Source organism: Ictalurus punctatus, chromosome 27 (genome assembly GCF_001660625.3).
Source record: "Ictalurus punctatus breed USDA103 chromosome 27, Coco_2.0, whole genome shotgun sequence".
Taxonomy (NCBI): Eukaryota; Metazoa; Chordata; class Actinopteri; order Siluriformes; family Ictaluridae; genus Ictalurus; species Ictalurus punctatus.
In genome coordinates this window covers 11368681-11657038 of record NC_030442.2, presented here as the reverse complement: position 1 = coordinate 11657038, position 288358 = coordinate 11368681, and the positions used below count along the sequence as shown (strand labels likewise).

Sequence of the window (288358 nt, the reverse complement as noted above, 5' to 3'; positions counted from 1 at the left end):
AAAGCATCAAACACACAACACATGGAACCTTGAGTCAGATGGGCTGTAACAGGAGAAGACCACATCAGGTTCCACCTGACTCAGCCAAGAACAAGAATCTTAGGCTACATTAGGCAGACGCTCACCCAAACTGGATTGGAAAAAGAGCAGATGATGTTTTTATTTTTTCCAATCTTCAACTTTACAGTTTTGGTGTTATGACTCCATAAATTATATTTAAATGAACCCATAATGACTGTTAATGACTAACACATGATATTGATCATTGAGACAAATGTGAACCCACCAAAACTTGAATTACTTTCAGTAAATAATATGAACAGTAAACTTTTATTTTTTTTAACTTGGTGAGGAATGATGTAATCTTGTTTTGATAAATATAATCTGACAAAGTGCATTCATTTTTCATAACTGATAAAATTAATACAATTCTTGGCAGACGGCTCATGGATTCATAGACTTTTGGACTCGTTTTGAAGCATTAAATGCATTCTGTTATACATATCACGTTGCAAGTGTACTTTATATTTGACAGCTGCTTTCCCAGTTCTGATGCAAGCCGTCTCTGGTTGGTTTTGTCAGAGCTGGTTTTCAGGGTTTTGCTTACTTCTGTGTAAGTAGAGAGTATGGGTAGCAGGAGTGGTTTTACGAGGCAGAGATCTATGAAAGATTACTGTATGGTAGGTTCATGAGATCCACAGGCAGAACTGGCAGCCAGTCCAGCTTAATGATGATTGATGAGAGCACCCTTACCACTTGCTTCCTCTCTCTTGGGCTCCAGAATTAGAGTGGAGGTCTTCATCTAGCTGACCTCCAAAGAGCTGGAGCGTCACTGCAGTTTTAACATTATCAATGTGTACAAAGCGCTTCTTTGTGTGTGGGTGGTTGAGCAAATCGAGAGAGTCGCATGGCTTACCTGTGTGTGTATGTTGGTCATGATATTATGGCGTATTGACATTCTTGACTGAACATTATTGGTTATATTGAATATTTTCACCCCTTTCTTCCATTCCTCTCTGTCTCTTTTGAGAATCTGGCAGTAGTTCATAATTCCTTCTCAATTCTCCAATTTAGTCTGTCACCTGTCTGTCACTCACTTCACACTCCACATCAGCCACTTTCTTATTTGCTTATAAGCTCTTCCAGCTTTGCCAGGTACAGTAAACTACACTGTTGTTCTCCATCACCGCAGCACAGAAGTTAAAGTCCTTGGCGCACGGTAAACCACTAAACGCCTCAGCAGAGACTTCGCTTAATGCAATCTCTTAGCTGATCCACAGGCTGCAACATTTACCATTCTGTCAACCTGCAAAGTAACATATCCGCCATGTTTGGGCAAACTTTGTCACCAAATTGCTGTTAAATTGCATCTTGCACGCTCTGTATTGCATTGGGTGTTGGTGTCATCAGCGTAGAGGCCTGTCTATCAGATGAGTGAGTCTTTATGAGGCTTAAACAGAGAAGTGGAAGGCCACCGCGTGGGAGTAGAGACATGGGCGTGAGCGGCAAGAGCGACAGACTTGATGGGATTGCGGAGACCTACAAGGACCATGATGAATGTCTGAAATTGGTTTGTCTGGAGCTTGATAAGCCATTTGTTTTCATTAGCCCAATGCTAGTTTAAGTCTATGGAGTAGGACTGATTGGCGAGGCGCTTAAGGGGCCCCTGCATTGGAGACAAGGCTTCTGTGGTGCCCCCCAGTCCTCCTCCGCCTCTAAAAGAATTAGCCGAGTCCGTTCAGCTCACGTCCCTGTGGCTAGCTGCTGATCAGATAGGCTGCTGACAGCAAAATATCATTCACTCGCTGTCGCCACCACGCTCTCGTTGGAGCATGTCCATTAAATATTGACGACGCGTTATCTCCGGGCACCAAGGGAACGTAAAAATAACGCAGAGGATGGAGAAAGGGCGGGTGGTGCGAGATAAGCTCGGATGTGAGAGGTTCACCTTACAGCAGCAATGCTGTTATTCTTTTCAGTGGTGGTCAGAGGAGTCGGCAATCCCTCACACAATGGCTTCAGGATCAATCCCCCAATCTTCAGATCTGCCCTACTGTACAGTGGTTATTCATTTCTTTCAAGGCAGATATTGAATGCCTTGAGTGAACTTAGGAAGAGTTCTGCGTGTGGTTTTAATAACCTTTGCAGGTGCCACTTGATTGCGTGTGTATGTTGGTAAAACGGAATGAGATCTAAACACAGCACTGAGGCCCTAGTCTTTTAAGGTGTTTGGAGCCTGACATTACCATGTATACAAGACTTATTCACTAGTCTGTGTATACACACACCATCACACACCCTGCAGTCAAACTAGGGCTGTACATTCAGTGCTATCACCATACTAACATTCCCTACAGCAAGAGGAAATCATTCAACAGGCGAGACACCCAAACATAGCCTGTGGCACTACAACAATAACAGAAAGGAAACGCAGCTTTGGGAGTGTGTATGAGTGTGTGCGTATGTGTAAGGCAGCATTAAATCATTATTCTTTGTATTTTAAACATGTCTGTTTATGTGTAATATATTTAAATGGACACAAGGCAGGCTAATGCGAGAAGAGAAGAGTCGAATAGTGGTGGTGTTGGGGAGCCATGTGAGGCTTCCAGGCCTTGGCTAATTGGAAGCCTTCACTATTGATTAGGAGATGGCTTCTATGTCAGAGCACATACGCAGCAGGGAAGAAAGGGTGTCGGAAATTGTGTTTATGTGTTTATGTGAGACATAATGGAGGTGCAACGCTATCTACTAATACAGTTACAACAGTTAACACACTATACACTATACACGCTTCCTGATTGTCACTTTGTAACACACCTGATCTGAGCATTTGACCCAGTAAGATGTTTTTTAACAGGGAAGAAAATCATTTGTTGGTGTCACCAAGTTGTTCAGTAAGTGTTAGCACAGAGTTGCTTAATTGGTTTATAAAGGACATGACAAGTAGTCTGATTTGAAGCTGCTGCTTCGGCCAGGACCGAACGGGTTAACTGCATCGGCCATAACAGAATAAAAGCAAGCAAAATCAATAGGAGGAAAAATAGGAAAATGACATGCCTCTCCAGTTGGGAGATCTAATCTCCAATATCCATTTACAACACTAGGACTGGCTTCAGCAATTACAGGCCATCTCTACTGGCAGCCTCTCCTCTGGAGCACTGTACAAATGCCTTTAAAAATGCATTCAATACAGAAACACTTTATTTTTTTCATTAATAATATTACACATTGTGAAATCAGTGCATCGACATGCAACTCGTTCTGCTTTGAATTTAAACTCAACAATATCTATAAGATTAAATGTCTTATATGTATATATATATATATATATATATATATATATATATATATATATATATATATATATATATATATATAAAAAAAAACAAATAAATAAATGCAAGTCAAATTATCTTAATTCACTCTTTTTTTCCCAGATATTAGCTCCTTTGCTGCTTGATATTAAATTCAAATATTGCTGTCTGCAAGGTTATCCGGTCACATTAATAAACATTGACATGGCGGCGTTAAAGCTGTGGTGCATTTCAATATGAGAACTTGGACCCTCTTGTCGTCTTTTTCTCCCCACTCTCTCCTCTCTACATCCTCTTCTGCTTTCTCTGCCTGCTTTTTTTGCCTTCTTAAGGAGTGAGTGTTTAGCCCCGCCGTCTTTCTTATCAGGCCTGGCATGGAGCACTTGCCTCTGTCACTGTCCTCATGTTCGGAGCGAGCTGCTGCTTTTGTGCTGTCTAATGAACTTTGACCAAAATTAGACATACACTTCAACTTTTAAAGCAGGGCCCCCCTCAATGGCTCCTTTGTTGCAGCGGCAGACCGCCACTGGGCGGATGAAGGAATGCTGAGCGCTTCGCTCTTCCTCCCCCTCTCTGTCTCTGTCTCTCATTGACATGTGGAATTTGGGCCTCAGTCTGGCGAAGGGAGACAGAGAGAAAGCAAGAGAGAGGGATAGAGAGAGGGAGAAAAGGCCCAGAAGCCCCTCGGGCACTCTGGAAGGCTGTTGAGCTCTCTCAGGCCAGAGACTGACACAAACCGTTCCTTCTCTGTCTCTGTTTCTGTGACCCCGTCTACAGTCGTCTGCTCTCCGACTCACCACATTGCTCCTTTATTTTTGTGTCAATCTTCCTGTCATTTTCCCATCTGTCTTGACTTGTCAATCAATTTGTCTTTTTGTTCTACTGTCAGTTTTCTGATGATGTCTTTTTCTTTTACTCTTCTTTTCTCCTTTTCTCTTTCTTCTGTTCTTTCTTAGTGTTTTCACACTTTATACCCAAGGCATCATCAGCATACATTTACCAGCTTGGCATTTATGCCATTCAAATTTATACATTTCTTTCCCAAAATACATACATTTCTGTGGATTTCGCAGCAGGTCCCATTATACCGCATGTGAGTTGAGTAAAGAAAATAACATGCTGTTATGGGAGAATAATCAATGAAGAGGTGGTGTGTTGCAGCTTGACATGTCTTGCAGTGTTTTATCCCTTTTATACCACAGCAATTTGCCAACTCTAGTGACATTTGTGTATTAAAGAAATACATTTTATTATTTTTTTTTATCTGTTTAAGGTTACTTTTAAAGTTGTGGAACAGCCGCGGAAGGCACAATGTGAAACATTTCCTGTTATTACGTACCTGTTGATACAACCTGATGTCGTAGGTTTCCTATTTCCTATTAAGCCATTCCCTTATCAGCTTCTTTTTTTCTTTCTCTCTTGATATTGATAAGACTCACAGAAATATATAGCTTATCATGGTGAAGAGAAACCGGAAACTCCTATTTCCTTTGTTTTGTCGACTCTCCCATGATGGAAAAGCTTAGTGACAGTGGAGACTCCTTCCATGAATCTTAAATGAATGTGTCCTTTCATAAAGCTTCGGCATATCAAAATAATTTTTTTTCTTTGTTAAATAATGCATTTTGTAATCCATTTATGATTAGACCTACAGTAGATTATGTGGAGCATCTGCCATCTAAGTCCCTGTGAATGAGTTGATACTCTAGAAACGATAACTTTTTAGAACATCTGATTTAATACAAATCTATGCTTTTTCCTTGCAGCTGGAATTATGATCAGAGTTGGTGTTAGAGGGAATCAATCAATATCTACTGACCAGGAAGATATGAGAATTCTGTGGTGCAGTGGTATAAGTTGGTTCACTCATAATTGGCCACATCCTGAACTGTGCCATTTAAACAAACAAACAAACAAACAAAAACAACAAATTTTGTTTATTTCAAGATTGCCCATAATCTCTTTAGCTTTATTGTTTTTAATCACTTGCTTCAAAAGCTGTAGGACATGTACATCATCCTCTTTCCCTGTAATGTACTGGCTTCTATTCACATCATCTCACCTCATGATGTCCCGTGTTCACACTTAACCCTTGAATTTCCACCTGAAGTAAAAAGGATGTGTGTCTCTTTTTCATTCTCGAAATCTCTTTCTGTCTCTTTGTGAGTGAAAAGGATTATAAATAAAGGTAAACTGGGCCTAGTTAGCCTCGTTAAGAAGTCATTGCTAGCTGTGTGCTCATGCTGTTTTACGTCGTATTCTCATTTGCCAGACTTCATCACTATGCCGCTTTATTGCCCCGATGCTATTTCTTCTGCTCTTGCTGTCACTGTTTCTGCTCTTCTCCGCACACAAAAGAGAAGTCCATACACCTGACACAGTACTGTTAGGGAAGGTGTCTTGCAGTTTTCTTACACACACATATCTAAACACGTACATTTTGATTACATATTTATATTGTCCCCGCCCACTAAAAACACCAGTGGCATGTCAGAAAATGTAGCCCGCAGGAAGTGATGGTTATCAGTCAATGTAGAAGAAACCTGTCCAAATGTACAACATAGACACACATGTGACATCTACAGTTGCAATCCAAATTATTCAACCCCCATTGCAAATCAGGTTTATTGTCATATTTACAGACTTTCAGTTGTTTGCAATGAACAAATCAAATAAAACAAGTGAAATAGTTCAACACAACGAATGCTTCAAGTGGTTTCCTCAAATTCAACTGAAAATGCAACTTATAATGATTTCTCCAGTTTCAAAATTATTCAACCTCTTCATGGCAAGCATCTTTAGTACTTACTAGCGCACACTTTTGCTGTTATGACCTGCTGCATACGAGATGGGTTTGCGTGCTGCAACCGCCTTCTTCAAATCCCACCAGAGATTTTCAATGGGGTTCAAGTCAGGTGACTGTGATGGCCCTGTAGAATCTTCCAGGATTTCTTCTGCAACAAAGCCTTAGAGGAATTTGAGGTATGCTTGGGATCATTGTCCTGTTGGAAGGTCCAATGATGGTCAAGCTTCAGCTTCCTCACAGACGGCATGACGTTTTCTCCTAGGATTTCCTGATACTTCAATGAACCCGTCTCGCCTTCCACAAGCTGCAGGTTTCCAGTGTCAGAGGATGCAAAGCAGCCCCAGAGCATCACCGAGCCACCACCGTGCTTGACTGTGGACAGAGTGTTCTTTCTTTATTCTTCTTCCTCCAGACATACCGCAGATCCATCGTGCTGAAAAGTTCCAGTTTTTTTTCATCCTCCACAGAACAGAATCCCAAAACTTCTGTGGCTTATTTATATGATTCTGTGTCAGTAGTGGTGCACATCTTGGAGTTCGGGCATGGAAACCTTCTGCATTTAGTACACGCCTTACTGTGCTCACTGAAACCTCAGTGCCACCAAGTCTTGCTGCAGGTCTTTTGCAGTCACTTGAGGGTTTTTCACACCTGTCTTCTCAGAAATCTGGTTGCAGCCATTGATAGTTTCCTTTTTCTGCCCCATCCAGGTATTTAATAAATTTTCTGCCCCTAGCCAGTTCAGGTATTTCATGTGTTCCTGCTCAAGCACACCTGCTGCAACTAATGAAGCGCTTGATTAGTCACATCAGGTGTGCTTGAGACAACTCCTGTTTTGCATATTTGTGATGTTGTGAGGGATTCTATTCAGGGGGTTGAATAATTTTGAAACTGGAGAAATCATTATAAGTTGCATTTTCAGTTGAATTTATGGAAACCACTTGAAGCATTCGTTGTGTTGAACTATTTCACTTGCTTTTGTTTGATTTGTTCATTGCAAACAGCTGAAAGTCTGTACATTTTCACAATAAACCTGATTTGAAATGGGGGTTGAATAATTTTGATTGCAACTGTAGTAGACTGGTGCAAAAGCCAGATGCACAAAGAAGCAGTCTATCCTGAAAGAGGAAAGCTGTACATCCTGTGCTAAAAGTGCATCGAGATAGATGATGAATTTAGTGCGATTCATTAGTGTGATGAATGAAGGAGCGTTATCAGGCAGTGAGCAGTATCAGAACGTCTGACTGATGTGTGTGTGTGTGTGTGTGTGTGTGTGTGTGTGTGTGTGTGTGTGTGTGTATGTGTGTGTTTGGAATGTCAGTGCGAGAGCCGGGCCCTCAGGTCATTGACATTTAAAAACCCCAGACAACAGGCTGCCCTAGAGTCAGAGTGACACACACACACACACACACACACACACACACACACACACACACACACACACACACACACACACACAAACACATTGCTGTAATATAGAACAAAATTCACACAGTGCTACTGTCATATTGTTATGAGCTGCTTTTATAATGGCACCATGTTGGTGTCGCAGGTGGTGGTTGGTGCCTCACGGTTGCAAAGTCCAGAGTTTGACCCTGAATGCCAGTTTCTGTCAGCTTCCTCCGGTTTCCTCCCACCTCCCACAAAAAAACCAAAACAAACTGCCACTAGGTTTGAATGAGTGTGTAAATAATTCCCTATGATGGACTGGCATACCACCCAGAGAGTATTCCCGCCTTACACCCAGCGTAATATAAGCTTCGGATCCACTCCAGATCCACAATCCCAGCTAGATAGGCTACATCCAATTTATTCATACATTGGATGTAGGCTATCTAGCTGGGATTGTTCCTCTACAGGACCATACAGAACAGTGATCTACAGTAATAAGGTAATGTGTGATAACATTCATATTAAGTCAAATGGAAAGCCTGGAAATATTCGTTTTATGTCTCTTCACATTAAACCAAATACAGAGTAAAAAGTACAACATAATTTATTGTTGTTGCAGTAGTTGGTGGAAATTATATCACCACTGCACAACTGTCAGATAACTCATATGACTCATATCACAGGTACTGTTACACAATGGGAAATGGACGCTTGACTAGGGTGTGTATACAGGGTGTCCCAAAAGTCTCCATACATAGGGGACTATGTCTGCCAGCACCACGTCAGTCACTGCAACACTTTCAGGCTTTTTTGAATTTGTTGATAAGTTTGGTGTCCTGCGTGATGCGCTAGTCATGGGTTAATTTCCCCTGTGTTTTTCTAGACTTTTTGGGACACCCTGTCGTTTAGCATTTGGATTAGTAACTGTATTGTACTGTACTGTACCACTGATGACTTTATGTAGTGAAAGAAAGCATTCCTCTTCTATTCCAAGCGTTGTTGTGAGAGGAAAACTCTTTTAGCTGTTTTTTTAAAAAAAAAACTTTCACTGAAATCTGACACACCTATCTTCCTACACCTACAAATCAAACTGAAAAAAAAAAAAGTTTTGCAGTGAGGTGACTAGATTATGAAAAACAGGAAGCATTTTCCTTTTACCTCTCAAGAAAAGTATAGTTGGGAAATACATGGCTGTTTCCTTGTGATAGCGACGTTACACGGGCACCATAGTAAAGTGCAAAAGGCTGCTGCCTACTGCACGTCAACTTTATCCCTAATTATATAGTGAGGTATGGAGATGCGCATCATTAGCATTGCTAATGATAGAGCCTCCTGAATCCGACACACCTGGTCTGGACAGAAACAGCTGTGGTTGCTATGAAACATGGACACAGGTGCACCATTCATACACGCACATACAAACACACACGCACACGCACGCACACACACACACACACACACACACACACAAACAGACACACACACACACACGTGGCAGTTTGAGAAGCATATTGAGGCATATGTGTGCTTTGAACAAAGTTGCATTTCGTTACCTCTGTGTTGGTTGATGTGTGTTAAGGTTGTATGTTAGGGTGAAATCTTTTGCTTTTAACTTTTTATGTAGATGTGGGTCAATGTCTAGTTATTTTCCCAGCCTTAAAATTTGCATAATGATGCCAAACTGTGAATTTGAATCACCCTGGGTTTCTTTTTCTTATAATTTCCTTTAAAAAAGTGTGGTTTACCTTCATTCAGAGATGCATACACACAGACAGGTCTCTCTCTCTCTCTCTCTCTCTCTCTCTCTCTCTCTCTCTCTCTCTCTCTCTCTCTCTATCTCTCTCTCTATGTGTGTGTGTAATGGCTCTTTCATGGTGGCAGAATGCTGGCTGCAGCCGCCAGGGCCAGGGGCACCACTCTCTTGCTCTCTCTTTCTTTTTCTCCTCATGATGAATGGTCCTATCGCTGGTTTAAATTATTTCCTACAGATCTCATTTAGGCCCTTGAAGAAGAGATCCAACCTGTTTATTCATTTCACATTTGCACCCGACTTCAATATCTTTGTCTATGCCTGCAAAAAAAAAGAAGGAAAAAAAAAAGAAAAAATCACACTCCCCACCCCCCCACTCTAAACACATCCCAACCCCAGCAAAAAAAAAGGAGAGGAAAAAAAAGCAATTTGCACAATGTACATAAAATGATGCTCTCACAATTTTGATAACCAGCATAAATTATAAAGCGTAATTAAATATTATGCTATACCCTGTAAGTCGCCAAGGAGAAAGAGAGGATGAGGGAGAGAGAGGGAGAGAAAGAAGGCAAAAAATAGAGAGAAGAGGAAGAATGAAAATAGCAGAGACACAGGCTGAGTGAGCCGTGTGCAATCGGTGGGCTCCTCTGGCTCTCATAATTGTTTTTATTGATTCTTTCTTAAGGTGAAATGGTTTAAAGATAACACCAGGCAGGGGAGGTAAGAGCAGATATGAGCGCTGGATGCCAGGCTTTTGTTTCGCTCTCATAAATCAGAGGAGCTTTTGGCATTGTGAGATTGCCAACAGGGTGGCCCATATATTTAAATGGAGTATGAAAAATTTAAATTGTTCTGCACATGGAAGGCGTGGAAGTGTCTCTCTCGAGCGCACGATTGACCCAAAAATATATTCAAATTACCACAGCTAAACATCATCTGCTCCACCCTCAGTGTGTGTGTGTGGTTGGGAAAGAGAATAAGGATATATGCAGCAGGACTTTATTCAGAGCAGAGCTGAAAAAAAAAGAAAAAAAAAATCCTGCGATTGATTTAAAGGTACTCTCTTGTTGGTGACATTTATTTAGGTCTGTCTGAGCGTTCTGATCTGCAATGCTGCACAGGTAAAAGCTACAACTCCTAAACTGCACCTGAAAGCTAGAATGATGAGCGACCTTGTGTTTTACACGTAATCCGAATTACTTGCCATAAAGCCCGCCGTTTACTCTCATAAGCATGTCATTGTAGTCCATGGCGCATAACGTTATAATATGTGGTGCCACACTAAAGTGTCAACCGTGATACGGCACAGATTTACATCCTCGTGTGTCACAACTCTTAGCACGACTCTTCTGCTAATGCTTATAAGCTGTTATGTCACGCATATGGCGACATCATTAGAAATATTAACGGGATCCACAGCAGATGGCTCGAGCCGTGTTGTCCCTGCTCACCAGCCGCTGGGAGAAAGCGGCCATGCTGCTTTCTCCCTGTTGCGAAAGGATGACGACGATGTTGCTTTCGCTCGCCTTGGCTCCATCCTGGAGGTTCCTTTTCGTCCACTGCAGGTCTTCCGTTGTCAGGACTTCCCACATTTAACACTCCGCTCCCCTGCCAGGCTGCGTGGGTGTCCTGCCAGTCACCCTGTGTGAGTGTGTTTCAAGCCGTGACTCAACATGTGTCACGGTGTGATATATGTAACCATGCGTGCGAACGTGGGTGTGTGTGGACAGACGATATTTAGGACTGCATGTTTACAATGGGAGCACCATTTACATTTACTTAGTGGTTAGCACGTTTGCCTCGCACCTCCATGGTTGCGGATTCAAATCCCGCCTCTGTCCTGTGTGTGTGGAGTTTGCATGTTCTCCCTGTGCTTCAGGGGTACTCCAGTTTCCTCTCTAGTCCAAAGACATGCGTTGTAGACTGATTGGCATTTCCAAATTGTCCGTAGTGTGTGATTGTGAACTGTGATGGGTTGGCACCCTGTCCAAGGTGTCCCCCACCCTGTACCCCGAGTATATATGGTTAAATTGGGATTGTATCATTAGCTACGTATATAGTCTAACTGATAGACTGAATGTGTGATTGAGTGGACAACTCACTAGCCTTGGTGCACGAGAAGATTTAGTGTCTTGGCTATTAGTTTTTTTCCTACCATTTTCTCCCAGCCACTAGCCAGCTTGCCTCTATCAAACAACAGCTACCAACCAGAGAGATCGAAGGCTAACTAGTGCTTACTCAAAATATGTGAAGCTATCCAACCTCAACAGTTGCTCTTCATTCAGTAAAAGCAAAAGCGCTATCTGCCGTCCTTTTCATCCATGAGCTCGCAGATGCCCATGACTGGCTAGTGTCACTCAAAGTGACATGGGAGAGAGAGTATGCCATTCCTCCCACCCATTTTGCTGTCTAGATCTCAGGCCATGGATGACCGTGACATCATCAGAATTTGAACTTGCGATCTCCCAACATTAAGGCAAATGCTTTTCTGTTGCATTAAAAAAAAATCTTGTAGTTGCCTAATGGACAAGGGTGGTTCGTCAACCAGAGAAAGTAAATAAACCCTACTTCCTATTAAGTTTTTTGAAACAAAAGTTTTCATTTCATGGTGCTGTGACACACCTTGATGCAATAACTATAGCACTATAACTTGATGCTATAACTTTAATCCGAACACATTTTTTTTCAGGCTATCTTTTCATTATTTTTGCTAGCACAATGTGTTAAACATATCAAGATAAAATAAAGACGCTAACCAGATTCGAATAATATTATTACTCGCGACACAAGGAGTAATGCGTCACCTTGCAGTTAAACGTCAGGAGAAAATAAAGATGCTAACCAGACATGAATAATATTTTTCCTTGTGAGACGAGGAGAGAACACTGCAGCTTATAGCCAAAAAACAGGGACCAGTTGACTTTTTTGTTGAGGTTGATGTGTTACATCAAAAACATAATCAGGCGAGTGTACGGATTATGGCTAGTGTAAGATTTATGGATACACAGTCGTTCTCTCCCTGGAATTCATATACTCTTTTGTTTTGCTTATTCTGTATTAATGCACGTGAATATCTAATTAGCTGGCCATATGTTAGCGACCACATTTTAATTGATCAGTTACTGGGCAACCAAAACATGGGACTAGACTGCTAATGAATTTATCATTTGTTCATCCCCTTCATATACACATGGGGTGTCAGAACAAATAATAATGATTTAAAAAAAAAAATAAAAAATACTATACTAATTTTACTTAACTGGGCTAAATATTGATTGCTACCATAATTTACTTAAAACTATTAACCAGCTAGTTAAGGGAAATAATATACATTAAGGAAAATGAGCGAGTTCTTTAATTGTCCTTGAAAGCATTGGCTTTATTATTTATCTCCAAATAATGTCTCTGAAGTAGCATGTCACAAGTGTGCATGAACAAACCCAAAAACAATAAGCAGCAGGGCTTTGGCTATGATTTATTCTTAGCTATGCGCTGCGATGTTCTTAAGTCTAAGTAAATTGCAATGTGTGCAAAATTCTGCTGCTAGGATCCTGACTGGTGTCAGGAGAAATGAACACATCACTCCAATACTGAAGTCCTTTACTGGCTCCCGATCAGGTTTCGCGTTGATTTTAAAATCCTTATGATCACATATAAGGCACTCAGTATCTTATATGGGTGATATACACATATATACACATATATACACATATATACACATACAAGGCCCCTCAGTATCTTATATGGGTGATATACACATATATACACATATATACACATATAAGGCACTCAGTATCTTATATGGGTGATATACACATATATACACATATATACACATATATACACATACAAGGCCCCTCAGTATCTTATATGGGAGATATACACATTTATGGCACTCTGTATCTTATATGGGAGATATACACATATATACACATATATGCACATATGTACACATACAAGGCCACTCAGTATCTTATATGGGAGATATACACATATACACATATATACACATATATGCACATATAAGGCCACTCAATATCTTATATGGGAGATATACACATATAAGGCCCCTCAGTATCTGTCTGCGCTTTTAACTTTATATACTCCCAAGCGTCATCTGCGCGCCTCTCAAGCTGGTGTACTGGCTGTCTCACAGACACTGGTTGTGATCTGTAGGTGACAGGGCTTTCTCGTCCTATGCTCCTAGAGCATTTTTAAATCCTAACCTAAAAACATTTTTTTTTAGATTAGCTTTTTTTTAATGGCTTTAACCATTTTGTATTCAAGTCTGTTCTTTGTTTTTGTATGTTTTGTGTTTTATCTGTGTTTTTAGTATTTTCTTGATATTTTCTTGATATTATTGTGTAAAGTGCTTTGAGAAGCTGCTTTAAAGGCGCTATATAAAAATAAAGTTTATTATTATTATTATTATTATTATTATTATTATTATTATTATTAAGTATTTTAGTCATGCTAGCATCTGCATTTTTGCTTGACATGTTGTAAGTTACTTAACTGCAGTGCAGCTGTGTGCTATACTGTATGCACTTCATTACCACATCCGTAATTATTAAGTGTTTGTAATTATTAAGAATGTCTATCATTTGTGGAAACAAATTAATCCGTATAGTAAAAAATAGTTTTACTGACATTTAGATCATGCCCTCGATCGATGTGTGTCGTGCCACAGGGTTTCAGAAATGAGTAGTGATGCATATCAAGCCACTGATAATTCTATGAATGGGCCGGAAAACATTGTATTTAAATGTTGCGTTTCAAATTAAAAATTGCTTTAAATAGGAACAGCTACAAATTAAAAGCTGGCTAGTGATTTGTTTACCCCTCACTTGTTTTTTGGGTGAAATATTTTTGTCAAATACAAAACAGGATTTCATGTTCATTCTTCTGTTAAGAAAAAAAAAAAAACCTGTTACAACCTGACCTAAATATGACAGCAATGGAGTCTACGTCAGCAGTTATCCTTTTTAGCAAGCTCAAAAGTTTGCATCCCTGTTGACTTGCTCTAATTTATTTGTATGTGCCTAATTATTGTGTGTAATGACTGAAAACAGTGGCATAATTAACTTTATTTAAGGCGTACAAAGTTGATTTTTCACAAATGCGTTCATACCAAAAAGCGAAAACTAGAATTCATACAAGGAAGAAAGAGATGGACCTGCTGAAAAGATTCTTAGAGTCAACCATATAAGAAAAAGACAACATTTATTAATATCATTTTGAAATAAATGTAATGTTCATTGTTAATGTCTTAACAAACACGTTTTGGCCATGTTTGTTTGGTACTTGTGATAGTGAAACATCGGCGGAACTTCAATTGTATCTTATTTGGTTCATTATTTCAAAATTAAGGTATGTGCTTTTAGTTAAAAACAACAACAACAACAACAAAAAAAAAACACTGAAATGTTGAAGGTGTCATGTACTGATTGTTTTTGTCTAAGCATATTGAAACACATAACTCCGAAACTTATTTGGCTCAGAGTTGAATAAATTCATGTCATTTACAACATTCTTTACTTCGCATGATTTTTTAAAGAATCATGGAAAAAGTGTAATACAAATACTTATAGTGTACTATTTGGCATTTTGGGCCGATGTGTTACACAGCGCTCTCCATCATTATCATCAAAACACCAGTGAGACACTTAAGACGGCGGCAGTGCGTCACATATTTTCACTTCCATTTATGTCTATTTCACTATAACACATACTTAAAGCATCAAAATGTGAGAAAATCACACTTAGCTAGCAAGATATCTTTAGACAGACTGACTGCATTTAATGCGGTGTTTGTTAAACTGGCTCGTTACACGATATGACCTTTGCAGTCAGACGCCAAAGCAAGGTTAGAAAGTATTTACGTGTCGTTTTGATAAAATATATTTATGTTATCTTAATGTAGAGAGATCTAAGAATATGACTGACAGAAAACTCAATTCAAGATGGGAAAAAGACCAGGCAATTTTATTTATTTATTTATTTATTCATTCATCATTCTTCAATTGTCTGGTTTCTGAGAGCCTGTGCCCACTGTAGTCTCAGATTCCGGTTCTTGGCTGACAGAAGTGGAACCTGATGTGGTACTGTGGTACTGGTACATCTAGGGATGTCGCGAGAACCGATACTTCAGTACCAAGTCGGTACCAACATTCTTAAAACGTGACGGTACTTTTTTTTCTGCAGGAGCGTGGGTACCGTTAGCAATGAAGTTACCAAGGTTGTAATTCTTCCAGAACTGATGGGGCAGCAAATACACGTAAGTGTTTTAGTCGGTCCACAAGTGGAGAAGAAGAAGAATGCCTACAAGCACATGGGAAAAACTACAGAAAATGGCGCCAAGTTTAGATCCGCCCCGACTCGTTGAGAGGAAAAGAGAGGAAAGCTAGTATCGGTTTCCGATGTGCAACCGATGCTATCGTTCATTTCAGTGCAGCTGGCATTGTAGCCGTGAAACCAGCTAACGTTTTGCTCCATGTAATATTTTCGATAGCCAGTTATTTGGTAATGACGCTAACGCATTGCAGTGTTATAAACTACCTCCTAATGGACCACCATGCATCGCCATTCAGCCCGTGTCCTGTCAGCTAAATGTAGCCTAATGTCACTAATAATTATTCAAATGTTCATGCTTTTAATAAATCTTTTTGCCTCCCACCATATCAGTGAATTTAAACTAATGCTTGCATTCAGAGTTTAAGGTGTGTGTGTGTGTGTGTGTGTGTGTGTGTTTGTGATTGTGTGTGTGTGCACATTTAGGAGTGCGCCTTAGCACTTGTTATTAGCACTTAGCACTGTTTTATTATTCATTGTCAGACAGTCTTTTTGCCAGTATTAGCCAGAGGAGGATGTTTTCTTTTTATTTTTAAAATTTTTTTTTATTTGTATTTTTTTAAAAACCACATCATGGTGGTATCGACTTTGGTATCGAGTATCGTGTACTTTTGGTGGTATCGGTACTGACTACTAGATTTTTGGTATCGTGACATCCCTAATCTCATCTACCTCAAGGATTGCCATGTTGTGCATTCTGAGATGCTTTTCTGCTCACCACGGTTCTAAAGAGTGCTTTTTTTTAGAGTTACCTCTGACCTCTCTCATCAACAAGGCGTTTTCTGAGCACATAATGGATGCATGCTGGATACATCATCATGACAGAAGTGGCAGAGATTTTTTACCCATTTTTTACCCATTCTGATGTTGGACGTGAACATTAAACGCTCTGAAGCTCCTGCATGATTTTATGTATTGTGCTGGTGCAACATGATTGACAGATGAACAAGCAGGTGTACAGGTGTATACTGTATAGTATAATATGACTTGATGCCGGATTGTTATATAGAGTCTGGGTATATACACTTTCAGAGAGAAGGGGGATCTGTAGAAAGAAGACTTGCTATCAAATGAGAAGTATGGTGTCCTTGAAGTGCCAAGCCTGGGTTGTGGTCCATAAAATCTCAACCACTGAGCTAGTGCAGAAAACATACAAATCATCTATTGGTGAGAAATAGTGGGACAATACAGAGATGATTGATGGCTGATTGTATTTAATGCCCTGGTCTGTATTTGAGCTCATGGCTTTCAGTCACACCACTTTAAGCTTGTAGTGTGTTCTAATCCGTGGTTCTTGATTACTCTGAACCCACGGCGCCATTGGTGCTACGTTCTAGTCCAGAGCTCTGAGTGAGTACGTTTCAGTCGGAGACATTACAGAATTGGCTGGAGAGAAAGACTGATGAATCAGTGGAAGTATTTCATTAACACGTGGGACCATCTCGTCTTTTCTGCCACAACAAACCCTACTGGAGCCGATGATATTCTCCTGTCTTCTGCTCGTGTTTATTCAAATTTTACAGACGGAGGACTTTTTCCAGTTCAGCACCTCAAAACGCTGCAGCGCGAGAAAATGCATTATGCTGGTGTTATTATGCAATTCATCACCAATAATAGATTTGTTTACGGGGCCCCGACACACTGCGCTCTCAGCGCTGCTTTTCCAAAATAATAATAATAATAATAATCCTAATAATAATCCTAATGTTGAGGAGAGGCCTGGGAGTGGATGGGAGCACTGAGGGTTGATTGAAGAAAAGTTTGTGTGTGTGTGTGTGTGTGTGTGTGTAGACGGCTTGAGTGTGGGTGTTTGTATGTGTAGGTGGATAGGAGGTCTAGTTTAGGAACAGGCAGTGAAAAAGAGTGCTTGTAATACTGGTGGGTGTTGGGATCAATTAAAACCCCACCACAAATGCTTATATACAAAGCTCATTTGTCTTTAAGACTGTTCATATGCAACTACAATATGTATTATACGCACAAAAAGGTCACACACAATATATGCCCTAACACGCTAACCCCCTCTCTCTCTCTTTCTCTCTTAGTTTCACACTCTTGCTTTCACTCTCTATCTCTCTCTCTCGCTTTCACTCTCTCTCTCTCACTTTCTCTCTCTCTCTTGCTTTCACTCTCTCTCTCTATTTCACACACTCTCTTTCTCTCTCACTTTCACTCTCTCTCTCTCGCTCTTTCTCTCTTGTGAGCACTCTCTCTCTCTCTCTCTCTCTCTCTCTCTCTCTCTCTCACACACACACACAGACACACACACACAGATCCCTCCTGCAAGAGACTTTGCTACTGATATGAATCTCTTAAAACCATCCACTGCTCTTTTGTCTCCGCTGAATAAATCAGTGCATTAGCCTGACTTTAGCAGTTTAGGGACAGACTAATTTCTGCATGTCTTCCCTCCTCCTGTGGTCCTCCGAGGCCTTAAATGAGTTCTCAAGCTGCCGTTGAACATGCGCAAAGTGTGTTTAAGAGATCACAGGGCGATTAACTTCTCTCTGCCGCTTATGTCCTTTAAACAGTCCCTGTTCATCCCTCAAATCCTGAAGCAGAGTGCTGGCCATGCATAGCCTGGCCTGAGCTTTTCCACATTGCAGGGAAAATGCAGAATTTTTCAGTGACTTTCACCTGTGTGTGTGTGTGTGTGTGTGTGTGTGTGTGTGTATAGACAAAAGTGTATGGCTGCTTTACCGCTCCTGTCAGAAAGCTAGCTCTGGCGTGACATAATCAGGTATGACAAACTCATCAGTTCAGAGCTCCACCTGCCGCTTAGACACATACGCACACACACATTCACAAAGGTGCACATGGATAGGCCATCAGTCTCACCATGTGTGAAGTGGAGATATAAATTACGCAAAAAACAAAAACAAAACAGCTTTGCTTTGAGGTGAGAGTGGTTTGCAAATGCAAAGACACATATCAGGCATACAGTACTGTGCAAAAAACACAATGAAGGCTGCTGGGTTTTGCTGCAAAAATAAGTAGTCAAAGTCTCTAGAAGAACCGTGACTGGTTCTGCAAGATGCTCAATAAAACGTACAGCTCATTTCTTTATAAAACTTCACTAACTGTACCCGAGACTACTTTCGTCTTAAAGCAAAGGGTCATCACACCAAATATTACCCATGGTTTATTTATTACTGTTTACTGCTCTTTATTTTTATGGAGGATTTGGCAACGATGATAATTTTACCTTTATTAATGAACAATACATCACACTTTTTAATTGTTTAGAGTTACATTTAATGTTGTGGAACATCACATGTTATAACAAACAAACAAACAAACAAACAAACAAACAAAAAGAAACAGCTTGTTCTGGGAGAACGCAAGCTCCTTTGTCCTGAAGACTTTCCTGTATTGGGAAACTTACTGACCATTACAAAGTTCTGACACTGGACTCCTTCCATAAATGTTAACTAAGCTTCTTCTTACAGAAAACTTTACCACTTCAATGATTATACCTGTTCGTTGTTTAAAAATACGTTTTTAATCATTTATTAATAGCCACAGGTGGAGAGTTCACTATATAAGTTACTGTGAATGAATGACCACATTAATATATTATTCTAATATAATCATTTATTCTAATATAACCATTTATGTTGCAGTCAGGGGGACATGGTGGCTTAGTGGCTAGCACATTGCATCGCACCTCCAGGGTTGGGGGTTCGAACCCCACCTCCACCCTGTGAGCGCCGAGTTTGCACGTTCTCCCTGTGCTTCGGGGGTTTCCTCCGGGAACTCCAGTTTCATCCCCCAGTCTAAAGACATGCGCTGTAGACTGATTGGCATTTCCAAATGGTCCGTAGTGTGTGAATGTGTGTGCGACAGCCCCAGGGTTTTGGGGATGATCCTGAACTCGGATTACTATCTGTGCAGAGTTATTATCTGGACATTGCATGTGAATGATCTTGTAAGGGTGCGTGTGTGTGATGCCCTGTGATGAACTGAACTCCCATCCACAGTAAATACCTACTCTGTGTTTGTGGGATAGACTCCAGATCCACCTTGACCCTGAGCTCACATCACAGACTCCAGTTCTCAACATGCACCACAGCCTACAGACACTCCCCATAATACACAAACACACACACTGCTTTGCTCGCAGTCACCGGACTCCTGATGATCAGGTGCACACCTGATCCCTATAACAAATTCACATATTACATATTATAACCCTCATATAGAGACTTTCTACCACCAGAACTTTATGAAGTATACGCTCAGTTGCCTTTTGTCTCTGTCGATACCAAGCCTTACATTGTGCTGGTTTGGACTCATATCCGTTTGTTGTCTGTGTTCTTTTGCTTAACCTCTGATATCCTGTTTGTAGATCGGCAGACCTTAGCATGTCCCTGTTTCTGAGTACTGTATTTTGATTTTGGATTATTTGCCTGGGCTTTTATTAAACTGCCTTAACTGCATCTGCCTCCTCTTAATGATAATGAGTCTTTATTGATCACATATTCATAGTGAAATTATTTTCTTCGCATACCCCAGTATGTCAGGAAGCTGGGGTCAGGGTGCAGGGTCAGCCATGATATGGCACCCCTGGAGCAGAGAGGGTTAAGGGCCTTACTCAAGCTGATCAGTAACCCAGAACCCTAACCACCAAGCCACCATTTACATTACGTGAAAACAGCAACTTTCACCTTTCAACCTTTTACCATAAAGTTGTCCTAGTTATTTTAATACACTTGATTAAGTTGTGTTAATCTGGTACTCGATATGTTAAGTTTAAGATTTTAGTATCTAAAAGTTCCGACATGCATAATTGCTAGTCCCGATGTTAATTGGACATCTCTGTTCAACTCCACGTTAAAGTGGCAGATATTAACAACCCAGAAAAGCTAACGTGGTCCTGAATTAGGACATTAGTTATTTGTTAAATGTTTTACAGAACTTAAATGTGGCAGCTTAGTGGTAGGCAAATGTATTAGTTAACTAGTTAATATGCTCTGCGTTTTTGATACATCGATCTTTCCACAGTGGAACCGGGACAGTAAACCTGTAATCATCACTGCTGAGGGATGGAGTAAACAACACCTGGATGTCGCTATGATATGTAGACCAGTGCTTCATCAGTGCACTAAGACTACTTTTCTAACTTAATACATGTTTTATCTAACTTTTATATGTAACTCATTTGAAAAGTTGAGGAATTCTGGGGCGCTAGCCATGTTTCCATCCAAGTTGCCAATTTAACTTATGTGAAAAATTGCAATATCGCATAAAACATTTGCGACTAAAGGACCAATTCCATCCCACGTTTTCAAAAGAATAAAATTGTCACTTCCGGGGAAACCGGTGCAATCAGTATAAATGGAAGTCATTGCAACCAGGGAAGCCACTGTGGATCTTTTGTCCAATATAATAAATGACTTGCGCTTCAGAACACACAGACGAAACGCTGTCACAAACCTCGTGTTATCTGGCGATCGGAGGCGGATACCTGATATTTGGGAACGGGATCGCGTGAGACAGTTCTGGGAGGTCATTATACCAAATCATTTCGATGACAGACTTTAGTTCAGGCATTTCAGGATGACCAAAACAACATTTGAGACTGGTCTGCTGGTTAGTCCAGTTATACCGACCCACCGCGTCCCCGTTCCGACAGAAAAACGCATCGCCAGTTGGTCACATGCGCTGAATATCCAATCACATCAGCTAATTATCCACTCACATGATTTGTTGAGGCAAAATCACATGACTTTTTTGATGCACATTGAGGAATTTACTCGGTAAATGTGTTTCCATCATAGTTAATGCGCATGTCTTCTTACCGAATAAAAAAATTGATCCACCTCAGTTGAGCGCATAAGTTTTTTTATGTGCATTTTGGAGATTTTATTCGCATCTGGTGTTTCCATCCAGTATTTCTTATGCTATATCCCAAAACTTGCATAAAAATACATGGATGGAAACATAGGTGCTGACTTCTCTTTTAAAACGAGAAAGCCTTGCTTTTTACTTCTGGGTCTTACTGATATGGTGTTGAAGTAGGAGGGGCTTCTCTTCAGATTCCTCTACCAATACTCTACCTCTTTCAAAATGTGAAAAGAGTCAGTTGGTACGTGTATCTACTGTATGTACAAATCCTAGAAAATCTAATCCAAACTCAAACCACAGTGCACGTACGCACAAGAAGCGTGCGCGAGCACAAGGAATCTCGCTAAGATTGTGATTTGCTTATATGCTTTGGCTCCAGGTATACTGGACGAGAGAGAGAGAGAGAGAGAGAGAGAGAGAGAGAGAGAGAGATGAGTCTACATATTTGATAGGCTGTAATGATTGGGAAGATGGTGTGAACAGGTGTCTCTGTGTGTGTGTGTGTGTGTGTGTGTGTGTGTATGACAGCTTACACTTCTCCATATGTGGCCAGGTGCTGTTTCTGACCTCACCTGTCCCACGGCACTACCATAATCAATTTAACAGGACAGATTAATAATCACATATTCAAATGATGATTGCTTATGGATTAAAGCTAATCTCTTAATGCCAGTGACCTCATCATGCTGTTGGAGAATCATATTTTTGCAAGGTGCTGCTGGGTGCTGTGTGTGTGCTTGCATCATTCACAGCGTACCTGCTGATTTACTAATTGTCATTTACTAATTGTACTTTTACTTTATCAGGGATTTTGGTTGTGTTATAGCTTCTATGGGTTTGTGTATGTGTGTGTGTGTGTGTGTGTAAACAGTACATACCGGCAAATGCAGTTTTCTTTCCATACCTATATTCCAACATCCATAGCAGAGGCCAAGTGTGATTCATTTGGATTTTAAGAGTGTGTGTGATTGAGGGTGGAAAGGAAGGGGGGTGCAGTCCTCTTCCAGGCATTATCAAATGTTTCTCTTCCACAAATCCAACATGCCTTTCAATATGGAGTGGAAAAATGGCCGTGTTCAAAATCTCACCCTGCCTGCTGGAATTAGTCAAAAGACCATTTTTAGTAATAAATTATGCATTGAAACAAAAGGCCTCTTTTTTTTGTTCTCCTTGCGCCGCGGAACGCCTTTAAAAATCTTTAAAATTGTCCATTCAACTCAAACTTACTGAGTGTAGCAAAAAATGTCAAAGGCATAAAGTCGGCGAAGATTGAATAAAATAATGCGAGGAGACAGATTAGTCATGCAGAGAGCCCACACGGTCTTTCAGCGAAGCACAATACCACTTTTTATAAGCGCTCTATCTGCACAAAGGCGCCGTTCAATATATCGAGGATGATACATGGTCCGACGTGTAATCTCCCTTTGATTCCTCGCACTCATTCATCCAGGAACCTTTTCAGGACTGGAACTGATGAGCTACGGGCTCCTCGGGTGCTCCGCACACATGGCACTGCTTTTAAGAGTTCATTACGGGGGCAAATCAAGGCCAGGTGAGGTGTCTATCCCTCTCAGGGTGTCTGATGCTAATTAGAAAATAAACTTATTGTAGGATCAAATGGTTTGCTGTTGACCTGGAAAAGCAGGAAGTACCAATGGGATTCTGGAAGAAAAAAAAAAGTTGGTGTTAAGGGATTCTGAGTTTCCCTGTAATCAGAGAGAAAACAAGTCAATATATTCATATTCATAATTAATGGATTCATTATTTAATTATTATATTTTATCAATATAATAGCTTTGTGATTTTTGAATTTAAAAAAAGAAAGTCTTCTCTTATTGTTTTCATACAGTCCTTCATAGCTGAAATATTATTGTCCTTGATTGTTTGGTGTATTTTAATGATTTAAAAATTCCTTTTAAAGGAACAGCGAGATTAATTAAATATTTAAGAATAAAACGTCTGATAATAATAGCGTGTCTCTGTTTCAGACAGTCAGTAACGGCTCGTTAGGAGTCGTATTGTTGATTTTAACCCTGAAAGTACTGGCTTATTACCCAGTTATTCATCTTAAAGCATATTATTCTGTAATTAGTATGAATTATTTAATATCTACAGTCAAACTCATAGGACGGATATGTAATTAAGGGAGTAAGGAATGTTCATCTGGATGGCTCTGAGAAGTTTTAAGTGATTAATTTTAAGATTGTAGGCAGATTCTATGATGATCTTCCTTGATCAACAGCTGTCATGTAAATAAGTCATGGGAAATAAGTCCTGAAAAATGGTCTGTGGGACCCTGAGGGTGAAGAAGGTAAATCAGGCAGCACTGGCGTTATGTTGGCTTGGTATTGATGCGTTTGGTACACGCCATTGTGCAGGGGATTGTGGGTCGTCTTCTAGATGCTGTTATTGGTTAAAGGTGGAACGACTTGACATGACACTGAGGATGAAAAAAAATCAATCAACACAGTGTGTGTGTAGGACACTGTAACACAGAGGGATTTCACACATGACCAGGTCTGATGTGAACATGTCAGAGAGAAGACTGACAGACGTATCGATTCATTCCACATGGGAATGTGTGTGTGTGTGTGTGTGTGTGTGTGTGTGTGTGTGTGTGTGTGTGTGTGTGTTCCAGCTGTGTATATGAGTGCATGGTATATGTATAGATGTGTATGCGTGTGTGTGTGTGTGTCTGTGTGTATCATGGCTGATAGAGTTGGGGGAGGAGTGAATCAGTTTCCCTGGGAGATAGTAGGCTGCATTACTGACGCGTTTGTGCACCACTTAACCTAATCTAGCATATGATTATGAGACTCAGTCAGGGGCGCCTCCCTCACACGCCTCAATGCCAGCCTCTCTCTGCCTGCCGGGTGTGGCGCACACACCAACACACACACACACACACACACACACACACACACACACACACACACACACACACACACTTTTCCTAAAAATAAACAGTGCCTCCTTGGTAACTGCCGGTGTCTGTGAGCCTACCTGAGTGCAGTGAATGATTTGCACTAAATATTATGACTTCCTCATGTCCTGGGATAATTGATTCCCCCTCCTCACACACACACATATATCCACACACATGCCTACATGCACACACACACGCTCACACTGCCATTTACTGTCTCCGAGCTGTTCATTTTACAAATTCTATAACCTTTTAGAATTTCTTTCTGTGGAGAAGATTGCCGCCTGGCCTCAGATTCATTATGGTGATTGAATCCTCTTCAATAGAAAACTGTTTAAAGAGAGAGAGAGAGAGAGCGCGAGAGAGCTGTGTGTGTGTGTGTGTGTGTGTGTGTGTGTGTGTGTGTGTGTGTGTGTGTGTATGTGTGTGTGTTTGTGTGATACTAAAGGCAACATGGGTTAAAAGCTTGTCTGGTGACATAATTCACTGCCACTGAGGCAAACAATCACATCACATTGTGACCTTCATATGATACAAAAAAGAGAAGAAGCTGCATTTATTTCTCTCCTTTTCTCTCCTCTTCCTTCCATCATTTCCTGACCCTCCCCTTCATCTTGCACCATATTTTGTCAGGTTTTTTTTTTTTGCATCACAGGCAGTTTTGAATAACGAATTAAATCTCTAATTATTAACACTGAACAGAGAGCGAAGAATTGTTGAATAAGCCCCTGCATTAATCACAAACCAGAGTTTAAAAGCAGCTTGTTTACAATGGGTGATGATATACATATATTATTTTCTCTCTCTCTCTCTCTCTCTCTCTCTCTCTCTCTCTCTCTCTCTCTCTCTCTCTCTCTCTTTCTGTCTCTCTCTCTCCTTTTTCACACTCATAGCACCTGGACCTACACTATTCATCATGCGGATGACTCGGAACATGAATTAGTTTTCTTTTTTTATGTAGGAGATGAGAGGGCCAGATGGTATAAAATAAAAAAGGGGCAAAAAAAGAAAGAGAAAGAATCGAGGACAGCCTGAGCTGTATGTTATCATAGAAGCACATGCTAGTGTGGGATTAGCCTGGATTTTTAACGCTGTTTCATTCTGAATTATAGCTTTTCACATGCCCTCTATTGTCATTTCTTTATACTTCAAACAAGAAATTGTCCAACTCTAATTAGTCGATATAATTGCCCGCTGGATGAAGTGGCGCCAATCGGACCCGGGCTTGTGCAAGGTGGAGTGGTTTTGTTCTCTCCCCCTCTTTTCATCGACAGTCTCTGTTTTTTTTTTCTTTTCATTTGTCCTCGTCTTTCCTGTCTTCTTAGTGTCTCTCATTCACACACTCTCTTAGTGTATTTTCTCCTTTCCTTTTCTCTTTTTTTTTGACAACTAAAGAAAGGGCCCTCTTGAGAGGTCTGAAGGTTACTTGCATGCTATTAGAGCATCACTTGTAGACTATTACAGACCCCTTCAATATCCTGGTACCTGCTGCATGCTTCACTGTATAAGGGACAAGTGCTGGCATGACAGCTACATTTTTTCCACTGCTCTGCTTTGGTTATTTCACAGACTGACTAAAAAAAAACGATAATTTGTTCCCATTTTGTCCCACCCACTAGCCAACTTTCTGCTATAATACGACTGCTACCAACTGGGGAGGGTGAAGGCTAAGACATGCTTCATCTGAGACATGTGAAGCCAGCCAAACACATCTTTTTAAACAACTGCCTGTGCTGCATCACAGGACAGCGTAAACCAATCAGAGGAAAGCACTATCTGCCCTCTTCTGAATTCAGAGAGCTCACAAGTGCCCACGAATGACTAGTGTCACTATGATTGACGGGGAGAGAGAGTATTAGATCCCTCCCACACAGAGATCACGGCTAAATCTGCTCTCAGGTCTTGAACCTGTGATCTTTTCTATTGCACCAATTGGAAAGCCTTTGTTTGCTTCTTAAGTTCATTTCTTTCCTATGTGACCTCTTTGTTGCACAACCCAAGATATTTACAGGAACACCACAATGAATAAAAGCTCTTGAGAAATGTCGAGAGCAATTCCTGAGCTTGTACACCTTCACCTTCATAGAATATCTCAACCTTCCCAGCCTCATCCAATGTGTGATATGAAGAGTTGTATATCAGAGGTGATTCAGGTGTTTACATCTGTGGAGTCAGATGTTAGAGGTGGACTTATGGGTAGACAGGAGTGACCTTGAACATTATTGTAGGTGTGGGCCCTGTCCATCCACAGGGTCCAGTCAGTCGCCAGTCTTCCACTGTCACACCATCAATCATCATTACCAATTCTGCTATGCATCAGTCTTGATTCAGCGATTTGAATTTCTACAAAATCTCGATTTGATCTGATATATATTATGCAATCTGATGCAGTTTTATTGTGGACGAGTAAAGATTCACGATGCAAAACTAAGTGAGAAAATTGGCCCTCTGAAAACCTCACTTTAAAAACCCACTTATATATAATACGTGTACAATGTTTCCAGTAGAAAGCAAAGATGACTACAAGTTTTTACCCATGTCAAAGATGAACTCTTATTAATTATATGCTAGTGAGACAAAATCCTATTTATATATTACAAAATTATAGTATAGTTTAAATTTAAAAAAGGCTTGAAATATTTCACTTCATGTGTATTGAATCTAGAATATACGCAAGTTCCACGTTTTGAATTAAATTATGGGAAAAAAAAACTAACTTTTCCATGATATTCAAATTTTTTGAGATGCACCTGTATAATGGCCCAAAAGTGGCCCAACTATAATAAGCTGCATTTAGGAAATTTGCATTCTGAACTAAAGGTGACCAAAAAGCAATCAACTACACATTATCTAATATATGTGCTGGCATTTACAGACAAAGGTATTAACTTCAGGTGCATGTCATGGCCTGAGATACGTGGCTGAGATTGTATATGTTTTCTGATTATCACCCATTTGCTGTGTTGGTTTTTATATTGTTTACATTTTAAAATGAGTACATTGTCTGAAAATGTCCAGTATGTGTATGGTTCAGATCTACAGACCAACATCCAGCTGTCAGTCAGCTCTTGACAATAACCCGCTTTTAGGTTTGGACCAGATGCAAATGACGACACTGGGATTTAAAGAAACACAGCTTCTTTCGCAGTGATTACAAGCTGGAGGAAGTTAACTTTGGCACAGATGGAGGTTAAAGCAGGGATTGGCAGGGAAAGAAAGGGCCAACAGAGACATGCAGTTCCAAATAAGAAAAGTTTTTGAAGCATTGTTTTGAGGCTTAACAGAGGCTGAGACATGGAAAAATAATTTGCCCCTCCCCCCCCCCCTTTTTTTTGCTTCCTGTTACTAAGCACATAAATAGCTATTTTAACACTTGATGTTATTTTGAAAAACGCTTGGTCCCTGAGGAGTTTCAGTGAACGAGGCAATTTACTTATGAACAGGTGGATTTTAATGCTTTCATACAATTACAAAAGATTTTTGCCTTCAGACAGAGGCATTTTGCCTTTTTCCTTTTTTTGATTGCCCTCTTCTTTTTATGCTTATTTAGGACTGATGTAACTTTTCTAATTAAACTTGGAAGAAAATGTTAATTACCTAACAAGGTCACCTCTTTCTATCATCAAATTTACTATTGCTCCCCTATACTGTTTTCTCCCCCCTTTCCACACTTTAAAGGAGAGTTGAAGAGCGGTGTTAATTGCCTACCCTCGGTCCCATTTTAACTTTAACATCTTATTCTTCAAGTTCCATATTTAGCTTGCAAGGCGGGATTATGGTGGCATTATGCTATTTTCAACTTCTCTGTCTCACACATGTCCAGTCATCTAAAAAAAAAGCCCTTTGCTGAAAAGCGTGAGAGAGGGTAGAAAATTTAAAAGTGGGGCAGCGGAGGGAGTGTATACTTTCCAGTGGAAAATAAAAATTGTATTTGTGGGTTTTTCCTTGAGAGTGCACAACTGTACCTGTGTTTGAGGTTGTTATCATGCTTCAAGTACATCTTAACCAATCAGTTGTTTTTCCAAAGGTTTAATATGATGTGCCTGAATTTGTTTATACAGTACTTATCAGTATTCAGCATTTGACTGATGATGATGAACATTTTGAAAATCCTCTTCCCATGGTGGGATGTTAATATCTTTGCTTAAACAAAATTGTTTGTATGGCAATGATTCAGTCATGCGTTCGTATTCTATAACCATTTTATATTGGTCAGGATCACAATGCACCCAACAATACCACACCTAGGTTAGTTAAGTTAAATCTGGTGTAGGTGAACCACCGAGAAGCCACAGTTATTAAAATAAATGTGGACAAGTAATGATACTCTTGCTTTCTCACCATCCCTTAACTTTCGTCCCAGAGAAAATAGTCTTTAGAGTGTTGTTACAGTTTAATGCTTGTCAGGATCAAAACCTTCACTATGGAACAGTGTTATACAGCAGGTTTCCATTCAGGAGGCACTGCAGAGCATCTTTTGGAAATGCTCAACGTTGAGCACTTTTTCAAATCGCTTTACTTGCCAAGTCATGTCACAACATTGCCATTATACTGTAATACAACATGCCAGAAGTCAACTAAGCTGGAAAGTCAGTTGTCATAACGTTCTAGTGTACAGTAAGTCAGCCCACGAAGTGTCATAACAACCTGATTATCAACAAAAATCTCTCACTCGGATCAGAATTAACGAATACAATCTTTATGACACCAAGCACTCGATTTAACTCGATTTAAAAAAAATCCCTTGTCTTTGTGTGTGTGTTGGGGGATGGGGTTGGCTTCATGTTGTGCTAACTTCCTTAGCTTGATGCTATTCTCAGTCTATGACGTAACGTGAGGATACATTTTTGTCAGAGACTAAAACGCAGTTTGTAAGTTACTATGCAGAAAGGTGTCTGATAAATGCTGTAAATGCCAGCTGGAACCTGGAATTAGAGGTTGCATAGACTAGTCAACATTCACTAGTTGCCAGTGTGGGGATATCATCTAGTCAATAGCGAAAAATAAAAACCCCAGCAAGACAGATGGTAAGGACATTGTGGCAGGAATGAAAGAATGCTTTCAGAGCCTCATATTGCATGCTCCACTTTACTGTCTAATCTCACTCAGCTAGTTTAAAGTCAAGTAACTGGTGCGTGCCAGCTCAAATAGGTCAATGCAGACTTGTTTTCAGATGCTACTGAGACTGGAGATGAAGATGGCAGAAAAACCATCCAGACACTGCTTTAGACATTGCATCCTCCATCCATCAAGTTATAAGGAGCTTCGGCCGTGTTGCATGCTCTCAGTTTCAGGCTTACCCACTGAAGCTGAACCAGCTCATCCACATGAGTGTTTTTTAACAACTGTCACCTACTTAAATAGTGTAAAATGATATAAAGATTTATTATTGTGCACATTTATTGCACCAGTTTACTCACTTCATCGTTAAAAGTGTAGCCGAAAAAAAAGCATACCGTAGTAGCCTGTGTACGGTTGTTCATCAAAGTGCAGTTTGATGTGTTCTTTCCTGCACAGATTTAATACAAAAAAAAAAAAAATAGTGGCTAAAAATGCTAAAAATAGCAGTCCTGTAATAGCTTTGCTTTAATTACTGGAAAGTAATTAAATGACTAGTCAACTAGTAGTAGTCATGCAACTCCTGATTGGAATTAAAGCCTTTATAAATGTTGATGTAGGTTTATGTGAGTTGACAGGAAAGACTTATGTAGATATCATGTAGCCATATGCTATTACACATATTACACATCTGGATTAGATACACTCACACCCTCAGCAACCAAATAATGTAGGTGATAAAATACCAATGAAGGTCTATGGTTATTGAGTGAAGCTCATCTGTTGCTATACACAGTTTTGTGAACCCTGTGATTTCTCATCCCCAGTCTTCAGGATTCACATAATCAGATTCAGATTCAGAAAATCAGAATTGTTTGTTTGTAAGGGTGTACAAAGAACAAGTTGTATAAACAGTATGCACTACACAAAATAAATATATACAAATGTGCACAATAAACAGACTTTGTATAACAGGACGAATAAAATAAAGACATGTGATGAGTGTTCTGCACAGTTCTGCACAGGTATTAATAATACGTGCCGTTGTGCATAATCAATTTACTCTGTAAATGAAAGACTGCATCTGGCAACTTGTTAAAGAACGTAACTAGAGTGTAGTGTAACTGGTGGAACTGTTTCCAGATTGACAGCTGGCTTTATTTCTTTTTGTTCGTAGTCTTTGTAAATGCTACAAATAGCTCAAGTGCACAGACCAAACACAGATAGTAAGCAGCATTAGCGGGGAGCAGCCTAGTATGTTATTTCTGTCCTTTCTCCCAATTAGGATATCCATAAAGCCAGCCTAATGTAACCCAAGCAAATTACATAACAGTCACTGACCTCATAGCTCAGATGACTGAGAAGGCTTTTTTCCCCCTTAAATGTTATTGTAAATCTCAGCCCATTATATAGGATTTGTCGGGGTATTAGTCAATTGCTATCAAAAGTAAAATATTCCTTTGCAAAAAGTTAAATTTGTATTATCAGCAACCATGACCAACATTAAGTTGCAGGTCTTATGTATGCGAAGCTTTGTAATGCAAGGTTTAGTGGAATACAGTGTCACTGTAAAATGTTTGACCTTCCCATTGACCTATATCTATATGCTTCGCGGACCTGCATTTGAGTCTGTACACAATATCCAAGACAATTTTATTTGCATCAAAAAGGATATGCTTTTTTTCTTTTTTTAAGGCAGTGGCCCATGTCAGACGTCTGCATTGAATAGCAATATGCCTAATGCTATTGTGAGATGGATCTGGAGCCTAATAACGCCATTGATCGTTGTTGTCCAGACTGCAGCCATGTTTCCAGATGCACGCTCTGACCTGTCTCCTGGACATGCCTGCTCCAGTGAGGCGTGTTGGCATGAAGGATCCTGCCAGCGTGAGCAGAAGAGACAAGGGGGGTGAAATTAGGTGTGTAATGTGAAGCTAAGGTGATGAGATTATATGGTGACCTTTTTCTTCAGGTTTTCTTTCTTCTAGTCATTTGGACCTTTGCTTCAAAACAGTCTATTTAAGCAGCTGCTCTCTCTCTCTCTCTCTCTCTCTCTCTCTCTCTCTCTCCCCCTCTGTTTCATGCACACAGACTAACACTCATATTGTTCCCTCAATCTGTCTCTCGGCTCCCCACAAGCCTCCCTGCCCCCCTGGCTAAAGAGATGCAGAATGACAATTATTGAAAACACAATTAAAATCTGTTAATCAGATTATTTGTACTGGATAAAGCATTTAGAATGACATTGAAAGCTTTTTCCCTCATGCCCTCATCACTGCAAAGATTAAAAATATGTTGAATATGATATATGGCCATACTAATAGTCAGGTTCCAGTATTTAATCAAGATTTTCTTAAAGAAAAGTACCAAGGAACATCTAGAGAAAGTGCATTTAATGGGACTTAGTATTGAACCTTGAGGTATAACTGCCATTAGCCAGGCTGCTATGTGATGTTGAAGGACCCTAGTGACCTCACCATGGTTATATTTCCTGCTCTTATATTTTTGAGCTTAAAGTACCTAAAGGGTTTTCTGATTTATTTAACTCTGGCATTCAGTGAATCACCTATTTTTATTGTCATACACCAAGATGACAAAATGACTTATTCTACAGTTATGTATGTAGTGCCCCAATACCCACGTGGTGTCAGTCACTTTCACAGGAAGAGGAAAGAAAAAAAACATCCTACACATCAGAAGGATACTATTTGGGTTTAAATCCATGCTTTATTTGGAGCAGCTGGTAATTGCATATTATGGAACAATTAAGTTATTTAGCATCAGTGAGAATAAGCCAGGTCAGGTACTCTTGCCCTCTATCCTATTGCCATCAAATCAGCCTCCTCTCTCTCTCTCTCTCTCTCTCTCTCTCTCTCTCTCTCTCTCTCTCTCTCTCTCTCTCACTCGCTCTCTCTCTCACTGGCTCTCTCTCGTCTGTCTTTCCTTTTGTATATTTATTGCCATATACATATTTCTGCTGAAAAGCCAGCCTAGTTCATTTGCTAGTCAGTTGGGCAGAAAGGTTGGCTTCCCTTATGCTTTTATTAACATCATGGTCTGCACAACAACAGTCACTGAATCTATTATTCATTAAGTGTAACCAATATAAAATTTAAAACAGTGTGTTTTTTTTTTGTCAAATTATGTACGATCAGCATAATTTTCTGCTTATTACTAATATCTATATCATCTTTGCCTTAGTCAGCTCTATTTAAATTTGCAATCATTTACAGCTTTTGACTATACAGTATGTGTGTGTGTGTGTGTGTGTGTGTGTGTGTGTGTGTGTGTGTGTGTGTGTGTGTGTGCGTGCGTGCGCGTGTGCGTGTGTGTGCGTTCGCACCCAATTTCCAATATTCCTCTACCACACTTTTTATGCTGACATCAATGGCAAGCTATTAAAGACAGTATTTCATTATTGGTTCCTCGTCCCCAGTGGTTATTTACAATCCTATATATACTAAGCACTGATATTAAAGGAGACCATTTTAATGAGGTGCTATCTGCCTTAGCAATATGTCTTTCTCCGAATGAGATTGTGTTTAAAGATTTTATCAAGAAATGGCTGTTCGCTGGGGTTATGTTTTGTCCATGAAATATGCATTTCATATCTCTTTCATTTCATTAACATAATTTAATTTGTGCTTTGCATTCTGTGCATAATACATATTTGATTTACAAAACAAATATTTCCATTAGAAAATGAATTTCATGCAGGCAAAAGGCAGAACTGAATGATGTATTGTAAGGAAATAAGAAAAAAAAGGAATTGTATTATCCTCTGACTAGGAAAAAAAAACTGCTTTTGCAAGGGGAAAAAAATACTCAATAGACTTTTAGTGTGTGTGGATGTGTGCATGCTGGGTGTGTGCATTCATGTTTGTGTTTAGGTGTGACTCTTGTGTTTATAGATGTGTGTATGTCTAGGGATATGTAGTTATGCATGTATGAGTGTGTGTCTATGTCCCCAGTATGCAAATGAACATTAGAATAGCTATGGAGGCGCCTGGTACATTGCATTAAGTTTAAAGCAATATAACTCAGATTGATTTACTCGGCTTGCAGTGGCTGCCTGTTCTCTGTGTTAGCTAAAGTGTTCCAGTGGAAATGTGTCGGGGTCTGCTTTTTATTATCGATAAAATATAGAGGATATTATAAAGATATATCTCTTTGTTCAATAGCACAAAAAGAAGAGTACACATCCATTTTAATTTGGTGTCACTTTTTAAGAGAAAGCTTGGTCACATCGGAAAATATGCTTTGATAAAAAAAAATACAGGATATAATATTTCACAGCTTAGTGCAAGCCATATATCACCGGGCATCGTCATCCAAATGATCCAGTGTTATTCTCCAGGCACATTTGGAAATGCTTCTCAAACATCATTTTAAGGCGTATTAGCTTTAGTTGCTCAAATCTTTCCCTCTCTTTCTGTTTAATGCACACATGATAAATTACGCAGTCCGTCCCTCTCCATTTCCTTTCCTCATCTCCGAAGGGACTGTTACTAGTTTTAATTAAAGGACTGCACCTTGGTAGTTTAAAGGCTATCAGTGGCTGCTTGATAAGTTGCGAGAGCTCAGGGCTTTGGATAACAAGAAACATTTAAACTGGCCCTGGTGAATTCGTATTAATTTGGCTTATCGCTCGTATTAAAAGAAAAAAAAATATCCAGGTACTTTTAAGACCGATCCACAGCATTAATACGGTCAGAACATAAAGTTGGTGTCAGAACACTTCGTTTTTTTTTTTTTTTTTTTTTATTTCAAAGGGAGTGGGAAATAACTTGTCTGAGCTAAAAGCCAAACAGTAAGATCTATGTTTCAGAGGTAACTAGTATTAGAAGGGATTTGGGGCTTGTCTGACACACCGTGTGCAAAGGAGGGCTTAAAATAGAAGCCCCAGGTATGTGGAAATGGGGCTTATACCTGCATTTAGAGTTTGCCGCCTTCTTTCACTGGAAAGAAAAATGATGAGAGGATCTCAGAGCTTTCAAAAAACTTCTTTTCTCCTTCCTCTTCCTATACTTCTGCCAGAGAGGTGATCGTTTGTCTGGCTACCAGCTCAGCATTAGCTTTGAATCCCTGACAGGTGTTTTTAAAGTTTGTGCAATGTAAGAGAGTGAGGGAGGGAGGGAGAGAGAGAGAGAGAGAGAGAGAGAGAGAGAGAGAGAGAGAGAGAGAGAGAGAGAGAGAGAGAGATAGAGAGAGAGTGGGAGAGAGAGGGAGATGGAGATCTTGCTTCAGTGCTAAGGAGGTGATAAGAGTCTTAGGATGACTCTCTGTAAACTTAAGCCTCCTCTCATCCATTCTCACAGTTGTTCAAACTGTCGTCACACCAAATCCTGTAGGAATATGCAGATGAGCTAGATGTATTAAGTGAAGTCATTCCAGGAGGGCCATTTGGGTTCTGTTAAGTAGAAAGTTTAGTGATTACTCAATTGAGTGAAACTGCACACACTAGACATCATTTCCTGTTTGCATACTATAAGCCTCCCTCTGTTAGGGCAAACGCATATGAAGATATTTAATAAGTACACGGGTAAAACAGTTCTACATTGCATGCAGTTTTATACACACACACACACACACACACACACACATATATATATACACAAACATATACATACATACATACATACATACACACACACACACACATATATATATATATATATATATATACATACACACACACACACACATATATATTAATCCATTATGTCATTGTACAATAAAAAGATAAAACATCTGACATCTGACCTCTTCCTCAGCAAAAGTATCATTGGTACAGTCATTTCGAAACAGCAATGAGCAATGACTCTTGTACTTTTTCAGGAGACATTGAGGGAGGTAACAAGCCTTGTTTGTTACCAATTGGAGGAAGAGAAAGAAAGCAAGAGGAGAGGAGAGAGAAAAATCAATCTAATACTGCAGAACTATCAGATCATATGAGATGATGGATTCTTAGTCGCAGCATTCAGCCCCTGTCTGCCGAGCTGTGCAAATCAATTCAAACAGACACAAAGAATAAACACACGTCGCGCCATACAATAGGAAATTGAAGCAGAGCCTCCCTTTAAAAAAAATATCTGCTGCTACATATTTGTTTTGTAGATTAGCATGCTGAAATGAAATTTGAACAGTTACTTAAAATAATATGCAAAAGATATTTCCTGTTTTTGTTGCCCCTGCACCCCTCCTGCTTGCGTGTTTGTCAGAGGCAGGGGCCAGTGCGGGCATTGGCGTCAGTGTAAACACTGCATGCGTGTGTTGTCCCGGTGATTATTTTTTATAGACATTTTTTGGGGGCTTATCCTCATTGCAGGAGGTTTAGATTTCATATTCTATTTGCTTTCTCTCTGTCAAAATATATTTTTAGAAAATCGACGTTGTCTGGATGCTGTGCCAATGACTGCTGTGTGGAAGGGAACAGATTTATGAGCGTCGATTTGCAGTGTGGTCGTGCTTTAAAATATTCATATTTAAGCTTAAACAGCCATCTGCTTTTGTTTAGCTAAATGCCAATTTGAATATATGCTAAAATACAAATAGCGTAATGTTGAAACTAGATTTAGGTAGTACATAGCACATACAGGACGTGTTGTATGCAAAAAGAGTATAAAATGTGGCACGTCATATCTAACTACAGTGTACACCAGTTTCTGAGTGCGCTCGTGTGTTTGTCAGTGGCAGGTCAGTGATGTTTCCCAAGCGGATGGCGTCAGCAGCAGCAGGGCTTTCTGCAATCTGCAGCCCTCATAAAGCCTGTTTAGTGTGGCACATTCATTTTTGCCAGCCACTCCACCAGTCCTTCGTCTTCTGTGTAATTGAAGAGATTCTTATGCTTGAGTGTGAAGGGCAGGGAACAAAAGCATATGGGTGTTTTTGTCTTTTTGCTATGAGGCTGGGGCCAGTGCTGACTCCATGAGCCAGGCAGAGCAGGAGAGAAGCACTGGCCCTGTGTTTAGGTTGTGGAGGGCATGCAGGTGTTGAGGCTTAGGGCCTAATGAGCCTTAATTAGCCCATTGAGGTAATCAGAGGCTTGATTGGTCCTGTGTGCTTAAGCAAACCACCACATACTTAGAGAGCTAGCAGGATTGGGGCGTTTCGAGAGCAGCAACTGACTCTGAATATAATGTAGATTTATGGAAATTAAGGTCAATAGAGGGCCTTGATTTAGTTCACAAAATGGCATTTCCTACAGGTGTTATTTATGTAATAATGTTGCATTTGACTAAAGCTTGTAACACAGAATTTCTGTCCTCCAATTATGACAAAATCGAAGAAAACACCCCCTCAACTCAGATTTCCTACTGGGAATGTCAGGAAGGTCCCCTGAACCCCGAGTTCAGCCCATGACATCATACCAACATGGCTTCAGTGTAGCATTTCTTTACTTTTATATGAGTTATTCTGTATATACTAGTGTTTGCTTTAGATCAATCAACATACTGCTATATTAACTTGTTAAATCTACCACCCTAATTCCAAACAAGTTGGGATACCTTGAAGACTCTGCCTCTCTAAAATGCTCTTTTTTTTATACCCAGTCATGTTACTGACCTCTTGCCAATTAAGCTAATTAGCTGCAAAATGTTCCTCCAGCTGTTTCTTTTTAGTAACACTTACTTTTCCAGCCTTTTGTTTCCTGTCCCAACTTTTTTGAGATGTGTTGCAGCCATCAAATTCAAAATAACCTTATTTACCCCTTAAAATGGTGCATTTGTTCAGTTTAAACTTTTGATATGTTTTCTATGTTCTACTGTGAATCACATATGTGTTTATGAGATTTGCAAATCATTGCATTCTGTTTTTATTTACATTTTCCACAGTGTCCCAACTTTTTTGGAATTGCGGTTGTACAAATCTATCCAGTTTTCTGTTTTGAGGAGCTAAATATATCACTTATGACTAACATTAGCTGGTTAGATGAACATTAAGGTACGTGCGTTCCTTTTTTTACCTAGTAGCTTGAATGCATGGAGGTCAAAGATATCATAATTCCGATTTCCAATTTCCCACTTCCGCATAAGGGCACTAATTTTAATTTTTGATCCTTCGTTCCACGTTTTAACGACCTAAGGTTTAGATTCATACCATGCTTGTGCCCATAGTTTACTCTAATGTGTCGGTTTCACTTCAGCTACGTTTTCTTTGGTGGAACTTTCTTTGTTGCTGCTGCCACATCTTCCTGTTATGCTACTAACAAGATGCCCATGTCCACCTCTTCTGTACCCCTCAACACTCAGCCCTTCATTCAAGCACCACTTGTCAGCCCACAAACTTCACAATCTCACATGACAGACATCACTAGGGATGGACACTCTGGACTTCATCCCCCATCGACACACAACAAAGACATCTGGACGATTGTCACGGACATCACGGTCCTTGATAGTTGACGTCTCCCCTGGGGCATTGGCAGGAAGAAGAAGGAAAGTCAGTCTTGCGTGATTTTGAACATTAGGTGATAATCGACATGCATGATGTAGTTTTTTTGAACGACTACAGGTTAAAACGGAAATATCCTGACTGTTACTTTTTAAAGAATGCAGCTGTTGTGTTATTCAGGTGTAACGCTCCTGCATTATACACATCAGATCACATCATGGTCTAACAGTATGGAAAGGGAAACTTCGGAGAAAATTTATATCCACAGCTTCTTGATTGTCTTTGTAAAGCTCGTACATTAAATGTAATAAATCACAGAGCTAAAGGTTTGTAAACTAAAGATTTATCATTATAGCCTTTTTTTTCAGTTAATGTAATTTTATGCTTATATCCAAGAGCATGCTTGACTTCTCGACCATATTTCAATACGGTACAGTATATAGAACAGTCATTACACTCTTAAGCAGTGATTCATTCAACTATGTGGTAATCATATTGCTGTAATGACCTTTATTTGGGACTCCAGTTTATAGTTTTCCCAAAAAATCATTAGCCAATTTACTCATGAAATCAACTTTGAGTATGCACGTACGAATGCACAAAACCACAGTGGTGTTACGGTGTATTATCTGAAGCCCCAGCTGGTTGAGATGGTGGTGGCTGTAGCAGGAGGACTCTTGTGAGAGCCATGGGTAAACAATGAAGATCCTGGCTGGGTTCTTCTGGCTCTGGGCATTGCCCTGTTTGCCAGAGCGGCGATAAAGCTGCTGGAATCAAGAACTACTGCTGTTATGTATCCAGAGATGGAGTCATGTGTGTTTGTACTAAGCTCTATCAAGTTTGCTTTCGAATGTCCTGCATAGCAGCTTGTGGCTAGAAGTGAGATGCCAATGTGATGGTTAAGTGAGTTGAAATCAACAACTGACAAGTAATTTATTGTAGTTCTTTCTGCTCCTTCTGATAATTCATTCATTCATTCATTCATTCATTCATTCAGTCATTCATTCATCTTCTTTAACTGCTTTTTATCCTAGTCAGGGTTACCGTGGTTCTAGAGCCTAGAACGGGAACACTGGACATGAGGTGGGAATAGACCCTGAATTGGGATGCTAGTCTATCGCAGGGCACCATGCATGTACACGGTCACACACTAATTCACATCTAGGGGCAGTCTAGAATAGGCAGTCCACCCATGATCGACATGTTTCTGCAAGGTGGTAGGAAACCCATGAGGTGCAGTGGTAGGAAAGCTTAGAGCAGTGAGGTGGCTATGCTACTCACTACACCACCATGTTGCCCTCACTTTTGGCAAGTTACTATGTATTTTTCTGTATTTTTTGGGTGGGGGGATTTTTTTTTTTCAATTTTCTTCCCAATTTGGTCATGCGTCAGTTCCCACTCCCTATCTAGCTCCCCCCTTTCACAGGGACGGAGCTAAGCTCAGTCAGGGAAGGAGAAAGCTAACACGTACCACCTCCAAGACATGAATCCAGCTGCTGCATCTTTTCAAACTGCTGCTCATGCTGTGTCACAGGGCAGCAGAACACTCTCAGAGGAAAAATGCTATCTGCCCTCCTCTGAATACATGAGCTCACAGACACCCACCATTGGCTAATGTTGCTGTGAGTGACAGGGGAGAGAGAGTATGCCAACCCCCTCACCCAGAGAGCATGTCCAATTTTGCTCTCTAGACTCTCAGCCACGGATGGCTGTGGGATCACCGGGGGATTTTGAATATGGCAAACACTTTTCCTTCCTTTCAGTTTGTATTTGTTCATTTGGCAGGCAAGTTTATCCAAGTGATGAAAAGCCCAATCCAAGAATCTAGATGATATTGTTATTGTAAGTGTTGTCGAATTAAGTTACCACAATTTGTCTAGAAACAAGTGCAAGGTACCTTTAAAGGGTAAAGGGTAAAGGGTACAGGTCTATCTTTAAATGCACATGACACTCACGATTGCATATTTGTAAGAATTCACACAAGCTAACTTGTGTGATGGCTATGGTCAGACTGAGTGAATGAGCTTTGCTTATAATTTAATGAAGTTCAGCTTTATTCTTCCTTCATTTTTGTGTGCTTTAACTCTACTGTTCTTACACATCTGCTGGGAAAGCTCCTCAGGCATGGCTCACCCCTGTGCTTTCTTATGAGCCTCTATGTACAGTTGAAGCTGCGAGGCTGCTATCGCCCCAGGCGTGTGGCATCCACTTAGCCGTCGACAGCTCCAGATAAAGCCGAGCTCCAGGGGACGTGCCACAGGCCTGATCTAACGGGTCTACAACAGCTCAAGCCTGGAGGACAAGTGTCGGAGTGTGGCATGCTGTCTCTGAGTCTCCTTAAACCAGCCTTCAGAGTGGCACTGCTGTGAGAAGAGCTGGGGCTTTTCTGTACATGGAATGGAGTGAAGACTGGATGCACATAAAAGAGGAACTCTGTGTGTGTGTGTGTGTGTGTGTGTGTGTGTGTGTGTGTGTGTGTGTGTGTGTGTGTGTGTGTGTGTGTGTGTGTGTCTTTTTTGTTTTGGTCCCTAGCTAGTGTCTGGATGAGGGTGACCTCGGAGCCAGTGCTATGGGTGCTGCTTAGTTCAGGCAGTACTTGGGATAAGGGTTAAGGTTGATCGCTCAGATTGTTTTCAGCTTGTTTAATGTCCTTTTTAATGCTGATCACTGCCCTGTTCACTGGATGGGCTGCTACCTCCTGAGCAGCATCTACAGTAGCCAGATGGTGCTTATCCTGTACATGTGGCCGAACCATCGCAACCTCCATCTCTGGATTTCATCCTCAATCATGGGTCTTAGACTGATAGTCCTCTTTCAGAGGAAAACTTCCAAGATTTGTCATAGTATTTAGAAGACCTCAATCTTGTTTATGTCTGATTTAGGCAGTGTTAACATCTCTGATCTGTACAGAAGTACTGGCAGGATTAGTTTTCAGAAGAGGTGCATCTTGATCTTCATGCATATGAATGTTTTCTTCCTTGATGGGTATCTGTGTGATTGACTGGATAGCTGTCTTGATGCCTGGGCAAAGGAGAACTCTTGTGTTCAGGGTAGAGGAAGACATCATGACTCTTTTCTCTTACATACTTGCAGGATGTTTAGTGTTCATGTGCATACTCAGGTTAATTAATTAATTAATTGAAGAAATCTAGAGTTAAAATTCTGCTTTGGTGCAGTTTCATTCCTTCACTCCTATATATGCCAACTATACGGCATACATTATATACACAAAAATACTCTAAAGGAAAAAAAGGGGAATCTTTACACCACTGGGCCAGGGTATATGACTGCCTCACTCTCACTGCCTGATATCCAGGCTTTAATGGAATAGATACAGCTCAGCCAAAGAGCTAGAATCATTCTTCTGATAAAGTTATATGTTCAGCCTAGAACAACTGGGAGATAATGTTTGGTCTCATTATAATTCCCTGTGTGTTTAAACAGGCAGCCCAGAATGCAAACAAAAGCAGATGAAATTTGAAAACTATTATCAATATTGCAGATAGCAGATGCCCTTTCCAATCAGAAAAAGCCTATCTCTCACAGCAATATTTATGGTTGACTAGTTTATTCATTTCTATTAGCTGGTTGTATGTTTCTCTTTTTCTCATATGTATTTATTGAATTTATGGAAAGGCCAAACAGAGCGCCATTAGATATTGACTTAATTCACTAACGTGGTCTGCTAAAGGTAGGCAGGTACATTTAAAAAGCATTACTTTCCTCTGACTGATCTTTTTCCGTGCTCTTTCCAAAAAGGACGATTTGTCACGTGCCCTCATTGAGCTGAAGCACATTTGTTGTGCTGAGTTGTGTGTGTGTGGGTGTGAGTGTGTGAGTCTGTTTGCATGCAATCCTCACGGTACACTACAGTGGCCCCTCCACACGCGTATACTCAACGTATTCTTCTGGTCTTTTAATAGCAAGCTGCTGGAGCAAAATAATTGTCATTTTCCAGCCAGTGGGTCTAAAGTCATACAACATAATGAAATGTCTAAAAAAGAGAAGGGGCGGAGGTTGGGGTGGAGATAGTGGGGTGGTGGTGGGGGTTCAGCAGACAGGCAGCATGCTAAATCAAATACCGTGCCATCTGAATAATTTAGTGCAGGGGGGGTGAGAACGCCAGCGAAGTGAAATGTTTAAGTGTCGTTTATGTCCGTGCCAGTGTGTGTTTGTGCACGCTGAGGCATCTATCCAATTCCCCCTAATACGATAATCAATAAAAATCCAGCTGGACAGATTGGGCTGCGAGCAGAGGAAGCAGCCTGAGGTCTGTGCCTCTGCACTAAGTGTTCAGGGATGGAGTGATAGGTTGATTTAAGTTCAGTTGGCTACAAGTAGAGATAAATGTCAGTGATGCTTCTCTCTCTTTCTACCACTCCCCTATGTTCTCTCTCCCCTACCTCTCCAACAGATCCATCACATGCTATTGAGGATAATGAGCAAGGCTTGGAGGTGAACACATTACAGAGGGCTGACCTTGCCCAGAGATAGAGTGAGAGAGCAAGAGAGCGAGAGCGGTGAATGAGAGCTGAGGTTCAGAGGCCGCATAGCCTAGAGGAATCCAGAAGTTGCTTACCTGTAGATAACAAAGGGCATGTGAGGACCAGAGTTAAAAGCGTGCAATAAATATAATTTGGATCATGACAGCTTACTCACACCATGCCATCTGTACACTCACACTGTCACACATCTACCATCAGGTATGAAAATGGCTTGCACTATTATACAGTATAGAGACAGAATTTCACATAAAAATACAATATACTGTGTGAAAGCAAATATTCATTCATTCACTCATCTTTAGTAACCGCTTTATCCTGTCAGGGTTGTGGAGGATCCGGAGCATATCCCGGGAACATCGGGTGCTAGTCGGGAATACTCCTTGGATGAGACACCACTCTAGCACAGGTCACCATGCACACGCACATTTACATGCACATTCACAACCAGAGGCAATTTAGAGTCTCCAGTCCATCTACAGACATGTTTTTGAGAGAAAACCCAGAGAAAACAGACTCAGACACGGGAAGAACATGCACAGAAACTCCACACATGCAGTAACTTGAAATCAGGATTGAACCAGAGACTCTGGAGCTTATGTTAACCTGAAGATATCACAAATAAAATGAAAATTGTTGACAAGAAAACAATCCTGAATAGTACTTAGACTAAAACTTATTACAGGTAAACATACGGAGTGTCCCAAAAGTCTCCGTACATCAGGGACTGTGTTTGCCAGCACCACGTCGCTCACGCCTTCGTCAGTGGCCGGTCGTGAACGTTCACTTCTCGGCTGGTCCGCGCCACTTCCAGTCTTTCAGAATTTGTTAAAGTTTGGCAACAGTGACGTGTGTGATGTGCTCGCCATGTTTCCTGTTCAAATCCATCACAAGCTTGTGACAGCTTCCTGATCCAGCCATGAGAATGATTTCAATACATTCTTCTTTTGTCAAAGGCGTTCTTAAAGGCTGTCTGAAAAAGAAAACATTATATGAATTAAGTATGAAAGATTTTGCCAAAGAGTAATAAAAAGTTTGAAAAATGTTTCCCCTATGTGTGGAGAATTTTGGGACACTATGTATAGCAAATAATAATTAAATTTGAGCTTGAGCATAATAATTTGAGTTTTTTGTGTTATAATTCTTACAGTAGTACAGCTAAATGCATACCTGTTCATGATTGTTTTACAATACAGAAGGGTGACAAATTAAAGGTTAAAAAAAAACATAAAGTGTATTAATAAGCTGTTGAGCCACTTCGAGCTGGCAGAGCAGCTTCAGCACACCTTAGTGCTGATTCTACACTCATTAGAACTGGACTAATACATTGGCCCAAAAATCTCCCATAACCGTTCAGTTGGGTTGAGATCTGGTGATTGAGAAGGCCATAGAATATGATTTACATCACTTTCATCCTATTCAAACCATTCAGTGACCTATTCCAGGACATCGTTTTTGACTTCGACCCACATACAAAATCATATACGTACGGTTTGTTAAAAGGTGTTACTGATCGTTTAACCATTTAAATGAGTGTGTCCTGTGAGAAATGTGTGAGTCTCATGCCAGCGACAGGTTTGTTTGGAATAATACAGTTTAGTTGCATCTGCAGTGAGCTGTCTGCTCTGGGTGATATACTGAGGCTAGTGCTTAGTCAAGACTGACTTACACCATCCAATGCTGACAGGAGCAGATACACAGAGAGAGAGAGAGAGACGGAGAGAGAAAGAGAGAGCGAGACAGAGAGAGACCTGATGGTCTTAAACAGATCAGTCCAGTTCATAGCATCATCACTTCCAAAGTGAGTAATGGAAAATTCCATGTATGAAATATTTCATGAAATCTGTCTTTCAGTCTTAAAACCCATCTGTCTTCAATGCAATATAATCTAAGATTAAACATAGACTGTAATTACAATAAAAAAAATTAAAATCTGGTTATGATCAGGCTCGTTTGTCCATGAGTATGTATGTGTACTTTTCACTCTGTATAAAGTTTATTGAATTATTTATACACACACGTCCTCGCTTGCTATTTATATTGTTGCTGCCCACAGTAACAGTCACTAAATCAGTCAACAGTCACAACAATTATTCTTTCAAGTGCCTCATGACATGGCAGGGTCTGGATAAGACAGCTCAGTATAGTGCACCATGTCTCTGAGGGGGCTTTCACGCTGGGAGTTTAGTCCGAATCAGAGCACAGTTTGCGTGAAAAATTGTTAATGTGAAAGCTGTCATGCAGAGCCGGAAGCACACCGTGGTACCGAACCCGAGACTACCCGTAGGAGGTGGGTGGAGGTGAGTTCGGTTGCACTGGAACTGAGCCGTGATTCCCGTCAATGTGAACGCGAGTCGTACTCGGGTCCGTGCTTGTTCAGGAAATAAAGTAACCTGCGCGTGTGTTTTAGCTGATGACGACGTCATTAGTTTCCACGACATGTGTACCAAATTAATTCCTTGCGATCATCTGACTCCTCAAAAAACATCAGAAAGCTTCCTTCTCCTGGACATTTGATGAATTATGCACATAGACACAAGCGGGGCGGGGTGTAGGGGGTTTGGGGGCAAACCTGCCCAGTGTGAAAATCACCTGTGAGCTCTAATCTTTGGGCCCCACTTGATATTAATGTTTTTAGGTACTATATGCTTTTTTAAGTTACCTTAGAGCAGGGGTGTCCAATATTATCCGGAAAGGGCCGGTGTGGATGCAGGTTTTCATTCCAACCAAGCAGAAGCCACACCTGAGTCTAGTGAAAGCCAAGGTCAACTAATTAAACAGGTGGAATCAGGTGTGGCTCCTGCTTGGTTGGAATGAAAACCTGCACCCACACCGGCCTTTTGCGGATAACATTGGACACCCCTGCCTTAGAGTTTGGTGAATATCCTTCTTACTTAATGAACGAGTTATTAAAATGTAACTACCTATGTTAGCCAGTTGTTAGGGCTGTCAATAAACATTCTCCTGGCATGCCTTCATTAATTCCTAAATCAAAGATATTCATAAATGAAGTTCTGAATCTGAATGATTTATCCTTTCATAAATGTGAGTATTTTTCCACAGTGAATAATTTGTGGTTTTGCTTTAACAAACTTGCCTGATTGTCCATGGTTACCACACGACTTCAGGGAAAGTATAACTAGCCAGAATTGCCTTCTACTGTATTGCTCCATTGTTCTCTGTTGGCTAAAATGATATAAGAACATGTTTGGTGAGGCATTTTTGTCTGTCTGTATCATCCTCGAATTGTTACTGTTAGTCCACTAATTACTCTATTTGTGATCAACGAATATAGCAACTGCACATAAATTTCCATTATAAGTAGATTTTAAGTAAACAGGTTTCTTTTCTCATTACAGGGTAACATTTTGAAATTAATATTCATACTTACCCAGACATGACAGATCTTGGTGCATAGAGAAGTTAAAACACGTTTTGAGTATTCTTTAAGGATTTCTAACTGCTGTCACCAAATTTGAGGCTCATACACTAACTGGAGAGATACTTGAAGTATAGCATGAATACATTAACCGAAGGAGTTAATTGTTCATGAATAAAATGATGAACAAGTAGAACATAAGTGATTGGTCAGCTTATCCTTCATACTGATTGCAGGTTCCTTTTTTTTTTCCAAACAGGAAAGCACATCAAATTGGCAAAAGAAAAAACAATTTGACAATTCTGTTTTTTTTGGTATCTACATATAGGTGAGAATGTAAGTCTGATGCAGGTAAAAAAAAAAAGTATAATGGTTTATTCTTAATATTAGGATGTCCTTACTATTTCCTTTTCCAACTGATCGCTATAAAATGCTTTTGTCCATCTCATGGCCTCGTGTTCATCCTGTGTTCCTTCAGTGTGCATTCTCTCTCCTAAATTAAAGAGGAAAGAAGTGCTTGCAAGAAGAATAAAGAACTACTTCCAAGAAGTATTAGTTCCTTTTTTTAATTTGAACATGCCGAGGAAACTGGAATTTAAATGAAAGAATCGGTTTTCACCCAGCTAATGGTAATCCATAATCCAGCCAACGTGTCTTAACCACAATGTGGTTGGTCTGATTAACTTTAATGCTTTCCCCTCTCAATTTATTGAAACGTTGGAATGGGTGCTTTTGGTTCGGCACCAAAAGGCCGTGTCCCTTTCACAGCAAGAGGAAGAGAAAGAAAGAGTGAGATGGGGAAAGTGGGAAAGACTAGAGGGAGACTATATGGAGCTTTAGAGAAAGGAAAAAAAAGTTTGAAGAGAAAGAGGGTGATTAATAAATGTTTTATTCCCCTTTGACAACAGGGGGTATATTGGCCTATTAAAAGATGTGTTTTAAGGATTGTGTGTGTGTGTGTGTGTGTGTGTGTGTGTGTGTGTGTGTGTACGTATGTGCGTGTATGGGGAGGATAAAGGAGGGGGGTTTAATATTTTGACTGATTTGAAAGCCACTAGCAGAAAAAAGGGCAAAGAAAATAATTAAATGGGCGAGTTTCATTTTCTGCCACACTTCAAATGAATTTCTGCAACGATTCCAAAACCTTGCAAAGGCAAATCCAATCAAACAATATCTAGTGGGCCTCATTTTCTTCCTGCTCAGCAATGACCTCCTTTGTCAAAGGGTGAGTTGAGGAGACTGTGGGTCGCCATAGTCATACAAATCAAGGGGACAATTTAGTGTAGTTAAAGCTATTATCCAGTGTGTGTGTGTGTGTGTGTGTGTGTGTGTGTGTGTGTGTGTGTGTGTGTGTGTGTGTGTGTGTGTGTGTGTGTGTGTGGATGCTGTAGCTTTAACACTCCACGGCTATGATATGAGTCATTGTAAATGATGCCACAGAAGGTCAATTGCAGAGTTCAAAATGGCCGTGGATGGAGGAGGGCTGAGGAATAATCGCCTTGTTCGGATGTGCGGTGGTGTTTATTTCAAACCATATCCTGCGGCATTTTCCGTTTTGACTGGCAGAATCAAAATAAATCTCCACTCTCTTTATGTCGTAATGATGCCGAGCTGTTGCTTTTTACATGCCTTACCTTTAACCATTTGGGAAGTAATCATGCACGAGGAATGGGAATAAAGCACGAGTGAATGAGCAGAGATGCTCCGCTGACCTTTTCTTGCACATTATTGGATATCTGGGGAAAAAAAAAGACTCCCAAATCTTTAGGGAATCTTGACTCGGTGTGCTCAGTGACCGTAAGCTTCTTTGATTTCTTTGAGTATTGTTTTTTTTTGGTTTTGTTTACAGAGACGCACAGTATAGTTGTATGTGATATGAAGTATAGCACAGGAAGATGGAGAGCCGGTGCCACGTGTCCGGTGGAGGTTTGGCTCTCACAGGGAGGCCGTCTGCTGTGTTTGGCCTTTAGGCCTGCAGGTGTGCAGTCCTGTCCTCTCTGTTTCCCTTAAGACACACACACACACACACACACACACACACACACACACACACACACACACACACACACACACAAACACACACACAGAACAAGGTGTTGGGAGAGCTCCTTTGATATACACACTCTGGAGCTGCTCAGAGCTAATGATGACTAGACATGTACACACACACACACACACACACACACACACAACATGAAGCTACTTAAATCTAATGACAACACATGTACACTCACACTCATTCACGCGCACACACACACACACACACACACACACACACACACACACACACACACACACACATACACACACACACCAAAATGTGCCAAACAAGCATTACTCTAATCACTACTTTGAAACAGGGAGGCTATTTATATATTATGCATTGTGTGCTATGTACAGATCCTAGGAGAAAAGACAAAAGAAAAATGATCATTCGGTGGAAGAAACCCCCCCAAAAACGAACGCTTGCTAAACCACTCTAAGTGTGTTAGACTTCACGACTGCCAAGTGGGACACCCCTGTGACAACTAAAATGGTCTCTTCCACAATTAATGTGGCGCACCTGTGATGCTTGATAAAGACCGCAGCACTGTGCACAGGTGTGGAACATTAATTCTGGGGGTGTTCCTTGAAAAGATGAATCCCCCCCTCCCTACCCTTCTCTTTCGTTCCAGCATCCCCTCCACCACTGGCACCATCATCACTCCGCCATCTCCTCTTATCCTTCCCCCACCTTTGGAAGGTATGAAATAGGTGGGGGAATAAACCCACTGCCTTTCATTCACAGTGATCTGTGTGCAGAAGTATGCAAATGAATATGCAGCATGCTAATCAATCCTGTCCTTCACACAGATTGAAGGAAAGGCAGTGCTAGAAGTACAGGGAGAGAGAGTGTCGAGCAGGGGGAAAGTGGGACAGGGAAACTTAGCTGGGCTCCTTATTTTTGCCCACTGTCAGGGAGAGAGAAAGAAAGAGTGAGGGAGTAAGTAGATGAATGATGTGGGTGTGATTAGAGACAAAACGGTGCACGGATATGGTAGGCAAGTGGGTAGATGGAAGAAAGAGAGGGAAAAATTGTGGGGTGGCGTGTGAGGGTTTTTGTGCTCGGGCCAGTAGGTGTCCCCTTATATCAGGACACGATCGCTTAAAACGTATCATGAAGGCCACAGCAGTCTGCTATCGGGCACACAGCAACCGCAAAGTTTAGGCACACGAAAACTGTCGAGTTTCTTTCATTTGATTGATGGAGAAAAATGCCTATGATTCGATGTAAAAGGGTGTCCATCATCCGAACAAGAAGCCTATTGTTTTTCTTTGCAATAGAACAAAATAAAAAAAAGTCATACATCCTTGAAAAATGTACGTTCACATTTACAGCATTTAGCAGACACACTTATCCAGAGCGACTTTCAGAAGTTCAGTAGGTCAGGATCTAAATATACCATCAAGTTAAACGCTCTTAAAGAGAAATTAGTACAGCAAGAAAACACGTCAAGAGATTAAAAATTAATATTTTATTTGGTGAACAGTACTTATGAAGATTAGGTCTTGCACACTGTAGGTCTTTTTAAATATTCTCAAATCAAAAGAAGAGAAAACATTATCAATGAAACTATCATTTGGATGCACATTTCTTGTTATTTTGTTTTTTTCTTTTGTATTTCAGTCTTGGAAAATAGTACTAAACTGTACCATTACTTATTGCATGATCAGTCAGTTTTTAATGCAATTTTTTTTTTTTTTTTTTAAATAAGGAAACTTAGTTTGATTTTAAAATTGATGCATTTTCACAGAACTACATTTTAGTTACCATAGTGTAGCAGAGAGAGAGAGAGAGAGAGAGAGAGAGAGAGAGAGAGAGAGAGAGAGAGAGAGCGAGCTCTCAAAAAGAGTTTCAGGTGATGGATCTTAACATATGTAGGTTTGATCATTCTAAACCCTGTAGTGGCGACGTGTGAAGTTGATCAGGTGATCAGAATCTGAATATCGAACCAAACCCAGTGCTTTCCCATTACTGTATTGACTGAATGGTGTGAAAGTGGTAATAAATTACTGTGTAGAGGGAGAGTATGTGTGTGTGTGTGCGTGTGTGTGCGTGCATGTGTGTGTGTGTGTGCGCGTGTGTATATGAGAGAGAGCATTTGAGTGCCAAAGGCATAGGTACAGCGGTGATCTCAGATGTCACAGAGCAGCTAACCACAACCTACATTATTGCTTCTCAACCCCTGTGTGCTCATCTGCAATGTTACAAATGCTAATATAACACTAAACTGATTAATAATTAAACAATTACGGTCATGAATCAATAACTCCCGCACATATTTTTTCATTTGTAAATCGCAGCAAATAAACAAGGACATCGAATTACCAATTCTAATTTGAAAAGAAAAAAGAAGTCATATCCATTTTATTTATTTCAAAAATACAAAAAATGCATTAAAAATGCTCTTTCAAAAAGTGATATTTCTCTTCAATTAGCAGAAGTAGACCAGTGCGTGTAATGTTTTGATCATGACTGTGTTGGTTTGTAAACATCAGCTGGAACTTCCACAATCTCAGTCCCACACTTGATGTTTCAAAGTCATAATGTGCTTTTTAAATGGGTAAATTCATCGTCTTTGGCTAATTCTGGATATATTGACTGGTTTGTTAGGACAGGATGTTGTCACTAGCTAAATATAATGAAAAAAGAATATAAATAAATAAATAAATAAACAAACAAATAAATAAACAAACTACATAAAACTACACCCCCTTTAAAACTGCCATACCCTTTGGATGAACATTTTTATATCACTATTATTCATATACACATCCATATTTGATATTTACACTACGTCTTCAAGGACAAATTGAAATTTCTTTCAGTAAAGTTAGTGTTGGTGTGAAACACACTTTCAGAACAGGTTTGTCCTGAGAAATTCAGGGTTGCCAGATTGAATAGATCGTTTCAAAAGTAATTACAGTTTAAGACCTTTACTGTCTCACAGTGTGGCCAAATTAACTCTAAACTAAAATGGGTGTGAATATATATATATATATATATATATATATATATATATATATATATATATATATATATATATATATATATATATAATAGAAAAATATTTTCATTTATATTTTTTTGGTGTGGTTTAAATAACGAGACATAGTTTGCTTAAAAAATGGACATGATGATGCAGTTTAGTGTTTAGTGTTTAGTTTATGCATTGCAGTTTTGAGCTTTAGGAAGACAAAGAAAAACACCACAAGATCTGTGGACAATCTTGAGACTGTTTTTTAGTAAAAAAAAGTCAACTAATAAAAAATTTGAATCAGTAAACGTAAATGTTCATTTACTCAGTGTCTGTTTATTTATGCTACGTAGTTACACAATCACAATGGACCAGATGGACTTTTCTTGTGTGTCTAGATTTCTAGATTTTTACACTCCCCCTCAATAATTTGAATTCACCATCGATGTTTTTATTATTATTATTATTATTATTATTTATTTATTTTTTTTTGTACAGATTTATTTTTTGTTACATAAACATCTGAGAATATGACAGATGCAGTCTTCAGAATCTGCCTTGTATCTGTTCTGTGACAAATGCACTACAAAACATGTTATCTAAGATCTTATCTAAGATATCTTATATATACAGGGGAATTTATCTACTGCTTCTCATTGTGGAATGACAATAAACCAGTATAAGATTATTAACCTTGTTTATAGACATTTCTTTAAAAAAAATTCAAATAAGTCATATTATCTGACATTAGAACGCAACAATTTCAAGCTTGAATAGGCTTACTGATGATAATGATTATTATTATTATTATTATTATTATTATTATTATTATTATTATTATTATTATTATTATTATTATTCACCTATATTCAAAATGTATTAATAATTCTTTTATCTTTTTTTTAAATTTTATCAATATTTGATCTTTTGATCATTAGATCATTATTAGTGGTTAAATATTAGGGATTGCAGAAGGAGTTCCTGGCAGATATCCTCTGTTCCTCTTTAGTGGTTCCTTGAAGATTATAAATGTTTAGAATGACATGTTAAGAAGATTATCAGACTGGACTAATATCCTTCCCGTGATGTTACTCATCACAGGGTGCTCATTATTTAATATGTCGTGTGTATTAGAGACTTTGTGGCTTATAGATGAGAATGTTCCTCAGATATGTAACCTCAGATATTAAAGTTTACAGCATTGCGAATGAGAGCAAGTTGGATATTACCGTGTAGGCTACTGAGCGTCGATAGGAATCGTGCAGATTATTATGCCAGTTTGGATATAAAGCCCATAATCATGTATGAGCTTTCTGATGTGTTTACAGACTTCTTTCTTTATCTCCGTCTCTTTTTCTCTCTCCCACTTTGCCTCGCCGTCTCTCATTTGCCATCGCTGTAAGTGCACACACTGAGGACAAGGATAAAAGCATAAACAAATCTCTGATAAGAAATACGACATGGATATCAGCATGCGGGATAAGCCGAAACCTGGGAGTGCGGGCAGGCAGATTAATGATAAATTATGAGGACGGGGCCGTGTTTATTGCAGTAATCTTCCCTCAGCGCACCTGCTTGCTTGCTTGCTCCTGGCCTGAAACTCCTCTCCTCTCTTCCTTCGCAATTTCTCTCCTTCCGTCCCTCTATCACGGCCAGTGACATCAAGTTGAAGTGGCACACGAGAAAACCCGGCTCGAAGACCGATAATTGAGGTAATCTCAAAATGTCTGAATCGCTACACACATCTCCGAACGAGTTAGAGAGCGAGGGAAGGAGCACGGCAGAGACTGTGCGTGAGTGTGAGTGCGAGTGTGTTTAAGCATGCACATGTGAGCGTGTGCACAAAGTCCTGTAATCTGTAAGCAACGCTTATAATAATAAACCACTAAGCATCAGTGAAATGCTTCATTTTAATACTAATTACATGTAGCTCGGTGCAACGTGCAAATAATGCGAACAATCACTTTGGCCTGGAGTACTGTATTAAATGCAAAGTGGGGCTAAGGGCAAGAGCAGTCAATATGAAGTACCAGAGTCCAAACCCCCACACCTCATTATGCCAATTGTGAATGTTAATTCTAGTGGGTTTATTAGTTAGAATTAGAGTGAGAGAGAGAGAGAGAGAGAGAGAGAGAGAGAGAGAGAGAGAGATGGGAGGGGTTTGTGCATTTCCATTGTTCATTACTACGGTTGGTTGTACCTGGTGACTTGCAGCCATGGAGTTTCACAAAGCGGAGAACAGAGGAGAAACGGGAGGGAAGCAGTCTCAGAGTGGCTATTGTCAAATTCACAATTATATTTTTATTATAACCGAGCTCCAGGCCCAGCACCCTGTACAAAGCAATTTCCAGTAAAGAGCGCTACAAGGGGAAAGTGTTTACATAGAAAATGGTAAGAATGCACTAACAGCATTTGGTGTTAATAAGCTATAATCACTGAGCTAATTTAATCTGGTTGCCATGGAAAACAAATGCCACTTGAGGTCTAAAGAGTAGGTGGAAGAGGAACGTAGGTGTGCCCCGGGCTTAAAACGACATGATGATGAAGAATGAAAGAAAAGCGGCGCCTCATGTTCACTTATGACTCCAAGACACCTGCCTCATCTTTCCCCTGTGAGTGTGTGAGTGTGTGTGTGTGTGTGTTTGAGAGAGAGAGAGAGAGAGAGAGAGTTGTGCGTGTGTCCAGGACAGCCGCCTGTGTAGTCAGCATGGCCATGCTCCTCAGAAAGCAGAAAATTGAGCAGAAATTGGCCTAATTGTACGGAATGATTGATGCCAGTGGAAACCACATTAAAAACACAAAATGCACTTCCTGTTAGCCGCGCACGCTATTCTTGGAACAAATTTACTCCCAAGAAGACAAGAGTCTGCGCTTTTAAGTACATGGAAGAGGGCAGGAGGGCACTGTGTCCTACCACAGGCTTCCGCCTTTGAATAATAACACAAGAAGAGCTCTGGCCATGTCAAGAAAGGTTCCCAGCTGTGTGTGTGTATGTGTGTGTACGTGTGTGTGTGTGTGTGTGTGTGTGTGTGTGTGTGTGTGTGTATGTGTTTTCTTTTGTGATCATCTGATTGACAGGTGCAGGCAATAGTGTATGTCCATCCTTGTATCTGAGAGCAAAGAGCGTGGTGAAAGGTGTGAGATGATAATAAGAATCAAGCCATACGCACATACACACACACAAACACACACACAAACACATAGACACACAAACACATACACATACAAAAGAGCTTCTAATAAGCGGTGCTTTATTCCTAGCACACAACACATGCAAAAGAGAATTAGCTTACGAATTGAGGACACGTCCTGAGCATCTGTACATACACGCTGATGCTGTCCTCTTCTGTAGTGCAGTAAATATAGACTTTAATATTATTATTTTTTTTTATTGCTAAATGCCTTTGTCACTTGCTTCTATGCTACATTAACTCAGACGATATTATGTATGTAACCATGGTGGATGTGATTATTAGAAAGAGACCCCCCATGAACCTGTGTTTCAGACAGCAGTTAGCGCCAGTGCGCCTTCTTCTCCCTGAGGGATGACTGTCTACATACAGTTAATGTTCAATATATATTTTGCTCAGGTATTGCAATAACTCCTCAGATCAATAGTCTCGAGCGCACATATCTACCATATGTCGTCCGGCAATGCATTGACTCTGGTTTTAGCTCCTTCTCTTTGGTGAAGACAACAAAGAGTGGCGTCTGGTTAATCCAATTCCTCCATTCATATCTGCATCTAGAGACAGATATTAGATTCTCTAAGGAAAAAAAAACTAGAAGAGAGGATGTAAAAAAAGAAAAAGAAACATGAAGACAAACACCATCGGGCCTTTCGACCAGCATTTCAGTTCACTTCTTTCACCTTCCTCCCTCCCTTATACCGATCAGTACTGACGCCAGGTCCTTACACGCTGTCTGCTGGCTCTGCGATATACACTACGAGCATTTTCACATTTTCATAAATATTACTTCCACGAGAGACATTAGGCCCTTCTATAGGGAAATGTAAGTGACGGGCATTTAAAATGACTCCGAAATCATACGGGAGAGCAGGCGTCTTTCAGAAATAATTGTGTCAAACTGCTTTTCACCTTTCGCCAATCAGTATGCACACTTATTCACAAACTGATGACTATCCATCATAAAGCAGCGCTGCTTTTTAATATACGTGCTTGCATTTTAATGGGCTATTTTAGCAACAATGCGGCCGACAACAATATGATGCCGTATTATTTCGTGCTCAAAATGATGATCCGGAACCTTTTTCAGGCCTGCATGTTTAGACTAGCAGCTCCTCATTTCTATTTGTACTGCTTTTTTTACTCTAACACACACACACACATGCACACATATACACACACACTTACTTGCACAGTCATACACACGCATTTATCCTTCAGTCTGTCGGTAAGTGACGGTCTTAGTGGGTGTGATCGCAGTCACTCTGTTACACGGTTAACAAACGAATAAACTAGATTTCATGCATGCTTTCATACTAATTCGGTCTTAAATACACAACCTCAGAGATTTACGTCATTAAGGCTTTAAACAGGACCTAAGCATTTCACGTCTAGTCTTTTCCTTTTTGATTAAAAATATAGACTCACATGTGGGACTTTAGGGATGATATTAAATAATACATTGTTTTATAATTATATAGAATATATATATATTTTAAATAGGATACTAGGCAAAATGGTGAGTTTAATTAGATCGCTGTGTAAAATATCTCCAGGGTATGATAAATCTCACAAAAGATGTAATATATGTTCAAAGAGATAATGACACAAATAGGTTCTTATTTCATCAGGACCCTTTTTTCTCCCCTAGAAATGTTTCTTTTTATTTTATTTTATTTTTATTGAATTTACTGTATAAGTGAGTCTTGGGAGAACATATTAAAATGCTAAAAATGACACAAATGACAGTGGTTATATTTTTTTAAAGTGATTATTATTTTACAAGTTATAACTATTAATTCGGTATGGCAAATCCTATTATCCACTAGCCACATGTGACATGTGTTTTGCAGCATCTGTGTTTGCTTAAGCTAACATGAAAGCTCATCTTTCCAGCACCGTGTAACATCCTGTATACAATAGCGAAATGGCCGAATTAAAGGAAGGGATTTTAACGACAATGCCGCTCAGAGTTTGAACACTACTAAATTTCATTCATAAGACTTTTACATTAATAAAGTTGGACCCAATAATAAGCCAGCATGCATACACGGCATGATTTATGTATCTATAGAGCAAATCGAAAAAAGATCTCCAGATCTCAAATCCATAACACTGTGTTCATAAATAACACACATTCATAAAGCACAGTTTCGCTTAATAAACAGTCTAAGCAGATCATTGTGAGTTTGATATTCAGGCAGAGATGAGCTCAGAGCTAAGATTATTCGCTAGCGTTTAAGAGCACTTGGCACGGCTGAAAACAGTGAAGGAGAGACGCTGCGTCTCCGGCAAGCGCAATAATAGGAGAATTAAAAATGCTCCAAAACACATGACTTTGCCAAGCAAACAATGCCTGCAGTCTTCTTGAAAATTACAGCGGCTAATTTGAAATGAAACACAAACAGTTGTGTGTTTGTTTCAGCGCTCTATTATGATTCTGTGCATAGATCCGACCCCCCCACCCCTTTTTGCTATATATATAAAGTATGTAAATGCTAGCTGCAGCAGTCAGATACATCAATGAAAGTTGACAGCTGAATTATTAGCATAGCTGAAAGCATCAGTCTTTTGTTTTAACCCAAGAATGGAGCATTTTTAAAACTCACAATGGCTCTAATCATATTCTCAAGGTTGTTCAGTTTAGCATTGTATTAATTTAATAGTTTCTGGTTCGCCGTTGACGTTAATGACACATTCCTATGTAAATATAATGTGCCTCTGAAAAGCCATCAAAACATTTTAAGGTCCAATGAATGCAGTTTCATTTCAGTGTTCTCTCCCCCCCCCCTCCTTCCCCTGAACGAGAAATCTCTTTTTATTTAGCAATCTCAGCTGCATTTACAGAAATAATAAGAAGACCGGATTGATTAATGAGGAGTTTTAAAGAGTGATGCAGTGCATTCGAACAAATAACTTGGGGAAAATGGCAGGCTGGTTGGGGGGAAAAGGTTGCTCTCTATCTCTCTCTCTCTCTCTCTCTCTCTCTCTCTCTCTCTCTCTCTCTCTCTCTCCTTCATTGGCACTGATTGACTCCCTCCAACAAACCCCCAACCACCACCCACCCACCCCTTCCCCTGTATGGCTTTGGAGGCCTTTGGCAAAGACCCAGCCTCCATTATGGAGAGATGATAAAATGGCACATATTCTCACTTTTCAAAGACTGATGAAACCATTTAGAGTAATATACTAGAATACATTAAGGAATCCTTCATTTTGGGGAGCCTGCTAGCACGGCTGTGTATAAAAAGAGCACTATATGGGGCAAAGACATTTAGAATCCGTGGTATCTCCAATGCTGACATCCTGTCTGAAATATCATACGGCTCGTTTTTGATCACTTGTTTCGTACGATGTCGTGCGGTAATGTTTCACGATGACAGAGCGGCTCGGCTATAAAAATGTAAGTTTTTCTCCCAGTATAAATAATTCTCACCTTGCAGCAGGGCTTCCTGTGCAATCCCACTAAGGCTACAGAGAGTTAACAGTGAATTTCTCCTTCAGTGCAAGAGAAGGCGCGAGGGGGAAAAAAAAATCTTTAGACAAGTCAATGAGGCGTCCCTTTATTTATCTTAAAGAATACAAAGATGTCTGTCGGCACAATGGTGCTCGATCTAGGCAGACGGCTTTTAATGTTCACCTATGCAAAATATCAATTATGAATTACAGCAGGGGAAAATGGCGTTCCACATATTTGCTTTTCGGGTTGTTTTGTACTCAACAGTGCAATATATGCAGCCTGAGTAGGACTGGGTTTTAAAAAAAAAAGCCTGAATTCAGTGTAGAATACGGCATTTGAACAACAATTTCAGCTTTTCTTATACTGCTGTGCTGTCTCACTGAGGGATGCTGGTTCGTGTGCAACCAAGTTGCATCTCTGGCATAATTTACTGTGCATGTAATTCAGCCCTCAAATCAAAGTGAGGGCCGAGGGTCGAATACATTCAGCATGCAGTCATTTATTCATATGAGAATCATTATTGATTTATTTTATTAGTTTCCTGACGTATGCTGATGGAGAGGGGAAGGAATGGGGACGGAATATGGATGTGACTTTAAGCAGGCGCGTTCACAAAGAGCGAATCAAAGTGTGACTCTTTAGAAAGAATGTTGATTAGATGATCTGACCTGATTTTGGTGCTTTCTGGCTCGCCCTAAATGAGATGGTTGATTTTGAATGCACAATCACTGACTTCTCTTATTGGTCTGGTACATCTGATGTGAACCTTTTCAACTACAATTTAACATGCGGCTCTAGTCGAGATGCGGTTCAAGCCACTGTAGACCCACAAATTCTACAGACTTACCCAAAGCATGCAAGATGTAATGACCCTGTAACCCTGTAAGATTTAATAGGGTCTGGTCTAATTTCTGTCCATCATTAGCTTGTAACGTTGTATGTTTACGTAAACTTTCTCTGCACTTTGACATTTCCTACAGTAACTTTTCAATATCTGAACTACAGTATACTCACTTTAATAGGAACACCTGTACACCTGCTCATTCATGCAGTTATTCATTTGGAGAATCATGTGGCAGGAGGGCAATGCATAAATTCATGCAGATACAGGTCAGGAGCTTCAGTTAATGTTTACATCAGACATCAGAATGGGGAAAAACATGATCTCAGTGACTTTGTGGCATGCTTGTTGATGCGAGATGAGTACCTGGTTGATGCTGGTTTGAGTATCTCTTGGGATTTTCCAGAGTTTGTACAGAATGGTGCGAAAAACAAAAAACATTCAGCGAGTGCCAGTTCTGCAGACGTAAATGTCTTGTTGACAAGATGGGTCAGAACAGACTGGCCAGAGTAGGACTGTATGAACTGACAGAAAGGTCAACTAACTCAAATAATGGTAACTCTAATAACCACTCTTTATAACCACGGTGTGCAGAAAAGCATCTCAGAATGCACAACACGTCATACCTTGAGGCAGAAGACAGTAGAGAACATCCATTCCGGTTAGCTCAAAAACAGGACACTGATGCTACCATGTGCAAATACTCAAAGCTCTTGACTTGCATCGAAATGATTTTATGCATTGCTCTGCTGCTGCATGATTGGCGTATATCCCCTATGGCTCTGTACTGCAACCACATGTGTTGACCCTGAAGTCCTTCACGTCATAATGTTCACTTTTGGCATTCTAAACCCTTTCCTTTGGTGCTGCATAACCTTGTTTAAAACCTCTTTTTCAGTTTTTGTTTCAAATTTGGGATCTTATTTTTGCTTGATGTTGTCATTGTTGTTGTGCTAACATAAAATTTACTCTATGACAGTTTACTCTGCTGAGAACTATACATATAATTAAAAAAAACAAAAACTAATATAATATAATATGAAATCTGCTGTTGTTGAAATAAGACTCTTTGGTGTATGTCCATCCATCCATCTTCTATGCTGCTTATCCTTTTCAGGGTCACGGGGAACCTGGAGCCTATCCCAGGGAGCATCGGGCACAAGGCGGGGCACACCCTGGACAGGGTGCCAATCCATCACAGGGCACACTCACATACACACTCACACACCCATTCATACACTACGGACACTTTGGACATGCCAATCAGCCTACCATGCATGTCTTTGGACTGGGGGAGGAAACCGGAGTACCCGGAGGAAACCCCCGCAGCACGGGGAGAACATGCAAACTCCGCACACACAGGGCCACGGTGGGAATCGAACCCCCGATCCTTGGTGTATGTGATTCCTATAAACAGATCCAAAGTTGTCTGTATATTTGTATCTCAAGCCATTTTTATCACATCGTCGTCGTCCTTGCACAGAAAGCGTCACACTCCCTTGCGCAGAGAACAATCTGATTTGCGGGAACGGAGAGGAACAAAATAATAAAACAATAATAATAATAATAAAACACGAAAACAATACAAACAATACAATAAGATCAATTTCAACCATTTCAATTTATATACAAAGTATAAAAACAAACAGTGAGGACTTAATTTAGCGTGCTTTTCAGGCGGAACACCTAATCCCCTCCCGTACTCGCCCAGTGCTCGGGGATGGGGATTTTCCACAGGGAAGCTGTGGCATCGTCTTGGGAGAGATAGGTGGGCAGAATGGAGGACCATTTTTACGCTGAGCATATCACCCTCAGGCCTCTCGGGAACCTGGGAAAAGCGCACACACACATACTCACATACACAGGCGGCTCAGCACACACAGCAGCAGCCACGCACTAATCGTCCAAACAAGCAGGCAGCACAAGTGCTCGGAGCAGTGGAAAAACAAGCAACTTAAGAGGCACAGCAAAGACAAAAACAAAGAAAAGAGTTTGTTAGACACGGATTGGAGTGTAGAAAAAGAACTTAAGGAACAAAGAAGGACATGAATAGGTGAGGAAGTAAACTGGGATGCTGTCGCTACCTTGCCCTGAAGTGATTTAGAGAGACTTAACCCTTTCTTTGCAAGACATGCCACTCCAATGATGCTAAACGACTCTGCATAATGTTCCTTTCTCTCAAAGGGCTTTCACAGTTTTAAATCCGGCGAGCGATCGGGGAGACTATTCAGTTTCTATTCACCTGTAAGTGGTTCAGACGTCCTCTGAGGAGACCGTGTTTGCATTATGAGAACTAGAATCTAACTATATCTTTCACGTTGGAGAAGCAACGAGGATAGAGAAGCAACATTTGAGTACAGAACTATATAGAGTGTAATATATAATAAAAGTTCAAAATATAAATTCAGGTCACGGAAAAAAAATAAATAAAAAATTCTCACGCTCACACCTGTCGGCTGATGTACTTCTAAAATAAACTCCATGTCCTCATATTTAATGTAGTTCAGCAGCAGTGGAGTTCTGGTAGCTGCCTCGAGCCCCGTTCACTCACTGTTTAACATCCGCAGTCTCCTCATTGGGGTGGATTTCAGCGTTGACATTTAAAGAACAAATACAGAACTCAAATAGGTAGCAGACTCACACGTTGTCTTCTTTTGGTTCTTTTTTTAAGATAAAACTTCTGTTTGTGTGGAAGTTAAGCAGTTTTTTTCTTCTCTATGGATCTACAGAAGCCACATTTCCACAGCTGACACTTTAAACACACTGCAAACAATTTGGTCCAAGTCGGTAAGTTGTACCTTGGAGAGCAGCCATTTTGAGAACTCCACCAGTGTGCAGAATTAACACATATCTGTGGCTTGTGCCCTTATCTGACAAGACAGTGTGGTAAGCCAGGATTAGCATCTAGATCTTGCTAAGTGGACTTCTGCAAGGCCACAATAACAAACGACGGGCCTAGCATATGAAAATATGAGGGGGTGTTTGGCAGAAACTACGTATTGCAGATATTTAAATCTAGTCTTGGTCAGTTATTGCCACTCTTATTGCTCTTGTTTCACCAGCATGTTGCTTTTTCCCATTTCTTCTGGCTAGACACGCTGAAGTGCATAGCGGCAATATGCTGCCTACTTGGACGAGGACTTTTTTGGTGGTCTGTCATGTAGACACCACTCCAGACCGTTGCTCCATCATGCTCATGGCCTGGGCTAAGCGGCCTTGTTTTTTTTCTTTTTTTTCTTTTTTGAAGTCTTTCTTTGAAATAAATGAGGCAATCCACATTGGCCCAGGGATCATATTCTATTTACGTTCCCTTTGCCAGCGACATAGGCGACGCTGGCCAAATTCACAAAAGAAGATCCACATTGGAAAATCCGGCTAATCCCTGATTGAAAGTTCATGCATTGGCTTGGATGTATAAGCTCTGGCAGATCTTCCCAGGAAAGAGGAATAAAGGGAAAAAAGAGCATCTCAACATGAAAAACTAGGGATCTTTTTTGGTAAAAGGAAGCCACCCTTCGAGGCACACACAGGCTACGTCAGTGTCAGACAGCATGTCTGTGTTTCAAGTGCTTGCTTTCATGCACCAAAAAAAAGAAAGAAGAGAAAATAAGAGAGAGAGACGCTCCATTCTGCTTCACCATCCCGCCAAAAGTGAACAGAAGGGGAGGTCATCATCTTCAGTTTCATCGCCAAGAGGTCACAGGGTGCTGAGATTCACATCAAAAGGGGAGGTGTTTGACAATTTCAGGAACATGTTTCTACTTTGTACCTAAGCGTCCACAAGCCTTCCTTCCGTTCTTCCTTTCTTTATCATCACCCCATCTCTTCCAGTCATTTATCCTCCACCCTTTCCACCAGTTGTTCTCAGGGTTGAGGCCATGGCTGAAGAGACAGTCTTCACAGATGGTGCGCCTGCTTGTCTTTAGGGGGAGGAAGCTAAACAAGCTTAAACTTTCTCATTTTCCTTTCGCTCTTCTTCGGGTGAAAACTTTGGCCTCCAACTTTTGAGGCCTGGCACGTGCTTTATCTCGGCCCACATGCAGGGGATATATGGGGTTCCTCTGAGGATCTCCATTTGGATGCTGGCTCCGTGTGTTCACTCGGTCAGGCATCAAGCGGCACATCAGTGATACACGAGCACTGCCCAAACCTCGCTGTCTCCTGGAGTACAGCTGGTTGTCCGTGCGCTTTAGCCAGAAAAAGAAGACGCATGGTCTGGGATTTGATAAGGAAGTGTTTAGCTTGCTCCCGTTTTTTTCCTCTTGTGGCGAGCCACAGCCAGCCTGTTGGTTAGATAGATAAGGAGCTGTGTTACTGGAAGTGATGGATTGTGGCTGGTGCGCCGAGCCTCTAAGAAGCTTCGGAGAAGTTAAGCGTGGGCTCTAATGGTGTAGACTTGTCAGAACCTCAGCATTTCCACCATCTCTCTTCACGCTGAGAATGAAGCATGTGTGAGATTTGGGGAGAAATGAAGCCATCCTCGTTTGACTCGTGGCCATTATGGACTGCTTTATAACTCTCCCCAAGCGTTCGGAGAAAGATGACTGGCTTCACTCGGCAATCGAAGAGGGAGACCAAAATATATTGCACAGAATGAGTAGCTGCGTTATCTGTTTGTGTTAGGGAAAAGGTGGCGGATAAGGCAACAGAGCAGGTTTACAGAGATGTACATGTGAGTAAGTGGTGTGTGTATTTAAGTGATGACACTAAAAGAGAGATAAGAGACATCCACCTAGCAAGTGAGGTGGATGTATGAGTGGCCTCCGGCTCTTATATTATTATCCTCCTCTCTGCCGCTCTGTGGTGACCTGCTAATAGAGCTCTATTACCACTTACCCCAGTGTCTGTGTGCTGCTATTCAGCACCGTGTCAGCGCTCGAGTCGAGTGGCTCATTGTACCAACTGCTATCCACTCCAGATTCGCCTGCCTCACCTACACCCCTTTGCACTTTGGGGTCAGAGGACTAGCGAGTTCGATCGCAACACCTGATACTCACCGCCAAGCATTTTACAGCTGTGTCTAGCTTTAGATTTACAGCTACACACACATTTCTCTCTCATCCTGTTTCTCACTCTTCAGAAATATATATTGCTGCATCAGGGAATGAAAATCTAGACATTTTCTGAAGACGATCAATGTTTGTGCTTTTAAACGCCATCGCCTTCAGCGTAGATAGTAATGCCTACGATCATATCTGTGGTTTTTAGTCTTGACAGCTAGGTTAGATCTTTTACTCTACATCTTGAGTGCTTTCTCCCTATATTGTGCCAGTTGATTTGATAATTTCAGTGCAGGCATGGCTAAAAATAGAAAACCGGTTTGCGAGTGAATTTTGTAGAGTGAGTACCATTATGTTTTGTAATAGATATAGTGGTTTTAACAGCTTTTATTGTAGATTTACCATGCTGTCTGTCTTCAGGGTTATGTTATTTGGGAATGAAGTTCACCTTCACCTCTGACACTCACACACAATTACTCACAGAATTGTAATTATATGGAGAGATTACGGTGGGTTTTTTTTTTTTTTTTTTAATGACTGCAATATTTAATACACTTTAAAAGTTGTATGTGGTCACGCAGGGCACAATTTTATAACATTATAATTAAGCTTAGAAAGGATTTATCGGCAGTGTGCTTCAAGCATAACCTAATTCTCATTTTCATAAAAACATGTTTAAAATAGTCTACATTAAACTCATTTATCGGTCAGCTAGAGAGAAAGAGAGAGAGAGAGAGAGAGAGTGAGAATGTGTGTGTGTGTGTATGCGTGTGTGTGTTTTCCGCTGTAGACACGCTCAGGCAGTGAACCTTTACTAACAGCTCAGCAAGAGTCAAGCAACCTTTTAAAATGTTCTTTGAAAAACTTGGAAATTATTTTACTGACTTTGTCACTCGAGTCAATTCGGAACGCATCGACATCGGCTGCAAATTGGGCACTAGTGATAAGGCTCGACATCCTTTTTTCTCTGTAACGAAGAGCAGCTGAGCATGAGCAGCTTCACTGTAAATAATAGAGCGATCTTCTTTCTTCCATTTATGTCTTATTCTTTTGACTATCTATGTCTGCTTTGCGTCTCCTTTACTCGAACTGTGTCTTTTACTCGTTTTCTTTTCATTCCCCGTGCTTTTCTTGAAGGTATAGACCTTCTTCTCGAAGTTCATTCCTTGCGGACTTACAAAAAATAACAACTTCTCACTCAAGGATGAAGCTGTGGAAGGTAAGTATAGTCCCGTATAACTATATAAGGAACAATACCGTTGTGAGGAAGGCAGCAGACAACCAAGCTCTGTCTGACTGGACTTGGAGGTATTTTTGCAGGTGCTGTCGAAAAGGACCCTTCTGCAGCACTGTGTCTTGGACAGATCCTGACAAAGCCTCCTCTTCGGGTGCCAGATGGACCCATGCTTTCCTCATACTCTTGCGCAGCTAAGACCTAGGCTTTTCTCCCCCTTTTTTTTTTCGCCACAAAAGAAAAGCGCTTTGGCTGAAAGAAAACCACAGCTGAATTTTATGGTGCCGCTTCTTTTGCCAAGCTGATTTTAGCAATTCAAAGGACGAAGCGTACGGTATGGCAGTTTTCGGCCGCATGGACGATACGCTTTTGATGGAAGTTTGAATTGGCAGATATGTCTGCCACACCAATATTTCGCAACTCGGCGGGAAATCTTGATAAAATCCAGAACAAGCGAGGTGTTACAAAGCACGGCTAAGAGTGCTCATGGAGCACTGATTTCACAATCTAACTCGTATGAGGCCAGAATTAGGTGCTGTCAGTGTGTTCATGATGATCACAAATATACACTTATAGTGGGCAAGGAGCAGCAATATATACACACACACAATACACATACACATATGCACATACGGGAATACAGATTGTACGAACAATTGGACTGCATATTTTCTGGGAATACAATCAAAGAAATCAGAGCACAACAGATCTTCTGGGGAAAAGGAAACACATTAGATACATGTATTTGCAACGGTTGCATTATATTCATTATATTAAGGTTTGTAAGACAATCATTTGCACAGTTCCTCCTTCCATATGCCTCATCCGTCTGTGATCATAAGTTTTAGTGGCACCTAATATTGTTGCATTTGCATGGAGGCAGCTTGTGTTGTAGTGGCAGGCTAAAGCCAGCGCAGACAGGAGCAGTACAGAGCAATCGTCCTGGTCAGTCGCTCATCTCTACTGGCGGTCAGTCTGATGAGACTTATTGCATGTTTGAAAGGGCCAGGGTGAATATTGATGCATATAAATGTTTTAGCTAAACTGGCTCCACATCGCTCACCTGCCTGCCACATTCATCACAGCTAATCCACTTTATCCTGACGTGTGGAGACCAGTTAGCTGACAGGCTGGCTCGGATACACACCAGAGCTCCAGACAGCACCAAGAGCTTGTGTTCTGTTTGAGTGGTTTAGTTTTGGGAAAATATTCCACAGAAAAAAAAAAAGAATGTGTGAACGGTTACTGTAATGTGGCCTTGAGATACAGCAATGAGTGTGTAGAAATACTTTTGAGCTGATAAGGTCAGCTGAATGTTGTAATCTTTACAAGCTAAAAATGAAAGCCTCACTTCTTACCATGAGGTGGCAGATATCTGATGAACAGAGCAATATTACCATTTTCAGAGGCAGAGTCATATCAATAGTCATATTACTGTTATATAATTATAAACTATAATAAACTGTCATATAATTTGACTGAGTAATTCAAAACTTTGCAACTCAGGCATAAAAAGGCAGCTTAGATTACACCATACAAACTCTCATTAATATTACAGGGACCATTCTTTGACTTAATTTCATTTCTCCATTTGAGCAAAGTCGATCATCATAAGAGCAAAGAATTATAAGGTGTGAAAATCATATTTTAAGGTTCAGTGTTCTGGGAGGCTTTTATAAATCATATTCCTTTATTACCCCCCCCCCCCCCCCCCCATTTTTTTTAATCAGTGTAGGAGTCCTCAAATATTTGATTTAGGAAATTCCTCCACATCTACATCCAAACTGACAGTGTCTGTCTAATACCAAGCTTTAATATCTACATAAGTCTATATCTTTACACCCGTACTATACAGTCATATTGACTTTCTTTTAAAAATGAATACATACGAGGCATTGGGAGAACTTTTTGATGTGTTAGCTCTGTCTTTAACAGCACCGCCTCGAAAGCCCCTGAAGTAGTCCCCGATAGACTGTTATAAACGGTAAATACTGAATATTACCATTATGACTTGGTATGAAAACGCTCCTTCCGCTGGTGACTGTAAGTTATGCGATAAGCTAGCAATGATTTCACATTTGGTGTTGGGAAGTCGCTGGAGGAGATACTTTAGCAGCACAGATCAACATAATGGAGATCTTAAGTGCACAAGGGCCAAGTGTTTTCAAGCTAATGCTGTCGACCTTGTTATTTTTCAAAGACAATATCCACATAGTAGAAGGTCCTCTTTACGGTGCTCCATTATGCACAGAGAGATGACTAATGTGTGAGTGAAAGTGCAGAAACAAAGGAAGGAGAGCGAGAGAGAGAGGGAGAGTGAGAGAAATAAAGGGAGCAAGCAGATAACCCAGACAAAAGATTATCACAGTTAAAGTGCTGAATTTGTTCTTGTGTCAGAGAGCGAGAGAGAATGACTGAGAGAGATAGCGAGAGAGAGGAAATATAGCAGAGTAGGAGGCTGCAATAAGGTGAAATGACCTGTATATTGTGTTGTCTAATTGTTTAGTAAATGGAACTAATGGCTTCAGAGCTGCAGATCTACCTGCCCTTCAGCTACTCTGCTTTTTTCTCCTCCGATTTTTTTCCCGTGGAGGGAAGCAAAGTGCCACAGTTAACAAATGCAAGAGCATCACTGTTATTGTGATGTTATACAGGTAGGCGTGTGTGTTCATGTGTGTGTGCTGTGTGTGCACTTGTAAGTGAGAGAGAATATGTGTGTGCACAAAATTAATCAAAGTGGGGGGCGATGATGAACCGTTTCTGTAGGATTCTGTCAGAGGTTAAGAGCTAGTTATTTTTAAGAATGACATGAATCTGGGAGAGACAGTGATTGCCTAAATGACCACTGTAATTACCAATTACTTCTTGAAGCAGAGAATATATTCACGGCATGTAGCCTGCTAAATACAGACAGGCATTAGCCCATTTACGTACTAATGCACATAATTTAGATCCTGAAAAGGGCAGATGGGAACACAGTGGAAGATATAATAGATACCGTCTAATATCATTCCAAAAAGAATATTGGATTCATTGGAGATGAATATTATTTTGTGTCAGATTGTTTTTCCATAAAACAGTCAAAATATATTTCATCTCTCTGACTTTCTTCCTTTGTTAGCCACTCGGCTATTTAAGCCATCAACGAAGGGCAGGAAAAGACAGACCGAGAGGGAGATAGAGAAAGAGGGAGATAAAGAAAGATGGGTGGAAGGCTGTTGACTGGTTTTTAGCCTGTCCACAACTATGACAAATGAAGAGTATTTTGTATGACAGGAGAGTCATAATACTGTGTTACAGCCTTACATCCTTCACCATACACTGTGATAAGATGACTTTTCATATCTGAGAGAAGGGCATTTGGATCTAAATATCTTTATTTTCTGCCCCTTTTCCAACTAATGCCACATAATAAACCAAAGGCAGCAGTGGAGGTGAGCAGAGGAGACGTTAACAGGCCTGGAATATTTACTAAATTCGACATAAACCGTTTTACGCTGTATAATTCACTGTACCTTCTCATGAATAAGTTACTAAAAAAGCCCAAAAGGTGGCACATGTGGGGGAAAAGAATCGTCGTGTTATTGCTGTAAAGAAAGGATAATGCGAGACTTTATTCTCTCCCGGCTGTGTCACGTGTCCCATCTCTTTCTGCATGACTTCCGTCTATCCTTCCATGTCATCTTCTCATTGAGATGATAATAAGCATACATACTTCCGCGCAGTGTAATCTTGCCATTCCGCCATCTGATCAATACTTTTCAAGGAAACTGCTTATTGTAGTTGGCTTCAGCTTTCAAAGAAAAGGTCGCAAAAATTCCAAGGGAGGCCACAAAGCGGGTGGAAGTGTGTTTAGAGTACAAACTTTGAGTAGGTGACATCACGCCCCCCCACCCACCCACCCACCCCCGCCCCCAACCACCACCACCCTTTACAAAATCATGTCCGACTCATCCCGTTTAGAAGGGATTAGCTTATTCCACGTGGGGGTTTTCTGTAACTGGCACAATGCACAAAGTAAATCCACAGAGGCTAAGAGATTTATTTCGTAATATAGTAATAGGTTTTTTGTTTAAAAAAAAAAAAAAAAGAATGCAATAGAGAGAGCGAGAATGCCCGGTTATGAAAAGCCCCTCTTTTCCATCCTACAGCCCAATTATGCGATGCTTTAGAATTGAACCAAAACAGGATATTTTTAAGTAGCAGAGACACACTGTGGAGTGTTTATTTCTTTGGAATGTGCCTGTCATCTTCTGCCAAAGCAGTTTAGCAGCACTGTCACTCCTCACTGTGCCACCAGCTTCCAAGTGACATTTTTCTCTTAAAATAATACCTGCGTGTTCACAATAAAAGCACTTTTTTTAGGGGTCCTACGTCAACAACACTTTTCCCACTTTTGGCTTTTTCATGTGATGGCAGTTTTCTTTTTATGCTTAGTATTTCAGTGAAACGAGGTGACTAAGAACTAATCCCACAGCAGAGAATTCCCCCTCTCTCTGAGATTTCTCTGAGGTCACGACCTGGTTTGTGAGAAAGAGCGCTCAAGGTTAATTCTGATAGAGACCATTAACCCCTGATAAGCCAAAGCAGAAATAACAACTGAATTGAGAATCGTCTGTGATTTATTAAAAAACGTGTGAAAGATTATTATGGAGATGGGAGTAGTTCTGAAGATTGGCCCATCATGTGACACATCAATGGCCATCATTTGAGTCGGAATGCCAAGAGTCCAGAAGATGGAACCAGTTTGGTTCGGCACGGGCCAAGAGCATAGCAGGGAGTCTGCAAACTGCTCAAAACTGACATTTGTGTCTCCAGGAGGTAGGAGAACAGGGGATCGGCCCACGTTCAGCTCTCCCTTCTCGTCCTTACATCCATCGATTGGATTTAATTGTCTCAGCGTTGGTGATGTCGAGGCGAATGCACTATTATCTTGTCTGTTCAAAGCAAAACATGTCTCCCCTCATGAAGCCCTTTAGAAAAGTGCTGATGTGCACTGCTGTTTTTGCACTGATGACTTTAGAGTTTATTTAATGGGACCAGATTCTTGTTAAGTCACAGCAACTGATTACTTTTTCATGTCCCACTGCTTCATTCTATTTCACCTTATATAAATAAAAAGTGCTTAAATAAGCATCTGCTACAGAGAGGAAAGTTAATGATGACAGACAATTTTTATTCTATGGGAGGCAACAGAATAATGATTTTCTTTTCCTTATTCTAATATTATTATAATATCATGTAATATATATATATATATATATATATATATATATATATATATATATATATATATATATATATATACACACACACACACACACACACACACACACACACACAGATATATACATGATCATTGGCCACTTTATTAGGCACACCTATAATCTGGTCACTTGAAGATTGGAAAAAGACCAGGCGATATTTTTCTGTCAAGTTTTGTCAATTCTGTGCCCACTGTAGCATCAGATTTCTGTTCTTGGCTGATGGGAGTAGGACCCGTCGTCTGCTGTTGTAGTGCATCCGCCTCAAGGTCCGGCATACTGTGTGTTCTAAGATGCTTTTCTGCTCACTACGGCTGTAAAGAGTGGCTATTTGAGAAACGGTAGCCTTCCTGACAGCTCAAATTAGTCTGTCCATTCTCCACTGACCTCTATCATCAACTCTTGCAGAACTGATGCTCGCTGGATCTTTTTTGTTTTTCACACCATTCTATGTACACTCTAGGGTACTGCTGTGTGTGACAATCGCAAGAGATCAGCAGGTTTTGAAATATTCAAATCAGCCCATCTGGCACCAACTACGATTCCATGGTCAAAGTAAATTATCTCACTTTTTTCCCCCTCCTTTTTGATGTTTGGCTAATGTTTTTAATGATGAACATTAACTGCCACTCTTGACCTGCATCTACTTGATTTTACTTATCGCACTGCTGCCACATGATTGGCTGATTGGACAGTTCCGTGAATGAGTTGGTATTCCTAATAAAGTGGCTAGTGACAGTATAGTATGTCAGATAATTTCCACCATGTGAAAGAACATCCTTGACTTATAACCATATTTTGTATATAATGAACGAGACCTAGAAAAATAGATTCAGTCCTACTGTATAACAGCAATACTTAGCAATCAGACATATGAAGCTAATGGGCATTTTTGAAATACCATTTATTGCTATTACATACTGTAGCTTATTATTCTCCGAGCAAAACTTCAGAAATATTTAACAGTTCCCTTCTCCTTGCACAATCCATGAGGAATATTCTCATAGCAAATTATGCAACACACCATGAATGTAATATGCACTTAACATGAAGTCTCTCTCTTTTTTACTGGCACACTATCTCATATCATTGCCTTTAATACCCCATCAATCTAGCAAAATCATCAAAATCTGATATTACCCTGGCACGTAGAATAGTTTTAATGCCAGAATTATTGCTCTTTGTTATAAAAATTGACATAAAAAAAGGGATTCTGCCAGAAATACGGCTTCTCTCACTCATTTTACACTGGGCTCCTTTTGTTTCGATGGCATACTGTGCATATGAGAGGCATGCAGCGCTTGGAATAATTGGTCTTTTCATACTAAGAAAGGGCATATCAATTAAAAATAAATAGTCTCTGTAGTTATTATGCCACCACACAGTGGTTGGCCTGCCATTAAAGAGTCCTGTAACCCCCCCATACACACATTACCACTTTCTCTGTACTCTCATACAGGAGAAGTATGAAGCTATTTACCACCCAACAATGTCTTTAGCATTAACTTTCACTAGAATGTATAATTATTCATGAGTTCTTACGTAAAAGCAAGGGAAGCGAACAAAAAGTGACTGGGGCAAGGGGTGAAAGGGGAGAAATACAAAGCAAACTTTTCATCTTCAAGCTTAAGCAACCTTTTATTTCATTATTTCTCAGTTGTTACAGTTCTGAAGTTAAAGCTGTTTTTCTTTCTTTGCTAGAGAGGAATAAAGGCCCGAAGCTGTATAAGAAGCTAAAGCCTTTTATAAATCTGTGTTAATAGAGCAGTTGGAGGATAGATGCGGCCGAAATCTTTAAGCGACATAACATTCCAATGCTCTGGCACTGAATATGAAGCAGCTGGCCGGCTTATAGAGCAACACAGGCCACACACAGATACAAGATCAGATACCCTCGCTATTTGTCACTATACAGCTAGGGTTATATGTTTGTGTGTGTTGTGCCTGCAATGTAAACTTACCATTCTTTTTTCTTCTTCTTTCTTATTTCTTCCATTTGGATTCAAAATATTCATGAATATTGCACTCATCCCCATTGCATTTATCCATTATCCTCATGGTATTATTCATCATTGTGATGTGCCCCTGTGGTATAGAGAGATCAGTGTATGATCATTTAGAGCCAACCATGTTCCTCATCATGTTTGGCGGCTCTTAGCTCGGGCCAGACACACACACACACACACACACACACACACACACACACACACACACACAGACACGTACCCTTCTCACCTCTGAGTATGGATGCCTATGAAGATGAGTGAAGATGAGGCTGATCACAGACAGTGGGTGGAGAGAGCAGGGAGATGGATAGATGGGGGACTAAACAATGGATCTCCTTTCTTGGTGTTTGGGTGTGTTTGTGTGAGGGAATGTTTCTGTATCTTGGTGGGGACCAAATGTCCACATAAAGAGTAGGAATATGTGACAGTTTTGAACTTGTAGGAACATTTGGCTGGTCTCCGTTTATTTATTTATTTAGTAATTATTATTATTATTATTATTATTATTATTATTATTATTATTATTATTATTATTATTATTATCAGTATTATTTATTAATTATTTCATTCAATTATTTATTTTATTTTATTTTTTACAAAAACTGCAGCTTTTATTTAAAGCTTTTATTTAAGAGCCAAAATGTTTTCTTTTTTGTTACTGAGGTTAATATTAGGCTTAGGTTTGTGTGAACGTATATATCACATGTGGGATCAAACCCTTTTTTTTCCCAAAATGAACAACAACAACAAAAAACCCTTTTGTAATATTTTTGTGGAGGCTGGTGCCAATAAAATATCTGCAAAGTGAAAACTCCAGTCACTGTGGTGCCCCATGCTGTAAATAATGTGGACGACCAACAGCTAACCAATTAGAACAAGAACAAAGATTGGCACTTCCTTGACAATCATGTGGCCTGACAATTCAGACATTTTACCCCCTTAGATTTGTTTTGCAGGCATGGATTTGGAGAGAACGTGAAGAGAGGTGCTGTTAATGTTTCCTAATTTTCAGTCGATTTTCGAAACAACAAGCTATAAATACTATTTAACTTAAATATCATAGCTTCATTACATACATATATACATACATATATTTGCATATATACCACAGTGCTGTTCTCAAATCTGGTCAGAATTTGTTGCTGAATTTTCTATAAAAGCACTCTTACAGGCTGCGATTCAAATCACAGGTTTATATGAACACATTTCTGTCTTTTCTGTAATAACACCTTGTATGGTGGACCATGTACCTCATCAAAGGCTGATAATAAACAGATAAAAACTGTTATTATTTAATTAAAAAACATATAATCATTTACAAATGAAAAAGTATTCTGTAAGGAGACATTTATTTTACATTCATGGAAGGAGGCTCTAGTGTCAAAGTATTGTAACAGTTGATAAGTTTTACAAAACAGGGGAATTTTCAGGACAGAGGACACTTTGCACTTTCTGGTTTCTAGGTACAAATGAGGAAATATAAGCAAAACGATATATCAATATCGATCAATACAAGTAGAGCTACCATACAAGATTTTTAATTGAGTGCAGAGTAGAGGTGTAAGAGACAGTGTAAGTGCAGTTGAGGTGGATCTTTAACCCTTTTTTTTAACATAGTGACAGATTCTGCTGTCGGGATTGAGGTTGGAAGTTCATTCCACCACTGAGGGACGGTTAGTTTGAAGGTTCTGGAAAGAGACCTCATGCCTCACTGAGTAGGCATCACCAGGCATCAGCTGTTAACTGATCGCAGGTTGTGTGAAGGAACATAAACCTCAATTAGAGTGTTGAGGTAGGGGGTGCTGTTCCATACATGGTCTTGTATGTAAGCATCAAGGCCTTGAATTTGTGGCTACTGCAGGTAGCCAGTGGAGGGAGAAGAGGGGTCCTTTTAGGTCCTATTAAAGAGAGGCTGGTGAGGAAACAATTGTTTATAAACTATATGACCAAAGGTTTGTGGACACCCGACCATCACACCCATATGTGAAGAACTTGCCCTAACCCTAACCTTGTCAGAGCCCTGACCTCAACCCCACTGAAGACCTCACTAATGCTCTTTTGCCTGAATGGGCACAAATTCCTACAGACACACTCCACTTCCCATAAGAGTGGAGGCTGTTTTAGCAGCAAAGAGGCATCCATTTCTATATTAATGGGCCATGGTTTGGAATGAGGGCATGGTGGCTTAGTTGTTATCATGTTTGCCTCGCAGCTCAAGGGTTGGGGGATCGAATCCTGCCTCCGCCCTGTGTGTGTAGAGCTTGCATGTTCTCACTGTTCTTCCTGTGGTTTCCTCCTCCAGTCCAAAGACGTGCTGTAGGCTGATTGTCATTTTCAAATTGTCTGTAGTGTGTGAATGTGTGTGTGATTGTGTGCTGGGTTGGCACCCCGTCCAGGGTATTCCCTGCCTCGTGCCCCGAGTTCCCTGGGATAGGCTCCAGGCTCCCCTACGACCCTTTGTACGACAAGCGGTATGGAAAATGGATGGGTTTTGAATGGGATGTTCAACAATTGCATGGGTGTCCACATACTTTTGGCCATTACTGCTAACAGAAGTGATAATATATATATATATATTTTTATTTTGGATGTTCTGCAACATTTAACGTAACTATAAGTGGTTTAAAAACATGATGTGGCATTAATGATTATCATTTTTTAAAAATTGCTGTGGTATAAATAACACATAACATAATGATGTTGTCACGGATTTCCCCTGAACTGCCCGAAGTGCGACAGCGTGGGCTTCCGGGTTGTCACTGACTTTGTTTACTTTTTCACACGTGTGTTTTGTTATGTTTTATGTAATGTCTCCGCCCCTGTCTTGTTATTGGCTGTCTCCCTCATGTGTCATCATTATTCATAGCTGTTTATGTTTTACCTTTGATTTCGTTGTATATTTAAACCCCCAGGTGTCTTTGTTCTGTGCGAAGTACTGTGCTTTCGCAGAGTCATACTAAGCCTTTGTTCTTTGTCCTCATTTCCCCGGTTTTTGATCCTGCCCTTATTTCCTTGTTATTCGTCTATGCCCAGTTTATGCCCTTTTGTAGATCACCTGACCCACGGTTGTTTTTGCCCACGATTCTGTCTATCGATTTGGATTTGTCTGCCTGTATCTTTAATAAAAGCTTGAACTGTATTTGCATCAGTCTCCATCCCTGATTACATGACAGATGTGTTATTGGGAAAGAATCCTCTTTGTGGTAGTAACTCTCTTTTGTATTGGGCTGCATCACACAATCTGTCATGGATGATTTTCCTGTAACAGTATGCTTATTTCTAGGCAAAACAGTTTGGAGGGTTATTAAGGATCTGCTGCGCTGTACTAGTCTGTATTTGCTATGATGATCTAACTATCTACCTTCTTATTAAAAGCATCCAGTCTAGTTTGACTTCACCGTCTTGATACTTTTGTTCAAGTTCAGTAGTAAAACTACCACGTGTGTGATCCGACAGCACCCTGGCAGTTAAGTTGAACATTATCTCATCTCCCAGCCTGTGCTGTGTGTCAGTCACCGTTCTCTCCTCAACCTGACAACATCTCCAACAAGCACTCGCAAATTCACCTTCAAACATGCCATCATTCTCGTCTGATCACGAGAGGACGCTCCTTGCTCCAAAAGCATTTTAATTTCATCTGCACATGACAGGTATTTACAGATTCATGAGAATTCAAATATTCCAAATAAAATGTAGCAAACAGGGAGGGGGGGCAGGCAGAACCATGAAAACACATCAGATTTATTCTCCCTGTCTTGTTTACTGGGCCACGGTACACTGGATGCAAACAGAATGCAAATTTATTTGATTGAATCAGGTGATGCAGAGGTAATTGTATTTGAAGAAATGTCCAAGACTTTTTTTCCCCTGCTTTATCATTATCAGTGGGGGGTTTTCTTTATGAAATCTGTTTTAAACAAAAGCTATCATCGCTCGCAAGCCTTCTGATCCTCCTTTGTCACTTGCGGATGTGGATGCGTCTTTAATTTCCTTTCAATTAAAAGTAAATATGCGGTTTTCTTTTGTTTTCCCCCACTGTGAAATCTAAACAAGAGGAGTCAACACAAGCAGACAGGTGAAGAATATTCATTTTGTTGCTGCCTGATTCAACAGGCTCTGATGTTCTTCGGCTTTTTTCCCTGTCCATCACAGTAGGTGGCTACAGACTGGAATCTTCTTCTGAGCCATACGAGAACAACTGTTTACGTTTAAAAAAAAAAAAAAAAAAAACAACTCTGTCAGTGGGACGGATATAGATCTAACTTTTGTATCTCACACGTCATAACTGTGTCCTTACCAACAAACACTGAGCCAGGTTTAACTTGAAAGTGAGCGACGAGTCTAGCCTTAATCCTTAAGCTAGAATTACAAATGTGTTTCTTTTCCTCATCTTGCTTAGTGCTCAGGTATCATATCAGTATTGAATGATGTTACAGTGGCTGTGGCAGCACCCAGGACTGTTGAGTGTGTTGTTTTTGACTTCAGTGCTGGAGCAGATCACTCAAGTACATAATAGAGGAATTATGAATGTGTCAATCATTCTCTGAGCCAGCATCTTTAAAGCCCTCTCAGTGTCAACAGCACAACAACTTCAGCGACAGCCCTCGTATACCCCTCACCACTCCCTCAAAGGCTTTTAAAAGTGCTTATTAGCTTAGTTGATATATGATATAAGACACTTGTGTTTCAGTAGAGACAAATATGAATAAATAATGCTTATGTAAACCTTGATCACGGTTGTTTTGCTGTAAAAGTATTCATGTTTCCAAATATACTGCATGTCCCACTCTAAATCAGTCTCTCTAAATGCATCTTCGGTTCTCTCCAACCAAAACAACAACCATATTCAATTTTCTAATTTTGCATGAGGAAGGACACTAGTTCAACTTAAGTAATACTGAATCAAGGGCTTGATTAAATTTCAGTGATGTCATTACGGGGTCACATTTCAATGTGTAATATAATATAAATTCAGTTACAGCCTCTACCCTCCTGAGCAGGGTCATCTATGCCTCTGCTCTTATGTTTCTATGTTTGCCCACACCAACTTGATGATGGATAGCCTCGTATCAGCCCGATGCTTCAGTGCCCCTTTAATATAACCCCGTTGGCACTGTGATGAGAAGAAGGTGAGTCACTGTAAGTCGGCCAGGTCTTTCTATACTTACACCTCAGAAATAAGTGATACAAATATTGGGCCTGATTTACCTGATTTAGTAAAGTGGTGTGCAAATATTTTCATCGGCCAAACCAAACAAAAAAATTCTGCTAAATTTCCCAAATGGAAACATTGATTTTCTTTGTCATCACGTGTGTATGTTGGTAAATGCCAATCATCCATAAATTACCAAGTCTTCATGACACAGATAATTTGCATTAAGCGACGCACACAAAAACTCCTAAGGCAAAGCTCCTCCTAAGAGCGCCATGTGCAAATTTTTTTCCGCAATAAAGCGCAAGCACTGACCCATCCTAACGTTTCCTCCTTTTATTTCTTTTGTCTTAATTGAATATCTAGAGTTATTTGACTGAAGACTCAGAAGTATTTGCCTATTTTTTGCCTATTCTTTGACTGTTTTCTTCTAGAGTTTATATGTAGTGTTTTATATCATTTTTAAGCACAGAGAGGTTGAAGACGCACACAAACCTGTTGCTGAAGGATTTATGATTGGTGTATCACACAGATTCCCAGCCCTAACCCTACAGGTCCTGCCTGTCCTGCACATTTTAGTGTTTTCCCTACTCTAACACACCTGATTCAACGAATCAGCTTCCTGAGATCAAATACACAAATAAGCAGGGGAAAAATGCCAAAATGTGGAAGACTCCAGGACTGGGGTTCAACCATTTTCAACCATATTACTGCTATAAAATGTGAATTCACAAGTGAATTAGCAAGGGGATGTTTTTTTCCCCCATAAAGTCACTGATTTCTGCAACAAGATACAATTTAAAGTAAGTCTTTATGCCAAGAGATTTCTGTTTTATTTTAGATTTCTTTCTTTCGTGTCAGTTTCCAAAAGTTTTCCTTAAATTCATATGTGCAATTGAAATAAATACAATATGTATCTTGACCATGTACTCGGCATATATAATAGCCCTAACTTATAGCCCATTTACATTGCTGACTCTCTTTATATATAAATGTACACAAACTCACACAAGCTTTCATGGTATACAATTTTTTTCCGGCCAAACATCTGGATTTTAATGAATGCCACATTTCTTGTGTAAATGCTCTTGTGAATGATTACACTTACATTTGTTTGTATCCAGTTTGATAACTGAGGCCCAGTATGCAGATTTCTTTCTTCTATCAAGTTGATTGCTTATGCTCAGCTTAAGGCCTTTGCTCAGTGACCTCTGATCTGAGGTCAAAGGACAAACCTGAACTACTTTTTACATCTATAACATCTTCACCTCTGCACTCTATCTCTGCCCTCCACCCTTCATATCTTTTGTAGCCCAAGTTTAGTGAAGTTCCTCCCTCTTGTGTGGTGTGGTTTTGTTTTTCTGACCCTGTGCTCTCTGAAGAATTTTAAACAACACACTCCTGAATCAGGCTTGTTTTCAGCACGGCCTCATGTAAAATGGATAGAGGTGGCACATTTATTGAAGTTTGATTTAAAGTGAGGGGCAAAAAAAAAAAAAAAAAAGAGATCTTGTCATAAATTATTTTGCTCATACCCAGCCTTGCCAATGTATGTAGGATTGTTAAATAATGCATCAGCCATCTCGTAATTAGGACAACAATGGTCTTTTACCGCTTCAAGAAAACTCGGCTCGTGTTTTTTCCCCCCTCCTTTTTCTTTTTAAATGAATGCCGAAGACACCTGAGTGATCTTCACAACACATTTCCCCCTCTGTGTAAATGGTAGACAGTGTTTTAAATTCATATTTCAGTCTAAATGATATAGGTTATCATTCCAGTGCTCATTATCATTTAGATGCAAAATAAGCAACAGTAATGTGTCCTGGAATGCAAACCACCAGCCTAATGTTACTCCCAATAATGTACACGCATATTTGTCTCAGGCAGTGATTACTGTGGGCCACGTAGCACGCAGAGTGATTCTAATGCAATGTGACAAAGTATAAGGGCACAGTTAAAGAGAGGAAAAGAGAGCGAGTGAATTAATTATATATCAGTTCATTTTTTTGCCACAGATAACACCTTTAGAGGAAGTGCCCAGGTGCATTAATAACCTGACAGGACGAATGGGCGATCTCCCGCATCGACCCATTATAGCACATTTATCAGCGACCTGCGCACTTCGTGTGACTAGAGCTAAAAGTCCAGGAAAGTGTGTTTAGACAAAGACAAAGGCATCTCCTGCCTACGGAAACCCCTTGTGCTATCGAAAGCTACCAATGTGAACTGGATATTAAATATCCTTTATCTTAAATTTCCCTTTCAGCCTCGAGTAAGCTGATATCTCCCCGTGCCTCTCCTTCATATTGCTCTATTGCTGTAATAAATACATTGATATCAATGAGCTAAGATTGTTCCAGCCTGGCAAGATCACACACACCCGTTAATAATGCACAATGTTATATTTGTGTACTATATAAAGCAAGAGATGTAGAAGAGGTTTGCCATTCATGGTCATTGTTGCGGTGAAGCAGTGAAGTGCATGAGTCCAGAGGGCTATGCAGGCCATCTGGTGTTCCCAAGAGAGCTGGCTCACCTGTATTTGGTCTCTCTAGTCTTTCTCTAGTCTCATCTCAGAGCTCTCGTTACTTTATAGGAGGCATAGTAAGAGCAAGACAGGAGCTCCCTTTGGCTTTAGATCTCTCTTGGGTCCAGAGGCTTGAGTTGATGAATTTAACCTGCGTGGAGTATGTTCATATTCCCTGCATGCTTTTATGCTGCTCTTCACATTTATAAGAAGAAGCAGAAACCTCTAAAGCTTTACACCGTGTTTAAACACTTAGGGTCCACTGGGACAACAGATCTCTCTTCTTCCTTCAACTCCTCATTCCTCATTACCCTGGAGTTTTCCCTTGTTATTGCTTGCTTGTTGGGTTTTGCACTCTTTACAAGCATGACTGGTGGTATAAAATATCAAGTTCTACCATTCCACCATCTTATTACCACACACTCTGTAGTTAGTGTCATTGTGAGGTCAGATGAGGTCCTGTTAAAGATCTTCAGCATTCTTCTGCTTTCATATGGACTCAAAGCTTGGAAAGCTACACAGACGCTCGCATTAGAATGAGACAGTTTTGGTGCACCTGCCTAAACTGCATGGGGAAGAGTAGCAGGGATGTATGTGATGACAGTCACACCAGGTTTGTAACCACTCTAAGATAAGGGATGCAAATGCTACAGCATCCATAACAAAATGGCGGGGCGGGCTGGAGGAAATATGAGAAGCCAGCTCATAACTCTCTTATTATGAATAGCCCCAAACGAAAGGTCATGGCCATGACAACCGCATGATGGATGTCAGTGGTGCCCAATTAAATCTCTCTAAAAAAGGAGCCTCCTAGCGCTCCATTCCCTTATTAAATATGAAAGAGCTAAATCAAAAGTCAGGAGCATGGGTGTTGCTTCCTCATCTGCTTTTGGACAACCACCAAGCCAACAGTGAATTATTCATAATGTTGATAAGAGGGTCAGTAACATAACAAATCCTCATTATTAATGTCCGTAGCTGAGCTCAAAGGTCACTGACCAACTTTGGCTGATGTACCAACTTCTGACAGACACAGAAGACGACGTCACTGAGCGACTATACACCGAGCGACTATACACCGAGCTTCTGATTCAAGACGCTTTCTTTTCCTCGATGACAATCTGCAAAAGGATGATTATTGGTCCTGCTTTAATGCTGCCTTAAAAACATTCATGCTTTATTATTGCAAAACTGAAATATTCATTTATGAGGCTTTCTGAAGGCTTTGTCTGGTGGAATGCTGGAGCTGACGCGAGTGTGGACTTCAGGAGTGGATCTGGCTGTCTCGCTTTAAGCTTGTCAAGACAGAAGAACTTGTTAGTCTGGCAGCTTGACCACATAAAACTAAGATAAATGTTCATCATCAGAGACTTAAAAAAAAAAGAGTCTACCTCTTGCTGAACTTATGCCACTCTTTTTTGCCTTGTATATGCAGTCTGAAATTATGGATGAAGATAATAATAATAATGTCATTTTGCACCGGAATCTCTGTCATTATCTGCTGTAGAGTGCTTCTAATTGATATCTCTGCAGAGATAATGATTACAATGCCCTCCAGGAAGGTATTATTGCAATATTAACCTTTGTATATACTTTTATGCAGAAGACTGTGGCACATTAAATGATCTGTAAATCTTACTTCTGCACTAATGCCATCACAAAAGAATGGCGTTTCGGAGGCGTTGCCCTTTAGCTGATTAAGTGCGTCCAGTGGTTTTGGTCAGTGGCGAGAAATTGATGACTGCGCGATGCAATTTCTGAGGCTTCTTTCCTTTACTTGGGGGAAAGATCGCCAGCGGAAAGCGGCTGAGCGTTTTATCTTCAGTCGCTTTACAGGAGTGGACATCACATGGACAGGGCAGTCTGTTGTGGAAAAAAAGAGAAAGAGAGAAAGTCGCTATTTTCGGGTCGCAACATTGTCTGGGAGATAATTGGGGCCTGCCACGGTTACCATCCCCACGCCTTGGCAGTGGAGGCTTGACATTGTTGTGACACTGGCTGGCAACGTTTGGGTGATGCAGGACAAACGCTGGGGGGGATGTTGTGGACCGACCCACTGTGCAGAGAGAAGGCATGGCACATGCAGCTGAGATGAGAGAGAAAGAGATGCAATAGTCTATTTATGTAGTTTAGTGTTATCTGTCTTGATATTTACTGTAAAAAAAAATTTAAAAAACGACTGAGGAGAGCACACAGATTTAACGATTAAGAGGTAGAAACAGACTTGCGCCCCAGAGATCCCAGTGCACAGCCAGTAAGAACAAGTACATATCTTCTGCTGACATACGGCAAATGAAAACAAATTAATTCAGGGAAGAATGCTGTGAATGTGTTTGAAAGCAAGAGTGAAAGAGAGATAGGGAGGGGGGAAAAGAAAGGGGATTGTGTTTCCATGTGCAGACAGAGAGAAAGGGAGTAGTGGCATGGTTAGTGACACAGAAAACACATACAAAATACAAACTCAGGGCTCAGGAAATGATAGTGACCTCAGAATGAATCACCTCTGCTCCTCTGGACAAGTCTCCTTTGATTACTATCATGCAGTTCTCACTGCAGCCTCTATGCAGTGTCTCTTCGAATCCCTAAACCCGAGCGCACGCTGCATATTTCGGCCTCGCTCCTTTTCCATGTCCCTACAATAGGAGGGCCCGTGCCTTTACCGTTCATATTCATGTGTAATTCTGGGACCGTTTTCTGTTTGAATGTTTATGTCATGTGCAAAGAGAAAAACTCTCTCATATGAAGACTGAAGACTCACCTCTTCACTCACATCCATTCACTCGTTCGTGATTCATCTCCGGTAACTGTTTAGTCAGGGTCGTTGTACTGTGGATATGGAGCCTGTCGCGGGAATACTGGGCACAAGGCAGGCTAGAACGCCAGTCCATCTCAGGGCTCCATGCACATACATTCACACACTGAATTGCAATTTAGTGTAACCCGTACTGGCTACTGGAAACCCATGTGAACATTTGGAGAGCATGCACTAAAGTTCTGCACAGAGAGTACCCCAAGCTCAGGATCAAACCAGACACCCTCAAGCTCTGAGCGACCGACGATATCTGCTGTGCAACTGTGTCATCGCACTTAGAAAAATATATATACAGACTCTACATATACATTTCAATGAGCCTGTGCCCATTGTAGCCTCAGATTCCTGTTCTTGGATGACATGAGTGGACTCGGACCTGGGTTAGGGTTAGGGTTAGGGCTTCTGCTGTTGTATCTCATCTTCCTTTAACTCAAGGTTCAATGTTTTGTACATTATGAGATGCGTAAAGGTTGTAAAGAGTGGTTATTTGAGTTACTGTAGCCTTCCTGTCAGCTTGAACCAGTCTGGCCATACTCCTCTGACCTCTCTCATCAACAATGGGTTTTCACCTGCACTGTCACTCACTGGATGTTATTTTTTATACCATATTGTGTAAACTCGAGAGATCACTAGGGCAGCTGTGGTTCACGTGGTAGAGCGGGTTGTCCACTAATCGTAGGGTTGGTGGTTCGATTCCCGGCCCACATGACTCCACATGCCGAAGTGTCCTTGGGCAAGACACTGAACCCCAAGTTGCTCCCGATGGCAAGTTAACGCCTTGCATGGCAGCTCTGCTACCATTGGTGTGTGAGTGTGTGTGTGTGAATGGGTGAATGAGACACAGTGTAAAGTGCTTTGGATAAAAGCACTATATAAGTGCAGACCATTTACCGTTTACCACTATGTGTGAAAATCGCAGGAGATTTAGCCGTTTAAACCAACAAGCACGCCACTCACTCCTATATGGGGTTTTAGTCTGGGTATTCTTAGACCATAGACTGTTTGCATTAGCACGAGGAAATCTTTTTTGACAGTCACTTCAAGTCACTTTAATTCTGCCCATAAGAGCGTCTGTTAAACGTTAATGATCTGGATTTATTTTCCCGTCACACCAACGTGGCCTCTTTAAAAAAATTCCATTGTTTGTCCAAGGATGGGTGACGACCTAGAAAGATTCCTGCATAGACTTTGTGTTAGTTGTTTCATACTTCTACCACAAGGTCACAGTTTTGCCCAGATAACAAACATAATTCTAAGGTGAGGGAAGACAATGCTGCGAACACTTAAAGCACCGGCACCATGTGCAGATGTACCGTGTTGCATTTTCATCACAAAACAAGACATTCCTCTTTTCATTTGTCCTCACGCATTGTTCGACGCAGCTCCTGAGCTGACATTAACCTACTAAAGCAGGCCTTTGTTCTGGGTAACTGGAGAGCATTACTAAGTGTACACAGAGGTTAGTGTGACTGAGGAGCTTGTGCGGTGTGGCCGTGCCTTGCACTTTATGCGCTGCCTGATCCACAACAATAGGACAAAATGCTTAAAGTGGCTATGACACATTGGCCTTTTAATTCACATTGATTCACTTTTGGGATAGATACCAGTTGGCAAAGTAAAAAAGCGTTATTTGTTGTTTACATCAGTCCCTGTTTAGATCAGTTTAGAAAAAAAAAAAAAAAAAAAAGAATGTTAAAAAGAAAGAATCTGAACCTTTTTTTTCAGAAGTGTACTTATGTAATTGTTGCTCTAGCGGCGAAAGGAAACTGAAGCTGCGGTTGCTTAAATGCTTCTAAATGTGTTAGACGCTATGCACAGGATACAGGAAGCCACAAATAACTTAATGCAGTGACTGAAGTCCTGCTCTGGAGTGTAAGTGTAGTTTGACCATTAAACAAAGACTGAGGGAGAGGAGCAAAGAGGCACGCATGTCCAGTGGAAGTCATCGATGGTCTGCAAGGTTCTAATTATGTGCTAATAGCCACTGAGGAGGTCATTTGGAGCCATTAGTAAGCGCCTGTAGGTAGTTAACGGCCCACAGCATAACCCAGGCTCCTTAATGCTCCCACAGAGGCCGTTAGCTCTCTGTCACCAAACGACAGACGCCTCATTACCGCGATTAGAAACCAATTGATAGGTAATAGTAAAATATGATGGCTCCGAAATAAGAATGGATATGGGCACTACAGTGATGTTTCAGAGAGTGTTTCCATGAGGCTGTTCGGCGGCTTACATGCCTCTTTAAAGTGGATGTCAAGGAGAAAAGAGAGAGTTCGTGTTTTAAAGGCTTAGGAGTCAGGGCCTCGTGTCAAAATGTACTATTTTTGAGTCCTGAGACAGATCAAGAGAAGCCAAAGTTCTAATGAAGCATACGAGACTCTGATTAGGCAGCAGAAGCCTTCCCATGCTAATTGTGGTGTTTGGTTTGTTTTTGTTTGTTTGCTCTCTTCTCGCTCATGTGGAGAGCGTTTCTTTTAGTCACATTCACACACACACACACACACACACACACACACACACACACACACCCACACACCCACACACACACAGTGGCTTCTTTTACTAAGAGATAGAAACTTGATGGACTTTTCAAAATAGCCCGGATATTTTAAGCATGCCGTAATCGTTATTAAATGCCGTATGCTGAATGTTGTTAGTAATCAATTTGAGTCAGATGTTTTACATTTACTATTTTTTCCTTTTTTTTTTCTTTTCTTTTTTATTTTTTTTTATTTTTGCCAGACCAGACATTGATTCAGATGATTTAAATTAGCATTTGTCCAGTTATCAGTCATAGACATTATACACCTCCTTCCGTTCATCAAAGGCAGACACAGATGTGGTCTGAAGAATAAACTGAGAAACCGACTCCGACTCGTACGCTCACATCACACCAAGATGATGAAAACCTAGAACCCAGCTCTAAATATTTGCCTCTGCAGTATTTTGTTGAATCATCGTTAGGCTGTTGTCCAAACATATATCCGTTCATAATCAGAAGAGAAGGATACTGGGGTTCGGATAGCTTTATGGAAAGCGCACATAAGGGGCCATGTATCAAATACTGATGAAAGTGTATGGAATAAATATACCGCGCTTTGTGTTTGTTATGGTAGTGCTCCTATTTAGTTGATGTCACACTTGAAAGGGTAATTGATGCAATATTTAAGTGCAAGTTTAAAAGTTTAGAGTCACATAGGGTTCAGAAAATCAAAATTGTTTGAAATCGTGCTCACACCCTTCTCATTAAATCAGTCACTGTGATACTTTGAGAACATTTCTTCATCAAAGACCTGGAACAGATTATGTGCGATTTAAAAAGTGATGCATTTTTCTCTTTCTTTCTTTTATTTATGAGAAAACCATTCTGGTGTATTTGTATGAAGATATAAACTATCAGCCTGGTTTTGAGCTGAAATGCTTATGCACACACACACACACACACACACACACACACACACACACACACACACACGCAGGGGTTTATGGGCAAGTCTCCTCCTTTGAGAAGATATAAAAGGACTTGTTGCTTTGTTGGAAATGACATTTGTTTGAATGTTTAGTGTAAATTTTTTTTTTCTAAATAGCTATACCCAAGGTGCCAAGTCCATAGAGAGAGGCCTGAAGGAATAGCATCTTCATTTCTTTGAGAAGTGAACAGTGGTGTGTCTGTTTTTGAGGCTTGCCGTCTTGGACGTGTCCCAAGCATGTTGGAGAGATGAGCCCGTCATGACAGAGTTTTGAGACTTTATGACAACCATGACCATTTTGTTAGACCCACAGTATGCCATCCTTCAATCAGTGTCATTAGCCTCAGTCAAAGCCAAAGAAGAGTGTGTTATTGCAGTAGATATATAACATAAAGCTAGGAGATAAAATTTATGTCAGTGCCATATACAGTACATGCGACATTACTGTGGAGTTAAAGAAATGAAATCGATTTTCAAACTTTGACTGCAAAAAGGTTCAACGTTGTAATGTCTTGCATACTATGTTATTGTGTAAAATCAGTCCACATTTAGATTTTTCTGTTTGATAATGCATGCAGACGAATTGTTCTTTTCACTTAGCCTGCTGTCCTTAGTAGGTTCATGCTCTATACGCTAAAAAGAAGTTCTCTTTCAGGCATATTGTCCTGATTTTTATGCAGGCGATAAACCTTTAAACTATGTTGAATTTAAATAAATATTATATTTATAAATAGGCCAATTATAGTTTTTGAAAGTATTTCTGTTTTTTATTTATTTATTTTTTTAAAATCTTCTACTCAAATGAATAGACAATAAAAAATCAGTAGGCTGAAGAATCAGTTTCTCTTCTGCACCTGTTGCAGAGGAGGAATCCTGTGTGCTGAACATTTCTGCACATGACTAGGACGCCCTTTTGATTCTTCATACGTCCTGATATTTGCAGAGACAAAAAGTGATCAATCTGAAATGCTGACCTTCCAAACCCAAGGGTCAATGTGACGAGTTTGCATTTATTTTTTATGTCTTTTCTTTTTTTTTTTTTTATAGATCTAAAATCTATAAGGATGGCATTAGCTGAGCAAAGGCAATGAATCCAAATTTGTTTGCATAAACATGAGACGCAAAAGGAAACACATGTTGCATAAGTAAATTAACAGATGTAACAGTGAGGGTTTATTTTTATTTACATTTATTTTATTGTTTTAAAAAATTACCAAAAAATTTCAATTACAATTGCGCAAAAAAATAAATAAATAAATAAATAAAACTTGGTTAGGCCCCTTTTTATAGGACGTACACCACGTCCTGTATGGTTATAAATTTGCATGTTGAAGTCCATATGGCAACTTCCTTTTTGACCTGCTTTCCCATCGCAGGCGCTTTGTCTGGCCTGTCACCGATAAAGAATCACTTGACTTTGCTCTAACAAGTTCAAAAGAAGCCGAGAACGCGCTGCTGATCCATGGAGAATGGAGCAAAGGAGCACCCCTACTGCTCCCACTATCACTCCCATAGAGATAGTGATATTATTGATGGGATGGTTATGCTAATTTCTTTAGAGACAAACTTTTATTTTGGAATTTGTTCAAAAAAAAAGGAATTTCATACACATCAAACTGGAAAATGCAGGCAGAATTCCTAACCATTAAAGGGGGCAGCATGAGAATCTGATTTTCATAGTGAATAATGAATGTGCTATCTTTAAAAAAAAGTATGTTTTGTCTGGAAAGAACGCCCGGGGGTGTTAATAATTATTGATGCTCCTTTTCAGAGAACTCGAGGTATATATGCTGAGTTGCCAGTTTATTCATAATTGTATAAGTGTACTTAATAAACTAGCATTTTAGTATATAAATACAGTATACAGTACGTGTGTGTACACAGTGAGTTACTTGGTGTAAATCCAGGCATATAAGCGTGTGTGTGTGTGTGTGTGTGTGTGTGTGTGTGTGTGTGTGTGTGTGTGTGTATGTATGTATGTATGTTTGGGATAAAAGATGATAAAATAAAACACTTAAAACTTTAAAACCCTGCAAATATAAATAACCCAATATAATTAAACATATGTGTAAGAAATCTCAGCAACATTTCTACGGTGAATGAGTGATGTGCCTCAGCAGATATAGTGTGCTCATACTATATAAAATACCCAGTTTGTAACCAGATAACTGTTCATAATCAGTTCCATTGTTCTATGATCAGTTGTGTAAGCACCGGATCAGAAACATCATACGTATATACATCAGGATATAAAGTGAAGACGAAATTATAAAGGAAAGTCAGTACATAGGATTGCATCAGGACTATCTCGTGGGTGTTTTGGGGGGGCACAGAGGACAAGGAGGCCTCTATCTACATGAATTATAAAGTTCGTCAGACTGAATGTCTGTGCAACTAATGTTAGGCAACTGTTTGCCCCATCCCCCTCCCCCCACCTCTTCCATAACCTATTCACCTCCTAATCCTTTCCGATTGCAAGATATTTTGAATAATTAATCAATCATTGGCTGAAAATCACCCATCACTGTCCTTTCCCCCTATTGTCCAGCTTTCTTTATACCCGTGTCTGCTATCACCCTCACAAAGTCCCATGCACTACGAAACCACCAGTCCACCCACCAGAGCATTTGATACTTTATATATTATTCTTATTCTAATTATTATTATAATAATAATAATAATTATTATTATTTATTTATTTATTTATTTATTTATTTATTTTTTCTTCAAAACCTTTTTCCCATAATTACACCATCATCATTATATAATCTTACAACAAAGACCCCATTGAAACAGCAGCTTTTGTCAACTCTGGGACACTGAATGTATTATTATATGAGCTATAGAAGCACAATCTATCCCAGCATCCTCATCACCATCCTCATCCTCCTGAGCGCTGTCCTGTCTCTGAAGTTCAGCCTAAAACTTTTCTGCTCTCATCCAAGTCCCTTTTATAAAGTCAAATCCCCCACCCCCCCACCCCCCCATCTGCTTGTACCTTTGGTCTATGTGGAGCGTTTCCTTTATTGTTAAAGAGCAGAATGAGGCTTTGGTGCTTCTGCGCCCCGCCGAGTGCCAATTTAATATAATATTTACGCATAGACGTGCTTTTGATCCGTCTGGTTTAAAAAGCGCTCCTTAGCACCGTGTCAGAATATTAATTCTCATCAGGGAGGGTGGGAAAAAAAAAAATCTCAACCCGCGCTGTGCGTCCGTAATGCTGCGACTGGCAACATAACTGCCTTATTTACATTAAACACGCCGCAAGGTTACAGTGCAGCGGAGCGCCGCGCTTTATCACTCCGGACTTCTCTGACTGATGCTCGCCTTTCCGCTCCTTTACACTCCCCTGGACTTTTTTCTTTTGGACTTGGGACACTTCTCCGGAAAGGTAAAAACATCTCTCTCTCTCTCTCTATTAAAAAAATATACAGATAATAATTTCTTTTTTGAGCAATACCGGCTATACGCACAGTATTATTTCTAATACGACGGAGCCAATTAAGCGGCGTGTGAACAAACAAGAGCGCCGATGTGACGCGGGTTTAATAAGAGTCTTTACCGCGGGACAGTCGGGGTCAATAAGAGGCTGCGATGTAGCAAATGTTCTCCTTCACGTTGAGGGGATTAGAGATTATTTCCAGAGCAGTGGTGTCGCGTTGTCCGCGGGTTCGCCTTTTAGACCCGTCGGAGTCGAGCGAAGCGAATTACACGACAATGGAGAGCTGCTCCTAAACGGCACGGCGCGGTTCACCTACCAGACAGGGGGAGCGCAAGGCGAGAGATGGAAATGTCTTGCGATGCCGGGTGACTGGTATCAATGAACGCGTTGTTACACAGAAAAAAAAGAGAGAAACAGATAAATAGTTAATCAAATAAAGAGCGATTTAAGAAATAAATAAATAATACAATCCGGTGTGAAGCGTGCGGAGCTGTGGGATAGGGATCCCGGAGGCGGACGCTCCTAACAGGTCCAGAGCGCACTTTTCTCCCCCTCTTTTCGGCTCAGAAGTGATCGCAGGTCAATCATGTGGGCCGCGCTTCAACATTCAGACAAGACGAGCTTCACGCAGCGCACGAGTTTCTTTCAGATATAAAGGTAAGAAGTGAAGCGCTTTAAGATTCGGGATGCTTTTGTGCGTTTTTGTGGTGCGAAGTGCAGGCTCAGTGTGTGTGCGTGCCGCGGCTGTGCCGTTATGTTTCAGTCCTCCTGTTTATATGATTAAATAAGGCGCAGGATAATGAAATATATCTAACAGCGAGGAGGCTTTAGTGCGCGTTGGTCAAAGAGGAGACTCGAATCGAAAGCGACCGGACTTTTTTTTTTCTTTTTCTTTTCTTCTCTTCTTGATCATGCTCGTGAACTTGAACATGATAAACGTGATCTCTTTGGTTTTATTTTTCTAGTCCGTGCTTCATGACTGTCTGACGCGCAATGGTGATGAAAGGCAGGCTGTGCGTAAAAGTAACGCGCCCTCCACTTTACTACTGCTGACCGGCTGGATGTGACCAAGCTGAGGACAAGAAGGAAACAAACAAACAAACAAACAAAAACTTTTTTCCCCCCCTTTTTTCCTGCCGAGTCTCTGCTCTAAACTTTCTCGCTCCGCGTTTCCGTGTGGAGTTTGGGCGAAGCTTCATACAGATCTCGGGGGAGCTCAGGCTTGAAGTTGTCGTGTGTTCAAACTTTGTGCGCTGGATTTGCCGGTGAGACCTGCCATTTTGTGCTCGGATCGAGCCGCTCAGGAACATTATGCTCGGAGGGACGTGATGATGATGATGGCATTCAACAACCGAGGGGTAAATGTCATAGGAGGCTTTAACAATCCCTTTTCTATCTAAAGAAAACCTGCACGTATTGGCAGAAAATGGAGATTTTAACGACTGTCGAGGGCGTAGTCGCTTTGGGAAATAACGCATTTTTACGAGAAAAACAGAAAGTTGCGAGGCTTGTAAGAGAGAGACAGAAGGAGAGAGATAGACACACAGAGAGAGAGAGAGAGAGAGACAGAGAGAGAGAGAGAGAGAGAGAGAGACGAGAACTGCCATGTTAACAACATGAAATATGACATTTAAGTATACAAGGGCGGTAAAGGTTTTCTGACCTCATAAATTTTCTAGACATTATTATATATTTAGAATAAGTCATCCCCATGCTTTGACTCATCCATTTTGAATTGCTTAAAAAACTGTATCAGAATTAAGATAAGTAGAATAAAGTACGCAACACCGGCTTGCTGTTTTTTATTTATTTATTTATTTATTTATTTTTTATTTATTTATTTTTAAATCAAATGCACTGCATTAGGATTTTGTCAAATAGGCTCCAGCAAAGTCTTTCTAAATACCTAGAAAAGCAACAATGTCCGATAGGTCCATCAGTCTAACTGCAGGTGTCTCCTTCTGTCCTCACTGAGTTTTTAAAGGAGACAGCAGACCATTAAAAAAAAAAAAAAAAAAAAAAAAAAAAAGATAGATAGAAAGAGATGTGACCCTAACAAATGGAAAGCTGCAGTGCATTAGAATTCAGGGAGCAATTTTATAAACGCCTTTTTAATCACGTGTCATTGCCCATGACTTTATTTTTCAGTTTTAAATTTGACATTTTATTTTGTTATGGCATATCCCAATAAGTTGAAACGAGGTAACATACACCCCCCCCACCTCCGTCCCTCCCTCCCTCCCCCTCTCAACCAACCACCAACATTCCTTATTAAAGCTAAGGGTCAGGAACAGGTTGTGCAGAAACACAGTGTAAGTAAGACACCAGCATTGTTAAATTGTATTTGAGAAAGATATTATGTGTGTAATAGTGTCTGGGCGTAGACATTTTTTCTGCGCTCAGCTTTTCATTTTTTTTTTTTTTTTTTAGATTTGACATGCAGTCTGCTCACACGCTTCAAACCTCTAGTATTACACCCCATACATATGTGGGGTCAGCTTTAATGTGCCCCCGAAATGTGGTGTTTGGGACTAAACATGAATTAAAAAAATTAGGCAAATTATTAACAGGATGTCTTATGATCATTTATTTTGAGTAGCATAAAGGAAAAAAAAATATTCAGGAAAACCTAGCGTGTGTATGTGGAAGTCTATATGAATTGAGTTATAGGCTGTAATTTGTGCAATTATTATAACGTATTTCATAGCACACTGTTCATTTTTTAAAACTCTGAGATGAATGATATTTTAATGCATTTGTTCTCTTATCATTAAACTTTTTTAGAGAAAGCCATACCCTGTGATTAAAAATGTATACGACTAATTAGTAAAAAATGTTACTAAATATACTTGACTAATTAACTTAAAAATATGAATATATTATACACTAGCAATAACTGTATATTTTTTACTCCAACGTCACTAAGTTTTAGCGTATCGTCCGTCGTGCTGTTATCGTTCAAATATCAGCTACTTCTTTTTTTTTTTTTGAAAAAAAGAAATACTCAAGTCATTGAAATTCAGCGAAGGATGAAGCGTTATGAAGACTCTTGTGAAAATGCTCTGCCAATAGATCCGATAGCAGTTCGACAGGGCTAAACAGCCCAAGCCAATCCTGTCAAAATGTCTCCTCCCTGGTGTCTCCGTTCTCATTTACATATGCGTCTTGTGCTCGTTCGGCAGGCAGAGTGGCGTGTTGCGTGGTGGAACTTGGCAGCAGCCGGGAAAACCAGTGTGTCCCCCGGTTTGCTCGGTGTGTGGAGGTGTGTGCTCATCCCTGCCTGGTGCCATGGCTCGTGGCTGAGCAGGGGGCAAGAGCAAGGCCGAATGACCTGCTCTCATCACTCCCCCCTCCGTCTCGCTCTCTCTCGATCTCTCCAGGGCTGTCAGTCTCCGGCTCAGCCGACTGGATCCAGGCTGGAGCCTTGGAGACGTGATCAAACAGCCATTCCACACTTAAATGCTTCTCTGCTCCTTTTAATTGGAGGAAATTGTCTTCCAGATGCCCGGGCCTTAGTCAGGCTGCTCTGGGGGGTGGTGGTAGTGGTGGTGTGGCAGCAAGACCGGGACGATTAGGTATTAATTGATATGTGCTGTGGAGACCCCCCCTCCTCTGTGGCTCGGAACACTAAGGCCTTTCCCCCGAGTGGCAACAGAATCCCTACAAACCCAGAGAGCTGTGTTTATTTATTTGGGGTGCTTGCACGGTGCTCGCGGGCTAACACGCTGGCATTAGTCTGTGCTGAGGCTTGTTAATAACCTTGATGAGCAAGGATAAGTTAAATATAGGGGGAAAGGGTAATATATTATCCCTAATCACAATAACAGTGTGAAATCAGTGTAGATGGAACAGTTTAATGGTAAGACTATTTCAGTTGTATATAGATCATATGCTTGACATCATTGTTCAAATTGATTGATCTTTGTAAATAGTTTTTTTATAGGTAGGTAGGTCGGTTATTATTATTATTATTATTATTATTATTATTATTATTATTATTGTTGTTTTTGTGTTCAGTGAGATTTTTTCTTTTTTTTTAACTCACCAAATATTTTTCCTCTTCAAAGTTTCTTCTATTGCTGTCATGTTATAAGTCAGGGTGTGGCAACACAATAATCTGTACCAGAAATCCTTGTAGCATTGTCCCACCATCACACATTTAAACTGCAGTGCCTTACGTTACTCTTTAGGCCTGTCTTTTTGAATTGATTAAGCTTGTAAGACCCATCATTCAATATCTGTCATGCAGTGCAGAAGACGCAGTTCATCATGTCATCGCACGCAACATACAAATGGGAGTTAGTTTGTGACTACTGACAGTTGTCAACTTTTGTCTTTAGCAAATAATTATAGTCGAAAGAAGAACATTTAATGCTCTGCATGTCATTTATTGTCATTTATAGTTGAGTGCTGATTTGTTAGACGTTCTGTATGTGAGAGAGAGTGAGTGAGTGAGTGAGAGAGTGAGAGAGAGAGTGAGAGAGAGAGAGGGCTAAAGAGTGGAAGTTTTTTGAACAGGCTAATCACAGACATCAGTGTGTGATCTAAGAATAAAGAGTGCCCTGACAGATGAGGTGGTGACGAATGAGCTTGTCTCTACTGCCTCGTGCCAGGGTGCCACCAGAAGGAGCGTCTGTCTGTCTGCCGGGGTAGAGAGAGAGAGAAAGAGGGAGAAAGAGAGAGAGATACAAGGGGTCTAAGATAATACAGTGTTCTCTACCCAACCCTGAGGCACTTTCCATGAGGAAAATCTATCGAGTAATGCTGCTTTCAGTAATACTGAGAAGTGCAGAATAAGCGTGCATCAGAGTAAAACCTAACTTGAGTGCAGATGACAGAGCTGAACAGATGTGTGCAGATGCTTTTTATTCAAGCATGTTTTTTTTCTTCACTCCTTTGGGACGCTTGCAGAGGGAATGATTGGGCATAAGTTTCTAGCTTTCTTTCCGTCTTTCTTTGAGATTCTTGGGAATAGGTTTATCACATAGACAATACGCACACGATGCAGTTAAATAACGACCTTACATACCAACCGAACCTCGTCTCTCAGTGAAGAGCCCAGCAACTGGTTGTTGCTATGATTGATTCTTCTTAAGTGCCACTTCTTGGAAGGAAAAACATTCAAGCACATAACACCCTTTGATCACACAATATTATGAGGAATGTGAGCATTACATTGTAAAGCCTTATGAACTTCATGATAGGGACATTCTTGAAGCATGACCTAATGCTGTTTTTGGGGGTGGGTGTTATAAGCACACTTTTATTTGATCTGGGAAAGTGACCTAAAACGAATGAAGTTCAATTGCAGCGCTTCTCCATCTGGCCTGTTTATGAGGAGGTGTGGTTTGGAGGTGCGTCCTCATGGCCTGAGAGAGAACGCTCAGCCCCTCTGCTCAATAGTAGACCATGTCGAGTCGCTCGGGTACACAGCCTTGAGACAGACAGTCGGAAAGCCTCAGCTTTGGCCTTGCCCTTTAAGCCAATGACAGCCTTCTAATCACTCCACCATCGCTCTCCATCTGCTTTTATTTTATTATTATTATTTTTTGTAAGATGTTTGAGGATATCTGCTCTTAAATTTACAGGACATTTTTGGGACGATTAATAAAAATGTTGCTCTGTGCTGAGTGCAGGGTGAGGGGATGATCTGCTGCTGAGCTGTCGAACAGCACAAAATTACAGCCATGTCATCTCACCAGACAAGGGCTTTGTGCAACCAGGCAACTGTCTGTCAATCACCGGGTCTAAGCACATAGCGTCATCCTTGTTTGAATTCTTTTCAGAGCTTTTTAAATGCCGAGAAATACCAGCAAGGCCACAGATAGTGCTAGATTCCTCCGATGGCTCAGTGGGATAGTTGAGACAAACAGATATCTATGGTACGAAGTGTCCCAAGATAATTAGAGGATTTAATGATGCCTGTTCTCAAGCTGTTTCCGGGTCACGACCTTAGAGGGTGGGCCACTAGAGAGGGTCCCCCTTGAGGGATCTGGGTAAGATGGCTGCCAGCAGAGAGTAAAGAGGGCCCCTGCACCTTTAATTATGATCAAGAGGTTTCCTCCAAAGGACGGCAAGAGTGCAGTTATGTTGCCTCGTAAATCTGCCCCTGATGCCGTATATTGTGTTGAACTATTACTGTACACTATTATACTGCATATTCAACCGGCTCTTCAGGACTTGATTTGCATAATTGGATCTTTAATGAAACTTGCCTTGTGGAACAAAAAATATAGAGGAGAGGAGGGGAAGAAAAAGAAGAAAAAAAACACATTTTGGATTGATAGGCAAACCACAGTGATTATTTATCAGGAAGAAGTTTAACATGGTTTTGAAAAAGCAAAAAAAACAAACAAAACAGGAATACAGTAACCTGCTGTACCTATGCTCTTTTCTCACACATGCGCACACACACACACACACACACACACACACACACACACACACACACACACACACACACACACATCAATGGCCGTGCTACAAATAGGATGAGAAGTGCTTCTGAAAGCTGTACATTCCCAGCCAGGTCTCGCGGGTTATTACTACAATAGCTGGATTTCTTTAGCCTGGGGGATTTTAGGTTTGCTGTCTCCACTCATTCTCTCGACTTGTTACTCGAGGAAGATGGGCCCTTTGTAGGGGAACACGTGTCGCTCGCCTGTTGGAATTCCACCACCGCAAATATTTTGACAATTCCTAATCGTGAGCAGGCAGATTTTAAACGGGGCGCCGAGTGGATCCAGGCTGTTTGAATTGAACGTGTTACGTCCGGCCTTTTTGATCTGACTTTGTTTCCCTCTGTACTGTCGTCTGCATGTGTGCATATATCCGTTTTAACTACATTTTATTTATATTTCTCATATATTTATCCGGCTGTATTTAAAGTTCAGTCATTGCCGTGGGCTCACATGTGTTCCATATGTTCCGTGTTCCATCACCTCTGATTTACTCTCCTTGGTGTTTTGAGCGGGGTGGGGGAATTCTTTTATTAGTTCATTAAAATGCACGTGCCTTTTATTATTTTTTTCCTTCACCATGCAGGTGAAGGTTAAAATTGCTGATAGCAGCACTTTGAAACTGACGTGACAGCCATGGTTAATGAAATGTTATTTGTTTTGCCGTTGAAGTACCCATCATTTAAAAGTGATTGCAGGTGGGGGAAAAAAAGCGATATAAAAACAGTGGAACGCTATTCGGCGGCACTGTAGCATGAGGGATTTGGACGAGGGGGCGCGGTGCTGTTAATCAGGGAGCAAGGTTAAAAATGGATATTAGCTAAACGATGATGATTTATTCTTGAGGGAGGAACAGGCCAGAGACACAGGGGTGACACTACTTCAGAAGCCTGAGAGTGGATCATGTGGTCATGGAGGTTCACAGGTGGCTATTAGAGTGATGTTATGAAGAGGAGAGAGAGAGAAGGAGGGATAGAAAAAGAAAGTGCACAAGTGTTGTAGCTGTCATTAACCCTGAATGGGAAAACAGCTCTATAATCCTCTTTATCCTTTCCCTCTCTCTCTCTCTCTCTCTCTCTCTCTCTCTCTCTCTCTCCCCCAGATTCAACACTTGGGAAACCTCCTCTGACGACCTTCTACATCTCTTGCTATCTCACAGGTAGGACCCTGTTATTGTTACCCCCATACACTATATTTTATATTGCACATGTTCACACCACACACACACACACACACACACACACACACACACACACACACACGATCAGAGTGCTTGTGCTGTTGATTCTCCCGGTAATGATGTCACAGCGATAGTGGAGGAGAGCAAATGTCTCCTGATTCCACCATTTAACGGCTGGCTGAATTGGCTGATAATGATAGCATTGGCGTCTCCAGCCGCACAGACAGACCAGACCCTGTGAATTAGCGAGAGAGAGAGAGGGGAGGAGAGATAAAGAGAGAAGGCTAGAGAGGCAGAGCGAGAAAGAGGGAGCGGGAGACAGGGTGAGAGAGAGAGAGCGAGAGAGAGAGAGAGAGAGAGAGAGGGAAATGGTTTACAAAGGAAGAGAAGCCAGCGATGCCAGAAAGTGAAAGATAGAGACGTTGTCATAAAGAGACGGTGATGTACTTAACATATCGGCGCCATGCACTTGAACAAGCCGCTAGAGATGTGTATGTGGCAGTGGTGATAGCGAGATGACCGGCTGTCTGCAGAGCTCTTTAGTGCTTCGCCACATTTCTTCCTGAGCTTTGAAGTGAAAGATGAGGTCCATATCTTATCTCAAAAATAGAATAGAGTAGAACATTTATTCAATAAAATTCAATTAAATAGTATATGTGTAGCAGTCTTAGCAATAGACCTTGTCACAAAGCAGCTTTACAAAAATCCGGATGTAGATTTAGATCCCTAATGAACAAGTCAGAGGCGATAGTGGCAAGGAAAAACTCCCTGAGACGACATGAGGAAGAAATCTTGAGAAGCACAAGAATCGAAAGGGAACCCTCTTTTGAGTGACACCAGATAGCGGGATTATAAATCATTGCTCTTTCAACAATTGTACTCTGTAAAGTCAAGCACCACTAAGTTTGTTGATATGATGATAAGAGTCTTGGGGTGAATATATGACAGTCGTTATGATTACAGCAGTCCTTAGATACAAGTAGACAGTATCCAGGTGAAATGATCCACTAAAGCAGGGTCTTAAAGTTGGGTCTGGAGACCACCAAGGGGCGTCTGTGCTTTTTAAAAAAAAAAAGTTTATTGTTATTATTTAGTTCAAATCACACTCTCATGACCTCAGATTATTAACAAAGTTATTATATTTTTTATTGAGGTCTTATAATTATTATCCAGTTTGGTTTAATCCAAACCTGTGAATAAATGTAATGTCGTCTGTTGTTGGAAAGTTCAGGAATAAAACACTCTACAGGTCAAATAAATAGATGAAATATTATTGTGCATATTTAAATAATGGTTATGAAATAAATCTGAATTGAGTGGTGTGTGGAATTTTATTTATTTATCTATTTATTTATTTATTTTACAGTTTAAAGGGGTTGAAAAAACCTTGACAACACCTGCACTAATAAAGTAAGGGTGTTATTTAATTATACACAGAATTATGGGATTTAGAATTTCGGTATATTGTAGGAAAGCGAAGGATACATTCGATTCAGATACGACTTGATACATAACTGCCTCAGATTTGTTTTGGACAAATTCCAGACACACCTGTAGTAATATTTAGCGAAGTCTCACATTCAGGCAGCTGTCAAAATATATCTCTGATATAAAAGGCTGGTCTCTGAGGTGCCCCAGGTGCTATTAAATAGGAGAAAAAATATATAGAGCACCAACCCCAAACCAATCAGGACTATCTATCAGGCTGTCAATCACATTGCATGTCAGTTCAGATCTTGTTATACTAACATCCAGGCTTTTTTATTAATAACATAATTATTTGTTTGGGGGTGTGGTTTTGGAGGGAGGAGCTAAATTGTTTTCAATTTGAATTTTTAAAACGTTCTGCCAAAATTGTTATTGATGACCTTTAAGCAAATACATTGGCTTGTAAAACACTTTAACCTGGTTCATGTGCGCTCTGTTCATGAAGATGAAGCATCTTTTTATTCAAATATAAGTGCATCTTTCTTTCTTTCAAACGGACAGTGTTGTTTTTTTTTTTTTTTTTCAAGGCAGCATTTAACCATGCATCTTGAAACACGATTTTTCGGCCCACCGAGAGTCCTAATAGAGTATTACTGTTTTTTCTGGCAGAGCAAAAGTAAATAAGTAGATCTGAATGTTAACGAATGTTCCAAGCTTTGAACACATACCCTTCTGTGAGCTCCTCTCTCCTCACACCACATTTCCAGGACTGCAGCGCCGCTCAAGTACACCGAGACGACCTTTAAGTATATATGTATGTGTATCTTTGAGCTGTTTTAGCCACTGAGGTTTTAGCAAATCTGTTTTAGCATGGAGAAGGATAATGAGGAGGTTCAGAAATGTACAGTACACTGTCACACAATCCCACGTTATGCATGTTCCACTCCACGCTGTGCACGATGTCTCAGTGTTTTAAAACGTATTTTTTTATTAATGTCCTAGTGTTATTGATTTAAACATGTTTTGAGTGAATGAGTTGCAGTTTGAGTAAAAAAAAAAAGAAGCTAAAATTAAACTAGAAATTGTATTAAATTGTTGTATTTTTTAAATTTAATTGTAGTGAGCATAACAGTGATCATATTATACATATTAAAATAGGCTGCCTCACTATTTTCTTTCTCTCTTACACACACTTTCGTGCCCACACAGACATACACACACACACACACACGCACACACACACACACAGACGCATTTAAACATTTGTACATCTCACCTGCCATCACTATACGGAAGCAGTGCTTTTGTTTGTGGAGAGCTGTCACTCCTGTGAAGACTGTTTTAATGTAACTGCTGCTGAAGGTGAGAGTTAAACAGTATTTACTTTAGGGAATTTGCCTTTATCTGCGTTATTGCCGAAGTGAATATTAAAAGGCCTCTTGGAGAGAATTCCCCTGACATGCGGCTTCCTTTACACCTTTTAAGTCTTAAGACGCTTCCTCCTCCTCCCCCTCCTCCTCCTCCTCACACTATGCTACAGCATTTACCCTTAATATATTTCAAGCATGTTTTTGGGAAATTTTCTCAACAAAGCCACTTCAAATATATTTTTTTTTTGGTTCTTTCTTTTTTGGTCACTTGACATTGTTGTCTGTCTCTTTGTTAAAGCTGTTGTGCCAATCGGTCTAATTGGGAGAAAGCTAAGTGAAGTGAGGGATGAAGCGTCAGGGAAAGTTGGCCTGTTTGAGAAAATAAGGCTGTCAGTATGGATCAGCAAAGATGCACATGGACGATCCAATCGCCTCACACTCAGCCTGAAGAGCAGGACATGGCTGAAAGAAATCTGAGCCAGTCCAAACTGAGAACTCGGGTTTCTCTTATACTTATAAATCCACTCAAAGTGTCGGAAAATGTGTCAAAAAATAGACACGAGACTAACCAAGGTCAAGTGATTTTGTACAGGATGTATCAGTTCCTGTTCCTGCCCTCTCTGTTGGATACTGTACTTTGAAAAGTGCACTGTGTTAGAAGAAAGTGCACCAGGATCAAGATGTGCTAACAGAATTACAGAATTACAGCAGCAGACCATTCTGACTACAGCCCATGTCATATGACAAGGCGCGTTTTTATTTACTCAAAGGAAGGGTCGGATCAAACGCAAATAAAATTCTCCAGTTTGTGCAAATGGGAAATGGTGCAAGGACATGAAAAAGAAATGACCTTGTGGTAGGGGTTAATTTTTCTTTGTCACATATCTTCATTTAGACCAGGAATTTATATATATATTTTTTTCTACTTTTCTCCAGTTGAGGTGGGACAAGCATGTGATTCCTCTGAGGCACATAAAGCCAACCTTTGCATCTTTTCCAACTGTCACTCATGTCGTGTAACAAACTTGGTAGAAGGCGCTATCTGCCATCTTCCGCATACATGAGCTCACAGAGGACTCCGATTGGCTAGTGTTGTTCTGATTGACAGGGGAGAGAAAATATGCCATCCCTCCCACTCAGTGAGCATGGATGGCTGTGGAATCATTGAAATTCAAATGCACAATCGCTTGAAGATAGGGCGAACGCTTTTCCGTCTTGCCACTCAGGACGGATTTTGAAACTTTGGAAAGTAGTGCACGTACACTACCTCGCTAGCACTGTCACTACATTCTAATAAATAATTGCTTAATTTTTGCTCTACTCCATAATTTTTTTTTTGCAGTTTGCTGCTGTAAACTGCTGTAAAGTCGCGTTCTTTTTTTTTTCTATCTCAAAAACATAGGCTAATGACACTTCTGCTCAAAGCAGTACTTTTTTCTAAAACTCTTTTCTTCACATACATGAATAAGAATGTCATGCATTCATATTGAATATGCAATTATAAAGAGACATTTATAACAGGTTTAGCTGGTGACTAGTGTGTGTGTGTGTGTGTGTGTGTGTGTGGGGGTGATGGGGTTGCTCTAGTGTTGATAATTAACACTTTCCACTGTACGTGTGGGCCGTCATTAGGAGGGTAAAAGATCGTCTCTGTTTAAATTTGCATGATGATGGTACTGTGACCAGTCATCGCTAGATCAACCAGCTAGAAAAGGCCTAAGGTTGGGAAAGGAAGATTCATGATCCCCTCTCTCGCGCTCTCTCTCTCTCTCTCTCTCTCTCTTTTCTTCATGGGAGGTCTCACACACACAACCCTAAACCCACACACATACCCACGTCCTGCCGCTCGCCTCTCTCAGGACCGATGATCCGCTGTGATCTCGTTTCAGTGCGGCCCGATCCGGGGAAGCTCTGGGAGACTTTCCTTTCGTTTATGTATTTATTTCTCTCGTGCCACTCCCTCCCTCCGCCTCTCGCTTCCTCTCTCTCTGTGCCCTACTGATTGCCATAGCCTCAGGGCTCTCCGCCGCACACTACATCCCTGTGATTATATTAATGGCCTCCTGCGCTGGGTTTGGAGGCAGACCAGGGTCTGGGTAATGCATGGCGTGGTGGTGGTGGTAGCGGTGGTGTAGTACCGCCGACTGACCTGTAACCTCAGAGGTTGCAGGCTCATGGCCCAGGTGGACCGACGCCACTCCATGGGCTCCCTCTGGGCCGGCTACTTAACCCGCAATGCCTCACCGAGCACCCAGTCAGAGCAGCAGCACAGACAGAAAGAAAAAAAAAGTGAGCAAAAGATATGGTGTTTCCCTGAGTCTCCTCTGAACTAGAGGAAGTTTATGAGTAAGACAGGCAAATCAGAGCCACAGGCTTTTGGCTAAAACTCACAAAGCTGGCTAATAATTCTCCCATGAACAGTATTGATCTTTATTTGTTATTATGGCACTTCTAGCATTCCTGCACATTTATTTGTCTTCATTAGAGTCTCACAGCACCTGCAGCAGCCTTGCATATCTAGTGTAGTGTGCGTGTGTATGTGTGTGTGTGCGTACGTGTGTGTGTGTGTGTGTTATTGCAAACGAAAGCTTTATTTACGACTAAGATTATGCTGATCATCTATCTTTGTGCCTCCTTTTGTTTCCTTTGAAATGGATATGTACATGTGTGTTTGGAAAAGTTGATGTATCGCTGTCTTTATCCATTCATTCACAGTTCATGTACCTAAGTGTGTATGAGTGGATGACGGAGTGGTTAGGTATAGGACTGGCCAGTATGATGATATGATATCAATACTGTGATAAATTACATCATGCTACACTTATCTAGGAGTATGCTGAATATCAGTAGTACTTTTAAAACCCTCAGCAACTCCATTGTTAGGTAGAATTGAAAACGAATTCTATATTTCCTTTTTTCCCCTAGTATTTTGTAAATATTAAATACAGTTTCGCAGGCACTTCAGAAAAGCTATTTCGTTTGCCGCTTTATTATGGTGCTGTATATGTCCCTACATGTGTAGCGTATGTCTCTGAGACAGTCTGAGGCTCCCACCACTGCCACTGTACTAAACATAAGTGTATACAGAAGAGAGGTCAAACTCGTCCACGCTCTTCTTTCTCTAGCACTCATCTTCACTGTGCTTGCGCTCCTTCTTTTTCTGCTTTTGTTGTCAGGGGTAATCTTGAGAGTGATCTTAATTATGGAGGTTCAATATGATTTTTTTTTTCTTAACACGCTCTTAATCAAACAGCGCAGTTAGTAATGAGAAGGAGGGGCTATGAGCTTACTCACACACACACACACACTGCTGGCCTTCACTCTGAGGTGGAGAGAGAGAGAACAAGAGAAAGAGAGAGAAAGGGTAAATAGTGAAGGGGGAGAGATGCAGGGACTGATTAGAGTAATGGTATTTGTGTGACAGAAATATAATGTGAAAATATAAATAATTATTAAGGGTGGTTTTATTAGTATCAGCACAAAAAAAAAATGAGATTATGAGATTTTTCCCTGAATACACACAATTTATTTATCGACTTATTTATTTATTTATTTATTTTTAACCTTTCCTTTGTCGCTAATGTAATATCCTCATTATACCTTTAGTATGTACAGATCTCGTATTTGGAAATATGAACATAGCGTACCCTTGAAATTATTTCAGGTACATGATTAAGCCTCGAGGACCGCTGGTGTAGTTGAAATGAGCTTTTAGAGTAAAGCTTCAAAGGCGCAATAAAATCAAGGTTTAAGATTCAAGAGTTTATTGTCATTGTCCTGGATAACAAGATAACTGTACTGCTCCAAACAGTGCCGCCTTAAAATACGTATGAACACGTGTAACTCATGTATGAAACAAACAAAAAAGAATAAATATACCCCTTTTTTTCTGATGTAAAAAAAATAAATAAAAAAAGCAAATATAACTTGGTTGATCTGATACATTTGGAATAAGTGAGTTATTTGAAGAATCCGGTCAGGGGGAATGACACAATCTTCCAGTTACATTAAAAGTGTTCAATCACACAAAACATTACACTGGAGCTAAGAGACGATTTTCAGTCACATATATTATCTACTCAGTAATCCCTTATTTGTCTCCCAAACTTCATCTGGGAGACTTCATGTATATCTTATATACATACTATATCTTACAGCAGAAATGGTTCTGTATATCAAAGACAACACTCTATCTGCATTTACACTGTCCCTTCATTTGCCATAGCCTATGTTTGCACAAATTGATTAGATTTATTTTTGCTTTAACACAAGATCTTGCCAGTTGTGGACTGTTTTTAAACTAGCCTACTTGCCAGAGACTTTCCACCCACAATCTTGTTCCAAAACTAGTCAAAAATTTAGTGTAAAAAACAAGTCCCTGGCAACCCTGGACACCAAACATGCCCTGGTGGATTGATTACATTTGAGGTAAATTCATTTGTTTGCAATTGTTTAAAGAAGTAGTTCAATAGTAAAGAAAAGCACAGAAAATAGTCTAATTTCCACAATCATCCAGTTATCCGAAATGTACTTAATGACCCAAATCTTTTGTTGTCAGATATTTGCTTTTTAAAAAATGTTTTTTTTTTTTTTAATCTTTCCACTGGAGCTATGAAGCTATTATTTGTTAGCAACTGAATAATCTAATATCAGACACCAAACATTCTTTGGCTTAAATTTGACTTGTCAAAAATGTCAAAATATATCAGTTTGACTTTTTGCCAAATGATTCCTTTAAACAATTTCTATAATTAACCTAATTACACTACACATCATGCTCAGTCCTGAAAACGCAAGAGCTGAATGTAGTGTAAAAAAGGAAACGGGGCTGTGATTGCTGGAACAGAGTGAGAAAAGTGAGATGCATTAATAATCAGTGTGTGTGTGTGTGTGTGTGTGTGTTGGGGTGGGGGGTTGAGGTTGGGCCGGCACTGGGTGACGAGGAGAAGATGGAATCCATTACACATAAACACCCTTTAAGCAGTGATGGGATGATCCAATGGGATTAAGTGGGAAATCCTGATGGACGTTGAAAAGGTGACCACACACAAGAAGGGTGGCGTAACACACACCCTGTTGCAGGCAGCACACACATACACATACACATACATGCAAACATACACACATGCTTTTATATACACATAGACAAAAACCTGCAAGAGTTATATATACTCAATGCACAGATTCACAAATATAAGGTCTGGGAGGTTAATAAGAGAGGTCAAACTACAGGTCAAAGGGCAGCTCTGAGAGTCAAGCTTTGTAGTCGTAGTGTGTAAAAGAACTCATTTTTAGGTTGGATTTGTACACATTTGACTCGACTCTATGTTTGGTTTTGTCATATGACAAAAGTATGATCTTAACCTTCACTGTTGATAATAAATTGAGTCATGCAAATTGATTAAGAATCAAAAGAAAGTGTCTATAGAATTAATTTTGAATGAATAAATAAATAAAAACAAACAAATAAAAAATAATCATAATAATAACTGTTATTCGTCTTATTATTATGATCATTTTATTATTCTTATTATTCATTTTTCATGATAATTTTTATGGCACCTTTTACAACTTTTAAGTAGTTTGTTTCCACACCCTTATAAACTAAAGACACAAAATTGCATGTGTAGAGTTTATGGCATGGCTTTAAGGCAGTGTTTTTGCCGTTCTCCGTTCTTTTTTTTTTCTTAAAGGGGGGGTGGGTTCCTTATTAGAAAACAACAATCAGGGTTAGTTCCGTATTCCCTGCATTAGGTATGCATGATGGCGTCTCCACATCTTGTCTCTATATTATTAAAAGTAGTTTGCCCATAGGCTGCTTCTGTGCTGAAGGAAGTTGGACAGATGGCCATGTTTTTTTAATAGATCACAGTCATAAGTAAAGCAAGGCAGAGGATGAGGTAGAGTGATAGCAGCAGCTCTCCTCGCTGTATTAAGCAGGGCCGCACCGAATGCAAACACACCGCTATCCTCAGCCTGCACGCCGGGATAATTAGATGAAATACTTACTGAAATGCTTACATACTTTCCGCTCGCCGTCGAGTTAAACGCCAATGCTTGTTTGCCCTCCGTCTCGTGCGCGTCTCTCTGATTGGACGTTAGAACGGCGTATGGAAAGTGCATTATTAAGCTTATGAAACATGAGTGCTCGAGTATTCGAAGTCACCTCAGGCCGGTTCTTCCTTTCCTGCGCACGTCTTGTTTTCTGCGTTCGACTGAAAGTTGTTCATAACAGGATGTTAAATAAAAATCTCAGAGAGAGAGAGAGAGAGAGAGAGAGGGAGAGAAGCAGAGAAGAGAGAGATGATGTGTGCGTGGTTGCACTGTTCCTCTGTTCCTTGATGTATGCATCATGTCAGGCAGCCATTGTCTCCTGGGTAAAGAATGATAGTTCAAATACCTACCATCTCTCCCCTGGTGCTCCAAATGCTCGCCTTTGAAGTTTTTATAATCCATCTGTCATCTTCGAGTGGGGAGGGCACATGTTCTGTACTGCTCAATTACTGAATTTTCTTTTTGCCAGCTACAATGAGGCAGGAAGCAAATAATATGGGCAGAGAGACAGAGGAAGAGACGAGCTGGGCAACAAAATTCCCAGAATTCTCACGCACTTGATCACTTGATCACCCCCCCCCCCCTTCTATCTCTGTTTGTCAGCCTTCAAACACAGTGTGTGTGAGTGAGTGGAAATTCTAAAATGCTTCCTACTGTTACAATTATAAGGAATCTGATTGTATGCTTATTGTTTCCAGAACCTTGATCAAGAGGATGGAACTGTCTCTACCTTTCTGAGGGTGATCATATTTCAGACTATTCATACAGTTTTATTTCACCTAAATATTTATTTGATCTAAGTAAGACACGGTATGAAATTAGGATTAGTATGAAGCAGATGATATGCATTTCAATTTAATATTTAATGTTCCCTTTCCTCTTAAGGATGCGTGCAAAATGGAGCCTGTTTGATGTAGATGACGTATGTTGCAATACTTAGTGGTAAAAATGTTTTACTTAGAAAATGAGGCACGGGGTTATTTTAAAGCTTTCAGAATGAGTGTGTGTGTGTGTGGGGCGGAGGGGCGGGGGCAAGAACCTTAGATGCTGGAAAAAAAAAAAGAAAAATGAAAAATGAACACCACAGCTTGGTTAAAGAGAAGAAAAAAGTACCTAATATCTTTACCTTTAATTTTTTTCGATTCTTTTGTCTCATGTCTTATCTATAGTGACAAGCAACAAGAAGAAAAAGCAGACACTCATAGAAGATGATAGATTGCAGCAGGCGATGATGAAAAGAAATTTGACATTCTTTTGTTCCCTTTGAAACTTCAATATTTGGGGTGTAATTGTTTCATAGGCACTATATATCTTCATTTATGCCGGAATAACATGTTGGCTTTTTTTTTTTCTTTCCCCTTCTTCTTCTCGTCTAAATAAAAGCAGCACCCATCTGCTTCTGGAGCCAGCCCGAGCCTCCTGCTCATCGCAAAAATAATACGCGTCCTAATGACTTCCACATATTTGGAAATCTCCCTTTTGAAATTGGTCTTGGCAGATTATTTGCAGGTACTTGAGTTGCATCTGTTTGCAATTTTGCAAATGTGGAAGACTTTAATGCGGCACTCTTGGTCTAGGGCGCGGGGGCTATTCTGATCTCGGCTGTCAAAAAATAATAATAAATAAAAAAAATAGTAATCTGCTTTGCTGTTGTTGGTTTTTTTTTTTTGACCATCGAGGGTGGACACGTCTGTGGAGGCTTGAAAAAAGATGTCCAGGAATAAGTCAACGAATAAATGTATTCATTAATAGATAGATAGATGGAGAGATAGATAGATAGACAGGCAGACAGACAGACAGATAGAGATAGATAGATAGACAGACAGACAGATAGATAGATAGATAGATAGATAGATAGATAGATAGATAGATAGATGGGCTGATAGAGAAGACATTCATCGAAATCTTATTTCAAGTCCACTCCAGGAAACAATAAGAAATGCGCACTGGTCAGTTTCAAATCCGTGTTCAGACTTTGCATTTCTGGGATAAGACTTAGAGAAAAAGTGCATAACAGAGCATGTGGCTAGCAGCTGACCAACCTAAGCCATCTCTCTCTCTCTCTCTCTCTCTCTCTCTCTCTCTCTCTCTCTCTCTCTCTCTCTCTCTCTCTCTCTCTCTCTCACTCTGTCTCTCTACCTACTTCTTCTTCATATAACCTGCTGTGGCTCTTCCGCTGTCCCAGGCAGAGTATCAGCACACACTGTCTCTCACCCAGTACAGTGTAATTGTATAAGTGGTTACAATTACAGTCATTACAGATTCCATCAAGTCTGTTTAATCAGTTTGGAGGGGAAAAAAAAAAACCCGAACATAAAAAGATGAACTTTTAACTCTTTTGTTTTCTTTTGTATTTCTTTTTGGAACGGTTATGTTTTATTAGGACTGGAAACTGAGGAGAGGCGAGCCGATGCCAGGGAAGGCATTATATTAAAAAGTGTATGCCTTGCAACTTTCTCCCTGTTGGAAATGTTTATTTGAACAGTAAGCTCATGATTTGAATATTTGTAATCCATGCTTAAATTTACAGGCCAGATGAACTTTTTGGCACGCTATCGCAGCCATAAGTAGGATTTTCTCGAAAGCTTTAAAAAATTTAAGCCATTTGCATCGCTAATCTAATTTGGAAAAGGGTGGCTGAGCATGCTTTTCCACCCCCCCCCCCACCCCCCCTCCTTTGTTATCTATGTACTTTTTTGAAAAGAGGCATTGTTTGATTTTTAATGTACATGCATACCTTAGGTGGTTTTGTGTGGTTCCCAACACTGAACACACTTAGAGGGGCAAAAAGGGGGGGAAAAAAAGTGGGAGTAAAAAAAAAACAAAAAAAAGGAGTACATGAGTACATGTGAGATGGGGGAGGGGGGAGGGGTGTGGGGTGAGGGAGGCGAGGGAAATGTGCACCGGGGCCGTGGTGCTGGAGTGGTTTTGCTCCGTGTTCAATTCAAATGAGTTTACTGGGTATTGACTCGTAATGTGGCGAGAGGCCACCCATCTCGGAGGCTGGGCTCAGTGCTGTTCTGTACGCTGCGCTTTCTTAAATGATGCTAATCAGTCCGAAGGGGCCTGGCCTCTATCGTTCATCGGCTTTTCTGGAATTCAAATGTGCTGAGAACCTGAAATGAAACATGTCTGTGTGTACAGCATGGGTGTGCACGGGGCTGTGTGTGTGTGTGTGTGTGTGTGTGTGTGTGTGTGTGTGTGTGTGGACATGTCTTTGGGGAGTTAAGAGGAATCAGATTAGTTAACAGGGAGAAAGGTGAAGACAACGTGGTTTAACTGCTGTCCTGTTTCACTGTGGAGTCAAAATCTTTTCATGTATCTGAATTTCATGTGTGTGCGCGCGTATGTGTGTGTATATGTGTGTGTGCGCGTGTGTTAAGATAGCAGTTGGCTAGACAGCTGACGGTGTCCTCTGGCCCTGTCTAAGCTCAACTCTGGTGTGAAAAAGCCCCCAGTTTGAGGGCATTATATAGATTATTGGTGTGGGCTTAAGGCTCCAGGGAGGCCGAGCACGGAGCCTGAGACTCGCCAGGGACACGGGGGGCACCGAGGGAGTCGAGTCAGGGCCTGCTGAAAGCAAACACAGGCTTCTGCTCTGGATCTGGAGGGATGGAACGAGGGCTCTGGCTGCTCACACACGAGCATCATCTGGTCCAAACTGCTCATTATACCAGCACGACCGTGCTCTCCTCAGCCAACTGAGACAGTCCGCGCTAAACACCCACTGACACACAAGTTAGCACGCACACATGAGTGCACAGCACAGGCACACAAACACACTCTCCACACACACACACACACACACACACACACACACACACACACACACACACACACACACACACACACTCACTCACACACACTTAGTCACTCGTCAACATACGCAATCTACTGGCATATTTACACATATGCTGCTCAGACTTTAATATGTAGGCAGCCACACACACACACACACACACACACACACACACACACACACAAACACACACACACACACGCACAATGTAACATTAATATGCACTCTCATTTGCTCAGAACAAAGAGCTTGTCTGTCTAAACCTGCCTAGAGAATAGGTCACTCTGATATGTAATATCCAATGGAAATATCATTCAGGAGTAGGTGGAAGTATTAAGCATATTTTATTATAATTTTTTTTTCCCCCACAAAGCAGAGTTTCGGATTCCTTTTAACTCCCTTCTGGGAAATAAGAACATGATGCAGTAGGTAAGAAAGCACACACACACGCACACACTGGTGGTAAGGTTTAAGGAGGTCAGATAATAAATGGAGAACAAGTAAAGCTAAAATAAAACCTCTGTGTGCTTGTGTAGCATATTATCACACAACCGCCGAATAGTAATAAATCACATAAGTTTCGCTTCAGCTTCCTATCTTAGAGAACGTAAAAGTTAGCGAAGGACAGATAGGTACATAATACTCATGTTTGAATCATTACATGCTATTTGTTGTTTGTATTTGGAGGCACGTATAGTAAATCAGTCCTAAATCTAAATCTATGTCTCTTCAGGCGTGTTCAGCTGGTCTACCTGGCTACCCGCGATGTTTGTCTGTGTGTGTGTGTGTGTATGTGTGTGTGTGTGTGTGTGCGTGTGTACGCTGTTAAAGTGTGGAGCGCTGCTTAAATAACCTACTTTTGTCTGACAACGGCATCAGTTGTAGAGGTGCACATATGCAGAAAGCTATTTGGAAAGGCATCCTCGTGCCTGTCAGCTTTTATTATGCGGGAAGGTGTCATGTTTGTAACGAAGCTGAGTGCAGATGGCAGAGTGGAAGAAATGGATCACTAATTTTAACAATGATTAATGAACAGAGATGGAAAATGAATTACGCTCCACTATTGGAGGGAAGGAATATTCTCTGTGAAAATGTTAACTTCGCCTGCCAGCCTGCTGGAAAGCCGGGCGAGAGTGGTGGAGACGCGGGAGAAGGGGGGGGGGGGGGGTGTTAGGAGAGAGGGAGGGTGTATTCCCCCCCCCTACATCCTTTGTAAAGTCAACACTTCAGTGCTTTTGCCTATTACTTTTAGAAATTCGCCTGCCAGACACCTATTGTTGTATAATAGGACCTCTCTGCTATCGGTTCTGCCCCTGTCTCCCCAAAAAAAGTGCAGGTTTTCAGAAGACAAATATTTGGGAGTAGTTTACTTCTCGCTTATTATTATTATTTTTTTTGGTTAATATGTGTGCAACTGCAGAGCGTTTCATGAAAGTGTTTCAGTCAGATGGACTGCCACGATGTTTAACATGAAATTTCAGCGCACATGTCTACTTGTAACTAGTACAATGCCGTAGGTCGTGTCCCGAGTAAGATGTAAGATGTACTTCCAGTAACACGACAAAATATGGAGGGAAAAAAACATGAAAAGAAAGAGCTATGAACCCCTTATCTGTCACTCATCAAGTTTAACACGAAATGGCAGAGGAACTCATTTTAGGTAAACTCTTGGGAAAGTGGTGAAGCAAAAAAAATAAATAAACACTTTTTTTCTACAAACACCCCCTCCCCATCTCATGTCTCTCAACTTGCCTTGTTCTTGTTCCTAAAGTTCTGTGAAATCGCACTAATGTGCATGTGTGTGTGCGTATGTGGGTGCGTATGTGGGTGCATGTGTGTGTGTGTGTTTTCCCTCCAAGTTGCAACATTATAGATATATGTGCAGTGTATTGAATCTAATTAAGCACCTGATGGGAAATACCTTTTAAAAAAAATAAAAAATAAAACACAGCAACTTTTGGAAACAGTGTAAGAGTGTGTGCGCAGAAGAGTGCTCAGGTTACCCAGCATATGCTAAGCAGTGAGAGAACATGCACAATGCCTTTGGTGAACAAGGTGGGGAAAATGCTCCTGGGATCCAATTTAGAATGTGACTTAAGGCAAGCATGCCTTTGTGTGCATGTATGTGTGTGTGAGAGTGTGCGTACTCGTCTTGGTGCTCTATTGAAATAGTACAGGGTGATTAGAATTCCCCTTGCAGGCTCTGGGGGTGGCCTGCTTAGAGCCCCACATCTGTGCCCCCGCCCCTACTCAGATGCCCCGTCTCTCTCTCTCTCTCTCTCTCTCTCTCTCTCTCTCTCTCTCTCTCTCTCTCTCTCTCTCTCTCTCTCCTTCCCTGTGTCTCTCTCTTACTCTCTGGGAGGCCTGCCCTCTTAGGGTTACAAGCTACTTTAAAACGAAGTTAAGCCATGTAGTTCACATAGTTTATGTCGGCCAGATTATTTGTCTAGCGTTAAGCGGGAGCTTTTTAAAGCAGGATCGTGTAACACATGGCATTTTGAGGCTGTGTACGATCCCTCCCTGCTTTTTTTATCATTCTGTTACAGTCTGTAAAAAGAAAAATATAAGCCAAAGGTTATTATTGTCTGTGTATGTGAGAGCGAGCATGCTCTCAATAGTTTTGTGTGTGTGTGTGTGTGTGTGTGTGTGTGTGTGTGTGTGTGTGTGTGTGCACATGTTGACATGCGTGTGTTTTGTATGTTATATGAGGAGATTGATGAGTGAAAAAACCCCAATGACACCAGTGTCAGATCCATATACGCTGATGGAGCAGATGAAGGAAGCGGTTTTGTTCCCAGGAAAGTGGCACCTGAGGCAGGAGTCATATTTTCCCCGATCATCAAAGTCCCGTCCAGCACGTACGGAGCCTCTGGCTGCCTCAGCTCTTGTCTTTATAACACCTGAACCAGTGTGGAGCAACATTATCAGCTTCAGTTACATCCACCATATCCACACAGGCTTTTCTCATTCACCTCACATTTAAGTGACAGTGCATTATTTAAAAAAAAAAAAAAACAACCCCAAAAAAACAGAGGATCACATTAAAAATTATGGCAATTATCAGACGCTTTCCCCCCTACTTTTGTTCCCATCACAGTAGGACGCGCGGAGTAGCGCTCAACTTTTTGAAGCCGTAATTACGGGTATATCAAACACATGGGTGCTGCATCTCCTCGTTGGGCTGAGTTTGTTTACAGGCGCTTGTCTACCCCCTCGTGTGAACCTGTCTGTGTTCTTCCTGTGCCGCCCAGTTGCAGGTACGACTGGCTGGCATGCCGATTGATGGCGCCAAAAGAGGAGGATATTAAAGTTGTCTGTCACGCGGCCCCTCCTCGGTGAAAAACAAGTGCATGTGAACTTTTCAGCCGCGCGCTGTCACCTCACCTAATCAGGATGTGAAATCTGTATCCCCGGCACACTCATTTAAGTTTCACCGCCACCCTCCCCGTTGGAAAAGGAAAATAAAAAGTGGTGGAGGCAAAAAAGAAAGAGGGGAGAAGAAGAAGAAGAAAAAAAAAAAACAGCAAAAAGAACAATCACGCTGGAAGTAATGCGATTTCCAAATAAACGCCCGTCTGTCAGAGGCAGGAGACGCGCTCGCTTCCCCAATGTAGCTCAAGGAGACAATTAGCAAACAGAGGTGACACGGTAAACAGGTGCAGCCATTATTCCAAGAGCTGCTGGCGATACATCCCCATCTCCCCGACTGATGGGCGATCATGTGACAGGAGGGGTGAATTATCTGTCTGCATCAGGGCTCGACTGATTGGGTCTGCTTGCCGTTTTACTCCAACATCCTCTCTGAGCTACTGAAAAAAGAAAACGAGGAGTGTTTGACAGAAAGATGGGAGGACGGCTCTCTAATAGACTCTCCACGAACGAATGTATGCCGTAGCTCTGCTTTTCTACCCCACACCCCGTCTCTTTCAACACTTTGTTTCGTTCACTTCCCTTTTCCATTATTTATGTTCTCGTGCGTTAACTCCTCTTTGGAACCAAGTCTGTCCTGCTGGCAGTCATGCATCTCTTTTTTTTTTTTTTTTCCCTGTTCGTCTATTCTTCCTACTTTTAGATGTCTCCATTTGTCTCCGTCCCCTTCCACTTTTAATCCTTTCTCCATCTTTGCGGCGGTGAACAATTATTAAGACATTCTTCTCTCGGAATGCAACTTTCTAATTCATAATGTGAGACTGAGGTCAGGCCAGTTTGTAAGAATCGATTTCTTGTGAAGTGCTAATCAATGAGAACCTTTTCTCCGTAAGCTACTAAAGGTAGAACGATATATTAGCAGTAAAGTGAAGTTGTCTCAAGAGTAGATGAGGGTAAATGGCAAATAGAGCGAAGTGGTATAAATACATATTAAAACAGAATTTTACTCAAATAACTTACTCGATAATCTTTGGCAATCCATATTATCTATATGTAATCAAATATATGTATCGATTCACATGATACGCTTCTAATACAGTCTTAAATGCAATGAACGCTAAGAGACAAGAGAAGTATAATTTGATAAAATTGCATAGGACTGTATTCAGACCAATGTATAGGATCATGTGATATACACTAGTGTATACTTCATATGTTTATGTTGCTGTTGCCCTTGGCTAATTTATGGCCAATCCTCACAAAATATTCATTTGTTCGTTGTATAATCCAAAAAAAATCTAGAAAACTCTTCCCATTTGAGCGTAATCTCCAGTTTAGGCACATGTTATCCATCAGGGCTCCATCTCCATGGTGAGGCATTGTACAAATCTGATGATTGACATGAAACACAGCCTCTCTGCCACTGACAGTTTAGGCGGCATTAGTTGGAGTGGCAGCCGTCTTGCTAGGAGTTAATGATAATAATTATTTAGCATTTTTTATTGCAGGATAATTATTTAAGAGGTTCATGTAGTCAGCAGTGTAATCAGTAAAGAGCGATTACAGAAAATCCACAGGCAGGCAGATGGTAGCTGTTGTGTCCCCCCTCCCTCCATTCTCAAACTAGTACACATTATAGCAGCGGAAGGACGAGGACAATGGAAAGGGCAAATGATAAAATTAAAACCTTTTTTTCACCATTAAAAAGATATTTATATAATCTCAATTGCACAGAATTATTTCCAATCAACCAAATCTATGCAATCGAAATGACACAAAAAGTCTTCATTAGGCCTGACCCTTACAATCTTTGTACATTTGCTTCGAATTATGTCGTTGAGGCTGTTTGCATGTAATTAGCATGAATCAGGTTCAAATTGTTTCCCTCTACTATACCAACTCTCCAGTCGTACAGTAGACCCGAACATGGTCCTGTTTTTATTGTACACAACTAGTGAGGAGGAAAACGTCTCGCTTTCCAGGGTCGCCGCTATCGGTACGCCGAAGCTCCTGCCCTACATTCCTGGCTAATTGTATAATTGGAAAAAGCTCTTCAAATGAGCGGCCCCGTTTAGCAAGCCTGATCTTCCCAGAGTTGTCCCCCTGCCACCCTTCAAAGTAAATCACAAAAGAGCATTTTGGGAATAATAATAATTTCAAACTGCGTCCATTATTAAACCAGGGCAGCACAACATCGCTGGCACCACCACCAAACATGACATTGTTTTTGATGCCATATACACAGAGCAGACCTGAGCTAACAACATCACTTGTGAAGCTACACTACAGCAATCTACACCACACACACAGACTGCTCAGACTGAATGCAAATAAAAATCTCCTGGTGAAAAATGTAATTGTCTTTCATTTAAATGGGAAAGAACATAGGATTCGTACAGTTTTTTTTTTTTGCTTTCAATCTAGATGGACCTTAACTATGCACATTTATGAACCTCAGAACCGTTAGTCAGTAGAAAATGGACTAACAGGAGTAAAAATAAAATTAAATAGAGAAATAACTTACTATTAGTAGCAGTCACGCTTAAGGCAGATCTACAGTACAGCTAATCAAGAATACATTCGTATGGAAATCAATGAGGCTCCTTCAGCGTGTGTGTGTGTGTGTGTGTGTGTGTGTGTGTGTGTTGATCTTTAATCCTGATGAAGTATGGAGGTCCTGCACCCTGGTTTACGAAAAGTTTGGATTAGATGAAACTTCTGAAAGCTGCTACATCTCTGACACAGCTCTGATGTACCTGAGTCCTGTCTGGCCATTCATATTTTACATTTACTCCTGCGCTCATGGCCGAATTGGATTTCCAGATTTATTGCCCCATGCACGCTCTGCTGTTCCTTTCCACAGCTATGGCGGGTCGATGATTTCTAGGGTCGACGCCTCTAAAGGTGTTGCGGAGTGCGGTTAAAACGAATCTGTTAATTAACCCTATCGATCGCTTCAAAAATAGAGGCAAATGAGATTTGCATACAGCAGGCATGATCAATGCATTAACTGATTTCTTTCCCCCCCGCCCCAAATCTGATTTCCTCTGTTTTGAAGTGAAGGAGAGGGAGGGAGACCCGATGCCCATCGATCTGCTGCTGTGCAGACGAGAATGCAAAGCGTTTTATTATGCATTGAAGGGTAGAGCGTTTTAGGAACACTTAGATCTCAAAGTTCATTATGTATTTAGCTTGAATATGGCTCAATTTCGTCTGTCGGGAGGCATCGCAGTCAGGTTTCCGGTGCATACGACGCGTTTCTATTTGTATTGTCCTCTGAAACAACAATAATTAAAATGCATTCACAGTTTTGCTCGGTGAACGCCGTACTTGGGCATTAAATAGTACTTTAATTGGTAGCCGAGTGGAACACGTAGTATTAATAAGGTGATATTTCTTCAGGCGAAACAAAATCTGTTCCCTTTTCCCTGATTGAGGCGCAAACAGCAAACACGAAAAACAACCAATCTAAAAAAAAAAAAACGCAGGAGGGGGGAGAAAAAAAAACAATAGGTGTTAAAAAAGCAATATGCTGCGTTTTCTCAAGAGTGGCTTATTATAGAGTATTGATTTATAAGGCTTTAAACGTGATCCACCATGCGCCCATCAAGGGCAGAAAAAGAAAAAAGAGAGAGAGAGAGAAAGAGAAAGACAGAGCTACATAGGGGCTCGGTGGCAGCCGGCGGGTGCTGTAGAAAGCCCTGCTCTGAATAGTTTGGGAACACAAAAGGGTAATTGTTTTAGCCCAGATGTTGCTTTCGCACAACAAGCAGGATACAATGTTCCTACTGAGCTGATGAGCCCAATCAGTGAAATGATTAAAAATTGATTTTGTCCCTGTAATTACAGTATGTAAACTACTTAGCCAGGATTGCAAAGGAAGTGATTTTCTAATTACGTATATACTCTGGTGTCTAATGATTGGTTTTTTGAAGTAATGAAGAGAGGGTCCTAACGACTCCTCTGTGTTCTGTTGTTTAAGGAGAAGGGGGAAAAAAAAGACAGAGGCAGGGAAAGAGACCATCGTTAGGGCGAAGGCAGCAGGCAGACAAAGAGCCTGAATTGAATTCTCGTGACAAGGCGCAGGGATTGTGTTTGTTAACATGTGAGCCGGACGCTAATGGTGGCCGTGACTTGTGCGGGGTCACCAGTCCAACAATCTGGACCCTCCAATTAAATCCCTCTGGAGTCATGATTACCGCAGGCACACACAAACACACACGGCACACATGCACAATTCATTTTTTAATTAGTTTTTAACAGAATTAGCAGCTTCTGTAGCATATACTGTACTTCCACATCAATGTAGGAAGCCATTTGTTTATAAAATGATCAGAACTATATATTCTACACTAATTCAATCTATTAAAGTTAGTTGGCAGGGACTCGTTTTAGTAAACTGGGATGTTCAATTTGTAATATTGCATTCCAGTCCAGACATCCAGCTTTCTTCCTGGTTGTAAACGGTATATACTTTATTTAATAGGAATGACCTAAACAGTCCCATATGAGTGTTGTTGATCGGAGTAGCTTTAAATACAGCCAGTAAAAACTGGACGGCTTCAGGTTTGCAGAACTCCAGGCAGAAGTACATCTCTCAGCGGTTGAAACCATATTACAAAGTCAGCCCTGCTTTTAAGTTCGTTACCAACAAATTAGAGTAATCTGATAACGCTTTGCATTCTGTGAAGCGAACAGGACGGAAAAAAGAAAGCAAACAAACCGAAATTCCACACAATCGGAAGCCACGCTCATGCAGCTTTGCATTGTGGGATGATTTAGGATGAGGGGGAGTTGGGGAGGGTTAGCATGAATCCAGATCCATTATGATGGAGAAAAACTTTATCAAAAAAAAAGGAGAGAGAGACAGAGAGAGAGGCAGAGAGAGAGGCAGAGAGAGACAGAGAGAGTGAGACAGAGAGAGAGACAGAGAGAGTGAGAAAGATAGAGAGACAGAGAGAGAGACAGAGAGAGAGAAAGAGAGAGAGACAGAGAGAGAAAGAGAGAGAGAGACAAAGAGAGAGACAGAGAGAGAAAGAGAGAGAGACAAAGAGAAAGACAGAGAGAAAGACAGAGAGAGAAACAGAGAGAGAAAGAGAGAGAGACAAAGAGAAAGACAGAGAAGGAAAGAGAGAGGGACAGAGAGAGAGACAGAGAGAGAGACAGAGAGAGAGAGAGAGAGAGAGAAACAGAGAGAGAGACAGAGAGAGAAACAGAGAGAGAAAGAGAGAGAGAGAGAGAGAATTTGTCACTGAAGCTTTGAAATGCTGCCAGTATCAAACTGTACTTTTCAGACACAGTTGATTGGGAGAGAAGTCTAGCCGTGTTAATAATTCATTTAGTTAGGCTATGATCTATCATTTTGTACCTTTTGACATGTGATACTGAAATTTAATATTGCATCAATACAAATGATGCATTGCCACTCGGTGCAGGGGATGTGGATGGCAAAGAGATCTTTGGATACGTCTTTATGTCTTCGTCCCCCCCTTCTCTTTTCAGATCTACATTGTGCTCAAACACAAAGGCTTTGAGCCAACTTCCTCACCACTTTGATATGCATGTTTAAAAAAAAGACTTCTTTAAGAGCTTCTCTGCTGCTTGCGAAGGGTTTCGTGGCTAAAGGAAAGCATCAGAAGTCGACAGGCTCCGTTACAGCACACTTAGACATCATATGTGTCCCTCGAGAGATCCACGACACACAGCTCACTTTCTTCTGCTGCACTTGAAGCCTTTTTCACGGGCAACTTTCACACTCACACACACCCTACTTAACTAGGTGCTCAGATGCATAGCACACCATATGTCCGGTGTATCGTTTATCCTGAATGTGTGGACTCATTGCCCCCACTTTATCGAGCTTGCAATGAGCAATCTGTAAATCATTTCAGTCTCCGTCCAGTTGGTCTGGTATTGATTGACTCTTTTAGAGAAGATACCTGACAGTGTACTGTACACTTTAAAAAAAATAAAATAAAAAATTATATATGGGAGGAGATTCAATGTTACAGGCCAAGAACCTTGTTTTGTCGTCGTGTGCATGAGCTGTGATTCACGGTGCGTCACGCTCGTGCTAATGATATCCGATCTTTGCGATACCTCCCATGCTCCTCTCTGAGGCGGTTATTAATGCGCCACTCGCCTCCGTTTCCCTCTCTCTCATGGCGCGCAGTGATCGGCGGATGTCAGTCAGGCTCCCTTTGGGGCTGCGCGGCAGGTGAGGCAGCAGGGAGACACTCAGCTTGCTACAGCAGATGGGTGAAAAGAAAATGAGGCAGGATGTAATCCGAAAGTCACCTTTAAGACGGAAGAGTAGAAATTGAATTCTTTACTCCGTGGCTTCTGAGTCATCGTGTATTAGTGGTCCGTGGTATCCTGAGGCACACAAATAAATAAATAAAAAAAAACAATGGGATTGACCAAAGTATAAAGTGATATATTTGCCTTTAAACGTTGCTTGTTGCCAAACCGTGCTCGCGTGAAATGACAAGGAAAGGCGCATACGACCATGTGATCGTGAAGGAGTCAAAAATTTCACGAGCATGGCACTACGATCGAAGTTCTAAAGCACCAAAAATAGTGTCATTTTGTCCACCGCTCCAACGTGATAAAACAGAGCAGCTGTTGGTCCCTGAAATCCACGTGACAAACAAAATGAAGACGAAGAGCCGGTTAGGAAATAATTGGTTTGGAGTGATTTATAAGGATCTTTTAATAGGATATTAAGAACATTAGCTATTTTCGCACTGCCGCCATACTGGTTTGCAGCATCTTAATTGAAAAACCTTGTTTGAAAAATTCTAAATTCGTCATGTGTGATGTCTTAAGTATGATTAAGGAACGTCAAAAGTCAAAAAAAGGGATTTAATCCAGTGCGTAACGTGTGTTTAATGTGTATACCGTGATGTGTTATAACCAGAATGTTACACATATCATAACAACATATTGGGCTGTATCACTCAAAAACATTCATTTTCAATATTCTACCTCAATGTGTGTGTGTGTGTGTGTGTGTGTGCATGTGTGTGTGTGTGTGTGTGTTTATTTGTCTAACTACAGGTGCCTGGCTTTGTTTTTGAAATATACCTGCAGAGGACAGCTTAGCGGGTGGGGGCATCTGTTCTTACTAACTTCATTAAATATTGCTATTGAATGATGGGTGATATAGTCTATGTGAAGAACAATTAGCAAGCCTTATATCTCTAGAATAAGTGTGATAAGGATCTTATCTTGAGGTGCATATTGTTAACAGATGGGACTCTCAGTTCCGTGCCGTTGTATGTGTATGTAAGAGTGTGTGTGTGTGTGTGTGTGTGTGTGTGCTGTCAGTCGGTGGATGGACTGTTAGAACACTTCATCTTTCATTTTAGATCTGAAGCTGCAAATGAAGATTGATTCAGAGTGAACGCTGAAAAAGCGGCTTATATACTGACATATATTATAATTTACTAGCATGTGACACGTTTGCACGCACATATGCATAGGCATTATCAAGTATCACCACATATTCATGGGGGGGCCTGTGTGTTATTAAAGCCATATGATATAATTGCATTTGATGTGGAATAACCACAGATTCGGTGTCGCTCCCATGCGAGGGTGCCAGCGGAGATGGACGAGCGCATTAGCGGCAGGGACAACATTAGATTTGCTCAAAATTATTGATCTTTTGTTTGCCAGCCAAGTCGGCAATAAATAACCGAATAAGAGAGACGTGACTCATTATCGCCGTGCCAATTGACAGACCTCTATCAAAACAAGTCTCTTGCCTTCTGCCCTGTGTCACTCTTTCTCTCTCTCTCTCTCTTTCTCTCACTCTCTCTCTCTCTCTCTCTCTATTTCTCCACCTCTCTCTGTTACTACTCTTGTCACACAGACACCGATTTAATCAGCTTTTAATTCCTATACTCTCACAGCCTCCTCTTTTAACTTAAGGCCTCTCTGTGTCACTATCTGATTCCCTTAAAATTTTAATCCGCCTGAGATAACCTGCATTAGTCCATATTTTAACACACGCACATTTGGAAGCTCTGTGTTTTATTCCTACCTTCTTAGTGGAAAAAATCCTTTTATCACACAATGGGTAATTTATATCCATTACCAACGTTTTCAATCCCTTTCAGGGCTGCTGTCAGTGCCTTTGGCACCCTCATGATTAATGTGATCTAATAATAGTGTGCCATTATATTTCCTTTAGTAAAACATGTACCAACATCCTATTCAGCTCCAACCAAATTCATAGCCTCTTAGAACGGCTCTCGCCTTTTCCTCGGCTGAAAGACAAGATTGCTATTTTCGCGCAGGAGATGATTGTGGAGAGGGTTCTGTAAATAAGGTTTCATATTTTGCATCATTTTGGGAGTGAGATGAGATGATGCGTTTTTGTGCTGGGCGCATACGTGTGTGTGTGTGTGTGTGTGTGTGTGTGTGTGTGTACATGCGAGGTTGTGTGTGATGAGAGATTGGGAGGTGTGTCTGAGAATGAATTAGTGTCTGTATGTGTTAATGTTGACGCCTGTGGCTTAGGATGCTTCAGGATGTTCTGTGTGTAGCGTATTGAGGGGGGTGTGTTTGTCAGCGATGGTGCAACATATCAAGAACTATTATAGATTTCTCTCTTTGTAGATTAGATCTTTTTTTTCCACACAATCAGTGAATTTAGAGATAGATAGATACAGAAAGCATTGACACTGTGCTCCTGTGTGGGTTTAGAGCTTTGAAGGCGAATGTGTGCGTGTACGTGTGTGTGTATGTGTGTATCTGTGTGTAGTATGTGCGAGGCATGGTTTTGTTGTTTTGTTTATTACCCATGTGGCTGGTGGTGAGGACCAGCTTGTGGAGGGTCCCACCGCTGTGTGAAATCGACATCAGATGGTCATGATAACTAGGACAATATCACATCCAGTCTTCATTTAGCAAGGGGCAGCTGACCAACAAGTCAGACCACACTGTGACCCTCGTACACACAGCGGTCGTCACATCAGTATAAAAATCACCCCTCCTTCCCCCTCAATCTCTCTTTCTGTCTCTCAGTGTCTCTTTATCGCGTTCTGATTAGCTAGTCTCTCTGTAACTCGTTTGAAACTGTAATGCTTGTCTATTTTGGGTTTGTACAGGGTATAAAAGAAATAAATAAATAGCACACTTTCAGCAAACAACTCAACCCTGAGAGATTGTGTTTCTGCACTATACACTGAACACACGTGCCAGACCACACATTTTCTGGTTATGATAGCTGTGGCCAGCCAGGCCAAGACGAGATCAAACACATAGCGTGGAAGAAGACAAGGCGTGGATGAGGGAATCTTACACTGAGGGGAAACTCACTGAATAAACAGTGAAGAAACATATAAACAGGCACCGGAGGACTGTTTCCTTTCAGTCAGCAGAATATAATTTTCATTCCATGTCAAAGAGGAAAGAAGGAACAAAGAAAACAAGGTATCGATGTGACACATGTGGGGTTGAACGTGTAATTGTTTCTGCATTGGAGGAAAGTACAGTAGATAGAAGTTGAGGGTCAAAACAAGAATGTTACAGTGTTGGAATATATATATTTTTTTTTCAAAGGGCGAAAGGTGCACGAGACAGGTGAGTCATTTTCTCCACTTCTTTCTCCTTTTTATTCTCCCGCCCTCTCAGTGGAACTGAGGGAAACCCTTCTGGAGTGAGGGGGTATTTGTGCACTCAGCATTTTTCCTTCCAAAGCACAGGCCACTGCTAGAAAGAGAGAGAGAGAGAGAGAGAGCGAGAGAGAGAGAGAGAGAGAGGTTGTGTGAAAGAGGGATGTTCTTGCTGAATAAGCCATGACTGTGTGTGCACTCGCCTGGTGGCACAAGCTCCATCTTGCTATTCCTCAGGTGCAATCTGTAGGGGTGATGATGATGGCCGTAATGATGAAGACGATTATGATGACTACCCGCACAGCGCAGAGCACGATGACTACCTCTATTCTGAGGATCTGCGTCGACGCTAATTCCCTTTTAATCTCATAAGTGCCCCACAGTGGCAAAGGACAGTCTGGTGCCTGTCGGCAGCTGCTTAAATAAGACTTTAAGAGTAGGACAAAGGAGACGTATCCATGAGCATATAACAAATATACTGCACCTAGAGTGTGAATTATACAGTGTTTAAAGGGAAGAAGCTTGACTTTATTCCCTCAGAGCGATTATACAGGGATTTTAAATATATTGCATTACATAGAAATGTGTGTTTTAGCAAATTAACTGACACTGGTTAGAGTTCTTACTTATTTAACGTAGCATTGCTGCGTAGAGTATATGTTAGCTAACATTAGCGGATAGCCAGCATCGAGCTGATGATGAAATCCTAAACGCTGGTACGGTTTTGTATCTTACACCTTTTCTGATCATATTTTGTGCTTGCTTATGGAAACTCCAATTCTGAAAAAGTTGGGACAGTATGGAAAATGCTAATAAAAACAAAGAGGAGTGATTTGTAAATGTACTTTGACTCGTATTTAATCACAAAGACGAGGTATTTGATGTTCTCTGGGCCAAAGAGGAAAAGGACCATCCAAGCTGTTATCAGCGTCAGGTCCAAAAGCCAGCGTCTGGCATGGTATGGGGGTGTGTTAGTACCCATGATATGGGTAACTTGCACATCTGTGAAGTCACCATTAATGCAGAAAGATATGTACAAATTTTGGAGCAACATAAGCTGCCATCCAGAGCAGGACAACGCCAAACCACATTCTGCCCGGATTACAAGCGCATGGTTGCATAAGCAGAGAACGCGGGTGCTGGACTGCCTGCAGTCCTGACCTGTCTCCGATTGAGAATGTGTGGCACATTATGAAGCGCAAAATAAGGCAACGAAGACCCTGTACAATTGCACAGCTGAAGAAATGCATAATGGATAAATGGGGAAAAATTACGCTTGCTAAACTTAACCAACTGGTGTCTTCACTCAGCGTCCAAACACAATAGGTGTTATTAAAAGAAAAGTTGGTGTTACACAGCGGTAAACAGTCGACTGTTCCAGCTTTTTTGGAGTGTGTTGCAGGCATCACATTTAAAATGAGTGTATATTTTCAAAAATAAATTAAATTCACAAAGTAAAACATCAAAGAATGTGTTTTCAATATAGTACAGGGTGAATTGAATGTTCAAATGACTTTTTTTTTTTTTTTTTTTTTTTTTTTTGCATTTTCCATACTGTCCCAACTTTTTCAGAATTGGGGTTGCAAACACAGCACACACATCATACTTAAACATGCCACCTTTTCATCTAGCACAAGATACAATACTCAGTATTAAACTGGTTCTAGACCATAACATTCCTGCAGTAATGTTCATACAGTGTTTCAGCAACATCAGCTACAGTATAATAACTGTGTACTCCACACTGTTATTAGAATTTCCCTCACACGCTGTTATAACATTATGGCAGCATTGGCAGTGACTTTTCTACAACTACGAATGTTGCAGTAATGTCGTAAGAAGGCTTCTGAACACAAAGTAAATAAATAAAAAAAAAATCTCTGAACACCCAGAAAAAATCCAAAATTTACATGTTTTTGCATCCAAACATCCAAGAACTGTTATATTCATAAAATAATCTGCTAACCTGTACTTGTTAACATTTCAAATAATCAAGCAACAGAAACTTGTAGAGTGTTGTTTGGCTGCTAACAGGAGATCAGGATTGCGTAAATATTTGGGATTGATTGCTAACTCGAGTGCTGATATCGGGATATCAAAAAAAAAAAAAAACAGGAAAAAGTGAAATCAGTGCATCCAAACAAGCAACGGTTCGCATTAGTATTCTAAATGATGAGAGATTTTGGGACTGTTTTGTGATTGGAATTTAATTTTAAAATATTGCAATTAAACCAAATAAATTTCGATTCACCCTTAAATCAGTGAAGAAACGGTACAGTCCATCGTAGGGGTGTTTGGAGCTCATTCAGTCATCTTCAGTAAACACTTTTGGTCAGGGTCATGGTGGATCCATAGCAGGGCGATCTTTGTAGATCTTTACGAAGTGTAATTCATGCATCATATGTGTGTTTACGCTAACCTTTTGTCCTTGCATTTGAGTGGTTATATTCATAATTAGAGCCCCCTTATCAACCCCCCCCCCCCAACTCACACAAACACACACTCACAACCCCAACCCCCTGTACTTTGCACCTTGACTAAATTTGCCAATATGAATTTTTGCTTATTATATCAGCATCATACCTAATAGTTATAACTTCCATCCTGAGACAGGGGTCCAGTAAAGCCTGGAGGAGGTGAAGTCTGGTGGAAGTGTGTCCTGACCGAGGTTAGCTCACCTAGCAGCTATTTGTAACACCGTCAGTGAAATGGGCTGAACAGCTCAGCGTGAATATGCTGAAGAGGTGTGGGTGAAATGTAGCGCTTGTCTGTTGATAGCATGCAAAAAAAAAGCAGCATGTTGATTTATATCTATTTATATTAAAGTCAAGATGGCCCGCTAGCTTGACACCTAAATGCAGTGGTGTGATGGTATTTTTTTCCCTCTCTCTCTCTCTCTCTCTCTCTCTCTCTCGATCTCCTGCCAAACTCAGAAAGATGACGTGAAATGAATATGTGTCATAATTCTGGCGAGAGTGGGAAGATATTCAGATATTATTAAGAGTGTGTGTGTGTGTGTGTGTGTGTGAGGGAGAGAGAACCAGGGCTATGCGGTTATGAACTGGAGCATTATGGCACAGTAAAGCTTTGAATAATTGAGAGGCCACATTATTTTGAAATGCCATTCTCTGCAGTTGAGTCAATGGCTTTATTTGAGGAGACATTTGAAACACTGTGAAATGTTAAGGAGCAATGCAAACGGGGGCCTCCGTCCCTCATCAGACTTTTGGCCACTCGCTCTCTGACACGAGGGATGGAATTCTGTCGCTCAGCTGCCACTGACAGAGAGGACAACCTGAGCGACGGCTTTACCGCTCGTCCGTCTGCGACTCGTACACCCAAAGCGCCGCCTTGCCAAAACGGCCCATTTTTTATTCATCCTTCAGTAGTGTGCTAGCCTGAAGTATGCTAGCCACAGATCAATCTTGGGGATGGTGAGAGGCGGGCGGTTAGCAAAGAGGGTGGCCTTATCGATTTGTCAAAGAAATATAGCCGGGCGTTCATCTTAAACGGCCACACCAGAGCCAGCTGTCAGCGACTGGACATGCTGACATTTACACACACACACACACACACACACACACACACACACACACACACACACACACACACACACACATACAGATACGTAAACATACACACACACACACACACACACACATACACACATACACACATACAGATACGTAAACATACACACACACACACACACACACACACACAGATACGTAAACACACACACACACACACACACACACACACACACACACACACACACACACACACACAGACACATGCAGACCAAGCAGATGGGTTTACCTCTACACACACACACACACACACACACACACACACACACATACATATGCACTGAGAAAGGCTTTTAAAAAGCTATCATATTGCTCTATTGTGAGAAGATGGCTGAGTCTCACTTATGGAAGGTATTTTTCAATTTTTAACCACATTGAGTTGTGCACTTTCTACACACACATACACACACACACACACACCTAGCAGGCAGAGAGGGAAAGATGGGGTGGTGGGGTCGTCGCACAGAGAAACGCAGCATCGCAGGCCATAAAAAGGATAGTTTAACAATTGATCGGAGGAGCAATGGTGGGAATGGCAGCTGTAAATCAATTTTATCTCCCAGCCTCTAAAGAGTGTTTTCTAATGAGGTTAATGCCACATAATGACCAAATTCTGCCATTTAAGAGATACCCTCAAGGTGTGCGGCAGAGATAGATGTGGCCCTGTCGCACATTAATGCATCCTGACCCGGCACACTGTACGCGCAGGGAAAGGTTCCAGCATGAGTCTCTACAGCATGCATACTTTAAATGAAAATGGAAAAGAAGAGAGAAAGAGAGAGAGAGAGAGAGAGAGAGAGAGAGAGAGAGAGAGAGAATGAGGTGAGAGAGATGGGTTTGCATAGCAGAACTGAGACAGGATGTGAATGGCAGCATGACCCAGCACTAATGTGCACTGAATCAGGCCTGGCCTGCGGGATGAGACGTTGCACGTTATGAAATCACACACTTCTGCCTTGAGAGGAGATATTCAGGGATGGTGCAAAGAATGCTGACGAATTATATTTAGATTTCAATTGTAATTACCTAAAAAAATAGTACTGGAAAGCATTCCAGTTTTGATGAGCCAGTCATTTTGCACAGTAGAACAAATGCTACACTATAGAGTGAATTGCATCAACCATAAGCAAAGGATGTTATATGAAGGACATACTTTATTTTATTCAAGGTCATTAAACATAGTTACGCTGAATTCTGCCGCATTTTCAGATTCAGCCACATAAAGTTATATGAATTGATTGAAGATGAATTCATATTGTAATCTATATCTATGTCTATACATACACTGAAGGGAAATAAGTGGTTGGATCTTTTTGTTTTTGTTATTGAATATACTTACATTCCATATATCCACTTCAAATTCGCACAGATTTCAGATTCTTTCTGCTTCTGTTCAGAGTTTTGTGTGGGGTGTAGAAATAGAGACGATTGCAGTGCAGGTCATTGCTTATTTTTCTCTGTGTAACTGTTGTTCGTGCTGCGTTCAGATTGTCCTGCAACTCTTTTCAAGTGGCCCACGGCTTCTCTCTTACTTTAATTATTATTGGTTCGAGGGCGTGTTGTGCAATCGTGCATGGCGTGCATATCCAGGGATGATTAGTTGCAGTTCCATGAACTTTCCACCTTTGTACAGTAGTACTGACAGGGATGTTTAAGGTCTGTGCTATGTACCTTTTTCCATTCGAGTGTTGTATAATAATAATGTTATCCCTGAGAACTTTAGGAAGCTCGTTCACCATGATTGCTACTGGTTATGTGACATTAGCAGGGTCTTTTATAATGTTGCACGGGTAATTTGTTTTTATTGACATTGGGTGTAAATTTGAATCCATCACCTCCACCCCCAACCCCTGCAACAGCCCCAGAAACACCTTCATCCTTCTCCCTGGGATAACTGATGAATTATTTTACTATTTATTTTTATTTTTTAAAGAAGCATCCTGTTTCTTTATAGCATTTACTCAGGCTCCTCCTACATCAGCCAACATGGTTCATTTTGTCCAAAAACACAATATGGTTCATATGCATGATTATTAAGTTGTTCTAAACAGTGAAATTCATTCAGACAGCCCTAACTCACACACTCATGAATGTACAAAGTGATCTCTCATGAGCATGCTGTAGGTCTGTACTAAACACAACTAAGCGCTTTTGCACAATAGTTGCACAACACAACACTTATGATTGCATTCCACTGTATACGTATGCTTCTCTCTTTCTCTCACACACTTCATGTATCTTCCTTTGCCCTTCCCTCCTTAGGAGTGTAGAGGTCTCATGTCACTTCCACAGGCTCATGTAAAAAGATGAATTTGTGCTCTGCACACAAGCTGAAATATTAAGAAAATGTACACTAAGGTCCAGAGGCTAGCATCTATCATAGGAGCCCTAAAGCTATTACTATGATCTAATTAGGTTTAATATAATACCCTATCAAAGCCCTGTCTAAAGAAGCCTTGCCCCAATTCTACAACTACATCTACTGCAGAAATGATGAGGTAGGTTACATAACAATTCTATTTGTCTTTCTCTCTCTCTGTCTGTCTCTCTCTCTCTCTCTCTCTCTCTCTCTCTCTCTCTCTCTCTCTCTCTCTCTTATGTGTGTGTGTGTGTGTGTGTGTAGTAAGACTAAAAGGAAAAGATGACTGCACTATTAGTATTGAAAAAGCAGAGTATTTGGGGGCTTTTCACAGTTATTTATTCTTTCAGTTTTAACTCGACACTTTGTAAAAGGAAGGAAGACTTAACAGCTAATTAGGAAATTAGAAAAAAAAAAACCTCTGCATTTAGGAATGCCATACTCATTCTAACATTGATTCACTCTGCCTTTCTCCTTTTCTTCATCCTCCTCCCTTTATTTCGTTCTTTATATCTCTTTCTCTCCTTCCACCTCTCTCTGCGCTATAATGAATTGAGCAGTAGATGAGATGATTTTTGTGGTATTAGACGGACCCGTGCAGCCACTGACCTATAAAGGAGGCCTTTAAAGAGCCTCATTAATCCACCTGTCTAGGAACACTATATTTATATGTGTCTCTCTTGCTGATCCAGCCTGAGCTGGTCAAATGCAGTCTGGAATTACTGCCTTCCACACCCAATTCATCTCCAGTTTGATTAGTGATGGGGTGTCGGTTGGTGTGATGCTGACAAACTTTTACGTGTGTGCAGGTTGAGTGTGTGAGCGCAGTGCATTCGAGCGTGAAGCCGAAATCGAATGGCATACTTTCCGGGTATGTTTTTACTCTGGCAAATCAGAGCGGAACCTATGATCTGCTTCATGACATTCTCTTTTAGGCTTTTAGACCTCTTTATATGCGCACACTCTCAAATACAGTCTATCAGATATGTGGTGTTCTCATCTCTTCCCAGATTAAATCACTCTTTTCATGCGCAGAAATCTTTCTTTCTTGCTCCATCTCTCCGCTCAAAACACCACTGAATGGCCCCTATAAACGCAGCATATACTCAGTTTTGATCTGTTCACTTCTTGAAGGACCACTTGCGTAGACGAGGGTCTTTCTTTTTTTTTTTTCCGAACCTGCTCTCACTCCTTTTTTTCTTCTTCTTTTTTTTTTTTTTGCTCTTTGATTGATATGTGAAATAAGTCCTTCTCCTGCAGTCTAAAGACAGTCCGTGTGTAGGGCTTGAAAGGTGCCCATTGTCAAGGCAGGAGCACTTTGTCAGGAAACAATTCTGTTCCCAAGGCCCTGAGGACATGTTAAAAAAGATACAGCCCCCATTGTGTACTTTAGGAACTTTAATTTTGCTTGTGAGGTCATTTTAATCCTGATGAATTTTTATAGTCGCTGTGCCGCTGAATGGGGAGCACGGCTAATGCTTGATTAAAAAAAAAAAAAAAAAAAAGTTTGAGTGAGAAAAAAAAAAAATCCACCACCCACAGACCACCTAAACTTAAAGCATTAAAAAAGCCTAGGAGAAAGGAAAGGGAGACGCTTTTGTTGAGGGACACATTGGGGTGTATTTAAGTGTACAAAAGAGCTCTCCTCTATGGAGACTGGTTCCTACATGGAAGCTTAAAATTGTTAGGAGCTTAAAATTAGGAGTGCCATGAAGCAGCGGTCATCAGTAAAGCTTTCTGGGAAGGAATGAAAAGCGAGAAAGAAAGTTTGATGCTGTTCAGTCTCCTCTTTACCTCAGTTCTTCTATGTATGAGATTTTTTTTTAAAGAAATGCGCTGCTGCTACTGCTGCCGTCTGTGTACTAGAGGAAGAAGAGAGGGAAACCCAAGAGTGCCCGTAATTGAATTAACAGAATGAAGACGCGTGGAGAACTGCGATGCAGCAAATTTCATGCCTTTTCTACCTTGTTTTTATTTTCTTTCACATTACGATTCAAAGTTGCTCAAGCGTTGACAAAAGCGGCCTTGTTGCGGATCGCATCCCTTTTCCCTGAGAGAGTTCCCTAACTTTAGGTTTACCCTCAGATTTAACTTAATCCTCTTTCAAAGACTACGGGTTGAGACGTTTTTCTTTCTTCGTTTTTTTTTTCTTTCCATTGTAGCTTTCGCTTCTCCCTTCTTTCATCATTTCATCTGTTTTTTTGTTGTCAGCTTGACTCTCTCTTGTTTGAAGCACATTCATGCAAATGAAGAAGACACCTACAACCAGTCGAACATGTGGCAGCTGTAGATGAAAATTCAATTAAGCCACCCCTGAGGTGTGGTAATTGATCTGCATGATTTTTCTTCTTTCGTGCGTTTTTTTTTTTCTCAGTGATGTTTGATTAAAAAAAAAAAAGTCCTGCTTTTTGGAGTAGCGGCCTGAGACTGCATGGCTGACTCATTTGTAGTTATTTATATAATCCCTAGCCTTTCCAAACAGGAGCATGCTTTGACTTTATGCTAAACGCACGATTCCCATCGCACGGTGCTGCTTTCGGATCCATTTGGGACTTTGACTCGAGTACGTTTGAGTTTTCTCTCAAAACCCACGAAATAGCTAACATATTCTCAACGTTTTACACTGAGGGTCTTATTTAAAAGTGAGTGCTTCATTATGCATAGTATATGTAAAACAAAAAAAAAAAGTGAAATAATCGCACGTGGGTGTCGTTGTTTGGAGAGATCCAAAAGTGAGGATATCTGTTGAAGTGAGTCATCCTGATGGAAAGTTATGATGTGGTGATCTACCCTGCCATCCTGCTGGCTTGCTTTCTTTTTAACCTAATTGAGGAGCTTTTCTTTTTCCCCTTACTTTGCTGTTTTCTATCCAGCCTTGAAGGCATTCAGGAGCAACATTAATATGGACACCTCCTTTGTTTCTGGTGGCCTCCGATCCCACCGTGCTCCCGTTCTTTCATCTTCCCGTTGCCTGTCTGTAAAGGACGAGCTGACGTTTCACTCCTCCTATTAATCTTCAAGGGACATGCTGCGTGTTCAGTGTCAGCAAGATCTTTACCTCCTTCCAAGTTGGTGTGGTGACAGTGATGGAGCTCAATAAACTCTCAATATCGTCACTTTTCCCATTCGGGCTGTAACGGACACCTTTCCGTCGGCCGCGCTTTGTCTTTAAAAAGCCGGTGGAAATCAAATACAAAATCAAACTTCAATTCATTGTTTAATTAAATGCGACTGAACCTAAAAGAAAAGAGAGTGAAAATAGAGAGAGGCAGGACAGAGGAGGGCACAATATGTTCTGTTACATTATACTTTCTTAGCTGGCTGAGAGGCAAAAGGGCAGTGGAAAGAAATACTTGCTATTTAATTACTGTCAGCTGAATGAGCTGTGTGCTCTGTACTGTTCTCCTTGCCCCCTCCCTGATGTAAAAAAAAAAAAATAAAAATCTTATTCACTTAGTATGTAGGTCACATTACAGTGGTGTCGGGTTATTGGACATGGGCTTAGATAACTGTTTGTTGAGTATTAAATGCTTTTGCTGCCTCAGCACCCTTTTCCGACTGGTATTTTTCACACAGCTGTGCTACTGAAAGGAGGCAATGCTGCAGCAAAAATCATGTCACCCCCCCAAAAAAAGACCCCATCCAAATTTGGTGCCATGCTGTAAAAGAACCTCAGCTCAGTGTGTTGTATTTATCCTCGTACTTTTACATTTAACAGCAGACCCAGGAGTAAAAAGGAAATTTTTTCGTATGCACTTGTAGAGTAAACCCGATGACCTGAGCAGCTTCATGGTGTTAGCCAAGCAGACAAATCGCTGCTTTCTTTTCTCTTATCTCTGTTTGCTTAGCGTGACCTTGCTGCGGCTAATGCGAGTCATTCTCACAACGCCTAATGGCCGACTGTGCGGACGGATGGACTCGTCGTACTACCATGACTCTGCCAGAGCACAGCTGCTTGGTTCTGCCCATCCACTGAGCCGTTCCCTCCATTTTTCTCCTTCTCTCTGTCTCTCTCTCTCTCTCTCTCTCTCTCTTTCTCTCTTTCTTTCCTGGGAATAGAGGAGGCCAGATGGTGATTGATTTTTCGAGTGCTGACATCCCTGCTTGAGAAGGGATGCTCCCTCTGTGTTGCCTTTGTGCAGAGGAAGTCAGGCACACTAACATCATGACGCGATGAGCAGATCTGGAGTGCCAACGCCACCAACCAGCTCGACTGATTGACACGCCACACGCTTGCACCGACAGGCCCGCGAACACCTTTAAACCAAAGTCGATTCTTAAATCATAAATCAGAAGAGTGACACGAGGTGGGATCACTCGGGAGAGCTGAGAGTCTGTCGGGTTCTGAGGGAGCATCATAAAGCAGGGGCGTGCTGGTAAAACAACAGACGGAGCCCCAGCAAAACGCGGTGCATGCTGATGTTGAAGCGAGTGCAGGAGGATCTGCTTGCTTAGTCGCAAAGGATGGATGTTTTGCAGTGGCGCAAATTTGCAACGGGGCTATTGAGTCAAATCGGCAGCTCAAATGATGTCATTCACTAACTAGCCATTCTCAGGCCATTGCCTCTGTTTGCGTGACTAAATACATACAATTAAGAGCCCAGCACTTCTCAATCTCTATGAACTCATTGTTAGCTCGGGTTCAAGTGCACAGATAATGGGGGCCGGGGGAAAACAGGCGTATCATCGCGGTGCTGCACACACACAGGGCTGGTGGGTAAAAGAAATGTCTCATTATCCAACGCATTCTCGTTCACCCAACAGCTCTCTCTCTCTCTCTCTCTCTCTCTCTCTCTCATTCTGCATGTCACTTCTTCCTCTCTCACTTGCCCTTTTGTTTTCCGAGGGCAGTCCATTTTCATGGAGGTATGACGTAGTGTTAATGCATCCACTCTCTCTCTCTCTCTCTCTCTCTCTCTCTCTCTCTCTCTCTCTCTCTCTCCTTCGTTAATTCTCCAGTTAAATGCATCATTAGTCATTAAGGGTGGTGTGAAAGTGGCTGGACAGTGGACAAGAAGACCCAAATTTGCAACTTGATGAGGAAAAATAAAAGCCTCATAGATCGATGATAATGAAAGTAATCAGGCCTGAATATGGATGCAGTGTGAAACTGTTCAGAGCTAATTCTGCGCTCATTATATTCCATGCAGATAGAATCGAACTCCCTGTACTAACAGCATCAGGACGGTCTGGAAACCTGCCGTAATGGATTTTAGCAGAGAAATATAGCACTGCAAATGTATCCCAAGCCTAATCCAAAAGGTCACGTTTTCTTACCTCGATAGCACCCCATCATGGCCATCATTAGCCTACGATTTAAGTACAGACCATCCTTCATTCCTCTGAGATCCTCCCGCAGAGAGCGATAGGCTGCCACCAGAGATGGAGGGAGGACTAAGAGTATGGAGCGGGCTGCCTTCACCTGCGAGCTCAGTGGGGGTGTTTGAGGGGCATGGCAACAGGCGGAACGACACGCAGAAGGTAAATGGATCTTATTTTGCGGAGCGTCAACACGTGTAAAGGGGTGCATGGCTCATTACTCGGCCCCGATCCCTCTGCAGATACACTGATGGATGAGGAGCAGGGTCCTTACCCTGGCCAGCGCTCTCTCTCTCTCTCTCTCTCTCTCTCTCACACATTCCCTCAATCTATATTCATCTTTCTGTTTCCCTAAGAGTGCCTTCCTTCCCTCTACTCACTTCTCACCTTTTCACTTTCTCATCTTCTCTCTTTCCTTCCTCCCTTCCTTCCTTCCCTTTTAGGCTCTCTCGCTTCTCCTTTAGTTTTCAAGTTCAGTCTTTCGGGTTCTTTTTCGAGTTCTACAGCGAAAGTCCATTACCAAAAAATATTTGTAGTGCTTTATTTGCATAGGAAGCCAAAATATTTGTAGTACTTAAATTCAACATTTATGCAACATTTACTAAAATGATGTTTTTTTTTTCCCCCACAGAAAACTAGAAATAAATATCCTCTTTGTACTCTTTATATCATTCATTTCAAATTGTCACGATGCCATACCTTTCATTTTTTATGATAACACATTGTGCGCCTAAAAACAGCGTTAATTGTGGTTGACTAGCGACTCACACTTGATGTTGACTCAATTAGCATGCACACACGTGTTATCGCCCTTTTCAGTAAATAAAATTTGAAATCTATTTTCCATGAATGAAGGTGTAACCCTTTGAGGAATATAATTTGACAACATTGAGTGTTTATTTTTTTTTATATATCTGTTGAAAATGTGAAGTTTCTGGTGTAGGACTCTAGTTTCAACTCTGCCGTAGTCATTGGAGTGTGGGAACTAAAAGCGTTCATGTTGTCTAGACCAGATCTGGTATTCATTATCGCTGGACCACACCAGGACGCCTGTGAGCAGCTCTGCCGTTTGATGCCTCTGTGAGCAGGTTCTGTGGTCAGGACCTTGCTAACCCTTTATCTAACCAGAGGAAGCCCGAGTTTCCACCTGCCAAAAACACCCACCCTCCTCTCTGCCTGCATTCCCTCCGTTCAGGACGCAACGTCGGCAGTCAAACGGCTAATTGGTTACAGATTGCTCTTTAACCCTGGGGTTACACACCCCCTCGCAGCCCGTTAAAGTCTTATGGGAAATGGAGTGCGGTTTACCACGCAGTCGGGAGGGGAAAGGTCACCAGAGTTGTAACACCAGGGTGCTCTGTGTCTGCGTCTGTGTGTGTGGTTGGGGGGTTTGGGGACAGCTGCTTTGTAGCACTGGAAAATTCATGTAGACAATGAAAGAAACGTGATAATGTACAGCGTGTGGTATCAGACCACTGTAGCCTCATTCTATTGCTCTCTCCTTCCCACACACATTCACACAAATTCCTGTGAACACAGGCACACAATCCTAGAAAGAGTTCGCTCAATGCTCTCTAGTAATATATCACGTCAAAGCATCTGGGGTTCTTTTCTTTTCTCGTACTTTTTCTTTTTCTCTGTCACTTTTTCCCTCAATGAACATAGCAGCTGAGGCTGAAGATTTTGGGCATCCTGTTAGTGCACACATGCTGCTTCTCTACATTAACCGTCTGTATAAAAAAATAAATAAAAAACAATACAAAGCAAAAAAACAAAGGCAAAGACGGGACGCAGCACGTCGTCACACACCAAACGCCCCTGATGGTTTGTTGTTATGGCATGTCACACCCTTTTTTCTCCCTCTTGTTCTCACTCGCATTCTCTCACTCTCGCACTCTTGTCACCTTTTCTCTCCTCGTGTCTCTCCGGTGTCAGTTTCTACGGCCTGGCTTCTGCGATACCTCTTTCTCGATATTGTGTAGGGCGAGGCTGAAATCAAAACGGGAACTTTATGCGAGATTATACCGTCAGTGCAAGGAATTATTGCAGCTTTTAGTTTGTCGAGCGCATGTTTAATGATATGTTGGAGCAATAACGTGTGTGTGTGTGTGTGTGTGTGTGTGTGTGATCACAACCGAGTCTATGGAGATTTCTTTGATTTTCCAAATCCTGTAAAGCATGAATAAAAAAATACCTAGCTAGCTCTCAAGACACGTTAATGAAAAATTCAAAACTTAGCTACTGTCGGACTGAAATGGCTTGTTTTGGGTTTTTATTTCCCCACTTTGGAAAAAAAAAAATGCATTATGAGTCATATCACTGTAAACTAACCACAGCTGTAAAAATCACATTCAAATTTTAATGACTTCAAAAGATTCTTACGAGTGTTCGAATGCATTTAAATATAAATGAGCCTATAATTTTATAGAGCCACAGACTACGCTATATGTTTGTACCACACAAACATTTCACCGTAGAAGGTGAAAATCAGGATGCAATATCATAATTTTATTATGATATCATCATTTTACAATTAACTTTTACATTTTACTTTCATTTCTATTTTTCTGGCTACAGGAATGTTTTCATGAATCTGATAATTAGTTTAAGTTTATTTTTTTGTTTGTTTTATGTCATATTGGTAACGTTAAAAAAATAAATAAAAATCCAGCATTCTCGCACATCGAATCCATATACATGGTGAAATCGTTATACTCACTGCGTAACAATACTTTTGTCATGTATTCAACACACAAAAAAATAAGATAATTGTTAACTAATTTCCTGTGTTACTTTCAGGACATAAAGTTTGCTTGCTTGTTATATCTAATTGGAAAATGGATCCAAAATGAACAAGAAAATCTGTGAAAATCAAAGCATGCCATCATTTACAGACATTTATTCCGTACCGTTTCCCTGAATCCAGGCACGCTCAAATTTTCGGGAACATGTTTAGATAGACATAAAAGCAGAATATTGTGTGTTTATTTTTTTTGCCTTTGAATACAAGAATACTCTGAACATTTGAGTCGCGTCTGAGCAGCGAAACAGTTCGTTCCGACAGCCGCAGGCACTAGAGGGTGTGTAGTGAGATTACAGTATGTCCGTGTAGCACATTCGTGTGTGATGAGTGCTAGAAGGAGTTATGAGCGCAGAGTTTTACTGTTCTTTCACATGTGCTTTCAAAACTCTCACATATTGAATCTGACGATCATGGACCTCACTGTGACTCACATTTTCCTGTTTGCTTTGTTTAGACCATGTGTGAGAGTGAGAGAGAGAGAGAGAGAGAGAGAGAGAGAGAGAGAGAGAGAGACGGGGCCATAAATTACCAGTTTGGGCCTAAACAGAATCTGCAGTTCTGTGCTAATTAATCATTCAGTAACATGAAATAAATAATAACATGGATAACTATAGCACATCACCATTACTCAGGGAGTAACTGAAGGATATTTTAGTGTTTCCAAATCTGGATTAGATGAATCGAAGTGTGAATGACGAATCTTTTGAGTTTTTATGTGCTTTTTTTTTTGTTTGTATTCGTCCATATGCAGTTTGTTGACAGTTAATATCAGCCCTCAGTTTTGTAGGTCTCCTGTTTTACTACTCCTGGCCAGGAAGGCAATGTGACTGGCTTTGTTCAATCTTGCTGGCAGTCGACACACACTGACATCTGTTCCATCCAGCCCGTCGAACCAATCTCAATCAGGAGATACACACACACGTCTGAATTTGGTCTCCCCCTCTCTCTCTCTCTCTCTCTCTCTCTCACACACACACACACACGCACACACACACGCACACAATATTCACACAGGCATAGGCAGTATAATTTATTCAATACTCAACGCCAGCGAATAAGAGCATATTCACACACACACACACACACATAAACATGCACCAAACAAGTACACGCAGGTGCTGTTTAATATTTCAGTACAGAACAGATTTCATGTCACCCACCTCTAGTTTCACACGTTATTAAGAGCGTCTACGACAAGTAGTTAGTTAGTTGACAGATTATTATAAGATGAAAGATTCTTATAATGAAAGACACAAGAAGATCCAGGCCTTCGTATCCTACTGTTCTTCTTATTCAGTTCTGTCTTCATACGTTGGCATGACCTGCTGTATGTATCTTCGATGTGAGGAATGTGAAGCGGACGCGTCGAAAAACACGTCCCTTCTGAGCAAGCAGCCCACCTGAATCCCAGCACCGCCCACAGCAGAGGAGCGAGAGCATCCGTCTGAAGGCCTGCTTCAAATTAAACTCTGCCACGGCAAGAGAAATGAATGTGACGCGGCCAGTTCTGGTATTTTCGTTGCAATTACCCCAAAACTCGGAATTAATTCTTTGCAGACAGCACGCAAGGGTGAGCAGGTGGCTGCCATATTTGAGCAGGACAGCTCGGGCCACTCCTCATGCCTGATCTGATAAAGGTCTCTTACGCTGAAGCCCATATGACACTGTGTCCCCTTTCCCCAGAGTCCTATAGCTTCACTTTCTTCCTCTCTTTCTCTCCTTCTTCCCTTCTCTCGCCTCCAAACGATGCGATATGACATCATTTATCCCCGGCACATACATATTCATGGCTCGCTCACGAGCAATGGGGAACGGTGGAGCAACATGCACTTCAGTGTACAGCCTACAATCAAAGTGACTCCATGCATATTGCAGTTCTGCTACCTTGAGGGGATTCAGAGTGTGAACAGGCACGGGAGAGTTGAAGTGATCTAATATTATTAACTGATCAAACTAACTCGAGGAGGAACAGGAAATTCCCCGAGCCAAGTGAACATTTATGGCCACGCTGTCTGAAGCTGAAGCTTTATCACACTAAATAGGCTCTGATTTTCTTACCAACTCACTCGTCTGATCTTTTACTTTGATATCGTATCACAGCTGAGGGTCTTTTGCAGACTCCCCCCGTCCCCCCGCCCCCACCCAAAATTTGAAACCAAAGTTGTGCTTATGAACGTTTTTTTTTTCTTTTTCTTACTCTGATCCCTGTATTCCTCTCTGTTATTATGTTCTACTTTAATATTTTCTTAATTTTTTTTGCTTATTATTATTCTCTTTACCCCAACCTCTTCACCTGTACTTTTCAGGCACAATTTGATTGTCCCCTATTTCCTTCTTTCTCCCATTTCTCGCTTTCTTGCATTAGAAGTGCAGGTTATTGCTCAAATGCCATTATGTTAGATACTATGTAGTGAGCATTTATACTAAACCTAGCTGTGCAGTTATTGCTGTGTGTACATGAGCTGAGATTTGTACATGGCCAGCCTAAGAAATTGAAATGCTTCAAACATCAACAGCTACAGGAAAATAATAATCATATCGGACAAACAAATAAAAATGAATCCAAATGAAATACGAATGCTTAGGAAAGCACTACTTCTAAAGATTGTTCTCACTGTGGCTGTATAACATTATATACTCACTGGTCACTTTAATAGCAAGACCTGTACCTTTGCTTATTCGTGTACCTGTAGTTATCCAATCAGCCAATCATGTGTCAGTAGTGCAATTCATAAAACCGTGCAAACACAGACATCACCTCAAATAACCACTCTTAACAACCATGCTAAGCAGAAAAGCATTACATGGACAAAGTCACTTTATGCTGCTACATGATTGGCTGATTGGATAATTGCACGAATGAGCAGGCGTTACAGGTGTCCCTGACAAACGGTGTAGATTCGAATTCATTTCAGCATTAACACAAATGAAATTCGAATGCAGCTTTTATACTTGACAGGTCTAAACTGTGGAACCGAGTGTAGAAAGGAAGAGCGGGAGGGTGAGGGAGGGGGGTTTGGTGGTGAGTGTGACAGCAATGCCGCGCAGCAGACGCAACTATTTCACACAGGCTTAGTGGCCGGATGATGTAGTCTGTCAGCATTACACAGATCCATTCTGAACTCTGCCACAACTCTCAGATATTCACTTGGATTATGTCCTGCGATGTGACTGAGCGCTTCCAAGACATTGAGAAAGAGAGAGAGAGAGAGAGAGAGAGAGAGAGAGAGAGAGGGGAGTAATCCTTGGAGATGCTTTCACACACACTTCTGCCGTGTTGTAGGTGAGGCAAGCAATGAGTACAGACACACGTGTTGAGTTCCCTACCTGTTTCCACACCTGTTGGCATTACTCAGTCTATCTCAGAGCTGCAAGTTAACATCAGGTCACACAAGCATAAACCGGGAATTACAGTAATACTTTGACAGAAGGTGATTTTTTTTATTTTTTATTTTTTTTAAAGATGCAGCTTGATGAGGAGGAATAAAAACAAGACACACGGAGATCTGAAGGGACTACGGTAATGTTCTGTTCTGCTGAGCAATTCGAGTTCTCTGCATAGCCCATCACATGTGATGATCATCCAGGCTAAAAAAGCGATTAGAATACATCAGCACACCTCTCGTCATAGAGGCAGCTGCTCAGAAAACACTCTCTCTCGCTCACCGAATAATATCAGGCACACTGAGCAGTGTGTTTTGTGTGTGTTTGGAAGTGTGTGTGCAGGCTGCCTTCCTTCTTGTCAGTTCTCATTTCTAGGGCACATTATCTTGCTCAAGCTTGAGTGCTTTATGTGTTGTTGTTTTTTTTTGTCTTTTTTTTTTTGGTGGAGGCAGTTTTTGAAGTTTTTTTTTTTCTTAAAGAAAGTCTGTTCATTCTTATACAAATATGTCTATATTTCAACTTTTGATTATTCTGATTCTTATTCATAGATCAAGGCGAGCGATGTGCACTCAATTAAGTGTACGAGTGTGGATAAAAAGGATTAAAAAAACAAAACAAAACAGAAAAACAAAACAAAACAAAAGTAGATGTGAGAAATACCCTGTGTGAGTGTGTGTGTGTGTGTGTGTGTGAGAGAGAGAGAGAGAAAGAGAGAGAGAGAGAGAGAGAGAGAGAACTGTAAGATATGTCTAATATTCACTTTCACCTGAGACGTCTTTTATGTGGAACACACTCACGAGCGATGCCCTATAGAACCAAGCTCACAGGTCATTACCGGGCCCTCCGTGTTGCCTCGTTCTCTTTTGGCTGCCAATCAAAGCCCCTTCTTGCAGGCCTGAAATGGTCTAATGTATGCTTTTCATGATGATATTAGAGAGAGAGGGAGAGGGAGAGAGAGAGAGATAGAGAGAGAGAGAGAGGGAGAGAGAAGGAGCGAGATTACCATTTATACGATAAACCCATTCCAGCCCTGCCCCAGTTTAAATTACACTGTGTTTTTCTTTTTTGATTTCCATTTTGCGCATAATGCTCTCTCTCAGCATGATTTAAGTTATATTATTAGCGTTCCTCCAGAGAATTCTCCCCCTTGCATTTTGGGTGGGATTCCAGGCTCTGGATGCATTAGCTCGCTGTAATTGGCGAATGATCATGGGATGGTGTGTGGATTGAGAGGGAACTCATGCCACACACACACACACACACACACGCACACACACACACACACACAGACACAAACATACACACGTGCACACACACACTTTTCTGTGTAGTAAGACTGTGGTACTGGAAGTCAATCAGGGTCCCTATCAGTCAAGCCTAATGCCTCTTCCTAATACAATTTAATAGCTTCCTCTGCTCGTCTCCTATTCTATTCTTCCACACTGATCTGAAATCTGGTACTCTTTCTTAAGAGAGACGGCTTTGAATTTCAAATTTAGAAATCATTTCCATCACCTGCCTGCTGTTTGTGAACCAATTTGAGCCCCCCCACCCCCACCCCCCCACCCCATATTTTAAACTTGCGATGTGGCAGACAATCAGGAGTCGAATACAGGCCAACTAAAGGCTAGACACTTGGCCAAGCGGTGGTATTGAAGCGCAGCCCTGTTTGAGCCCAGGAGCCGACACATGAATGTGTAAAATATCCTGACGCCTGGGCAGGCTGTCGCACAAAGGGCTATCACCATATTATTCAAGAGATGCCATGGAGCCTGGCCAGAGTGGAGTGTTGGGGGGGTGGGGGCGGGTGTGGAGGAAAAAATCGGCATGATTGTGATTTGCCATTTATAATTGGCCTACGATGCGAAATGGGCCACAGCCAGACTTTTTTAAAAAGGCAATCTGTGGCGGTGGAGGGGCCGATGGCTCGCTAATGACAGCTAGCTTGCTACGCCCTGGGAACAGAATGGCGCTCGTGTAAGGGTAGAGCACACAAATATGTTTATCTACAGTCAGATATGTTTGCGCAATGTAAATGACATTGTCCATTGGTTTCTTTTTTCTTTTTTTTTTTTTAAATAAATGGTTCTGGGTATAAATCACGGATATATACAGCACTGTATGTCGCAATAAAAGCCATTTTAAAACCGTTTAACCTCAAAGCTTGTTCAGTTGTGGTTTGAGGATATGCCTAGTTGCCTTCCCATGTTTATCAGTGTCTTAGCTAAATGATAGGAGTTAGGGTAGATGCCTTTGCTAGCAATGAAGCAAGGCTAGCTATTAGCGTGGACAGCTGGAGGAAAGTGTGTGTGTGTGTGTGTGGGGGGGGGGGGGGTGCCTCTGCATTGTGTGCTTGACAAAAGATAGTATTTGATAAAGGTGCCCCCTCCCCACAACCCCCCATAAATAATGAAAAGTTAATGAAGAGGTAACCTAATGATGTAATGAATATGGCAGAGCAAGGTCAAACAGAACCGGAGTGGGCCGGGTGAAGCCTTGCAACGCCACTCATCAGGGTGTATTTGTGTGTGTGTGTGTGTGTGTGTGTGTGTGTGTGTGTGTGTGTGTGTGTGTGTGTTTCAAAGAACACTATGACGTACCGACTTTAATTAGTTCCATGTTCATATGTTTGTCATATTAAATGTATACAGTAATTTCAGTGTAGTTCTGTGTGTAGCTCTGTGTGGGTGTGTAAACATCAGCGTATATGAGCGCGCAGTGTAATTTAGCCGTGTGTGTGTGTGTGTTCAGTATAAGCTTTTGTACAGGGAGTTTTTGACATTCTGTTTGGGTGTTGTGCATGCATTTGTGTGCTGTATGTTTGTCTGTTTGTGTGTGTGTGTGTGTGTGTGTGTGTGTGTATGAGAGAGAGAGAGAGAGAGAGAGAGAGAGAGAGAGAGAGAGAGAGAGATCTGGATCTGGATCTGGTGTTGATGGTGATTAAAAATTGAGAGAGTTTAAATGATACCGGTGAGAGTGTGTTGGAGCCAGGTGCGATCGATAGGCCAGTCAAGAGTGACATCTCTGACTCAGAGTATTTGAACACACTGGTCCCACAAAATATTTTTCATGCCACACTGGGACTTTCATCTCGGAAGTATTCAAACCCTGTCTTTCCCATTAAGAATAATCACATACACGTGAATTCATCTCGTTCGACACCATTGCAAAAAAATAAAAGAGGGTTTTCAATAATTTATTCTGCATGTATTAGTCAGATTACAGCTCGTAAAATGTTGTGCTCCGTATAAGTGAAATGAAATGATAGCTTAAAAACAATGTAAAGGCTGTTGTCAAAAGTGCTTATTCGATAGTGGCCAGGTGAGCACTTCGATCTGTTTCCCTTGGCCTGAGGTTAAGCACTACATGAGCAGCTAAGCCACAGACAACACAAACAGCCATCCACGCAGCCGCTGAGAGGTTTAAATCTATTCCAGGTCCTGTATTTTGCTCTAGCTTTATACGTTCAAGTCTGATGCAATCTTATTCCCCGCCAAGCCACTGATTTCTATAAGAACCTGCAAGACATAATGAGCACATGATAGGTAAATTCCCAGTAGTCTTAATGCCTACAGAGAGTGTTTAGAAAGCTCCTGTGCCCTTTCTTGGATGGCTCCACGGTGAGGGAATTTAGTTTGGCAGTGAGTAGAGTATCCAGAGAGTACAGACCCTAGAAATATCTTGAAACAGTACCAGATTCTGTCAAACATGCGTTCTGCACCTAGCACAGGGATTTTGCAGGTTTTTATCTGCTTTTCCTGAACCATTTACAGCTCCTTCTGACACGTCCCCCTCCCAGAGCGGCCCCGGCCGTGATTTGTGGCACGTGTACAGATGTGTTGCTGAGAGATGGTTTAATGTGACAGGCGAGATGGGGCTCTGTCGGTCTCCGAGGCTTTATGGAGGAACGCCACGTCTGCGTCTCGATCTCAGAGACCCCACAAACCCGCCCTTTCCGTTCTCCCGAGCTCCTCGTCTCTCCACTTAACAAGCCCGAGGTCACAGAAAAATGGCACATTGCTCCACTTAAGCTGAGGTCAGGTCCCAGAGCAGACTCGGGCCACGTCGTCGTCAGATTCTGGCACTTTTTTCATAAAAACAGATGATCTTGGTCTCTTTTCCACCTTCGAGTCTTGTCTGTAGATGCATATTGCGTGTTCTCCGTTCTGAAATGGGGCAGCAACAGGTAGAGCACTGGTCGTGGGTGCAGGAATAAGCAAGCATGGAAACAAAGGATTACAGCATGTTGAACGATTGAGAGCGACAGAGAGCAGCTGGGTGGCTGGGGCGGTCGTGAAGGGATGGGGGATGTCTTTAAAGTGAAATCATTTCCTTTTCTTAATCAAAAGATGACAAGCCTGAGACTCAGAGGTCCCATCTGCATACCACAGCAGATCATGCAGCGCTTATGAAGGGGTAAGATGATGGGACGATATCGCTCTCTGAGGTTATCAGCCTGGACAAGGCTCCTCTCAGACTAATGCCTGCAGGCTCCAGCTCTGATTTGTGCATTCACCATAAGTAAAGCATCAAAGACAAAAAAGCGTCCACGCAAACCATCGTCTCTACCACACGTGTCCGACTTCTGTTACAGAGGGTAAGGAATACAGTCTGCTTGATTGGCAGGTTAAGTGAGGGCTATAGATCGTGTTTGAGTGTGGCTGGCTCACAGAGTGTCCTATCTTACCTCAGAACCCTGGAGATTCAGACATGCTGAGTATTAATCTGAAGACCGAACAGCCTCACTGGGACAGTCTGGGATGCAGTCGCTTTCTAAAAGCTTTATCTCTCGGCATATTCCACTTCGGACACCTGTATTACATTGAAAGTAAACTTTAAAATATGCGCAGTGGTGCAAGAAGGGGTCTTACAACAGAAAGCATTGTTAAAGGACATCTGCTCTCCCATCTGATCAGTCTCAAAGTCTTGCCGTCATGGACATAATTCACATTTACTCTTGTCTTTACAAGGAAACGACAGAAAACATTCTCCAGGTAGATTCAGCAACGTGCTAAAAGCTAGATTGCGTTTATTTAGTTCATAGATTTCTTCTGTAATAGTGTTATTTGTGCCTCTTGTTTGTAATGTGAAAGCCGTTACATCTGAAGTCTTCAGTCTCTCTTGCAGTAAGTATAGGGAGCAGATGCACTAATGTAGAATTGCAACCCCAAAAAAGGAGAACCAGAAAAAAAAAACCAAAAAAAAAAAAAAACCAAGGCCCCAAGCAGACAAGCAGAGAAATTAAACAACTCAAACCGTTCGGACATAAATAGTTTAACCTTGGCTTCATAAATCAAGCAGTGAGCACAGACTTGGCCTAAGTTGGTCCTTCAGGTTCACACTCGTTCCTTCCTAAACATGTCTTCACCCCCTCTCCCCTCCCCCAAACCTTGTGATTCATCCAAAAAAAAGTCCTAATCAAAAACAATAACCAGTTGAAAACGTAAACGTTTCAAAACGTCCCAGAGAAGTATGAAATAATAATCTGTGTGTGGCCAAGCAAATGCTGAGAACACAAACATTTCACAACATAGTTGTTTAAATAAAGGCCTTGGCATCGATGGCTGAGAGATAGGACATGCAGCGTTAATTACACTCGCTCATAAAAACAAACCAGCATTATAAAATATGACTCTCCATACTAGGGAGCTTAACCTATAAAATGGCAGTGAGGTGTGTTCCTCAGATGTGCAAGAGGATGTATTGTTTGGAGAAAAAACACAACAAGCTCAGAGAGACATAGAGAGAAGAAGGCTAAAAAGAAATGTGGAAAGGAGGGAGGGTGAAAAAGGCTTCTACAGTCAACAAAGAGTGCAATGTTTACTCAGAATTTAAAGACTTGAATTTTTCCCTTCACCATTGTGTGGCATCAGCATGCGAAAATAGGCCAGCTAAGCACACGTTTATTATTCTTAGAGCATGAGCAGAGTAAAGAGTAATATGCTCATGTAAAGCAAGGAGCCTCACAGATGTAGATGCATGGCCAGGGCTCTCGCATATACGGATTTAAGTGAGTAAGGTTATTTTGTTCAGATGAAGAGAAATGGATTATTTTAACACGAGCACTGACTTCAGTTTTCATTGCTGGGTGGGCCATTTTTCTAGCCATAATGATAATAATAATAATAAAAACTATAAGACTGTACTTAGACCTTCAATCCTGATCGTGTTCTCAATCATCTTAACCCCAGGTCAACAAATTCCAGCTATCGAATTTCAGTGACGTCACGTTCCACGCTCTAGCCCGATCTGCCACATCACAGCACGTTTCCATGAGGCACGCGTAAAACACACGTCCTCAACTCCAGTCTGTGTCCTGGAAAATCATTCACCCATTCACTGGCCTGATCATGAACACCAGTCAGGTTACAGTGCCTCTGTTTAACATTACACTTAAAAAAAAAAAGAAAGAAAAAAGAGAAAAAAGCATGGAAGTGGTTAGAGTCAAGGCAACCATGACAACCCCTTAAATATGAGTGGAGGCATGCAGCTTTGAATAAATGTTTGTATACATTTTTTTGTACATCTTGGAGTGTGCGCATGGTGGATGAACTGTGCTTAAAGACATCTGGATGCGATGAAATACCATTTGTCTAAACAAAAAGGAGCTCCACTCTCAGTGCGTGGAAAGCCACCCAAAGCGAGCGCTGTGTCTCGCTACATACTTGGGTGATGTTTTCAATAGGACTGTATTGACAAATATTTCACTACAACAGAATTGAAGCTTTTTGAAAATATAATGCGAGAGGAGGGGAAAAAACCCCCCAAAAAACTAAAAGGACAAGAGCTTTAAGTTATGCTTTGAATATTTGGTAATTTTGTCAAAGATAGCACAAGGGCTCTTGACCCAAAATGATCATGTCACGTAACCATGGTAACCATGATGACAGTTGCAGATTCTTTCACAAGCAGGGGTGTGATCATGATATTGAAGTAAATGTGAACTTTAACATTTCTTTATACTGTATATACAGACTTTATATATATATATATATATATATATATATATATATATATATATATATATACAGCTGTTGGTGTTCCTCATGACTCACTCAAAAGGAATAAAAAAAAGAGGCAATTTTTTTTTGATGTTTATAGTCCTGAGATAATTGATATAATATGTTTCCCTATTTCTTGCACGGAGTTATAGTTTTAACGGTAGTGCATTTACACACTTCCATTATATAGCTGGCCACAGTGAATACATGGGTGAATAATAGACCATCTAAATGTAAACTACTTCTAGAGGCTTTATGGCATATTAATTAGCATTTTTAATCAGCAACTGTTGATGAAGGCTAGGACAAAGGCGAAGAGGCAGAGGGAGAGAGAGAGAATAGAAGGTTTCGTAGGAAAGAAAGAGAGAATCTGTGATGGTGCTGGTGGTGGTGGTGGGGGAGGGGGTGCATGTGCGTCTAAGAGACACCTATAGATTTATCAGTTTCTTAATTCCATTTAAACAAATAGTCCAGCAGTCTGAGAAAGGCGGCGAGGGGACATGACTAGGATAATAAGCATCATGGAAGATAATCAGATTTCTAAGAGGAATTGATTGTTGGTCTGGCTGAAGGAGCAGAAGAGCGGGTTGACAATAAGCTGAAATTTAAGTGTTAATTTTTATGCTAATCCGCTGGCATCTCCATGTGATGCAATTTGGTTGCCCGTGCCGCAGATATGAAATTGTCCCGCTCACAGAGAAAATGTCAGCTTGCCAGACCCTGAAAGCTTGTAATTTATTAGGTATGTTTCTATTAGTATGTGTCACAGTTGTTAGCGAAGCCACTCTCACGCTCTCCACCTCTCATATGCTCTTGCACACATGTACTCACACACACAGATATATATGTATATAGATATATGAGCTCATATATATATATATATATATATATATATATATATATATATATATATATACACACACACACACACACACACACACACACATATTGCACAATGGAATTCCATGTGTGTGCTTCTCAGCCTGTGATCTTAAAGCACGTTTCAGCTCAGTGGCTGGAGCACCAGGGCATTAATGTATTATCATATATCGGGCGGTCCTTGCCCTGTGGACAAAAGGCTATTTAATACAATTTAATGACATTCCCAAGCAGAAAGGAAAAAAAAATAATCAAGGGAGCGACAGGGGAGAAAAGAGGGCAGATTAAAATAGCGTGTGCTTCTCTTGGCTGTACCGTGCAAGCGTAGCTGTTAAAGAAGCAAGCAGTGAATAAAAGTAGAAAGAGAAAAGAGGAAAGCGGCTGAAGTATCGAGATGGAGAAAGACGGCGCAGCTGAGGCTGGGGCACGTAACCTGTCAGCTACGACCATGCTCCCCGAAGGCCATTAAGTGATCGATTTCCACTGTGACGCAGTGATGTCATCCATAAGAGACGCACGGCGGGTGTCAGCGGGCGCAGGGTGGGGACAGGACAGCACCGTGTTTGGGTATTGCAGCAGCTATGACAGACTGACACAACTATCAACTGGAAGGTCTCTTACTTTCTTTCTCTCTCTCTCTCTCTCTCTCTCTCTCTCTCTCTCTTTCTCTCTCTCTCTCTCTCTCTCTCTCTCTCTCACTGTAGCAGCTAAGAAAGCCAGTGTGTCATGGCCACTGTAATAGTTGTGAATTCAGTGCGCTCTATCTAAAAGGTTTGGATGCAATTCACATATAGGTCAATTAAATGCACCAACATCTGCTCTCCTCTAACCATTTGCATATAGTATTCATATGTTAATGATGTTCCTTGTTTGGGGTGTGTGTGAGTGTGTGCTTGGGTTTGTGCGTGTACACGTTTTGTGTTTGGCACTTCCTTTTCCTCCTCCCTATCTCTTTGTATCGCAGAATATAAGAGAAAGAAAAAATTGGATTTCTTACTGCTTCTTGCGGCAACTCCAAACCGGATAGTGGCGTTCTATTTTTATTTCCTCTCGGCCGCGCGCTCTCGGCATTGAGTCCTCTTCAACACGCAGGCTTGTTCAGCTGGCCCTGATTTGGACAAGAATCCTCCTACTCTAGCAGCAAAGGAAGGCCTGCCTTTGGAAAGCAGCTTAATGCCTTATAAATCAATGATGACACAGATGGACCAGCAATAATCTATTTAGAATGCCTCACAGCAAATATTGTCGTGCAAATGATTAGAGATCGAGCTATTTTAACTCAGCCTTCCTCCCTCTTAGCAAATCCTTCTGCTGCTCTGCATTTCTCGAAACTGGAGTGTCTAGTCTGTGCCTTTTTTCTTCTCCGCAAACACGTTTCTATTTTTGAAGGAATAAAGTGGTACAGTATACATGGTTTACAGGGTCCTTTTTTTTTTTTTTGGCAGGCGTCGATGGTGTGGCATGAAACAAAAGGAGTGAGAGCGTGGGCCCGAGCCAACGGGCTAATGACAAAATGCACGCTTCTTTAACCCAGGCTTCAGAGGGGGGCAAGATGGCGCGTGTGGCTGTTCAAATCGAACCAAAGGCCCCTTCTATTCACATTTACAGTCGATAGGGTCCCGGTTTAGTATGAAGCCGTGCTGGAGAGGGAGGAGAAATTGATAGAGAGGGAGGGAGGAGAGAGAGAAAGGGTTGAGGGAGCGATCGAGAGAGAGAGAAAGAGGGAGGAGTGAGAAAATGAAGTGGAGGTTGTCAGATGTGGCAGCTGCTTGGAATCCTGATAAATATAAGCTCTTATTGATCGGCTGAAAATGAAAGATCCCAGAGTGGCATGCAGTATTTAGCTTCTTGTCTGGTGCGCGCGTCAGCGGTGGCCTTGCCTCGCACGGATAGATTTTCAGCGCTGCTCTGAGGCACGGCTTTGATTTCATCTTTAACCTTTTTTGGCTGCTTTTCCTTGACCTCTGCGCCACTGCCGTGATTCAGTGAATTTGTTACATTTGGCTTGACATCAACCCCTCACTCTGTTTCTCTTTCTCTCTCTCTCTCTCTCTCTCTCTCTCTCTCTCTCTCTCTCTCTCTCTCTCTCCCTCTCTCACACTCTCTCTGTTCTCCACCTTCCTCCTCCTCTTCCTGTCTCTATATCACTCTCAGAGTAAAGACATCCCTCTGGTCATCGCAAAGTGCTGTACACACTTGGTGGCGTGGGTGGAGCCACGGTGTCTTCATCCTGACAGGCCCCAGACCAGTATGCAGTTAGAGTGATCAGGTAAAGGTTCACCTCACCTCACCTCACACTGACCTCACATCAGTATTAACATACTGCACATATTTACAGTTGACACAGACCAGGATCTATGAAACAAGACAAAGTCACATGATCGTATCAAGCGACACATCTCTGAGTAGTGATCACTCTATGATTAACACTGACTCATCCCAAGCACTGATCCCTCACTCACATCGCTTTAGCCCGGCACATTCAGTGCTCACCAAATAATCTTTATCCGTCACATGGTTACTAAAACAGTACATATAAATGACACATAAAATCTTGGAATAAATTACCAGCCTCCCCATACACTCTTTAATCTTTCAGCTAAGCCCTAGTGCTCCAACTCAATCTCACATTCCTATGAATTTTTAACTGTTATCTATTTATCTGTTTCTATCATTGATACACAGAGAGGATGTTTATGTAAAATAAAATTAAATAAAGGGAAATTAGATTTAAAAATCCAATCTTTTGTTTCATTATGTAGGTGTCAATTTGTAATAAAAAAAATCCACGAATAAAATATCCCCCTCCTTTTTTTTTTTTTTTTTTTTTTTTCGGGAACAATACTCTCTTACTCTTTTAGATGGATGATAAATTCCCAGAGAGGGAGGCTGCAACAGCTGTTGGCAGACAGGGGCAGATATGAGAATAGCAGCATAGGATGAGCGAGCATTAAAAATTAATACGCTATTTAGCCTAGGTGTATTTTAGGTATTTGACATTTTCATGTCCGGGACAGACTAAATTTATTCATAGTGAAAGGGTGGGTGAGGGAAATAAATAAATAAATAAATAAAATCAGGGTGGAAGATTCCAGCAGGGGTGGTGGGAGAGTGGTAACGTCAAGGCCATTCTTTTTTTATGGTCAGCCCTTCCTTCAGTAATGATACGTGTTAATGCTCGGAGACTGAAGCTCATTATGGCACGGTAATAATTAGCACTTGGCACAAAAGGATATGATTCACTGCATAAGCCTCTGGTTAAGATTTTTTTTTTTTTTCTTTTTCTTTTTTTTTTTTTTTTACAAATTTTTTAAGTGTTTTTGTATGGAGGTTTATTTCTGTGTATGTGTGTGTGTGTGTGTGTGTGTGTGTGTGTGAAAGAGAGAGAGAGAGTGAGAGAGAGAGAGAGAGAGAGAGAGGGGGGGGCAGAATGAGAGACAGAGAGAGAGAGAGAGAGAGAGAGAGAGATACACAGAGAGAGAGACAGAGAGAGAGAGAGAGACAGAGAGAGAGAGAGAGAGAGAGAGAGAGAGAGAGAGACAGAGAGAGAGAGAGAGAGAGAGAGAGAGAGAGAGAGAGAGAGAGAACTACACTAGGCCAGACAGTGTGAATGGAAATCCCAGCTTCTCCAGTGATTAATTACTAATGCTCCCTCAGAACATCTCCCTATCCCTCACTATCTAATCACACTGAAATCTAAGACATGTCCTGAGAGGAGACAACTCTCTCTGTCTCTCTCTCTCTCTCTCTCTCTCTCTCTCTCTCTTCCTCTCTAACACTTATCAACTACTTTATATATCAATCTTCTGATCTCTCTGTCTCACTCTCTCTCTGTCGTCCTTCCTCTCTCCATCTCTCCATCCTCTGTCTCATCCTTCTCCCAGTACACCTCTCATTGGCTCACTCTTCCCCACTCCCCCTCACCTCCCTCTCTCCACTTCTCGGTTGTTATATATATACATACACTGTTATCCCCTTGGGTAACATTTAGCGATAGCATGTTTAACACCATAGCCTTCCAGTCACAGCTCTGCACATCATCCTTAAAGGCAGAAAGTAGAGATGCTCTGGTGAGCATGTGAGTATGCTTTACAATCTCCAAAGCAGGGGAAAAAAAGGCTTTTATTTAACAGTTACAGCTATTACCATGAAAAAAAAAAATTCTCAAGGCATGGATAATTTCCTCACATATCTCTAACTACAAACGAAAATGGAAATCAAAGCACTACTGCCAAAAAGGCTAGAATAGAAAATAGAAAAGATGCTTCAATATTATTATTATTATTATTTTTTTCCTGTCGAGTTTCAAGACTGATGTTAGCAGCGCTTGTGTTTTAGACAGACAGGCAGATGGACAGAAGAAATTATGGGACTTGAAACTCTCATGAGACCTCCACAGACACCTAGGAGACCACAAGTATTCAAACACTGATAGCGTGTTTTACATCAACTCCCTAACACAGAGAACACGCTGTTCTGAAGTGTCGGCTTCTCATCTGGATTTGAGTGGAGAATTTGACAGCGATGTGTCGGTGTGTGTTTGCGTGTGTATACCGAGGTATGCTTGTCTGATGTGTTTTAATTCAGTGTGTGTGATTACTGTCAATATGTTTGTACATCCTGCGATGGATTGGCACCCTGTCCAGGGTGTACCCCGCCTTGTGCCCGATGCTCCCTGGGATAGGCTCCAGGTTCCCCCGTGACCCTGAAGGAAGGATAAGCAGTATAGAAGATGGATGGATGGATGTTTGTACATACAATAAAGTCCTCGGCTCTTTCTTTATGTGTGTGGAAGAGCTTGAGAATGGGGATGCAGTTTCGCATGGCGGGACTGCCGAAGTGTCAGACTGGATGTGCCTTTGAGGCCATATCCGGATGTATTAGCGTCTCTCCTTATCATTTAAATCAAGCCTTCTTTCCCTTTGAAAAACATATTGTACTCATCCCCTTCCTCTCTCTCACTCACTCACTCGCTCGCTCGCTCACTCCTTTCTCCCCTGATGGCCTCCATGTCTGCTTTCGAGGAGCTTCTAATGCCCCTGACAGGTACCAGGTTTGGTTGTGAGAAAAAGAGAGAGAGAGAGAGAGAGAGAGAGAGTGAGAGAGAGAGAGAGAGAGAATGACAGAGATTGTTAAGGGACCTAAGGGAGGACGTGTCCGTCCCCAATCGTCTTCCCCATCATCTGTGTGTGACAGCATCTGCGTAATTGATATATATGGGCCCGCTTGTCTCTTCGGCCCTTCCATGTTAAGGTCAACTTATCTACATATCACTGCCGATTTCTCTACTCCTATTATTCTTCCTCTACAGATATTGACTGTCTGGTGTGAAATAAGAATTGAGGAAAGTAAAGGGGAAAAAACCCCTGCGAAAGAAGCGCTTTTATTCCCGAGCCTAACCCTTGCCTGTTATCAAAGTAACTTCCAGCTTATTAGCGACAAAGGGCCTTTTTCTCCCACTCCCCCCTCCTTCCTCCTTTGTGCAGGCCATGTTCGCCAGCGCTTCCTGAATTAAACTGCTGGCTTCCTGTTCTTTTATATGCATGGCCACATCTGGGGGAGCTTGCTCGCAGCCCCGCTGCTTAATAACAATCACCTTCCCTTTCACTCGGCCCTGATTGTTTCTAATTCACTCTGACAGATAGTGGCTGACAAGCCGCCCGCGCCTCCTCCCTCCGTGACCCCGACTCAGTCACCGCACTTATACCGCCTGTCATTTTTAATATTTGATTTCGCTTTTAAAGTTATGTGTTTTAGCCCGATGATGAAATCAGTGCTTAAACCCGATGCAAAACGGAGCTCCACTCTGCTTTTTCGCACTCTTTCATATTCAGCCTCCTTCACTCGCTCGTGCTCTGCTTCGCCTTTCTGTTCTTTCTTCTTTCGCCGAGGCTTTTTCTCGGAGACAATGAGAAGCAAAGGTGGTTGAAATGCCATGCACGATCATATCACGTCGCCACTACTATTTTTGTTTGTCCTGATGAATTTTCTCACCAAAAACGCTGTCTCTGGGGTCGCAGCAGACCCTCAACTTCGGCTCTCCAAGACATTAGGATGTCGAGACGCAGACTGACCGTAGTATGGATCAAGCATTTTATTCAACATTTATTTAACACTGGCCCCAGGCACACAGGTTTATGAGTTTCCGCCGGCACACTCTTAATTGATCCTCCATTACAGCCATATATACGCAATATGCATATCCAGTATAGGCCCAGTGCCAGATCGTTGAAGAAATGAATGGATACATCGACAGGTAGATGGATGGCATATAGTGAGAAATCCATCCACTTATTCAATAAAAGCACAACCTGAGTTTGACTGAAAATAAGCAATTTAGTTAGTCAATTCAGTGACGGCTCCTCAAGTGCAGCGTTAAGAGACTTGCTAATGCAATTTAATTTCTTTGTGATGTCTACAATGAATGGCAAGGAGAAACAGAGGCAGAGAAACAGAAACACAGGATAAAGAAAGTAGTAATGAACGACAAAGTCTCTCTTGGTGGATTACGTTTTTATTACATCTTATTACGCCTAATTTAAAAAAATATATATAACTGACATTTGATCTAATGCTCAGTTTGTTTCTTAACTCAATATCACGCTTTTGTCACAACAAATCGGAGACATTTTCTAGATACATGTTGAATTTAATCTGGGATTAAATGAAACTCTCAACAGGGATAACACCATTAACATTCCCTTCATGTGTAGCACTGATTATAATTGGTGCACATTAAAAAAAAAAAAAAATTAAAAATTGACTTTCCGAGTTTACCGAGTTGACTTTCATACCGTTCTGTTTAACTCTTCAGATATACCGTCATAGTCACACACTAAAGATGTGTATTGTTCAAACGCTGTCTCCAAAGCAAGTCAATAGAAATGTAGTTTCAAAACACACACACTCCGAGTTTGTGTGTGTGCCTTGGGTGTGCCTGAGTCCAATATGATTTTTTTTTTTTCTCTGCTTTTTTGAATGACAAAAACAGAACTAATTGGAGTACCGCTGCATGTTTTTACTAAAGGCACAATTTAATTACATTTGAACTGGGAACGAATATTTTGGGAGCATGGTATGTTCGTTGAAATAAATGGAGCGAACGAAAAGCAATATTTGTTTTGCTTTGATTAGCAAATCATCAGGGTAATTTGTTAAGAGAAGGACAGAAAATCTCTGGCCAGAACTCCAACTCCAGGTCTCCTTTAGTCCTGCAAGTCCCAAAGGCACTGATGTCCCATAGCGTGTTTATCCTACCTCTTAAATCTTAATGAACTGTGGCCCGAGGGTCTGGGCCTACAGACCGTATTAGGTCGCCTGTAACCTCTTCAGGCTTTCGGTATCACTGCTGACAAATACTTGATTAATAACTTTCTAAATAATGTAAAGAGTATTGCTGTCTCCGAGGTTGTATTAATAAACATGAATGAATTTATTTGACTTTAACAAAGCATGATTAATGCACATTAGCCTGCGTATTGCTCATTCTAGCGATCCTTTCCCCTCTTCCGCACCCTAAAAAAAAACAACCCATCACCATTAAATATTTATGGCATAATATTAATGGTTTTGTAAAGAAAATATCAAGTTAATAATCCTCTGATTAGCAACTGATTAACCTTTTTATTAAACACGTGATCCATGCATCGTTGACTCAGGATGTGTCGCCCAAGTGGGCTGTGGAATAATTATTTTTGTGTATTTTCTAATTGCAAAAACTGCACGGTTGAACTGTTTTTCTGTTTTATTTCTCTTTTTATACATGCTCATTCAGAGATCCCATCACACAACCCCCTCCCCACCTTCCCTACACACAACACACACAAACAAGTACACAAGATTAAGATTTGTCTTAAGGGCTAAATATAGTGGCAGATTTTTGAGGACAATAGGGTTTGATTCAGTTTTCCGTTTCATTCCTGTGTTATTTCCATGTGTAGAGAAAACATACAGAGCTGAAAGACAAGCTCTGCTCATCTCTGTGCTATTGTGTGTATTTTTAGGTTTCACCGGTGTCCGTTCAAACACAATTAAGCTTACGTTACATACATGCCAAGAATGACATCATCCTAGATAAAGACAGGAAAATGTGGAGAAAAATATCGTGTGTTACACAGGTGGAAATGTCCATTGAATACGAATATTTTATGCAGAATTGAATTATGTTTGCTTTATTGCTCATTCTTCAGATGCGACATTTAACCCTTAAGAGTGGACTGCGGCAGGAAAGATCATGTCCTACATATTGCTTAATAATTTAGTAGACAGAGATCCATAGCTTAATGGGGTTGGGGTGGGGGTGGTGGGGATGGTGGTGGTGGTGGTGGGAATCATGATTACAGATCCATTTGTAGCTTCACAGTTTAGAAGTTTAAAAATGTTTTGTTTAGATTGTAAACCAGCAACCCATAAAGCTTGGCACTTTTATTTATTCCTTGTTCAGTTTTCAAGGTAGACGTTGGTTGGACCATAAACAACAGCTGCGCAGATTTCAAACAAGACCTTTCTACCAACCATGTGTTTTGTAATTCAGTTCCTACACCAATCAAATATCTGGTCATTCAACAACAGGTTTATGTGTGTCATCAAACCTATCTGTGCTGGAGAGAGAAGATATAAAACAACATTTATTTGAGATTGGGGCCTTTATTATTCATTTGATTGATTTTCATTTTATATACTTAACCTTGGCATCAAAATTGGTCAAAAATAGACACTGACCTGAGATGGTTTTTAAAACTTAAACTCACTTTAGTGAAAGTATATACACCATCCACTCTCGGTCATTCTGACAAGCTCAGGCTTGAATATCTCATTATATATATATATATATATATAAAACATAATTCATAATGTATTTTATCCCCCCCTCCTGCAATGTATTGTGCTGCTTTTTCTTTAGCAAGCAGAATTTATCAAAGGCCAGAGTATTGGGAAAGACAGCAGCAACAATAGAGGCCTTTGTGAAGGGACTTTGTGAGGGGATAAGGGCGTTGTGGACACTTCTTGTTTTTTTCCACGCCTGGTCTTATGATGGATCGGTACACATTCGGTAGGGTGTCTTTGTCCCCTTCGCTGTACCCCTCTCTTTTTAAAAAAACTTTTTATTAATTTACTTTTTAAATCCCAAGTATGATCTCACCTTCTCTGACTTTCTGCTTACCCCATCTCTCAGTCACAGTCCAGCAGAGTCTCTCTCCCTCCCTCTTTCAGCAAAACCCTTTAACTCTCTTATTCCTTTTCAGTTCTTCATCTCTCTCTTTCTCTGTCTCTATACAAACTGGTCACCCTGGGAATCCTCTCATTCAAATCACACACCCCTCCGAAAACAATTATCTTTGAACTTGCTTTTAGTGCTGTTTGTACTAATTAAAGATAATTTTCTCTGTCACATTTCTACTTTTATTGCCGTTTTGCCCTGAATGTTGATCCTATTGAGGTTCAACCTTATTTTACTTGCTGGAACACCCCTAAGACCTGGATTCATCTCATATTCCCCTGTGACTTTCTCTCTCTCTCTCTCTCTCTCTCTCTCTCTCTCTCTCTCTCTCTCTCTCTCTCTCTCCAAATTTGATTTTTTCCCCAGCTCCTTCTTTTTTTTAAATATCATTTTTGCAGTGGAATTAGACCGAAATCCCTTGTCCTAATTGTACGGTAGTATAGTATGGCTTTATGTGCATGTTCGAGGGAGAGCGAGAGACTACACGCTTGTGAGAGTGTGTATTCTTCCCTTTGCACTGAGGTATGAGTTGCTTTAGGCCATGCTAACTACACTGCCACAGGGGAACGCTGATGTATTTATAGTGTGCTGCTACAGAGGTGGACTTTATGTAATTAAAACCCCATAAAGGTGCTTAATACCTTCCTTTTCCAGGCTCTGTCCAATCATAATCTACTCCACCTCTCTCTTTTAACTGTAACACATACTCACATGCACACACACACACACACACACACACACACACACACACACACACACACACACATGACAAGCATGCATGCTCCTAAGCCTCTTAGGAATCCGATTCACCGTGCACACACAACATGCGCTGCAGTTGCGAGGAGAGGTTTAGACATGGTGCAGGACTTTTTTCAATTAGAGGCAGTTTGTGTGCAGGCTGATACCATCACAGTGCAGCGGGACGGGTCACTGGCAGCCGATGGGATTAGACTCATACACAGGTTCTGCCAGAGCAGAGACACACAAAACACCCAACCAGCCGACCCCACTCTCTGTCCCTGCTCCCCGTCCCTGCACCCCATTCCCACAGTAAACTTCACTCAATTAGACACCGTCTTGCAGCCAGCTGTACACGACCACCTGGGAAACAGGATATACAGTACTTTCAGTTTGACACATCTGGGTTTTTTTCCCCACATCTTGCATTATTTCTCAGTGCACTGCAGTAATACAGAGTGTCACATCAACAGTTGACACAATGTACACATTGGGGGTGGGGGGGGGGGGGGGGTGTGTGTGCAAAAGTTAACACCCCCATTATTGAAAGATGAGAAAATCTCTATTTTACCATTTATGAGCAAAGCATAGAATTCACAGATGAAATGAGTGTGTATCCTGCAACAAGATAACAATTCACCAAATCCAAACATAAGTCAAAATCAGTTGAAATTGTTTTCGCCGTGGTCCTTTGGCTTTCCAAAGAAAACAGTGTGTTTTGAATTGAAAATGTCAATAAAACTTATACCATATCCATAGTCAATTATATCCATCCTGCCATCCATCCATTTTCCATACTGCTTATTCTACACAGGGTCTCAGGGAGCCTGGAGCCTATCCCAGGAAACTCAGGGCGTAAGGTGGGGGACACCCTGTACGGGGTGCCAACCCATTGGAGTGCATATTCACACAGACATTGACACACACCATTCATACACTTTGAACAATTTAGAGATGCCAGTCAGCCTACAGTGCATGTCTTTGGACTGATGGAGGAAATGGGAGTACCCGGACAAAACCCCCAAAACACGGGAAGAACATGCAAACTCTGCGCACACAGGGTGGAGGTGGGAATCGAACCCCCAACCCCAAGCTAACATGCTAACCACCAAGCAACCGTGCCCCCCTGAGTCTATTATATGATATAAAATAACTGTATAAAACTTTTAAAGTTAATAAAATTAAACTTTTCATAGATACTTGCACATGAAATATCTCACTACAACATCGAGTGTTGTTGCAGAAAAAATGAGATGAACCTTTCATTTTTGTTCTATATGTGTTCTTCGGGAATATATTAACATTTAGGATGGCACATTGGCACAGCAGGTAGTGATGCCACCTCGCAGCGTCGGTGTCTTTGGTTGATCCTGAGCCTGGGTTAGTGTCTATAGTTTCTCATTTTCTCTTTGTGTCCCTATGGATTTCCTCCGGGTTCTTCAGTTTCCTTCCACTTCCGATTGGCATCCCAGCGATGGTTTATTCCCACCTCATGCCCTTTGTTCCTGGTATAGACACTGACTCCAGATGAGTGAAAGTTTACGGTCCATCTATAGTCAATCTTTTTACATGTGCCCTGGAGGAACAATATAGTAATCATGTGCCTTAGATTAAACTCAAAGAAGCGACAGTGTTTCCTAGGGCACAAAATGTTCCAACCTAATCAATAGGATGATATACAGAAAAGATTCTGAATACCAGCCCACATTTTGTAACCACAGATGGACAAAAATAAAGCATATATATATATATATATATATATATATATATATATATATATAATATTTTCTGTATCTCCTCAAAAGATGAAACATTTTTAACACACACAAGTACATGACAGTCTTCCATCTATGCTTCTTCTACAGTGACACACCGTAACGCTGTTTTGATGTGTGCTGTAAAAGCGGTTTGTAATACTTCAGGTGTGTGTGTTGCTTTGTTGTTTCTCGCTTTATTAGCACAGTTGTTTGCTGACAGTCCTCAATAGGCCCTTTGTTGATCCAAATCCCTGTCTTAATGAGTCATTATTGTGTATTTGCTTTCTTTCAGACCTATTTGTCAGTTTGACAGCGTGTCTTGTGATTATACTTATGTTGATTCCATAGATGTCTGGTTTGCCAAGTAACTATTTGCAAAAATCAAAGTGCACAGAGTTTGGGGCAGGCAGCCCCTCGTTCCTTTTCTCCTCCTCTTCCCTGGAGCGTAGCGGCTTCTTTCTCAGCGGGGGGAAAGATGGAACGTCTGTGCAAAAGGACTAGTACCTGTCAGCAGTTACTCAAAATAATTGGTAAAGGACTGCAGCAGGATGGAGAGGGCTCTCTCTTCTCCTCGTCCATTTGATGAATATTTGAAATCACCAAGCAATCGTGAAGCTGAGTGCAGAGAAACCGGACAGTCAGGGAGGAGAAGAGCTCAGCGAGCAGCTTTGAGGGAATACAATCATTTTAGTATTGTGTTGCGAGTACTGTAATAAAAAGATGAATGGACTGGGTATTGCTCATTACCAAATCTTTAATATCCAAACTCTGGCCATGAGTATTCAGGTATGAACAATACACAATATACAATGTACAGCTTTTTAGTAAGAGCAAAGGTTTACCTACCTTTAAGATAATTTGAAGACAAATAAATGTCATTTATACTAAAAAGAATACATCTGTTAGGTTTCATATAGGGTCATATAACTCATCATAGTGCATTTTAAGATAATAATATGTGGTATAAATAAATTTAAATATTTTTAAAACCCAACTCTTTGCTTTCTATCTCTGTCATATCCTCTTAGCAGCTTTGGGATCTTCACACTTGTAATACACACCCCTAGTCCTTACAGCTCTATTCTATCTTGGCTGGAATGCTCGTCCAGTCTTTTCCCATTATTCCTGACATAGCTATTTGAACTCTGAGGTAAACTTTCTTTTATTATTTCACTCAGAACCCTAGACAGATGCAAACTTTGGTACACAATTCCGCATCCACATAAGTATCACAATAAACACACACTTGACACACTTACAGATCACACTTCCATTACCAGCCTTTCATTGTTCATACACATTAAGATCTCTCCGCCCTTTGTAATTTTGAAACAATGCCATGGAAAGTTCACTTAGATAATTACTCTGCGGACAAAATGTGCTTTAACTTTGGGGAATCTTCGTTTCCTGCCAATTTGAAGAGCGCCATCGGGCTCTGTTTGTCTCATAATGGATGGTATTCATCTTCATCTTGCTCTTATGCTCGACTCCAACTCACTTTACACTATAGTCAATTAAACCCCTCTGGCCCCATCTGGGCATAAAGGGATATATAACTCCTCTGACATTTGGCCATAGCCGTATTAGGCACACCCAGAGCACACACAGAGAGAATGGCTCCATTAGCACTTTTAAAGAGCCCAGAACTGATGTGAGTCACAGAGGGGTTGGTGCTTTACATATGGACCCCTATTTTGTGACTAGGACCCCTGGTAATATAGGCATGTAATGGTAGCAGTACAGTACCAGTAGTTTTAGAAATATAACTAGAAGGTCAATACAGCTGTCTGTAGGACTTTTAGACCTACCTTCTATCGGTAATTAGTAACATTGTCCAGAATGATGAAAGGCTTGAGTAGGCAAACTGTTCAGAGACAGGTTCACAGACAAGTCCAAGTGGTCCTGATATTCTGAAAGCCTAGCATGGAGTCGCTCTGTCTCTCTGAATCAGTGGTCTCTGGTGGAGAGCTGGATTTACGAGGTTGAGGGAGTTTCAACCGGGCTATTTCCATCCTAATGCCGATGACTGGGGAACTCAGATAGGGAGTATGGAGTAATGAAGCATGAGAAGCACATCCTGTCCTCGCGCACTAAAGCCACGCACCTCCAGGGCGGTGCGGAGCGGACTCGCAGGGTCGCGTTTAGCCTGTGCCACCAAACGACTCAAGGTGTAAAAGTGTTCCCTCAGGCCCGGAGCTGCTTTGCACTGTAATGCTGAGTCACTACAGGAACTGAGGAGCTCAATATGGGTGGCCAGGCCAAGAAATGACCCATAAGGATGAACTCTAATGACTAAATAGACTTGAGGAGAAGAACAGGAGAATATTTGAATACTATTATAAAATTACAGTGACAGAAATGACTATTAAATCTTGGTAAATTATCGACCTTTATTGGTTTAAAAGTTTGAAACCTTTGCATTCATTCTTTTAAGTTTATGTCTAGTTCAAAAGTCAATGCCAGCTTTATGATATTCGCAAAAGTTCTTCACTGACACCATTTTGGAAAATTTTGAGGTTGGTTTTATTGACACGCGCCTTTCCGGGAGGATTTTGCATAGATTTCCTTTCAAATGAGACACTCTGTGAGTTTTATGTGGACATTATTATCCTGATATTTGTAAAAAGAATGACTGTGGCATTCTGATTTATTTATCTCTTCCTGGGTTGTATGCGGAGATGCAGAAAAATCCTAGATCTCATGCAGAATGGTGGATCTATAATTCATGAAAGCTAATGCATTGTTTCTGTTGCTTTATATCATATCTCCTTTTTTTCCCCCTCTCCCTGCCAGCATATTACTTGGCAAAGGTTGGCAATAATACCAGTATTGAAATGAGAAGTTTGAAAGACGCATGGCTCTCTTTTTATGCGCGTGTGTAAACTGATTTGAATCACACATTGGGGGCTTACAGAACGGAGCTCTAAATGTTAAATGGGGGTTGAAGTCTGCCTGAACTAATTTGTAGAGCTTTGCACCATGTTGACATTTAAATGTGATAAGAATAGAAAACTGTATGTCGACCTATTTTGAAGATGCTTTCGGAATACATCCACATCAGCCGCGGTCTATAATTAATAAAAAAAGACAGCGTACCCCCCCCCCACACACACACACACACACCCCCGCCCCTTCTTTTTGCAACCAGATTTGATTATAATATAACCCTTATACGACTCAGAAGGATGAAGGGAAAAAATAAAAGAGGAGTAAAATATGAGCGGGGAGGGAATTAAGGGGGAAGTGGATAGCGCGCACCTGGGTTTGAAGGGGGGAGAGATTGCATCGGCTGGCTGCTGTGCTATCACATTACCGCCATCCAGCCTGTGTGTTTGTGAGAGCAAGCGGCGAGGAGAGGGACCTCGCCAAATCAGCATGCAAATAACGCCACATTGTTAACTTAATCAGATGCAGGAGAGAAAATATGGAGAGGGAGGTGGGGAAGAGAGGGAGGGAAGAGAAGGAGAGAGAGAGAAAGAGAGAAAGGAGGAGGGGTGCACAAACAAGAATCAGGGTCTTCTGAAATGGCGGAGGGTGAGACAGATTAAGCCTCTCTACGTACGTGGATGATGTAGACAGGGTGGCAGTGTCAGCCGCTTGGGCTGGTAAATCGTCTGTATATGTGTGAGTGAGAGAAAGCGAGAGAGAGACAGAGAGGTTTTCCTGCTTTTGTCAGAACCCGGAGCTGATGAAGTCCCCTTTCAGAGCTTCCTGAAGTGTCTCAGACAGCAGTTTAGCTGCAATAGCAGTTTAACCCAGTCGTACCGAACACCTCAGCTTTTCTGCACCTGTGTCATTAGCCATGGACTTCTCCAGTGTTGTGAAAATGACTTTACAATTTGCCATACTACAAATTCTTCAACTCCGTGCCATGAAATTTCCTAATCACGATGCAATTTAACAGTAAACATTCACCAGTTGTTTCTTCGTTTTTAATACTTCTCAGTCCATACCAATAGTGGATTTACGGTCACAGTACTGTAATTTATCTCAGCGTGAGCTGTATAAACAGCCTATAAAATCCTCCCATCTGTGGAGCTTCAGACAGTGGGAGTGTACACAGAGGTCACAACCTATCCAGTATCGCTCATGCACTGGGTTAACGCTGCTAAACATGCTAGCAGGCGTGTGCAGCCAAGGCGACACATGCAACAAGGTAACATGTCAGTCACAACACGAGCAGAACAGAGGAAAAGACGACGTGTTTGTTTTCAAACTTATCAAACGTTTACAGAAGTGAGACAGGTTCTTTTCTGAATGAAGTTGTACTGACACACTTATGCCTTTCTGTCTGTCTTTCTTTCTTTCTTTTTTTCTCACTCCACGCCTTCTATCTTGTGTTTCTTCTTTGTACAGCAGCTGTGACAGTGGCCTTTGAAAGAGGATGAGTAAGTGATCATGTTCAAGGTCAAACAGGGCAGCAAGCAGTGATAAAAAATGTGTGTGTGTGTGTGTGAGAGCGAGAGAGAGACAGAGAGAGAGAGAGAGAGAGAGAGAGGATGAAGTGAGGAGAGATGTCTGGATTCCAACTTTGTGGTCAAACCTGGCTGTTTCTCCTGATCTCTCTCTCTCTCTCTCTCTCTCTCTCTCTCTCTCTCTCTCTCATTGAGTGCACAGAACCAAAAGTCCAGTGCAATTGGCATTGCGTGGCAGGATGGTATTTCTAGGTCAAACCGACTCCTGCTTTATCTGTCAAGTCTGCGCCAGGATCGTCTCCATTTTTGAATGTTTATAGATCTTTGTGAAGCACCTGCTCACAAATAAAACTTCTGGAGTAGATTTCACATAACCACTGTTGACCAGTTCTATTTTAGACATCAAACCCTTACCTCTGTCTCAGTGTATAGTGTAGTGCAGCTTGTACAGTATAATATTGTCTCTTTATTCTCTCTCTTTCTTTCTTTGAACTTGTTCTGGAATAAGCAGCCACACCATTTCCGACAAAGAGCGATGAGTAAACACGGACCTTTCAAACCCTGCTCTCCCTTAGGTCCTCCACCCTCTTGGTTTCTCTAGAGGCTCTTGGTTAGCTTACACTAAAACACAATTTGCTCTTAACACAGAGAGCACTTTCTTTACATCCTCCACTCCTCTCTTTAACTGTTCAGTGGTGACTGACGGATATGAACATGGTGACTAATGTTGGACTGTATGTAGAGGAGAAAAACATTGCATTATCATTTGGCCTTAGGACAACTCGCAGCTGCAAACAATAGCAGTACAAAAATATTGTAACACATGCAAAGAATTGCTAGCATTTCCACTGAAGTCTGACTTCCTGATGGTTTTGATAAGATTACTGGCTTTTCTTAAACAGGATGTGCCTTTTTAAAAAACATGCTTTATGGACATACCCAGAACAGTTGCATAACGGGCATGACAGAGAGCTTCTCTTCGAAATGAAACTTTCGGATTCTCTAGGGGGAGTTTATCAAAGTGACGGCACAAAGCAGATTTAACATCGCCCGTATTAAAAAGACATGCAGCGGTTCAATATTTAAAAAGCCCATTTTGTCATGACAGAAGTGCTTTTTCAGTCAAGAGCATATGGCTCCTCTACCTGTTTACGGTCTTGTCTTTTCTTATCTTCTTTCATGTAATGGGGAGAAAGAACGAGACAAAAAAAAGAAGAGATTTTCAAAAGACACTGAAGAATCATTCAATTAATGGCGGCGTGATGTAAAATAATTACTCGACTTGCCTTCCATAATGAGTACCTCTAATTAGCCATACATTTGTTTTGTTTTGTGACTCCAGTTATGAAGAGCTAGTGAGTACATGGTAGTAGCAGCAGATCTTTTTTTTTTTTTCTCTCCCTTTCTCTTTCTTTTCTCTGTTTCTGTTGTGCATACATCGAACTGCCTGAAGACACAATTTAGAGCCCATGTATGCACACAAGCAGTGGTAAATAGTGTAGCGTGTTAAGGAGATTTGTTCTGTCTCTCTCTCTCTCTCTCTCCCACACGCTTTTATTTTAATTAGCCATGCAACAATTAAAAGATTCACAAACTAAATTGAACCTTGTCTCCGTCTCCTCCCGACTTGATTTCACCACCTGTCAAAACAACACCCCTTGTTGAAGTCATTATGCAAAACTCATACGAACAGAACCAGCATGGGCGAAAAGAAAGCAGCAATTATTTCTGATATTCACTTATTCAGGGGTTATACTGACATTTGAAGGTTTCGGGAAAGGTAAGCTATGTTTACCACTACCTGCAAGGGAACGCACATGCTACAAATGGGCTTGAAAAACAAAAAAAAAAAGGGAACGGAATCCTTAGATTGTAATGGAACAAATATCACAGAGGTAACAGTGTATACTTCAAGAATTACACTCGTCCAAATCATCTCAGATTTTGGTTTAATGTGGTCTCACACGTCATAGATTCGCATTGTTTTATAAAAAAAAAAATTTAAAAAAAGAAATTGGAGGAACTCCACTGAAATTGCAATTACTCATTTAAATACACATTTTTCATTAGGGATTATTTTGCTAATAACGCCCTGATTTTTGAGGTGTTTGCTAATCAGAAAGTTGTACACGTTTCGTTTGATTATTTTGTTTGAATTCATACAAACAAAAGTGATTTATACTGGATGCATGAATCTGCGTGCACATGCAGAAGCAGCAGCAATGCCAGCACCATTGTTCACGTGTTTGCCGCCGTACTTTATGTACATCCGGAGGATTAAAAGCAACGTCCACTAGATGGCATGTCAGAGCCAAAGCATTCCTGTTTATTTGTTTTCCAAGTCAAACTGTAAAACGCACTTCAGCGTTAAACACGCTGACGAACGCTGTTCAATCTTTCCACCGTCGTTGTGATTGTTGTCATGATCTGTGTCTCAAATTGAAAACTATGACTTTACATTCAAAAGTATTTACTAATCTAGAACATTCAGAAGACCGAATATGCGAAACAGATGTTTCGGTAAGGTTGAAAACTGTGTGAGCGGTTTTTTAAAGATGGAAACAGTGTCACGTGGTGCTACACTGCCCTCACTGTTTACGTTGGTATTGCACGACGCATTACGTTAATTTCTGAGGACCTGAACAAGTGATACTTCAAATGACCACAGGCAGCCATCTTGTGTACGTGTAACTCAAGTATTATCCAGCCTTGAAGTCAAAAAGATTGGCAAACTACTAACCCAACTCCTAACCCTAACCTTATCTAACCCTAACCCTTTATAACTTCTAATTCAATTTGATCTGTGTGTATAGTTATGAATTTTTGAACCCATATTTGATTTGCCCTATTTGGGATTACTAGGAAACTGAACCTGGCCTTGAGGATGGATGACCCTTTTCCTGTTCTTTACATCAGATTTGATGTAATTCTGACACACAAACCGGAGAAAACAGCATAATAATATGCTAAAAAGTATAATGCGTGCACTGTCCAAGCCTATGTAGGTTTTCTCTTTCTGGTTCTCTTTTATAAAAGTATGCATAACTAGTGTTCAGCAGATTTAGTTGCTTTTTTTCCCCCCGCTTTTTTTGGACAAGAAAAACTCGCAATCAAGCTCAGTGTGAAAGTATGACTCTTCTATTAATCAGAGAAAACAGTAAACACGTGTATTCATTACATGTTTGTATGTGAGATGAACACCTTTTGGAAGCACCCCACACATCTTCATTTCAAGACCCCCACCAACACTCCTCTCTAGCCTGCTGTCTGCTTAACAAATGCTCAAAGTTATTAATCTTCCTCCCTACACACAGCGTAAAATCTACAGGCAGGAGTCCCCACACACTGCTGTGAATACCATTGCACAACACACACACACACACACACACAAACACACACACATACACACACAGTACATCTGCTGTACTTCAGGATAACACTGTGAATAGATAGCATAAAGGGATGCTTTGAGCTTTTGACCGGCGTAAGATGATGATGACGATGATGATGCGGCGAAGCAGCACAATGAACTGTGGGAATTCTCTGGTCTCCCATTGATCTCGCCTCCCCTGGCATCCCAACAAGCCTGTCTGACATAGGGATGAAAAGAGCAGCATTTTTCTCTCTTTCTTCCTCCTCTCTCTTTTTTCGTAGCCTCATACTGATCTGTAGAGATGAGCTGAAAGCTGAACTACCTGTTGAAAAGTTCTCTTAAGACCTCCTCAATGATATATTGTGTACGAGAGAGAGAGAGAGAGAGAGAGGGAGAGAGAGAGAGTTATGAGAATTAAGGAGGGGGGAAGCGAAAAGACTAAGTTTACTCAAGCCAAATATATTCATAACTGTTACATAGTGCTTGTTGTAGAGTCTGCAGTCATACTTCTATAATTAGGCAATACAAACTGTTTTCTGTTTTAACCACAAACACCACCTCCATTTTGTGACGAGCCACAATGAAAATGGCTTTGTTCTTTCAGACTGTGTGTCTTTGCGTTTGATTCAGTTTAGTTCTTGTGCTGGGAACCTTGCCTTAATGCCTCATTACAGCCACTAATAATCCAGTTCAGTCAAAGAGCATCGAGAGGAAGAAAAACAAGGCACGTTTTATTGGATTAATTAGATGCATTCTGAAGACCACCTGCAATAGACTAAACAGAGAGAGAGAGAGAGAGAGAGAGAGAGAGAGAGAGAGAGAGAGTCAGGCCTGAGACACTAATATGCACAAAGTGGGATTCGAGCCACAATCTGCTCATGATTTATCTATCGTGCATTTCTGCCCATACGTCCGTAAATACATAGCGTGCACATCATATCCTCACATTAGATATGCACCATATGGCGATCGCTTTTGAATTTCTTCACCTCATTTTTTATCTGAAAGTCATTAATGACCGTGTGGAACTTGGGCTGACTTTTAAGCTGAGTAAATAATGATTGATTTATAAATGATGATGACCTCCATTATAATTAATTAACATGGTACCTCATAGTAATTAGTCGAAGAATTTTGATCAATATAGGCCCAAGATTACAAAGTAACTAATAATTATCTGCATTACTCAAACCATTAGCCGATTCTTATTTCTATTCTTTACATGAATATAGGTAAAAAAAAAAAAAATCAACAACAACAACAAAAAAAAACTGGAGCATACGTATAATTAAAATCATGAACATGTTTTAGATGCCGTGCATTTAGAAAAGATGTGTTTTATGTCCTCTACGAGGTGGGACATACTTTTAAAGTCGGCTTTTACAGAGCCAGTTCAAGGCTCAGTTGTAGTGCTGTGTGTTTTATAGAGCTGTACTTACACACTTCACCCTGATTTGTGAGATCCAGCAGGGGATCAGCTCAAGGACACACGAGCGCATAAAGTCATCGGATCATGATGTTACCTTTTTATTTAGCTGTTTTTTTTTTTTTTTTTTGTCAGACATGTTCTCTTAGACATATACATAACGCAACTATTTACTGAAAGATAAACCCTAACCTACCTCTACATTTTATCTACTTGTGGATAAACAACATGTGTTTCAAATGCAGATTTAAAATGTTAAATGACACTTTAACCTCACTTTAATTATCAGTAACTTCCACATCAGTCTCTCTCTCATCACACGAGGTAAAAGCCACTCCTGGCATTTAAACACGGGCCTCGTTGTCGTCTCTTCACTTGACTGATCTCTGTTCACACTAACATCGATTATGAACTCAGGCAGTTCTGATCTTTTGGCAAAATTTGTTACTGATGTCACTTTATTGAGGTCATTTAAACATTGTAAACTTTGTCTGCTGTCATGTATAGAGTGTGTAGGTGTTCTGTTCTGTTTTGATGATAATAAGATGACGCAGCAACACGAGATGAAATGATTAGTTTTGTGTCTTGTTGCTTTATGCCATGTACTGTAAGTAATCAAACGCTTGATCAAAATTTGACATTCACTGTGTGAGGGTATCACACTTAGCTACTAATGTTTTAGACATCTGGCTCCTTACCCAACATGATCTCTGCAGATCTTTGTTCAAATACATTTACGTTTTCTGAAAGTAGAGATGTCAAAGTAATCCAATGGTAAACCCAATTTCTCAGGTGTTTTCTTCTATTTGGCTGCTTTCCAGAATTGACCTGCAGTGACATCTGGTTTTGCCATCAGAAAGATCCTCATATGTGTGCAGTTGGGTATTACTATTACTGTTTTCCTCAACGTTCTCCTGTTTGAAGATCAGTTTCTCTAGTTATCAGTTGCTAATAATCAGAATCAGCGTTAAAAAAAAAATGCACACCAGTTGAGTTTGAGTCTTAGAGATTAAAGCTGACGTAACATATATTCCCGCAGTTCTGTAAATGCATCCTGCTCATTTTGTGTAAAGCCACAATCAGATCTCAAATCATTAGTATAAGAACCCTAGTAAAGGCAAAGGTAAAAGTTTAGGAAGAGTACCATTTGAACTAACATTGTACCTGAAAGTCTAATGTAAACAAATGACATCTGTGATACATAATCCACAAAGGTAATAATATAGTTTAAGCACATTAAGCGCAGATGCTAGCAGTCACTGGATGAGATAATACACACACACACACACACACACACACACAGAAATTCAGGCCTACAAGGATACACAGTGTCGGTTTTTACTTTCTAATTAAGGTGTGTGGTGCAGAGCAATTTGCAGTGCAAGACAGAAAGTTAAGCATAAGATAAGACACGGATCCGGTTGTTTTGCCGTGTTGCTTGAAAGGCTGTGTATTAACCACAGACATGCATGCCACTGGCTCCCGTGTGAGAACACACCAACAGAGGAAGTCACGGTGGCTTTTAAAAAGCTTGGTGAGAAAGTTAGCATTAATTAGAGCGTGCGGCTGCTCTTAGACTATGTGCGGCAGGTACTAGAAAAAAAGACACACACACACACACACACCCACACACACACTCACACAGACCTTGTCTCAGTCTCACAGCTGCTGAGCGACTGTCCCAGACCTTAACAGGGAAATTAAGGGTCCACAAGAAGAGCTAGGAAGTGTGTCTGCTGTGGACCACCAACCAATGGCACTCTTGCAAATAGGTGAGGCTAGGCTAACATCTGTAAGAGTTATAGATGTAGATATGCTTGATTTATTTGAAAGATTAGATTAGAGTTCTGTTACATGCGTCTTCTATTTTTATCTGGGTCATAGTGCATAGATATATAATGAAGGAAACCACTAGAAGTGTTACAGAGTTTAGAGATCAAATCTGCAGAGCTGATATTATATGTTTCTTGTTATCAATGAGACTGCAAGATTAAGTGGGTTAAACTATAATAATAAAAGTAGAGAGACCCTTATTCTGCAAATTCAGTTTGGTGGCTGTTATTGTATATGGATTAACTATGCCAGTATTGTAGAGTTTAAGAGCACTAATATGATGTAGGTTTTAATTCCTATGTTTCTTTAGAGATAAGGCTCTTGGCAAAACGCTTTTACTGATTATACAGTGGAAAATATGCGTGTTGTAGATAATTGCACCATAGTGATGCCTCTCACTGAGTATTCCCACAGAGCATTTTTTTTTTGGATGGCCTTTTAAAAGATTGCATTGTGTATGTGTTTTGTGTGTGTGTGTGTGTGTGTGTGTACATGGGTGTGTGTGAATACGAGTGTAAGAGAAACAGTTTTTTATGTCTCCGCAAGTACGTGTCACATTTTTAACCATACAAAATGCCCTTTTTTAATCAGAAAAACAGAACTGGAATGACTTGGGAGCAGGAAAAGCATATTAATGCACTTCATTTGCATACACTCGTCAGTGAGGGTATGTTCAAAAACAAACTGGATTCGTCAGTTCATTTCACAATGTTCCTTTGTCTATCTGCCTTTGTTATATGGTAAAGATAAAGGAGGAAATCAAATTGAAGAAAAGGGCAAGCTGCTATCTCTCCAAATGAGCAACAGCTCATCAGGCCTTGCTGAAATCATACATTTCTATTGCAGAACGCAGTGTGCATGGCAGCCACTTTCAAAGAGCCTTCATCTAATATCTGCAGGGACAGCGAAAAGCGAGTCAAACTAATTTTAACATCAATTTTAACAGTTCTCGGGCTGAAGAAACTCCCGAGTCATGAGCACTGGCATAAAACTAAATATCAGCCCGACATTATTGACTTCGCCTGAATATGTGAATTTAGTTGATCAGCTAAACATGCACGAATTCACCCATCAGTAATTTATGTTTGTCTTAAACGCGCTCCCCAAATTGTATTTTTGCTGAATATGAGAATTCATACCGAAATGCTTAGCGATGTAGATTTGTACAGCATGCATGCCTACGCACGTGATTGTGTTCATAACCAGTCATTACATCCATAATACACCTACAGAGCATTGTTCCAATCCAATGCTTGTCTTCCTTTACATTCCTCAAAGATGTAGCAGGGGGACAAAGTGAAATGGCATCCATCAGCAGCCCACAATGCATTCAGCACAAACTGGAAGTGACCACAGTGTTTTATTCATGTCGGAGCGATAAGCGTTCACAACCAACACAGCGTAGGAAGAGTAAATAGCTAACAAACAGGCAGCCCTTCTTAGAGCCCTTAAAGTCCGAGTGTCAGCGAATATGTGCTCCACACCCACTGCCTAACACAACGCCGACTGTGTGCATCTGATTTTTTAATGATCTGCTACTGTTTGTGCGTAACTGCGGATAACGTCATATAAAATATTGTAGAAATATCGCACATTATAAAATTCATATGCTTGTAGAAAACGTAGCATCCTGAAATGTCGGCTCATGCTGAGGAGACAGGATGCTGAGTCATTAGCTCTCCTTTGGGGTAAACTGGGTCAATCTGCACCATTTAAAAGGTTTATTAATGACCAAGCTGTACAAGTTCTCTGCCCTATCCATGCCCTATGTATGTGTGTGTGTGTGTGTGTGTGTGTGTGTGTGTGTGTGTGTGTGTGTCAGAGAGAGAGAGAGAGAGAGAGAGAGAGAGAGAGAGAGAGATAGAGATAGAGAGAGATAAGGACTGGAATGGGGCATCAATGAAATACATTGTGTTTTTAACTAAAGGTGCTTCGTTTCCATAGCTAATAATTGTCCCTACCTTTGACTTTTAAAAAGGAATGTCTCTCATGCTAACACTAGCAGTCAGCCTTGAAATGATTTTTTTTCCCTTTATAATTACAGTCATGTGTTATAGCACATGGCCACTGTTACTAAGCCGCATACTAATCAGCTTAATGAGATATTATACAATATTTTGTTGACCAAAGCAAATCTCACTTTATTGTTTTTGAAGCTTGACCCTGTTTGTCACAGGGGAATGTTGCAAAACCATTATCCCTCCTTAAGACAGCGCACAGCATCCTAAATTTGCACAACCGTGCCAGATGACAACAGACTCTGCTTGTGTATTCATTTCATCCTGATGGTGCACTGAGCTGCTCTGTGGCCATTTTAAATGCCTGGGAAGCCTCTGATACATTGGGAACCCTTTCAATAATGCCAACTGTTGTTTTCTACTCATCGGAAGCCATACGAGAGTGAGAGTGGAGAGAGAGGGGGAAAAAAATGTAGGCGAGAGCAAAGTGATTCGCATCAAACGTAATGTGCCTCTTAATGAAAAATTACGCCAAGACAAGTGTCGCAGCAGTGAGATAAGGGTGTGTGTTTACTGGAGTAACCCCTTGGTTTTAAGTGCTATTGTTAATATCATAATTGTAGTATTGCGACGGCTTCATGACAATGGCACTGCTCTGTTTCATTAAGGCGTGTAATTGGAGGAATTCTGATAGGATGGGCCCAAGTAGTTTAATTATGCAGTGCCTTGCCATGTTTACTGGGTAATTATTGCCTCAAAAATTGTGTTACTGTTTGAGAAAAAAGTTCTGAGAGTTACAGCTTTTCCCCCAAGTGTGAGTACATGTAGTACTTCATAAATCAGAAGGAGATAAACTCACTTTTTTTCTTCACACTCGTCACAGTAGTGCAGTCATCGTTATTAACTACCCCCCCCCCCCCCCCCCCCCCCCACACACACACAGACTGCATAAAGCACCCAAGGAACATGTGAGAAGAATTTGTTTCCTAGCTTTCGAATTCACATTTCAATTGCGCCTTATCACTAAAGTGTTTTCCACGCTTACACATTCTTTAGTGATCGATGAAATGTGCTGGTCTTTGTGCAAAAATCCTGTTTAGGATATTGTTTACTTGGGACTCTTAGCACACCACTCAGGATACTATTCTTTAAATGAAGCACCTTTTTTTTGTGGAATGAGTCTTCACTACGACATTGTGGCAAATAATAGATATTACTTGTGAGTTATGAAAGTAGTGTGAATGTTTAGATGTGAATTTTTAATTGATATTTTTCATTTATAATTTTCTGTTGATTGCAAACAATAGATTTTTCCTTAAAACTATCCAAAGGCGTGCACTTACTTAATGCTATCTCTGTCGTTCATGTTCACAATTGCAGGATGGAAGACTCTAGTTTGTGCCTTGGTGTGTCCTCAGCGGTCCCAGATGCTGACACCCATATCACCAGTGCCATGCTCAATGGCCGCTACCCAATCAGTCAGAAGCTGCATCAGCTGACTGCTCAACTTGGCCACGCCTTCCCTGACCTCCCAAGTCGCCAACAAATCCCAGAGGAAAAAGCAGCCACCCCATTGGATGAGAAAACTCATGTTGCACTGGCCAGTCAGCCGATTAGCAGCCAGATGGCTCTGCTAGCCAATCAACTCAACCGTAACATGGATGCAAGTGCCCTAGGTGGTCTCAATGGCCGTGTCGACCTGCAGCAATTCCTCAACGGGCAGAATTTGGGAATCATGTCTCAGATGAATGATATAGAAGATGATGCCCGCAAGAATCGCAAGTATCCATGCCCACTATGTGGAAAACGATTCCGCTTCAACAGCATCCTTTCCCTGCACATGCGCACCCACACTGGTGAGAAGCCCTTCAAATGTCCCTACTGTGATCACCGAGCAGCCCAGAAGGGTAACCTCAAGATTCACCTCCGTACCCACAAGTTGGGTAGTCTGGGGAAGGGTCGTGGTCGTGTACGCGAAGAAAACCGTCTTCTTCATGAGCTTGAAGAGCGTGCCATCCTACGTGATAAGCAGATGAGAAACAGCTTGCTGCAGCCTTCACAATCGCTTCCACCCCACCTGGGTCTGCAGAACCAAAACCAGCAACAGCCAAGCTCTGCGTGTAGCCTCCTGACACCTACAAGTCTGGGAGGCACGTCGGAAGGGCTTGCACAACCCTCTGCCTCACCTAAGCCAGCAGGCACTAACCAACAAGATGAACAGGCACTTAACCCAGCCATAGGTTTCCGTTGTACCTTTTGCAAAGGCAAGTTCAAAAAGCGTGAGGAGCTGGAGCGTCATATTCGCATCCTTCATAAACCCTACAAGTGCACTCTCTGTGAGTTTGCTGCTTCCCAGGAAGAAGACCTCATCAGCCATGTGGAAAAGGCACACATCACTGCCGAGTCATGCCAAGGGCAGGGTACAGGAGCTGGCAGTGGAGAGAAGCCTGCCAATGAGTTTCGATGTGATGTCTGTGGCCAGATCTTCAGCCAGGCTTGGTTCCTGAAGGGTCACATGCGCAAGCACAAGGACTCCTTTGAGCACTGTTGTCAGATCTGTGGGCGTCGGTTCAAGGAGCCCTGGTTCCTAAAAAATCATATGAAGGTGCATCTCAACAAGCTTGCCATTAAGAGTAAGCCTCCAATTGGAGGTGGAGCTGAGCAAGATGGGCCCTCTGTCAACAGTATAAGCAGCTTAGCACAAGAAGCCCATGCTAACCTGTACTCACGTTACATCTCCTGTCTGCAAGGTGGTTTCCTCAGTCCTGAAAAGCAGAGCTTGGCTGAACAACAACACCAAATGTTGGCCAAGGCTGGCATAGCTATGAAAGAGAAAGAAATGCTGGGAAAGTTGCTGGGACCAATGGCTGGCATGAGTCATGGTCTGGGGGAGAATGAGAAGCGCTCACTGTTAGGTTGCTTGAATCTGGTGCCTCCTCTAAAGTCAAGTTGTATGGAGCGCTTACAGGCAGCAGCAAAGGTGGCAGAAATGGATCCACTTAATAGTTACCAGGCCTGGCAGATCATGGCACGCAGCATGGCCATGGAGCGTTCTTTCATGCCAAAAGATCAGCACCATGGAGCCCATGTGCAAGAGGAAGAAATGGCTAGTGCCGCTGGGATAGTGCCCTTTGGGAAAGACAAGCATGAGCACTCTAATCTTGATTCCAGTGATGGCCCCAAGCAGAAGAACCACCCTGATGCCCTCCATGGGGTAAGGACCGGTGGAAGCATAATGTCCATGAAGGAAGAAGCTGGGAGCTTTGATGGTCACCGTGAGTTCCTGCCTCAGCACGGTGGTCTGGGCCTTGGTCAAGGGCTCGAGTACAGCCTGGCCAGCATGAAAGAGAAGCCCACTGAGTGCCCTGACTGTGGTAGAATATTCAGAACCTACCACCAGATGGTAGTCCACTCTCGGGTGCATAACAAAGACCGGCGCCCAGAAGAGGGTCTGCAACATGGCCTAGATGAGAGACGTGGCTCCGCCAGTGACCCTGAGTCTCAGTCCATCAGCCGTTCCACCACCCCAGGCTCATCCAATGTGACAGAAGAGAGCGGGGCAGGAGGAGGCCACTCCCAGACAGGAAGTGTGCAGGATGACAGCCCTCATCCTTCTTCCCCTTCCTCAGGTAAGACCATTTTATTTCATATATTTAATTATAGATAACATGCAATTAAGTGCAAATATTATTATATCAGCCCATTTTTCACTGCTAAAACATGTTCTTGGGGTTAATTTTGCACGTTGTTTTCATTTCTCCTGTGAGAAACCGAAAGGAAACGAAGCCTTTTATTTTTTTGTGAAACCCATGTGTTTGTGTTTGGGTAAGGTGATCAAATGATAGCGATGAAATATCTTGCTCAAAAACAAACGAAAAAAAAAAAAACACTACAAATCTTAGCTCCACATTTCACTTATAACCTCAAGACTTAACCTGTCTCTTCAAATACCCATCAATCACCCATTTTACTTTCGACTATGTTTATCTAAAGACACAAATTGACATGACACATGGCATCCAGTTCTCAAATATCACTGTAAAAACCCATGAAAGCGCTTTGAGGACATGACCAATTACTAGTGATTAAATCATTTCCATGTTCGAGAAAGAGACAGTGAATCTACCGCAACTGAGTGACACACAGCTTTTTTTTAAAGATAAAGTGTCTGTTTAGCGGGATTAAGAGAAGCTGCAGCTAATGATTACAGAAGTTTTAAAGGTAACTTTCTCATTCCTTGCGGTAGAACGCTGCAGCTAAGCAGCCTGTCTGATAATTAGGTCATGACTATGTGATAATCAGTTTGGTTTAAGCTAAACAAGACACTAATTAAAGATACACATATAAAACAGGTCAAAAAAAATGTGAACTTCATTTGCATGGTAAAATGTGCTTTTAAGTTGTGGAGAAAGAAAAGCAGGCTGTAGCTTAGCTTAAGGCTCTAAGCAACTTAATTTCAACAGTACAGGAGAATTTGTTTATTTATTCTCTTATCACCCTCGTGTAGTGAGATGGGTTTGAACATGCAATGGGCTATGCTTATTTTAATCTAAGTAATAATAACAAACAACCCCAACCCCAATTAGGAATTAATGAAAATGAGAGGAAGATAAAGCCTTTTTTTTTTTTATAGAGATGGTTTAACCTAAACACATTTCACCAGAGAGGAGGGTGATATGAAAGTAATTATGCTATGAATTTTAATGCAGAAAGTTTGATGTCTTTTGCATCTCTTTTACAAGTACTTTAAAACAGTGATGTTTAACTCATGCCATTGAAAAGACTCTTGTGAAATCTTTCTTTATTGTCAAACTGTCAGGATGAGCTACATTATCTGGTTGTAAGCAGAAACTATATACTTATACTAATTTATTCTGCATCAGGTTTTATGTTTTCCTGTAGTAAAACATAGTAATATATTTAATAATTCAACTGTCATAAAAACCCTCTTAGAACATTTCAAACAGCATGATTGATTAATTCAGAGTTCATATGAATAATGGTTGTTTTATGACAAGCTCTATTTCATTAAGGTATAAACAGTTTTCAAGCTCTTTACAATTTTTTTTCTGTCTTTCTCTCTTTGTCCTTGCTAGTGTTAAAGTGTGATCACCATTTGAAATCCCCATGTTGGTACCCAGCTTAGGTGCTGAGGGCATGAAGCCAGTAAACACCCCCCTCCCCCCCTTCCCAGTCCCCACACTGACACAGCTGTGTCTTGAGATTGACCTTGAGGTCTCTCTGTAGTTGTGTCAGACCAGGGAAGCTGATACATTCTCAGAGGTGTAAATTCAAACATGTATAGCCATAGTGCACAAGCATAACACTGCATCTGGTTCTTTCTTTTTTTTTTAAAACCCTCAACAAAGTTACAGGTGAGAACTGCAAGGGAGGAAATGAAGCAGCATTAGACTCACTGACCGAGTTTATATAAAATGGTAATATTAGTTGCATAATACCAAAAAAGCTGCATTTGTTTTATCGTATTGTAAAAAAAAAGAGACACCCGTATTTAATCAATAGAAATGTCTCTTCATTGATTTGGAAACAGGGAACATACTGTATTTTTACTGTATGCACTTGCCTGCAAACATATGTGTTTGCACATTAGGCAACAGGATGTGGCATGCTATACCTCTGTTTTACTTTTAATATCTCACTTGTTGCTCTCAGCCTTTCAGAACAGACTTCCTCTCTCAACTGTAGGTTTTATAATTTTTTAAAAGTCTCTTTAACACACAGCAACTTCATCTGCCAGCCTCCTTTCGACAAGCTCTGCCAACCTCTAAACCACCTACCCACTGCAATTTTGAGTTAAACTTGAATTACAGTAATCAACAATAACATCTCAACTGTGAAAGAAGGTCGACACAATCGCTTTTGTCTTTAACACTACACTTGTTTAGAGATAGAGATAGAGAGAGAGAGAGAGTTGCCTCAGAAACGTCCTTTAAGGACCTTTCTCCTCTCCCTCTCGATAATCAACCCTAAATGTATGCTTCTCATTCAATGGAATCTCTAGCCCTTTTTACGTCTGCTCTATCTTTTCCTTTATTACATTTTTTTTTCTCTCCCATCTCCTCTTTTATTTCTTATTACTATTACAAGATTGGTTTGACTGAGGAAGGAATCCATTGTTATTTCAGATTCTTCACTCGGAATTGGGCTCTATAAACAAGGGGGGGCTCCACTTCTGATAGTGTTTCTGAATTCATTATGATAGGCCTTTGAGCGACAGCATGGATAGACAGAAAGAGCGAGGGAAAGATTGCCTTAAACAGCAGTTTATTCTGAATGCCACAACAGGCAGTATTGAAACCTGAAGTAATGCTATGTAAGGCAGGGGCGTAAAAACAGGATCTGCAAAGACATTCATTCAATTTGAATGCACACAAAGGTTGAATGAAAAGGAAGAGGTCAGTGTTGGGAGGTGGGGTTCAGGGTCAACTAGACCTTCGGCTTTGATGACAACCTGACATCCTTCTGTACGTTTTAAAGTTGTATGGAAACTTCAAAATGCAAAAGATCTAAATGCAAAAGATAAATACCTCTGGCAGAAGTAATTAACTATAACCTGTAGAATTATTCCCGCGTCCCTTTTTTTTTAAAACTCTCCTTATCTTTTTTTAAATAGCCATAAACATCCCCTCACTTTTTTTTACCCCCCTCCTGTTGAAAATCCCCCATGTCTAAATATTTTCAAGAGGAACAGCGTTTTAACATAGCAAGGATTACACACATACCCCTAAGTCCTCAACGCTGTCCAACATGTCGGTGAAACGCACACTCCATGCAAATCGAAACTGGATTTGCCAACGGATGCCTTAGGTTATAAAGCATGGATATTCATCTAATTACGCAGTTACAATGGGGGTAATTACACACACTGAATTACTGTTACATTGTAATTGCTGTGTAATTAAAGTCAAAATAAAACCAAAACGTTCTGGCTTTACTTTGTTCAGACTTTCACGGCAAATATTTCAAACATGTGGAGAGTTTCACGTTTCCTGATTATTTCTATAATATGTACACCCTAGCTGATTTTCTGTTAATGATGTTGAGTATAAATAAAGACACACACACACACACACACAAACGCAGTGTTGTGTTACTATGTATTATAGTATTATACAAATTATTATACAATTACTACATGATACAATTTTACTGAATACTGTATTGTATTATGATTCTAAATGTTTGTAAGGGGAATTTGATTTATTATCATCCATTGACACTCAATTGACACTTTTTTCTATCACTTACAATATATTTCTTTTCTTCTACTTTTTACTCTTTGGTCTGCTCTCGTTCCTCTTTTTTAATTATTTATTTTTGTCCTCTGTGTGAACAATTGGATTTGAATCTGTCTCTCAATCACCCATTTTCTTCACCTGCTTAAACCTATCTTATGGATGATGCCTTTTTTCCTTTTCTTTCTTTCTGTTTTTTTTTTTTTTTTTTGTGGTGTGACACACACAAAAAAAGTGAAAAGATGTCATAATGTGTGAGGCGAGTTCATTATGCAGCCGTATTTCAGTACAGTAGGTCAGGGCTCTGGTGTCCTTAAATGATAAAAACCCCATTCAGCGCATTAATTGTCTGAATGCTTGCCTGATTGACACGCCTTGGATAAATGTAGGCTTAGTATTTTTGTGCATGCTTGAACAATATAAAAGGCCAATTTATTTCCCCCTCAGTAGCTCATTTGGTTTCTATCTCTTGCATACCCACTTTCCACTCTATATTTCTTTCTTATCCTTCCTTCTTCTCTCTTTTAGACTCAATTTGTAAATATTACCCATAGTGGGAATTAGCATTCTTTTTTTTTTCTCCAATATATTTAAATTTCCAATTGTATTCCAAAGTGTATATGAAAGCGAGGCTGAGAGTGTTGTCTCTCTGTACTGCCCGTACTCCTTTGAGGCTGTCACCGGGCAGTCCTTATGAAACATTTATCAGTCTGTTTTATGTCTTAATGATCCTGTTAGGATTCCCTGCTTGGTTATGGAGACAACACAGAGCAATGTAGTGGGGAGAGAGAGTGAGAGAGAGAGAGAGAGAGAGAGAGAGAGAGAGAGAGAGAGAGAGAGAGAGAGAGAGAGAACAGGTTGGAGAAAGCAAACTGCATGCAGTATACCAACCAGATTTTAATTCCATGTCTTTGCCAAAACATTGCTTACCTTTCTCCTGTACAAGCCTCCTTGGCAAGGACGGGCTTTTTTCATCACTCTCTCCATTTCTGTTTTATGTTTTTATAATTAAAACATAATATTTATCTTTCCGTAACAGAAGGATGCTGTGCTGGGGTAGGCAGCCTGTTTGAATATTAATATTTTAAATGCATCAGTATGACATCTCTTCAGCAGGCTTGGAAGGTGTCATTGCTTTAATTGGGAAATTGTGATCTTGTGCTGTGTTTAACCCTGTGTGTTACAGGGAGCTGTGCTTGGCTCAGTGAAAGAGTTTGCACGAATCTTTTGGTCACTAGGTCCACTGTAGCGCCTAAGCCTTGTTGTTGACACTGAGTTTCCTTTCATGAAAGTTGAAACTATTTGCTGAATGGCAGGATGGCACGCTGTTTTTTGTGCTTGTGATGGGAATGTTGACTGGAGAGCGGGAGGGTGACAGCTGTCTGATTCCATCAGAGCTGAATTCCTCTGGAATGAGTCTCTCTCTCTCTCTCTCTCTCTCTCTCTCTCTCTCTCTCTCTCTCTCTCTCTCTCTCTCTCTCTCTCTCCCTCTCTCTCTCTCTCCCTCTCTCCTGTCGTTTTCCTCTCTCTCAAAAAAAATAACGCATACAAATGGTGGATCCGGGTAGGAGGGTGCTTTGTTTGAACAAGTTAACTTGGGCATGATTGGGGTGCCTTTCGTGTGAAAGAGCAAGTGAATACATTGACCTTTGTCTCATTAAAAATGGAGGACCAGGCATATGATACCATGACAGAAGAATCCTCCTTTAGCCTTTTCCCCCTTCGCTTCACCCCCTCCCCCTGGCAAAGTCTTTCCAAGTCTTTTCTTCTCTCTCACTTTCTCTCTGTCTTTTTTTTCCTCATTAAAAAAATAATAAAATAAGAACGTTATAAGGATTAGTATTTAGAGAAAGATACACTTGTCACAGATTGCCTTTTCTCCCACAGCCATGCTGTGTTGGAAAGGACAGGACAGGGTTTTGGGGTAGGGGGTGGAGGGCATTCATCATGCACTGATGAGTATCTCTCTCCTTTTCCACCCTCTCATTCCCTCTCTCTCTCTCTTTCTCTCTCTCCTAACACCATTGACAGGCCACATAAAAAAGCCTTTTGTGTCAACATCACAACACTGACATGAGGCAGATAATGACATGAAAAGTTTGCCTCTTCTTTTTATTCCAGATTTTTAGTGATATTTATCTTCTAATCAAAGGCAAAATACGAGGGACAGAGAGGGCTAAATGGTCAGAACGGAGGGGGGGAAAAAAAAGAGTCCACGGATTAAGATCTTCATTTTTTTTGCGGCCGTGCATTCCAATTGTTCTTAAAATATTTGGCAATGTCAATTAGTAAGAGAGCAGAGCTAGCTGATGAACACAATTTTCCACTAGACTGAGCACCCTATTGTTGTGGAGCGAGGAGCAGATTTCTGAGGTCATTATCATTCCCCGTTAGCCTGGCCCAGCTGCTCCTCTCGACTCTAGCCAAACTCGACACCACGGCTCAGGGTAGCAGGCAGCAACAGGGGGCCTGGAGAGAGAGAAAGGGAGAGAAAGAGAGAGAGAGGGAGGAAAGGAGGGAGGGAGGAGTGGCAGCAGGGAGAGAGTGAGCGAGAGAGCAGAACTGTGCATGATAGAGTGAGATGGAAATTCAGGGATGGTTGGAGAGGGCATGATGGGTGATGATGAGTGAACGAGGGTCAGATCTCACAAACTGCGGCCTAGGTGCTGCTTTGAAATGTGAGTGAAACGGCTGGTTGAGAAAGGCGGGGGGGGGATGGAGAGAGAAGAGAAGGAGCATGGGGAGACAGAAGGAGACGAGCGCTGTGAAACAGTTCTGGGAGAGAATTAAAAAATCATTCATACGGTTCTTGGAGCCGAACGTTTAGATTATGAGGGCGAAAACTTTGGATGGTAATGTGACTGGGGGAAATAAAGAGCTAGGATGCCATAGCGCTCTGCTTGGGCAAATCTTTCCCCCTGCAGATCCCTCCGCTGGCAGACGGGGGTAAGACAGGGCAAACTCAGCACAGACACAAAGAGATAGATGAACACATGGTGGACGGGTGAAAATATATTCAGTTTTAGTCACAAAACATGATACATGCTGAAGCAAGGAAGCCGATTGACATTCAGTCAGAGTGTGAAGCTTGTGTCTAGGGCAGAAAAGAAAAAGACATACTGGTATAATTATTTCAGAAGGTAGAAGGCAATGCTAATCTGCTTTCTTTAACTTTTGCTTTCTAAGCCAATATATTATTCTTCATATCATTGTTCATGTATGAGGTGTAGCAGTGGAAACGACACAGAAAGGGGTCTTCTACTCCCTGCTCACCTCCTCAGGATTGCTGTGGGTGTTACATGTGTTAACATGTCCTAGAATGTCACTACACGACTGACCCATCAGAAAGAAGGAGCAAGTTCAATGTGCTAGGGGATGGCATTTAACCCAACCTGTATCTGTTTAGTATTCCAAATATCTGTATCTGCATTTAGATTTAAATAATGTTCTAAATAATGTTTTTCAATATGCCTCCGGAAACACTAGAAAACACCACCAGAGGTAGAAATGACATCACTGTCCACCTGGTCTGTATATTCATGCTCTGAAAGCTCCTCATTCTCAGCAGAACACATCTATACATCACACAACTTTTACCCATACCAGGCAGTCACTAATGGTGAATGAATGAATGAATAAATAAATGAATGGTTTACATTCTCATTAATGACTCTCCCACAAGCGTCTTGCATTCACATGAAAGTAAAAAAAGCCTCCTGTTTATGCAAATTCTGTGGGATTCCGGTCCACATGCACACCTTTAGTCTTGCAAACGTCTCCGGTGAGCTTTCTAAAACAAACAAGCAAACCCCCCCCCCCCCCCCCCCCCCCCCCAATAAATAAATAAATAAATAAATAAATAAAATAAATCTATATAATGTGCTTCCTGTTCGTGGCTTTATTTGAATCCCTTTATTGTCTTTTCATTCCAAATAATAATGTATTCATATTTGGTGATATCATTGCTGTGTATTAGTGGAAGAAAATGAATTTTACAGAAAGGCATGCTCCCCGTTATGTAACCTTTAGCTCCCTGTCTTCTATCTCCTTCACCCTCCTTGATCTTTACCAGTCAGTTAGGAAGTTGCTTTACTCGTTATGTGTACTTTTGGCATTTATCATTTCCAAGGCAGACATTTTGGTTTGTGTAAAGCTCCAATAAGGATCTCTTGCCCTTTTCAGCAACTCAGGCGTACAGCGGCGTTGTTTATTGTTGCTGACAGTGATAGGAAGTGGCCATGTGAACATTACTACCTCCTGCGCTTTTGAGTGGCTGGTTTTTGATTAATAAGAGGCGAATTATTTGATCTGGAGTGTAGGACACTGCAGTGTCTCTGGGCTTCTCCTCCTCTTCTTGCACAGGGGAGGGCTGATAAGCTGCCCCAATGGAAAGCCATGGAGCTCATCAGTAGATGAGTTATTTACTCCCTATGCACAAGGCCACTTAAATCCTACATGCAGTTTTTTTTTTTCTACCTTTAAACTAAGTTTTTGAGATTTTCTTTCCATGGTTTTATTGTCATGAGAAATGCCATGTTCTACCAGCTGCTGTTTCTTTTCTACATTGATTAAAACAACAACAAAAAAAGTGAGATGCACTGTTTTATTCACACTCTACAAAACAGCATCATACTTGCATCATTGTATCCAAAAGGAAGCTGTTTTTTAGATGATGAAAGGTTCTTTTGACTCAAAGAAAAAAAAAATCGGAGAAGAAAAAAAGCCCCCTCACTTTTGTACTCGCCAGCTGTACGTTTTAATGTGCTCCCCGAAGCATTTTCTCTCCTCCCCATTCTCTCCCTGTTCCTCTTCCCACTCACACCTTTCCCTGTTCGCCGGCTATACGTCTCACCCTCCCCTCACCTACCTGTAGAAAGTTTGCGTTGCATCAAAGCTATGCTCTCAGCTCGCAGCTGCCAAGCTCCTAGTCCCCTGTTAGCAGGCATCCAGCTGTCAGGCTCAGATAGGAGGAAGAGAGGGAGGAAATCTCTCACCAGCCATATGGTACCGAGTTCTGCCGGAGCATCACCGCTCCGTGGGCAAATGGCAAACTCATATATCTCATCAACACTGTTAATATCCAGCTCAGAGATGGAGAATATTAGCCTTTTCGCCCTCCTCCAGCCGACGCTGGGATGTGGAAGACTGGGAGCCCAGCTGGATTCAGATCACATGCTATTTTGCCATGTTCTCAAGCTGCTTAAAATGGGCGAGTGTATATCGGTTTGGGGTAAAGAGCTGCTCTGTGATTTTCAGGATCCTCTGTGATTCCATGGATACCTGCCATGTAGTGCTAGGTACCACGTCCGTTTCCTAACCACAGCTGAATGTAAATCCCAGAACAGGTTGCAATGCTTAAAATATGGCGAGAAAAGCAGACACATTGAAGATTTGATATACCCAGCCCTTGAGAGTGAGGCTTCCATGTGTCGTCTATTAACAGGATGCTATTTTTCCCAAGCTAATCCTACTAGGCCTGTACTATCAGCCTCTACTGCCTGACTGTAAGTGCTGCCTTATGGCATCGCAAGCCTTGGTGAAGCAGTGGTATTATGGGTACATTACCACGTAAAGCTGAAAACACTGTCAAACCCAGCGTGCGTGAATCCTCCTTTTTTTTTCATACACCATCAGTGAGCATGGCCCTGAGCAGGAGGTATACTGGGTAATTGGTGAGAGAGAAAGAAATGAGTGTATACCTCGCTATTCTATGTAAAAATGACTTGGAAAGAGATAAATTCTGAACCCACAAATCCTTTTTTTTCTCAACCCAACCTGAAGCAGTAGCCATTAGAACTAGGAGCTTGGGAGATTAATATGGCGGTTGCAGTGTTTTGGAGGGACGGTAGCGTTAATGGCCCCACTGGGTTTTTAATGAGTGTTGTGCCCCAAACAAAATGAGCTAATTAGTGTTATCATCCATATATCAGGCCATACACATACACACTGATCCTTACTCTCTTTTCCTCTCTCACACAGAGACAGAAATCCTCAGCATCACTGCCTCTCCGGCTGCACCAAGGCTTTAGATCCTCAGGGTGATTTGCTGTGAGAGAGAGAGAGAGAGAGAGAGAAAGAGAGAGAGAGAGAGAGAGAGAGAGAGAGAGAGAGGTCGCTCACCTGATATTTTTCACTCGTTTTGTTGATCAAATCAAAGATGACTGATGGTGAAATTGAGTCATTAATTGAAGAGATGGGAGATCATTTGAATATGTTCTACTTAATTTGAATTGTAGCTGATAGCAATGCAGATCTATCCATGAATAAATGCGAAGTTAAAATGTGAAGTTTTGACTCCGCTCATGCTGGTAGGGAAAGTTAATAGCGATGTGACGACATACTGACCAGTGGAGTATTTTTTCCTCCTTTATTTCAACACATTATGTCACAAAAACACTACATCACAAAATGAGCCAGCAACAAAACTGTGTAATGAATGCATGAATGAATAAGTAAGTAAGTAAATGTCACTATAATATATAATATATACAACAACAACAAGAACAATACCAGCAACAACAGCAATAATAATAATAATAATAATAATAATAATAATAATAATAATAATAATAATAATAATTTATTATTTTTGTTGTTGCCATGTAATATATGTATGTTAGCAAAAAAATGGACATAAGTAAATAATATTTAATATATAATGCTACTATGCATCAACAACAACAAAAGCATCAGCAGTAACTGTTATGATGATGATGATGATGATGATGATTAGTAGTAGTAGTAGTAACAGTTGTACGCATAAAAACAAACAAACAAACAAATAAATAAATTTACTATACTATATTACTTTAAAATAAAAACAACAATGTTACAATAATAATAATAATAATAATAATAATAATAATAATTGTTATATTATTATTATTATTATTATTGTTGTTGCTGCTGTTATTGTTATAATATAATATAATATAATAATCTTATATGGTGTATTTTCCTGTCCTGTAAACTGCCTTATTTCAAACAGAAAGTATGGAATGATTACATGGATGTATCCAGTAAAACAGAACGAAACAGCAGTAACTAGTCTTGTGCCATTTTGTGGTTTGTAGTGGAAACAAGGCTCTTGTAATCTCAGCATTCTGACACTCGGCCTTGTTACCTGCATGTAAGCTCATGTTTGTCACGCTACTGCTTCATGCTGGGGCTCACTTGTTGACCTCCTCTTTATTTCTCTGGCACTAAGCCTATTATAAAATCAATAAACAATTGTGCTTTTTTCTCCTTTAAATCTTTTTTCTCCTCTGCACATCCTCTGTGAATTGAAAGAAGAATAAGATCTCTCTCTCTCTCTCTCTCTATCTCTCTCTCTGTCTCTGTCTCTCTCTCCATCTCTCTAACTCCCTCTCGTTCTCTCTGTCTTTCTCTCTCTCTCTCTCTCTCTCTCTCTCTCTCTCTCTGAGGTAGCAGTTCTGTGACCTGTCTGTGATCGCAGACTTCATTTGAATGAGAAGTCGCTGCCTTGTTATGTCCTGTGTCAGTTATAATGCACATTCACAGAGTTTAGTAGAGACCTGAGGCCAAGCCTGAAACCTGGTGCTTTAATACTCATATTAAATAATGATGCATCACTTATGACATCCTAGAAAACTAATTCTTTCAAGCATACAGTGTCTTATTTTTATCCAGCTGTTTAGTATAATATAGTTTAAAGCTTGGTTTAGTTGGTAGGATATTGGAAATAAGTGCAGAGTGTTGAACACGACTATGCCTGACTGTCGCTCTCTCTCTCTAACACACTGCACGTATGCTCTTTGTCTTCCTGTTTCACATTCCATCATGCAGCATCGGCACCCCGAGGCAAAGTTATGGAATGATCGAGGGCTTTTGAATTGTCACATTCTCAAAATGTAATAACCCGTCTGATAAAAATCAACAAGCACCGACTTTGACAGCCGATTCGTACTTTGTGTATAGAAAATAATAATAATAAAAAAAAAAAACAGTTACGGATTTTAATTCCCGCTGTCAGTTTAAACTAAAGTGCCAAGTGCAGAGGTTCTCATGACAAGGTTAACCTCTTTCATTTCTACATCTTGAAAGAACTTGAAAAATACCTGTGGAAAAAAAAAATACTTGTGATAGATTACAGTTGTGTTAGTTTTTGGTCTCTTTTCCCCTGTCTCTTTTTCTCTCTTTTATTTTCCTTTCCTCTCCTTCCTCTTATGTTCTTTTTTCCCTCTTCTTAGGTCTCATTCGAGTGCTGGTAATTATGGGTAATCATAAACAGCGGCGCTCTTGCTAATGAGACTGTGTGGTATGTTGGGTTCATACGGAGCCTCCACTTAGTGTGGGTAGAAGAGAAGCTCTTTGTTCTGTTTGTGGTGGTCTTGCTTTTTTTTTTTTGCCAATTTGAAACGCTGCCTTTACAGTATGTTCTGTATTTTTTTTTCCTTGTACCCCGGGTTTATGCTACTGTACATAGCGATAGATGGCAGATTTCTCCAAGCTGTTGAGTCGGCTTTGCCACGCTCACCCTTCATACGCCTGTTGCCTGCCATTTGGAGTTTGAAATCTCATTGGCTGGCCTCGCTTTGTAGGAGGTCACCGATTCTTGGTTATTTCCTAGATCGTTCCCTCAGGCTTTGGTGAAGCCTTCAAGGGTCATATAGCTCATCTCTCATCCATTGGCAAGGCTACACATGCAGCAGTGCAGCTACAGAGTGGGCTTGAGTGTGTTGTGTTAGAAAGATGACAAATCTATCACTGTCATCAATGTGTCACACCAGACTTCTTAGCATCCAAGTTGTAGAAATCTGCCCTAGTGACGATTACCGTGGAAACAAGGATTCTGACAGGGGAGGTTACGAAGGTCTGTTCATTGAGTGGTAACACTCATCCTTCACTCATCCTAGGTCATGGTCCAGAGACTTGTTTCTCACTCCAGAGCAAAAAAGTTTAGCAGCTGTGATCCAGCTCTACACCTTTATGCATATTTGCTTGCCCGGTGTCAACCTCTCCAGAAGCCCCAATGTATTCTAGAGGAAAAGAAACCTCGCTGTCTGTCTCTCTCTCTGTCTCTTTCTCTCTCAGTTGCACTGCTGTTCCCATATTTCCACTGGGAGAAACACTGACCTCATTTGTGAGGACAATAACCCCCTTGACTTTGGGGATTAAGACATGAAACCTTTGTGGATTAATTAGGTTTGGAGTTGAATTCATTTTGCTACACTGGAATGCAACAAGAAAGAAAGAGAGAGAGAGAGAATGAAAAAAATTTATGGGTGAGCTGAAAGTTCAATCGTTCCCAATTCATAGTAAAATATTGTGATTACCCCTAAGGAGGAATTTTTTTTTTTTTTTTTTTTTTTTTTTTTTTAATCTGCCTAAATGCACTACATAACTGTAGCAGGAATGAATTTTTGCTTTAAATCTCACACTATGCCTGTTACAGTTCTTCACACATCGGCGGCAAGAAGTGGCAGCGCCGACAGCGCCACGGGAATCGCATTGTTTCAGTTGTCTTGGTAACAAAGCTTGGTGTTTGTTTGTATAAGATCTAACGCAATTGCAATTTAGCCGGTTAACACCTATTGTTGTTGTTAATAGCATATGTTATTTGACTTTAACTTTCATGTGAAAAGAGCTGTTAGCGCGCGTGTTTACAAAATAGCAAACTGACTTAATTCACAGCAGAGCAGCTAAAGAACAGTGCAAAATCTTACAGCTGTGCTCTGTCTTCCTCTTTACATACCGTAACTGAATGTGTGGGCATCATTAAGCTCACACTTTTGTAATTATTTAAGCACACTGTATGAACTGTGCCTCCTATGCCGCCTCATCCCCCCCCCCCCCCCCCATTTATTCAAATACACAGGAATACTTACCACTAATAAGTAGTATGATTATTTCAAACCACATATACAACATGTAGAAAGCTGGATTAACCAGCCATCATTAAGCTTTAACAGCGCGTCTTAATCGTTCTCTGTTGTAATCAGGAAACATCCTTTTTCCTTTTTTTTTTTTTTTTTTGATGCGATGAGCAGTAAACCAGAAACAGCGATACAGGAGCTGAGGTGATGAGGTTAACTTCTCCCTAGCTCTTTAAATGTCACACGTGTCTCATATGGGAGCGAGTCTTATAGGTTTGCCGGGTGAGGAAAGAAGGTTGCAACACTGATTTATAATAACTCACTTTCTCCGACCATCTCTTATTCTCAAGGATTTCATATCCATTTGAAATGAACCTAGTCCTCTTTCTGTTATTCCGATATTCTCTGAGGGTAAAATACTATTCAGAATCTTATAATTAAATGTCATATATATGATCATCATCTCAATCTCCATACAATGCTATAAGTATTGTTTCAATAAGTATTCGAAACGTATTAGAAATTTGACAGGTACGTAAACTTTTCATTTTCGACCAAAATCTGTCAATAACATTTTCATTGTTCAAATGATAAGGGCCAGGTTTCCAAAAAAGTTTTATAAAGTTATGGTTGTAACTTGGAGAAAGAGAGAGAGAGAGAGAGAGAGAGAGAGAGAGAGAGAACTTTACCATTTAACAATCATATTTGTGCTACAGTGCTTTTGAGAAACTCAGCCCTGAGTAAAACAAATAAAAATTTTAATAAAGGTTTAAAAAAAAAAAAAAAAAAAAAAAAGGAAATTCTGACATATTTTAAATTTGGAAACTCATAATTAGTATTGTTTCAAATTTAAAAATGGGTCATTTTAATCCTAATAAAGCATACGGTTTAAATTATTAAATTATTCTCCCTAAGGCCCGTTGCGCTTTAATATATTAGTGAGAGAGAAAAAAAATCAGATGCAACTTTTTTCTGAAGGCCTTGGCATTTTGTTGATTGTACCCAAGGGCCATTATTGTAGAGATTTGGGTGTTTTAGCAGCAGGCCTATGAGAAGTTTTTGCTCTCTTCCCTGGAGGCAGTAGGTTTAGTGGGGGTTTAGTGCTGCGGCTCAGCCCGCTCCCTCAACGTGGCTAAAACCACGGTTGAGCTCTGTGAGCCTTTCACCGGGGACCAGGCTCCTAAATGCCATCTCTCTCCTGGCTCTGGCTGCAGGTGAGGTGTAATCGTGCTGCCGAAGCACTTCCCCCTGCCAGGAACAGGTATTTCCCATTAGATACAGGGTTGAGGATTCACGAAAGATCATCAAAGCTGGTTTCCTCATGGCCTTTGCTATAGCCCTTGCTTCACAGAAGAATCATTTGGGATTTTACCTTTATGGTTTCTGGTATTTGTGGGGGTTTTTTTTCTCCCTCTCATGTTTGTCATGAACAATGCAGGAGAAGTGGGGATGAAAAAGGAACAACTTGAACTTTCAAGAGAGGAGGAGAAAAAGAAGTTTGGAGGACGTTTCTGAATTATGTTTATGAGACACAAGCTGCTCACAGCCTGAACATGGCACCATGTCAATGAGGATCTATTTCGATAAAGTTTATTTTTACTCCCCACAAGGCTCGGCATGGTTAGGCACGAAAAAAAAAAAGTTGGTGTAGGCACAGATCTTAAGTCAACATATCCTGATTCCAAATGTCTTTGACAGATCTTGAGCTGAAAACCTGTTACAGTACGTGAATAACGTAAAATAGGACAGTCCACGTCTCATCACGATAATCCAGCACAAGACAGAGTCATGATTCATTGGCAAAAGGTTACTGGGTGTCTTCTGAAACACTGAAACGTTTGGTGTGGTGACGGAAACGTGCGCTAACAGTCAGATTTTTCTTATCTCATGCTTACTGTAGCGGTAAGTGGAGCATCTGACGGCTCACTGTGACGCTGCCTGGCGGACAGGTGAGATGGGCGAGCAAGCGACACTTTGGAGACGTGTGTTCACACCATGGCATCGTTCTCCATCTGCAAGCTTTCAGAAAATCCTCCTTCAGCTTGTCTCTGCTACACACACACACACACGCGCACACACACACACACACACGCTCGCGCACGCGCGAGCAGCAGTACAGGAGAGTATTCATTGGCTACTGTTTCCAACTTTGAAAAATTAAGCAAAGCTTCTTACTTCCTTCAACCAACTCCTGTAGCTAAATCTGTATTAAAGCTGCTTGCTTCCTACATTTTAGCCACTCACTGTCATACAGTGAGTGTAAATCAAGTGTGCATTTTGGAAAAGGATCTCCTTCCTGCCATGCAGTGTCCTCTTTCTCAACTCGAGGTGATGTTGGTTAAACAGAGAGCAGCGCTTTGAGTCAGCCTTAGGGAGGTTGTTTTTTTTTATTCCCCTTTAAATGCTTGGCACGCTTGGTGGGCTTTTTGGAGGGGCTTCGCCTAAACAGACGGTCTCCCACTGCAGTGAGTGGGTCGAGGTCCAGGGAGCCACATGAGTTTCTCGAGACGCATCGCTGTCTCTCTGGAAACCAGTGCACTAGAAAGCGGCATCTTTCCCCGCTATGGCTCTTCCAGAGAATCTCGAAGCAGTCGTTCCCTCCAGCTCCGAGTGCTGGTCCAGCCCTGCCCAAGTACCTGATAGAAATGGCCCACAAAGTTTCCAGTCATCCCTCACACACACACACACGCACACACACACATTCCTAACATATCACATTTGTTTCCCTAAATTCATTTCATTTAAATCTAAAGTACAGCAGAACATGATCTGCCAAGCGCCACTTATATTACTGTCTTCTGAATTCTTTAGTTGTATGGAACAGTATTGCAATCTCATCTATATAATACACACTTCAGTTTGTAGTCTGGTCTTGCCTTTGCATGTTACCTTTCATCACCTTTCCATTTTTCACCTTTTGCGCTTGCTCACTTTTTAGGGATGCATTCAAACTGTCACAGGATTTTTTTTCTTCCTACAAACCCCTCCCCAGCCTCTCTCGCTTTCTTCGCTTCGTAAATTAAATCCACATAACAGAGATCGATGACTGCCTCCTAATCGCGTTAGACGTATTGTTTTAAAATACCAGCGCCCAGCTGGTGAATCCTGGTGCTCTTCTGTTTGTCTCTGTTTAAGAAATCAGACCTTTTTGGCTCCCACCTCCCCCCCCTCTATCTATCTCTCTCTATCTCTCTCTCTCTCTCTCTCTCTCTCTCTCTCTCTCTCTGTATGGCCCCACACCCCACATCTTCGTCTCTTCCCCGATCTCTCTGTTTTCTAAGCACAAGGTGTTGGCTTAAATTCTAGGTGTCACATATCTGACCATATTTCAAGCAGGGAATGAAGCATGTATAAACCCCTTTCCCTTTAAAGGTCAGACATTAGCGCTGGTAAAAATTGATCTGTGGGTTTTATGAATTTAGCCCCTGTATTGGAGCTGCTTTGTAATGGGAAGATTCAGCGGGGGAAGCTTAACACAGCATTGTTTTGCTTTGACAACGCAGCCACGAGAGCCACTGCAGCTGTTCCCTCTGCTCACAATGGCAGATTAATTAACACAATCATGCGCTTCTGGCTGGCGCTCAACACGCAGGTCTGCTCTGGGATAGATAGGTAAATCCTATACATGCGTTTCCAGACAGAGCGTATTCTTGATGGGGTTCACAACTAGATATATATTTGCAATGTGACTGGTCAGCTTTTTGGAAAAAAAAAAAAAAAAAAACAACATATAAATGGGTAAAGAATAGAGAGAGGGAGGAAAAAAGAACTACAAATGAGGAGAAGAGGCCTAAGCTAATTGGTCCAAAGTATTTCTGGGAAGTGTTGTGTATTTCAGAAGAGCACTTCCTTTCTCTAACCACTCTTTTTTTTTCTTTCTCTATCTCACTCTCTCTTTCCTCCCTCTTGAGCTGCCAGGACCATTAGCTGGCTTTCCTAATTAAGATTCTGCTGGCCGATCCGTCTCTCTTTCTTAGTTAGTTCCCTGACATTTTAAACTGTCTATTATTCCAGCCGGCTTTCAGGTGCAATGCTGTGTAAATGGCAAGTCAAAAATTATGTATCTTTTTCATACAGTTATCCATCAAGGACTATTAGAGGGAGCGGTCTGAGCGCTTAAATCATTACCGAATGCTGTGATCTTTCCCGATTGATCTTATCTCTCACTTCCACTGTCATTCTACTACCACATTACACATCCTTTTTTTTCTTTCCTTCCTTCTTTTTTAAGTGTTCCTTCTCTCTTTTAGTCAGCGCTACAAATCCTGGGTTTTGAACACATGTCGATATTTTAACCTTGCTCCCTTCACTTCTTGATATAATGATCACTTAACAGTCAAGAGTAAGGGAAGGAGGAAATTAGGGTGTCGGTGGAGGCAACAACAACAGCCAAGCAATTATGTTTCCCTCAGCCCAAACGTTCTGCCGTTAATGAAATCCCTTATCGTGGTGGTGAGGAAAGGATGCTAGGACAGGTGTGAGAATCGCACACGGTTCATTTATCACTCCGAAAATGAAAGAGAAAGGAGGAATACACAGACACGGAGGCAACAAGTGTGAGCGAGTTTCAACGTCTGCGATAATGTGTTTCTCCGGTACATATTTTGCGCTTTGATTGGCAGCAAGGACTCATTCTATTTCCAGTTGTATAAATATAGAGCCTCGTCAGAAAACCTTGCCACACATGCACGCACACGCTTTTCCAGGAAGACTTTGTGTGTGGAAAGGTGAAGTAGGCAAAGAAGACTAATAGACAGTCTGAGAGAACGAGAGAGAGAGAGAGAGAGAGAGAGAGAGAGATAAAGGACTGTCAAGTGAGTGTCTGACATGCTATGGCACCTTTTTGCTATAGATGGCATTTTTCTGAAGTATTTACCTTGACGAAAGATGCCCACACTTTTCCTCCTCCACATCAAAAACTCCATCATTGCGATACACGGTGCAACTTACATTAGCAGGGGCAGTGGACAAGAGACAGGGTTAGAGAAAGAGAGAGAAAAGAAGAGAGAGAGAGAGAGAGAGAGAGAGAGAGCATGTAGGGCCCTTTAATGACGCTAATGCTGTGTGAGACTTTGGCTCCTGCTAAAGGAAGCTATCTGATTGGAAACAGCTCTGGGAGTCTGGGAGGTTGGCCCTGGCTCGTTTCATTTAATGACCCATTTCCTTCGCTCGTGCCACAAGCAGTTAACAGCAGTCAAGGTGCCCAGAGGTTCACCGCAGTGTAAGAGCACGCCAGGCCCTGGGCAAAGCGGGGGGGTCGGAGAGAGCAGACGGGTGACGGGGTTTCACAGGTGCATGATCAGCTGACTGGGAAAATTATCTAGTTTTTCGAGCGTACACGCCAGTTTGATCTATGTCGTAGTGAATTCAATTTGCAGCTACTACATCTGTACAAGTTTTCAATCATATACACAAGTCCACTAAACAGATCTACTACTACAATTTACTACTGCTAGAGTAATATCCGTGATTAAAAATGATGTCCATAATGAGAAATTTGCTATTTTTGTAATTGCTCTAAGATGATGCGAGTTATCCAATGATCCGATAACCCTTAAAACTCCATAGTTTGGCTTCATCCATAGAGAAAGACAGAGAGTTGGTTATGACACATGTGACCTTCGCCTGCTGCTCCTCGGCCCCCAGGATCAGCCGTAATGGAATCAGCCAAAACTTGAGCTCACACACACTTATCGAGCTAATGATCAGTTATTAATATTCACAATCTCTGGCCTTGATGTCCCTGCATGGGTATAGACGAGAGGCAATTATGTCACGATCATCCCTTCCAATGCCGCCATGTGAGGATATTTATAAATATATAAGAGATAGATCTTAGCGTGCTGAGTTATTGCCCTCTTAGTGCAGATATACAGATTCAGATTAATTTGTAATTAGTCTTGAGATGTTGAGGCTGTGTAGATAAAGGATCCGACTGCTCGCTCTGTTCCATAAATGCTGATCATTTAAAATGAACAAATGCTGGGTGTCGGATAAAAATAGCTTCGGCCAGAATTATTTTGTTCGCCCGACAAATTCCGACACATATGTCTGAACGCGCTGGCAACAGCGAGGCCGGCGGTAAATGAGTTTTGAAATAAACTGTTATTGTTTAGTTGTAAACATTTCGCCGCATCGGATCCATATAATGGAATCTCGGGTCGTGCTTAAGTGTCAGCATGTTGGTGGTATTGTACAAACACAGTCCTTTACAGAGAGACAGAGAGAGAGAGAGGAGAGAAAGAGAGTGAGGGAGGGAGAAAAGCGAGAAAAAAAATGAGACGATAGGGCAGAAGTCAGCCCCTTCTCTGTGTAAAAATGTGATTTAATTTTCAATATCCTGTCATACGATGCTTTTCACCAGGCTTAGGTTCACATTAATTTGCTCCAAATGTCAGATATCTCCACTCAGATAAAACAGGCGACAAGAAATAAAGACACAAGGCTGCCTTTTCTGGCCTGTGGAATCATCGGAATAGTTTTTAGTCATATTAAGATTGGGGGGTGGTGTTCTATTAATAGTTGAGTCATCTGCGCTGCAATGTTCAGAAATGGCAAATTGTTAGATCCCCAATGGTGATTATTACTCTCTGTCAATGACCTTCATAACAAATTAACATTCCGGCTGTGGAGGAAATAGGAGCGGGCTATCTCACAGACATGTGTTAGGGGTGATGCACAGCAAACTGGGAGGAATGGAAGCTGTGGGAGGAGTGGTGGAAAGAGAATGGTTGGGGGGGGGGGGCGGGGGGTCGGCGGGGGGGGGGGGGGGGGGGGGGGGGGTCGGCGGGGGTGGGGGGGGGGGGGGTCCTGAGCTACAATACAAATAAGTCATCACACTAATCTATTATTTTTAGCTACGAGTGAGAAGGAGTGATCGTGTGTAAATGTGACATACACCGTAGGTGCGTTTTGTTACAGTAGCAAAATTGACCGAATCTCGAACAAACCCGCATTTCACACATACACAAACACACACATGCTTTCACACGCGTGATTATGTAGCTGTTATCAGCTTTCGCACCGTGTGCTTCATTTTATTATCAATCATCACCCTTTTGAGAAATCCGCCTACCAGGCTGTTCTTAGCTACTTTACTCCTTGTCTACGTTTCACCAAACTTTCATTAGACACTTCACTCAGATTAATGTGGGTTAAATAAATGATATCTAATATTGAGGATAAGGAAAAGAGGCAGTGTAGAGACAGGCTTATATCCCAGCCTGACTCTGAGCTGCTCATACCGCTGTGTTTGGCATGATAAATCGTTTTATTTCATTTTCCGAGGCACTGGACAAGCGCATGTATGAGTAAAACAGCGGACGTCCTTGGCTGTACAATTTATGAGCCCCATGGCCCAAGGTGGGGAAAAAAAGACATACTAGATCTGCTGTAAGAAAAGAGATTTTGTTTAAGGCCACATATTAAAAGCTTGGAGGTTGTTACATTTTTTAAGGTGTTCATCGGTTCAGTGTTACAGAAACAGTCTGTCTTGGTGTCTGTTTTAATCATTCTATTGTGCATCAGGTCATAACCCTTATGGTAATTTTCTCCAAGTACCACTGCATTCTTTTAATTCGCATTAAAGCAATGAAAGGAGAGGAGTGATGCTTTTTTGAAAGCTAATGGCTTTACAGAGAAGGTAATGGATTCAGAATGGTGCTGTAGCTGTGCCTTGGACATGGATCTGTAAGTCAGCTTTATGATTGCCTGTTGTACTTGTTGATTTGGCCGGCTAGAAAAATGAATAGGAAATCAATGTCAGACGAGAATGTGTTGTTTTTTTTCTTCTTTCGTTTCTGTCGACTCTTTAAAGAGTTTTAAAGGCACAGCAGCAGATGAGTCCGCTGTTCTATTTGTGTCATTTTAATGTTTATTAATATCACTGTGGCCACGGATATGTACATAAGAAATGTAGCTTCTAATTTAGTAGAATTAAATCAGGAAGCCGATTTGCACGACTGATCCATAGAAATCATGTCGTCTCTATGCAGACTGAATCTATTCAGGCTTCACTAATGATAAACACTTCCTTCCTGCCAAAACAGTCAGCACCCAATGAATATTTACCACTATTAAGAACAGCCGGCCCTAGTGAAGCAGAGCTCCTTATGAGATGCCCGCCCTTGGGGCCCGCTTGTGCCCACTCATACCTAGGATGGTTCCTGATCATGTGAACCCCCTGGGCTCCTGCATTGGGCCAGCGGTGGTCTCCTGTTCCTCCCCTCTGTGCTTTACGCTTTGATCACCCTGCAGAATAATACAGTTAGTGAGACCTCACTGCCTCCTCAGCAACCCTGCTTTTCGCTTTTTTTCTAGAGGACTTGTTTATTACTTTAGTTTTTTGTTTTTTTCTTTCTTTTTTTTTCATAAATTTGCTGCTCTTTGAAGCCTGAAAGCAACTCGAGAGGAGAAAACAAAGATGGGCGCGTGCCAGCCGGAAAGTTATGGCACCATTCCTGTTCCCCCAGCTCGGCAGAGGCTTCGCCTTTAAAGAGGGAGAGGCGCACCTTCTGTCACTATCGGAGGGAGGGAGGGAGGGTGCACAGGATAGAGAGCCATACAGAGAAAGAGAGAGAGAGAGAGAGAGAGAGAAGGAGAGAGGGAGGGAAGGAGGGAAGGAAGGAGGGGGGTCCTCCATGGTCAGGAGCGCTGTCAATGTGGCTCATTTGCACTGTTCTGCTACTTTCACCTCGCTGACCTCCTGAGACAATGTCATGTTGTTGTGCTGGTGTTCGGCTCACGCTGCTCGAACGGGGTGTGTTATGAAGACCTTGAGACATCATGGTCAGGTTTTAGGCGTAAGCAAGTCATTTCTGACTGCAACGCGAATGAGATAGCGATTCATATCGAAGCATGGTGTTTTATGTGTCCTATTAAAGTGCATCGAAAGCAGTGTTATTGATAGAGTGAATTCAGTCAAGCTTGTAAAGGCATGAATGATTTCTAATTCCTTGCAATCGAAGGCAGAATGCTTGAAGCTTAATTTCACCTGACCCCCCCCCTCCACTAGCAGGCAGAACAAATGTGCTCTAAAAAAGAGAAATGTGCCGTTCTGTTCAGCGAGCAGAAAAAGGACAGTCTTCCCTCCTCCTTTTATAATCCCACTTTCGCTCAGCCCGTCGCTAATAAATATAAATGTTTGTGATTAGCATCGCGGCGGCACAGGTGCATGTTTGTTGCGAGGGGAGGCATGTTCATTAATTTTCAGCGATGAAAAGTGCACTGCGCCATAAACGCACAGTCCAAAAAAACGCATCGGCTGATAAATGAATGCACAGATTGTTAATGTACCATTGTATGGTTGAGCCTCACCGAGCTTTAAAAAAAAAAATCGGCCTTCCTGCCAAATCGGTGCTAGCTGCAAGTAGCATGTGCGACAGAGCCCTTCTTTAAAGTCAGATTATACGTCGTAGAGCATTTAAACTCGCTCTCTGTCTGTCTATTTGTGTGTTAATGTGTATGTTTCTATTTAGACATAGGATCAGAATTATATAGACAGCTGAGCGTTTCCCTGCTGTGACCCCACTACCATGTGTTGAGTAATTAGTTTTTTAGGCTGATGTGCCACAGAGCAGTGTGTACCGTCCATGTGTATGGCATTTGGTGCCCGGATCATGCCGATTTGGCCATGAGTGTTATATTATAGCCTAGAATTAAGTTGTCAAAATGATGTTGCACATACCCACTAGATTTAATCTGCAGTAAACACAAATAAACATCCTTATTTGATATTCATCATCATTTCTGCCCATCAGGTCTGTTTTTTTCTTTTTTCTATTCTCTTTTTTATGAATCATCACATCATGTGAATCCGTGTTTAATGGTATACCTAGAACATAAAAAACATGTCTGTTTTTTCAGGGCAAAACTGTGCATGGATAAAATGAAGCATTTTATAAAATATGCCTTATGCTTAGAGCAAGAAAACACGACTCTCCTGCAGACAAAGAAAAGAAAATCTGCTGAAAATGGGTTGTTTTTCAGTCGCTGTGAAAATGTTTTATTAGGGGACCGCTGAACACCTGCCTTAAAATGTCGTTTCAACATCTCCCGAATGCCATTTTGCTTAATTGACTTGGAAATGGCCCAAATGTATTGCTGAATGCAGTCTAATTAATATTAATAATAAATGCCATTATTAACATCAAAGAACATCTGGTGCCCCTGTTTACCCACATGCCTTATATGTAACACATTTTGCGGCTGTTTCATCTCACAAACAGAGCAGGGATAAACACTTTTTTGAATTTAGGCTGTTTTTTTCTCTCTCTCTCTCTCTCTTTTATTTAAATTCTCATTATGCTTTATGAATTTATTTCCTCATTGACACTCCGGTCAGGGTTTGGTTTGCTCCTTTCACGGCCAATGCTGGCAGTGTGACTGCAGTGCTTTTTCTGGGCAAAAGACTTCGTTGTTGTGATACCAATGAAGCATTTGCTGGCATACACCTAAAAAAATAAAATCTGCCTAAGCTGGGATCCATGCCGTGAGACTGCATTAGGAACTTCGAACCACCATAAATCAGCGAGCTAAATAACTTTAATCTAAAATTTCATTAAGTAGTCCTTGTCAGGTAGTAAAAGTAAGAGATAATGCAGTGGTGTTTAATGATAATTGGTGTTTGGTTAATAAATTCTGCGAGTTCCGATTACTTTTCAAGCAGCCGCTAGAATGCTAGCCTCAGCAGTGTAACTAAACCTCAAATTGATTAACTCGCCTGAACCAGCCCGTTCACAAAGATGGCACCGGTCCAAATCAAAAAAGAGCGTGTACTGCGCGCATCAGCCGGATGGTGTTGTGTTGCTCCGGCGTAAGGAAATCAACTCCCCCTGGGTGCATTTTTAAAAGCCTAATGCCTTTCAAATGATGTCATCACATTTACCTCTCTCTATGTATCTCTCTTTCTCTCTCTCTCTTTATATCTGTCTCTGTCTTAATTTTTTTCTGTAACATTTTCTCCTATTGCTTTGCACAGGCTGCTGTAAGAGAGAGGTCAATGGCTTTGACTGAGACACGTGACACATTATTGTAATGGAGATGAGAGACATCTTGTGTTTTTATGATTGCTTCTTTTTTTTTTTTCTTTTATTTCCGGAAAGTGATATGAGAGCAATCAAAACCACATGACAACCTGATTCGGTGTGGCAAGTGTGATTGGGAAAGTACCATTAAGAGAGGGGGGGGGCTTTGTTTTTGTTGTCTTTCTTTTCATTAATGGGAACGGGGTGTGGTCCATCTGGAGGGACTAGAGGATGCACACACACATACAAATACACACACACACACACACACACACTGTGGCAAATCCACATACAGTCCATATCCTTTCTTACAGTAAACACATACACACCCTGGTGGTAGCTGATGAGTAGCTTGAGTGTGTGTTTGTGTGTGTGTGTGTGTGTGTGTGTGTGTGTGTGTGTGTGTGAGACATGAGACAGACAGCAGGGTGAGTGACTGATACTCCTCCTCCTCCCAGATGGCTCATGCCACTGGCCCTTGGTCTGATCCCAGCTCTTTGTTTCAGTTTGCTGTAGTGCAATAGTGGAGGCCCAGTACAGAGCATAATACACACTTCACACCTCAGCACTGTCCAGATATCTCATTTGAAATGAATGATACTATTTCTATATGGCAAAACAGCTACATATATCATAACCATTTGATTGTATTTGATTCTAATCTAGTTTCACACAAACAAGTGAATCATATATTATAAATCATTCATTTACATTTTCCCAAAGTACCCCATTGATTACACTGACAGTAAACGTCTCTAAAGCACAGTGCAAAATAAGATTCTTGTGGTTCAGCATCTATAAAACCCACCCTCGAGACTTACTGTTTGTACATATTAGCAATTTCAAATTTGAAGCCTATACTTGGCTTGTGACAATCATTTTAATATTGTGTGTCTCTTACCGATTCTCTCCCCCCCTTCCCCCTTTGCATAAAAAGAGGATGCGAAATGTAAAATCAATACAGAGAAAATAGTTATAGGTGGGGGGTTATCGGGAATCTCTGTGTTCCAGACACCCTGGGCAGAAGGATGGAGCGTAATATATGGGGTGACCTTCAAATGTCATAAATGTGTTGTGCAATAAACTGTCAATATTTGTGGTTATATGGCGCAGGATGAATTTTACAGTAATTGGAACGGCCATATTAAAAGCTGGGAAGCAGTCAGCTGATTAAAGACACCGCTGTTTGGTCGCCTGGATGTGCGTGTATGTGTGTGTGTGTGTGTGAGTGTGTGTGTGTGTTGTGCATTTTCTTTTAAGCCCATTTAAAATGAGTAAAAGAAAGTTTTCTGAATCTGCTACAACTCACTTGTACGGTTTTGAGTATATTTGTGTGTTCCTGTATCTTGTATGTAAGAAAAAGGCTCACACACTTGTCACTAAAGCTAATTTATCAGGATACAAATTCAAACTAGGTCAGAGTAGGTGTTTGTATCATTGTGTGTATGTTTGGGTCAAAAAATAGGGCACGCAATACAATGTAATGTGTGTAGGAAAAAGCGAGGGAAGCAAATCACAGGCACGTGATCAGTCACAAGAGTGGAAGAGAATGCTGACTTCACCCTTTCTCTTTAAACTTCTTAAATCTCGTTTGATTTTTAAAAAGGGGTGGAAAAAATATAAAGAAATGGAAAGATTATTGGAAAAAAAAAAAAAAGATTGTGTGGAACGGTTGCCTAAGTGGGTTGCTCCACTTAGACCGTTTCTTTCCTCACATACATATCATATCAGGTAGCGCAGCGTAACGGAGGAAAACTGGCCTTTTAAACTTTACTTCACTTCCATTAGTACTTTTTGTAGTTCAAGTTACAATATGAAAACTGCCTCAGAAGAAAAGTTCATGATTTTATGAGTTATGCTATGTACTTTTATGTGGCTGGTCAGCTACAAAACCTGCCCTTTGCATGGATTCAGATGTCATAACAGCATGAACTTGTGATCTAATGCTACATAATAATTTGAGCATATGTGCAAATATATGTGCTAATACCTCAGCATAATCTGGAATTCCAACATCCAGCATCTCCTGTAATAACTCAGTTCCATGTGGTTAATTATCTCCGAACTGGGGCTTGTTGTTCTTGACACGTTTAGAGTATTGTAATGACAGCAGCTCAATCAGAGCGAGGTCTTCGTTATCACCCTCTCCTATCAGCCACGCCGCCGACGTCACCTGTCAAAACCAGGGCGCAACACGAAGGCACAGACCAACTGCTGACATAGCTGTTTCCTTTCCTGTATTGTTCGTTTTGACACAATCCGCCATATGCTACCCAGTAAAGATGATGATAGGAGGGATAAAATGTAAGAATTGGAGTGTGTACGCGGGGAGGGCGTCAGGGCGACGTCTCTAAAGCAACCTGAAAAGCTTCTGAACTGTCAGCGTTCTGTCAGACCGAGGAGAGTGTGGCGGGGAAAAAAAAGAGTGGCGCGCGTGAACCCATTGATGTGTTTGACTTTGTGTGGTGTTAGCAGATTTGTGCAGCAAAAAGGCTGAAAGGAGAACGAAAAACGGGAAAAAATGAACAAGTGGAAGAAAAGAAAAGTGGCATGTGGCTGGTTTGAAGTGAAACTGAATACTCACCGAATTACATCTCTCTCTCCCTCTCTCTCTGTTTTTCACTCTCTTTCACTCTCTGTCTCTCTCAGATGTTGGGGATGAGATGTCGAAGGCACCAGGAACAGTTCCTCCTCCTGCTACCCAGCACCGAGAGAGGAGTGTGGGATCCGCCATGAAAGACTGCCCCTACTGTGGCAAATCCTTCCGTACCTCCCATCACCTGAAAGTCCACCTGAGAATACATACGGGTAAGAAAAGAGAAAGTCTAATGCTGGTATTTTTACAAATACTTTATTACACAGTCTAGTCATTTAATCTTAAATGTGAGGTCAGGTTTTTTTTTCTCTTTTCTTTCTTTTTTTCAAAGACTTTGGTCAACTAAGTTCTTATACGCTTGTAATCAGGGCTGGAAAATAACTGAAAAATGTTACTTCATTACTATACATAAAGTGTTATTTGGAGATTTATACTGTATACTTTACTTGAGTGTTAGTGAAATTTAAAACTCTTGCCTAAGGACATTTCCAAGAAGAACAAAACTTTTTTACTCCTTGCATATATATTTTTTAAATCTTCACAGTACTCGTTACAAATGTCGAAGGTTTCTTCTTCCCTCATCCAGCCTGTCTATACATGTATATAACACAATTATTTGCATTTTATTTACATTTCAGTTTAAAGCAAACCAATCATATTTATCAGTGTAGGAAAAGCTGACCAGTACTCATATTCTACTCAATAAAAATCAATGAAATACGTTTCCTTTTTTCTTTTTTAACGCTTGAGAACATTTAAAAGTAGCGACATTTTTGACTTTCCCTTGAGTACATTTTTGGCCAGATGCTTCCACTTCTAACTTTTAACATTTTGAAACATTATCTATACTTTCACGTAAGTATAATTTCTCGCAATTCTTTCCACCCCTGCTAGCAGCTGTCAAATATTTATAAAATATTTATAAACAGAAAAAAATGTAATTATGTGGACCACCAAGATCCAGCCAATCAGGCCAAGGAGGTGTTTCTCGTTACCTGTCAATCAGGTTGCTTGTAAATCTTCAAGCTTCCTAATTTCAACTGGTATTCGGGCAAGGCATGTGCTTTGTACGCATGGCTAAACTGCTGCCAAAATTACTGCCTGTACCGTTAAACTATATGCCAAGTCAAAATCCAAACTGAATAAACCTACCGGATTTTATAGCTCAAATAACAATAAATATGTTTCACAGTGAAACAAATTGTCTAAATTTCTTTTTACTTCACATCACATCTGCATCAACTGAATACCATTTTTATCCAGAAGCACCAAGCCATTTGCTTTCTTTCACGGCTGGCTCTCCATGACCTTTCCAATTTGATCCTAATCCTGCTTGTCATATTACTCTATCTTACATACACTGGAGTTCCTGCATGTACCACGGAGTTTCCCACATCTACAGTAACGATGTAGAGAGTTCAGGTTGAATAGCTGCAGTGAAATTCTGCTGTGTAGCTCATAGCAAAGCTGAGAGTCACTCTCATGCACAGCTTGTCCTAGTTAACAGAGGGAAGCACTGCGAGGTCACTGCAAGTGTGAGTGTGTGATCTAGAGAGAGATCATGAAACAGTGTAAATGGAGACTCTGTGAAACTATAGCATGAGCACAATAAATATATCTATTTTTTTCTTTCAGTGTAAGGTAATCAGCCATCTGTAGTCTCATAGCTCATATATTCAGATTTGCTTTCCCTTTTTAAATACTTTTTTAGTTATCTCACTACTTTGGCTTGCCTCTACCTTTAAAACTTCATCTGGACAGGGACATATGAAAAAAAAAAAAGAAAGAAAGAGAAAACTATTCAACAAGTGCTTCAAGGGCAGCTTGCACTCTCGCTCTAACTTAAAATGGAAATCGCTCTCAGTTCAGGAAATTGATGGTTGTTATTTTTTTGGTATGTGCTTACAAGGAAGAAGGGGGACCACCCAAATAGTATTCGTCCCACTTAATAAGAAGCACATAGCTCTGCTGTTCTGGGGGAATTAAAGCCTGATTGTATGGCACATCTAGCTGTGGAGCTGATGATTATGCCTCAAAGCTTAAACACACACAGAGGCCAAGGCCAGTCAACGTGGTACCGTTTCTCTGTAACACTTTTTAAACCCGTCACAAAGCCGTCAGCACACAGCTGCAGACACATTGTTTACTATAATATATAAGAAAGTTTATAACAGATCCTCGGGCTAGTCTCAAATATCAAAAAGTAGCACTAGAACAGAGCCATGAAGAGAAATTGTATACAGATGAATTAGTAGTGTGAAGAAATAAGGAAACAGGCGTCAGGCAGGTCCGCTGACAGCAGGTCTGAGAAAAGTGTTGGAGTCAGCTGCTCCTGGGCTTGTGGAGACTGATTGCTTTAAGCCTTGGTGCAGCACAGTTATGTCCCCATAAGCAGGGGAGCAAGGGCACGGAGCTGGGAAATATGTTTCTAGCTCAGGGAGGTTGAGTTATGCATGCTTTGAGAAGAGGGTAAGGGTCCCCAGTAGGGCCATATTTCTCCAAAGAGGAAGCAGAGGCCCTCGTCCCGCAGCTCCGTTAACTCACTCACTCACTCACTCACTCACTCAACTCACCGGGCAGCCTGGTGTGTGTGTGTGTGTGTGTGTGTGTGTGTGTGTGTGTGTGTGTGTGTGTGTGTGTGTGTTTACATTGCTGAAGTCCTTACAGTCTGTCGATGCTGCAGTTTACACCAGCCTTGATTTGTTTGCAAGATGTGTGAGCCACGTTGGATATAAAATTGTAATAAAGGTTTCACCCTTATGGTCCGAGTTTAGAGTGAATTATTACCACAAAAAAAGGATTTTTTGGAAATCTAAATAGCCATGCATGTGATGTGATTAATGACACGCCACGCAAATGACATACTGTGAACTGAAGATCAAAATAATTCGATCTCTTAGTTAAACAACAACAGCTGAAATCTTTTAGCATGAACAAATCAGCGACCCACACTTACACCATAAATCTCCTGTAAAATCCTAAAAAAGAATTGATTCCCAAAACATCCTGGCTGAAGCGTTAAATCATTTTCACGACTTGTTCGAGTGATGAATCTGATCTTTAGATAAGCAGGTAACAACCACCCTGCAGCCTTCTGCAGCCCAAATTCCTCCCTCCTAATCAGGGTTGGGAACAAAGCTGCGGACATTAGACAAACATCCCTCCTTGATTTAAAAGAATCAGACATGCAGATGATACAAAGCACAATGCAGATGACCCTCAGACCGTACGGCGTTTGCCCATCATAATGGCATTGCTTACTAAGAGGACCAAGGCATTGTGCAACACAATGTTAGATTAATGACTCTATAACGCTGGCTTGAAAGGAATGAAGTGAATTTAAATTTCTTCAAAAGTTAAAGAGCTAATGTTACAGTATTAATTTCCTCTCCAACAGTGAGTGGGAAAATATCCATTAGTGAAATTAAGCACAGTTTGCTAGGTAGCTAACATTGTGCGGCATACAGTGTGGGGCCACAGCTAATGAACACTGCAGTGGGTGATATTTCATTATACAAATTAATGCTCACATTTTAATGGGAAAGTCACATAATGAATCTAGGCTTCAGTGACAGCAATTAGAGACACAGATTGTCCCCTTCTGGACAAGGCACTATTTAGCAGTAAGCAGCTGTGGGTAAAAAATAAAAAGGTCCTCGCTCCTGACAACGGCTCCACATAACTTGAGGGCACAGAAGAACTCGTGCATTGACCGAATCACCTTTATTTAAAAAGGGACGGTGAAATGACGGCAGTTGCCTGTGTCAAGTCACCTTGTCCTAGCTTGTACAAAGCTGTGCAAGTCCTTTCAGACAGTCAAGAAGAGGCAAAAAGGCTTGGCTTACACCCGTGGATGGAGTTTTGGAGTTTTATGGTCATATCAAGTAGTATTTTGAAAGTTTACTCAGGAGAATGAAAGTGATTAAGCACTGGTGTGTGGTCAGCTGCTACCGTTCCAAACCATAAGTACTGTAAATTACGAAGGTCAGACAGTCCAGAGATCCACAGCAGTGCCAGAGAAAGTTTATTCAATGGTAGACATTATTATTATTATTATTATTATTATTATTATTATTATTATTATTATTATTATATTTTTATTTATTAATTAAATTTTTATATACTGTTTTATTTTATTGATTTTGTTATATTAACCTGGAGAAACATTATTTCTGCTCTTTTTTTTCTTTCATTTTTTCCTCTGAAAGTCTTTAAAATTAATGCATGAACTGCAGTAATGGCCCTTACAGTAAAGGACAATTTAGAAACTAAACAACACTTACTGACAGAGAACATGAGCACCTTGATGTTTTTGGCTCTATGTCTTTAACATAGATAAACAACCCGAACATAAAAGACAGTTAGTTTTCCAGACCAGTCAATCTCTCCGTCTCTGCGCTATACAGGCTGCCTTTTCACCATTATATAAACCCATATGGAAATCCATGTTAAAGTATGTAATATCTATTAACTATTTTAATTGCCCTTCTGTAGAGGCTCTGGGTGTTTATTTGCGTGGTTACTATGGAGTCGTGACAAATCGCACAAATCCAGATGAAATCGGTTTGAGCCGGACTCCTTCAAGTGGAAAGAGCAACCGGCAAAATGAACTTCTGAAATGATATGTACCACTCTCAGCAAGAGGCTTCTGTAATTTATATCAAGTCTGTCATACAGTACCAGATGGCAATTTGATGTGTGTTTTCCCCTATTTTTATTAAGACAGTCCATCAACAGTGAACGAAAGCTTTGGAAAGAAAACTTTTTTTTTTTAAAAAACATTTTTCCGCCTTTCCTCATCTTAAATGATGAAAAATAATCATTCCTCTACCTCTGGGCCTTGGCGATCCATTATGTTTTTCAGAGGTTGTGCTGTTTGTGCGGATATCAATTAAAAGTGGATTAACGGGTACATAATGACCTTTAGCAGTAAATTGTGTGTAATGTTGCAAGGCAGGATACAGTATATTCCCCAGATGTCACACATGCCCCTGACGTATGATGGAGCAGATGTCTTACTGAGTCCAAATGGTGCACAAAGAACACGCCATGCATGTGCGCACACACACACACACACACACACACACACACACACACACACACACACACACACAGAGAAGAGAGAGAGAGAGAGCGAGAGAGAGCACTTGCTTATTGCCTATATAAATGCTGATTATTTATCTAGTGTTTTTAATTGTAACATTGCACAGAATATTCACATATTTCTGTTTTTCTCCCTTTATAATGGTGTTTTAACAAGTGACAGCCTCAGCGTCGTCATGAATTAAAACACAAGCTTGGGGTGGAAGGAATAAAAGGGGAAAAGCAGATCACCCTAATTTGCCTCTAATTTTGGGCACAGAATATCATTTTGTCCAGTTAAAGGAATTGAAAATGATCATTTGCATCAGGGACATTTCCTTATTGAATCAGGCCAAGTCCCTGTTATCCTGCTCAGAGGATAAGCTCTTATTGGGTTAAAAGCTCATCTTGTATGGTTTATTTTAAATTTAAGCCTCACACGCACTCCAGTGTAAAGCAATAAATGACTCTCCCTTTCTTTTTTCCCTCTTTTTCTCTCCCTCTCTCTCTCATTTAACTCTTCTATCAATGAAGTATTGAGGTGGTATTTTTGTGACCCTTTTTTGTAAGTTGTGTTCGGTAGGTCTGCAGATCTTTGAGTCTTTCTTTTTTTCTGGAATGGTGCCCTCCAAATAATGATAAATTACTTGAGCAGTATGCCATTTGCTAATTATATCCATGATTTACTACAGAGCCAGACTTAAATCATTCAGTTCAGTCTTGCGTAACAATGCAACATTTTTTCTCAGATAAAAATTGTTTCCATGTGTATAATCTAAACCTTTTATAGTTATATATACACACAGAGACATATGCACACAGTACTTGACAAACATCTTTTTATATTTGCCTTTTTTCCATGGCTCTGCACTCATTTTCTTAACTGCATTACTGCAGCACCTCTAAAACTCAAGTCCTGTATTCTGGGATTTATTGCTTATTAAGTGAGAATATGGCTTAATTTTTTTGTATAACTGCTGCCAGGATGTATGTGATATTAAGATACTGAAGTAATTCTCCCATTTTGAAATGTTCTATTGCATATTCTATTGTGTTTTGTGCATACTTTATTTTACGGCACATTTCGCCCTCCACATTCATCACGTGTTGATCTAAAGCTGCCTTTTAAGAGGGAGGTTCATATGCTGCACATATGCACACTTAAGATTTTTGAATTCAGTTCAATAGCAGCTGAAGGCATTTCATAATATCGCTATTAAACTTTGGGGCTAAACAGTCAGGCTTACACTCTTAACGGAATGGAGAGCTTCTGTAGAGCTTGATTTATCTGTATGATAAATTCCAAACAGAAAGTGTATAAGGAATCACCGCCTCACCCCCAAGGTTGAGGTCTGACAAAGAACAAGGCCAAGTGAGATGTAGGAAACAAAATAGAATATCTACAAGCAGACCCCACTCGCTTGTACTCCCCTATATGAACAGAGATAACATCCAGGCAGTTGTGTTGTCAGTTGAAAATATGATCTCTGTAGTGGACTGAAAGCACCATATGGTGAAATGTTTTTTATGGTGCTGATATGAGTGATAGCTCATTCGGTGGAACTGGATCGACCTATATTAAGGAAAAAAAAAACCCTCTCCTCCTCCGTCACCCTCCTAGAGAGAATGATTGGCTGGTGGCTAGTGAGTGGTGGATGGGATCTGGGACACTTATTAGACATTGTCCATACTCTCTTTTTGGTGTTCACAACAATTATATTTCCTTCAGATTTGACTCTGTGGTATTCTTACTTGATCTCTGACCTGTCTTGGCGTCTCTAGGTGAGAAGCCCTACCGATGCCCTCATTGTGACTATGCTGGCACTCAGTCTGCTTCCCTGAAGTATCACCTTGAGCGTCACCACCGTGAGCGTCAGAATGGCAATGCCTCCTCTGCCAACCACCCTCCATCCTCCGATCACAAAGATGACCACAGCAAGACCAACAGTGGCAGTGGCATATTTGCACGACCTGATGTTCTGCGTGGGGTCTTCAAAGGGATGATGCCCTCCAGCCTTGATTTTAGAGGAGGCCAGATGCTTACACAGTGGGCCACTCCTGCTATGCTCTCTCCCAGAGAGAGAGATCGCGAGAGAGAGCGAGACCGCCATGGACTAGGGGCAGAGCCCAACTCTGAGAGCATGAAGGCCCCTGAAGGTCCAGCCACTGGAGGTGAAAGCCCAGCCAGTTTTTCAGACCTGGGACGGGCTTACCAGAGTATGATGGGGAATGGAGTCAACTTTCAGGGCTCTCTCCAGGCCTTCATGGATAGTTTTGTGCCGAATTCCATGAAGAAGGAGAAGGAAATACGAGAGAATCAGCTACATGGTCAGCACTTTGGCCTGGAGGGAACAGAGCACAAGATCAAGAGGGCCAATGATGCCAACCAGGAAGAGAACCCTTCTGAAACCAAGCCAACTGAGGGCATCCGCTCCCAGTATGAGCCTCTGGATCTGTCAGTCAGGCCTGATGCAGGAACCCTACCTGGGGCGTCTCTCACCATCCAGGACAATGTAGCCTGGCATGGATGTCTGTTCTGTTCCTTTACCACTGCCTCTGTGGAGTTGATGGCTCTTCACCTGCAAGCCAACCACATGGGTAAAACCAAATCAGGCCAAGGCAAAGAAGTTAAAGAACACCTACTGGGTGAATCTTCCCACATTGGCAGCTCTGGTCTGGCACCTCCTCCAGGCCTTCTCCATCTGCATGAGGGCCTTAAAGATCGAGAGGCTGAATCTGGAGACTTGAAGAACCAAGTTGGTTGGTCCAACCACCTGGAGCCGAACCCACATGGAGCCTCTATGGGAACCTTCTCAAGCGACTTTTACAAGTCCTTTAGCCCAATGTATGATAGCTCCTCCAGGGGTCCTGCTGGATTCTTGGACCAGCAAGAAAATCCGGCCAGTCAGTTGGGTGGTCAGGATGAGCTCTGTGACAAAGCATCATGTGTTGAAATGGAGGCATGTGAGGAGCGGGAAGGTCAGTCAGAAGATGATGAAGCAGCCCACGAAGAACAGTCATCTAATCCTGCTTCTGCGGAGCACCAGGCGCACTCTGATGATGAAGAAGCAGAAGAAGAAGAAGATATGGAGGTGAGAGACATGGAAGACGAAGACCATGGGACCATCAGAATGCATCCTGACTCCCCCTTGTCTAGGAAGGATGCTCAGCGAGCAAAGGTATCCATGGGTGTCCAGGGACGTGGTCCATCTCCACCCCAGCCACCCACCCTAGAGAAACAGTGGCAGCAGCCGGGTCTGAGTCTCATTTCTCCAGCCAATGGTCCCCCAGGCCTGCTGAAGCCCGAGCAGGCTCACCTGGAGCACCAGATGAACATGCTGTCAGTCCTACGGGCCTACAGTTCTGAGAGCCTAGCAGCATTCAACGGAGGCCTGTCCAGCAGCTCCAATGGAGGAGGTGGTGGAAGCAGCTCCAGCATGAAGAGAACCGACCCCTCTGGTAAGTGAACCACCACCTTTTATAGCCTTTGACTATTTTTATGTTGACGTGTACTACAGACTTAAGAAACACTACACCTTCATTTATATGCTCACAGTTGTTGTTTTTTTTATAGTACAATTGAGCCTGAAAGCCACACTGCATTAATATGCTTTCACAGTGTACAATTTCACAAACAGAATTCATGTGCAATAACACTCCTCTAATCCCAACACACCAGAATATACCCTCTCAGTAGGAACACAAGATTTGCTTTTGAGTGAATTCAACCTAATTTCAAGCAAGTTTCGAGACCATCTAGTCGACAACCAGCAACAGATTAATCTTTATTACTATTTTATATTACCCAGTCCGCAGCCCCTTTCTTTCCCTCCATTCCTCTCATAACTGGGATTAAGGGTGTCTGTGTTAGAGCAGAGCAGGACCTCCGCTCCCTGTGTCATCCCTGGCACACAGCACTTAACTTTCTTAGCTTTCATAAGACCTCTCCCCAAAGCCCATTACTTTATAAGAGCCAAAGATCTATGGCCCTGTGAAAAATGAACTGTCAGCTTTCATGACTCTGTGAACGTTACTAGAGCTCTTTGAGACTACCGTGTTTCACTGTGCCCCTTTTAGACATTTCAGCGATATAAAACTGCAAATGAAAAAATACTCAGAGAATTGAACTTGTAGTGCAGGTCAGTATGAAGTAGTTTAAGGCAAGCGAATGCTACAGCTCGTTGAATTTTGCTTCTGGGTATTTCTTTTCCCCCTCAAATATCAGGAAGGTATTTCTAGCAGTTAATGCTATTCATTTTGCCGAAATAAAACTGTCTGCCAATATAATGTATGTATATTCCATTTTGCTCTCTGTCTTAATATATTATTTATCAAGAGCAGAGTCTAATTTTCAAACCGAGTGTTGAGACACATGCTTTTAGTTTAGAAGCTTTACATTAGTGTTATTGCCTCCAGTCTGCAAACACAGAGGAGCAAGGCAGACATTTTATTTTTGCTCCAAGGAAAACAATCTTACTGCAAATAGATGTAAGATTAAGGAGAGGAAAAGAAAGCCAATCGCATTTTTAACAGACTTGTTTGATTAAGCAGCTTTATTTGAACAAATATGTCTTAATACTTTCTGTTCTTTTAATTCTGAACACTCGCATGGTTTGTTTAAGATACTGCACTTTGCTCAGGCATTGTGTATTATGCTTGATTAGTAAACAGGAATTAATCAACAGCGAGTATGATATAAGGCGGAACCAGAGCGATTATCCTGGTATTGTTCTTTATTAGATCTGTTTTGATTGGGGGAGTATATGTAAGTGAAGTCCATATGTAGTTTGATTCTGTGACATTTGGGCCACTGTTTAACACTCATATCGAGCAAAAGTGAATCACTCACGCTCACGTCAGTGGAAGTGGTAGGGATTTTGAGTCAGCAATTGAACTACACACGGGGCTAAAGAGTCATTTTATACAAAAAACACAGATGAAAACAGTGATTGGAGAAATAGCATCTCTCTATTGTGCACAAAAGGGAAAGGATCTCTTCATTCAGCGCAAATTACAGTATGTGGAAAGTACTGAGCCTGGATAGGTCAGTGTTGTCTCTCATGTCGAATGAGTACAGTAGAAAGGGAAGCAGTGGCACGGAGTGGTGTGCGTTTCGTTTTCTTCCGCCTAAACAGTTTACATTAACAATTAATGCTCCGTTTGACCTTTCAATTATGGAAAATATGTCTGTCATGAAGGAACCTGTTGCATTTTTAATATTCACAGGAGGTCATTCACTGGGCTGAAAATGAATGCTAGTTTTTTTTTTTGTCCGTCTGGTGAATGTCTCATTTTGTAATATCCGCCTTTAATCAAAAGACATTAAAAAAATGCCCTCGTGACGCACTGTTCTCCTGCTGCAATGGCAAGAGACTGACCTTTCAAGATAAGGCTTTGTCTCTAAGACAAAAGTTTTTTTGTTAGGCATTTTTCGAGCTTGACTCACCCTGCTTGATGCTTGTGGCTGGAAGCACGTGTGGTGGTGACGTGCACTGAGATACAGCGTAGGCATATCTGAGGAATATATACAGTATAACCATTGAAGGACAGGAAAATAGAAACAGCACACTTGATTCATTTCTACGAGGCGTGGAATTGTGTTAGCAGTTGTGAAAGGAAAGGAATAAAGAGAGAGTGTGCCATATCCACCTTCAGAAAGACTACTCACTTTTCTTACTATACTCTTTCATTCAGATAACAATACCCCTGACATAATTCTCTCCAGACCACAACAGTGTAAGTGTAGGCAATACACTCAATAGCCATTTAATACTGACCAACAACCATTGCACTTACACAATCCACAAGCATTAAAATCAATATAAAGAGTAAGTATATATTTAATAAAGAGTACAAAAAAAGGAAAATGATCACATCAGTTCTTTAGACTGTATATTAATGGACCACGTGCAGATACTATATATTGTAGATAAGATGGGTCATGAATACTGACCCATCTTTCCCCTGCCCAAAATTCAATTAAAATCAGGCAAAATGTGATTATGTGATTAGCTGAAGTGGGCTTGCATTACGTTTGCATGCAAATTGAGAAGAAACCATTAATATTTGAAATTCTGCATGCCTATTCCTGAACTAGACTGGAACATGTTTTTTCTTTATATTATTACATTTAAGAGCTGGTTTATATATATATATATATATATATATATATATATATATATATATATATATATATATATATATATATATATGTATGCATGTAATTGCTGCTCTCGTGGATATCAAATAATTGCAAACAAAACACAGGTTATCCAACAGAATATCTTTGTTAAATTTAGGTGTGCAACAATTATTGGCATCCTTTTAGTCAATACTTTGTGTTACCTCCCTTTGCCAAGATAACAGCTCTGAGTCTTCAAGTCTTCTGTTATAATGCCTGATGAGGTTGGAGAATACATGGTGAGGGATCTGAGACCATTCTTCCATACAGAATTTCCCCAGATCCTTCAAGTTTCGAGGTCCACGCTGGTTGACTCTCCTCTTCAGTTCACCCCACAGGTTTTCTATGGGTTTCAAGTCAGGGGACTGGGATGGACATGGCAGAACCTTAATTTTGTGGTCAGTAAACCATTTTTGTGTTGATTTTCATGTATGTTTTGGATCATTGTCCTGTTGGAAGATCCAACCAAGGCCCATTTTAAGCTTTCTGGCAGAGGCAGTCAGGTTTTCATTTAATATCTGTTGATATTTGATAGAGTCCATGATGCAGAAAAACAGCCCCAAAACATTAAAGAGCCACCACCATATTTAACTGTGGGCATGAGGTACTTTTCCATATGTTTTTGGATGAGAGTAGAGGCTTTTTTCTTGGAACCCTTCCAAACAACTTGTGACAATGTAGGTGACTTCGGATTGTAGTTCTGGAGACTTTGTGACCCCAATATGCAACTAACTTCTGCAGTTCTCCAGCTGTGACCCATGGAGATCTCTTGGCCACTCGAACCATACTCTTCACAGTGCGTTGAGACAATATAGACACACGTCCTCTTCCAGGTTGATTCATAACATTTCCAGTTGACTGGGACGTTTTAATTATTTCCCTGATGGTAAAAATGGGCATTTTCAATGCTTGTGCTATTTTCTTATAGCCACTTCCCATTTGGTGAAGTTCAACCACCTTTTGCTGCACATCACAGCTATGTTCCTTGGTCTTACCCATTGTTATAAATGACTAAGGGAATTTGGCCTGTGTGTTACCACATATTTATTCCCCTATGAAACAGGATGTCATGGTTAAACAGTTTCACCCAGGTGTACTAGAAAATGTAAAATATCAATTGGAATATACTTATATGAATTCATGGGGTGCCAATAATGGTTGCACAGCTATATTTAACAAGGATAAAAAAAATAAAAAATTATAAACCAGTGTTGTGTTTCTAATTGATCGATATCCATGAGAGCAGAGTATGTTTATGATAATTTTTTAACAAAAGATCAAAAGGATAAACAATAAAGACAAATTGTCACTGCCTTCTTTGCTCATATTTACCAAGGGTATATATATATATATATATATATATATATATATATATATATATATATATATATATATACACACACACAAATGCAGTTTTATACATATAATGTAAATTTGCATTTTGTGACACTGATAAAGACACTGATCTCTGATCCGCACATGGTATATTGTCTTCAACAAAGCATACTGTATACTATGCATCCAATAATCCGCATAGATTTTGTGTAAGTTGCTATTCAGATGATAGTGTTTGTTAACACCATCTCATATGTAGCATGAGGCATATTAATCAAAAGAAGTCTGCAGCTTGGCGCTGACTTCTCTATGATCTTGGCCTATTTGTGGTCTAGTCGATTAGACATGTATTGTGGAGATCTCTTAATGGCTGTGTTCCATTGTGCTGGGGTGCTTGTGTAAGCCTATCGTATAATCAATACCCAGTTGTGTCAGTGCTATATATCGTTATGTATACATTGTATATTGTACAGCTCCAAATGTGGAGGCTAAAATAAGACACAGTGCATATTTCACATCAGCAATCTCGGACGCTACAGTATTTTCAAATGGTTTTAGTATAGAGCCTTATTTATTATACAGAATACAATATGGTTGATATTGAAGAGGTAGCATTATGTAGTTTTAGAATGACACATATCGTCATATTTCCCAAATCAATGAATGGAGCTTAAGATAAATTTGTAAGTGTGATGCACAATCACAATATTAACATTCCATTTACTAAAAAAAATAAAAATAATATTTTAAAATAAATGATTAATTATGTATTAATTATTAATTATTATCAATCAAATCATTAAGAAATTATACTACCACTACTACTACTACTAATAATAATAAATATTATTATTATTGTTGTTGCTGTACATTATTATTATTATTATTATTATTATTATTATTATTATTATTATTATTGTTGTTGTTGTTGTTGTTGTTGTTGTTGTTACTGCTCTTGTTTATTTTCAGACATTGTTTTATTTCATATATATTTATTTTACACAAAACATAATTCATAATAGTAGTATGGAAAAAAAAATATATATACTATTTACTTATACATATTTTACGTCTTATACTTGTTAATTAGAGCGCAACTTTTTGCACCGTTCAATATCATACAGTATGTGCTTTCTGAAATAATCACAGTACATACGATTCAATCAAGATTAAAAATGAGATTTGAAAAAAAATACATTTTCAACATGAGATCGAATTCCTTTCCAAATACTTGTGAAGCTGTTACACATCCCACACTGGCTATAACAGGATAGGGCTCAGATTTAGCCCAGCTCTTTACTTAAACAGATTTCTAATGGGAACTCCATTGACTGTGAAATTTAGTCCGGGCCTAGGCTTAATTTGCGTCCGGAAAAACCAACCAACAGTGGATAAGAGAAAGGATCTCTTATAGTTATGGTGAAGTGGCACTCAGGGGCAAAGCAGAGTGGGAGCGAGAGAGGTAGAGATGAGATCATTGGTGTTCTCTCGTGTTTCTGTTTACTCTCTGTCACTCCATCCCTCTTGTGTCTCGAAGCTCTCCAGGCCACTCTGTCCTCGGGCCGCAGCCGATGTTGTTGTTGTTGTCGTTGTCATTGCTGCTGTTGTTGTTGATTGCTAGGTAAATGGTTATCTCGATTCGCCCTCTGCGGCTCCATTAGGCACGGTGAAAAATGCCTCCACTTTGAGTGTGTGTGTGTGTGCGTGTGTGGGAAGAGTTTATTGATACACGGGCTGTACTCAGCCTCTGTGAGATCAGGGCTAAGTGGAGGTGATGGGGCAGGAGACTCACTGGCTTTAGGGTATTTATGGTGGCATGCTGTGGCATAAGCACTGGCTACTTTTACAGAGTGTGAGCTCTTAGTTTGTGCATCAGAGTGCCGCTTTCAGATGTTTACCGCTAGGAGCTGTGAGGCTGCCACCCTTCAGCCACTTTTACCACCCAGTCAAGACATTCCTCGAGCTTTAGCAGAAATAGAGAAAGACAGAGAAAGAGGGCTCAGGTTGTGTCTATCGGCTTTTCTTCTCCCATGTCATCCTAGTTCATAAGGCCATGACACCCCCTGGTGGAAAGGCTGTGAACCCTGTCCCCATTCTCTCCAGCTCGCTCAAGGAGAATGACAGATGAGCAGTGAACGCTAGAGAAAGACAGAGATGGAAGAAGAGGCAGCAAGTCATAAGAGAGGAAATAAGTCATGTGAAAAGAGAGAGTTAGCAGAGATGTAAGGGAAGACAGACACGCAGGAAGTGAGGGACACAGAAAAGGATGCATTAATATACAGCAGGGAAAGCATGAGAATGACAGAACGAGATCAGTGGCGACACAAAGGATCCTTTTCTTTTCACTCCCCTCCTTTTTTTTTCTTTTTCTTTTTTTTAAAGACAATAATCTCCCCACGGGTTGATCAATCTTCAGTGGCCTCTGAACACATCATTGCACACTTACTAAGTTCAAGTGCAAAGCTCAGGCACTAGAAATGAGACAGTAAATCCACAGCATTTGTCAAGCCGACAAATGACTCTGAAGAGAAAAAAATAAATAAAAAGGAAACACAGAAAACCACAGAAGCGTAAATGTACTGAAAGAATTTGTGGCATTTTGTTGCTTCCCGAACCTGCCAGTCTGCTTGCCAGTACATAGTGTCTCTCTGTGAATGTGTGTGTGTGTGTGTGTGTTTAGAAACAGAGGGGGGTCGGTGGTTAGTTGTCTCCTTACTTGTAAGTGATGTTCATGTCACTAGTGGCCAATTATCACTGTCAGGAGGCTGTAAGATCCAGGTCTCGCCCTGGGAGGGTCATGACCCCAGTCTGGTTCAGGTCAGAGACGGTGCTCTGTTTTCTGCATTCCTGTCAGCCACTGACTCCTCTCTCTCGCTGTCTCTCTCTCTCTATCTCTCTGTTTATCTCTCTCTCTCTCTCTTTACAGTACCCAGTTCACAATACTAAAAGGCTCATATGTGTGTGTGTGTGTGTGTGTGTGTGTGTGTGTGTGTGTGTGTGTGTGTCCTTCTGAACAGGTACTTTATGATAATTAAAAACATATGGCGCCTGCACGGGGATGAGTGTGTTCATGGATGCAAAGGATCAGATGAAGCATTAGATTCTCCTGTACTCTCTCCTTGCACCTAGAAGTAAGAATAAAGAGGCATGTAGTGTATACAGACGTGTGCATGCACCCCAGCACCCCTATGTACATACTAAATATCCCCGTGTGCAGTTCACTAGAACGAATGAATGGACTGGCTAGCTAAAGACACTCCTAAGACCATTTGAGAAATGCACACATCATAATCACTTGTTTCCTGTGTCACATGATCATAAATTCAATACCTTTCCAGTATCTCAGCAACAAATATCACGTTCCATACCATACTATACAGTAAGCGTGTAAAGGGAAGAACCCCACAGGTATACAAATTGAATTATACACACAAACACACAATTGCATTATTGCCTCTTGTCATCTTAATGGCTTTCTCAATTTGCTACCAAGTAATTACTACCGTCTCCTAATTCACAGACTAGTAAAGCTGTTAGTGCAAGAGAGAGCAGAGTCAAAACAGATATCTTTTGATTCCCTTGTCGTCATTTTTAGTTTCCGTTCGCTACTCGCTGTCATCTTCACTCGCGGTGAAAAGAAATACGACGATTTTAAACGCAGTGCTAGGATGCAACTTGGTAATTGCTAGTAATAGTGTCCTCATCAGGTGGCTAATTAGCTGTAATATGGCTCGCGCTAGCATGCTAGCATCCACACAGCCACTGCTCGGCCTACTGCAGAGACACGGGCCACTCTGCCTGGCGCACACTGATGATGTGTACAGCCTGAGGGTCAGTCAGTGTATATCTACATAAGTTTCCTTGTGTGTGTGCTATGAAGAGATCCCAATAATTTTTTATCTTCATCTTTTTTTCTGTTAGAAGTCTGTACTGGGCTTGGGACAGACAGATTCTAAAAGTGTTGGAGTAGCCTGTGTAGGGGTTTAGTGCAGAACAGTTGAAACATGGTAAACATCTTCAGAAGTGGGAGTTCCGCATGTATTTCCATTCTGTCTACTAAAACATGACATTGTTTATTTTATGTAACTTCAGGATGCTAGAGGACTTTTATAGCTCATAGCGCAGTTGTTCACGATCTTCAGATGCATTCAGTTATATGGATTAATATGAATGCAATGCATAATATAGCTAGAGAAATGTTACACACAGAAATGTGGGACATTATATTTTTATATTTTATATATATATATATATATATATATATATATATATATATATATTTATTTTTTTATTTTTTTTCTGGCAAGGAGACTTGAGCTAGCAAAAAAAAAAATGTAATTCATAAAATAAAGTAAAATATGTATTGGTTAGCACCCCGTCCAGGGTGTCCCTCGCCTTGTGCCCCGAGTCCCCTGGGATAGGCTCCAGGATCCCCGCAACACTGTGTAGGTAAAGCGTTACACAACATGGATGGATGTATTTGTAGATAAAAACAAGTTTAAAAAAAAAAAAACCTTTTAAAAAGATGTTTTTATGTATATCAGTCCTAATATTTGAGGATATTTGGGGGTAAAATTATACCTTATCTGCAGAATAACATGTAGTTTTTTTTTATTATTTTTTTTATACTGTTCAGAAATGGTAACTTGGATCATTATCCGTAGTGTCTCCTATCTATGTTTATTCGTAAAGACACTACCAGACTTAGAGCAGAATTTTGTGCTACAAACTCAACTTGTCAATTGTAGTCTAAAGCCAACCTGACAAGACACATCAGGCTCCTCTCTGCAGATCACACGCCTCTACTTTCATAGAGTACTCTACCAGAGGAAACACATCCCTCTTCCTCTCTCTCGCTCTCTCTCTCTCTCTCTCTTTCTCTCTCTTGCTCTTTCTCTCTCTCACTCTCTCTCTCTTGCCCTCACTCTCTCTCTTTCGCTCTCTGTCTCTCACACTCTCTTTCTCTTTCTTGCTCTTTCTCTCTCTCACTCTCTCTCTTGCTCTCTCTTTCGCTCTCTCGCTCTCTGTCGCTCTCTTTCTCTCTCTCTCTCTCTCTCTCTCTCTCTCTCTCTCTCTCTCTCTCTCTCTCTTGCTCTCTTTCTCTCTCTCTCCCTCTCTCCTTCTCTCTCTCCTTCTCTCTCTCTCTCTCTCTCTCTGGTTCTCCAAAGCGACAGACAATGTTTGGACCTTTCTTCTCCTCACTTTCTGCAGGATTTTTGGGTGCAGGCAAGGCGTTATTTCACATGTTCAATATTACCGCTTTAACTCGCACCAAGGTGAATTAACACCTTGTCACTCAGTCGAGCAAATACTACTTCCAAAGAGCAATTAATTGTAATCGCTGTTGTCAAGCCCACTGGATGGTACCTGTTGCTCTCCCTCTGCAGCTGTGCAAGCTCTAAAAATATTTTCCCTTGCTAATTTCCCCTGATATCAGCTTCTGCTGGGGCGGTGAAAGCCTTTGAAAAGGCCTCATAATCTTCATCTCTTTCTCTCTCGCACTCTGTCTAATACCTTGATGATGTAGGCTTCATCATTTCTGTCAGGGACAAAAAAGGGATGAATAAAGTATCGGGTTCCACCCTGAAAAGAAAGGAAAAGGAGTATTCAATGCTAATGACAGCAAAACAATTATGCTATTCATGATATTAAAGGAGGAAAAAAAAAGACGTGGCTTTTCGGAAGCCTTGGGAGGTGGGAATAGAAAATATTCTCACTGGTACTCTAATCATACAGTAGCATGCTGCATATATGTATATATAAATGTGTGTGTGTGTGAGCACTTCAATCTGAATGCATTAGAGTTAGTATTTAATAGACTGACCTTCTGACCCAGCATGGTTGTGATTGTAATTTAGCTGCTCGTATTTCCGAGTTTGTTTTGCCCACAGCTGGAACCGCACTTTTTTTTTTTCAGTCTGAGATCTTCCTTTTTAGCTCTGCAGCTCCCTCCCCAGGCACGCTCAGATCTAAGGAAGCAGTCTCAGAGGGCTTGTTCTGATAAAATAACGCTCCTTGCCGGTGCACAGGTACACCTGGAACATGCACACATACTCAAACACACACACACACACACACACACACACACACACACACACACACACACACACAATATAATCATACTTGCACACCCCACACGCCAAACAGTAATGAGCGAATATGCCCTGACTTCAATGTGCAGAGAAGGCACGAGTGCAGGAACATAGTCTAAAAAAAAAAAAATAACGCAACTATGTCAACTTTTATTTTGCCTTTTATTCCACATCAATGGCACACAACGCTGCAAAGTTAATAAAACAAAACAAACACTATGCCGAAGCCAAGGCAGCGGTGGCAGGAGTGTGTTTCGCGAAGTAGCTCAGCAATTACAGACAAATGTGCCTTGCGCTTCCGTGTACAGGCTGCTGTGAAAAGGAAGAGCTGGTCCAATAAGCTGTGTTTGATTTAAACATCAAACGGAGAAGAGGGAATAAAAGTTCCTCCAAAGAACAGAGCGGGTTGGGGAGAGGGGCTGGGGGGGATGCATATAGAAATAAGCCAAAAAACATTATACCATTAGCTGTTAAAAATGCACTTAATTTTTCTGTAGAGATGGCAATAAATAGCACACACTCGCTCATTGTTCCATGCAAATCCTGTCGACTGGATTTAGAACGGTGCATTGTTTATTAGGGAAATATGCGGGGAGGTGGGGGAGCTCTCGTTCTAATTGCAGTAATTTAATCAGGATTAGAAAAGGTTACCTGGATGAGGCGACACTGCAAGGACACAGATGCTTTAAGATCCACACACATACAGAATTTCTTGTAGAAATGATCAGATTTTTCATAAACGCTGTTCTTTCTGCTCCTTTAGTAAACAAAATGCTCTTGTCTCTCTGCTCTCGCTGTTCTCTTTCTCAATGTTTCCCCCTTCTTTCTCTCAGGGCTGGTAAATAGGAAGCAAAGAAGATCCATTTTAATCTGATTAATAACTTAGTTGATCACATATAACCTAATTTTCATTCAGCACTGCCCTTGTCCGCCGAGTCATGTACAAAATGACCTTTGAGTCGCCGTGGCGACCATAAAGAACAATAAGCACCATTGTGCTGTCAAGCAAGCTGAAGATGTTTTACATCACTGCAAAAATTTAATGTGCCTTTTTTTTAATGTGATGTGACAAAAGGCCACCTTCTAATTGAGGGCCATTAGGGCAAGAGTCGAGTTTCCTAAAGCTTCCTAGAGATGGGAACAACTTTCCCCTTGCTTTCACAGTAATATGAATCGTCCTTTTAAAACAGATATGGTTACATATTAGTTTTGAAAGGTACAGTAACTGCCTCCGTTTTAGCTATCTCTAACAGTAGCCCTTTTGTATGTACTCAGACCTAATAACTGGAGAGAGAGAGAGAGAGAGAGAGAGAGAGACATCCACAAACAAACACAACAAATCCAAACTTGCAGTGTAACAGAACACTGGCTCCTAAACACACAAAGACGTCTGATCAATTTGAGGCTGAAAGATTGCTGATCTTGTTAATGGTTGTTAATGCTGAAATTTCTCCTTTTACCAGTTTCTCCTGCTTTTGAATCCGGAGCTCTTTTCCTACTTTATTTTTTGCTTTTATCGGAAAAGACAAATCTGAGAGCAATTTACTGGTATGATTATCAGTTTCATAGGAAATCTAATGAGATTTAATTATGAAGAGAAAAGGGGAGAAAAACAGTGGACACACACACACACACACACACACACACACACACACACACACACACACACACACATTCACAGCGCCACTCGCACAAACAGGAAATATGAATGAAATATTTATGAAGAAATCTGACGACTGCATTTAGCCATATGTTTCATCACTGCTTCAATTTACAGGCAATGCTAATGTGAAGCGCTTCCATTACTGAGAAAATAAATAAGTAAATAGATAGATAGATAAATAAATAAATAAATAAATAAATAAATTTGTTATTATTGTTGTTGTTGTTGCTGTTTCTGTAGTAGTAGTAGTAATAGTAGAAGTAGTAGTAGTAATAATAATAGTAATAATGATGATGATGATGATGATTATTATTATTATTATATTAAAGAATAAATGAGTGTTTATTATTCATATCGTCCTTGTTCCACTTTGTTTGGAAAACTCATTGCTATTTAATTACGTACCCTGGAAAAGCGAGCTGCTCGGTGATGATGAATTTCCTGCAGAATTCAGTGGGCAGCAGTTCTTGTAAAATCAGCCGTAGCACCCTACACTTTCCAGAACTTTCCTTAGCTTTATAATTGATAGTTTTTATTGGACCTGGTTAGATTAAATAAAAGTTAGTGGGGTTTTAAGCAGTGGATTAACACTATCATTTAAGATGAATCATTTTTAATACACATCACACAACAGTCCTTCTCTCAGTCATTTTGTTTCCATAACAGATACATTCCGTAATGTCTTAAATACAGAATAAACAGATAGTATGTTAATGCTTTGGTAAATACAGAAATCCAAGTACATATCGTGTCCTAAAAATCTACAGGAGAGAAAGGCAAACCGGCAAAGTCTCTTCTGTCCATCAGCAGACAAACAGCGTCCTCAGTTGCCAGTCCCTAATTGACTGCACAAGGATTGGTCACACTTTTGAAGTAGCTGCCTGTAACGGATTTCCATGTTTGTTGCACTTTTAACTGGCGCGGCAAATGGACGGCAAAATGTCTCTTTATTAGTAAAAACAAGAGCACTCTCTCTTCCCTCTTCCTCACCATGAAGACGAGCGCTGCCACCATGCTCCCTGTTTGTTTTTTGCAAGGTCAACCCAGGCTGACAGTTGACAAACGATCTCAAGATGGCCACATCATCTGTCCTGCAGTTTTTTCCCCCATTTTTTCACGAGGGGTGGGGGTGGGGGGATAAGATGAATGCCATGAATATTTGCCATGTATCTTTTTCAAGCATGATTTTATGCTCGAAGCTTTTATCCGTTTGGAAAGGGCTTTTGTGTGGGCAGGTAGCAGAACTGATTTGGCGTGGAAGAAAGTGGTGATCTCTTGCTCACAGGCCTGAGACTGCCATCAGATCTTTCCGATCTAGACTTATCCTGTTCTCGCATCTTGGCACGGTGAAGGGATTCAGTATTATAGACAAGCTGGTCATCAGATGGGAGTTTGGTTTATTTCTGTCTTTCCCCTCCACATTCCCCTCCCTTCTCATCAGCATCTCATCCAAGTTATGTCTCTTTTTATTTTTTTTCCTCTGCTGGACAGTTCCAGCAGTATGCTGAGAACTTGATGTCCTTGAGAACAGAACAACTTTTCGTTTCTACGATTTGATTGATCCCCCCCCCCCCCCCCCATTGTTGTTTAGTTGGCTTTTTTCCCCCCACAATCATTATTTGCATTGACGGTGAGGGAGGACAGAGGAAAAAAAAGGGCAGAGACTTCAACAATTATGACCACTTTGACAAAACACGGAGTGCGTTTTTAATTACCTGACTTATTCTTTAACAGCGTTGTCATCTCAGAGACAATGCTCTTCTGTTCTGATGCTCTTATTATGGTTTCATTTGAATGCCTGTACTCTGCAGGTAGCCAGCCCCCCCACCCATCCATCTACTACTCACCCCCCCAGCACCACCACCACCTTAGTCAAACAACGCCCACCCTTTCAACACTCCACCATGTCTTGTTTTTCATAATGTTTAATTGCATTAGGAGAGGTGTCATAGAGGGAAGAGGAAGAGAAAGTAAAAGAGAGAGAGAGAGAGAGAGAGAGAGAGAGAGAGAGAGAGAGAGAGAGAGAGAGAGAGAGAAACAGTAAGACGAGGTGTCGTCGCTTTTTAAAACACAATTAGGTAACACCTCGTCAGGGCTTCTGTCTACTTGTGCTTGACAAGCGCGTGAACGCTAGCGGTAAAGCGTTGATGATGCGCGGGATGTTGCAGGTGCTTGACGAGACACTAGTTAAGCCGAGTGACAGGTGATTCTCGGGGAGAACCCTCACTTGTCCACACCATGTCTCGACCGGCGAAATACACATCTCACTCAAATCAATACTCGACAAGGTTTGTGGATTTGCTATACATGTGTGTATAGGTGTGTATCTACAGTATGTCTAGGTTTAGGAAGGTGTCTATGAATCTAATGAAGCATTTTTCACGTGAGCCCATTTTCTCCCTATCATTCATGTCTTCTCCATGTGACAGAAAGCTTCTCATTAATTTGGAAGAAAAATAACATTCAGCAACTTTTTTTTTATGAAAAGTGAGTGCACGGAGAGATGAAGGGGAAAAACAGCGGGTTGGAAGTTTTGCCTCTGTAGCTGTTTTTCGATGGAGGCGATTTAACAAACTCTTATCTCAAAACCACTGTCACTTCATCAATGAGGAGGATGATGATGACGGTAATGATGATGATGATTGTCCTTATGCTGCTGCTGATGTTGATGAGGATGATGATGATGGTGATGAGACAGTGCAGGAGACACATTTTAGCTGCCCATCTGCCTGATTAAAATGCTCTTATCAGTATATTCACTTACATGCCCGTCTAGACGGAAATAGACAAAATAAAAAAAGAGAGAACTTAGATATGTGCTACGCCTTGATTCGGTTAGCGCAACATGATAATGTCCAAATAGACACTTTATGAAAAATGATGCGCTTGGCTCATTAAAAAGCTGTCCAACCTAATGCCATAGATTGGCCTGTGGGACTGAGAGACTGGGGATTGGTGAAGGGTGGGGGGGAGGATGGGCGGGGGGGTCCATCATAAGATTTTTTTTAATGCAGAGACAGCAGTATTGGATAATACACCTTGGAGCTAATGCGAGGAGACAAAGCATGGAGAAGAAAAGTACTGATCATATACAAATATCGATATGAAAGAGGGTCAGTGCTAAAGAAGACATATGGCTATTGATGTTTGAGTAACAGCAAAGAGTGAGGCAGGATGAAATGCACTGCATTCTCTTCTGCAGAAGAGCTGCTTAATGGAAAACGCCCAAGAGGCAAGTGGGTAAGACAAAAAAAATAAAAAAATAAATAAAAATAAAATAAAAAACATAAGAACTCCTCATGCCTAGTGAACAAACCCACAAATAAATATATAATCATTTAGCATTAAGCAGGTTTGCTTTGAGAAGCGTTATCTTCCTGGTATTGCCTTTTCAACGAAAAGAACGTTTGACAGTGCAACTCCCCGCTGCAAAAAAAAAACCAGAGCGAAAGTTATGACTTCAAAAGTGTTTACTCGCCCCGTTTTTTAATTTGTCTGGGCATATGCAGTTTATTTGCATTTCAAATATGTGTATTTGAAGCAGGTGGTTTAAATGCCAAGATGCGAATTGATGACAATCACCTCTACCATAAGCGTCAAGGGAGCTGTACTTGCGGCTGACATTAAAACTAAACGAACAGCAGCTAAACAAACACATGGAAATAGAACTCTTTTAGCAATCACCCCCCTCCTCCTCCTCCTCCTCCTCCTCCTCACTTCATCCTCCGTCTGCATTTTTCACGTTAATATTCATGTACGTTTAAATATCAGCACATATCTGGAGTTGGAGAGACAGCTGTGTGTTTAAACAGAATTACACTTTAGCGGGGAACAAAAAAGTCAAAGAAAATAAACTCCTCATGTTTAGGTGGTGATAAATCCATTCGGCCGATGAACGACGTAAAATACACCTCCCCTCCACCACACACACACACACACACACACACACACACACACACACCCCCAACCCAGCTTTGTTTCATCGCTTCCATATTCATTTCTGTAATTTACAGTAAATCCAATAGCTGTCAATCATGAATTAAAAACTCCAAATTTACAACGGGAGGAAACAGCTGCTTCTACATTTACAGCAAGACCACTCTAAAATATTAAAGACATGTCACCAGGCTCGGCGTGGCCCTACATCTGTGGCCATCTGTTTTCTATTAAAGCATTACACACACACACACACATGCACATACACACACACACACACACACACACACACACACAAAATCACTGCTATTTCCACGTTTTTAGATCAGCCCAGGAAAGCAGGACTGACAGTGTAAAGCCTCATGACTAGCTGTGATTAGCTCTTTTTCACGACCGTTCCCAGAGTGTCGGCGCAAGAGGAAAAACGATAGATGTATTCACACGAGACGGTGAAAAAGAGAGAGGGTCACGTTTTAAGTGACCCAGTGTCTCATCAGACGGGGGAAAAAGGGAGAGGAGTGGGTGACCGTGAGTGTGACAGGCAAGCGGTGGGCGTCAAGATGGAACACATTCAGGCTTGACGACATTTGAGGCCTTGATGTGTTTAGGGGGAGAGAGAGAGAGAGAGAGAGAGAGAAGGAGCGAAAGAGAGACGGAGGAGAGATGTTGAAATATTCTGTTACAGAGAAGAATTATGGCCGATGTCAAAGGTAAACAATTACAACATTGTGAGTCACGTTTTGGAGCGAGGGCAAAGAAAGATCATTTCTCCTTCTCTAATAGGTAATTTCCTTTGTCTTCCGAGCCCTATTTCACATGTTCCCCTTCTCAGGGTGGTCTCATTTTTTTCAGGAAAAGAAAGAAAGATAAAACCAGGGTGGAAGAATAGAGTCGGCCTCACACTTGACATCCAACGTTTTCCACGAGCCGTGTTGTTTGGGTGTTAGAACTGCCAGCACGGCACCGTTTGTTGCTGGTGTGTGAACGGAAAAGTCTGTTTTGACAGATTTCCGAGAGGCGAAAGTGACTTTCATGACCCTCAGGCTGAAGAGCCGCTGTGTGGAGTAATAAAGTGCAAGGCTGTTGCGTTTGGAGTGGATGGTACGGGGAGGCTCGTGCTCATCAGTAGACTCCGACGCAGGAGCCGCTGTGCGAATCATTAGGATATCAGTGTACTGCCAGTGACAGAGACGATCTGATTAACAAGCTCTCTGTTTTTTAATCTCTCTGATTCCTTTTTTTTTTTAAACGAGAACTCCCGCTGCTCCAGATGAGATCTCGCTCTTTTCCCTCTCTCTCTGTCACTCTCTCTCTCTCTCACACACACACACACACACACACACACACACACACACACACACACACACATGCACACGCACACAGTCGCTTCCTAACTACCCCCAACCCCCTCTCCCACCACCTCCTTTCCCCCTGCTGAAGATGGCGGGAGTCACAGGTGTGTGACAATAATTACACATACACTCAGAAAAATAATGTCATTTCTCTCCATTTAATAAGTTAGCAGTAAAATGCAAAGGGAGGAGGGAGGCACGCAGGGAGCGCGGGCTTAAATCTTATCTGATACCGCGGCCCCCTAACTCAATCATATGGCTCTTAAGAATAGGACACTGGCAGCTGGGGCTTGCTAATATGCATGCAATATGTGTGTAAAATGATATGCTTTAATTTTGAGCCCACTTTAAGCAGCAACAAAATCTGTTTATACGGAAGACGTTTAAAAAGAGGGAGAAAAATAAAGCCTGTTAACTCCCTCACTCCCGCCAAACTGCGACATCTGTTTCGTCTTTCTCTCATCTTGTCACTCTAAAGCTTAAAAAAGCATGCTTATTCGATCATATAGCTAAAGAGATAAAAGTGTCTTAGTATCTCTCGATCTTATGTGGTAGTTTGTGATCTCCGACTAGGTTTGCTGTGAAAGAACTGAAGATGAAGCCCGGCTGCTGGAACGTGTAATGATTTCTCGGACCAGTAGCATGCAGTGAAGTGTGTGTGTGTCTGTGTGCGTCGCCAGTGGGTTCTCCCATAGAGCAGGAAAGAGGGAGAAGGCCTTTGGGGTAGGAACTAGGGAGGGGACGATGAGGAGGAGGGGGTGGTTTGAACTTCAAAAAGCCTCCGACACAAGCTGCCGCTGGCCCTGACCACTCCACAGATGCTTTTGTTCATCTCTCTCGCTCTGTCACTTGCCTCTAACTCACGTCTTCTCTCTGGCTCAGTGCTTACTTATAGTCACTCATTTCTCTCTCTCTCTCTCTCTCTCTCTCCTTCTCTCTCTCTCCCTCTCTCTCTCTCTTTCTCTATCTCTCTTTCTGTTCCTTTGGTGATACACAGCACTAGCAGATATCAAAGTTGTTCTGTCTGTTAAGACTTCAAACCGCCGGCCTCATCCGTCAGCTCCAATCACATCGGCACCCCCTGAACGGAAGGCACGCTCTCCGGCTGGAGTGGAATATTTGATCTGTCCTCTTCAGGAGGATCAACAGACAGAAAGCAGTGGGCAGAGCGACGTAGAGTTTGGGGGGGGTGTGGGAGGGCGACACTTGGGGGGGTGAGCGAGCATGAAAACACTCCGCTCTGCTTCAATCGCTCCACAAAAGCCTGGGCGACGAAGCCAGAAAGGAAGCTCTGCTCTGCGCTCTTCAGGAACTCACTCAGCATGGGATTCATCAGCATTTGACTTTACACCCTCTGTGGTTATGAGAGCAGATACTGAAGTAATAATGCCTGGAGGAAAAGCTCGGCTTCTTTGCTATAAACATGTAAAGCTACAGTATTTTCTGAACGCCGCATGTGTGGACCTGTGGGGCTTCATTCATTAATATTGCATAGAAAAAGTTCTGAATTTAGTTTCACGTATACCATTTTTAGCGGTTCGGGAGTGCAGTAAAATTTGCAGATTTGATCAAAAGTCCACGAGTACCATGCATGTTCTTGAAATAAGTGCATGACAACAATGGACTATACCGGATATGAAAAAATAATATCTTTTAAAAAAAAGCAATAATGTAGGTCAACCATAGGTAATTCAATTGAATATCAGACCTTTTTTGTTTCCATTTAAAAGTTTTCTTAAGCCAATGTTTTCCACCTGCGGTTTTATCGTCCCCTGCTATGTGCTTTGCACAAGCATGATCACACGCATGAAGTGTTTTAGTGCCGATTCTTCCAAACGAAATCAAAACGCTTCACTCATGTCAGAGCAGTAGGCCTCGAGTCTCACGAGCAGCTTGTCATAGTGCGTCTGCCATCTTCCCCTATAAAAGCCTCACCTTAGTGTTTCATACTTATCTGTCCATCTGTTTGCTCATCACTCTTGGCTATTATTAGGCCCAGACATGTGTCACATCGTGAGGGCTATTACAGTATACTTAGCTCTTAAATCCCTCGTCTCTGAGATCAGACTACATAATTACCTATTGCATTAAGCACGCACACGCATGCACATGCATACACACATGCACACACATACACGCACACGTGCACACTCACACAAACACACACACACACACACACACACACACACACACTCACTCGCAAACCAGCATGCAGCAGCTGTGGGCATTAGTGCAATGCAAGTGCCAAGGGCAAGATGACCCAGACCCTCTTTGAGTGCATGAGTGTGTGTGTGTGTGTGTGTGTGTTTGTGTGTGTGTGTGCATCTTCATACGTGACGCTGCCCAATCCTGAAGGCCTATATGGATGCACTCCACACAAGTGTGTATTTAATGATTCAAAAGCTTGAATCTCAACCTCAGTTAACAGATTTCTGAAATACAGTCCTTTTAAAGCCAAGCGTGCCAAAGCCGTCAGCCTGCCCACATTCTCTTTGCATGAAGAGCAGGATCAAGGCGCTGCCTGGCCCTGAAGCACTGCCCAACGTCCTGGCATGACATGAGCGGGCGTATACTGCATGCCCTTCACTGTCTTCTTGTGCAGGCCAATGAAGGCATCAGGATGTCGACACTAACACTTTCATTCTAAATGACTCGTGTTTACATCCAGTGGTGTGAAGGCTCAGGGTCACATCCGCACTGATCCATGAAGAATTAAAAAGTGCACTGTATGTTTTATGTTTTTTTTAATTATGTGTGATTGTGTTTGAAACTGGAGAGAAAGTAAAAGGGAAGACTTTGTGAATAATCAAAAGGCTGCAAGGGGCCATCAACAAACTTATTATATCATTTATTATTTACTATGTATGTATGTATGTATGTATGCATGCATGTATGTATACTAGTCATACGTTTGGACACACCTACTCATAGAGGGGTTTCTTTATTGTTACTATTTTCTACAGTTTTTAGAATAATAATGAAGACATTAACACAATGAAATAACACATATGGAATTGTTCAGTTACCCAAGAAAAGTGTTAAACAAATCAAAACATTTTTTTTTTTAAATTAACACTAAAAGTGTTCCTGATTAAATTTTCATACTCTCTGCCATGCTCCTGCATGATTTCAGCAACAACTAGTTATTGGGGGAAAAAAAAAAAAAACTTCCTAAAAGACGTAAAGACAATATTGTTAAATATTAAAGTATAATATAGTACAATACAGTATCTAATATAGTATATATCTAATTTTGAAAACAATTTTTAAAGTAAAAATACAGGCACACGTTCGTTTTAAAATTATATCATTTTTATAATATTTATAATATTTGTACCTTTTGTGTCAATAGAATGAATGTTACTGAATATTAAATATGTCACTCTGCCATATAATATTTATGCATATCAATAAACTGTTTTTCAAAACGCCAACAACTTTTGGATGGAAATACGGCAGAATGTTTATCTCTATAGCGTGTGTTGATTGCACTGTTTCATATTTATGTGTGTGAGGTGATGTGGGTTGTAAGAGTATTTCTCTGGACCTACAATAATGGAACAGTAAAAGCAATAGAAACTTCAATCGAAATTTTTCAGTCTCATGCACAGACTTGTCTTTCCATCACTGTATCAATGCTGTCACGGAATAATCATTTAAATGAAGGATGGGTGTGTATTTCATGTTTTCACTCTGTGTGTATGTGTGCGCTTCTAGCAACTATTGACACAAACAAAAACAAAGTAATTAAATTTCAGGGGAGGGCTTATGGGGGTTAGGGGGGTGTTTAGGACTTGTGTTTGAAACAGAAATCTGTACACTAAGTGACAGTGATGGACCACAGGCAAGCTGTTTAATAATTCACTATTTCCTAATCTTTTTTTTTTCATATGAGGGGTGATCAGAGAATGCTCTGATTACACAAAAAAAAAAATCTATTTTGCTAACTTAACAGTGTGTGCGGTTAATCATTAGGACTGGATCACTAACCAAGTGATGGAGACATTCACAAGCACAATCAGTGAGGAAAAAGAAAGGTTTAAAAAAAAAATGAAATCAGAGAGAGGAAGTAAAGTGGCTGACATACATCCCGCTCATGCACATCTCAGTACGGAGTTGTTCTTAGCCTTGACTTATTTTGGCTAAAATAACACTCTGAGTGTACAGCCAGCAGGAGGAAGAAGGAGAAAGTAGGCCCGTCGTCTTCTCCATTTCTCCTCCTGCTCGGCGACGCGATGCGGCTAAGTGAGCCTCAACTGACCAGAAATGATTTGCCTCTGTCTGTTAGACACGTAATGGAGTCGTTTAACTAGTCAAATTAGGAGCTGCAGAGATGCAGCATGCTTCATTACTGGGTTCCAATGGGCACCATTTTACATTTACGTCAGGAGTGATTTCAGGGCAAATTAATGTTTTTATTGTCTCGCGCAAATACAAACCCCCTCAACATGTTAAAGAGCAGCTCCCCCTTCAGGTCTCTGACCATAACTGACAGGGCCATGAGGGGAAATGGGACACTTGTGTGGACCTTTATTAGCTCCCCACCTATCTCTCTACTCTTTATAAAGCTCTTATAACATCAGTTCTCAATCCCATGACATTAAATCACGACTGCCTCAGTTCATCATTTGAATCAACTGTGACACAAATCTGTACAGAACACGAACTTCCTGGACTGAGAGCCACTGTGAAAGCATATATATGCACATGCAACCGAAACATGCATGGCGTGATGTGTGAGAGCGTGTTCTGGAGCTCGTCAGTGCAGATTTGGGTATGTTTGATTACAGACGAGACACAGGCCCACTCAGGCCTGCTCAAATCTACTACCCAGAGGCTAGGGAGCCTGTCATTAGGGATATGTGTTCCCCTGGTAGGAGTAACCGCAGCCTCATTTATACACTGCTGACTCACTGTTTAGAGTCAGCCTTGAGAATTTGACTTTTTTTTTTTTAATTCTTTGATCTGGTTTCAATATCCGCTCTTGCTTAAAACATAACCAATATACAGTTTTTTTTTCATCTAGCATGTTGGCTGATGTTTGAACAGAGCGCCATGTGTTGAGTCAGGGATATTTTTCATCCGGTATGGTGACATTTTGCTAAATCTGTGTCCTTTTTATTTTAGTCTACATCTCGACACAGATATTTAGACATGTAGTGGGGTGCCTGGACTGTCACTTTGAAAGAGAGACGAAGCGAAAGAGAGAAAGACCCTCCTTTTCAGGTCCATGTTGTACTTGACATTCTGTCGAAGCAGTTTCACCCGAATGCCGACTGCGTTTGATCCTCTCTTTAGGCTTCCAGGCTTTGAGCAGAGAGGCGCTGTTTGCTCGGCGATACACGTCCCTACAGAAGCCATGTTTCTCCTTCGGTGCTTAAATACGTGGCTGTATGCGTGTAAGTGTGAAGACTTGAGCCCGGCCACCCAGTTCCTGTTACTGCCTGTCTGTCAAAACCTCACCATGAACCAGACCGTCCTTTCTAACCCTTTTCACTTTTTCACACTGATACAAATCCTGAAACTGAACCTCATTTAATAGCTTATTTGTAAGCCTGGCATATTAACTGCAATTCATTTCTAAGCCACATATATTGTGCCATGCGCTTAATATTGAAAAAGCTGACTGCTGTAACAGCGAAATTCATTTTAGAGCTTTTTGCACTGAACTTCACCAAACCTTTTGAAAAGGTTAAGTACATATCATGGGCTTTACAAATAAATACAAAAAAAAAATACCAAAGGGTTTTTCTGTCACTTTTGTAAAGAAGATAAAAACACAGGAGTCAAACAGTCATCCATCCATCTCCATTCTCTCCTCTTTGTCACCTCGTCTTTTCTCTTTTTTATTCCTGCTGTTCGCTATTTATTTATCGATCATCAGGCTGCCTGGTTATCTTTGCATGCCGGGCAGTTATAGATGAATGCACAAAGCCCTTCCATCTGAACAAGAGATCATTGTGTACGACGGATCCTCCCGCGTTCATTGGCAGAAGGGGGAGGTGAATGTGGGGATTCAGACAAACTCTGCCATTTCCTGTCATCCCTAAGCTCAGGCCTTCAAGTAGATATGAAAACAAATGTGGGAGTGTTACCGATAACATAAAAATATTAGCCCGCTCCTGTTGTTGACCGCACTAGTACCTTGGAGAATAGCTATTACTGTGAGAGGAAGGCAGCATGATCGAGTGGGTTCGACTCCAAAGAAAATGATGCTGGGAAATAGAGAACGGAGTTACGGCTGTACGAGGCATCAAACTGCATCACTGGGCTGTGGCTTTACTTTCTAGGTTTATGAAATGTAACGAGTAATTGTTTTAGCCCTGATGTTCTGCCACTTTGGCATTTTTACTAAACGTGGATTAAAGTGATGTCACAATAATCTTCTATTTAAATGAAACCATCTTGACCTGAGCGTCATGAGGTGAAATAACCTTGGTGATAAAAGTGTTGCAAATATAAAACACCAAAGTTGATAGTACGTTCTCTCACATGACCTCTGTCTTTTTATTTGCGTTCACACTTGTGCCTGCGTACGCTGTATGAGGATTGCTGAAAAAAAGGTTCGAGGGTTTTTGATTGGAAACGTCTGTGTAGCAGGCTTGCGTATAGAACGTTTAACGGCTTCCTCTTCTCTTTTCTTATAGTGTAGACCGAACTGTGTTTCTAAGAGTGTAGGAAGTGTCCTTTGAATGTATATATATCTCTGTATATTGTTAGATGAAAATAATTTTGAATTCAAATCCACATTTTAAACCGATTTCAAATATTTTAAAGTCAGTACTCAGGGTCTTCAATGCAAAAAAAAAGTGGAAAGCTGTACTTGAAACCCATCTACTTGGGTTATACGGATATAGAACCTTTAAAGGACAACCTAAAGTATCCTTTATGGGATTTAGGTGAGCTCAACATTTAGTTAAAGCCGCACTTGTGTTTCCAGTATTTTTTTTACATTAGGAATTCTAGTATTGTTTTGTATCACAGACATACTCTACTTTTTGTATCATTTTGTGCAATGAAATATAAATATAGACGTCTAATAAAAAACATCACCTCCACCACAGTTTCCATTATTACACACATTTACATTTACACTCGTTTGGCGGTATGAATTGATTCAGAATACTACATGTCTTTTTAAAGCATCTTTTATTTAAGCATGGTTCTGGCTTAGGCAGGGATTTGTGTAGGTTCCCCAGCGTGTAGTGGTGTTAAGGTGCGGTCCCTGACAGATTGCGTGGCAGAGTTAGCGACGTCAGTGGCTAGGGTTACGGCCTGGACACGCCGTCACCTCCAGAAGGTTCACCGTGGGGCTCCGACGGCGCTGAGAATGCTGGGATAGCTTTCCAGGGTTCCAGCAGACCTCTGAGATCAAAGGGAGCAGCGGGTATGTGTGTGTGTCTGTGTGTGTGTGTGTGTGTGTGTGAGAGAGAGAGAGAATAGAAAAAAGAAAGAAAGAACAACGATATTTCTGTGACAGGCTTGTAGATTGACATCCTGGGTTTTCCTCTGTCGTTCATTTGAGGGGATCTCACGATCCGGCTTTCTAAAATCATTCATAATTACTCTTAAGAAGGTAATAGTGTCAAATGAGTGCCCAGAGGAACAAAGGATCTTTATAAGATTTGGCTGTCAGTGTGTCTGCATGTGTGTGTGTATGTGTATGTGTGTGTTTGTTCACCGAGATGTTCAATCATCTCTTTCAGCAGGATGAATTGCAAACAGTAGACAGAGAGGGGAAATAAGGAAAATAATGTTTGGGAAGGTTTCATTTTCAGCCATCAGAAAATCTCTCACACTATTTAGGTCATCTGTAACATGGATCTGAATTTTGGGTTCACACTCATTGCGTTAGACACACACACACACACACACACACACACACACACACACACACACACACACGCACACATACACACTCTTTCTTGTTGGAGAGTAGAGATACTCTTATTGGAAAATCTTTCAATAAATCAATGTGACTTTAAACACATTTCCCCGGCGACACCGCTGACCTGATAAGAACTCCGCTAATCTCTTTTGAGGCTGTCAGAGTGCTTTGAACAAAATCTAGTTCGCATCTATCAGCAAGGTTATTTGTCAATGACTTATAATCCCAGGTAAATTTCACTGGTTTTATATTAGACTCCGCTAATGGTTCTCATGTCTGAAGTTTCTTAGGCTTGGGAAAAAGGAGCGGATTGAAGTGAAACAAACAACAAAAAAAAAACATTATGGATTTGCTTGTCTGAAGCGGTGGGAGCTCAGAGACGAGATGAAGCAAGATAATACTGGGGTAGTTTCAAAATATAGAAGTAGATAATAATCTAAAAAAAAAAAAAGACGATTTTTTTAATGATGATTTTTATTATTAACATTATCCGCACACAGCTAGATTTTTAGAAGCTTAATGAAGATAATATTTTTTTATTCCCTGTTCAATTAATTGTTGGTAATTAGTCAGTTTTCCACTGGAGTGTAGTGACTCTCTTTGTGCCCCTTGTCTCATCTCTGTGTACAAAAAAAAAAAAAAAATTGTCGCACTGCTCTGGAAAACACTCACGGTTCGTGTCTCTCAACCAAGGGCACAATGTGGGCCAAGACAGATCAGCAACCAGACCAAGCCTTCTGGGTAATTTATGAAGCCTCAATTAGAGGAGCACACAAAGTAATGATTCTCAACAAAAAAAAAAAAAGGAACAACGTTGGCCATCTCATGCCATATTCCACTCCATCCGTGCTTATTAGGACCACGTCCCAAATGAACTGCGTCCCAAACACTCATAAACAGCGCTCCGAGATAAATTATTAATAAAACACATTTGAGATAATAACTTCTCTTTGACAACCGGTTGTGGTTGATACTGGGTCTGAAAAGTTGATGAAACAGCTGATACTCATAAAGCTGTTGCATTTAATGAGCTTCACTTTTTGGGAATTTGATATGAAACGTGTGTTTTGTGTTTGCATGGGAAAAATCAGTCATATCCGTCATCTCTTCATGGAGGATGGTCATAGTCAGAGAGGTTTGATCTTACACTGTTTATGCTTGTGTCAAACCAAAAGAGTCATAGCCCTAAGTGCTTATGCCGACGCGTAAATAGTTTGACGTTTCACATTCTAACAATGTCCTACCTCTCGCTGCGTAAATACAAGAAAAAAAAAAAGTAAACAGGTTCCCTGGGTGATGGGATATAAATCTCTTCACTCTCTTTTAAGTTTGCACTTTTCATTTCCTTACGTTTTTTTTTTTTTTGTTCTTTGAATCCAGATGTTTATTCTGTTTCTAGAAATCGCAGGCTTTGTTGTGCTTTTTCTTCTGGTGCTGTTTGTGCAAACATGTGTTGTTGAGCCCACGAGTGCATAAGCGTGCTAACTGCTTACAAGAGGAACACGTGGATGATTAAATAAAACCCTGCCACATTCTGCACACTTCACATGCTTGCATGTAGGTGTGTGTGTGGAGACATGAAGCTCTCCCTGTATCTAACCGAGTGCATATTTTCACCACCGAGTAATGGTTGATACAATTCCATATGTATTTGCTCTCCCACTTTGAGCTTGTAAATTACACCGAATCTGAGAGAGGGGGGTGGGTGGGTTGTGTCACTATGAAAGCTAGCTTTAAGCGTCCTGTATGGGTCTGTGTTACGGGTCTGCGGATTAGGACTTGCCCAGAGTTGAGCAAACAAGGACGAAGAATCAAGTCTAAAGCCAAGACGATTATTTATTTGATTATTGGCATACTGCGCAATCATTATCCTTCATATCGGTGATGCTCAGCTGGAAAATCAATATTTTCCTACACTGTCATGCTCTTTGGCAGACCTCTCGCCATAAAAAGCTGAGACTGACCATATAAAATCCATATATTAGAGATAATATGTTCATGTCAAGCTTTAGCTCTACTTTAAGAAGAGTATCATTTCCCCTCAGTGAGCAGATGTATGGTAAACTAATCTGTGTCCCTGGAAAGCACTATACAGATGTTTGAGTTAGAGAAGAAAAAAAATTCCAGTCAATTAAAACCACCCTCCTAAATCAGTTGCTCTGACCTTATCCAGAGATCAGGAATCTGCTTTCACCATTCCAGCAATCAGCCTGGCCACCCATCTCCTCCAGAAGCTCAGGAGATCTGCAAATCTTCTACCCTTAAATCACTCCCTCTTTAGGTTCTCCTGTAGCATCGCGGCATGCGCTCACCCTTTGGCTCCTCTCTGGAAACATCTGCGAGCCGGGCATGCAGGGGAGAGCTGGCTTTTTGGCTTCCTCTCCTGGCACATATGTGCAAAAAAAAAAATCTAAACATAAATAAGGAATGGGGGGTGTTCATAAATAGTGGTGTCTTAATTGAGACCCAGTAAGAGTAAGTAGCAGATGTTGAAGCAGGAAATGTTGAATCATCAGAGAGCAGCAGGGGAACGGGAAAAATTGCATTTAAAGAAACTCAGCCAAGTACTTGTGATTTTCCATCACGGCTGCTTGCGCAGACATCGACAATTGTTCGGTGTGGCTCTGGGTGTGAGAACGTGAAAGGAAGGTTTTACAGGTAAGCACCAACAGACATGCAAACGCATCCCTACAGAAGCTTTAAGATCCGCTAGAGGAACTGCGATCTCTACACAAGACATATCACTCACTCACTCAATCGCTCTCAAATCTGTCCAAATTTAAAAACAAAAAAAAATCATAAAGCGACAAAGCGTTTTATTTTCCGTCACAGACTGTCAGTGTCAAAGCAAAAGTCTACAAAGGCCAACCTAGTTTTTTTTTTTTTTGACATTTAAACATCTCTCGCTTTAGAAATTTTGTTTCCCTCCGTTGCTCCTGTAGCATGTGATCTTCGGGGAGTTGTGTAGTAGCTGCTCTCCTGCGCAGGGCCGCTCTGCTCCGCTCTCATGATTCCTCCCTCCTGGAAATGAAGAGCACGGATATCAGGTTGCCTGTGATAGCTGCTGTGTTCGTGCTAGTAGGGGACCTGAGAGAAGGTGGCACTGACAGGTCCCACCGTGCAGGATAAAAGGCACTCCTCCGTTCCCTGTCTCTCTCTCTGTCTCGCTGTGTATCAGTGTAGTGAGTGACGGTGTCACTCTAAGGGGAGCTCGCTGACTGTAGTGCAGGTGGATGCCGTGCAGAATTAGTGCGTGAAAGCTGCATGGAGCGTGATGCTCTTGCAAATACGATCAGCATTGACTATGAGGCTCCTAGATTAGAGCTCACAATTAACACAGTATATACTAGAGAGAGAGAGAGAGAGAGAGAGGCCTACTGAACGTGTCCTTTGTTACTATGGGAACATGTCTGAAACAAGCTGTCCATGACATTTGATTTATTTGCGATATTTTTAAATGCTTACATTTGTGCTTCAAGCTCACTACAGATGTAACAGGTTGTTTTTTTTGTTTATGTTTTCCACCAAACACAGAATACAAGTTTTTTTTTTATTCTAAAGTACAACATTGTATGACACATTGTCACCATCATAAGCATTTGCGTGTGTGTGTTTGGCCTATTTAAGCAGATCCCAGCTCATTCCATGTCATTCCATGGCAAAATAGCATGATTCATACTCAAACGAGTCCTGATGGAAAAAAAAAAGTGACCTCATCCCTTCCTGTTGTCAAACAAAAGGTTCTTTAAAGAAAAAAACAAAACAAAACAGTGAGAGGTGATAGGCGGACATGAGAATAAGAATCTGGAGCACTGTATGGGACCGAATCTCATCAGGGTGAAATCTGAAGCGCTGGCGTTTAAGAAAAACGGACAATAGCAACTTTTACCAGCAACCCTGCTCTGACCTTGTTAGCAGTGGGGCACTCTGATAATCTGCGCTTAATGATTTTTCTCCTCCCTCACTCACTCACACGCTTTTTTTTTTCTTTTACATTAGACCACAAAGTGTCACAGTCATTTAAGACGTGGCCTCTTCCCCACCACCCTCCGCACATTCCGACGCCATTATGTTACATTGTTGCAGAATAAAGGCTGGTATTATGTTCCCTCGGTAAAGGGCACAAGTGGACTGAGTTTTTATCTGCTGAACGAATCAATCAGGATTATGTCAGTTGAAAAGAATCACAGACAGCAGTCGCCAGCAGACCAAGAGGCCTGTGTGTGTGAGAGAGTGAGAGAGAGAAAAGGAAAGAGAAGCTCTGCATTTATGCGTGCGATATGTATTCGTTGTCCAGGACTGTGGTGTGTTGACGGAAGTGTACGGAGCAAGAAAGATCAGTTTTATTTTTCGCCATTGTGTCTCGCTGGGAGGATTCCGAGGATGGTAATTATCATTTCAGTAGAAATTATTAGGAGATAAAATGGAGATCCAGTGCCATTTCCTTCCATTAATGTCGGGGGTTTAGAGCGTCTGTCATGCACTGGTCATCACCAGGCCTGTGGGAAATACAGAGTGAAGAGAGCAGGGTGGAGCTTGGGATTAGGGCTAACCTCATGTCAGACAAGAGAAAGACAAAGAGGAAGACATGGTGAAAGAGAGACATGTCGTGGCTTTTGAAGACACTTCATTGAAACTCCTTAGAAATAATCGATAATCGATAAACAGATCATTGACGAGTGAAATCTGGCTCGATGTCTGTATTGAACACATCCAGTAAGAGTTATATGATCAAGCTTATCCATAAGACGTGCCGTTTTCCCGTGGAATTTATCCATAGCTCGTCTTTTAGCTTCACCTGTCAGGTCGTGCCCTCATAGGTCAGCTCAACCCCATGTGAAGCTTCTCAACACCATTAAGGTCAGAGATCTTCTCAAAGATCCATGGAACATAAATAAAACCCTATCATTATCCATTCTCCTATCATAATCTATCATTTCAGCATTGTTTGTAACAGATATTTGTGTTATAATAGCACATTTCTGAGATGAGTTCCACTCTGCTCCTCTACTTCCCCTGAACTGTAAAGAGCACCAAAAAAAAAAAAAAAAAAATTCCTCCAAATGCTGCAATGCCATTTGTATTGTATTTATGTGTGGCAAAAAAAGGTAATAGATCAAGCACATTCCATTATTCCCTTATAAGATCATTAGCAAATATAATTAGATATGAAAGAAAGTAATTTGGGCGAGAGAGGGGAGAAAGCGCTATCAGGCACAGAAGACAGATAGCAGCGTCAGTGTTTGGGCTTAAATTGCTCTGTGGAGGTATTATCAGGATGACGATCTCTGCCCCAGAAATGGAGTCAGAGGAAAAGTCAGACGCATCCGGTCTCTTTTTTTTTCTTTCTCTCCTCCATTTTGCTTTTCTCTGTAGGCCACGTCAACCTGCCAGCCACAGCTCCAACACACACTGTTTCACCCAAGTTTCACTCAAGTGTGGTTTAGTGACAGGAACTGGAGGTGTTTGGGATCTAGGTGTGATCTATGTGTTATCCACCAAGATCTTTGGACGTGATTTAAGTGTCGGATTGCCAGTTGGAAACGGCGAATAAAATAAATTGTTTCACGTTATTATAATTCCATTTTTGTTTTCTCCAACCCTGAGCCTTTATACCTTTCCTGAGTTTATCCTATTTTTTTCTTTATTTCCTCATACATGCTCACTTTTTATTATATTGTATTGTGCGTTAAACCTGTCATCTGCTGTGGCTTATGGTTGCTCTGGATCAGGAGAATAACAAGCGTGCTATTTGTTTTACCTGTGCGCATTTCCTTAACAAAAACGCTGCGCAAATCCCTCAGTTAAAGCAGCAAGCAGAAGCCCTTTTTCAAGTGCCACATGTACAGGTTTTGTCTGTTCCTTTTGTGTTGTTCGGAACTGCAGCATGCTTATCTGAGGGCAATCTCAACCCACACAACTGCCGAGGCACAACAGTGCTGTTTCCCTCCAGAAACACTGGATTTCTTTGACGCTGTGAGGGAGGGGTGGCGGTGGCGCAGGCTGATCCCTCTACTCTTTGTGAATCACTGCAAATGGTATTCATAAACATCCTGTGTTCATTAAAACCTTCTAAAAATATGATTTGGGTGCACTTCCTAGTGCTGTGTGTGTGTGTGTGTGTGTGTGTGTGTGTGTGTGTGTGTGTGTGTGTGTGTGTGTGTGTGTGTGTGTGTGAGTGTATGTGTGTGTGTGTGTGTACTCGCACACACTCATATTTACATATTTATAAATAATGGTCTGTACAATGAGGTGTACCTTTGCCAAAAACAACACTTTTCCAACAGTGCCGGATGCCTGCGAGAGAACAAAGACGCCCTTCGTTACCGTATGTGTGGTGTGTGTTCAATATGGGCAGTGTGTGTGTTCAGTGTTTAGTAGGAGACTTAAAACCACGTCTAGACTTCATTTGGATGGGACAGGATGCTTTCGAATGAAGACTAGTCAAATATGTATTCAAATGAATGCGTGTCAAAGTGTTTGATCCTTACAAATGAAAGTGATCATATACACCTATTAATAATACACTGTTGTGTAGAAAGATGCCATATTATATTAGGAGGGTAATATATATTATATTAGGAGGGTTCTAATTATATTACTAGGGAAATGTGTTTAGTAGCCAGACTATTTGGTGTGTCTTGCAGCATTGTAACGGTCTCATCAAAGAACTACATCACTGTCAAGTATAAGGGTATTATACTGGTACATTTTGGCCCCCAGGAGCATGTGTCCTCAAAGATACGACAGTCATCCTTTAGGATTAGTTTATTATGTACCTAAATAATGTTCATAAACAATTATACAGTACTGTGCAAAAGTTTTAGCCACCCTGTTTTTTTTAGTACAAACTTTGTTATAGATTTTTTTTTTATTTTATGATGTTGAGTCAGTACAAAAAACATTTTAGATTCCCAAAAGTTAGTTTTCTAGCACCTGGTTAAATGTTACAGTAAAATGTTTGTATGTCAGTAAAGAAAGCAGCGTATTACGTAAGAGACACTTTTCAGACAAAAAACACACCGAAGGCTGCTGGGTTTTGCTGCAAAAATAAGAAGCAAGAGCGACAGTCAAAGTCTCCAGAATAACCGTGTCTGGTTCTGCAAGACGCTCAATAAAACTTACAGCTCACTTCCTTATAAAACTGCACTGTACCCAAGACTACTAATTTTTATTTTTATTTTTTATCACACCAAATATTAACTTTGTTTAATTTACTAATGTTTACTGCTCTTTACTGTATTTTTTTTAATGTAGAAACATTTAATTTCATTATTTTGAAGGCATCTTTGCTCTACAGCATTTCTTTGCATGTGCCTAAAACTTTTGCACAGTACTGTATTTCTAAAACTACAAGTACAAATCGGCAAGCATTTGAAAAGTATCCCATAACCATTCTCAGTTATGAAAGTGGATTAGCGGACATTTTAAACCTTGGACAGTCTAATGTCTGTTCCAAATTGTTTTGGTAAAGAATATAATAAACAAACAAACCAATAATAATAATAATAATAATAATAATAATAATAATAATAATAATAATAATAATAATAATTTTGTTCTTGGCAGTGATATTGTTTTATTTGTTAATATTTATAAATATGTTATTAAAATATATATTTTTAAAAGTTAAAAAAAAAATCAATAAAAAATGGCCATGAATAACTACTTTAAAATCTATTTTCTTTTTTTTTGTTTTAATTTGTGCAATACAGAAATAACAGTGAATTATGTCTTTAAAATGAGCTGCTGAGTTTCCCACAAGTTAGATATAACTTATAAACATGTAGCATTGCAGTCTTATTACTGTATAATAGCCATAAAGATCATATGTACCAAATACTGTACGGTAGTGCTATTATATTATATTATATTATATTATATTATATTATATTATATTATATTATATTATATTATATTATAATGTAGCTTCCTTCCTTCCTTCCTTTATTTTATAAAGCTCTGAGATGCAAATCTTTCTCAGGTGCATGCTAAAAGTAAATGTGACCAATTACACTACCTGTATGAAAATGTTCATATAAAATCAACACAAACTATACTTTAATTTGAAATATTGTATAGCTGATGCTTCATAAAAAAACAAACAAACAAACAAACAAACAAAAAAATGCTTTAACTCTTGTTAACAGTTGTGACTGTGGGATTAAATGATTAAATGGGTTAAAACCCCAGTACACTTTTTTGGAGTCATGTTTGTGACTCACTTGTGTGCTGTAAGTATATATTTTTACAGTTATGTTATATAAAATATATACATGTATATATGTATATAACAATAATTATTCAATACCAAGAACAGACCAGCACATAAAGCAAGGTTAGGTATGACCTTGAGGCAGTTTTGCCTTAAATGTGTGTGTGTTTTTTTTCTTTCTTCGTTGTAGTTGTGTGGTGCGGTGATAAGAAGAGGCAGTTGTGAAATGTCAGGTCTCAGAGCCGCGACAGCAGGGACGGCTCCCTGAGCGGCCTGGCCCTTGTTAACAGAACTCGCTCCCAGCCTTGTGCTCGGCTATTGTTCCATCCGCCTCTTCATTTAGCCATTCTGTTAAGCATGACACATGTATTAACATAAGATGGATCCTGGAGCTATGAGTCCTCTTACCATATGTCTTGTATTACTTTCCAGGGCCCGCGATCTGCCTCATGCACACCCGAGATGTGTTAATGTAGTGAAACAGAAGAGGGTGCTAGACTGCACACACTCGTGAACATAAAAGAGACCTAATCTTACAGTCTGATTATAGATCATAAATAATATGGCCTAAAAAAATGATATATACGTTTTTTCACATGGATGAATTAAAGCTAAAAGTTTTTGGTAGGCTGCTTTAAACGCGTGCAAAAAATTATGATTAACCTGCTGTATGGTCGTATGATATTAACTAACACACAAACGCTTTACCAGACTGAAAAGTTGTGTGTAACTATAAAGTTGATGTGTGAGTCTCCAGGCCACAGTGGCAGTTGTTTGGGGAGAAGGAATGGCGTCCTTAAATAATACCATTCCAGGTGGCTTAGTTAATGAAGAGTGAAAATCAAATATGGGGCCCTAATCTGTAACTCATTACTGGAACTTTCTTTAAAGGGAAGTCACTGAGAGCAGGTGCCCTTGGGAGAGCAGGCATTTAAGGAAGGAAAAAAAAAGCTGGAAAATGTGATTTATTATCACTGCATTTATGACTATCTTAATTTCCTCTTGGACCTAAAAGCATGCGTTCAGACAGCTGTGAAAACAAGACTGCAGTATTTTCTTTAAAGCGCTGCCAAATCAATTCACGTTCTTAAAATCACAACCACGTCATCTCCACTGTGGAAATACTTGCAAGCTGGAGGAAGATGACATTGAAGATCATGATCTTGTTATGATGAACTTGAGGTTTTGAACGATGCTCAGTCTCATACCGCCATCTTGTGGACACAGTGCTGCATTGCAATGAGATAAGTTCAGTGTGTATACAGGCAAGGTATCAGAAAAATAGCCTTGCACTACTCTTTATAACTACTAAAAATGAGCTTCAGAACATTTGAGTGTCTAATATGTCTCTTTGATTTTGAAAAGGTCATTTTGAATATGAAGCATTATCATGATGTTTTCATTAATTATAGAGCATTTGGCATTCTCTCTGATTCTTATATTAAATTATTTGAATATTATATTATATTATATTATATTATATTATATTATATTATATTATATTACAAACACTTAGAAAATTTATAAACCTTACAGGTTTGTTGGCTGTCCCTCTAGGGGAACCCTTAAATGTAAGCTATGCATGTTCTATATCATAAAATCACCCTTAATTTTTAATGAATCCTTAAAGAACCTTTGAAAAAACATTTATTGTTTTCTAAGATTGATAGTATTTTTTACACAGGTCTCGCCATGTTAATCAAATAAAGATGTAACTTAAAATGTCAAATGTTTCAGTATAGTTATACTATGTTAATAAGTTAATCAGACTCTACTGAGCAAAGTTGCCATTTCTGATTTACTTGAACTAATGGACCAATTTTTTCCCCAAAATGTATTATTCACTTGATGTCTATTATTTATTCAACATCCAGCACAAACTGAGTAGAGCAATACATTTTGAATATAGTTTTTGCCAAATAACTATATGTTATGTTAAATCTATGCAACTACACCAAAAGGTGTGTCTTAAAATCTACTTTATTAACTCAGTCCAATTTATTTAGGGCAGATTATGTAACTAATTAATTGTTTCATCAAAAATGGACATTGATTCCAGAAATAATCTAGAATAAACTAAAACTAAGACAGACATATTCATGTTATTCACATTTTGTAGTGGGAACCAATGAAAACATGAAAATGCAGTGTTACTTGGATATGCACATGTGCAAATTGACACCCGCCCACTATATATAAAGCTCATACAAACATGAACATTCCAGTTTATGTGACAGGGTTGACAACCGTCATAGTTGTGACAACCACCTTCACAAGTGCAAGAATCATGCAAAACTTGAGGAAAGCCGGGAAGACGTAGTGATACTTCTCTACACCATTTTTTATGGTTTTAGTATGCAATAATTTCACTTTAATAACACGATCTAATAGCAAAATCCCATAATTTCATTTCTACTATTAACAGACCAAATTAAATAACATTTCGTTTTTTGCAGACGAAAGAAAGTAAGCAGGTAGATAAGATCCAGCTTAACATTTTTTTATAAGAAATGTTTTCAGCGCCCCCTGGTGTACAGAGCTGTTAGTGCTGTGATACCTAAAGGCATCATAATTCCACTGTTAATATGGAACGTGCGTTTTTATTGTCATTCATTTTAACAATAGAAATAAGAAATTTTGATTTTGACTGCCTATCTATCTATCTATCTATCTATCTATCTATCTACCAAATGGCCAAAAATAATTGGACATGTGATCCATAATAAACAGAAAACAAACAATGACAACATGAGATCCATTAAGACATAGCTTGCCAAGGTTGGGTTAGAAGAATCAAGTGGCCTGCACAGAGCTCTGATGAACCCTAGTGAACACCTTTGGGAAGAATTGAAAAGCTGTCTGCACCCCAGACCTCCTCGCCTGATATCAGTGCCTGACCTCAATAATGCTCTTGTGCCTGAATGAGCACAAACCCCCACAGCCACATTCAAAAATGTTGTGGAAAGCCTTCCCAGAAGTGTTGATGCTGTTAAAGTGGCAAAGGACCCTATTAATCCTCATTGTTTTTGGAAAGCACATATGTGATGGTCAGGTGTCCACATACTTTTGGCCACATAGTGTACCTATACTGTATGGCCAAAGGTTTGTGGACACCTGAACATCACACACTTGTTGAACATCCTTTTCCAGCTTTATTCAGCACTTTGCTGTTATAATAACCTCCGATCTACTGGGAAGATTTTGGAGTGTGTGTGGGAGGATTTGCCCGTTCAGCCACAAGAGGCCTGTTTCATGAATCGAGGTGAACATACTCAGAGATGCAAAGTAGGTTTTTTTGTTGACAAAACCAAACTAATCCAAACTAGGTTAATTAAGGTTAACAGGTTTCATGATGCTGGTTATCAACTTTTTCAGTCAACCCAAGTTTTAACCCTGAATCAAGGTTTATTCAGCATGTGTTTGTACAAAGACCCAGATGTTTGCAGCAACCAGCCAATAGCATTCAACATGGAAAAAAGCAGGTGTACGTACTTCCGGTTGAAAAGCAAGAGATGATTATGTGGAAATATGAAGAATTTAAACCTACACTAACCGCAAAAATCACACCATTGTGGCTGCCGAAGCTCACTGCTGGTTGTGTAAATGCCCAAGTTTACTTTTATAGGTTCACAATGAGAATAAACGGATTGAAAACTTATAACCCCAACATATTTCATACAATTTCATTTAATATAAATGTACATTTTTGAATTAAATATTAATAAAATAAATATTGATTTGTGAAAATATATTAGGATAGGACTAGTGCCACCGCATCCAAATATGAACCACTCGCAAAGTACAGCAAAGCAATACAAGCAGTACGAATATTGCAATACAAAAATACTGTTTGCGTTTCGGGTGTGCTGCTCAAGAAGCCGGTATAAATAAACTATACCATCTGCCGAAAATCTACATCTTTCATACAGATGGTCATCGGGAAAAGCCAACACAAACACTAAAGGGTTAACTTTAACGTGTCAGATTTATCTCACTTTGCTCACTGCTGATTGGTCCAAATTGGGTTCGAGTTCTCTTACCCAGAATAAAACCTGCTCATGGCAGGTTAGCCGTGTAGTGTAAGTTACCGTGAAGATGAAACCCGCTAAAAACCAATCCACCTTGTTGAGACCAGAGTTTGCTCAAACTTACCTGGGTAGCCACTGAAACTACTTCGTGAAACAGGCTTAAGACTGATAGGTGAGGAGGTCTGGTGTGCAGTCATCCTTCCAGTTCATCCAAAAGGCGCTCAGAGGGGTTGAGGTCAGGGCTCTGTGCAGGCCATTCGAGTTCTTACATGCCATGCTTGGTAAACCATGTCTTCATGGAGCTTGCTTTGTGCACAGGAGCATTGCCATGCTTGAAAATGTTTGGGCTTTTTAATTCCAGTGAAGGGAAGCTGTAATGCTACAGCGTACATTCTATAGCTATAATTGCATGCTTCTAACCTTGTGGTAAAAAAATTAGGGAAGATACAGTATACTGTAGGTGTTATGGTCAATTGTCCACAAACTCGTGGCTAGATAGTATATCTATCTCTGGCATTTGCATAGAATCACTTAGTTTACAGCAAAGCACTTGTTCTTATCAGTGAGGATGGAGGGGAAAGGGCTTTAGTCCTCTCTTAATCTCCATCAGCTCTTCCTGCGTGTTAAAGTGCAGATTGTATAAGACCCAGTCTGATAAGTTGCTGGTGAACGGGAAAGGGCCGAGTGCGAATGAGTAGGTGTGTCGCCGTTATTGCTTTAATGGGCGGCTCTAAATGGCGCGCGCGCTCGTGGTTATTAAAGCCGCACGCCGACTCCTTACCGGTTTCAATTCCCATTAACGTCGCCGCTTATTGCGCGAGCGCCCGCGAAACAGACGCGTGTTTTAATTCCGTTTTGTCATTTTCGCGGAGGCATCTTAGAAGAACACGACACGCCGGCGCACTTTTATTGGCAAATCATTTTCTCCGGGCTTGTACAGAGAATGAAATCGCATATTATTCATATTATTTACTTGGCACTGACTGCAGTGGCAAATAATTAGAAAAAAACGGCGTGCATTTTTTTTTACAGGGATTCAGACTTCAGCAATATCTGCATGCCTGAAAGTTATTATCCTGCACATGCACTTGCACGAGGGGGGGGCAAAACACAAAAAAAATCAAGAGCCTGGAAAAGGGAGTAGAAAGGAATACATATTCAAATAACTAAATTTGTCATTTTTAAGTAACATTTGTCTAACTAAACATCTCATAAGCTTTTATCAAACGTTTCCTTCATATAAATACATTTAAATCAGTGTTCATTAATTATGCATGTCCTCATGCAGGCATCTGAATGATACTTAATGCTCATTTTGGTTTTTATTGTAACTGATAATATTAGTAATATTTTGTATGAGAAGCCCATTCTGACATGCATTAATAAGAGCAGTGACGTAAATAATACTTCATTATGAGAGTCGTACGAGAGGGCAGATTTGTGCTGATTATGTCATGTTATAATCACAACCAATATTTCTCCATCAAGAGTACATATACATTTTGGTAACACTTCAGTGACGTGTGTTTTAGCCTACAGCGTATAAAGATATTCACCAATTTGTTATAAACGGCATGCGCAGCTTTGATACTGGAAACTTTCTCTAGCTGACGTGCTCAAGTTGTGGCAATGGGTTTCAAAGCTGCAGCTAAACCAGATCTGGGTCAGCTTTGACTGTCATCTTTTTTTTTTTTTTTAATCCCAGTTTGAGACTTTTTTATTATTTTTTTTCCTGGACCATAGGTATAATGCAACTATAACTGAAGCATAATGGTTGTGTACTCAAGAACAGTGTTACCAAAATGTCCGATTTTCAATAAAGCAAGACAATTCCAGCTGCTTTGGCTTAGTTTTGTCTTTTTTTTTAATCTTGTTGATTGTGTTGAGTCTGTGAATATCCTCAATCATCTAGTGTGCATCAGTGTATCAGTGTGTGAATCTCTAGTGAGCGGCCGGTGGTGTTAATCTGCATTTGTTCTCTCAACCATAGTTCATCTGTGGGCGGATGAAGAAGCTTCCAGAAGGTTTGGACCCGCTCTTGCCCCCGAGCCTAAGCTAACTGACTCTGAGATGCAGGACGCACCACTAATCAGAGAATAACTCACAAGCAAGAGCAAGAGGAGAAGGATGGCGAGGATGTTGAAGAAGAGGAGGTGGTGGAGGACAGAGATGAAGATGCTGATCGTGACAATGACAGGCAATGTGATGTTTATGACTCTAAATTTGAGTTATGGAAAGAGAACACAAACTGATGCTCCCTGAAGGACCAAGTGAAGAAAAAAAGATGTTGATGTTTAGCAAGATGGATAAAATAACTTTGGTTCCTGTGTGTTTTGTCTGTTCAATTCTGGCGTGTGTAGCTGACATACATACATACATACATACATACATACATACAGTACTCTATTTTTTTCCTTTTCTAGTTATGTCGTTTGCTTAGTCACACATTCCTTGCACCAAAATGTCACCCTTACAGAATTTACAGTTTCAGCCAAGAGACTTTTCTCTCTTTTTTTGGACAACCTGAGCTCTCCATATTTCTCACTGCCTACTGAAACAATGCTACATGAGTGTGACTCGTACCTGGTTCATATCTCTAAGCTTTCGGACTGTGTATTTGGAGACCAAGCACACTTGCAGCAGTTCTTTTTGAACAACCTCTTATACAAACAGCCAGTGTGAGGATGTGTGAAACAAGCATGTGCTTTCTGGAAGCAGGATAAAGACTATATGGATGTACAGTATCCCCTTCAAAAAAAAAAAAAAAAAAAAAGGGAAGCATTGAAGGACTGTGGAGTTTTTTTCTTGGACCTTTGGACCTTCTAGCCATGTTTTCTTTCGTGATGTGTTTCAGAGCGTATCCAGGACATGTGTTCAGAGCTGCTCTCTGGGAAAACAGAGCGAGCTTGGGCACAAACATCTGAGACATTCCCGAAATCCAGCAGTGGTGATAGCTGGACTAGTTGGCACAGATCTTAAAAAAAAAAAGAGAGAAAAAATGACCTGAATCTTGAACTCTGAAAAAGGAGAACACAAAACCAGGTTGACTTTCATCTCAGTCATTGAGAATCTATTTGTAATATACTGCCACCAATCAGTGTTGCAAAGTGTTACTGACTACTGAAATGGTTTGATGTATTTACTTGTTAAAAATGCTAAAAAAAAGAAAAAAAAGAAAAGAAGAAAAAGCAAACATACAAGCAAGAAACACAAATATTGTCTAGCCTTAGATACAGTCATGCGTTGTTGCATCTACAAAGCTATCTGTTTTTTGATTGTAGGCCTTAGATTGGACTTTTTTTCATTTCTAGTACTGTACTTTTTGCCTTCAACATTGTAAAGATAACATTACAAAAAAAAAAGACTGACAATCTTCTCATGTTGCTGCAAGCGTATTTCCATACAGTATATAACCCACGTCTCTCAGAGGCAAAGAGAGGCAATCGACCTCCCCCCCACACATATTTTTCACTGTGATAGTATCTAAGAATCCAGTCTATACGGTACACAGCTAACTAAACTAAAATGAAGGTGTGTATGTGTGTGTCTGTGCGTCCCTTGACATTGTGAAAATCTTTCTCTCCGTCACTTTGTGAACTCCGGTGACCTTATTTGGTCCCTTCAGGCACACTGATCTCATTAGTGAAGGTCATCTCAAGTTCCATATTGCTCTGAGCAAAATGTATTTTTACCACAACTAACCGACTAACCGTGTACAGACATGATAAAAGTGGCACAGCGAAGAGAACAGATCGAGTTCAGTTCAGTTCATTCAAATATCGATATGGTGTCTTTATTTCTTAGATAAATATCAGTGCAAAAATCTTGATTAGTTTTTGCTCCATCAATTTTGGAAACAAATGTCTAGTGTATAACGAGTGGAGGAAACTAGTAAATGGTGTTTAAGATTGGATCTATCTATCTATATAAATATATATATAAATATATATAAATGACAGGTTCAGTGGTCAGTGGGATTAGACAGATATTGACCAATCAGAGATCCATATGTATGTACACTGTTAGTAGGAGATCTGGGCTCCTATGTGTGGTACTATAGAGAGCTAAAGCACAGCGTGTTTCAATCTGGGTCTTACTGAACTGAGCATTCCACCTCTGAACTGTCTTGTGAGCTGTATAATTTTCTTTGTTTGCTGTACCTTCATGGCAGATGCTTTGTTTTGTAACTACTGATCTGTACTTATAATAAAAAATAAAATGTATTCCAACTATTATACAATGATCTGTTATGCATCATGTATTAAATACCACTGCTATAATGGATACATTGTGATATGGAGGGGTCAAATTCAAAGAAAAAATATTATCCCTCCATTTTCTGTGCCACTTATCCAACACAGGGTCGTGAGGGAGCCTGGAGCCTATCCCAGGGAACTCGGGGCACAAGGCGGGGGACACCCTGGACGGAGTGCTAACCCATCGCAGGACACAATCACACATACACTTGCACACACATTCATACACTATGGACAATTTGGAAATTGCAGGGGAAATATATATAAATATATATATATATATATATATATATATATATATATATATATATATATATATATATAAACAAAAAAACCTATACTGCAAAATCGTAGCAAGTGGAAATATCTTGAATTTAGTCAAATTTGTCTAGTATTTCCTGTTAAAAGATTACAATAAACAAATATAAAATTATTAAACCTCAACACAAGCCTGAAACAGTCTTGTTCTCTTGGCAGATAATTTTGCTCATTTTAAGCATTTAATTCTAGCAAAAAGAAGCAAAAATAATCTGCCAATAGAATAAGAAAACTACAAGTGTGAAATGAGTAATAATGTCTAGAAATATGTTTGTTAATCTTATATTTGGTTTATTATAATCTTATAATGAGATAAACTAGATAAATTTGACTATATTCAAGATATATCCACTTGCTAAGATGAAATTGTTTTGCAGTGTATGTGAATCTGTCAGCTATCAGGTGTACTGGAGTAATGAATTAGTCGTATTATGTAATGCAGTATACTTAAATATAAAGTCAGTTCTCCAAAATGAAACATTTTATATAAACCTCTCTGTGATGGACAGGTGTATTCCTATCTCAGTGTTCCCAGGATCGGCTCTGGATCCACTGCGATCGTGACCAGGATAAAACACTTAGCATACGTGAATAAATTAAAAATAGACCCCTGGATGAATGTTTGTTAATTCATCCCTGGATGAATGTTGGTTAATTCATCCCTGGATGAATGTTGGTTAAATTGTTTTTTTTTACATTAAAGGCATCCAGTACATTTGATACAGTAAATCTCAACATGGGGTGAAATTTTACGCACTTTATTAGGAACACTTGTACACCTGTTCATTCATGCAATTTTGCAGTGTGGCATACAGATCAAGAGCTTCAGTTAATTTCAACATCAAATGTCAGAATTAGGAAAAATGTGATCTCAGAGACTTTGACTGTGGCATGTTTATTAATGGCAAGCAGGCTGGGTTGAGTATTTCAGTCTCTAGTTTTATTTACAATAAATGGCATGGGGAAAAAAAAAAAAACTCCTGTTCTGTGCATGGAAATGCCTTGTTGATGAGAGAGGTCAGAATAACTCTGTTAGGATAATGGAGCATGTGTACAGGTGTCCCTAATAAATTGGACAGTGAGTGTATATGAACGCAAAGGCGACTGTGGAAGCAAACATCTAAGAGTGTGTGTGTGTGTGTGTGTGTGTGTGTGCGTGCATTTGACAGAGTGGGAGGCACAAAAGCAGTGTGGACCATGACAGCTCATATTACCATTAGGGCCCCAGGCCTGGTGTAGTGTTAATACTTAGACCTGTGAAAGGCAGACAGGCAGCACGGCTTTTCTCCTGCTGTGAGCAAATATGCAGTGCTCACACTCCTGTCCTCCTACTATGCTTCTAAACTTGTATCTCTCTTATTCTGTAGTCAAACGTGTGTGTGTGTGTGTCTGTGTGTGACTCAGCGTTCCTTGAAAAGTCCATTACTGATATTTGTTAACTTATTTATTTGCAATGCGATATCTCTAACTCAAATGTCACACCGCTGTCAGGTTTAATACTACCCATATGGGAGGAACAAAGTATGTGTCTGTCGTTAATGTTCTGGATTTATACCTATGGTGGATGGCAGACATCCCAAAATAATAACCTTAATGCCTTTATTTGGTAAGAAATCCTGTGTAGTGCTTTTTCTAATCTCTACATTTATTATAGAAGTACACAACAGATAAGAAATATGGCTAAATAACTGATTCTGTATCAGAAAATACTCTACAAGGTCCAAGTAAAGATACCACTAAACAGAAGAGTATTTACTTATTTAGCTAACTTTCGTATCCCCCACCAACACTAGCATCTGTCAGGAATCTTTAGCACTAGAACTAGTGCCCATTACTATTACGGTTTTAGAGTTTAAACAGTTTAAAACCAATGTTAACATCCACTGAATTCTTTTGAGCAGGTAATGTTTACCAGAACAATAGCTTGTGCCATAGCATAGCATGCATGTAGGCCTCACCTAATCAGTCCCTCCAGGATTTTGTGATTTTGCGATTGCAGAACTTTACGCAAAAAAAACAAGGAAACTCCACAATGTTCACCGGAGCTTGCTTTAAATAAATAAATAAATAAATAAATAAATAATTACCATGGATTTTCTACAGATTTGGGCCAAGACGCGTCACGTGACGTCATCACTATGCGCCATGTGACATCATCACAAACGTACATTCAGCCAAAGCCCTCTTCGATTCACAAGCATCGAAGAAGAGGACAGCTAAAAGGTCTCATTTACCAACAAACATCACCGCGAAAGACTCCGCAAAACACTGTCCTGCAATTGCAGTTTTGCCAATTCAAGTCTGCAGAAAAGCATGAAAATCTCTTTGTCATGTTACAGAGAAACGGCAAACCATGTTAAATACAAGTCCCAAAGGCTTTCCAAGGAAAGAACACCTAAAGGAGTTTTACCTCTGACTGTCACAAAGCCCACTGCTGACAGTGGAGACACTTTCCAAAGATGCTGAATAAACGACTCCTTACAGAAAAGTTCACCGTTTGAATAATTACACACGTTTATGTCGCCTGTCAGCCATACAAGTCCCTGTGTAAGTTGATAATATAGCAATAATGTCTGAGAACGAACGCATTAATATAAACCTATGATATAATTGTCAAAGCTGATGTAATATAGAAAATTATGATCATGTTCTGACTCCAGATTCCACAGTTCAACTAGACTATGTATTTTATTCATATTAAATACTTATAATTATGTAAAACAGGCAGCTTTGTGATACATGACAGATATAGTTTCTAGCCATAATGACACATTACAAAGTTATAACAGTTGCGTGGCATGTGATGACGTGTTCATGAATCTTTGCCCTTGTCGACTTATTTTCTGTTTTCGATCACACAAGACTAATGTTCCTATCATGTCATTTACTGTATGTAGGTGAAAAGGCACTTCTCAAGGACAACAGTACCTCGTTCCATCTGTTTCACTGGCATGGATTTACACAGTCATCCTGTTTCAGACTCCTGACAGAGGCTATTGTGTCAATAACTCTGAGGCATGCAGTACACTAGCTGTCTGCTCTCTTACTGTAATGCGAGGAAACAATCCTCTACACACACAGCAGTGTAGCATGTAGGAGCATTTCCGTAACGAAGGGCCCTATTTTACTGTTTTCATCCGCTCTGAGTTACCAAGGTCTCCGAGGTAGGAAACCCGATCTCCTTTAGTCTGATGGGATCCATATTTGAGTTAACCCTACATCAGGACCCTCATGAGGGGAGCCGTCCGAGGTCAATGCCTGACTAATTTTTAAACAGATGAACTACACTGGACCAGATGTAGAGGGGCCTGGTCCCAATAAAACTCACATCCTGCAAAGAAAAAAGTAACCGTTTCACTCTAAGCTCTTGTTTTGGCCACCCTACCTTAGACTTTTTTTTTTCACAGAACATATCTCATGACTGTGATGTACTATCATCAAGTATGGAGTTAAAACTCCCCCAAAAGAACATGGGCATTGGATCTATCTACACGAGACAATGAGAAATGGACAGAGAGAGTGTCAGTATGCGCATCTCTTCTGTAAAAGTCACACATGGAAGCAGTTAGTGAGTGTTTAGGAGACACTAAAGGCATTTGGTACTCATTGAACCTCTAATGGTCCTCACTGGCCAGGTGGAGTGTATGAATCTCAGTCGTCTGTGTGTGCAGTTTAGCACATTCCCGTCAGCATTTCATCTCTTTGTACTTTCCCCGTCTTTATTCTTCATTCAGCGGCTCCGACCCATCTTTCACCTCACCTCGTTCTCCATTTCGTCCTCTTGCACCGGCGCCATATTGTGCAGCTGTGTGTGCGGGTGTACGCATGCGACTGATGTGTTTAAGATGACTGTTCGGCTGGGTTGCAGTGTGGCGGCACTTGTAGGCAGGCAGATGGTGACCTGCGCTTGAACCTGTCTTCCCGCTCATTTGTTCAGCTGGCGTTCATTTCGGTCGCATTTTCAATGGGCAGCATCCTCCTAGAACACTCCTTTGCATTACACAAGTCCTGCCAGAAGAGGGAGAGAAAGACCAGCTTATTGTGACCGGAAATCTTTTTCACACCCAGGCCCTTGTTTTTCCATTACACTCTCCGTAACAGAATAAAGTGATTGTTTAAGAAGAGATTACATGGCACCAACAGCTGTGTGTCCTGTTAGGGCTTTTAATGAGATTACATCTGAACATTACCAACACCCAAACATCTTAAAACTTTCTTGTCAATATCACTAACCAGTTTAAAAAACGTCTAATATTTCTTAGATAGAAATGTAAAAAGAAATCCATAAAGCTTTGGCTTATTCTCACAGAATAGATTATTAAAAAGACAAATAAACAAGCAAACAAACAAACAAAGAAAAAAAATCCTCTAATTTCTAAAACAACATTAATGCCCTAGAATAAACCTCCCTTTTCTTCTATAGAGTTAGTTTATATATATATATATATATATATATATATATATATATATATATATATATATATATATATATATATATATACTCTCCTCCTGAGGATATATAACATAACAAAAAGGCATAATTTATATTTTTTATTTATATTTATACATAAACGCAGCGAGTTTAAAATTATTTATGTTCCATCATTTGTGCATTAATGTCTATAATATTATATATATTTTTTAAACACAAAATAAAACCGAGAATGCCAGTTTCTACACAGTTTCTCTGCAGGAAGACATTTCGTCCAAAGGATTGCTCTCTCATCTCTTTTCATTTGAAATCAGCATTCGATCTTATCAGACTGCGCAGTATTACACACACACTACATAGAACTGGTCATCCATCACCATTGGAGAGATCTTGGTGAATAGCCAGAATCTTGTGTAACCACTTGCATTATGAAGGCATGCACATGACCATCCGTAGAAGTAGCACGAGTCTTCCTATCCCTTATTATGTGTGTGTGTGTGCGTGTGTTAAATCGAGAGAGAGTGTGTGTTTGCTTTCAGGCAGGGGCTTATGAATCGATGATCATGTGGTGTAAGGGAGATAGATGGCGGCGAGCTCCGTCTTGTCTCCTCTAATTGTAAAATATTAGTTACATTAGAGTGAGTGCAGTGATTAATGGAACTTATTTGGAGGTGGCCCTCTCCTCGTCCGCCTCTTCCAAAGTCCTCTCCTCTGACTTCTCCTCCGAATTGAGTGATTTCACTTACAGCAGACAAATAGGACTCAGACAGGAAGGAAGGAGGAAGAGGAGAAATGGAGGAGAAAAGGAAAGTGAAGAATGAGGAAGAAAAGACTGAGAACAGGGTTAGAGAGGAACAGAAAAGGAGAATACACAACGTTTGTTGGAACTCACCGGTGAAATTGTTTTGTTTTACCGTTTGTTTTTATATCTATGACATTTTCATTCCTTACATGTATGTCCTCTTACCTACACACACACACACACACACACACACACACACACACGCACACACACACCTATTTGTAAACAGCTACTTGCAGCCATGCATGTTTCCATTTAGGTCATGTTATTGATAATAGTTTAATATAATGGTAGTGGAATAATATATATATATATATATATATATATATATATATATATATATATATATATATATATATATATATATATATATATATAATTTTTTTTTTTAATTGAAAGAAAATGGGAAATATTGCCAGAAATAACGTAAAACAAAAAGCAAAAAATTGCTTTCCATCACACAAGCTACAGCATTTAAAGATCAGTCTGTCTCCAGAAATCTGATCTCATGAGCCAGTTGTACAAATGTGAAGTAGGATTCATGTGAATGGTTTTGTAAATAAGGTACAAACACTAACCCTGTCCCTAACCTAGTCTTAAACTCTGTGACTTTCTGAACAAATGAATAATAATAATGTATATTTATGTACATAATAAAATTTGAAAAAAAAGAAAACAAATAAAGAATGAAAATTACAATATTTAAAAAAATCTAATCAAATCAAATAAAGTAAATAGAGTAAGAGGAACACTTATATTAAAATTTTGATGCTTTTTAAATCGAGCTTTTTTAATAGTTTCTTCTAGAATGAAGCTACACGGAACCATACTCTCATTTAAAGCTGAACAGAAAAAGCAACCTCATTAAAAATGAGTAAATTAGAAATTAAAATAAACTTACAATAACACTAAAAAAGAGGAGTGAGAGCAGACCATAGGCTGTGTGAGTGTGTGTGTGTGTGTTTGTGCACGCTGCCAGTAAGAGAAGAGCTTCTGATCATGTTATAGTAACACAAGCAGTTCATGCTGACCTGACTAGATATGCACGCGCACACACACACACACACACACACACACACACACACACACACACACACACACACACACACACACCCACACACTCCTCTCACGCTCTCTGATCTGTGTTTACATCTTCATATCGTCCTCTTGTGCCCAGTGGAAGGGAGGATGTGTGGACTGGTGGGGTTTTAATTGGCCTGGAGACCTTGAGGAGCACCTGGTATCTATAGAGGAGCACACTCTCTCTCTCTCTCGCTCTCTCTCTCGCTCTCTCTTTCTCTCTCTCTCTCTCTCTCTCTCTCTCTCTCTCTCTCTCTCTCTCTCTCTCTTTCTCTCAACTGTGAAGGATAGCGTTTGCAAATTAATTCTTTCATGTCTTGGTATATTTGTTTAGAATTTTCACTTTCACTAGCCATGACCTCTTTTTTTGCCCCTCGTGCTTTTCCTTTTACTCCTTGTCGAGGGCAAGGTTGTGTCCTTCACTATTTCCCAGCACGCACACACACACACACACACACACACACACACACACACACACACACACACAGACACATACACGCACACACACACACACACACACACACACACACACACACACACACACACACATCCAGACTTGTGGACACCCATCATGCATCTGCAGTGATAGGTCAGCAGTAGAATGTGCAGCTCTGAGCTCTGGTGGGATCAGACAAGGGAGGAAAGTAGGGCTGAAGATGAGTGCTCATGAACTCTACATCCCCAGGCCACACACACACACACACATACACACACACACTCTCTCTCTCTCTCTCTCTCTCTCTCTCTCTCTCTCTCTCTCTCTCTCTCTCTCTCCCTTTCTTTCTCTCTCTCTCTGACATTCTACGCTCATCAAATGATGAATATACTGCCCTTTACCCATGAGCCTGAGTAACTCTCAGCCAATCACAGTGGTGAATTCTGGTCTGCTATGGAGAAGCTTCTCCTGTTGTGATAGTGGTAGAGCTGATGTGCAGGAAAAAAAAAAAAAAAAAAAAAAAACTTCTTGCCAAACTTCAACACTTTAAAATAATAATAATCATTAAATACACTATTCTTTAACTTTGTTAGTGAATATTATGTATTTTCTAATTTTCTGTATGGAGAATTCTGTTATATCTATATAAAAACCTGTTTCGAAATAGAAAAAGAGCACTTCAAGCAGGACAGAAAGAAAAGAAGAAAACAAAACAAACAAACAAACAAAAAAAAACAACAGAGAAAATACAGAGACTATTTCCGAGCTCTTGTTAACAGGTCCTTCTGGTGCAGCAATTAATGATCTAGTTCAGTGTTTAGCATGGGAGCTGATTCCCCAGTGAGGCTTTTGGAGATTTCTTTTGATACAGCTGTTACTCCTTCCCCCAGCCCCCCAGCCCCCGTGTATTCCTATGAGTTATTTGTGTGTTGGTTTTCTAGTTAAGCAAGACCACTTCACCAATTCCCCAATCCACAAGGCCGCTTTTCCTCCGAGCAGCATTCAGCACAACAGCTCCTAATAATGAAATGAACTCCAAATAAAAGGAAATCAATTCCCAATGGAGTCTGGAATGCTCAGCGAGGATTTTTCATAAAACACCATGTCCCTTTGTGGGGAATTTATTTTATGTTTGGAAATAAAGAAGCAATGAAATAATTTATTATATAATGAGCCCATAAAACCAAAAAAGTTCAACAATAAATATATAATATGCATTTATTATAAATATTAGGGTTGTTTTTTTTTTTGGTAAAATTAGTGATGTTTACAATCAATTAATAAAAAAACCCATCAATAGTTCTTCAGCAATACAAAAATACATCACATGACCTCAGTAAAGATTTATTTTACGAAATCTATTTAAATATTAGAGACATTAATTAGAGACATAAATGTGATCAGTAATATTAATTAGTACCACAGTGCTTTTCCTCCATGACTTTTACTCACAAAACACATTTTTATTAAAATTCTTAATAGGTTGAAGTCGACTTGGTTTTTTTTTTTTTTTTTAGTTATTGGGCTTTGGGATAAAGCCGTTAATTTCTAAGTCACCAGTCACAACGGCAAATAAATCTAAGATCTTAATAATAAAGATAATGACTCTGATAAAGATCAGAGTCATTACCTACCCCCCAACCCCCCCACCCCGACCCCCCCCACCCCCGACTATGCGTCATGCACCCTTTACTTTAAGAACAGTACATTACATTTATACAGTGCACTGTGAAATTTAGTGTAAGCATCACAGCACATAGATTACTGGCAAATATTAAAGTGAGCATCACATTAAATGCAATGTTTCCCTGTAAGATGAGCTTTTGGGTCCAAAGCGAGATCCTGATGTTAAATATGATAATGTTAAATAGGTCCTGATGTTAAATAATGCCACAGAATTGGCATTGTGATGACAATATCATGATGAAACTGCAAATAAATCATTCATTTGTATATGAAAATATGCTTCTCATACTATAAATAGACAAAATCATTTATATATAGATACATCTCTCTATATATACAGATATATCTCTCTCTATATATTTTTGCTAAGTATTTCTTCTGGTATAAATCTGTGCAGTTAATGAGCTGCATTTATCCGTGTGTGTGTGTGTGTGTGTGTGTGTGTGTTACAGCATACACACTGACACACAGCGAGGTCAGACTTAAAGGAGTGTAATGCGGGGTTTTGGCACGGCCCCTTACTCACCGGGCTTCTGCGAGCAGGTGGGAAGAGATAGTGCGTGGCGCGCTAACGTTGCGGGGGGATTTGGATGTTTGCGAGCGTGCTTTGCTGAGTAATCTCCCAGCCTTTATAACGTACAGGTTATTATTGGCCGACAGATGGTGCATCACATTTTACTGCTCACACCTTCTGTGGCTCATGCTCTCCCCAGACAACCTCTCGCTCACAGTTTTTCTCTCTCTTTTCACTCACTTCAGAGAGAGGAGCGTGACACACACACACACACACACACACATACACAGACACCCAGACACACACACAGAGGAAAAGCATGCACTTACACACAGGACAAATCCTCAGAAAGAAAAATTACCTTCTTTTACAGGGAGAGGATTGAGTCTGAAAGTTTGTAGCACAGTATGACACACACACACACACACACACTTTGTTAGCGCACACAAATAAATTCACTGTGTGAGTTAATTATGGAGTACTTGAAATGCAGCGGCTTAACTCTAGCTTCTCTGTCCTGGAAACTTTGCTATCGCTAACACAATCCATGTACCTGTATTATGATTTGCACAATCACACTGAGTTGCCAGGTTATGTATGTATATGCACAAAGTGCTTTTCCACCATATAGTACGATAAAGTACTGTTACAAATCAGAATTCAGAAGTATTCAGACACTGGTCGAGTCTGTGTGTTTGTAGAAAGTAGAGAGTTCTCTAGATCAGTGGTTCTCAAAGTGAGGTACCCCCAGCGTTCTGCGACGTATAGCCAGTGGGTCTGTGATTTTTCACACAACCCACATTATCAAAGTAATTACTATATATTTTGGGGTCCAAGCACCAAAGTCAACTTAGACCTAATGTAGTCTGTGGGTGGAAAGTTCAGGAATAGAAAGCTCCATGGTGGCAAACTTAATGTTAAAAATGTAAGTACTTGAAATACTCCTTCAGGGTTGGGGGTTCGATTCCCGCCCCTGCCCTCTGTGTGTGCACGTTCTCCAAATGGTTCGGGGCGTTTACAAAAGGTACTCCGGTTTCCTCTCCCAGTCTAAAGGCATGCGTTATAGGCATTTGATTGGCATTTTCATATTGTCTGTAATGGGTGTGTGATTGTGTCCTGCGATGGGTTGGCACCCCATCCAGGGTGTCCTCTGTTCCCTGGGAGAGGCTCCAGGCTCCCTGCGACCGTGTGTAGGATAAGTAGTACAGATGGAGACTCAGGCTACAAACAGTTTGAGAACCACTGCTATCGAGGTTGTGCGATGGTGGCCACCATTTTGAAAACAATACTTGGGCTGTGTTTTAAATGGCACATGAATGTACTAAATATTATGTCAAAACACTATGCATCCATTTATTACTTTCGTAGAGTAAAGCACTCGTGGAGCTCGGGTTACTGTCTGTGTGGAGTTTCATGTTCTTCCTGTGTTTCCTCTGGGTTCCCCGGATTTCCTCCAACGTCCCAAAAACATGCAGAGGTGGCTTGGCTACACTGAATTGCCCCTAGTTGGGAATATGTGTGTGCTCCGGTTGGGCTGCGGATCCATCATGACATCAGGATAAAGTCTTTACCGAGAACTCCTCCCAATTTCACAAGCACCATTACACAGTGGGAAGTGGACACATGAGTCCAAGAGTTTGAATAGTTCTTGATACTGATTAGTACCATGTTGTACTAAAAATGAGTTGTACTACATTTTCCTATTTATTAACTAATAAACTCGACTGTATCAGGTTTGCTCTCACAGGACTCGCTCTTCAGTTTCAAGGTTTCCTCTAACTAAAGCTTGTAAATGGCGATTACATTTGATCCCTTGCTTAAGAGCGATGAGAAAATTATTTGGCACAGCGTGTGCTGCGACGGGAATATGAGAACAAAACACACACACACACACACACACACACACAGTTAACGGAAGTCTCACTTTTTCTTTCCTTTGGCTTTTTCATTCAATCTCAGGGTAGAATTACTGTTTCTGAGCATCTGAAAGTCATTAAAGGTTCTGCAGTCTGTCAGGTGCCAGTTTATGCGCACACACACACACACACACCCTCACACCCACACAGGATCACCTTTAGAAAGCCACACTGCAGAATCACAGACACCCTTGACATGCTCATATACTATTATTTTTCAAACAGAGGTATCATACGGAGCCACACACACACACACACACACACACACACACACACACACACACACACACACACACACACACACACACACACAGTAAAAGTGCTGAAGCCCTGCAGGTTCTTTCTGCTGTGCAGGGCTGGGGATTCGTCATGTGCTGATGAGCTGCTATAATATAATGTATGAGCAAATCACAAGCATTCTGCAAATTAATCATTTTTCTTCCCCATCTTTCTCTCTCTGTCTCTCATTCTCTCTCACTTCTCTGTCAGTCTCTCTCTCTGTCTCTCTCTCTCCACACACACACACACACACACACACACACACACACACACACACACACACACACACACAGAGCCTTTGTTGCGCAGCTCATGGAGGGAGGTTTCTTGCAGGCAAGCAGGCGGAGGTGAGAGGCGCTCTCTCTCACAGATGGTAACTCTGGCATCAGATGGAATTTATATAAGAGTGGTTCTGATTACATGCCAAACCACCACCGTGTGTGCCTGTGCGCATATGTGTGTGTGTGTGTGTGTGTGTGTGTGTGTGTGTGTGTGTGTGTGTGTGTGTGCTGGCATGCACATCACTACATAAATCTCTACCTGTGTTTCTGCATGTATCATGTGCATCATGCACATTTACATGTTTGTGTGTTGTCTAGTTATGAATGTGTGTGTGTGTGTGTGTGTGTGTGTGTGTGTGTGTGTGTGTGTGTGTGTGTGTGTGTGTGTGTGTGTGTGTGTGTCTGTGTGTGTTTACAAGACTGAGCAAAAAACCGAGACGCAATAATTAGATTCACCACAAGAGGGCGCATTAGAGATTTAGACCAACAAAAAAAGAAAAAAGAATGAGATCAGAGCACTGATATGAGTTTAACTCCTAAGAAAGGTTAAAATACCCTAATGATAGCAACCCAGTCATTTATAAATAACGTGATGGAGTGAAGGAGTGGGGTATGGAGAAATATGGTGGAAGTAGGTGTTATCGTTAATTTCCCCTCCTCCTCCTCCAATGTCTGATCTCCCCACACAAGGCCTTCAGGGCTTAATTAGACAATCCTGATAATAGCACACTCATGAAAACGAGAGCACACTGCTTCTCTTTCTCATCTTAGTCAGTAACTTTTTTTCATTTTTGCAAAAAAAGAAAAAAGAAAGGCAGTAAACTCCGGTTCTCTCCGGTTTTTATGTTTGTAACTTGGTGAGTGTTTGTGGAAACATGTGCTACTGGAGGAGGCGTGTTGTATTTGAGAATAGTGATGGTGGTGGTGTGGAATTTGCCTTCCTGCTCCATGTCATTTAGCACCTCATAATACACACTCAGAAAAAAAAAATAAAGTACTAAATGTTTGTATACCCCATAACAAAATAAAGTAGATGAATGCATTTAATTAATATTTAACATGACATATGTTGGGTTTTACAGATGGTTATTTTCTTACTTGTGATAAAGAATAGTCAAATAGTGGGTGTTATTATAATAACAGTGTAAATAATGTTTCCTTCTTCTTTTTAAACTTTTCAAACATATATGCACTCAAACAACATTACGCCGAGAGGCTATACCATGTGACTAATACTGTTGACTATTATCTAGTGAATCTTTAGCGTAACATCATAATAGTTGAGATTCAATAACATCCAGTCATCCAGTCTAGCAGCTCGCTTTGAGTGATTTTCAATGCATCAGGTGTGTTTCCCATCTCTCACATCTCTCAAACAGAAGAGTCCATATTTTTAATCAGGCTTGCTAGGTTCCAGTAAAATTTCTTGCCCAATTACATCTCAAAAATCACACACCTTAAACTAGCCTATACTAACCCTGGGCACTGGAAAATGGACACATTTAGACACATTGTATACACTTACATTTTGCTTATGGAAATGTATCATTCGATTATTTTCTATAAAATAAGATTTTGAAGGCAACCCCATTAACTGTCCTGTCCACTGCACCTCCCTCGAGCATGGGGCAGCAGGAGTCTTTCCTCACCGGGCTTCAATTGTTGCAGCACATGTTGCAGTTCCCTGTTTGACCACAGGATAATAACTCTATGTCAATAACTACGCTGGAACTGGGGCAGTGGTGGCTTGGCAGTTAAGGCTTTGGGTTACTGCTTGGAAGATCAGTGGTTCAAGCCCCAGCACTGCCAAGCTGCCACTATTGGGCCCTTGAGCAAGACCCTTAACCCTCTCTAACATACTGGGGTATGTGAAGAAAATAAATTCACTATGTATATGTGATCAATAAAGACTCATTATCATTAATAACCCTGGAACTAAATGACGTTTACTAAATGCATTTTATTATATTAACAGTGTAAATAATGAAGTTTCCATTTACTTTTCAACTTTTCAATCTTATATACCCTCAAACAACATTACAGCGAGAGGCTATACCATGTGACTTATACTGTAGACTTATACTGTAGTGGGCATGCTGTACTATGATTCCACAACATCTAGAAAGGTAAACAAATCAAACGGTTCATTGGCTGTAAATTGGCATGGTTCATGAATTCTTCAGTAAAATGTATTTGTAAATGAAGCTCTGCATCTGTTGAATTTTTTATGAAATATTGAGTGTTACTGAGGTAAACACTTAAACACGAGTGGAAGTGACTCATTTTCCACCTGATCATACACATATACCACAAAATATTGTTTTACATTGTTCCAGTGTTTAAAGATTAGATTCAACTCAATGAGAACAGTTTCACTAAGACTTTCTCTTATGTCTGTATCATCATATTTGTTGGAGCGCAATGGCTGTAAGTTTGAATTTGCATTATATAGTGTGTTGACCATTTCAGTAAACAACTTTTCTGTTCATGGTTAATGTGCTATGATTGTGGTAAAAACACATATGCTATTTTTCTGACAGTGTATTGGTGTGTGAGGGTGTGTGTAACCCAGCTGTTTGTACCGAAGTAGAATTTGACCTTTGTATTTCAATTATTATTATTATTATTATTATTATTATTATTATTATTATTATTATCGTTGTTATTACTACTACTACGACTACTACTACTACTACTACTACTACTAATAATAATAATAATAATAATAGTCATACAACCTGTATTGCCATTTTTTTCTTTCCTTTACTTTCTTGCTCTCTCTCTCTCTCTCTCCTTCACACACACACCCACCCACCCCCCCCCCCCCCACACACACACACACACACAACACACAAACACATAGAAGCAAGCCTACAGAGTGTGGATCTTTTATTCATACTGGATTAAAAATGGATGCGCTCTTTACCTTAGATGGACCCTGCTTTGACAATAACAGAGAGCTCAATCTGTGTTTTGCCAGCACTTTGGCAGAGTAGGGAAGGGATGGAGTGAGAAGGGGGGTCGGGTGTGTGGGGGGGCATGGGGGGGGTCTTGCTGGGCCAACACTGGCTTTTTCTTTAAGTGTAAAATCGGATGAGGAAATTCTGCCTCTCGGACTCGGCGTAATGTAAGGGAGTGTGAAATTAAAGGGCGCATGAATAAGAGTGGGCCAGCATTGTGTGGCGCCGGTTCTCTTATCGGAAAATTCAGACAACTGGAACATCGAAAGCCCCAAAACTTGTAGCAATCCCCTTTGTGCTGCAGCCTGAGCAGACATTGTAGTATCTGAAAGCCGCTGAGACTCCAAAGCCAAACTCAAAACGCTTATAAATCCTGTCTTTTTCAGCCACACACAGCATGTGTGTGTGTGTGTGTGTGTGTGTGTGTGTGTGTGTGTGTGTGCGTGTGTGTGTGTGTGTGTGCGTGTGTGTGTGTGTGTGTGTGTGTGTGTGTGGAGATGGCTGATATCCAGAATGCATTCCTGCCACACCTTTAATGTAGCCTCTTTACATGCAGTGGACCTCGCCGGCTGCTATTTTAAACCCAATGTTAATTTGATTTAGTGCTTTTCAAATTGAATTGAGAAAAATGGAGAGCAAATGTACTGTTATTAATGTCCTAAAGTAGTGCGCAGCTGAGAGTGTCTGGCTTTGCTTTAAGTGGACGCAGCCGATAAGAGAGCACCGATATGATAGACACGTAATCTGCATTTCTTATATGAGCTTGTGTGGCCTAATAGGGGCCTTTGTGTACAACTCAGCAGTGATCAGATCCAATATGCAGTGCAGCAAAGAACTTAAGGACTGTGAGACAAAGTCAGTATCTTTATCTGAGTGGATGAGAATGTCTTCTTTAAAATAGAACATCCAAAATGAATCCCAAAAAAACAAAACAAAACAAAACAAAAAAGAACTACTGTAGATCTCCTGCATTAGGTATCAGTAACACAGATCCAGACTGCCAAAGAGCTACTGTGTTCTAATGTTAACCTATTGTTTCATCACTGATTTGCATTCATCTGCATTCATTTGGATTTTTTAATCTATAAACTCGATATTTCATCGGAAAAGTGTTATCGACAGAAAAAGTTCACAATAGAAAGTTGGCATTTGGGAAACGTACTGATTACTGAGTTCCTTTCTGTAAAGTTTGGTTGCTCAGACCTCACAAATGCTCAATATGCTAGACATCCGTGTCGCTGGGATGCTTTTCCGAGGAGCTGAAACAAGTCAGGCATTTTTGTGTTAAGATGAATACATTAGTTAGCTGTTAGTTACACTGTAAAAAGGACAGTAACTTGCCAGTAACGTACTGTAAATATACAACACTGCTCTATAAGACATTGATTGTATTTTACTGTACATTTCTTGTAGTTAAATATTATTTTGCTTTCATTTAATTGTACCTTTACTTATTTATATTTTTACGCTTTTATATTGGTACTGTAATTTTACAGTATTCAAATATTTTAAGTAAATTAGCCACTAACTTGCTGTACTTTACGGTAAGGTACTTACAGCTTATCCACCTGATATTGTCTTTGGCACAGTTGATAAATTGATAATAAAAAAGCAAGAAATAGACATAACTTAATAAAGAAAAGAATGACATATTATCACTGCATATGATCAATCACTTGGTTAAAATTATGCCAGAAATATAGTTACAGTTGTCTTGAGATTCCATATATAGCAAATTCATTTAAAATTTTAATACTATTTTAGGGAATTATAATGAATGAATCTATCCACCGATGTGTATATTGATTTGTCAGTTGATTCAGAATTGAGTAAGTGATTACTGAGTGGCACAAACAGGCTTCAATAATCTCAATATTCAACTGTGCATTTTACACCTATGTGACAACTTAATGAGCACTTTGATAAAGTATAAGCGTCGTAAGATAACTATCTCTCTCTCCTGCAGGTCAGAGGCCATTCCAGTGTCAGTACTGCCCATATAGTGCCTCACAGAAGGGTAACCTAAAGACCCACGTACTGTGTGTCCACCGCATGCCCTTTGACAACAGCCAGTATCCAGATCGACGCTTCAAACGCTCACGGATCGAGTCTGATGCATCTGGCAACATTGAGGAAGGAAACCTTCCCTTGTCTGGCCAGGTGGGAAGAACAGGGGAAGGGTTTGCTTTTGCGATTGACATGGCCCAAACTTCATCCAGGGATTCCGAGAAGCTGTAGAGCCTTGTAGCGTCATCGATACCCAATGAGTTGGTGAACAGTTATTCCTTTTTCACAATGGAGAGAGAAGCAGAAAAGTGGACTGCTACAAATCTAGTGACTAAACCTGATTTTCAGCCACAGCAGGCATTGTAGTGATCAGGTGTGCGATGAATATGAAGCATGCTCATAAAGAGTGAACAGGCAGTCTTACGAAGATTAGAAATCATAAATCATCGCCTGAACAATCTGTAGCATTACTGTAGTTACATGGAATGATATTACAAAGGATTGGTCAAGAAGAAGAAGAAGAAGAAGGACAGTCACTGAATCCAGTCACTTAAAATGACTTCTGTCCCAAAAATAATGCTTTTATCAGAAAAATGATCCGCGTGAACGATTTGGTGATAGTCAAAGAGGGAGGAGAGATGGAAGAGGGCTGCCGCGCACACCCTTCATGAACATGACACCACCAGTGGCCATTTGCCCAGCGCCACTGAAGAGGGCGGATGGAGGCAGTGGACGGAAAGAGCAGGGGGGTGGATGGAGAGATGAGGGGAGGAGATGACGGGAGGTGGGGGCCTTGGTGCCAGTCTGACTGGAGCTGTCATTGCAGAGGAAATCAATTCACCTCCTCCACCATTGCCCCAACACACACACACACACACACACACACACACACACACACACACACACACACTGTACTCGTCATTTAGGGTTGGCCCCAGAACTGCCCAACAACCCTCCCAGCTCCCTATCCTTCCTCCATCCCTCCCTCCCTCGCAGAAAAATCAAGATGACCACCAACAGGAGAAAAAAAAAAAATCAATGAAATGTATTTACAGGCCCCATTAGAGTCAGAGGTGTGTTATTTGTGCAGTTACAGTGTGTCATTTGTTCAAGTATCACATTTGAGGCGAGGGCGGTGAATGTGCTTTTCTTAACTTTATTCTTTGTTAGATGACGAAATGTGTCAGTTTCATCAGCTTCACTACAGAAGCGATGAAGTACAGATCTAAAGCAAAGCAGCCTTCATGTAACACACTCTGTGTAGCTTTAGCAAAAAGTTGAATGTTTAAAAAAAAAAAAAATGTATCCTATATTTTGAGTTAGACCTGGAAATCTGATGGAGTAATCACACTCTAAAACCTTTGTAGACTTCCTAGCTTGTGAAGCAGTATGGAAGACGTGATAATGTAGATATGAAGTGTACAGATAATTATATTTCGCTGTTCAAGTGATTGAGTGACCTTTTTCCTCCTCCTTTTTCTCTACATTGAAAGTGTTTTGTACATTTTAGATGATACATTTCTGTCCTCCCCCAGAAACAGTCCCATTTTCTTCATATTTTTTAATGCACTTATTTTCGTTTTGAATGTTCCTCTATGAAAAAAAAAGAAAAGAAAAAAAAAAGATTACTCACACATGGACAAAATCAAGCCTCTTACAGAGTAAAATAAAGTGGATCAACTTTCATCCTACTTCCTTTTGTTAAAGCCAAGCAGGGGTAAGGAGGTAAAAAGAACGTGGGGCTTTTTTTTTATTGCCTGGGTACAAACTGGCGGGATGGAGGGGAGGGATATTAATGTTTTGTGATAAAGAGAAATGATCCCGACTTTAAGAAAGTCGATATCTTCCCGCTCTGAGAGGGAACTCTCGACACTTAAACCCCTGGGCCTTAAGGCTGCTTCACATCTGCCGAAAGGAGTTTACTAAACTCGCAAATACCCAACACACTCTGCGCTAATCAGCAGACAAAACTGAAACCCATACCAGGCGCCAGAGGAGCTTCATCTCGGGGCTAAGATAAAAAAAAGAGAAAAAGAGGGACAGTAAAGAAAAGGAAGAGTAAGCGTTTCTGTAATGACGGAGTACAGACTGAGAATCTATCTGTAACTGTTCCCTGCAGAGATTCTCTAATTAACATCTTTTGGCCATTAAGGAAAAACATACTTTTTTTTTTTTTTTAATTTCTATTCTGTTTCTAGGATAGTTCTCACTGCCTTACTTAAATCAAGTTGATCAATTATACGTGACTGTTTCTATAAGCTCTATCCAGGGCAATGTGTTTTACATAAAATATATACTTTATCAACGTAGTGAGCTTTAGAAGTTTTTGTGCACTACTGTTTTTTTTTTTTTTTGGTGATTGTGTCAGTTGCTTGCCCTCTCTCTCTCTCTCTCTCTCTCTCTCTCTCTCTCTCTCTCTCTCTCTCTCTTGCTCTTCTTTTTTGGTGTGTGTGTATGTGTGTGTTTGTGTTTAAATGTGTGTGCTTGCCATATATTGCAGTACATAAGCAGGGAAAAAAAAAAAAAAAAGTTAAAAAAAAAACAACATTAATAAGACATTCCAATCCCAGCACCTTTTTTTTTCTTTGCTTTGTGTCATTTGGATGATCATGGTCAAACTTAGAGACCGGCAATAATATTATTTGTGACACTGGAAGATCATTTTCTCTGTATAGTGCTTGTCCACTCTGTATAGTCAGGTGCTAACATGTCCCCCGTCCCCTCAGGAAGACGTTCCTTCTTTCCTATCGTCTTTCCCTGAGACTATATAACTGCTCTTCGACAAGTCACCAATACAGCCATGTGCATATTTAAAATCTATACAAAAAAATATTGTGCTTCTTGGGATGTCTGTTTTCTTTCTCTATACTGTTCTATAGTATGTGCCCCTGGTCATTATTCTGTCCAACATTCCTAAATGAAGAATATTTCTATATCCAAGGAGGACATGATGAGTGTAGAGGATTTTGTTGCTGTTATATGCTCATAACACGTAGATGAGTTTGTATTTAAGGAGTCATCTTGGTTATTATTTATTATCATGGATCTGAATGGAGAAGAAGCAAGCTATGATGAAGTATTGGGTTTTTATTTCAGCTGTGACTGTTTTCTTTCTGCTGTCCTTTAGCAGTTCTAATGTCTTTGAAGCAGTATAGTTTTATCCAGTGTTTTACGCAATAAAACCTCTACCTCTGAAAATAGAGCCTCGGTTGATTTTTATATCTTGTCTTATTGGCTCTTTATGAGAAAACACACACACATACACATACACACACACACACACACACACACACACACACACCACCACCACCACCAACACCACCACCACCACCAGCACACATTCCTACAATATAGTGCTTACAGTGGAGAAAGTGAAATTGTGTGTTGCTGCAATATGCAACCGTTATATGTGCCAAAACCTTTAATTATCATTCCGTTCTCATACCATGTAATTACGAAAGAACATGTGCCGAGTATAAACACGCGGCCATACACTTTATGAGAATAATCCGCATTCTCCTGAGTAAATTAAACATTACCTATGCACAGGAGCACACGCACTTAGTAACTTTGCTGAAATTCCTTAGAAACCCCAGAAGTTTTCCGGCTTCTGCCACCAATGCCCATAAGGTTTGCAGGCACTGAAACTGAAAAATAGTCTGGTGACGTGTGGCACCAAAGTGGGCCGTGAACACGACTAAATGAAATCAAATGGCTTTCATAAACAGTAACGAGCGCCACCTGTAACACTAAGCCCTGCAAAGTCATCAGCACACGGCCGCATGCAAAATTATGATCGTTAAAGTTTAACACTCATATACGGCTAATGCATAACCCCCTCCACCACACACACACACACACACACACACACACACACAGGCATATTCTGTCTACTCAGTTCTGTATCCCAAATCTGTAAGACAAAGAAAGTGAGAGAAGGAAAAAAAAAAGAACAGATGAAAGAGGACGAATAAAAAGGCCTGAAAGTCCCCAGTGCAAGCTCTTTCTACTATTAATGGAGAAATACAGTGTGTGGCATCTTTAATGGCCTTTATTTCTATTATACAACGCTGAATAATTAACTCAGAGGCAGAGTGTCACCTAGATTTATCTTTTAATTAAAATAGTGCGGTTCACACATATTTGAGTGGTAGTCCAAATAAAAGCAATATCCAAATTTATGTTTTGTTTATCTTCCTGTTAATTATCGAGAGATTGTTCGCTGCATAACCCTTCATATTTTTCTCCACTCCCTTTCCAAAGTTGGGAGGTCTGTATCAGAGCTAATAAAGCCGTGCAGTCAGATTTTATTAATTTATGGGCAATTATGATAACAGGGAGAAAATAAGATCCCTATTGTGATCTCAATTCCTTTATAAACACTGAAGCATATACATTAATCATCGCATTTCCACAGGTGATTGTTTGCTCCTGTCTTTATGAATCTTTATAAAACAATTTCTTCCTGAATTCTCATTTTGTGGGTCAAACCAGCTAATAGAAAGAGACAGTCATTTTCAAGCCATTAGGTGGAAAGGACTTTTAAATGACTATGCTTTTTTTTTTTTCTTCAAAGATTTCACAGTACAGATGGTTTTTATTCAGATACTCACTATATGTGAAACTGAAAATACAAGTGATGGTCACTTGTGAAGGTACAGTTAAGAATAAAAAAAAAAAACATTGAAGTGCAAATATGATTACAATCATTAAGGCAACATAAAATATCCAACATGCACATCCACTTTTCACACATTTTAGCAGTGAAAATGGCTATGTTTGTTATTTAGTTGGAATTATAAACACACATTCTCATTTATTCTTTATTCATTGTTCAATTTTCAAGACAGAGTTGTACTATAAATAGCACAGCCCTAACTCTAACCATTATCATCGATTTCCTTTTTTTTTTTTTTTTTTTTTTTGTAACTAAAGCACCTGACAGTTGTAGTATGTGCTGAAAAATAATACAAAACTCCACATATCTATTTGAAATGGGGACATTTTTAATTGATCAGATATATATATATATATATATATATATATATATATATATATATATATATATATATATATATAAACCCAACAACAACAACAACTAAAGTAGGCCTGAGTTTAAAGAAAATGGTTAAAGTAACATGTGTCATTCCATCTTTTTATTTTTCTAGCACGATATTTAGTGAAACACACTGCTTATATAATTATAATTAAAAACTGGCAACATTTCTACGCTTGATGCAGTTTAGTTAACTGAGTTTCTCCGTGATAAATCTCTTAATCAGAATTTGATTCTGGTTACTTGACTGCTCTGATTCAGTATGGATGTTCAGACAACAGTTCACCGCCGTCTCCTGCAGAGGCCACACGCTACTAATTACGCCTATTTTGTCACGACTTGGCAAAGGCCATCATTTGAGCCTGCGGTTGCCCAATTATAATCCCTTTTTTTTCCGAAATCACAAACGTAGACGGCCATTTTCTGAAGCTGTATTTCCTCGTCATTATTGAAAGTCCCTCGGCAGGAGAGGGCTCCGTTACCACCATGCTTAATTACCGCTAGCATTCATTAAAAACCCTTAGTCTTAAAGGTAGATTTTCAGCGGCACTGCCTTAATTAGTGCCAGTGTGGCTGCGAGGGTTTGTTTTAGTAACAGTAGCACACATCACACATACAGTAAGCCTGCTGCTGGTGTAATGCTGGAGTTCGTCATATCACGCAAAAGTCATTTTGACATTCATTAACTACAGGATTTTGAGAAATGTGTCTGTTGGTGCATGCTAAAATCACTGTGTGTATGTGTGTGTGTGTGTGTGTGTTGAGAGGGATGCTCTGCTCCTGTCATCTGGACCATTTGATGGATTCAAATATTTCCACAGCAGAATGATAAAAGAGGCCTGTTACTATTTTATTCTCACATATAACACCTGTATGTGTTTTAGAGAACTCCATAGAGACCCAGGACTAGATTTTCTGTATGTTAAAGAGAGGAGATGAACTAATGAACATTCATGATGAACATTCAGCAATACCCACACAGTCATTGTAGTGCTGTGTGTGTGTGTATGCGTGTGTGTGAGTGTGTGTGTGTGTGTGTGTGTGTGTGTGTGTGTGTGTGTGTGTGCGTGTGTGTGTGCGGTAATGAATGGTTTGTAGGTTGTATCGCTCAAGTTGAGGAAGGATGCAATAAGATACCATATTCCCTGATTTTTTAAAAAAATGACAAAAATTCTCTGCTATTGTCTTTTTCAGCTCTCTTTGGAATAACAGTTAATATGATTAGGGACAAAGCAAAAAAGTCCATAAGTATTAAAGATAGATCAGTTAGCTAGCTAGTAAAATAATTGGTTCTCATGGGTTGTTTAATTGTGTACAAGCAATTTGTCTTGGTGTTGGAATCAAGAACATAGACCACAGTCCACACAATATAAAATCATTTACACAATATATAGCAATTTACAGTAATTATCAATAGCATTACATATCGTTTCAGTGCAATGATTCAGCAACACCAGTCCAATTAACACCAGTTAAATGCCAGTCCAATTAAATGTTAGTAGTGCGGTTAATGTTCATGTACATATTTCTCAATCAAACTGTGTTTTTAATAAGGAGTTTTCACTTAAAACAACTCATTTTGTGCTTAAAATTAAATTAGTTCCCCAAACAAGTAGTATTATTTTAGAGCAGCCAGGAACTTGGCCTATTTGGCAAGTGTAAGGAAAGTTTCCTCGGTGAAGAGTTTGGATTTATTTAACACTTTACATTACACTAAACCTTTATAGGTTTCAAAGTAACAAATCCTGAGAAACAAAAATGATCATCCATCCATCCATCTTCCATACCACATTCCATACCGCTTATTCTATACAGGGTTGCAGGGAGGCTGGAACCTATCCCAGGGATCTCAGGGCACAAGGCAGGGGAAACCCTGGATGGGGTGCCAATCCATCGTGGGGCACAATTGCATGCACATTCACACACCAAAGACATGACTGGAAATGCCAATCAGCCTACAAAGCATGTCATTGGACTGGGTGAGGAATCCGGAGTACCTGGAGAAAACGCCCAAAGCAAGGGGAGAACATGCAAACTCAGCGCACGCAGCGTGGAGGTGACATTCGAACCCCCAATCCTGGAGTTGCAAGGCAAACATATTAACCACTTAGCCATCATGCCCTTAAAAATGATCAAATAGTGAATATTGCTATCTTATTAATAAAAAAAGAACAATAAAATCAGTTCATTTCATTTGCTGAGTGTCACATACTGTACATGATCTTTAATCACTTGTATAACTGTTTTCACCCCCAAGTGATGGTTTGGATTCTTGTCTTTTTGTGATTTCCACCCAAATTTAACTCTCAACCTACATCCATCCATCCATCCATCTTCTATACCGCTTATCCTTTCCAGGGTCGTGGGGAAACCTGGAGCCTATCCCAGGGAGCATGGGGCACAAGGCGAGGTATACCCTGGACAGAGTGCTAATCCATCACAGGGCACAATCACATACACACTCACACACCCATTCATATACTACGGACACTTTGGACATGCCAATCAGCCTACCATGCATGTCTTTGGACTGGGGGAGGAAACCGGAGTAATCTCACCCTCATTCTGTTTAAGTAGTTTCATTTTTTCTTCACCCTCCAACACAAGGGGTACAAGCGTCTGCACTGAACCTTAGCATTGCAGGAAGCCTACCATTTAAAACAAATTACCATATAGTCTAATATAGTCTTATAGTACCTGTACACATCTTTATTACTCCTGCCCAAGTGCTAAAGCAGCAATAAAACATCAGGAGTCACTGGTGTGACAAATCTGAACTAGGAAGTCTTTTTCTCTTCCACAGCCCATTGGCTGGTGCATATAGAGTTAAATCTGCCAGATGAAATATCAGATCTGTTTGGCCCGCAGATATCCATTAAAGTGCAGAATGCCGCTTTCTCTCGCAGCTTAGATGCCAGATGTTCCTCCCCCCATCTCTAATCATTGCAGATGTAATGGGGTAGAATGCTGCAGTTTGTGACTTCGCTGGCATGCACACTGTATATTGCACAGGGGAACAGCACAGTCTGAGCTATATAATTATACTCCATTAATACGCCAGCGTTCCACGCTAGCTGAAGAAACAAAGCTCAATAAAGACAGCATCCATCCAATCCCATGTGTCTGGCTGTCCCAGCACCAGTGACAAGCATGCATCAGGGTGGATGTTTGGATTAAGAAGTAACTATTGTTGTCTGAATATCAAGCAAAAAGTGAAGGAAGTATGCTGATAGTGTTGCTGTATTGTTAACACTCTGCTCATTTTTTTCCCCCCTCCATCGACCAGCCTGCCTGAGCCTGTGCAGGTGTCCATCGTTAAGGCTCTGCTCAGTGTGTGTGTGGACAATGCTGAAGGGCTGCAATCACTTTAAGAGTCAACAGACAATTCCACCTGTCATCTGTCTGATGGGATATTGACCAGAGAGTGAGCACAAGAGGGAGAAAGTGAGAGAGGGAATTGGAGAGATGAAGGTATTTTTCAGCCATTTGACAGACACTGGCTGATGGTTTGTTTAAAGATCAATTACTCCTGTTCTGTCACGTAAGTTTGAGTTCCTTTTATGCTTTTATGTATGAATATAAAGTATGTCTTTGCATTTATTTAACCAGATGTCAACTTATAATTAACTTATAATATTAATAAATACATTATATATATAATGTCTCTGAAACAAACACTGATTTGCTATCTTTGTGAGAACCTTCCCTTATATATATATATATAACCTTATATATATATATATATATATATATATATATATATATATATATATATATATATATATATATATATACAGTGCATCCAGAAAGTATTCACAGCGCTTCACTTTCTCCACATTTTGTTATGTTACAGCCTTATTCCAAAATGGATTAAATTCATTATTTTCCTCAAAATTCTACAAACAATATCCCATAATGACAACATGAAAGAAGTTTGTTTGAAATCTTTGCAAATTAAATAAAAATAAAAACACAAAAAAACCACATGTACATAAGCATTCACAGCCTTCGCTCAATACTTTGTTGAAGCACCTTTGACACTATTTACAGCCTCAAGTCTTTTTTGAGTATGATGCTACAAGCTTGGCACACCTATTTTTCGGCAGTTTCTCCCATTCTTCTTTGCAGGACCTCTCAAGCTCCATCAGGTTGGATGGGGAGTGTCAGTGCACAGCCATTTTCATTCTCTCCAGAGATGTTCAATCGGGTTCAAGTCTGGGCTCTGGCTGGGCCACTCAAGGACATTCACTGAGTTGTCCTGTAGCCACTCCTTTGTTATCTTGGCTGTGTGCTTAGGGTCGTTGTCCTGTTGGAAGATAAACCATCACCCCAGTCTGAGGTCCAGAGCACTCTGGAGCAGGTTTTCATCAAGGATGTCTCTGTACATTGCTGCATTCATTTTTCCCTCGATCCTGACTAGTCTCCCAGTTCCTGCCGCTGAAAAACATCCCCACAGCATAATGCTTCCACCACCATGCTTCACTGTAGGGATGGTATTGGCCAGGTGATGAGTGGTGCCTGGTTTAATCAAGACATGGCGCTTGCCATTCAGACCAAAGAGTTCAATCTTTGTTTCATCATGGTCTGAGAGTCCTTCAGGTGCCTTTTGGCAAACTCCAAGTGGAATGTCATGTGCCTTTTACTGAGGAGTGGCTTCCGTCAGGCCACTCTACCATACAAGCCTGATTGGTGGAGTGCTGCAGAGATGCTTGTTCTTCTGGAAGGTTCTCCTCTCTCCACAGAGACATGCTGGAGCTCTGTCAGAGTGACCATTGGGTTTTTGGTCACCTCCCTGACTAAGGCCCTTCTCCCCTGATCACTCAGTTTGGCCGGGTGGCCAGCTCTAGGAAGAGTCCTGCTGGTTCCAAACTTCTTCCATTTACGGATGATGGAGGTCACTGTGCTCACTGGGACCTTCAATGCAGCAGAAATGTTTCTGTACCCTTCCCCAGATATGTGCCTCGATACAATCCTGTCTCGGAGGTTTCCAGACAATTCCTTGGACTTCATGGCTTGGTTTGTGCTCTGACATGCATTGTTAACTGTGGGACCTTATATAGACAGGTGTGTGCCTTTCCAAATCATGTCCAATCAACTGAATTTACCACAGGTGGACTCCAATCGAGTTATAGGAACATCTCAAGGATGATCAGTGGAAACACCTGAGCTCAATTTTGAGTGTCATGGCAAAGGCTGTGAATACTTATGTACATGTGCTTTTTTTGTTTTTCATTTTTAATAAATGTGCAAAGATTTCAAACAAACTTCTTTCATGTTGTCATTATGGGATATTGTTTGTAGAATTTTGAGGAAAATAATGAATTTAATCCATTTTGGAATAAGGCTGTAACATAACAAAATGTGGAAAAAGTGAAGCACTGTGAATACTTTCCGGATGCACTGTATATATATAATCTGTTTATGATTAGGTTTAGGTCATATTCGCTACACAAGTTCCTTGTAAATGATCTGTTACTATAGAAACATTAACATATTAGAATGAGAACATTAACATGAACATGTGATTTTATTTACAGTTGAACCTACAGTCAGAGCTTCTGTTCTATAAAATGATAGAATTTATTACAATTCATGTTATTAAACTTTCTGACCAATCACATTTGACAATTCAACAGTATTGTGGTGTAATAACCAGTAACCCCAATCAGAACTCAGGTTATGAGTATGGATTGACTGTGAACATTTAAAAATGTGTTCAAGGTGCTCTAGCACTCACCCAGAGGTTTTACTGGGCCTGTGGGTAAACAAGCAGCGGCACTGATTTATACGAGGCTGACTTTAACAGTGCAGGGTCCTGACTTTTCCAGTGAAGCCCCACACTGCTAAGAATTTCAAATGTGCTTTTAGTACGTCCTCTTTTTATTGATGTGTAGCTGCAAAGCTGTCTTCTAAGTGTGCATATGGGTGTATATTCTGGATTTTTTAATTTTATTTATTTATTTATTTTTGCTTAAACGTGAATTTTCTCATCATTTATCCAGAGGCGGAAACGTCAATGGAAGTGATGGTAGTTTTTTCAGGTTCTTGAGTTGTGAGTAAGCTTTGGTGGCAGTTAGATTGATCTGAGCCCTGCTATAGATTGTACTAAGGGCCCACTCTTGTCCTCTCACACTAATCCTGAATTAGATTAATGCCCCAAATGTGTAAATATAAATATCAAAACAGCCTCTTCGAGAAAGCGGGAGATGGCATCTCAGCTCAGGGAGAAAACGACATGAGTAATGCGTTTCAAAGTCTTACAAACTTACAAAGTACTCTTTTTCTCTAAATGTTAAATGTTTCAAAGATGACATGAGATTTCCATTTTAATTTGTACAGAGAAAACAAGACCAATTTATTAGTTCTTTTCTGATTTTCAGACTTTTTGTTTGATAATAATCCAATCTAATAATCAAAATCATTTTCACATGTGATTCGACCATAAGATCCCCCATATGTGATTTTTACATGTGTAATTTTTTTCTCAGGTGCTCTGTTAATACATGATTCATTTTTTCACAAGTGATAGTTTCATATGACTGATTTATTTTCACAAGAATTTTTTCCTCAATTCATGTATTGACTCTCACACGTGATTCATATTGTTACATAAATTTTTTCATGATTTCATTTTTCCACACATTATTATGCAAATTATAATTTTTTTTTGTCATTTAAATGTTCTTATTTTTTAAACATTCTTTTTTAAAATTATTTTTACATGTAATTTATATACATGATTTCCTCCCATGTGATTCTTTTTGCACATAAGTAAAATGTGTGTGTGTGTGTGTGTGTGTGTGTGTGTGTGTGTGTGTGTGTGTGTGTGTGTGTGTGTATATATATATATATATATATATATATATATATATATATATATATATATATATATATATATATATATATATTTCTGGAAGGGATATAAGATCTCCAGGTGTAGGAGTTGGAAATGTGCCATGGCCAGCGCAAGTTCCTGTAAGACAGAGCAGACCTCTAATTGACATGGCCTTTCATTGTGTGTGATTGGTGTAACTAGAAAAAGTAGACAGATCTGAGTGAGCAGAATGCTCACTCAGGAAAACTATAGTTTTTTTTTTTTTTTTCCAGACAACCTTTATCATGTTATGAATTTAACTATTTTGAAGCCTTTGTTGGAATTGTAGTTCTCTCTCTCACATACACACACACAATACTATAAGAAAAGGCAATAAATGAAAATGTGCTAGTTATTTGTGGATTTAAAGATTTTGCTTTGGGGTCTTGGGAGGCAGCTCGCTTAATTCTGCTGCCTTAAGACCCTCTTATAATGTTGGAAAAACATATTGCATATGGTTGAATATTAGCTAGGAGCAAACCACTCTGGAATGAGATTTCTTGAGAATTTCAGTTATCACAGACTCCATTTAGCTTCACATTAAACACTCACTTGGAAAAAAAAAAAACCCAGAAAAAAAAGGCACTGGTTTCCAATTTGCATACAGTGTGAAGCAAGTGCGCTATCATGTGATTACCCAGGGTAATTAAAACAGATGTAACATGAACACTTCCTTAAGTACCGATAATTAATATGTAATTATGCACTCATTTATACACAAGTTAACACATCTCGTAGAGGCAGACGTTTCCGGTTGAAATTACTGTCATTAACAGAAAAACCACTTCTCATCTGAGGTATCAAAACAAAGATTCCCAGAAAGGATAAAAGATTTTTTTAAAAAATCCCATTGTTGTTTGGTTAGAGTTTAATGAATCTTTAAGCTAAAGCATGCCAGAAGAACAGTTTAACAGTGCAATTTTGTACTCAAAGGACCAATTTGAAACCCTTCCTTCCTTCTAAACCTCTCATCATCCTGATTTGGTGTAATCCATGCAGGGAGGTTGCACACGTCATGATGCAAGAGGAAGGGAAAAGGGAACGAGAGTAAAGGCTTACTTTGATTTGATTTGAAACCTTCAGCTCTCTTTCATTAGGATGTGGTATAAGGAAAGCAATTAAACCTCAAATATAAAATAATAAATAAAATACAAACCTCAATAACTAGCTTTCACTAACTCGATTAACAAATTAACACTGATAATCTTCTTACCAATAAAAAAGAGGCTTAACCTTCACTCTTGATACGCTCCACCCCTTCCTGCTCATTCTGACAATATGATCAGATTTTGCATGGCATAACAAGATCGCCTGAGTAACCATCTCACGAACCAAACAACCCTCCATGTTCTCCTGCTCTCCGTTCCTTTCTCTCCTCATTGCCCTCATATAGAAATGGCATTGTTAGCCCAAACCCCCATTGTGCAGCTGGATACACAGAGGCTCTGGTGCTAGCGCCTCAGCGGGCGTCTTTCACTCATAAAACAAGAGATCACCTTGGGTAGCCGCATCAGCGTGCTCGTTCATCGTTAGCGTCAACGTGAGTGTGATCAGCAGCCGGGCTGACGTCTCCATTCAGCGGCCACCTGCTAGCTGTCAATCAGAGCAAGGCAGCTGGGCGTCCTGGGGCTATTGACAAAACTGTCGGCACAGAGCTGAACCGTGCCCATCACATCGCCGACTTGTTTCCTTTCCCCTTCTTTTCTTTCACTCTCTTTTGCTGTTTTTTTTTTCTGGACTTGTGCCATCTCTCCATCATCACAGTCACCTGCCAGGGTACAAACTTGGTCAGAGCTGTACTGGCAGCTGAGAACATTTCTTTCATTTATTCATTCTTTTTTTTTTTTTTTTGGAAAGCCTTATGGTTTGTGTATCAACATCCATCAATATAGCTGAATACATCCTTCCATGTCAGTCAAACAGTACAACATGAGTGAATGTTGATGACAGGTTTCCCATGAGGCAGCAGTGAATAAAGAGAATCTTTGCTTTCTTGAAGGTGTGCTTTAATCTATATGTCAAACTGATTTGAGACACTTTATTATGAGTAATGTAGCTTAAATGCTATACACAAACATGATGTCTGTTTGTTCTTGTACATTTATGCTTTTTGCATAGGCTTTCGTTCAAACAATTCACAAGTTAGGCAGAATACAATTGTTGATAACAATATAAGTAAACTGTTAGAGAAAAGACTACTATGAAACTCTATCTTTCCCTGTCGCTGGTGCAACTTTTAATATTCACTCATTGTCTACTCTAGGAACACCTGAACACTTTGTCACTCATACAATTATTCAGTCAGCCAATCATGTGGCAGCAGTTCAATTCAGAAAATCCTTCAGATAAAGGTCAAGAGCTTTATTCAATGTAAAGTTGGTTTAAAAAAAAAGGAATCTCAGTAATTTTGCCCATGGTATGTTTGTTGGTGTGGTGTGGGCGGTTTGAGTATTTCAGAAACTGCTGATCTGGGATTTTCATGCAGACCAGTCTCTGGAGATTACACAGAATGGTGTGGGGGGGAATCAAAATACCCAGTGAGCCATTCTGTGAGTGGAAACAAGTTGTTTATGAGGAGAGTGGCCAGATCGATTGAACAGGAAAGCTACAGTAACTCAAATAACCACTCTTTACAATGATGGTGAGTAGAAAAGCATCTCAGAATGCACAACACACCAAATCTTGAGGCACGTGGGCTAAAACAACTAAGAACCACATTGGGTACTAATCCTGTCTCCATGACCAGGAATCTGAAGCTACAGAGGACACAGGCTCACAAAAACTGGACAGCTGATGATTGGAAAAAGACCAGGCAATGTTTCTGAAAATACTAGGAGATCAGTAGTTACTGAAAAACTCAACCGTGCCATGGACCAGGAACTATACTATGGCCAAAGTCACTAATATCACATCTCAACTTGGCTATCATGTACCTTTATATTATTATTCAAGGTACATACAGTAAATAGACCATAATATGTTTTTAGGTACAAGATTTAGAGGTGCACCGCATGCTCCTTTCAAATGAAAAGATAAATACTAAAGGTACAAAAGGTACAAAAGGTGTACTCTTGATTGTACCACTCCAGTGGAAAAGTACAGTTTATTACCCTTTGTTTCTGAAAGTGCATATAAAATTGAAGAAACAAGAAAGCACTGTTTGTGAAAAGAGGTGTCACTTTTGCTCAACTGCCCTTAAATCCACACCATCTGAAAACTTTCACTTCATAAAACCGTGACAAATAACATGATTGATTGAAGTTGCATTATATCCTATTTGAAATTACCGAAAAGTGGGGTGACAGAATGCCTTCTTGATATACGAAGCACAGAGGGCTTTTAAAGACAAGTCATACTGTCATACTGAAGGATTTCTGTATATAAGCAAGCAGTTTTAAAAAGACTTGTGAATTACAGACCATCAATACAAATCAATACTATACATGACATTTACCAATACAGTGAATTAATATGAATATTAATATTAACAATAACAAAGAGATATTGCTGTTATTTCCCATTTTACAGAAAGTCCATATACATTTGCGCAATTAAATTGGGGTTTGAAAAGAAATGAATCTGTGTGAAAACCAACCTGTGATGTTGATGATGTCCTCTCTGAAATGATCCCATGTTTTGATTCTTGAATTGGATGCAAGTAAAATGCCCTAGGTGCCAAAATGTATCTTATAACAACTAGTATTTTATACCTATTACAGTAATTACAGTCTTTAATATATTAATGAATGCCACGTAGTACTCATTTTTTGTAACAAATTATAGTTACATTGAGTGTTGTACAACATACACGAGACAAGTTCCTGTTATTGCTTATGTTATAGCAGCTATAAATCATTGTTCCCTCACCAGTCCTCTTTTCTCTCTCGCCCTTTAACGTGAAGAAACCAAAACACACAGATTGTCATACGTTGTTAAGACTCTCACATGTTCAAAAATCTACTAACTATTACAAAGTGCTGACATTGGAAACGCCTTCCATCAATATTAAAGAAATGTCTACTTACAGAAAACTTCTACATATCAACAATGATACATTTTTCTTTGTTAAATAACAACACATTTAAAAAAAAAAAAAAATTCTGTTTATTATTAGCCTACGATCTTGTGAAGTATCTTCCATGCAAGTTATTATGAATGAATTGTTCCTATAGAAATGATTAGATATTAGAATAAGTGTGTTTGCATTACAGTCGGCACTACTGCCAGAGCTGCTGTTAGAGAAAATGATTTTGACCAAAATTATTAGAGAATTCAACAATGTTGTGGTATAAATTAATTTCAAATAAATAATAAAAAAAACACAATATAAATGACTACATTTTGTAGTTATTTGATATTACTATAAATTACTATGTTTTGTGATAATATCAAAGGATATTGAGCCAGTTGTGAAGCTGGTATTGTGTTTGTACCTCTATTAGACCACTGGGTGAATTTAAAGAAACAAAACATTTTTTTTTTAGTACAGCCTTTTTTTTTTTTTTTTTTTGCTTTTGCCATTATAATTTGACACACAAGCAGAGACATGGCCACCTTAATCACCCACTGTTTTAGTAGGTCTTTAATAATGCAGGGGCTCAAAACAGAACACCTGTTGCTAAGATGTGCTGATGCAAATATCAAGGGGATTAATTAAAAGTCAATTATATTAATTTGGCTTTTGAAGGGTGATGGTGCGAGATAACTTGCGATTCTGTGAACACTGATATGCGAGCTCTTGATTTTTAATGTGGTTTTATCAGAGTCCATTAAAACAGCTCACACGCGTACCCCACACTGTTTAGATGCCATTCTATGTAAATTTAATGAGCATTTGGAGTTTCATCTTTTTAATGTGCATATCTGTGTCTTATGCATAATTGAAAAAATGCAAATAACTAAAATGTTTGTGTTCTCTGGCTCCTGTTCGTGACAGGCTATTGTATAAACCTGATACACAATTTTGTGTGTGTTAAATGTCTGTTTTTTAGCCGTGACTGTTATAATGTTGGGTGACTGCATACACCTTTAACTGCTCTCTTCCTGAACACAGATTAAGTTCAATCACATAAATAAGCAAAGAACATAGCATAAGGGTAGCTTCTCAGCCTTAAACCTTGAACTTTGAAGCAATTCTTCTTCAACTGAACGCACTATGAGAACAATATGAGAAAAATCGGATAGGTAACAAACAGATCAAGAGAGTAATGGAAAATCTGAGCAAGGAAGTTACATTTACACTGAATTAAAGCACACTCAATTTGAATGTAAATCCTATACAGTCATCTTGATTCTTTATTCCTGCCCAGCATGGCTATATAATACTATTCCCTCATTTGACTGGCAGATCATAAAAAGCAATTTTCTATTTAGCAATACCACATATTTGTCCTTTAAATAGTCTGTTCTAATTACAGGAGCTTTTAGCAAAAATCCTGCTTGACGGAGAGAGGTGAAATTATCTATAATCTTGGAATAAATGGACATCGGATGAGTATTTAGTCATTTCAAGGATATAATTTGTATTCAGGAACCCAATTTGCTGTTCACCATGAATTGTGAGCAGTGTATTTGCGCAATTGGTGTACTGGAACAGAGACAGGCATGACTACAGGCTAAGTGTACCCAAAAAAAAATGTTGATACTGTCAAACATTAAGATGAAATTTGCATCTGCACAACTTAGGAGTAGCCATCAAACCATCGCGCTTAAAAATGTGACACTCCTTTCCATCCATTCTGTTCACAATGTACTCAGTGGAGTGGTGTCTTGCTATGGCTAGTTAGCTACACTACAAGCAACTTACTGTAGCTATTCCGAAGCTACATCCCGAATTGATGGCACATTTGCTGATTATTAATAATATGCGTTTAAAAGAAACAATTTGCTCTTATAAACCTCAGTAAACTCATCCATCTTGTTTCCTACACTGCTACTCACTCAATGTTAGTTAAACTAGATAGCTAACTATAGCTTTGCTAGTGATTCTCCTGCCTCAATATGTACACTGGTAGAATCCTATAGAGTTCCTTGGCTTGCACTTCGGGAGAGGATGTAAACAGAGGGATCCAGGTAGAAATGTTTTAAAAAGCTAGACCACATGAGAAACTACTTGGCTAAATTTTGTATGTTGCCAACTTTTTTTAAAAAATGGACTGTTTAAATAAGAGAAGTTGATCCCGTGTTTGAAAAGAGACATTGAGACACGTGTAGATGGTGTAGCATGGTGTGTGTTTAGGTGGACTGGGGTGGAGTTGGAGGTAGCATAGTCTGGCTGTGAAACAGTATTTAAGGAGAACTTTGCCCTCTGTGAAACAGCCTCAGTGGGACATTTGACCTCAAAACCACCAAAGGAGAGCTGGCACATTTGTTGTTCAATCCCACAAGGCTCTGCAGCAAGCGTCCTTCTGCCAGCTCAATCCTCCACGGGCCTGGAGTCCTGCTCAGCTATGTTGTTTCTCTCTCTCTCTCTCTCTCTCTCTCTCTCTCTCTCTCTCTCTCTCTCTCTCTC

General features: G+C 40.6%; 1 protein-coding gene across 6 annotated transcripts; it reads left to right on the top strand.

The window, feature by feature from the left end:
• The first annotated feature begins 88727 nt into the window (after nt 1–88727).
• Nucleotides 88728–273109, top strand: znf536 (zinc finger protein 536). Of its 6 annotated transcripts, none has more exons than XM_017458814.3 (8): nt 88728–89079; nt 90096–90488; nt 96691–96747; nt 149901–150015; nt 173847–176095; nt 203232–203390; nt 210043–211719; nt 269877–273109. In XM_017458814.3, the coding sequence occupies exons 5-8, from the start codon at nt 173848–173850 to the stop codon at nt 270146–270148; spliced, it is 4356 nt and encodes a 1451-aa protein (XP_017314303.1). In that variant the 5' UTR covers nt 88728–89079; nt 90096–90488; nt 96691–96747; nt 149901–150015; nt 173847; the 3' UTR covers nt 270149–273109. The 6 variants fall into 6 exon arrangements, with proteins under 6 accessions (XP_017314303.1, XP_017314305.1, XP_053532461.1 ...); XM_053676486.1 differs by lacking the exon at nt 269877–273109 and adding an exon at nt 250941–253190 and having other exon boundaries at nt 88731–89079; XM_017458813.3 differs by lacking the exon at nt 88728–89079 and adding an exon at nt 89173–89787.
• Nucleotides 273110–288358: the final 15249 nt, after the last annotated feature.

Coding starts and splice junctions, on each gene's coding strand:
- znf536 (XM_017458816.3), top strand. CDS start 173,848: ATGGAAGACTCTAGTTTGTGCCTTGGTGTGTCCTCAGCGGTCCCAGAT. Junction 203,391..210,042: donor CCACCTGAGAATACATACGG/GTAAGAAAAGAG, acceptor TGGCGTCTCTAG/GTGAGAAGCCCTACCGATGC. Junction 211,720..269,876: donor GAAGAGAACCGACCCCTCTG/GTAAGTGAACCA, acceptor TCTCTCCTGCAG/GTCAGAGGCCATTCCAGTGT.